The 288,358-nt window shown below is 42.0% G+C and overlaps 5 protein-coding genes and 1 long non-coding RNA gene across 10 annotated transcripts in view; all 6 read left to right on the top strand.

Moving 5' to 3' along the window:
• LOC117435014 (tetratricopeptide repeat protein 17-like) overlaps nucleotides 1-29,461 on the top strand; it is a gene marked incomplete in the record, with an annotated part of 44,199 nt that extends 14,738 nt beyond the window's left edge. The window contains 16 exon segments of the mRNA XM_059002942.1: nucleotides 1-24; nucleotides 2,266-2,378; nucleotides 2,665-2,808; nucleotides 7,754-7,869; nucleotides 10,857-11,010; nucleotides 11,451-11,528; nucleotides 12,271-12,495; nucleotides 12,700-12,889; nucleotides 20,623-20,909; nucleotides 21,055-21,193; nucleotides 22,469-22,589; nucleotides 23,999-24,158; nucleotides 24,566-24,649; nucleotides 26,493-26,612; nucleotides 27,088-27,231; nucleotides 28,069-29,461. The exon segment at nucleotides 1-24 is cut by the window's left edge and continues 137 nt beyond it. Coding sequence (XP_058858925.1) covers nucleotides 1-24; nucleotides 2,266-2,378; nucleotides 2,665-2,808; nucleotides 7,754-7,869; nucleotides 10,857-11,010; nucleotides 11,451-11,528; nucleotides 12,271-12,495; nucleotides 12,700-12,889; nucleotides 20,623-20,909; nucleotides 21,055-21,193; nucleotides 22,469-22,589; nucleotides 23,999-24,158; nucleotides 24,566-24,649; nucleotides 26,493-26,612; nucleotides 27,088-27,231; nucleotides 28,069-28,200 — 2,231 coding nt within the window.
• Nucleotides 29,462-66,707: 37,246 nt separating this feature from the next.
• LOC117434760 (uncharacterized) lies at nucleotides 66,708-120,350 on the top strand. The gene is made up of 5 exons (XR_009309176.1): nucleotides 66,708-66,947; nucleotides 74,394-74,504; nucleotides 115,847-115,985; nucleotides 118,754-118,819; nucleotides 119,336-120,350. It is a non-coding gene; the product is annotated as an uncharacterized LOC117434760 (long non-coding RNA).
• A 2,144-nt stretch (nucleotides 120,351-122,494) lies between these two features.
• Nucleotides 122,495-178,597, top strand: LOC117435147 (very-long-chain 3-oxoacyl-CoA reductase-B-like). The gene is made up of 11 exons (XM_034058137.3): nucleotides 122,495-122,982; nucleotides 143,428-143,474; nucleotides 146,572-146,647; nucleotides 162,646-162,756; nucleotides 163,357-163,421; nucleotides 165,282-165,326; nucleotides 166,473-166,507; nucleotides 170,201-170,282; nucleotides 171,275-171,340; nucleotides 173,487-173,636; nucleotides 176,037-178,597. Exons 1-11 carry the CDS (start codon nucleotides 122,808-122,810, stop codon nucleotides 176,142-176,144), a joined length of 960 nt encoding a protein of 319 aa, XP_033914028.2. The 5' UTR covers nucleotides 122,495-122,807; the 3' UTR covers nucleotides 176,145-178,597.
• Nucleotides 178,598-182,305: 3,708 nt separating this feature from the next.
• On the top strand, nucleotides 182,306-197,841 carry LOC117434590 (alpha-ketoglutarate-dependent dioxygenase alkB homolog 3-like). 5 transcript variants are annotated; one of them, XR_009309207.1, is made up of 11 exons: nucleotides 182,377-182,512; nucleotides 183,260-183,352; nucleotides 183,535-183,629; nucleotides 185,412-185,446; nucleotides 186,463-186,510; nucleotides 187,499-187,602; nucleotides 191,233-191,321; nucleotides 195,268-195,477; nucleotides 196,477-196,575; nucleotides 197,010-197,105; nucleotides 197,533-197,621. XR_009309207.1 is itself a non-coding variant. In XM_034057174.2 (11 exons), exons 2-10 carry the CDS (start codon nucleotides 183,271-183,273, stop codon nucleotides 197,407-197,409), a joined length of 807 nt encoding a protein of 268 aa, XP_033913065.1. In that variant the 5' UTR covers nucleotides 182,377-182,512; nucleotides 183,260-183,270; the 3' UTR covers nucleotides 197,410-197,445; nucleotides 197,533-197,841. The 5 variants fall into 5 exon arrangements, 3 of the variants coding, with proteins under 3 accessions (XP_033913064.1, XP_033913065.1, XP_033913063.1); XR_004549077.2 differs by having other exon boundaries at nucleotides 197,010-197,445; nucleotides 197,533-197,576; XM_034057174.2 differs by lacking the exon at nucleotides 197,010-197,105 and adding an exon at nucleotides 197,365-197,445 and having other exon boundaries at nucleotides 197,533-197,841.
• A 30,200-nt stretch (nucleotides 197,842-228,041) lies between these two features.
• LOC117434507 (1-aminocyclopropane-1-carboxylate synthase-like protein 1) lies at nucleotides 228,042-262,804 on the top strand. The gene is made up of 16 exons (XM_059002775.1): nucleotides 228,042-228,416; nucleotides 231,886-232,087; nucleotides 234,723-235,288; nucleotides 236,353-236,412; nucleotides 242,429-242,499; nucleotides 243,457-243,526; nucleotides 245,144-245,210; nucleotides 245,562-245,659; nucleotides 249,963-250,040; nucleotides 252,497-252,597; nucleotides 253,326-253,415; nucleotides 254,024-254,069; nucleotides 256,724-256,865; nucleotides 258,324-258,466; nucleotides 259,231-259,384; nucleotides 260,643-262,804. The coding sequence occupies exons 1-16, from the start codon at nucleotides 228,042-228,044 to the stop codon at nucleotides 261,047-261,049; spliced, it is 2,670 nt and encodes an 889-aa protein (XP_058858758.1). The 3' UTR covers nucleotides 261,050-262,804.
• Nucleotides 262,805-272,642: 9,838 nt separating this feature from the next.
• Nucleotides 272,643-276,804, top strand: LOC117964154 (uncharacterized). Its single transcript, XM_034906707.2, has 4 exons — nucleotides 272,643-272,857; nucleotides 273,170-273,398; nucleotides 273,644-273,835; nucleotides 275,759-276,804. Exons 1-4 carry the CDS (start codon nucleotides 272,810-272,812, stop codon nucleotides 276,013-276,015), a joined length of 726 nt encoding a protein of 241 aa, XP_034762598.1. The 5' UTR covers nucleotides 272,643-272,809; the 3' UTR covers nucleotides 276,016-276,804.
• The last annotated feature ends 11,554 nt before the right edge of the window (nucleotides 276,805-288,358 follow it).

The following is a 288,358-nucleotide window of genomic DNA, read 5'->3' as shown; positions in this document are numbered from 1 at the left end:
AGATGGCCAAGGAGGCCCAGCTAGGTAATGAGTTCCACACCATGCACCTCCATTCATTATATAAATCTCAAATCTGATTGGAGCTCACAGCATCACTGCATAAGAGTTCCACACCATGCACCTCCAGTCATTATATAAATCTCAAATCTGATTGGAGCTCACAGCATCACTGCATAAGAGTTCCACACCATGCACCTCCATTCATTATATAAGTCTCAAATCTGATTGGAGCTCACAGCATCACTGCATAAGAGTTCCACACCATGCATCTCCATTCATTATTATCTCAAATGTGTAGTTTTTTGTTTGTTGCAAATATACATATTCATAATTTGCACAGCATTGCCAGAGCATCAGCAAAACCCGGAGGGTACATGAAGGATGATATGCAAAGGAAAAGTGACAGAGAAGCTCTGTGACGCACTGTTTGGCCACCAGAGGGTTGTTCAGGTATAAAGAGGCTTCTGTGCACATTATGAATCACCCAGTATATTTCAGGTATCAGGTATTACATTAGGTTAAATAAATCTCTTTGTAGTCCTAGCTTGCTGATAGTATTGCACTTGGTCATTTTTCCTGTAGAGTGAGGTGGTCCATGTTAACGGGCAACACATTTATTGAGATTAAAGACACTTTGTCAGTGACAGCAGCACTCAGTCTCGGGAGTGATTGACTCCAACCTAGTTAGAAATCTGTGTGAATCACCATAATTGTACATGTTGCTGTGAACTAGGGAATGTAATTCCATATGCTGCTTCTGATTGTGATAAAACTGAGAACATTCATTAAGCTATAATGAGGACAGTTGAGAGGATCAGAATCTAGGGGCTTTGTCTGTATGCCGTTGAGAGGATCAGAATCTAGGGGCTTTGTCTGTATGCCGTTGAGAGGATCAGAATCTAGGGGCTTTGTCTGTATGCCGTTGAGAGGATCAGAATCTAGGGGCATTGTCTGTATGCCGTTGAGAGGATCAGAATCTAGGGGCATTGTCTGTATGCCGTTGAGAGGATCAGAATCTAGGGGCTTTGTCTGTATGTCATTGAGAGGATCAGAATCTAGGGGCATTGTCTGTACATCATTGAGTGGATCAGAATCTAGGGGCTTATGAGAGTGCTTTGTCGTTGAGAGGATCAGAATCTAGGGGCTTGGTCTGTACGTCATTGAGAGGATCAGAATCTAGGGGCTTGGTCTGTACGTCATTGAGAGGATCAGAATCTAGGGGCATTGTCTGTACGTCATTGAGAGGATCAGAACCTAGGGGCATTGTCTGTACATCATTGAGTGGATCAGAATCTAGGGGCTTATGAGAGTGCTTTGTCGTTGAGAGGATCAGAATCTAGGGGCTTGGTCTGTACGTCGTTGAGAGGATCAGAATCTAGGGGCTTGGTCTGTACGTCATTGAGAGGATCAGAATCTAGGGGCTTGGTCTGTACGTCATTGAGAGGATCAGAATCTAGGGGCATTGTCTGTACGTCATTGAGAGGATCAGAACCTAGGGGCATTGTCTGTACATCATTGAGTGGATCAGAATCTAGGGGCTTTGTCTGTGTGTCATTGAGAGGATCAGAATTTAGGGACTTTGTCTGTATGTCACACTTCCATCTTAACATGTCCAGTATTTAGAGAACTCTATTATTGTGATGAAACTTGGTTTGGACATTCTGTGGCACAATGTATCGGTATTAGAATCTGGGGGTTCTGGCTGCATGTGCATCCAATTCATGCAGGTCATAGTGGTTAACCTTCCCACAATAGCCATGTATTTACACTGTGGCAGGAAATGTATACCACGGTCCTACTTGGATTATTTTTAGGTTGAAAAATACACAAAATAATAAACCAAAAAAATGTTGTAGCTGACCAAAGCATTTGAAAAAAGGGTGGGTGGGGGGCCGACATTTATTGCCGCTCTAGACCCTTTATTTACTAATTATCTTGGTATCCCTGAATCACCTCCTCTTTAATCTGTTTTACAGTGGTACCCCAAAAATGACTGCTCTTCATTTTGCCATTGGAGATGCATTTTTTTAGGTCAAATAAAGACCAACTATCCCATGCAGTCATTCTGCATTGATAGTAAATGTATAATATTTGGGGTACCACTGCACTTGTGGGACTGATTCATTAAAATATTTTTCAAAAAGGAGATGATTATAAGGGTCTTACAGGGACAAGAGGGTTAATAAAGTCCCACCCCAGTCATTCTGCTCCAAGGCTGGTGACACCATAGTTCTAATCGGCATGTATTTCATTGTATTTTTCCAGGAAATCACCAGCTGTGCCGCCTGGGGAAGCCGCAGGGCTCCCTGCACTGTCCCTACGATCTGCCAGTGCGCTACCACCGCGGGGACGTCTTCGAGAGTGTGGAGCTCATCCAGGTGAGGGGCTCTCAATTACTGCCATGTTTTAAAGGAGAAGCCGTATTGGATGGATCTTTATATTTGTGTTTTCTCTAGGCTGCCCTCCCGCAGCTTGGAGCTGGTATCAAAGTGAAAGATTCACAGTCATATACTCACGTGATAGATGTTGTTTTCTTTTTGTTCAAGACTGCTGTGAGTTTGTAACTCTGAGTAAGCCTCTGTTCCTTCTCGTTTCTCCTCAGTGAAGCTCTGCTGTGAGTTTGTAACCCTGAGTAAGCCACTGTTCTTTCTTGTTTCTCCTCAGTTCGGGGAGGATGGCTCCACTGCCAGCAGCACGTCTCTCATCTCAGAGCTCAGCCTCAACCAGAGCGAGGGCCAGGAGCTCTTCCCTTCTGTGTCTTCAGCCCCCTTGCTGGGGACCTTCTGGGGCAAGGAGGCCTCCTCCAGGGTGAGGCTACCGCACAGTCTTCCTCTAGATTCATTCAGGCTTGTTCTACCGTTTTGATAAAAGAGCTGCGATTATGAGCAGTGGTCTCTTAGAGACACAAAATCATACAGGTTGAAAACAGATTTAATAATGCTAAACAGAGCTGTGAAAAGGTAAACCACCACCATCTTTATTTATTCATTTATTTATTTATACTTTTAAAAACATCTTTGGAATCTGTAAGAAATTCAACTGAAATAAAAAGCTGTGTGGAAATAGATTTAGGACAGATAGTCCATGGGCCAATACCAGACATTTTTGTTCCTTAATATTTCTAAATTGAATTTCTGCCTGTTGCCAAGCTGGGTAAGTGTCCGTTTGGCTTGGCAACAGCATATTCTTAACCTATCCCTCTCTCACATTTATGTAACTAAAAATGTGTGTTTGTTTAGAAATTACTTTTATGTGATGAATACAATTCACCAAATTGCAACATTTAAACTTTCAGAGGATCATTTTAACAATTTAACATGTTTAAATACATGTTGTGATGTTTATACTGATTTTAAACATTTTTGTACGCTATAAATTATTTCATATTGTCTGACACAAATTTAATTATTTATAGCATAACTATCCAATTTGTCAAAAATGCAATGGCTGCTGCCTAATGAGGTAGGCATCCCTCTTACCAAGCACACTTTGGGAGGTGGAGTAGACGATCCTTCCTCCCGGGTGTTCAGCTGGGTTCTGCCCCTTAATGTCTGAGACTGTAAATGTCAGCACAGATGTCATCTTCTTGGAAAATCCCTAATTGCTTAGACTATAAATTGTATTGGAAATTATAATTGAACTGCAATGTTGGGAATACAGTATGTATGACCATTTTACATGTCAGAGTCTCTGTCATCCTCAGATTCTTTAACTGACTCTGTGTACAGTTCTCACAGCTTAATCCACATTTGCAGAGTTCTGTTCAAGCCATTTTTTTGATGACTCACAAGCAACGGACTCCTGCCCCAAGCAGCCACAGCTGATGAGCTCCACGAGGGTGTTTGGAGCAGGCAAGATCTCCCAGTGATATTGCCTTCAACCACAGTCCACCCGTATCCAGCAGGCTCTGCTGTGTGTGGTTTGGCTCTAGAGATCGTCTCCATATGGCAGCCTGGTAGTATGCCCTTTCCTCAGAGCAGCTCTGCATGGTGGTAACTGGTTGCTTTGAAGATTGTGAGTTTGTAACGACACTCATTTATATCACATCCTATACATGGAGCAGACAAAAGCCTCACAAGATGTGACAAGCTCCTCGCTTGCTTCAAACTGCTGCCCAATTAACTGGCAACATCCTGCATTGTTGACTAATCAAATTAAGTGTGTGTCTTTGTTCCTATGTGCACCAAAACCCTTGCAGAAATGTCCTTTTGCAAAGAGCAACCCAGGAGTAGCACATCTGTGTTCTAAGTCTTGATCACCACAGTTGCATTTCCCTCATCAGATGATGTTTGACATGGAGGAAAATGTGAGTGTCTGCCTCCTGCTGTGTAGACTTCAGTCCTCGATATCCTGTTGCATAACCTTTCCATTGCTGGCATGAAACCGATGGCAATGTCTTCCAAATAGTAGATAACATGTATCATGTAGTTCTTTCGACCACTCCTGAGAGAAGAACATGTAGGCATCATGGGAAAGGAACTTCTTCCACTGCTTTGGAAAGTCTGGTGGCTGTTGCTGATTTTGATCACTAGTTTGCCCCTGCTAGCATGACGACTGTGCTCTGTGCATTCGATGAGGTTTCTGGATATTCATCAGTGAGAAGATCACTTGGAGAATTGCAAAGCCTTTTCCAGAACTACCAATGCAAGGTCTGCAAGAGTCTCAGGGAGGCGAGCAAGAGATTGCAGCAAAGCCATCAGCCTGGTCCGAAATTGTGTGAGCTGGTTTTACATCCTTTTTTGATGAACTCTCCCAGCTTGCTGTTGACAGTACTGCACGGGGTACCATCTGTTGCTGCTAGTGCCCAAGGGAGAGATCTGAGTCAGTGTCTCGGGACATTTTGCAGATACATCTGACGGGTCTGTGCTATGACCACCTTCCATGCAAACAGGCTAAGATCAGCTTTGTGAATGGCTCCTCGCCCAGCTGCTTTGGTTTTTACCGAATTCTATATAAGAACATAAGAAAGTTTACAAACGAGAGGAGGCTATTCGGCCCATCTTGCTCGTTTGGTTGTTAGTAGCTTATTGATCCCAGAATCTCATCAAGCAGCTTCTTGAAGGATCCCAAGGTGTCAGCTTCAACAACATTACTGGGGAGTTGGTTCCAGACCCTCACAATTCTCTGTGTAAAAAAAGTGCCTCCTATTTTCTGTTCTGAATGCCCCTTTATCTAATCTCCATTTGTGACCCCTGGTCCTTGTTTCTTTTTTCAGGTCGAAAAAGTCTCCTGGGTCGACATTGTCAATAACTTTTAGAATTTTGAATGCTTGAAAAGAAATTCTTCCACTACTTTGGAGAGTCTGGTGACTTCAGCTTTATCTTGGGGAGTGGATCATAGCATGTTTCGCTTGTGACCTGTCTGTTTCACAAACTGTGATGAGACTTTCTGGCCCTTGGTGGGAGCTTGTAGTAAATCTGTTGTTACTTGAGGGCCTGCCTTCATCCCAGATGTAACACCAAAAAGTTAATGCAAGCTCTCAAAGGGGTTGGCAGACTTCTTGAATTAATCAGGTGCTTTCAAGACATCATCATCAGTGTCATACTTCAGTCTTGGTGGCCTTGCTTCTTTCTGTGCTGTCTTGTCATACTCGTTCCTTCCTGCCTTTTGCTGATAGCTTTGAATGATGGTTACCCGTTCGTGTGCTGTCAAAATCCAGGACATGAGCTCCACAGTTTCTTTTCTGTGTCTTAGTTGATAGACCACTCAATGGCCTGGTCATTTGGAACCTGGGCAAATGGCATTGAAGATCTCTGCACAGCAAATTACCCATTCCTGAGATGGTTATAGGTATCACACTCGCATGATTGTTCCTGGCATTGGAGTGCATCCAGGGGAGCATATCATGCACACAGACCAGGTACATTTCCAAGTGGCCTTCTCGAGTAGCCCTGATGAATGATAACAGCAGATTCCCCATTTCTGTGTAATAGCTCCAGAATTGTGCCATTGGCCTTTGTAAATCTTTTTGAGTTTCAGGAATGATTGGTGTAGCATTGAATTGTTGAAGCAGGACTCCCACAGTGTGCTTTGTAAGCTGCTCTCAGGTCTTTCGGACATCTGCCAATGGTTCAGATTTGGTGCCACCACAATTGTGTTCAACTAGCCAGTTTCCAAATGTTCCCATTGAAGTCTCAGCAGGGCTTCCATCGTAATCTTCTGCATGCAGACTCTCTGTTATAGTGACACCTTTCAGGTGCTCCATTAATAGAACCAGATCAAATGTTTTCTGATTCCAGTAGCATGTCCCTGAGACCAGCTTTGGGAAAAAGCTTTCCTAGCACAGTGAGCAGAGTACAAGCTATGAAACCTCCCTTGTAAGGCACAAAGCACTTCAATTCCATAGGGTTCTTACATATCACAGGTAGTGCTTTTGCATAGATGGCCTGATCAAAAAGATCATGTCTTTTCAGTTCAGCACTGAACCCTGTCCATGCTGGAATTGTTTGCTTTTCTTCTTTGTTTATGGTGAATAGGGAGTCACCAATACCCAAGCGAAGTAGGAACCATGCAAAATCCAATCTTTGACTGTTTGAATCGGTATGAGGAGATCTTAAAAGCAGGTGGGTTATATGGCAGCAATTCTCTGGAGTGATCGGACAGAGGACATTGTTTGGAGCATGCTTATGTAGCTGTAGAAGACATGGGAGCACCCTTATCTACCTGTCTTTGGATGGTGATGCAATTAGTGCAGTGGGTTGCTCCTGCTACAGAAAAGGTGTCCTCAAGAGTATCATTGTTCCCCCAACACCACGTTGCAAATACCCCTGGCTGGACATTGCTGGGGAGAAATATTCCTTGTTCCTCCAAACTGAACTGCTGCTCAGCTGTGGAAGTTGCTACTGTGTGTGTGATGGAATGGCCAAAGCGGTTGAGCAATTGCACATCTCTATGCGCTGGAGCTGGACTCTCCTGAAGTGACTCAACCACCCGCACTGCCTGGCTAGATGCACTGCTGCCACGTGTGACTGGACTGGTGCACCATAAACATATTTCAGTACCTCCACATTTGGGTCTTTCCAATAGCTGTCCTGGCAGTCACCACTGCAGAAACATGTTTTTAGGGTAAAATGAAAAACAATTGTCCTACACCAAGTTGTTAGTAAATTGATAATGTTTGGGTGCACTACTGCAATTGTGAACTAAATCATTTTGCATATTACATATTGCTTAAAGAGGAGACAAATTAGCCAAGATATTTGATATTTAGGGGGTCTGAGGGGAAATACATGTTTCATCCCATTCTATTTCAAGAATGGTGACACATGGAGTCACAAAGCATACTACATACAAAACTGGACTTTCTGATGTGTGTGTGTTTATAACAGTGCAATGTAGCATGGAGATCTGCGGAGAAGAAAGGGTTGATTCTCCTAAGAGGATCAGAGACACTACTTCACACCGAGAGGGGTGAGGGTATGGAATGGGTTACCTAGTCATGTTGCTGATGCTGAGTCACTGGGACCCTCCCTTTTAAGACCTGGCTTGACTCAGTGATGAGATCAATTAGCTACTATGAACTGGGCGAGCTTAGATAGGCTGTACGGACTCCTCTCATTCGGGAATCTTCTGATGTTTGTGATGTTTTTTTTGTTTAATTTCAAAGCAAGAAATTTAGAAGAGTTCCTCTAAAGAAAATTTGCTTGTGTTCTAATATTAGTCAATAACAAGTCCTGTGTTCTGACTTCTCTGGGATTTCTTCCTGATCTATTTTTTCTGATTTATTTCCTATTCTTTTTGTTTCATTGTGCAGGACAGCCAGGACATCCTGTGGCCAAAGAGGTCTGACTGTGCCCGAATCTTTCCCTCCATCCCCACACCGGAGGAGCTGCCTACCTACTTCCTCCCACCAGAGAATCGTGGACTGGGGTAAGAGATTAGCGTGCTGCCCTGGCGCACTGGCACACTGCGCTGGTCATTGTGCACCAGCCGGGCGTTTACAGTGTCCCAGAACCCCCTGCAGTGTTTACAAGAAATGTTCTGCCCCTTTGCTGTATCCTCTGTTAAGAACCCTGTTACTGCCCCATGGCATGTGCTATGTTATTTAACAGAAGATAGGAGGCACTTTTTCACACTGAGAATTGTGAGGGTCTGGAACCAACTCCCCAGTAATGTTGTTGAAGCTGACACCCTGGGATCCTTCAAGAAGCTGCTTGATGAGATTCTGGGATCAATAAGCTACTAACAACCAAACGAGCAAGATGGGCTGAATGGCCTCCTCTCGTTTGTAAACGTTCTTATGTTCTAAAATAACTGTATATCGCTTGCCTGTTTTGCACCATTAGTAACATTGTTTTGAAAGAAACACATGTTCAAGAAAACAGGTATTTAACTTTTTGTATTACTTTTAAGTTAAAGTCCTCAGTTTTTGTGACTTATTGCACTTCCTTGGTCATTTCACCTCAACAGTGTTGTCCGGGTCAAAGCATGTTACTGGCTGAAAGCATGTCAGTCAGTAGGAGAAGCAGCTGATTGGTTAACGACAGGAAAAAAGCCATTGAAGGGGTGGGGACAATTTCACCCTTCAGATAAAATGACCAAACAAGTGCAACACTAACTGAAAGCATTGATATCATACAGAGGTTTCTTTACCAAGTGTAGGACCAGATAGCATGTTACAGTGACGTGTTTCTTTCAAAGCTGGACATTTGAGACCAACATTTGAAGAGCACAACAGAAGTTTATGGAAGTATTGTGTTAGCTACAATCCCTTTAAAAAGCAGCATTTAATATCAAATGTTGTGAAATGAATCGTAATGCCACAAAGAAGCGCTCTTGTTGAAGTCTAGATATAAAAATGTGCTTTCACCTGTTTGTGCCAGCAGCACATACTCCCATGGGCATCTACTGATAGAATTACACATCTGAATGGCTTGGGATCTCAACCATGACATGTACAACTGGAAAGGTTTCCAGAAATAGCATACATCCTGTGTAAAAATAACTTCCTGTATTAAACTGTTGTGCCATGTACTCTTCCAGTGACAGTAGTTTGGATTTGGATCGGCCATAAATCCCAAATGCAGTAGTATTAGACTTTAAAGGGTTACAGAACACCTAGTCATGTTTACTAATACAATGCTTCCCAAACTGGTCCTGGGGACCCCCTGTGTCTGCTGGTGTTCATTCCAACTTTATCACAGTGAGATTTGTATTCGTGGCTGGTGAACAATCCAAGCATTAAAAATACCATCAGTGTGCCATAGCATCCTCTGAATACATCAGCACACAGTTACACTGCACAGGTGGAGTTTACTTCAGAAACGAGTTTGGAAATTCAGAAACAGTCAGGAGAACTTGCCCATTCAGTACATACAAGTTGGATGATTTGAGTTCAAGTAACTTGAACAAGAACATATTAATTCAAATGGAAATAGCATGGAGGCTAATTGTTTGGTGTACTTCATCAATTTAAGTTCTATGCGGGTGCCTCTTATTTGAATAAAGTAAGTTGAAACAACAGAATAAGGAATGTTTGTAGCTAACAACACCCTTTCACAGATCTACTGTGTTTTACACTCCCACTCGCTATAAAGGTCTACAATGTACAGATTTTTTTTAAAAAAGCACAGTATCGCTAACATGGATTTTCATTTTGAAACCCGATTTACAGTCCACAAATACGAATGTCAAGGGACAGGCAAAAATACATGTCTTATCAGTAATTCTCATTATCAGGATGATAGCCAGATGCATTCTGTCAGTTTTTATTGAAGTTACAGTAACACTGAAATCAAAATTCAGTTACAGAACATTGAAAAGTAATATGCATTTTTAAGTACTGTGCGTTTTATTGAAAATACGGTTGTAAGTAAACATAAAGTATACATTTCAACTTGAAAGCTGTATGTCCCGTCCTGATCACAGACATTTTGAGGCGTCCTGAACATCAGGGTATTGAACAAATCAGACATGCTGACGACTTGCATCCACAGTGTGCTGTTCATAGGCCTGTGTTGTTGTATCCTGGTTTTTCAGAATGGTTAAGAAAGCGTTCACGGGAACGTTGAAATCTGCAGAAACATCTTTTTCTTGTACAGTGGTGCACTATCCACTCCACTTTTATCTGCAATGATAATGAATGGATTTTGTGCTGGTCAAGAATTTCAAAATGGCATTGATGCCAAAATAATTTGCACAAAGAGGAAATTCATATTAAGTGAATTTGTATTGTAAGAAGTAATTTACAATAACCATCTTAAATTTGGCAGAGACGATGTCGACAATGTGTAGTATCTGGAAATGTGTTTAATTAGAGTTTGTTTTAATGAGAATAGACTGGAACTGGTACTATTTTAAAGAAAGATATCTGTTTGCTTGCCTAGTTATTACACTTGCACTTCTTAGGTCACTTCACCTCAGTAATTTTTTTCGGGTCGAGCGTCTTACTGGCTGCAAAACATGTCAGTCGTTGGGGGAAGCAGCTGGTTGGTTCCTCACAGGAAAGAACGCTCTGAAGGGGTGGGGACAAATTCACTCTGCAGGTGAAATGACCAAGTGCAAGAATCTGTAGAAAGACTACAAACAGAGATTTATTTAGCCTAGTATAGTACCAGAGGCCATGTTTTAAAAATGCAAATACACATTTACAATAACAAGTCAAAACTGCACATCTGAAACCTATACAGTGAATGCCTGACTGTAAGATTTTTTGAACAATTTTGTTAGCTTCACACACTTTACATTTGCTATTTTACTATTAAAGTGCTTTTTACTTGAATAGAGCAAGTTGAAACAACAGAAGAAGGACTTTTGGTTCAGTTAACTCTGTGTGAATGAGAAAGGATCCTGGTTAAGGTTTCCAGTGCATCGATGCCCCCTCCGTGCCTAACCCCTGTCCCGGCTCTGCTCCACAGGGTCTATGCTCTTGTGTTCCAGGGCCGGCTCCCCGAAGTGATGCCGCCCCCCCCAGACTGCAGCTCTGTGCCAGGCCCCCCCCTGAGGGACAGCCCTGCTTCTCTGGGGTGGGGGCTGGAGGGGAGGGAGCTGCCAGACCGTCATGCCAGGCAGGTCAGTTAGTAACTCTTATTATTTAAAGAGATCTGTGCTGGTAGATCCTCTTTCTAGGGCTTTCGATCCCCCAATCCCAATAAACCAGGTTGAAGTTAATGCATGTGTTTTGTGTAGCATGATCATTGTAAAAAAAAAAAAAAACACACACACACTTTAAAACTATTGCTTTAATGCTAAATGTTCATTAATCGAGGTGCAAAGTAATATATAAATATTCAGTTTTTTTTTTTTTTTTTGCCTTGAAGTATCCAAAATTGAAATATACACAGTTAGCATGGAAGGGGATTCATAATTTGCACAACATTGTTGTTTTGCATTGTTTTCAGTACAACTTTAATGTTGATATTATTGAACAACCCTCTGGTGGCCAGACGGTGCATAACAGTGTCTCTTGTCACAGACATTTTCTTTTGCATATCCTCCTCCATGCTCTCCAGCTCCTGCTCTCCCGTCTGGACAGGCTGAGTCTCAGTGAGGAGCAGATCGGGGGACTCATTACTCAGGGCTTGAACCAGGTGAGGCTCACAGCTTAACGTAATATATATATATAAAGTTTACTATTTGTGAGGGACCTTGCGCCATCACACCCCTCTACTGGAAATTTGAAAAAAGACACCCTGTGACATGGTCTTGAAATCTAAATGCTATACTAATGTTGTATACAGCGCATTTTTAAACATACACTGGCAGTGTTTTAACAGTTAAGTTTATTAGAATAAACTGTGATGGGCTACTGTTTTATTTTCTCTGCTGGCTAGTGGAGAAAATGCATTTAACAGCCAAATTGGGGTATATGTTGAGATGTGAAAAGTGTTGTCAGCCAGAATACAATAATTAGATTCTACTGCTGCAGCCCCCTGCTTTTTTTTCTGCCTCCCCATTTTTTTTTGGCCACTGAACCCATTCCAGGTTTTTTAATACAAGCTTGATTAGCCCCAGCGTACATGTGACAAGCTCAGGTATGTTTTATTAAACTCTTAGTAAAACCAGGAATGGATCAAACTGCTGTGCAATGGGAGTCTTATTGCCATCCCTGTATGAATAAAGATGCTATGATGATTGAGTATTTAACTCGTGTATTATTATATCTTTCCATATTCAAGTTTTTGTTAGTGAGAAGTTAGAGTTGAATAAATGTTTTGTTTTTCACACTTTCTTGAACCCAGTCACAGCACTCTCTCACAGTTGTGAACATACTGCCCTGGACTCTTCTCTTGTCTGGGTACCTCTTGAACTCTCTCCCTGTCTCACTTTCAGTCTGGCGCCCCCTTGTGGCTTGTCCTAAATGAGGCTGCTCTCTTCTGGCGAGCGAGTGGCAATGCCAGCTCCGCCCTTTCCTGCCTGCGCAGAGCCCTCAACTCCGCCCCTCAGGAGCACCTTGACATCCCATTGGTCAATGCGGCCAACCTGCTCCTGCACTTCGGGCTGTACCAAGAGGCTAGCCAGGTCCTGGAGAGAGCGCTGGCCATCAACCGGAGTGAGGTACACACAGGCAGACCGCACTGCCTCCCTTCTAGTCCCTCAGCTCTAACCACGAGACCACACTTCCTCTCTCCCAGTCCCTCAGCTCTAACCACTAGCCCACACTGCCTCCCAGTCCCTCAGCTCTAACCACTAGACCACAGTGCTCCCTGAGCAAGTGAACTAGTGCCTGTGTAATGAGTCTGTCTCTGTGTCTCTCCCTAGCCCCTGACTCTGCTCAGCCTGGGGAATGTGTGCCTAGCCCAGGGGAATGTGAGTGGTGCGGTGTCGGTGTTTCGACAGGCCCTGTCTCTGGGGACGCGCTGCCCGGAGTGTGAGAGCAGCCTCCGGCTCATCCGCTGCCTGCAGTTCTACCCCTTCCTATACAACCTGAGCAGCTCGTCGGCCTGCAAGCGTGAGTACAATGAAACAGGAATTCACTTCATTAGAACAGACAGCTAAGCACGGGTTCACACAACTGGACACCAATAAAAAAACAAATACGGACTTCCATATTGTTTTTAAGACGCAAATGCATACCGTCAGTACATTTTTAACAGGAAAGCATTTTTCATGTAGGCAGCGAGGGTGCATATTATGACCCATACCTCCCGATTTTGCTATTGAGTCTCTGGGATCTGACAATGATGTCCGGGGAACTGAGCTTATTATCACTGACCATAATTAAATACCAGTCCCCATATATCACGTAAGGCCGGAATGTTCCAATTCACTAAAAAGTCCATCCCTGCTAGTGGCTAGACAGCGACTTGGATGATGACCCCTAATTTTGGTGCGTACCAAACCATTTCTGCTGGTACTCATTGTGAGTACAATGAAACGGTCCGAGTCAGGAATTCCCTTCATTTAGAAGCCAATCTCTTGTTTTAAGTTGTTCTTCAGAAGTCTGCTATTAGATTGAATTAGTAGATAGTACAGCAGCTAGCGCATGAAAGGTGAATGAAACGTCATTGAAGTCTTTGGGAAGGGTTTCCGTGGGGATGAAGCAGGTGATTTTGACGCATTGGGAAGGGTTTCCGTGGGGATGAAGCAGGTGATTTTGACGCATTGGGAAGGGTTTCCGTGGGGATGAAGCAGGCTGATGATGCAGTGGTAACCCTGGGATTGTATCATGCATTGGAACACTATGCAGATTGGTGCGTTAGTTCTTTTGTGTGTTGCTGTTGATGACATCACTGGTCACCAGTGGGAACGGGGCTGGAGGCTTATCTGGGATGTTCTTTAACCATCTATCTAAATACAGCCTTCCCCCTCATTCCCCAGTCACCCATCTATCTAAATACAGCCTTCCCCCTCATTCCCCAGTCACCCACTCATCTATCTAAATACAGCCTTCCCCCTCATTCCCCAGTCACCCATCTATCTAAATACAGCCTTGCCCCTCATTCCCAAGTCACCCATCTATCTAAATACAGCCTTGCCCCTCATTCCCCAGTCACCCATCTATATAAATACAGCCTTCCCCCTCATTCCCCAGTCACCCATCCATCTATCTAAATACAGCCTTCCCCCTCATTCCCCAGTCACACATCTATATAAATACAGCCTTCCCCCTCATTCCCCAGTCACACATCTATATAAATACAGCCTTCCCCCTCATTCCCCAGTCACCCATCTATATAAATACAGCCTTCCCCCTCATTCCCCAGTCACACATCTATATAAATACAGCCTCCCCCCTTATTCCCCAGTCACCCATCTATATAAATACAGCCTTCCCCTCATTCACCAGTCACCCATCTATTTAAATACAGCCTTCCCCCTCATTCCCCATCCATTTGTCTATCTAAATATAGGCTTCCACCTCATTCCCCAGTCCCTTTCATGTGCCGTTCAATAGAAGCTAATTTTAGTGCAGGCTCAGGGACTTAGCTCTATATATAGCTTCAGTTGATTTCTTTACCTTTCTCCCTCCCTCTCATTTTTGCATCTCTTCTCCCCGTCTCTCAGCCCCCCTGCACTACACATACCCTGTGGGGAAAAGAGAAGAAAGCTTTGATGTAAAGGAACCGGACAGTTAATAATTGAACAGGATAAAAATAGCTGGGTGATATTTATAAAGCTCTTTCTATATTCGGTACACTGCAGAACTGTCTGTCTGAATGTGTGGGAGTGGATTGAGAGGGGTTGATAACCGGCTTTAGGTGGTCTGGTCCATTCTATGGAGGCAGTAAGAACAGTATTGTATTGGGAATTTTAAAAACTACAAAAACACATTTAACAACTAGACCTGAGGAGCAGCTCCTGAACTCCAGTAAAGCACTTTAAACACAACATATTTCATATTGGAGGAATTGCACCAAGAATCATCTATCAAACTTCTTTGGTTACTGCGTCTCAATGGTCGATTGTGACATTATAGATCATAGCAATGACAGGATAGCCTGCCTGGGAATTGCCAGAAACACAAGACCAGTAAATCCAAAAAGAAATAATAACAAACGTAAGGTGTAATCCATTCTCTTGCAATGTGTGTTTGTGATTCTTGATCCTTAGGATTTCTCGGCGGCGTCTTAGTCCCCCTTAACCTAACCTACCAATTTGCCTATCGGATGTCAACCGAAGTCTATATTATAAATACAATATTCTGTGTTTGGAGAGAGTCAGGATGCTTTATATTGCTATAGCAAGGCGATCAATAAAGAATACAATATTATTGTTTCTTTATTTGCATTAGCGCAGTATCGATACAGTTTATTATAATTGTATTTTTAAATATCAGAAATATATAGTATGTGCTTGTGGGCCTTTTGGTAAGTATAGTCCATCTGCAGCGTTGGAATAATTTTTTTTCTTCTGTTTCTGTGTTTTTATTTGATTCACAGCTGTATTGTTTGTGGTCAGTAAAGCCAATAAGAATTGTTTTTATTGTAAGATGCAATAACATTACAGTTAAAATGTAAGGCTGTAGTTAATGCATACCCCATAAGTTAGTAGTAAAGTATGTACAGTATATATTGAAAGTACTCATGACTTCAAGGTTATGTTGCATTTTACTCACCCAATATATATATATATATATATATATATATATATATATATGTGTGTGTGTGTGGGTGTACAAAAACCACTGCAAAAATTAGCGTGGAGCTCTTGTTATTGTATGTAATGATTTAATTTGCTTTCAGTTTTATTTGGGCCAGATCTGGCTCCTAGTCTATCTTTCACAAAATAATTGAAACAGATATGCAGTTTGTTTTTTATTCACTTTTTCAGAAAATATGCTTAAAAATGTAATGTGACCAAATCAATATGTGTCCTGTAAAGGGTTAAGTGTATGTGTGTGGGTGTGGGTGGAGTGGCAGGACCGTGGATGATCTCTGCTGGTTAAAGGCCCCTCAGGAGTCCCTGATATCAGGACAGGTCTTTTGGCATTGGGCTGACGTCTTTTACTTCATGTAGGGTACAGGCCCCCTTTGTCTTGCTGGAGCAGTTTCTGATCAAGCTTTTCAGACTGGCATTACACATTGTCTCTGATCGCCTCCCAGAGCGACAGCATTTCACCTGCAATATGACTTGCTGCACCCCCGATATCTCATACAATCCATGGGCTGAATCCCAGCTAGCTGTTTAAACACAAGGTGCTATATACAGTATAGAAGACTGCAGTGGAGAGTCTGTTTCATGTGTCTCTGCTAGCTCTCTCCCTGCTCTTTCGTTCTTTTAATCTTCTTGCCAACCACGTCATTCCGCTTTGCAAATGCTGGCTCCTGCTCCGCAGAAAGGTTCTTTGAGTGCATCAGAGTGGGGTTTTGATGTTGGTGCTGAGACTCATTTCAGCAGCAAGGATCCCCAAGTGTGTGTGTGCTAATGGGGAACAAAATCTTTGGCTATTTCAAATTGGGAGAAAAACAGGGTAAAATTCAACTCCATTTGTTTGAAATAAGAAGTTGTATTTGTACCTGTGATTGCTGCTTATTCTGTTAATGTGTAGTTGTTTTTGTTACTTTAATATAATTGTAATTAATTGTATAATGCAGCACAATTGTAATTGAATAGCATATCATTGTAATTTGCGCACACAATGCTGCTGAAATTGCAAGTACCGGTGTATATGTTATAATTTGAATTGATCCCAGGTTTGATACACAAGAGGGTCCTGATGTGCTCATCATTTTATGACTGACTATTTTGTAGACAAAAATGTAATGGGATAGAGAGAGTACGTATTCATACCAACTATGAAAACATACTTATTTTTCTTTCAAAACACATTTTGAGAACTACAATGAGCTATATTGTGCTTGTGGTCTTTTATCACAATGCAAACTATACATACCTCCAATACGATACAATATATACCATGTAAAGAAAGTATCCTGACCAATCGGCACTCCCCTAATTGTTCCATACATTTCACATTAATGATCATTTCATTGTATTTTTATTTCAGAATTCTATGAGATTCGCTTTATTTTCCAGCTGTGTGTATGCGTAGGGTTCTTCGTAGCGGCTTGCTGGTTTGCACATGCAGGTAGTGGAGGATTGATTTTGCTTGTTTCCCAGCAGAGGGCTCATGTTACAGCAGAGAGGGGGCAGGAACACAGGGTTCTGAGCCCCTCAGAGACACAGGAGCAAATAGGAGGGAGAGCCTGGGGTCGGAGCCCCTGAGAGACGCAGGAGCAGACAGGAGGGAGAGCCTGGGGTTGGAGCCCCTCAGACACTGGAGCAGACAGGAGGGAGAGCCTGGGGTCGGAGCCCCTGAGAGACGCAGGAGCAGACAGGAGGGAGAGCCTGGGGTCGGAGCCCCTCAGACACTGGAGCAGACAGGAGGGAGAGCCTGGGGTCGGAGCCCCTGAGAGACGCAGGAGCAGACAGGAGGGAGAGCCTGGGGTCGGAGCCCCTCAGAGACGCAGGAGCAGGCAGGAGGGAGAGCCTGGGGTCGGAGCCCCTGAGAGACGCAGGAGCAGACAGGAGGGAGAGCCTGGGGTTGGAGCCCCTCAGACACTGGAGCAGACAGGAGGGAGAGCCTGGGGTCGGAGCCCCTGAGAGACGCAGGAGCAGACAGGAGGGAGAGCCTGGGGTTGGAGCCCCTCAGACACTGGAGCAGACAGGAGGGAGAGCCTGGGGTCGGAGCCCCTGAGAGACGCAGGAGCAGACAGGAGGGAGAGCCTGGGGTCGGAGCCCCTCAGAGACGCAGGAGCAGGCAGGAGGGAGAGCCTGGGATCGGAGCCCCTCAGAGACGCAGGAGCAGACAGGAGGGAGAGCCTGGGGTCGGAGCCCCTCAGAGACACAGGAGCAGGCAGGAGGGAGAGCCTGGGATCGGAGCCCCTCAGAGACGCAGGAGCAGACAGGAGGGAGAGCCTGGGGTCGGAGCCCCTCAGAGACACAGGAGCAGGCAGGAGGGAGAGCCTGGGGTCGGAGCCCCTCAGAGACACAGGAGCAGACAGGAGGGAGAGCCTGGGTCGGAGCCCCTCAGAGAGACAGGAGCAGACAGGAGGGAGAGCCTGGGGTCGGAGCCCCTCAGAGACACAGGAGCAGACAGGAGGGCCTGGGGTTGGAGCCCCTCAGACACTGGAGCAGACAGGAGGGAGAGCCTGGGGTCGGAGCCCCTGAGAGACGCAGGAGCAGACAGGAGGGAGAGCCTGGGGTCGGAGCCCCTCAGAGACGCAGGAGCAGGTAGGAGGGAGAGCCTGGGGTCGGAGCCCCTCAGAGACACAGGAGCAGACAGGAGGGAGAGCCTGGGGTCGGAGCCCCTCAGAGACACAGGAGCAGGCAGGAGGGAGAGCCTGGGGTCGGAGCCCCTCAGAGACACAGGAGCAGGCAGGAGGGGGAGCCTGGGGTCGGAGCCCCTCAGAGACACAGGAGCAGACAGGAGGGAGAGCCTGGGGTCGGAGCCCCTCAGAGACACAGGAGCAGACAGGAGGGAGAGCCTGGGGTCCGAGCCCCTCAGAGACACAGGAGCAGACAGGAGGGAGAGCCTGGGGTCGGAGCCCCTCAGAGACACAGGAGCAGACAGGAGGGAGAGCCTGGGGTCGGAGCCCCTCAGGGACGCAGGAGCAGGCAGGAGGGAGAGCCTGGGGTCGGAGCCCCTCAGAGACGCAGGAGCAGACAGGAGGGAGAGCCGGGGTCGGAGCCCCTCAGAGACGCAGGAGCAGACAGGAGGGAGAGCCTGGGTCGGAGCCCCTCAGAGACACAGGAGCAGACAGGAGGGAGAGCCTGGGGTCGGAGCCCCTCAGAGACACAGGAGCAGACAGGAGGGCCTGGGGTTGGAGCCCCTCAGACACTGGAGCAGACAGGAGGGAGAGCCTGGGGTCGGAGCCCCTGAGAGACGCAGGAGCAGACAGGAGGGAGAGCCTGGGGTCGGAGCCCCTCAGAGACGCAGGAGCAGGCAGGAGGGAGAGCCTGGGATCGGAGCCCCTCAGAGACGCAGGAGCAGACAGGAGGGAGAGCCTGGGGTCGGAGCCCCTCAGAGACGCAGGAGCAGGCAGGAGGGAGAGCCTGGGGTCGGAGCCCCTCAGAGACACAGGAGCAGACAGGAGGGAGAGCCTGGGGTCGGAGCCCCTCAGAGACACAGGAGCAGACAGGAGGGAGAGCCTGGGGTCGGAGCCCCTCAGAGACGCAGGAGCAGGCAGGAGGGAGAGCCTGGCATTCACTGAACCTTACCCTGGGACCGGAGGAGACCCCATACAGCTCCATTGTAAGCCTGCTTCATTGGATCACACTGCTAGTATCAGGGATTTAAATATACTTTCATTAAAGTGTTTGTAGCGAACAAAATAACTCCATGAATCTTATCTGTCATGCACTTTCATTCACTATATAGGTCTCAAATGTGCAGTTTTGTAAGAAATGCATGTATTTTCATTATGTGACATCTGGTACTGCACTAAGTAAAGGAAAGTGCTTAGTTTGCTTGCCTTGCCCTCCAGGAAGTCTGTTAATGCTTTACAGTAGAACCTCAGCGTTACGAACACCAAACTTTTGAACTGACCGGTCAACCAAACACCCCACTTTGATCCGGAAACATGCAGTCACTCAACCATGCAACCAGATAGGCACTCCTATAAGCGCATGAAGCAGGCAAAATTACTGTACCAACAAATGTATTCAGACAAAAGGTTTGGCAGATTTCAGATTTTTTTTTTCAAGCTAAAGGAGGCTGAATGACTGAGCAAGCTGCACGAATGCATTGCGTTTAAAATAAAATAAAAACAAGCACAACGTTCACCCATGATTTCCTGAAACCCATGAAATCTGTGTTTTTGCTACAGATTTCAATGATAACTTAAATTTACTCAGCAGAACTTTAAGTCAGTTGTTGAGATTGTCAGATTAAGGTTAGTATAAATCCCAGAGTGGCTCACCTGGTAAAAGAATATTGTTTATGTTTACTGGAGCATTTATAGTACTAAAAAATGCAGAAAGATTGTGCTTCATTGATTTAGTATTCAATTATACAACAAGTTGAAAACAGCAAAGTTCCATAGGCAGAAATGCCAGATGCTGCTTCACCCACCCTAATATCAGAGTGGAAATCCACTCAATCGATAGATTCTGTGTGTTTTTGTAATTTTATCTGCGATTTCACTTTGAGCTGCAAAACAAATGAAATATTTATGCACAGTGGTTTAGAGATATACCGTTAAAAAAAACGTTAATACCATTAAAAAAATTAATTGAAGATCATTATTCTCTCTTACTTTCATTTTTATTTATGCATTACGTACCCCCTAGGTCTCAAATGTGCAGTTTTGAAAGAAATGCATGTTATAGCCAGCATGTATTTTTCCTTTGAAATGTCTGGTACTACAGTTGGTTAAAGAAATCTCTGTTAACAAGTTATACTTTTAGACTGTCTTGCACTTCCTGGGTCATTTCACCCCTTCATCGGCTTCTTTCCTGTCAGTAACCAACCAGCTGCTTCCCCTTTTGACTGACATGAAGCCAGAAGACAGTGCTGGGCGTAAGTGACCAAGGAAGAAAAGAAGTAACAGACATCTGTTTGAAAATGAAAATGTATGTTTGCTGTAATACCTGCTTCTTTAAAGATTGCACTTTTGAGATCTGTGTAGCTGATGGAAGTAGAAAATGTGTAATATATGTGGGATTATTTAGTTAGTTCCAATTGCTCTTCGTGTGAGTTGTGTATTCCCTAGTGGTGACCTCAGTTTCTCCCTGTCTCAGTGATGCTGGTCCTGGATGGTAACGGCTCTGGCGGGGAACTGCAGCGTGACGAGGAGATCCAGCGGATGGAGGAGAGCGAGGAGGAGGAGGAGGAGAAGGAAGAGGAAGAGTGGCAGTTGAAGGAGGACCTGATTGGAGCCTTCGAGGGGGCTCTGGATGTGAAGGGGCGCCGTGTGGACCTGCAGCGGATCAGGGTGCTGAAGAGAGGAGGAGGAGGAGAGGCAGACGCTGGGGGGAGAGCAGGGCCCTGCTTCGGGAACTGCGAGGACGATGATGGAGCCGAGTGGGTACGAAGAGACACAGCACACCCCTGCCCCCCAATACACCCAGACCCTGCCCCTGCACATGGAGGAATGGCACAATACTGCAGCCTGAATAAAATGCCGGTGGCTGCTGGGTGATTTTTTATTTTTTTTTCTGTGTTTTCTGCAGATCACATTCCAGGTGAAGCGTATGAGGAAGCCCAAGACAGACCCTTCTGACCTGCAAGTGGGGAGCCGAGAGAGGGAGGCTGGCTTCCACTCCGCCCTGGAGATCAGCGGACCCCAAATCCCCTCCCCGGGACCCCCAGGTACCCGCTCACTGAGCCCCCAACTCACCCTCAATCTGTACCCCTCTATACTGTAACAGAGCCCCCAACTCTCCCTCAATTTATACCCCTCTATACCTTACTGTAACAGAGCCCCCAACTCTCCCTCAGTCTGTACCCCTCTAGACTGTAACAGAGCCCCCAACTCTCCCTCAGTCTGTACCCCTCTAGACTGTAACAGAGCCCCCAACTCTCCCTCAGTCTGTACCCCTCTAGACTGTAACAGAGGTCCCAACTCTTCCTCACTCTGTACCCCTCTATACTGTAACAGAGCCACCAACTCTCCCTCAATCTATACCCCTCTATACTGTAACAGAGCTCCCAACTCTCCCTCCATTTGTACCCCTCTATACCTTACTGTAACAGAGCCCCCAACTCTCCCTCAGTCTGTACCCTTCTATACTGTAACAGAGCCCCCAAGTCTTCCTCAATCTGTATCCCTCTAGACTGTAACAGAGCCCCCGACTCTCCCTCAATCTGTAACAGAGCCCCCAACTCTCCCTCAATCTATACCCCTCTATACTGTAACAGAGCTCCCAAATCTCTCTCCATTTGTACCCCTCTATACCTTACTGTAACAGAGACCACGTCTTCCTCAATCTGTATCCCTCTATACTGTAACAGAGCTCCCAAATCTCTCTCCATTTGTACCCCTCTATACCTTACTGTAACAGAGCCCACGTCTTCCTCAATCTGTATCCCTCTATACTGTAACAGAGCCCCCAACTCTCCCTCAATCTATACCCCTCTATACTGTAACAGAGCTCCCAAATCTCTCTCCATTTGTACCCCTCTATACCTTACTGTAACAGAGCCCACAAGTCTTCCTCAGTCTGTATCCCTCTATACTGTAACAGAGCCCCCGACTCTCCCTCCATTTGTACCCCTCTATACCTTACTGTAACAGAGCCCTCAACTCTCCCTCTACTGTAACAGAGCCCCCAACACTCCCTCAGTCTGTAATATTGTAAAATCTGTACAAAATCACTTGAAAACACCTAAAAGCAATGCCCGTTTGATTCATGTTGCTACTATGATGCTACCTCTATTTTCATTTTAAACATAAGGTATTTGTATTATACCACAACTGCCTTGACAAATAACATTTATGGAAAAATCATTTATTTTCATAGAAGTCAAGTATGTGATGCTTGCCTTCAGCTGCAGCATTGCCCTTGACACCTGGCTTTCCCATTGCCTTGGTGTGGGAGAGCTTGTTGTGTGTGACTGCTGGTCTGACACGGTGTGTGTTTACAGGGAGACACCGGGACTACCTGAGTCTAGGCTGGCCGAGCCCAGACGAGTGCCAGCGCCTCCGCAGAGTGGAGCCCACCACAGTGGCAAGCACCTGGCTGGCAGTGTCTGCAAAGAGCATTGAGTGAGTCCCTGGCAGCATAGCAGCACACGTCCGCAGCGCCCCAGTCTGAGCACAGCTGTTTAATGGGGCAGGAGAGCCCCGCAGTATCTGTCAGTTTAACACGTCCGCAGCGCCCCAGTCTGAGCACAGCTGTTTAATGGGGCAGGAGAGCCCCGCAGTATCTGTCAGTTTAACACGTCCGCAGCGCCCCAGTCTGAGCACAGCTGTTTAATGGGGCAGGAGAGCCCCGCAGTATCTGTCAGTTTAACACGTCCGCAGCGCCCCAGTCTGAGCACAGCTGTTTAATGGGGCAGGAGAGCCCCGCAGTATCTGTCAGTTTAACACGTCCGCAGCGCCCCAGTCTGAGCACAGCTGTTTAATGGGGCAGGAGAGCCCCGCAGTATTTGTTTAAGTAACTAGTAACTGTAATAGATTACTTTTACAAAGTCATTTCCACAACACTGAAGACAGGTGAGATTTCTGGAAGTACTTTGTGATCTGCAATCGCTTTAGACTAAAGATCCTGTTCCTCACATTATTGATATAATTGAACAGAAAAAAAAAACTTCACATAAGCTGAGGAAAATATTAAACTGTCATGCTAAATTGTTTTAGGTAGATGGGTAGAACATCAATGCATAACAAATTGGGTCGAGTAACTGAAAGAGAAAAGGTGAATAAGGAGTATTTCAGAAAGAGCAATTACCATACCTCATGTTTAAATTAAAAATCCCCTTTTGATCAGCTGCACAAAATTATATTTAAAGGAGAGTAAAACTTCTCAAACATTGATCAGTACTGTATAATCTTTACAAATGTGCAAACATCAACTAAATACATACTTGGTAAATGTGTCCATTTCCTATATTTGTGGAAATTAGTTTACTTGAGTTTTGTTACATTATAAATACGCTGATCTTGGTCTCTGGACCAAAGACTGTTTGTAAATGTGTCCTACTGTCCCATTTGTACAATTTTGGGGAACCACAAGATGGCAACAGAGTGCTGAGCTTGCATTGAAAAGCAAGGGTAACCCTCACTCCCTCTCCCTCCTTTTGAAAGGATCGGAAAAATCCACAGCATTCTCTTTAGTAGAGGCGTTCTATAGTCTACAGGACTTGCAAGGAATAGGGATTCTATATTGGTCTTTATTATTTTTAATTAGCTTTAATTCTTTTATTTTAGATGTATTAGTTTATATTGTAAAACACACACTCTCTCTGTCAAAAAGAGGAAGAATATATGTTAAAAAGAGGATTTTATATACCTTTAGGAAAAAGTGCAAGGACTGTCTGATACAAGTAACAGTGATGACCTAAGGAATAAATGTAATGTTACAGGGATTGCCGTAGACAAGGAGCACAGCTGGCAAAGCCATGTATGCACCCAGGGAATTCCCACTCGCTCACTCACTCCCTTTTGCTCCACAGTATCACAGAGCACATAGACTTTGCCACTCCCCTGCAAGAGCCTGCAGTGGAGCCAATCTGCAACCCCAACCTACCAGCCACAATGCACACCCTGGACCATCTGAATGGAGTGGCCAACCGCGGAGGCATCCACTACACAGGAGAGAGCCAGCTCCAAGAGGTACCCCCCCAGCACAGTCACACTGTATCACAGCACGTACACACTACTGCACAGGAGAGAGACACAGTCACACTGTATCACAGCACGTACACACCACTGCAACAGGAGAGAGACACAGTCACACTGTATCACAGCACGTACACACCACTGCAACAGGAGAGAGACACAGTCACACTGTATCACAGCACGTACACACCACTGCAACAGGAGAGAGACAGTCACACTGTATCACAGCACGTACACACCACTACACAGGAGAGAGACAGTCACACTGTATCACAGCACGTACACACCACTGCACAGGAGAGAGACACAGTCACACTGTATCACAGCACGTACACACCACTGCACAGCGAGATACAGTCACACTGTATCATCTTCCTAATCCAAATGTCCTGCCTTCTCAGGTGCTCCAGAATCTGGGCAAAGACAAGTACTCTCCACAGTCCTTCGAGCAGGTGGGGACACGCATCGCCAAAGTCCTAGAGAAGGTAAGCTATTCAATCAAAGTTCACCCTCTTAGTAAGGGCTGTAAGAAAAACAACAGGGAAGTTACTGCACCCTCTGATCAGTGCCTGTGTTGATGCCAGGAAATAATTAAGAAGCTTCCAATTATTTTTTCAAAGTTTATTTTACCGTCTCCATTCTGAGCGGTTTGTATTAGCAATGCCAGTGCTTGCTTGTTGTGGGGTTGCCTTGTGTCCCACAGAGCAGGTTATTAGGCAGCATGGTCATTGCTCCCATTGGCCATTCCACTACCACTTGTATTCTCGTTAGAAGACAAAATCTCTTAACTATGTCTCCCGACTACAGCTTCATGAAGGGGGAGCGCTGTACTCAAATATTGTGGTTTTTTGTTTGATATATTCTGTGTTGATCTGCAATTTGAAGTTTCTCTTCTTTTCTATAGCAGTTGCTTATTGAAGACATCCCAGCCTAGCGAAATCACATGACATGTTACCCAGCCTTGCTAAATCAAATGACATGTTACCAAGCCTAGCTAAAATGTCATTATAAAAGTAAGAGACAGCGGCATCTAGTCAACAGCTGTATATTGCCAGCAATACAAAAAACATTTATTATTATTATTATTATTATTATTATTATTATTATTATTACCTGTTCACTGGATGGCGCTGGCTCTTATGTCTTATGTAGCTCGGGTTACTCTGACTGGCAGCTAGAACAGAGGAGCATGAATAGAAGCATGTTCATACAGAAAACAAATGATAATCATTTCAAGAACCACTCGGAATGATTGCAATTCTAAATAGAAAACATTCAGCTTGAAGTTACTGACTCCATTAATAACTATTCATATTCAAAGATGAACTCTTGTGAACTCTACTATTTATTCATCACTTTCTCAGTAAAAAGGTGCTTGATACCTTTGACTTTTCCTTCTATTTGTGCCCTCTAGTATTGCTCTCTGAAACAGGCTTGGGTTAATATTCGACCACAACATTGACAAATTGAATTATTTTTGTGCTGAACCGTTTACACTAGCCACTGCCGGCTTTGGTCTTTTTTTTTTTTTTTTTTTTTTTTTTTTTTTTTTTTTTTGTAGTGTAAATGCAGCCGGCCAAGCTCCAGCCATCCTAAAATTGATACGTATCAAATTGAAAATCTGAAAGTCACCGATGTTTCTTTTTAGCTGTTAAACGAATGTGCTTTGCTTTTGTTGAATAGCAAAAATAATATATGAGTTGTCAGTTGTCATAATGCCTCTTTCTTGAAGTGTCCACACACTCCTGAACTCAGTGAGGCTTTGGAAGTGGAAATTTAAAGAAACAGGCGTTATTTACATATCGGAGTCTGACAAATAGACGGTACTGATATGCAGGTTTTCAATGCTTCGCTCCATTTCTGTTGGCAAAATTCAGTCTTAATTCGTACGGAAAAACAACCGTGAAGTAGAAACATGCAAATGACAGCCTTGTTGGTTTAAACACCTCCGCCTCCGTGTTTTGGGGAGTGGAAATGTCTTCAAGCAAGGGGTGGTCGATATGACATCATCGGGCACTCGCTACAGGTCGGGCTATGCACACGCATTGGTGTCAAAGTCTGTTTAGGTCTGTGCTCAAGTGTAAACGCGCTGTATTAATGCTATACTTTTACAACCAAGGCTTTTCAAAGAAGAGAGACTAAAAGGCTGTTTTTGGTAACCCCATTGTCTCTGTCTCTGTGTATTTGTCCTTGTCTGTGTGTGTTCTTGACTCTGTCCTTGTCTGTGTCTGTCTCTTTGTGTGTGTCCTTGTCTCTGTGTCATTGTGTGTGTGTGTCTGTGTGTGTCCTTTTCTCTGTGTTTGTGTCTGTCTCTGTGTGTGTCTTCAGAACCAGACGTCGTGGGTGCTGTCCAGCATGGCTGCGCTGTACTGGAGGGTGAAGGGTCAGGGGAAGAAGGCTGTGGACTGTCTGAGGCATGCTCTGAACCATGCTCCTCACCACATGAAGGTGAGACACACCCTCCCTCGCAGTAATAGCACTGACCTCTGGATACACGCCACCTGAGGGTGCACTGAATGCCACTGGGGATGTAGTGGAGACCTCCGTACTGTGATGGAGCTTGCAAAGGGCGTTCGTAGCTAAGGTTATTGAGGGAAATTTGAATCTGTGGGGTTTTGCAGTCTCAGTCACTGGGATGAATGTGTCTCTTCTTTGAGAACTCCCACTTGTTTAGACAGGAATTGGTGCAATGGGGTCTCTGTTAAATCATGTGTGCCTGCAGCTTAAAGTACTTTTGGTAATGTTATGAAACTGGTAAGCCAACATCCGGGTTTTGATGAAGACTTCACAGAAGGCTAGACTATGGAAGAACGCTAGACAGTGTCTTCCAGTGTCTGCAAATCTTTAGTGATGATATACTTCTCCTCTCTCTCTCTCTCTCTCTCTCTCTCTCTCTCTCTCTCTCTCTCTCTCTCTCTCTCAGGACGTGCCTCTGATCAGCCTTGCCAATATCTTCCACAACGCCAAGCTGTGGGATGATGCCATTACCGTGGCCAGTATGGCAGTGGAGATCGCGCCACACTTTGTGGTGAATCACTTCACCCTCGCCAATGTCTACATCGCCATGGTGAGAGGTGTGGAGGGAATGGGAGGGGTGTGAGGGAGACAAGGGTAATGGCCATTATCCCCTCCTTCACTAATGCAATGACCCAAAAAAGAAAAGGCTCTAAAAAGGCAAAAAAATGTGTCTGCAGGAGATTATGGAATTGGTAAAACAGTCTTATTGCCCAAGATCAGTATGTGTTAAACATTGTATTTGTTTTGCAAGGCCTAAATGGTGAACATGCATCTGACATAGAACTGAAAGCTGTCCTTGCAGATCCACATTACCTACAGGCTGTTAATTACCATTTCACAAGCTGCTGTAAAGTGCTTGAATAACTTTGACGTTAATTTTAATGATGTCAGTGCATTTATCTCTCTATTTACTGTTTAAAAAAAAATAAAAAAATGTACACATAATTTATAAAATAGTTTTGCACATTCCGCAAAATATGATACTTTACCTGTGACACTGCCATGATTTAAAAACAAAAAAAATCAGGTTATTTACAGTATTGAAAGGGTAGTGAATGGATGTGCATGACTACAATCACTTCAAATGGTTAATCAGAACTGGAATAGCAAATAGCACACACATCCCCTCCAGATCACAACCTTAAATAGGAATCGTAGGGGTAGCGAACACTTCAAATTGTGTTGCACTGCCTTAGTACAACTGTTTGACATAACTCTCTGTACAGTGCAGCCACAAGTGTTTCACTTTGCTTTAGATTATCAGAAAACAAGAGGATGCAAGCTATAGAAATCAGCTTGCAAAAATGATTGAATTAAACAAGGTGCTACAACACCACCTCTAGGTGAAAATAACTTTTGAATAAACAGGTTTGTTGTCTCATTCCAGGAGGAGTTTGAGAAAGCCATACAGTGGTATGAATCCACTCTGAAGCTGCAGCCCGAGTTTGCCCCTGCCAAGGATCGCCTGCGGACTATTCAGTGCCACCTGCTGACCAAGAAGGAGAAGCGCGTCCCGTAGGAGCAGTGCAGGTGTGAGGAGCCTCAGCATCTCACCATCCAACCCAACCTGCTTTTATCTGAGCTGCACATAAACAATAGAGAGTGTTAAGACGGGGGGTGTAATCGATAAAGTTAGCTTTAATTGATTTACATAATTTTTTTTTTTTTAAATTCATATATCTCTTCAATTGAAATATATTAAACACTAAATACAATTCTTTCATTGGACATCTTAATCAGAATTGTGAATGTATTTACTGAAATAGCTGTCTCTGTCCTCATATGGGAAAGTTTTACTGGGTGTTTTCTGGGTAGGCTATTACTATAATGCCATAGGATAGAGATTGTAAACCATTCACACATTCTGATTCACTGATTTCTAAAGAACTTCAAGATTACAATCCCTAGTTAAGACTGTGTAATTGTATTGGAATTTAAAAGTCAAGGGCAGATGCCTGTAGAAAGTTGGAGGTCTGTCTCCCCCACTCTCACCTTTCTTCAGCTGTTTGTTCATCGATAAGAATTTGCAGTTAAAAGTTTGATCCAATCTTGATCCATTTTAAACAGATCCAAAACAGCACCACTGTTTTTTATTATGTATTTTTCTTTCTTCTGAGCAGGACCAGTTAAACGATTCATGTGGCATTAAAAGTGTTCTTTAGGCTCAAAGTTTTGCCCCTCCATTACCACATTAGTTCAGACCCACCCTTTTTTACATGCTTTCAAATCTACCTAGCCATTCTTCTCACAATCCCTTATAGACTGTTGTAAAGTAATTGTAGCATACAAAACCATTTCATAAATCTGAGCTGTTTTGCACCTCCATTTTGTGGTGTCTGCAATCATTGTGAGTGGTTCTGAGTTCTGTTTCATCTGCCTTAGCCAGGGACTGAACAGCCTTCCTCCGTCCATTCAAGTCATGCGATACTTTTCCACTCTGCCAGGCCCACCAGCTCTCTGTGCCTTTATATCTGTGGAGCAGGTGGGCTGGAAGAGTTGAAAGGTCACATGATTTGAGGGAAGCAGTTAGTTCTGGGTTTTCCAGACAAGCAGCACCCCAGATTAGAGAGAAGCAAACAATAGAATCTGGGACATGTAAAAAAGTAATTAAAATGACTGGGCAGCATAAAATCGAACACAGAATTAATTCATTGAACATGTTGGGACAAATATTTTGAATATTGGTTCATATTATCTTGAAAACAAAAGTATGTTTGTATTTGTCAAAATTGTAATGTTTATTGTAATCCCATACGGATAAAATAAACATATCTAAAGTATTCTTTGTCTTTGTGTTGTACAGTGATTCAGTTGGGCCAGGGCTTACTTTCATCAAGATGTTTCCACTACACTAGTGTTCTAGATTAACAAATATCCAACTCTTTGTTTGAATTGGGTCCCACCAGTGTTGTTGTGAGTGTGTTCAAGATTGCATCACTTTGTGTGCAGTAAAGGGACCATTTACCAAAGAGCTGGATTGCTGAAGAGGGCCTATCAGAATGGATTGACCTTTTCAATGGGTTAGAAATGGGAGTGCTTCTTCAAGCCCCTAATCAGCATGTTAAAGTGCAGTACACTGCCCGTACCTCTCATGGCATTGCACCAGACTGTACATCCCCTGCTGTTAGATATAGGTACAAATACAGTATGGCGGAAAAACTCAAAAGCTGATTGGCTAAAAGAATATTTGGAAAGTTTAAATGAAGCACTGTATCATATTGAAGATTACAAAACCTGAAATGCACATTCCAGACCTTACCTACTGTGTTGTTCTGGTCCACTTTACAGTGCTGAGCAATGAAACGTCCACATTGGAGATGCTAAACAAGATCCCAGGTCTCTCCCCAGGACTCTAGTGTATCTGACTCGTGGAAGAAGTGTTATTCACTTAACTGCTGATGTTGGGTTCCATCGTAGAACATTTGTTCAGAAATGTTTTTCCACCTCAGCATTTGAGTGTCCGACAGATTTGAAGAGGTCCTTTACTCCTCTACCATCTGCAGTTAGAATTCTGGACTGGTCTGCCAATGCAGGCTCACTTTTGGGTCTGGTATTGCTGGTTGTTGGCCCTGGCTGCTCCAGTGGGAGCCCTGCAGAGCCCTAAGCAGCATTAGCAGCAAGTATGACAGGAAACAGTACTGTGCAGTCTCCTCAATGTTATAGCAATTGTAGTTCAATTGTAGTGCTAAGATTTCTCCATCATGCACATCCATTCATTCTATAGGTCTCAAATGTGCAGTTCTGAAAAACATGTTACAACAAATGAATTTTCAATTCAAAACATATCTGGTACTACAGTGGGTTAAAGAAAACTGTTCACAAGCAAAGCTTTTAGACTTCCTGGGTCATTTGACCTCGACAGAGACATTCTCCCCACCCCTTTCACTGGTGTCTTCCCTGTGAATAACCAATCAGCTGCTTCCCACAATTGATTGACCCAGACAACACTGATGAGGTGAAATGCAAACAGACAAGCCAAGAATAAGGCATAGAAACTTAGTTTTCATTAACCTACAGTAGCACCAGATCTCCTATTTTAAATTGAAAATACATGTGTGCTATAATGTGTTTCTTTTGAAATTACACATTTCAGATGCATGTAGCTAAAGTGCAAAAGGGCTAAGATTTATGGAATTATTTTATTAGCTATAATAAACTTCAAGGGTGTCTGATCCTTGTACAATATAACAAATTATTAAAATCTAGATATGTATTACATACTTAACTTACACTCTCAGTCACTACGCTGAGTACACTCTCCAACACTTAGATCACTTGTCATAAACACTGTCAAATGTGAATAAGCTAATCATTCATGTTCCACCCAGTAACTGCATCTATCTCTCTGATTGGACAGTTAAGTACAACTCCTTATTATTATTGGTTGTTATTACATTTTAATAATACTGTCCTTTTTATAATAGAACTTTATAGAGCTAGGGGGAGAGACTTTCTGCCTATGACTTGGAACAGGAATGGAAGAACAGAGGGAGTGATTCGCACTCTGCCTGTGAAGCAGTGGACAGACCGCGGGTTGCCCGGTCAAAGGCTGAAATAAGTTATTTTTATTTTAATTTCAAGCTTTGCCCGTAACATTATATATATATATATATATATATATATATATATATATATATATATATATATATATATATATATAAAAGATAGTTAGGAAATAGCACAAGGAATTTTGTGCCATTTTGCATGGATGGGTATTGGTCAAAATGTATCGCATCTGTATTTGGGATTCTCTGTGCCACAACTAATCTGAAGGTGAATGTCTGGAAAATAAGAAAGATCAGTATTGTTTTCCATAACATTGTAGAGAAGTGTAGTCTTAACTGAGTTAACATTGGATTGTGTTCCATTGAGACAATGTAATGAAGTCCAAGAAAGTAGAGGGAATCAAGTTCAGTCCTGGAAACTAGTGGGACGAAAGCAATCTGCCATAGTACTGTGACTGTAGTGCAGGGCCAGCAAGCTATTGTTCTGGGATTGTGACATTTCCTCAGTGCAGATCAGGGAGGAAATATACAGCTAAGTCTTCACCAGAAAGAGCCAAGCAGTCTCCATACTAATCACTCACACCTTACCTAGGCATCTGTTCTTAAGCAGTCTCCATACTAATCACTCACACCTTACCTAGGCATGTGTATATACAGACGTGCTCAAATTTGTTGGTACCCCTCCACAAAAAACGAAGAATGCACAATTTTCTCTGAAATAACTTGAAACTGACAAAAGTAATTGGCATCCACCATTGTTTATTCCATATTTAATAGAAATCAGACTTTGCTTTTGATTTTTTATTCAACATAATATTGTAAATAATAAAACAAATGAAAATGGCATGGACAAAAATGATGGGACCGCTAACCTAATATTTTGTTGCACAACCTTTAGAGGCAATCACTGCAATCAAACGTTTTCTGTAGCTCTCAATGAGACTTCTGCACCTGTTAACAGGTAGTTTGGCCCACTCTTCCTGAGCAAACTGCTCCAGCTGTCTCAGGTTTGATGGGTGCCTTCTCCAGACTGCAAGTTTCAGCTCTTTCCATAGATGTTCGATAGGATTCAGATCAGGACTCATAGAAGGCCACTTCAGAATAGTCCAATGTTTTATTCTTATCCATTCTTGGGTGCTTTTAGCTGTGTGTTTTGGGTCATTATCCTGTTGGAGGACCCATGACCTGCGACTGAGACAGAGCTTTCTGACACTGGGCAGTACGTTTCGCTCCAGAATGCCTTGATAGTCTTGAGATTTCATTGTGCCCTGCACAGATTCAAGGCACCCTGTGCCAGGCGCAGCAAAGCAGCCCCAAAACATAACCGAGCCTCCTCCATGTTTCACTGTAGGTATGGTGTTCTTTTCTTTGAAAGCTTCATTTTCTCGTCTGTGAACATAGAGCTGATGTGACTTGCCAAAAAGCTCCAGTTTTGACTCATCTGTCCAAAGGACATTCTCCCAGAAGGATTGTGGCTTGTCAATATGCATTTTAGCAAATTCCAGTCTGGCTTTTTTATGTTTTTCTTTCAAAAGTGGAGTCCTCCTGGGTCTTCTTCCATGGAGCCCACTTTCACTCAAAAAGCGACGGATGGTGCGATCAGAAACTGATGTACCTTCACCTTGGAGTTCAGCTTGTATCTCTTTGGCAGTTATCCTTGGTTCTTTTTCTACCATTCGCACTATCCTTCTGTTCAATCTGGGGTCGATTTTCCTCTTGCGGCTGCGCCCAGGGAGGTTGGCTACAGTTCCATGGACCTTTAACTTCTTAATAATATTTGCAACTGTTGTCACAGGAACATCAAGCTGCTTGGAGATGGTCTTGTAGCCTTTACCTTTACCATGCTTGTCTATTATTTTCTTTCTGATCTCCTCAGACAGCTCTCTCCTTTGCTTTCTCTGGTCCATGTTCAGTGTGGTGCACACAATGATACCAAACAGCACAGTGACTACTTTTCTCCATTTAAGTAGGCTGAATGACTGATTACAAGATTGGAGACATGTGTGATACTAATTAAAGAAACTAATTAGTTTGAAATATCACTATAATCCAATTATTTATTATCTTTTCTAAGGGGTACCAACAAATGTGTCCAGGCCATTTTAGAATATCTTTGTAGAATAAGCAATAATTCATCTCTTTTCACAGCTTCTTTGCTTTATTCTATGACATACCAAAGGCATGCAAGTATACATGATAAAATAGCTTTTAATTTCATCACTTTTCAGGAGGAATGAAGCATTATTTCAATGAGCTGTAAGGGTACCAACAAATTTGAGCACGTCTGTATATATATATATATATATATATATATATATATATATATATATATATATACAGCTCTGGAAAAAATTAAGAGACCACTGCAAAATGATCAGTTTCTCTGGTTTTACTATTTATAGGTATGTGTTTGGGTAAAATGAACATTTTTGTGTTATTCTATAAACTACTGGCAACATTTCTCCCAAATTCCAAATAAAAATATTGTCATTTAGAGCATTTATTTGCAGAAAATGACAACTGGTGAAAATAACAAAAAAGATGCAGTGTTGTCAGACCTCGAATAATGCAAAGAAAATAAGTTCATACTCATTTTTAAACAACACAATACTAATGTTTTAACTTAGGAAGAGTTCAGAAATCAATATTTGGTGGAATAACCCTGATTTTCAAGCACAGCTTTCATGTGTCTTGGCATGCTCTCCACCAGTCTTTCACATTGATGTTGGGTGACTTTATGCCACTCCTGGCGCAAAAATTCAAGCAGCTCGGCTTTGTTTGATGGCTTGTGACCATCCATCTTCCTCTTGATCACATTCCAGAGGTTTTCAATGGGGTTCAGGTCTTGAGATTGGGCTGGCCATGTCAGGGTCTTGATCTGGTGGTCCTCCATCCACACCTTGATTGACCTGGCTGTGTGGCATGGAGCATTGTCCTGCTGGAAAAACCAATCCTCAGAGTTGGGGAACATTGTCAGAGCAGAAGGAAGCAAGTTTTCTTCCAGGACAACCTTGTACTTGGCTTGATTCATGCGTCCTTCACAAAGACAAATCTGCCCGATTCCAGCCTTGCTGAAGCACCCCCAGATGAGTTCAATTTTCAGCTTTGCCCAACACCTGGTCATCTAATGGTTAGACGGAGACTTGGAGAGGCCTACAAGCCACAGTGTCTCGCACCCACTGTGAAATGTGGTGGAGGATCGGTGATGATCTGGGGGTGCTTCAGCAAGGCTGGAATCGGGCAGCTTTGGCATGAATCAAGCCAAGTACAAGGTTGTCCTGGAAGAAAACTTGCTTCCTTCTGCTCTGACAATGTTCCCCAACTCTGAGGAATGGTTTTTCCAGCAGGACAATGCTCCATGCCACACAGCCAGGTCAATCAAGGTGTGGATGGAGGACCACCAGATCAAGACCCTGTCATGGCCAGCCCAATCTCCAGACCTGAACCCCATTGAAAACCTCTGGAATGTGATCAAGAGGAAGATGGATGGTCACAAGCCATCAAACAAAGCCGAGCTGCTTGAATTTTTGCGCCAAGAGCGGCATAAAGTCACCCAACATCAATGTGAAAGACTGGTGGAGAGCATGCCAAGACACATGAAAGCTGTGCTTGAAAATCAGGGTTATTCCACCAAATATTGATTTCTGAACTCTTCCTAAGTTAAAACATTAGTATTGTGTTGTTTAAAAATGAATATGAACTTATTTTCTTTGTATTATTCGAGGTCTGACAACACTGCATCTTTTTTGTTATTTTCACCAGTTGTCATTTTCTGCAAATAAATGCTCTAAATGACAATATTTTTATTTGGAATTTGGGAGAAATGTTGTCAGTAGTTTATAGAATAAAACTAAAATATTCATTTTACCCAAACACATACCTATAAATAGTAAAACCAGAGAAACTGATAATTTTGCAGTGGTCTCTTAATTTTTTCCAGAGCTGTATATATATATATTACAGAACCCGTGTCTGGGGATTCACCGGTCATGTAAGAATCAGCCAGTTTACATAAAGGTGCATCTTCCAGGTGTCCAACCCCTGTATGCTCACAGATTGAAGCCTTCACTGAGCTCAAATCATTCCTGGAATTCAATCCCAGGTACAATCTCATCTCAGGGCATTTTTTGGGACTTATCAAAAGTTGTAAGACGAAATAGGCAGACTGCACGTGTTTCATCTATATTCTAGCCTTGATGACGAGTAGCCGATGCACATACTGAAGGTTCTCATAATCGCACACTACCTGAACGGTTCCAAATGCAATCCGAAATGTCTATCTGAGGTTTTTTTTTTTCAGATTTGAACCTGTCATATTTTATATAAAGAAAGAACAGTAAATAAAGGGAGTTACCCTTGTGTTAATTGCAGAGCACAGTGTTTGGATAATCCTCCCATCCATCCAACCACACACGATCCTTCAATTCACTTTATACCTGTTATACCTGAGCCTCTAACACAGGGGTCAGGACACAGCCCTGTGTTTAACTGAGCCTCTAACACAGGGGTCGGGACACAGCCCTGTGTTTAACTGAGCCTGTAACACAGGGGTCGGGACACAGCCCTGTGTTTAACTGAGCCTGTAACACGGGTCGGGACACAGCCCTGTGTTTAACAGCCTGTAACCCAGGGGTCGGGACACAGCCCTGTGTTTAACTGAGCCTGTAACACAGGGGTCAGGACACAGCCCTGTGTTTAACTGAGCCTGTAACACAGGGGTCGGGACACAGCCCTGTGTTTAACAGCCTGTAACCCAGGGGTCGGGACACAGCCCTGTGTTTAACTGAGCCTGTAACACAGGGGTCGGGACACAGCCCTGTGTTTAACTGAGTCTCTAACACAGGAGTCGGGACACAGCCCTGTGTTTAACTGAGCTTCTGTTTTCAAAATCTTCATATAAGCTAATTGATTCCTTACATGTTTCGAATGTAATATAAATGTCTCCCATTTTTATTTCAGAATTTTAAAATGACATTGTAATTGCATTTTTTAATAAGCTCGATGAAGATATGCCAAGCATATTAATCTCCATATGGTGTTAAATGGCATAGGACTAAAAAGAATAAACATTTTTTTTCCATATAAACAGTTTCTCCTTTTTTATGTCAATGCATAAGAAAGACCACTAGGTGGCACCAAGTGCTGTGTTATTCGCTCTGTAGCTGGTTTAGATCTGGATATTCCACTGCCTTGGTTCCTGTAGCCAAAACGATTTTTAACAATGAAAGCCAACACTCCTATTTCAGAAGCCACCAAAATATAAAGCTCACTTTCCCTCAGACACGTTGGTGCACAGTCTCTGATAGTAACTTTCAGCTGGATTTGTGGCTCAGCAATTGACCAGTAAGCATGCCACCCAACCCCCTTGTCCTTCAGTCTGAGTCCACTGTAGTCCCAATCCTCTGGGCAGAGGCACAAACACAACTGGTCAGTCCATGACTGGCTAATAAAAGGACATTTCTAGAATACTCAATCATTTGATGCTTGTCTACAGATTCAGTGTTGATTTATAGCAGAACCTGCATAGGTTTGAGCTGAGATGTGAAGGTGCCTGATGATTATTATTATAGTTTGTCCAAGCAGACACTTCTTTACAGGTCATGTTATTCATTGAGGACATTCTGAAAAGCAATTTTCCCCACAGGTCCAATGCTAAAGCCAGATTACGTTTCCATGTTTCAATGCAAGAGAAACGTGCTGCAGTAGACAAATTGAGATTAATATCTGAAATTGAGATTTCACGAAATGTCATTTTTCAAGCTAGCCAAGGGCCAAAAAAAGTCCTTTAAGACACTCTCCGTTTGTTTCATATTGAGGCACTAGGGGGTGTGTTTAAATGTCGTCTAATTATAGTCACTATTTTTAGTGAAGATTGTTGAATTACTTTTCTGTGAAAATCCATTTGGGAAGTCTCCACAAGCTGTGAGCACCACTGTCTGTGTGTGTGTGTGATTGTTTGGGCTTCATGCTTCCTAAATGTGTTCATATCCATGCAAGTTCAGAAGGGAACTCCCATCATCTTACTAGTAAAGAGTCTGTATGCTGAGCTGGGGTTTATGCAGAGATGGTCACATGAGGGAGTTTCCTGTATCACAAACTTGAGAACATGGGAAGAATTTGACCATGGTCTTTGAAAAAGGCAGCCCTAGTCTATTTTTTTTGTCAGGAAACACCCTCTCCATAGCGCAGGCTGTGGCATGACCTTCCTCCAGAAATGCACCGTGTCCCTTGAGCGTCTGTATTCCTTCTGCAGTGTTGGAAGCACTCTGCTTGGTAACCATGGCTGCAGTGTTGGAAGCACTCTGCTTGGTAACCATGGCTGCGTTCCCTCTGCTGCACTTGTGCATGGCAGAACGAAACACCAGCCGGCTGCCATTGCTTTCGAATGCCTGCAGGGGGCTCTGCTTGGCTAGGCCAGCTGATTGATTGTGACCAGGTATTTCCCAAACAAGCTGCTTCTCAAAAACTGCTGCTAAAAAGAGGAGGAGGAGAAGGGTGGCTGCCTGCCTGCCTAGCAGAGGCTCTGGCAAGTCGATTGCAACATGGAGCATGGAAATCTGTACTGGAGAACAGAAAGGTATACTTGAGAGAGGAGCAGATAAGCGGATGGCTCTCATGCTACAAGTTACTGTATCGAAGATTAGGCACTAATTACACCAAGAAAACCTGTCCCCAGCGGGTATTCTTGCTTGATAATTGCCTACAGCAACAGTTATCCTGAACTTAATTTAGAAATTCAATGACAGACGTCTTTCTCAGTGTCTTCAATGCCTTTAGGGCTGACAGCACTCATGTGTATCAGTCTACCAAAACATTGCTTAAGAAAAGAGAAGGGAGCAACAATCTATAGCAGAACTAATAACAGATTGTCCATTCAGAACCAAATAACACCACTCTACCAGAAAATATTTCCCACTTAAGATCTCCCCAAATCTACAAATCATCCCCTATCTTTTCTTTTTTCTTTACCTTCAGAAAAATCCTCATTTTCCATGTTTGATTTTTTTCCTTGCCTATGTGACTTGCAGTAATCCACACCTCTGCAAGGCCGCTGTCTAATACATAGATAATTAGCACGCATACATTCCTCATATTGGGAGCCTTGAGATCATTCACACTTTCAAGGATGGCTCACATCAGTGATATAAGTATGTGAACTAATTTCAATTCAAAATATTAATTTTAAGTGTTAAGTATTTCTAAATATTGCACTATTAAGTGTTTCAACATTAGACGAAGCACATTTATCCTGAAAAACACTGTAGATTCACTCCCAATCACACCACCAAAGTTATCTCAATAGAGAACCCCACCCTGGGACTTCAATGAAGCAGTTAGGACAATAATACTTCCAGGTCTAGCCTTTCTGAGCATCCAGAGCCTGGTGATCTCCAGACCCTACCTGTCATGTGCCTGGTGATCTCCAGACCCTTTCAGGCATGTGCCTGGTGAGCTCCAGACCCTTCTGGCCATGTGCCTGGTGAGCCCCAGACCCTTCCGGCCATGTGCTGGTGAGCCCCAGACCCTTCTGGCCATGTGCCTGGTGAGCCCTAGACCCTTCTGGCCATGTGCCTGGTGAGCCCCAGACCCTTCCGGCCATGTGCTGGTGAGCCCCAGACCCTTCTGGCCATGTGCCTGGTGAGCCCTAGACCCTTCTGGCCATGTGCCTGGTGAGCCCCAGACCCTTCCGGCCATGTGCCTAGTGAGCTCAGTTCTGGCTGGCCTTGGTAGGCCGGTAGCTTGCTGACATCAGCTCTCGACTTCCTCAGTGTAAAGAAGCAATTGGCTTGGTCGTGGGATCGGAAGACACCTCCTGACCTGCAGTTCTCCTGAGCTGTGTGGGGAATTGCTGTGGTGAGGGAATGTAATTGGACATTCTGAATGGGGAGAACATGGAAGGTAAGACAATTGGGCACTTAAAGAAAAACAAATGCATCAGCTTTAATAAAATGACACTTTTTTTCTTACCACAGTATAATTACAGTTCATTCAAAAAACACAAGTTAATAATAGGGACACAAAGGAAATATAAAGGATAATGCTTAACAGAAACCAAATAATTGAGTGCATTATTGAAAGCAGAACCATAAGCATGGGGGATGTTTTTGTTGTCTGGGTGCAGACCTTGTAAAAAAAGAGCAGGGATTAAATATACACAAATAGGAAGCATGCTGTATTGATCACCTTCACTGCATAAACACATTTGTTTTAAAGTACTGTATATTTCCCAAAAACATTTTTTAAACAAAAGGAGACGTAATGCTTGCTACAGGAAGCAAAGCATCTTTTTTCAAAGGGCATGTGTTTGAAAATAGCTGCTACTATATATAGCACCTTCTATATTTAAATAATCACAAAGCCTTGCAAATTGTTTTGTCACATGTGCCCTTTTATAGTAGATCCATTTTTCTATTGAAGCGGCCAGGGTGGGTGACAGACATGCGAGTTCAGTAGAGGTGAGGGGCTTTCATTGCATTAGGAACATAGCCAGGGGGACTGAAGGAAGGATGGCAACATGACAAAAGGGGTTGAGATCTAGCTACACCAAGAGAGGGCAAGGGATTTTTAGAGTTTTCCTAAACATTTAACCATTGTTATAAATACGAAAGTCAAATGTAGATTGTAAGGTAATTTAATTTGATTCTCAATATAAATATTACATTTCCTTATACTGTAAATTGTGTGTAAGGGGTTTTATTAAATGTTTTTCCTAAACATTGAATTGTTGTCAGAAAAATGCCAGCTTCAGTGTATATACAGTTGTATGTGTAAGTGTATATACAGTTGTATGTGTAACTGTCACAAATGACCAAAGTTGTAATTGTTTTATCACTGGTGGTTTTATTATCTATACTGTTTTAGTTGCACTAATTAGTGTGTTTTTTTACACTGTGTTTTATTGCATTATTTGTTATTTTTATACCCAAAGGGAGACCCCAATAAGGGGCATGGTCACAAGTGATTGGGACATTGATTGTAGTCAGGTGCAAGTCATAACCACCCCTTGATTAGTTCCCCCATATAACTGGAGTGTGACCATTTCTGGACAAGAAAGAAAGAAAGAAAAGCATCAGCAGCAGCCCTGGAACCTAAACAACAGATACATTGAAGAAGAAGAGAAGGAAATAAAATGGCACAACTAAATGCAGTGAAGACTCCATGTCACAAGAAAGAAAGTTAAGTACTCTGCATTGTTGAGAATAAGAGAATACTGTTTCACAACGGACTGCGAGCATTACTTGTGTTGTTTATGCAAGCGTCCCGTCTGATGGATGCTAATGCTCTATTTATTGTTAACTGTTACATGACTCCAGTATAAGGACTGTGGAATAAGTATACTGTTGGACTGGAAGATATCTTTATTGTATTATGAGTGCTGATGCATTGTAGTTCTGTCTGTCTCCAGGGCTTGCCTTTTCTCTCCCTCCGTTCCAGAAGAAGGATTGCAGAGAAGACGGTCTGCTGTATTACGTGCAGACAGCCTGATAGGTAAGGCTTTCACCTGCTAGAGTTAAGTATCAGTGGCCGGGTCGGAAGACTGATGCTCTTGTAGGGAGGGGCCCGAAAGCGGGGTGTGTGAATTAGCCCAGCTCAGAGTGAGACGGCAAGGGGAAAGCGAGTATTAAGGACGGATTGTTTTCACTGTTTCTCCAGGATCTCCTGGAGGCGGGCGTGGGATCTGGATGCAAAGTATTGGAGCCAGTTGGACTTTCATGGACAAATTTAAGTGCCCGCATTATGATGAAGACCACTTTGGAGAAGATTGCTTTTTGTCCTTTGACGAACGAGACACTCTTCAGACATTGAAGGTCAAGTGACACTAATATTGTGGACATAATTAAGTTACCTTCTAAACAGTGTGGGACATTTTGAAATCCTCCTGTGAGACTGAACTATACTGCTTACTTACCTGAAAGAAAGAGCATCCATGTCTGCAAAGAACAGGTGATGGGTTTTGTTGCTGACGTTGTTTATAGGGTGGGGTGGTTAGGAAACTTCACCATGTTCTTTGCTCAACGTTTTATATCACAGCGTCACAGTTGCATGTGTATGTGTAAGATGTCATAAATTTATTTGAACCTCCTGGTATGTAACTGGGCCTGCATTGTGTTTTTAAAAGGTGTTTTGTGCTTGAGGGAAAACCACAAACTAGCCAGGCATTGGAATACAGTTTAAACATTTCTGGACTTTTATTAGGCCCATAATCGCTCGCCTGCTCAACAGCCACCTCGACTCACCAGCTCGTTCAGCCCGTCCAACAACTCACTAATACTACTGCCCGGCTGCCCACGCTCGCACCACACCACTCATGGCACCACGCTTCTCTGGAGCGAGAGCACTGCATGCACAGAGAACGTGGGGATGGACAAAGTCTCGTTTTTGTTTATTTTTTTAAGAGAGCTGCCGTGTACCTCCCAATACCATCGCTGATAAAGGGGTGGACTTATTTTGTGTTATTTGTTATTATTTTTATTATTATTAAAACCCACAGACTGTTTTGGGAGAAAGGATTGTGTGGACTTGATTTATTTACTGCACCACTGCACCTGACTACACTTGGTGTCAAGAAGAGGGATTACAATGGACCCAACCGCACTGGGGGCGCTGTTGGAGGCGCAGGAGCAGAGGCATCAAGAATCATTGACGGCCATGATGGAGAGGATGCATGGCTTGTTCCTGGAGGCCAATCGGGGGAGGGAACCGGCGGTTCAACCAGCAGTACCCCTACCAAGGGTAAAGGTAGTGAAGATGTCGCTGAAGGATGACCCCGAGGCTTACTTAGTTGCCTTTGAAAGGCAGGCAACAGCAGCTCAGTGGCCTCGGGAGTGGTGGGCTACCCAGTTGGGCCCCAATTTGATTGGAGAGGCCCAGACAGCCTACCAAGCCCTGACACATGAGGAAGCCCTGGTGTACGACCAGGTGAAGAAGGCCATTCTCCAGCGTCTGGACATCACAGAGGAGACACACCGCCGCCGGTTCCGGGAGTACCAGCGACCCCCAGGACTGCGACCCCGCGTGGTTGCCCAGCAACTAGTGGATCATGTGACCCGGTGGCTCTGCCCCGGCACCAACGATGCAGAAAAGATCACCGAGCTGATTGCCATAGAGCAGTTCGTGAAGGTGCTGGGGCCGGACATCCAGAACTGGGTCACCAGGCATCGACCCACCACACTAGAGGCAGCAGTCCGATTGGCTGAGGGGTATGAGGGTGCCTTGGCATCGGCTCCCGTGGTCGTTACCCCCGCTCCTCCCTCCAACCGACCCCGGACAGGACCGACTCCAAGGACAGGACCCCCACAGCACTTCACCCCCTCCCCCCACGGGGCTACTTCTCATCGGCACCCCACGGGCGGCCTTCCTCCACCCCAATGGAGGGCGAGGTCGACCCCCAGCGGGGTGAGAGCAGAGAACCCCTCCCCACTGCCGAACCGGCAGCGGGACATACAAGCTCTGTGGGCGCCCTTTCACCCCACGTGTTACCGGTGCCATGAGGTCGGCCACCTCGTGCGGAATTGTCCGGTGGAGATGGAATGTGGTGCGGCCTCCCATTACTTACCAACAGCACCAGGTAAGTCCAGGGGTAATGATTGGGAGGGGCCTTGCATTGTTGATGTACGGGTTGGTGATGTGAGTACCCACGCGTTAGTGGACTCAGGATGTGGGCAGACTTTAATTGAAGAAGCTCTGTTGGCAGGGGTGCCTTGGCGTCACGCGAGGTCGTGGTCATTTCCTGTATTCACGGGGATAACAAGGACTACCCCCTCACTAAATTAGATGTGACGATTGGATGTCATACCCACCGCGTAATCGTGGCAGTGGCTGCAAAGTTGCCATATCCAGTTATTTTAGGTTTTGAAACAATGATTAATAAAATGGTAACGCCAGTCTCCGGTAAGACCATGGGAGCAGTGTGGGAAACTATTGGGAAAATATTCCCGCTGCAAGCTGATTTGTTCCATTCCTGATTTCGCCCGAAAAAAACAAAAAAAGAGCGAAGGGTCGAAAAATGGGAAGGAATGTCAATGAGACAAGGCTGGGGTTTGGTGGGGGAAACTTCAGAGTCTGTTAAATGTAAGGGAAAGGGGATTGGGACTCAATGTGACCTGCGGGGGCGGGTTACTGGGGCCCCCAGTGCTGAAGCTACTGTAGCTCCGCTCGATATCCCGAAGTTCTGGGACCGAGATTTGGACCTAGCGTTGGAACAAAAAAATGATCCTTCACTGGCACACATCTGGGGGCAGGTTTGGTCTATCGAGGGGAAGGATGTAGAGGGTAACCGGCCGCTTACATATCCTCACCACATTATTGTCGGGCATTTGCTGTATAGGGTATCCCAAGCCACGAGCACAAGCCAGATTGTGACACAGTTACTCGTTACACAGTTACACAGTTACTCTTTTCGACGTGAGATCATGCGGTTGGCTCACGATGTCCCATGTTCGGGCCATTTAGGTAGCGATAAGACTCGGGAACGAATATTGGCTCGATTTTATTGGATGGAAGTCTATAGTGAGGTGACGCGATATGTAGCGGAGTGTCCAGAATGCCAGCAAGTAGCGCCGGGGCGAGTTCGCCCGGCCCCGCTGGTCCCACTGCCCCTGATCTCAGTTCCCTTTGAACGCATTGCTATGGACATAGTGGGTCCCTTGAGCCAGTCTGACTCTGGATACATGCACATTTTGGTAGTGGTGGACTACGCAACCAGATATCCAGAGGCAGTACCATTGAGATCAACTAGTGCCGCAGCAGTTGCTCGAGAGTTAGTACAGATTATAACGAGAGTAGGGATTCCAAAAGAAATCCTCACTGATCACGGAACGAACTTCATGTCACAGTGTTTGAAAGAATTGTATAAATTGTTGCAAATTAAGTCCATTCGAACCTCTGTTTATCACCCGCAGAAGGACGGTTTGGTGGAACGTTTTAATCAGACTTTAAAACAGATGCTGAAGCGGTTTGTCACCCAAGAGCAGAAACATTGGGTTAAACTCCTCCCCTACCTGATGTTTGCAGTGAGAGAGGTGCCTCAGAGCTCGACCGGGTTCTCTCCCTTTGAGCTGCTGTATGGGAGGCAACCACGGGGCATTCTGGATCTTGTGAAAGAAGGGTGGGAGGAGCAAACAAAAACTTCCAAAAACATAGTCAAATACGTAATCCTGTTAAGAGACCGCCTGGAATTGGTTGGTCGTTTGGCACAAGAAAACCTAAAACTAGCTCAGCATCGCCAAGAGCAGCAGTACAACAAACAAGCAAGAATTCAGACTTTTCGGCCAGGTGATAAAGTACTGCTGCTACTTCCTTCATCAGAGTCTAAGTTGTATGCTAAATGGCAGGGGCCATATGAGGTGATACGGGGAATTGGTAATGTGAATTATGAAATTAGTCAACCCAATCACCGAAATAAGACAGAAATTTATCACATTAACTTGCTAAAACCCTGGAATGAAAGGGAGGCCCTGTTTATAGCTGGTGACAGTTTAGAAGAGGATTTTGGTCCCACTGTCAATCCATTAGCTACAACTAACATTCCGATGGGAGAACAGTTACTTCCGGATCAGAAACGTGAGCTCTTCCAGTTGGTGGAAAGGTTTAGTGATGTTTTTTCTGATTTGCCTGGCAGAACTAATGTTATTTCTCATGCTATTATTACTCCGCCAGGTTTCAGGGTCCGAGAGAGACCGTACCGGATCCCAGAGAGTCGCAGGGGTCCCGTTCGCAAGGAGGTGGAGGATATGCTCGAGGTTGGAGTCATTGAGCCTTCCCGGAGCGAGTGGTGCAGTCCTATCGTGATGGTGGGCAAAAAGGACGGCTCCACTCGGTTCTGTGTGGACTTCCAGAAGGTTAATGCCATCTCTAAGTTTGATGCGTATCCAATGCCCCGAGTGGATGAGCTCCTCGACCGACTGGGTAAGGCGCAGTTGATTTCGACCTTGGACCTGACGAAGGGATACTGGCAGATTCCACTGACTCAGAGCTTGAAAGAGAAAACTGCTTTCTCTACCCCAGATGGTTTGTTCCATTTCTGGACCATGCCCTTCGGGTTGCAAAGAGCTCCCGCCACCTTTCAGAGACTGATGGACCAGGTCTTAGCTCCTCATCATCAGTACGCAGCCGCATACATCGATGATGTAGTGATTTTTAGCTCCACCTGGAAGGAGCATATTATTAGGCTTTCAGCCATCCTACAGTCTCTAAGTGGGGCCGGGTTAACAGCCAAGCTGGGCAAGTGTGCATTTGGCAAACAGGAGACCCAGTATCCTGGCTACATTATGGGTAATGGCCGGGTAAAGCCTATTGCCTCCAAAGTCCAGGCGCTGGTGGAGACGGCGATCCCGAGAACCAAGTCACAGGTGAGATCACTATTGGGGTTAGCCGGCTATTATCACCGTTTTATCCCAGAGTATGCCACCATAGTCAACCCCGTGGTCGATCTCACCTGAAAGGCTGCTCCAAAATTAGTTAAATGGACAGGGCAGTGTCAGGAAGCATTTGATATGATTAAGAAGCGACTCTGTCAAGCCCCCGCTCTGATTTCACCAGATTTCAGCAAAGAGTTCATCCTTCAGACTGATGCCTTCCACATTGGCCTGGGAGCGGTCCTGTCCCAACAAGTGGAACGGAGTGGAACACCCTATCATTTATTTGAGCAAAAAAATGGCTCCTAGGGAAATTAACTACTCAAGCCAACAAATGGGCTACTCATGCTCTTCGCTATTTCTTGTTGGGGCGTTCTTTCTCTCTCATCACTGATCATGCTCCTTTAAAGTGGTTACATACGATGAAGGACAATAACGCTCGGATAACTCGGTGGTATCTAGCGCTGCAACCCTTCCACTATACAGTGAAACATCTTGCGGGTAAGGAGCATCAAAATGCAGATTTTTTTTCAAGGGAGGGGGGACCATTGGGGAATGTAGAGTTGGCCGTGTGTTCCTTCGGCATCACTCTGAGGGGTGAGATATGTGATAGAGAGAGAAAGGATCGATGCTGCAAATCTCCCTCCTGATTAGAAAGGGCGCTGTGTAAGGGGGAAGGTATGCTGCCTCCTAGATCTACCACCTCGGTGGTAGGTGTAAACCGGAAGGTGACCATATTAGGAGGGGCGCGTAGCTACAAGTACTCAGGACGATTCCATTGCAGTCAGCTGTGGGGCAGCCCTCTATTGGAGAAATCATGGCGACGCGTTGGCTGCAGGTAGGAGTTTGCTGGGTACAAAGGGGAAGCAGCTATGTCAAAACCTCCCCTTGCGCTGAGAATGAAACGCAAACGGACGGATCCTGTATTGTTTTTATGATTTTGGATTACGTGTGTTTTGTGTTGCAGAGGAGGAGTGAGCCGTGGACCGGCAATTATAAAGAGCACGTCCCTGCACTGCACAGCACAGCACAGCACCGCACCGCACCACTCACGGCACCATGCTTCTCTGGAGCGAGAGCACTGCATGCACAGAGAACGTGGGTACGGACAAAGTCCCTTTTTTGTTTATTTTTTTAAGAGAGCTGCCGTGTACCCCCCAATACCAACGCTGGTAAAGGGGTGGACTTATTTTGTGTTATTTGTTATTATTTTTATTATTATTATTAAAACCCACAGACTGTTTTGGGAGAAAGGATTGTGTGGATTTATTTACTGCACCACTGCACCTGACTACACAGTCCAACAGCCCCTTTCGCTGCAGGCCGAACCTATGGAGGACTTCCATCTGTGCAGCATGGAGGGGCTCAACGGTAAGCAGCGGCACCGACTGAAGGGGCTCCTGAAGTAGTATGAGGCCTGTTTTGCCCCGAAGTCCAAAGACTGCATGCGGACTGATTTGGTCCAGCAGCACATCTGCGAGGGGGGTGTTGACTGAGATCTGGGGGGAGGACCTGGCCCAGCTGCAGAAGGACGAACTGGAGCTTGGGTTCCTGATCCACCAGCTGGAAGAGAGCCGTCGGCCTGCTTTGGGGGAGATATTGACGCTCTCGACAGGGGTCAAGGCACTCCGCGGACAGTGGGATGCCTTGGAGTTGAGAGGGGGGGATGCTTCACCAAGCTTTGGTCTACCTGGACACTCGACAGCAGTGCTTGTAGCCTGAGGTACTCTGGGAATAAGTGCTGCGGGCTGTTCATGGAAGCCCGGGCACCGGCAAAAACGTTGCACCAACTGCGTGACCAGGTTTAATGGGGCCACTGTAGGTGCGACGTAGAAACCCATTGCCAGCGGTTTGACGCCTGCATGGCCCGAAAGGGACAACTTGGACAGTCCCTTCAGAGCTACCAGGTGGGGGACTGTGGCGGAGTGTCCAGCCCCTATTTATTATTATTTGTATTTTTGTTTGCGGCGCGGATAAAAGCGCCGCGTCTTTTGTTATTGTTTTTTATATTTATAATTTAAAAACCCTGTGAGGATGCATGACTGATCAGCTACTGATTATTTAACTAATTGACAGTCATGCATCCTTACCAAACGCGTGCAGACTGTGGCCGAGAGGTAATAAGATAATTAACAGCTAGTTAACCCCTTGGCCAGAGTATAAGAACCTGCAGCTGTCCCAGCTGCGGGGTTGAGTATACAGAGGAGAGTACGGGGAGCGGAGAGAGCGAGGAGAATAAAAACAACTGCTAAGTATCGTGCTGGTGCTGGTGCTGGTGCTGGTGCTGGTGCTGGTGCCAGCACATTTATTTGTTTGGCCAACGCGCCTTTTTGTTTTGTGTTTTGTTGTGTGTTTAAATCTTTTGTTTTGTTTTATGATTTAATAAAATTAGCTGAATGCCGTAGCAGTCCGTGTACAGGTAGATACAGAAGACGCCCCCCCCCCTCCTCCCCCAAAGCAACGGGCTGGTTTAGAGGTTTAACCGCACCCTGGCAGTGCAATTGGCCATCTGGACCAGCCAGGACCAGCAGGATTGGGACCACTACTTACCCCTGCCTCTCTTCACCTAGGAGTCCATGGGGTGTATGTCGGAAGCTTTAATGTTCAGGAGGGAGCTGCATACCCCCATGGACCTACTCTTCGGCTGACCATCTGGAGTGGAGGACGGTCCAGCACTGGCGGGCCCTGACTATGTGCACGATCTGCAGGACCGACTAGACCAGGCCCACCAATTTGCTCAGGAGCAGCTAGCGGGTGCTGGACTGAGGGAGAAACGAGCCTACCATGTGCGGACGCGGGGGCGGAAGATGGTCCTCCACCGGGACTAGCTTGCCCTCTATCAGCCTGGGGTTGACCAAGGACGGACCTCCCCTACACCATTGGACTCAGGTGCTCCACCAGCATCACCAGCAGGGGAGGGGCTCACTGCCATTGCGGCCCACCTGGACTCTGTGTTAGAGCCAACACCCCCACAGGGCCTCCTTTGTGAGAGTGGAAGACCCTGTCAGGTCCCACGAAGGCTACAGGACAGTTTCCTAGGTTAGGGAGGTGAGCAGGGCATCTCACTACTAAGAGGGGGCAATGTAGAGATCCTGGGGGGTGGGGGTCGGGAATGTGCAATGTGTGTGTGCAGGGATTGCATGGTGCATGATGTGTGTGTGTGTGTGTCTGTGTCTGTGTAGGGAAATGGGTTGCAGGGGTGGAGCAAAAGACAAGGGGAGCGGGGGTCTGACATAAGGGGCGGGGATCGAGGGGATATAAGGGGGTGCTTGAAAATTACCGGGACAGCAGGATACAAGAGTGAGTAGAGAGAGAGCGAGTGGATTGAGCAATAGCGAGAGTGAGCAAGAAAGACTAATTGTTCAGAGAAATTAACAATTATTTATTTTTTGTTTTCGACTCCCAGTTCCCTTCATTTACTTTATGGTTTTATTTTCTCGATTACTGTGTAAAAATAAATGGCTTGAGCCTTTTGATTCAATCCAGCCCAGTCTAATTTCTATCCCAAAGAACCCGAAACGCTACAATATTAACCAAAGTTATCCATTTGCAGCTGGACCCAGCATCCTCAGAATACTGTAATGCTGCATGTTGGTAAATCCATTTTTCTTTGCACATCGAAAGTACTGTGCGTGTGCTGGAAGATGCGTATTCTGCTGATAGTCTCTGGCGTCATTATAATGTAATTGGTATACTGAAGACGGAAAGGTGAGTTTTTCATATGTAAAAAGAAAATAACACTGGTGTGCAATAAAAGCTATTTCATAACAAGAACTATTTAAAAACAATGTACACCTCTACAAGCTGTTGGAATTCACACTGCGTGATTCAGAGACGAGCAGCTTTTAATACCTCTTCTTATGTAGCAAGCCCCTGTATACAAACCATGCGGTCTGAACACGTTCTATATCTTTAATGTTTTCTCTACTCACTATGTCCTTTAATATTAATCCTGTGACAACTGGGTGCAGCACATCCCACACAGTAAACTGGAATATGATGCATAAGTACATTGAATTCGCTATACAATACAAAAATGTATTAGCTTTTGTAAATTGAGCTTCTGCACATTTTTTAGTTGTTGCAACTGTATTGTACTTTACTGATCAATATGTTTTTTAGTTTTTTTATATATACTGTTCCTAACCCGCCAGGATATCTGAAAACCCAGTTTCTATAGGAAATGTTTGATTGAAGCCTATGATGTAATTGGGCACTTGTGTATGAGATGACAGTGTGGACTCTAAAGGGTTAAACAAGTTATGTAACTCCAGAACTATTAAAACAATACAATGCATTGCTTCAGTCTGTCTTTACTTAAGGGTAGATATACACAATGGTGTTCTTGTTATTATAAAAAAGGGTTTGGAAAAAATAAGTCTTTAATATTAAGCAGAATAATATTTGAAGAAAAAAAAAACAGTCAAAACAAATAGGTAAAAAATACAGCTTGGTTATCTCCCTTCATTTGTTATCAATTGGAAGCTGAGACTCACACACAGCCGGGTGTAGCGCAGGGGAGGGAGGGCTGCATGTGATCTATTATGCACTCCACCCGTTCAGAAATCTACAGGCGGCTTTTCTATTCATGCGGACTTGTTTAGGTTATTCTTGTGCAGCCGGCACTGAACCACGTGGGGTTGGGGGATTCTATAAATAGCTCTATATCTCAGCTTCCATTGACATCATTTAGGCAAGAGAGATGGAAAAATAAACAGTGAGACTGGGAGGGGGCGGGGGAGCTTAACCTGAGCTTGAAATTAAAACACAATTCTCTGTAGTAAACATCAACACAACGTGTCCTTTTCCTGGACTGTCACATGATGGAAAAAGGAGGAGCGCTGGGTAGTTAGGACATCAAACAAATGAAACACACCAATGTGAAAGCTTGATAAATATTTTGGTTCTTGATGAATGGAGGATTGGGAGTGTTTAAACACAGCCGTATTGACTTATTGTAGTCCAGGCCTATTTTGAAACGAGTAATCAGATGCAGTGTTTCCTCAATAAAGCCGCTATACACACAGGGGCAACTTTGTTTTCATCATTGCTGTAGAAAAGGTGCCACTCGTCTCCACCCCCCTGCTTCCCCTTCACTAGACACAAACATACACAAAGTGACCTGTTATCTTGTTAATAGGAACAAACAGAATTGTAATGATTGCATCGAAGGAGATGCCCAGGTGTTATGAGCTGAGATGTTGTCTTCCAGAAATGGCAACACCCTGGTTGTCTCTAAAGCACAGTGCCTATGCAGAGAAATATATTGCTGAGGCAAGAGGAAGTAACACTTCATTCAGAAAGTCCAATCAGGTTTGGAAATACTTCAAGAAGTTTCAATGACAAAAACGTCTTCATTTTGATGACACGAAAAAAGACTTGTTTGTCAAAATGTTTGTTATTTCTTTTATTACGGTTTTTTTTGTATTTTCAAACTATTGAGTGTTCAATAGATAGATGACATGACTGAATCAAAATGATATAGAAACCTATTGATACTGAATATTGATGGTGAAATTGTATAATTTGGTGTTACTGTATGCTTAGAATTTCAAGGCCATACTGTAAAAGGTGTACAGGTTATTATACACAGTAAGATGTGATTCAAACTCAGCACACACAACTGACTGTCAGGGCAGCTAGCCTCTTAATGGCTTGAATATTATTATCGGGGTTGATTCAGTTGAAATGATTGTGGATCTAAATAGCCACTGTTTCGATCACTGGCCTTCATATTTGTCTCTTTCAGTCATGTCCTTAATTATTGAAATGAGCAGTCCAGACCCTTTTTCTTATTGAAATGAGCAGTCCAGACCCTTTTTCTTATTGAAATGAGCAGTCCAGACTCTTTGCCTTAAGGACTCAGGATGGAACAGGGTCATGGATTAAAAAGGACTCAAAGTGTCGCACCTGGTTTAAATACTGTCATTCAAAAATGACATTTTATGAAAATCAGCATCTAACATCTGCTTTTCCAGATGCGTTAAAATATGTAAAACTCCAGGAAGGACTCTTTTTTGAATAAATAAAATCACAGTGGTATTTTGAGCCATGCAGTTCCCATTATTTAAATAGCAGTATGTTTTCACATTAACTAGTTTTGTTACTGAAACTGTCCCACAGGTCTGTAGTTTCACAATATGACTGCCAGGGGGAGTCGCAATCCAGATTTAACTTTAAAAATGCATTTTGTTTTTTAAACAGCAGTAAGACATCTAGAACCTCATTCACTAAAGGCTCTTTGAGGGACGCCTTCTCCTAGGATAAATACTGTGTCATCAACCTAGATACTGTGCACCTTTAAAGAAAGTGCTGGGTTGATCAGCATCTCCTGAATTTGCCCATTGCATTATAATGTATTAAAATGATGTGGAAAGATAGCACTAGGGCATGGTATGAACATGGTATTCACTAAACTGTGCTAACCAAAGGTGCACCTTAAATCAAGTGCTCAGTAGTACAGATGGAAAGCAGGTGTTATGAGCTGAGATCCTTCTCATAAAAAAAAAAAATTCTCCTCATGGAGGCACTGAGAAAGGCAGCATTTTCAAAGTAGAGAGGAAGAAGAAAGGATCATAGCCTGAAAGAGAGTGAGACACAGAATTTTGTATTACAGTACAGAATGTGTTTTACAAGAGAATGCTCTTTCATTTGGAACCTTACTTTATCTAGAATCCTGACAATGAAATGATTTACAAGTAATTTCAACTGTCATTAGCCATACCATTATATTCTCTGTGTGTGTATATATATATATATATATATATATATATATATATATATATTGAAAGAGAGAGAGAGAGAGAGCGAGAGATAACTAAATTATAATGTATTTGTTGACTATAAGGAATATACCTTTACGCATGTGTATCTCATATGGAACACACACACACACACACACACACACACACACATACTGTGTATATATATATATATATATATATATATATATTAAGACAGCAGGGAGGGGGGTTAAAATCCTCCCTGGGTAGCATATGTGCGCAGGCACCTTTGTTGTTAGTTTACTTTATTGTTTAATTCATTTGTTAATTGTTTTATTATTAATCATCCCCTGCACCTGGTGCTTATTAAATCAGAGCCAGGTGCAGGGTAACAGTCAGTTTGCTCAGGGCTGCTGAGGAGAAGGAGGCAGAAAGGAGTGCTCTGCTTCCAGGCAGTCGAGTAAGTGTATTGAGAGAGAGAGAGAGAGAGAGAGAGAGAGAGAGAGAGAGAGAGAGAGAGAGAGAGAGAGAGAGAGAGAGAGAGAGAGAGAGATTATTGCAGGTAAATGGCTTAGCTGTCCTGTGTATCGGTTTAGGTTCCTGCGTGATTAGTCAGTGCTCATTTAGAGCTTTATTAAAAGAATCAGCGCAACCGCGCTTGAAAAATCAATTTCTGTGTGTTGGGTCTATTTTTAAAGGGGCAACGAACCCATGAGTGGTGCAAGCGTTTCACATTTGGTGTCAGAAAGTGTGGGCGCCCCTACGACCCAGAAAATGGACATTGCAGAGCTAATAAGGACTCTCAACAAGTCCACAAAGGAGATGCAGGAGATGACCCGCAGGCAGCGGGAGAGCAACCGAAGACTGAGACAAGAGCTGGGGCTGCCAGAACCGGAGCTTTCAGAGCTGCAACAGGTGCTGGAGAAAATAGTGTGGCCAGCACCTGAGCCAGAGGGGGTGGGGCTGCTGTCCCGAGAGCCAGAGGGGGTGGAGCTGCCGTCCCGAGCGCCAGAGGGGGTGGAGCTGCCGTCCCGAGCGACAGAGGGGGTGGAGCTGCTGTCCCGAGAGCCAGAGGGGGTGGAGCTGCTGAGGGAGTTACCTCCACCACAGCCCCGACCACCACCCCTGGAAACCAGTCCGGTGCTGCCGGGTACGGTCCCTTACCCTTTGCTCCTGGACACTCTGCTGGTCTGCTTAGACCTCCCGGTGCTAGACCTGGAACCCAGGAGCCTACACCATCGGCCACAGCTCTACACCTGGTTCCCCACTCCGCTCTCCCCAATCACCCAGACGTAACTGGGCTGCTGCCAGACGTCGCTAGTGCTCCCCCTGTTCGCTGCTTCGCTCCCCCTGGGTGATCGGACATCGCTACGCTGGTCCCCAGGTGAAGACCTCTGCCCACTGCTGCAGTCTCCGGTGTCCTGGGCCGTCGCTGCAGTCGGCCCTGTCATCCCGGTGGGGTCCCGTGTCGCCGGGCTGTGGTCCCTTCCTGGCAGCGCTGGAGGGACCGACCCACCCTCAAGCCCGCCCGTGGAAGAGGGCAGCAGTGGACATTGCTGGACTTGAGGGTGGGTGGTCTTTTAAGGGTGGAGGAAGGTGGCCGTCGAGTGGCCGGTGTCTTGAAAAGACAAGGGGGGGGGGGGTGTGTAAGACAGCAGGGAGGGGGGTTAAAATCCTCCCTGGGTAGCATATGTGCGCAGGCACCTTTGTTGTTAGTTTACTTTATTGTTTAATTCATTTGTTAATTGTTTTATTATTAATCATCCCCTGCACCTGGTGCTTATTAAATCAGAGCCAGGTGCAGGGTATAAAAAGAGAACAGTCAGTTTGCTCAGGGCTGCTGAGGAGAAGGAGGCAGAAAGGAGTGCTCTGCTTCCAGGCAGTCGAGTAAGTGTATTGAGAGAGAGATTGTGTTTATTGCAGGTAAATGGCTTAGTCCTGTGTATCAGTTTTAGGTTCCTGCGTGATTAGTCAGTGCTCATTTAGAGCTAGGTGTTTATTTTGTGTTTTGGTTTGTTTGTGTGTTTATTTAAAAAATCAGCGCAACCGCGCTTGAAAAATCAGTTTCTGTGTGTTGGGTCTATTTTTAAAGGGGCAACGAACCCATGAGTGGTGCAAGCGTTTCACTATATATATATATATATATATATATTATATATATATATATATATATATATATATATATCAGTGCCTATAGAAAGTCTACACCCCCTTGAACTTTTTTCACATTTTGTTGTGTCAGTGCCTCAGAGTTTCATGCATTTAAATGAGGATTTTTTTCCCACTTATCTACACACCATACTCCACACTGTTAAGGGGAAAAAAGTTTTTATTGAGAAACTATATATTAAAAATACAAAACTGAAAGTCTCCACCCCCCTGAGTTAATATTTGGTGGAAGCACCTTTGGCAGCAATTACAGCTATGAGTCTGTTGGGATAGGTCTCTACCAACTTTGCACAACTAGATTTGGCAATATTTGACCATTCTTCTTTACAAAACTGGTCAAGCTCTGTCAAGTTCCTTGGGGAGCGTTGATGGACAGCAATCTTCAAGTCATGCCACAAATTTTCGATTGGATTTAGGTCGGGGCTCTGACTGGGCCACTCAAGGACATTTACCTTTTTGTTCCTTAGCCACTCCAGTGTAGCTTTGGCTGTGTGCTTTGGGGCAGCAGGTTTTCCACAAGGACTTCTCTGTACTTTGCTCCATTCATTTTCCCTTCTATCCTGACAAGTGCCTCATTCCCTGCTGATGAGAAACATCCCCATAACAACATGATGCTGCCACCACCATGCTTCACAGTAGGGATGGTTTTCTTTGGGTGATGAGCTGTGTAGGGTTTGCGCCAAACATAACGCTTTGCATTTAGGCCAGAAAGTTCAATTTTAGTTTCGTCAGACCACAAAACTTTTTGCCACATGGCTACGGAATCCCCTGAATGTTTTTTTGCATACTTCAAATGGGATTCAAGGTGGGCTTTCTTGATTATTGGCTTGCTTCTTGCCACCCAACCATACAGGCCAGATTTGTTGAGTGCTTGGGATGTTGTCACATGCACACTTTGACCAGTCTTGGCCATAAAAGGCTGTAGCTCTTGCAAAGTTGCCATTGGCCTCTTGGTAGCCTCTCTGATCAGTCTCCTTCTTGCTCGGTCATCTAATTTGGAGGGACGGCCTGATCTAGGCAGGGTCTTGGTGGTGCCATACACCTTCCACTTCTTAATAATTGTCTTGACCGTGCTCCAAGGGATATTCAAGGCCTTTGATATTTTTTATACCCATCCCCTGATCTGTGCCTTTCAACAACTTTGTCGTGGAGTTCTTTTGAAAGCGCCTTGGTGCTCATGGTTGAGTCTTTGCTGAATTTATCCTGAAATCATGTGAATCACTACAATTTAACACAGGTGGAGGCCACTTAACTTGGTGTGTGATTTTGAAGGGGTTACACTATTTTATTTAATACAAACAACCTTAAATTATGAAAAATGTACACAAATGTTTCTGCACCTGAACGGTGCTGTGTTTCCTCAGGATCCCTGTCTGTGTCTATTAGCTCTGGCAGTCACTCCACTTGTTCGGTGTGCAGGACAGAGGCTGTCTTCTCCTCTGTATGGCGTCATTTCATTATCAGACAAGGTGTATGTTATGGTATGCTAATTAGTTCCATAGCACACACCTTAATAAGGGGCATTCAGCTTAGTGAATACCAGCTTACTTACAGAGGAAAGTCATGTGTTAAGGGATGCTGTTAAAATGTGCCTTATTGCACTCTTAAGAAGAGTTAGTGAAGGAGGCCCCTAGGGAGCTAAACGTGTCTAGAATGTTGGTAGGCTTAGCATTGACTTAAACATGCCACACTGATAACACCAGCAGCTATTAAACACTCAGGAGAAATCCATTCAGCTTGTAGTGTTTTCTCTATGTTAAGATATAAGGGGGCTGTCTGTTTTCTCTATGTTAAGATATAAGGGGGCTGTCTGTTTCCTCTGTGTTGATGGAAGGGTGCTGTCTGTTTCCTCTGTGTTGATAGAAGGGTGCTGTCTGTTTCCTCTGTGTTGATGGAAGGGTGCTATCTGTTTCCTCTGTGTTGATGGAAGGGGGCTGTCTGTTTCCTCTGTGTTGATGGAAGGGTGCTGTCTGTTTCCTCTGTGTTGATGGAAGGGGGCTGTCTGTTTCCTCTGTGTTGATGGAAGGGTGCTGTCTGTTTCCTCTGTGTTGATGGAAGGGGGCTGTCTGTTTCCTCTGTGTTGATGGAAGGGTGCTGTCTGTTTCCTCTGTGTTGATGGAAGGGTGCTGTCTGTTTCCTCTGTGTTGATAGAAGGGTGCTGTCTGTTTCCTCTGTGTTGATGGAAGGGTGCTGTCTGTTTCCTCTGTGTTGATGGAAGGGGGCTGTCTGTTTCCTCTGTGTTGATGGAAGGGTGCTGTCTGTTTCCTCTGTGTTGATGGAAGGGTGCTGTCTGTTTCCTCTGTGTTGATGGAAGGGTGCTGTCTGTTTCCTCTGTGTTGATGGAAGGGGGCTGTCTGTTTCCTCTGTGTTGATGGAAGGGTGCTGTCTGTTTCCTCTGTGTTGATGGAAGGGGGCTGTCTGTTTCCTCTGTGTTGATGGAAGGGGGCTGTCTGTTTCCTCTGTGTTGATGGAAGGGGGCTGTCTGTTTCCTCTGTGTTGATGGAAGGGTGCTGTCTGTTTCCTCTGTGTTGATGGAAGGGGGCTGTCTGTTTCCTCTGTGTTGATGGAAGGGTGCTGTCTGTTTCCTCTGTGTTGATGGAAGGGTGCTGTCTGTTTCCTCTGTGTTGATAGAAGGGTGCTGTCTGTTTCCTCTGTGTTGATGGAAGGGTGCTGTCTGTTTCCTCTGTGTTGATGGAAGGGTGCTGTCTGTTTCCTCTGTGTTGATGGAAGGGTACTGCTTGTTTTCTTGTCCCTGCCCTTTTTTCATGCCTGATAATAAGAGCGCCACAAAGGGATTGTCACTGGTACATAAGCACATATTTAACCTGAATCAGATCACACCTGACCTGTAGGAGAGTATTTGTAAAGTTGCTACATTTCTTTTAACCCATATGGATATCATATGAAGAAACAGTTGTGGTGTTTTGTGTGGAAATATTAACTCTTTAAATGATACAAAATGAAAAATGTTTATGCTTCATACAGTATAGTTTACTAAAGGAAGTAACTATGTACTAGGTGTAATAATCTTCAGAACTGGGATATAGTTGTGTTTATTACTGCTACATGGTACCATTGCTGACAAATGTTTCAACTAAGTTGAATGTTGTTTTTAATTTCTTCTGTGTTGTAATTTACTGTTTTAGTTTCTTTAGGTTTTCAAAGGGTTTTGTAGTTTTACATCATGTTGGTCTCATTCGAGAGGTTATTTAGGCTTCGAATGTTTGAGACGACTAATGGTGGCCTTAATATTGAAAATGACTTTATATTAACATAATTAGCAGCCAATTCTCTTTAAAATAGCGGCCTTGTGAGGTGGCCTTTTTACTCAGGTGGCCTGTGACAGAGACAAAATGATTCTTGGTGATACATCTCCCTCCAGACCTGTGAGGGTTCTGTGTAAAGGGAACGGATGGACTGGATGGCCAGACAATTCATTCCCAGGGTTAGGTGGAAGTTGGTCATCCAGAAAGGGGGTGGAGCTCCGGTACACTAAATCATCGACCCGGAAGGGAAACGATGTGGCAGCCATGGATTGGAGGAGCTGTTGCACTCGTTAACCGAGGGGTCATGATAGACGGTACAAAAGGGGACGGAGCGAGGTGATCTGTTCCTTTGTAATGGTTAAACGTGAACCAGAAGCAGAAACCTGTGTTGTTATCGTGATTGTGTTGCTTGTTTCTTGACCTGTCTGAAAATACTGTTTGTTATCATTTAGACAGCTGAAATACGATCTGGAGCTGTTGCCAAAGGCCAGCACTAACCCCGTACAACACTTCACCTTGTTTGCACAATAAACTGTATTTGCGCTACGAGCACTAGAGCACACACTGTGGACTTGTGTTTGTGTTTGTGTTTGTGTTACGTGTGGGTGTAAAAGATCGGGACTATTATTATTTCGGGACCTCGGAATACAGTAAAGCAATACATGCCACTGTATTGCTTATCATTGTTATTATTTACTGTGTGTTTGGTGTCATTAAACACTCTGATTTAAAATAAAACACCATTGCGCCTGGATTATCGTTGTCTATCTGTTTATTGATTACCGTAACCACTTTGCCACATGGCCTTAAAGCAATATTGCCCTTTTGTAACTTAATATGTGGTTAACTTTGTGGGACATTTGCTCTCTGAACACTGCTGAACTCTTTTCTATGGAACACTTGTACAAAACGAAGCATTCTTTGATAGCATAAAACAGTTCAACATGAAAACCAAGAGGATGTTCCAAATATGAAGTGTGTGGGTACATCTGTAAACAGAAGCTTTTACCAGCAACTGGTTCCACACTGAAAGGGTAGATTGTTGAAGAACGTCTTGGCTGATCCTTTTGTGTCTAATGATGAAGCCACTTCTATCCTAGTTAAACATGCTGGAATGCTTGTGTGGGATTGTTTTGTAAAGGGGTTAAGATGCTCACTTGGGGACTATGCAATACCCCGTTAATGGCCACTGTAATCGGGGGTTAGCTAATGAAATAACTCCACACATCTTTCCTGTCACACTGTTTTGAAAGAGAAACATGTTACAGCAAAAATGTATTTCCATTTTTTAAAAAAAAAACAATATCCAGCACCCTACAAGGTTAAAGACAGCTCTTTTTACAAGGCTAACTTTCAGCTAGTCTTGCACTTCCTTGGGCACCTGGAGAGTGAGATTGTCCCACCCCTTTAAAGCCTTTTCTCTCATTAACCAACCAGCTGTTACCCATAATGACTGACATGCTTTGCAGCCAGTGAGATGCTTCTAGTATTCATTACTTCCAAAGCCCTTTTCATATGAGCTTGGATGCTGTCTGTCTCATTAAAATGCAGCACCCTCCTCCTCCACCCTACTGCTGCTCTTTATTCTCTCAGGCTGTGATTAATAAGCAGCCTCCACAATCAACACGTGCCAGGTGATTTCAGGATAGTCTTTTTTTTATTCCTTACTCCTACAAAGGCACGGGGTGAATCCAGTTCACAAGCTGCGCTACACACTTGCTGACACTGCTAATGTCCCCGGATGTCCTGGAAACCCATAAACAGAATATTTCACATTCCAGTCCTTGAACTCAAACCTCATCCTTAAATTACCACTCACATCCTGGCAATGACACGCTGTGTATAACAGTGTGACAAAGTACAGTGTGAAAAGAGAAAAATCATTTTGTGACTGTGTAATTGCAGACACATTTAGTCTATTGAAAAAGCCTTTCAGAGCACCTTTGTGAGGTAATTTTTGGTGACCCTGGTTTCAGAGCGCTGCTAGTCTGGTCTGTTGGACAGTCTTTTTTTTCAAGAGCAGGTCATCTAGGTTTCTTCCAAATAGTTTGCAAGTTTTCTAGAGCTCTTTCACACCAAGTTTAACTTGGATTGTTCGGCTATATTGTATAAACTTCAAAGAGGACTTTATTTCTTTACGTTTTAAATAAACAAGGATGTTTTAATCTGCTGGGTGTATGGTGAATCAAATGCTGTTTGCACACAGTATCCGGATATATTGGTGTGGTCAAAGGCATTGCCCAAGGCCACCAATGGGCAATACAGACCCAGGTTATTATTAATTTTGGACTCTTAATGCTACGTAGGCGGTTCAGGATTAATCGCAGTTAGCCAGGGTCTGTAAGAGCAGCCATTAATGTCCTGCGGTTACAGCAGGCCTACCTCCCAGGAGTTTCAGTTCCACGACACCCAGTTCAAATGGCTGCCATACCAGTATTGCGTTAAAAAAACATGCTCTGACCTCTGTCGCACTCTGAATCTATGAATGAGGTGTGGATCTGCAAAAAGCACACGTGAAACACATGGAATTTGATTTTTTTCTAAACAATACATGTAATGGGTATAGGAATTGAGGCTTGCTGTGTAATATTTAAATTTAAGGTTTCTGGTATCTGTGTATGTATAATACAGAAAGAATATATATATATATATATATATATATATATATATATATATATATATATATATATATATATATATATATATATATATATATGTAGTATATGCTGGGCTTCAGATTTACAAAGCCAGCAGTCAAATAGATGAGTATCTTTATTGGGGGGCTGATGCTTTCAGTCACTCTGATAGAAGACGGATAAATACGGCAATATTGTGAAAATGCACTGCAGTCAGCTAAAACGGGATGTTATTTTTAGATCTGAGTGGTGAAATTGCAAGCCTGGTCTTGCGATCTAATTAATTTAAATCTCGTTTTTTCCACTCACTAGACGGTGTTCTCGGCGCAATCGGACTTCTGTCGGGTTTCCAGAACATCAGCAGGTCTCGGGGATGAGAATTCGAGTGCTTCATGGCTGATTCTAACCACGCACCCTCCTTGCCAGCTGAATTAATGTGATACTATTTTTGTAAGTCAGTGTTTCCAAGGGAGACCTAATGACGCAATGACGTCAATGCAGGTCAATAGCACACTGGTGGAGCTTGCTCGCGGCAGAAACCGAGGCAGAGTCTGAGGCTGGGGTGTTTCAAACAAGCTTTATTTTGTGTAATATTGTTATATTTTAAGAGCAGCATTGAAATTGTTAAACTTCCTCTAAATAAAACGTAAATATAATACAAAGCTCTGCACTGTCTCTGCGTCCCCAAACACGCAGTAAAATCATATACGAATAGTATTGTGCTCCAACATTCATAATATGATTTCAAAGCACTTCTATAAATAGATAGCAATGGAAAATGCGGAGTAGTTAAAGTGTGCACATCCACGTTAGGTGGGATTGGACACATTGTTTTATATTAGCCAATTCTGCGTACATAAGTGTTCGATGTCTTACTCTGTCTCTTGCACTCAAAGTGGCACAACATGTTTTGCCTCAGACGGAGAACCTTGCAGACACCCTGCGTGCCCTCCTTTCACCTGCTGTAAGTGTAACATTCGGGTACAGAAGGTTTTGTTTTGTATGAGACGTTGTGTTAATGACAAACATCTGTTACCGGCGAGAAAAGATAGGAAAACGTGTTGACACTAGGTAGACGATTTTACAGGTAGGTGGATATTGCAGGCTTATATTGTGTTGATGCTTGCGTAGTTTGTGAACGGACTTCATCAAAAGCAAACAGACTTTCGCTGCGCTCTTTTATTTAAAAAAGTTAGACATCTAAATGCTTTCTTTGTGCGTGCATGTGTCTTTCTGTGTGTGCTTGTGGTAGTTATTAGGGTTACACAGGAACAGCCAGCAAAATGTAAAGTGATGTTTGCTTGTATAATAAAAATAACTCCTCTGATTCCAGAGACACGCGCTTTGCAGTCACTGACTTTTTTGTCGTGATTAATAAATTTTTTTCATAGATATCCTATCTTTTGTTTGCTTTGAAACGCCTGAACGTAGATACACACACAGACACACAGACTCTCTCTCTCTCTCTCTCTCTCTCTCTCTCTCTCTCTCTCTCTCTCACACACACACACACACAGAGACTCCCACACAGACACTCTCAAACTTTCACACACAGACACAAACAGTCATACACACTCGCATTCGCATTGTATTCAGTCAAAACGCAAAATATGTATTTCAGGTCTCCGCCAATGGGTTATCCCACTAGGGTGGGTGCATTCACTTTTCTCAAAGTTATCGGGATGAATATGAATACACACAAGGTTCACTGCTGTGCTGTTATGGGTGCTTTTTTTTTTTTTTTTTTTTTTACACCGTTTCTCTACAGACTTAGTTGTTCTATTTGAGGCAAGTGTGCGTTGGGGAGGGATGGGGTTGGTGACCTTGTCTAACTGCGTCGATCTTACACTCGTGAGCACCTGCACTGCATTGTTCGACAGCCAGAGGGTCAAACTCAATATTTGGGCAAGTATGCGCAAATAAATGCCTTCAAATAAAAACGTGTTGTGTGTGTTGGAGCAGATGCTCTCAGAAAGTAATGTTCTTTCCTTACAAAAGGGTTTCAGCACCATGGACAGAGCGCACCACAATCTTCCACCAGGTGTTGATTTCCACCACTGCGCCAAAAAGCATTTTCAATTTTCAACCCCCTTTCTGATCTTGGAACACTTTTTTAATTGACTGAAACGTTCGTCTCCTTATAGCTTCTTATTCCAACTGTCTGCTATTTTGTCTTAAAAAAAACATTCTTCATTTTTGCACAGTGATGGTGAGTATTTGTACTAGCGACGAGTAAATACACACTGTATCTTTCTGAATAATTACAAGACAGTCAGCATAGAATAATACCTTTAATATATGCAGTAGCTTCAAATTATACCGACTTTGAGATCATCTTGAATTCACCACATTTAAACCCACTTTACATGTTACAACCATGAAGGCTACCTTGGTTAAGCAAACCACAAAGGCTATAACCAGAGTGGAGACAGCTTGAAGGCAGTCAGGGTTAGGGTTAGGACATCCACTCATCATTTAGTGTGCTTTCTGAAAGTAACATTTTGCATATTGTGTAAAAAACAAATCATATCCTTTACAAAGTGATTCAGTTAATAATGGAGCTATACTAAGTACTTCTATCATTATTTGGAGCCACTGTCTTTAGCAGTATCTGCCCTTATAATGGGGGGTTGCCATCTGCCTGTGTATAGTTTGTGTACTTGATTAATTGATTTCAGTTTCGAATTGTATTAATTTGATTATTATGAACACCTTTGTGTTATTTTTTAAAACATATTTCTCCCAGACAATGTTGAAACACCAACGCCATTCACAATCAACTGCTGTTTAATATGTAGTTCAATATTAGGCTAGATTAAAACCTTTGTTGAAGATCTTGGCAACGACGATAGAATAAGGACATTTATAAGCCTCCATCTCCTAATTACACCTCCCTGCACACACCCCCTCCCTACACACACCCACTCACACCCACACAGGCACCGAGAGAACCATTTACATTGCATCCATTTTCATACGGATGGGTACATTTCATGTGCAATACAAATACAAAAAATGAGAGTAATATATCATGGTACTATATATCTAAAGGGTTTCTCCACTTCCAATATATTCATACTTACATAGAAAATGCAAATGTTTGCGCTTATTTGACTGTGATCTAAACACATTCTTTTCCCTGGAATACATTGAGAAGATGGCTTTTGTTATTGGATTCAGCATATAGACATTTGGTAATGCGGATCTAAAAGATGTATAATTATAATAAACAAATAATGAACAATCTGTGTTCTATTCAAAGACACAACTGATCCATATTCAAAAAGAATCATGCTATTCTGATAGAGGTCTTTCTTGTTTTGACGGCTTAATAATATTAAACGTCTCTATACATGCACACATAAGAATACATATCTACAAATAAATGCACACATATTTCGCATAAAATATCAATCATTTCATATGTAGTATCCATGTGAATACTGTTTTTTAAAAAATACAGCTGCATCATTTTATATGAAAGTGTTATTTACTATTTTGATGAAGGATTCCAAAACATTCCTGTTTTTATTTTGGTATTGCATGGTATTTTAACTCAGGCAAGCGTACAGCATTAGTGTGTGTCTGTGGAATGACCGACTGTTTGGAGTGAAATGCAGTTCGTTCTGTTAAATATTATGTATCTCTAACAGAAAGCGTATTGCTATATTATTGAGATACAAGCGTTTTGAATTCCAAATTTCAGCCTCGTCAAACAAACGAACGCCCGTGTCTATAGAAGAGCTGGCTTTTCTTTGTGAATCGTATTCAGTTCCAGGCTGAATGGAGGGCTACTGCTTCTTCAAATGGATGCTGCAACTGACATTTTCATTAATCCTAAGGCAGCTCCATTGAAACTCAGCGAGGCTGCTGTCGATGTTCAGCCTGTCTCCAGCTGCATCTGGCGACCCCATGCGACGCATCACAGTCATTGCAAGCACTGGAGGCGGCTCCAGTCATTGATATTTGTTACTGTTCTTCTGATTGATAGATTCACCACTGCAGCAGTGATACCACACAGAGCCGGGGACTGGGAGGGGGAGAGGGGAAATCAGAAGCCCTCACCCTAACGCGATGGAAAAGAGGAATCTTTATATAGGAGGTTAAGAAACACATAGGGCGACTAGATACCAGCAATATAATTATGGGTTGCAGTATAATTGTGGGTTCCTATAGAATGCGGAATGGTAGAATGGTAATGTTGCAAATAGATACTACATGGCTCAGTATGTGATAACAACTTTTATCACACAGGTGAGGATGGTCTAAAAACACAGATGCAAGTTGGCGCTGGTTACGGCAGGCCAGCTGTGTGGAAAATGATTATCACACATCTACAACATGTGGAAACAAAACGTTAAGATTTCAAAGGAAGATGAGTTGGCGGAGTCCTGCAGGAAATGTATCACATGCATGTATTGGCACACTTGTCACACGAATCTCTATTCTTCAACAAGCCCCACTTGAATAAGACATTTACTTCCACAAAATAAGTACGTGGGTGTAACAGTTGTTTGGAATAATAGCCCCAAAAACGTGTTTCTAAAATGATGAGTAAATGAATGTGTTGATCTGCATTGGTAACACATGGATAACTTGTGTGGATACCACTACACTTGTGTGACGTATTGCTCGTATTCGAAGATTGGACTATGGTCTCTTTAGGGATACCAAGGTATTTATTAAAAAGGTGTATGAGTGGGGTTCATAGGAAACCAATGCCCACCAACACGGAGTATATGAAAAAGCACTCTAACGCTGCGGAAGTTTCCCTTTTCACTTCTAATTCATTCAGAGAAATCGAGTAAATATATCTACAAACCCGTGGGGTCTAATACATAGCTAGGTAGGTAGATGGAAAAAAAAGACTGCAATTAAATGGGTTAACTAAAGAGTTGCTTCCCATAATAAATGCTCGTATTTTTAAAATCTGAAGTAAATAGCCCACATTTGGTTGGATGTAAATTGGTCAGGTATTTTATAAGAGCGTTTTGTTTGTTCGTTTCTTTTTCAATGTACCCGTTTGCAGTCATCAGCGATGTGCAATCTGCAGCACTGGGCATATAGAACAAGAATCCTTATAGGGTAAAAATAGCAGCAACCTATTGCGAAGACACTGCCCTTTTTCTGAAACGTCTATATCAAGGAAACGTTTTCCCCTGTGTGCAGCGAAATCGTGGTTTCTAAATAAAGTATCATAATCACACTCCTCGTGACTGCTTCAGATGGTTCATAGAATGCTAATAATTGAGAGGAGGTGTCTCTGTGTTCTTGAAAGAGAACCTCGTTTTCATTTATCTGTCGGTGGTGCAGTGTAGAACATGTTTTCAGTGCAGAATAAAGGCACATTCATAAAACTGTCTTGATAGAACCTGTTTATTATTATTATTATTATTATTATTATTATTATTATTATTATTATTATTATTATTATTATTATTGTTGTTGTTGTTGTTTTTGGTATTTTAATCTGGGTCGGTGTTCTATGGAAAGCTCTGTGATTCCGTGGGAGACCGCACAGCACACAGAGAAACCAGCACCATCTCTTCTGTAATTTACGTCACTCAGGGGACAAGCCCGACAAAATACATAGAACGAACCCTTAGCTCTTATCAATACTTCTCTGAAATAGCCAAATGGAAGGGAAAGAGTAGTGATAAAAGCCAGAATGTGTTCCAAAGCGAATTATGTTACAATCTCACATCAATACAATACTAATATGTATATAATCCCCCCACCCCTCCCTTTTTGTGGGTTAATTTCATAACAGCACGTCTTTTATGATCAACTATAGAGGAGAATCTAAACGTGACGTAAATGGCTGGTAACTGACGCAGCCTCGCGCAGAAAAACACATCTTTCCCCTTTTCCTGACAGCAAACGCTTTAAATAATACACTTACAGAATTGTGTGCAAGCTATATGATTTACGTAAAAATAATTTTGGATGCAGTCTTCTCCTATAGACATGAAAAATGTTCTTTAAAAAAAGAAAATCTAAATATAATCTGGTGTTGTGTGGAGAAATCGATTGTTGTTTTAACGCATTTCTTTCAGAAAACAACTGATGATTTCTTACACCTGCAACATTTACAAACATAGTCAACAATTTACCAACCGCCTACCAGATGCAACAACTGAAAAAGGGAAGCGAATGCACACATTTACCAAGTGTCTGTGTCTGAGGAGACGGACAGGGAAACAATGAAGGCGTAGGGTTTTAAAAAAAATAAAAATCTCTGCAATGATGCAAGAGGATCAGATGCTGTTATTGCAGAGAGAGTTAGAGGAGGGAACAATGTACATTTAATGCTTTCCACGTAACGTTCCTACGAAATGCCTTTGTGAGTGTTTTTTTTTTCTGTCCTGCTTTCTAAAAATAGCATCAGGATTTGAACGTGGTCCAGAAATAGACAAGAGGGTTGCACTTGTATAAAAGGCAGTGCGAATCGGAGGAAACTTGGACACACATGCAATGTTTTTAATCCAGTCTTTGAAATGAATTGTAGATAGTATGCATAGTAATATTCTGTGTGGGAGTGTATGTATGTGTGAATGTTGTTTAATTCTTCTTTCCTCTGTCTCCCTGTTGCAGCGAGATTCCCTAGCCTGGTAAGTAATACAGCACGTGCAAACGTTTATATTATTTTCTATCGTTTTTACAAAAAAAGTAGTGTTACTTTTTACATGCTTATGTATGAGTTTTTGTATTTTCTACCAAGATGTATGGATGTTTGTTTAGGTGCATGCATTCGTATTTTTTACAGATGGGAATCACCCTGATCGTAAATCTCTAAATCAATAGCGGCTACGTTTGTCTGTCTGCGCTGTTGCGTCTCTTTTCGTTTTTTCCCCGCAATATTTTTTAAAGCCGCCTGAAGAAAAACCCCTCTGATGTGTGCAAACTAGCCCTGGATATTTTCATACAAAAAAAAAACAACAACAAAAAAAAAACCGCGTAGTTGCAAAATATGCAATGCACCATCGGAACAAAGCTGCAAAAACATCTGTGCCAAGCATGACGGGGGAAACCCGTGAGCTGTCCAGTGTGGATGTTGCTAAAAATAAATTCAATAACAGCTTGTGATCCCACGTCGTCCTTTCAGCACTGTCATTTTCAAAACTCCCAAATTCTACAACAGTGAAAGTCACAGGCTGCACTTCAATGCTTTGGCGGCAGAGGAGCTGTCCGCTCGATCTGGTGCTGAAAACTCCCAGTAGAAGCTGCTGTTGTGCGGTACCGTGCCTTACAATTGAAGAACCCTTGCGTGTCCGAGTCTGGTTTGCCGCTCTTCCCTAGTGCTTCTTTTGAACCAGATGATGTTATTTCACAGAAAAGGAGGCTATAGGTTACTTTATTTGGATCACTCGCCCACCCATGTCATGCATTTTTGTTTCCTATAAGTGTACCCACCTTCATTTTATAACCCTTTCCTTTTCTGATTCGTATCCATGTTCTTACTAGATGAGTTGCTGGAGAGTCTGAATCACTAGACGCATTTTCATTCAGTGGTGTCTTTGTGGTTATGCTGCTTTAAGAGCTGCTACACTGGGAATGACCGCCGTTAACCAAACACAGGCAATCTGATCTGAAAAAAGGCAAAATCACCTGCATTTATCACATAAAAAAGAATGCTATTTAACCCCTAACAAACTCTAAAGATAGCAACTGTTTTAGTCAAAAGCTAATATAATTTTCAGTCAAAGCGTCAAAGCATTAAAACGCATTGGAAAAATACCAGACCTAATAAATATACGTGTATATATTCATAGTCATACTCATACTACACAATAATTTGAACATCTGTTTTAAAAGGTTATTCTATGGAAAGTCTGAGCTTCAAAAACAGAGCATATGCCGAAGCAAATATGATGCTAAGATTTGTTTTGTTCACAGAAGCCTGGAAACAAACAAAACGTGTAAGCTTAACAAAATGGTTAATCCATATACTTTAAGACATACGACTGTCAGACTAGTATTTCCATGTACTCTGATCCAACATTGTATGCACTGCCGGGAGGTGTGGGGATGCATGGATGATTTTTTTAAAAACGTTTTTATCCAAACTCGTTTACTACTGAGTTTGCATTTTGTTTTTGGTGGAAAAAATATATATTCTCACCTCTCATCGGCGGTTTGCGAGTCTGTCACAGAGACCCAGTCAGACAAGATCCTCTTAAATATCTCAATGTTGGCGCTGTAATTTTAGTGGAAACAGCGTGGATTTCCAAGTCGTGACTGTTAAAGTGAGTAATGTGCGTTGGCTGCGTCAGGACTTCAGTCACAGTGCATTTGAAACGGAGGGGAAAATCGTGACTTACTTGAGACATCCCTAAATGAAAAGCACATCCAATCAAAACGACATCAGGGTGCCATCTGGGCATGCATTTTTTCTGTTGCCCTTGCACCAACTTAGAAGGGGAGTCGGGGGTGATCCAGAAATACAGAATTACCAAGATCGTGATCCTCCCACGCATTTCGGAAACTTATATACATAACCGGAGACGGGGATACCGGGCTCTAGAGTGTTTGTGGTAAAAGAAAAACACAGAGAAGGACAGGGGGCTGGATGGACATGGTAAGTGTGATTTAAACTCTTCTGCTCACTGTGAAGATGTTTATTCATTGTTACGTGGGGTAACTTTTGGAGGAGTTGTGAGACATTAGGTGGGCTAGATGCGTGTTTTGGTCTTTCTCACATAAGGGTTGCATGTTAGAATGATTGTATCTTTAGTATTTGTGTTTGGTTTGGGTTATTTTTAAACTTGAAATATTTGAAATCATTTTTTAGTGGCTTAACTCACTAGTTGTGTAGTGTTGTGCTGTTCATAGTATTTAAGGTGTATGATTGCTCACTTGTCCACACCTCTTGTCAGCATTAACAAGTATTGCATTGCAAGATATTTCAATGAAGTTAAAGGCATGGTTTCAGGGGCAACCCCCTCCTAATTGATTGTGGTTAGGGTTAAGTACTAGTGAGAGTCAAACTGGTTTGTCAGTTTGGGACAGCATATATGACTATATTGATTTGTTAGTAAACACATTTGCAAAAATGGAGGACTCTATCTGCCATTATTATTATTATAATAATAATAATAATAATAATAATAATAATAATAATAATGACTATTTAAATACGATTATATTTGTGTCAGAAGACTAATTACTGTTGGTGAGTGTTTATGTTTGGATAGGCTATACATACATTACATACATAGTTTTTCAATGATGTGATGCATAATACTATATAATAATCCTATATGTAGTCTAAAAACGCATATTAATATACGGTTCAATCTTTTATCGTTTGTTTCATAATTATTAAAACAATTTGTATCGCAAATTGTGGTATACAATGTTGTGTGTTTTTTAAGGGGGGGGGGGGGTGAGGGGGGAGGGGTGAGGGGGGGGGCATGTCGGTTGTGTGAAGGCCCCCGATTGGTGGATGACGAAATTTGGTTTGCACCAATGAGCTGCCTAGATATCCTGTATTTATTGAGGGCTGAGGGGGGAGAGCTTCTCTTTACGCAGAGCTACTAGGTTGCTGCAGTAGCTACAACGAGGACCACGGTATACAATAATACTGTTGGTTAAAAAATCATTGTTAAAAAAGTCAGGCCCTTTCACAAATTATTGACATCAAGGACTTAAGCATGATGGATCTAAGCGCTCAGCACCCTGGATTCAAAGGTGGCCTTTTTGGAAACCTCCTATCTCTGCACATAGCGCGGAGTTGGAGAAAGCTTTGAGCGCAAACACGATTCAGCGTCTCAGCCGCCACTGGCTGGGTCGATTCAAATTCGGGGGCGTTTGTGCCGAAGACCGCTGGACACCCGCGCGCTCTGGATATTTTGCGAGACCCGACGGGATCTGGAATTTCAATGTCTTTCGCGAATCTTTTTGCGGTCTGGGCTTGCTGTATGTAACTATCTAGCCGGGAAGCCCTTACCCCAAAAAGCATTCGAGGAGGGCACATTCGCCGAGCCGAGCGGGAACTAGCAGGTGGATCGCTTCACTGGATACTAGGAATCGAAACCCTCCTTGTTTGCTTTTTATTATTTCAAATCACCAAAAGCAACAGATAAGCACCTCCACCCACCCTCTCCATACTCCAGTTTAACACAAAGCCCATGTTACATAGCTTGCCACGGTTCTAACTTTCTTGTCAGTACTGTGTACATTACTAGCACACGTTCAAATAAGTCTTACAAAAACCAAAACAAATCGTCGCGAGGAATACATTTAAAAGAAAAAAAGAACAAAACAAACGTCTGCATGTAAAAAAAAACACACCCAGCCTTTGTGGGATAGATTAATTGAAAATGAGATGTCACACCTATGATGTGATTTTTCTTACGATATTACTTCTTCCGCGGTCCCCAGCTCAAATGAAACACATATAGTTAAAGTTTTACAAAGAGAGACCGCAGCAATCCCTGTACAGTAATAAAGACATTGAGCCAAAAGCTGCCACAACCCCTACAACATTGATACAAAGCTGCCCCAACCCCCACAACATTGATACTGTCCATTTAGCAGTGACGATACACTCTATTAATTAATGTTATTGAAATTTAACGCTTAGCACATATTAATCAAACAATGTTTTAAAAGGTCCCCATATATAGTAATTCTCCAGTTGATGTATTGTTACTGTCAGCTACACGCTGCTAAACACAGTAAGAGTTAAACAGACATTATTTACAGGCATGACATCTTTTTTAAAAACACATTTATGTTTTTTTCGTTCTAATAAAGTCTAACACAAGTCTGTGCAACTTACGCAATTGAGCCAAAATGCTGACGCATAGAGTTGAATGAGGTATTTAAAGGGGTGTGGGGCTGCTTAATTGAAACAGTGAAACAAAAACGACCAGGGATGTCTCCTTACATGCCGATTCATATAATTAACTAATCAACATTTTTTTAAAACCTGCTTTTAAAGTTTTTACTTTGCATACATGTTCAGTCCTTGGTACACTGCTCTAACACATGCATACTGCAGTTTTACATAAGACAAAAACCGCAGCAAAGCATTAGTGGTACAAGGTGGAAGAGTAAAAGGATTAGCAACAAACTGTACCGATATTCTCCTGAAAGCAAAAACAAATCTTTAAATAAAACAAGAACAGCGCACTCAGATAACTATATTCTGTGGCACTGCCTTTTGCATGAAACCTGTGTATAGTCTCGTGCTAATTCAGGCTTATCTCTGCTTTCATCAATTGTGATTTAACCCAATATTTTTGAAATGCATTAACTCCGAAGAGTCTACTACAGACTCTACTACAGAGAGCAACCCTATTAAAAACCCATTACTTTTCAGTCAACAAACTCGTTTTCTCACGGTTAAACATCAGACAAGAATATATATATATATATATATATATATATATATATATATATATATATATATATATATATATATATAGTTCATTTTGTTTTTGGACGATTAGTTTCATGTTATTTATTTGCTATCACTGAGAACTAGAAAATATATTTTATTGTGAAAAAAAAAAAGAAATCCAACCTTATAACCAATAAGAGCTTTGGTACTTTACGCAGCATCGTTATAAAAGAAAGTCAATGCTTACTTTCTTTTTTTTATATAATGAATACAATATTTTGTAATTATTAAACTAAATGCTTGAAACATTAATCTGACGACACAACTTTTGGAATGTGTTTTTCTTCGTAAGATCCTCAGTCCTCAGTTCTGGATTGTAAGGTTTAACTGCAAAATGACGTATTTTCTTATTTTCGAATGTATCGACAAAGCACAACTCAGCATTCTATAATTTGCCTATGTGCTCCAAAATTAACATTCAATCACTAATGTCATAATCAATGGCATAATTTGCATTTTGGTAACTGCCTGTTTAATTATACATACATATGTGAGCATACATTGGAAAACCCTGATAACATGAAAACAGGAATGCAGCACACATTGTCTCCAATCATACACAAAATGAACACAAACCTTTTTTTAAACTCAAACACGTGCTCAATTTAACAAGACACTTTCACAAATATATGCCTTTTTTAGGGTTTGTTTTTTTTTTTTTTTAGGTTTTTTTTTTTTTTTTTTTTTTTTTAGGTTTTTAGGGCCCTAACTGCTTAACACGCCTGCTATTTTTATTACAATTATACATCTAGAGGGAAAACGTGTTCATTTTAACATGTAACATCTTTTAGCATATGCCTCAAATGATGCCACCTTGATTTACAATAATAACAGTTCATCTTGTAACGAGCACTAAAACTGTGTTGCAGATTTAAACGTACTTCCCACCTGTGTGTTCCTTGTAACATTCAAACAAGCTTGTATTGAAGGGCGAATTTTTGAATAATTCTACAAATCATCAATTAAAAAGTCATACACTGTAAACTTTTCAACATTTATTAACCTAAGGAAGAATGCAGGCAGGATAATTACCTGTACCACACACCAAGGCCGACTGTATGGACACAAATTATAACCCTTACGCTTATTCCAAGTCTATTTAACAGAAACAGCCATGTGAAGTTTCTCCAGTTGTGTAGTTTGCGTCGGAGGTTTTAAGTTTAACTCTAAAGTGGTGAAGATTGAACTTCCTTGAAAGGTGTCACCTCCTGAAAGACTTTCACTGAAATTGAGGACTTTATCTGGCATTATTATTATTATTATTATTATTATTATTATTATTATTATTATTATTATTATTATTATTATTATTATAACGATGCTTAACCCGAACTCACTTAGCTTTTGAAAATAATTAGGAAATATGTTAACTATATACTAACTGACTACTGAAAAGTTTTTAACCTGTTTAGTAAATTAAGCTTTAATAAATGGTATGTTTATGAAGAGCTTTGTATTTGCGTAGGGAGTATTCTCAGTGTGCACCTTCTGCAGGGTTAGAGCAGGTATTAATTCAATCATTTCCGGAATCAGCTTGTTCGGTAAGTTACACACAAGAGCTGTCCAAACCTTCTGGTAAAAAGAGCCATGCAAATGACTGGGAGTTCTCAAACAGCCATACACCATTTCAAATAGATATGGACAAGACTGCAACATAAACTTCACTTTACTACAACTAAATAGCTGACTGAAAAGTTGCAAAGACGTTTTAAAAAAATAGGTTTATCCAGACTGCACGAAGACACTGCTTTCAGTGTGTTTGTGCTCGTTATGTTGAAACACAACATCCGTTTTGCAGCATTTTGACTGTACTGAACTTCTACCAGACAACCGATGGCTCTATAGTCAAACTCATTAAGAACATTTAATGATATTCTCCAGTTTTCGAACAAGAGAGCATCATTTTAGGAAGCCATGTACTGGAAAGTCATGAGTTTGAGCGTTGAATTTATTGCACCAGGAAATACAACACAAAACACATACAAGCTATATTTCATACTCAGCATTTACATCATTTGCGTGTACAGTAAAACTATGTGAAAGTACTGCCCAAAGTCTCGGAAACGCGGTGTTGAAATTGAAGGTAAAGCCCCTCTCGAGATTTGAAATGGTGGGATATGTATATCTGCGATTTGTAATCTCTATGTGTATTCCGAATTCTGCAAGCTTTTAAGACTTTCTATCATTCCAGGAAGTACCAGCTGTGTAGCTACATTTCATTTGCTTACTGTTAATATAATAGCACGCATGTACTCTGCTTGTACAGTGTACTGACGAGATCTGGGTCTGGAAAGATGAACCAGATTAAATCGAGTACCCCGTCGTTTGCACTCTGAAAATCCGTTTTGCAAACAAAACTTCCACGGGTTATGATAACGTGCCATTAGTCTACTTTTCTTGTCAGGGACACGGGTCCAATGTTAGGAAGCTTATTTGTTTAGAATTAATTTTTTACTGGGTGTCAAATTTCGCTCACATTGATTCTCCGGTGTCTCAGAAGTCATTCATAAAAGTCCCCAGCACGGGCTCTGAAACGTGTTATGGTAGCTGAATGTGTGTTTGCTGCTTTTTTGAGTGATCTGTTGCACACAGTTAGTTAGATGTCTTGTCACTTTAACTTTAACACTTTTGAATGTTCTTTTTCCTCCAGGCGGAGGAGCTCCTTCTCGTCCGTGCCACTGCTGATTGGTGCGTAAAAAGCACCGACGTAGTGGTCGTGCTTGAAACGGCATCAGATACAACGGTTACAAGCTAGGCACAAGTAAGAGAAGTTTTTTTTTATTTTTTTATTTTTTGTGGAAAATGTAAAAGTGTTCAGTGAATTACATTACTGACTAAACTCAGTTTTATTAAAAAACAAGAAGAAGACGAGGACTGACAAGATATACTTTAGTTTTATATATTTACGCATTTGTAATAGTCGCTGAATAGCTTGGTTACTTTTCTAGTAGGTCTCTTATGAGTACTTTGCTGGAGTTTTTACTTCACGTTAATGTTGGGCTTTGCTTTACTTTCCAGTGTCATAGCTGTTTATGTTAATTGGGGTAAAAACACTGTATCTAATGTAAACGCGATTCAATAAAAAAATAAATAAATAAATAAATAAATAATTGAATTGAGTAAATATAAAAAAATGTAACATTTTAATAATGTCAAATACTAATAGACTAAGAAAATACAAGTAAATACCACCCCTCCTCCTTTCATAAAAACATACCTGCATCACACTTTTCCTGTGGTATGAAGAAATCAGGATTCCAATGAACATATCGATATAAAGAACAGCAACATAGAAGGAGATCAGTATTATTATTATTATTATTATTATTATTATTTATTTCTTAGCAGACGCCCTTATCCAGAGCGACTTACAATCGTAGGCAAAAACATTTCAAGCGTTACAATACAAGTAATACAATAAGAGCAAGAAATACAATAACTTTTGTTCAAGTAAAGTACAAGTTTGACAAACCACAATTCAATAATACAGCAGGTAATAGTGATAGTTACATCAGGATATGATTAAATACAAAGTACTACAGGTTAAAAACTTGGCAGATTACAGTATTCTGAAGTACAGGATTAAATGCAGTAAAATAGGGGCTGATAAGAGCAAAATAAAGCACATTTACATGAAGGGTGATAGTGTCCCAGGATACAAACAGAGGAGTTCTACAGGTGCTCTTTGAAGAGGTGAGTCTTAAGGAGGCGCCGGAATGTGGTCAGGGACTGGGCAGTCCTGACATCTGTAGGAAGGTCATTCCACCACTGCGGAGCAAGGGTGGAGAAGGAGCGGGCTTTGGAGGCAGGGGAGCGTAGCGGTGGTAGAGCTAGTCTTCTAGTGCAGGCGGAGCGGAGAGGTCGAGTGGGGGTGTAGGGAGAGATGAGGGTCTGGAGGTAGCTGGGTGCAGACTGGTCAAGGCATCTGTAGGCTAGTACAAGAGTCTTGAACTGGATGCGAGCGGTGATCGGGAGCCAGTGGAGCGAGCGGAGTAGTGGAGTAGCGTGGGCGAAGCGAGGCAGAGAGAACACTAGGCGGGCAGCAGAGTTCTGGATGAGCTGGAGCGGACGGGTGGCGGACGCAGGGAGGCCAGCCAGGAGGGAGTTGCAGTAGTCTAGGCGGACCTGGAGCTGGGCAGTATGGGTTAAACATACCACAGAAACTGTTGTTTTAAGCAGACAACACAAAGAGGGCAGTTATTTCATTTATGAACTCCTGTTTCTTGAAAGGAGAACATTCCACAAACAACTTGAGAGACCATAACACCCCAAACCACTTCATTGTTTTGGTTCTACTTTTGAAAACTGACACTTTCTCCTTTAAAACACAGGAGTTAATTAAAGACTGGAGTAAAAGGTTTGATAAACAGGCCCCTGTGTATTCCTTAATCCAGCAGATTGGGCCATATTTTCAAAGTGTTTATTCCAGTCTTTACAGTAATTAACTTTTAGCTTTTGAAAGAGATAACGTGGCTGTTAATTTGACAAAACTAGTAAATAAAAATAAATAAAAAAAACAACCAAAAGCGATAATCTGTGTTCTTTTCAGAAAACTCAAGGTGTCTGTTTCTCATTTTTGTAACATTAACATAATTTTCTATCCTTTTATGGCCCATAGTGTGTTCATTTGATCTCACTAAAATGGGGAGGACACATTCACTATGTAATTCTGATATAAGCAGGGAGTAGTTCTTATGCTCACTGTAGTTGTCTTTTTCAATAGCAGTCTAGAACATCTTAATGGATATTAAACTGTGTTTAATTCATGAAAACAAATGTGAACTTAAAGCTAAGGCTTTGGTTAGATCAGATCGGAGTGCCAAATTCTAGGCTAAGAAGGGTTTTGTTTTCACAATGCAAATTATATCTCATAAGGGTTACCACTGAGTTTAAATGACTAATAGCTGGTAAGAAATATTTAGGCTAATTGAATAAATGCACCGTTGTTTTGTAAATGTTTGCACGAATTAAACAAAGCAAATGCTGAATAGTATTACAGCACTACAACCAACTAACCAGTTTGCTATTAGAGCCTGGCACTTTATCTGCTCTGTGCAATGCTGTAATCTCACTTTCCATCAGAGCATTTCAAATAAAGAAAACCAATGGAAATATATAGGGCTGGTGCAGAGTTAAAACTACCTAACATAGTCAAACAATATTTGTTTTGTTTTTTCAACACCCTCTTCATGTAATTAAACCTGCAAGTAAGAGGTGGAGGAAGGGGATGGACACATTTGCGATTTATGTTTTTCATTACTTATCTGTAATGAACTTTATTAAAAACAAAACTATGTAGTTTTCAAAATCTGTGCATTTACCATCTTTATAAGCAGATGGGTTTTTACTACAGTTTTTTAATTTACAATAAAAATATTATTTTTAACAAAATATATATGTGTGTGGGTGTGGGGGTGGGGTGGAGTTGTGTTATATATTTGGAAGACCTGGGTAAATAATAAACAATACCAAAATTACATTACAAAATGCATTGTATGACTGTATACGATTTTAACCCTAAAATTCAGGCCCTGTTTGGTTTAAAAGAGACAGAGAGAGAAAAAGAAAGAGAGAAAGAGAGAGCGAGAGAAAAAAGAGAGAGAGACTGCTTTTAACAAAATGACGGAACCTATGAAATTAGATGTCCTGTTCAAAATCTAAATTTGCATTACCGAAGTGTTGCCTTTGAGATTATATCAGTATTTGAAGCTTATTTTATTGTAAAATGCTAGAACAAACAAGACAAGAAAAATAGAGGAGTTATTCAACTAAAAACGAAATTAAATGTAAATACAGTTTATTTTGTTGGGAAAATCAAGATGAAGAAAAATAGCTCAACAATAGCCTGTATCTTTTGGAGGTGCACCACAAGCTGCTACGGTTGCACATACAAAACAACTTGAAAACTGTTTAGTTTAGTTTAGATTATTCAATGCACCCGCAGGGCCAGCACAGGCACATCTCAACAGTGGGAGCTAATATAAAGATAGAACATGCATCTTGTTACACATTGGTACCCCCTGTAGTCAAACCAAAAGGAACAGGTCTGTGCATTGTGTGAGTGAGTGCAGTAAAGCCATACTTCCTGCCATGCTGATTGGGAATGAATTTCCTATCTGTAGAACTCTAAGGTGCCCTTTCCCTCCTCTGAAATAAAAACGGATGGGCGACCCCACCCCCTCCCAATAAAGCAACCGTGAGGCAGAGAATGTCTCCCCATCTACATGTAGACATAAACTCAAAAAGCAAAATAGTCAAACTCACCACATTCATCTTGTCCTGCCCAGAAATTAACACTTTGTACAAATATATCTCAAGCTATAAAATATGCTAAAGCTGGAGCAATAATGTCACAAGATTAGGGCCTTGTAGTTTTTAACGACACTGTCCTTTTGGACCAAGAAAGGAAAGCTTCTTAAAGATAAAATTCAATTTCATTGCAGACTTTAGGACACAGTAATGTACATGACAAGGAAATACTCTGTTGTTAACGACAAAACATTTTCACATGTTGTATGACGTGAATAATTCATAAATGGCAACAGCGTGATTGGTAAATTTAGTTTCCCTTTAATGACTTACTATTAATTAATAAGGCTTATCTTTTTCAAAGCTATCATTTAATGAGTTAGAAGGAAAAAAAACTGGATAGCCACTCTTTCCCTTTTCATTGCTCTGCTGCATTTCTGTACTTGAATATAGTTTATTTGGGGAGTGGGGCTGGGTTCAATCTTGCTCGCTGCTCCACGGTCAAGCATTGCTCTAAATATTTTATTATACAAAGTCTCGGGTTATAATCAGTTAGAAGGCAACCAGCACCATATTTTTATTACACATTTAAACACAATTCATTTGAATTTATGAACATTTTAACGATACAGGTTTTTGATCGTTGTATCGTTATTTGTTTTACAAAGGAAAAAAACATTCCCAATAAAGTTACCGAACAACAAAGTCCATCTGTAGAGAAACACTGACATTTCAGAGGAGTCTTAAGCTGCTTCTTATGCATTTCTAATAGTTTCCTTTGTGAAGAATTTGGAGTAGACAGGTCTGAGGCTGTGGCCTGCAGTGTTTTTAGGAATCTTGGGTGTGATGAGGTCTGTCTGGACTAGCCGTGTCTTTCAGCAGCCTATGGATTGTGTGTTGCCTTTATAACACAAAAACAAAACATTTGCCTTCTTTTAATAAACATAGCAGTAGCACATGGCGTTTACTGTATCACATATTTTTGAAACTGTGCACTATTGTCATAAGTGATGTTCTTCAGTTTGAAGCAGATCAGATTCATAGTTAGGATAAAGGAGGGTTAATGTACGTGAATAGGAGCTTTCATCTTTTGGGTTCAGAGAGATTTTACTTTGCAGTTGCATGTAAACACCTTCAATACAAACAAAAGCAAAACCGTTGCTATTTCAAAATGATCATTTTAATTGTAGAAGTAGCCTAAATTGGACTAACACAAATTCAGATATTTCAAGAAAAGAGATGAGTAAAGTTTCAGCTACTGTAACCTGTGTTAAAATCTCAAATACAATAGATTCATTACTAAAACAGTAGAAAATAAATAGTTTTTGTGATGCAGATAGAATTTCATGTACAGTACAATTCCATATTTCCTAGATAGTTGAAGTCTATATGATTAATAAATATATCACGTTTAATTATACTGCTGATAAGAAAATAGGAAATACTGAGAATTTTGGTCCAAATTTCTATGAAAAAACAACAAAAATATGTATGTGGTTTATAATTTTTTGTAAGTGATATATGTATACCATAATTTGTGTTTTGAATACATTTAACATGTATATTTCAGATAGTTTGATCTATCAGTGTCTATTTTACTAAAGACATTTTAGATATTAATTTAATAACAAGCTTTTTTAGTTTGGAATATGGCAGGATATTTCAAATTGGAGATTCCTCACAAGCTTCTTTTAAAATTAAGCACATGTGTTCTGAATGAAGCTGTCATTTCTGTCTGTAATACATTGTCATTCATCACTTTGCACACAGAACAAAGCTGTTTGTGCCAGTTGCCAATGTGTTAATATTGAGGTTCCAGAACACTTCGACCAGAGAAGAATATTTACACGATTCAAATATATTTTCTTTTAGCGTTACTGGACATTTTCCACGTTTGAACTTGTGGACAAAGATGGACCTAGACGTCTATAGTGGCAGACTTGAAAGGAAGTTTATTTTTGTGAATGGAGAGACTGTCTCCCACACTTGAGTCTAGCTTAGACTTGCCATCCATAGAATAGATGCTCTGAACACAAGGTCCCACGCTGTGAATAGATCACTGACACACAGACTTTACAAGAGAATGTGTAGCCAGAAATATGCACAGAATCAGAAAGTACTCAGACACATGCATAAAATGTTGCATGATTTCAGAAAACTGTCAGGAATTTGTTTACAGAATTAATTAATTTAAAAAAAAACACACTGTGTACTGCAATATTAAAGTGATTAAACACAGCCAACCATTTTCCTGCATACTTAAAATGCAATTAACAAATATCTTAAAATACACTCTGGATTTTTTACCTAATATAGTTTAGATTATTCTGAAGCTGTATACATATAGTTAAATTATATATAATATGAATACATTTTAGCACATTCAGTAATATTACAAATTATCAATATTAATCAATACAAATGGGTAAGGCAGGAACCTAAATTGTAAATAAGCGACAGTAAAATAAAAAAAAAGCATTTTCAGTTTACAATACAGTTACCCAAAGAACACTGGGAATAAACTCAGGAAACAGCCTCCCCATCTATGACTAATAGGCACACTTAAAGTGCAACTTTAGTAGCGTGTCATGACATTTTCAATCTCTGTTAAGCTCAGTATGCCAAACTCAATGGCCCTCTTTCCAAATGGTGTTTCTCTTAAGAGCTAACATCTTACATTAAGCCAATGAGGAGGGACACATTCAAATCAGTCTTACCTTGAGACAACCTTTTTTGTCTGCAAACCTTTATAGACCTTACGTGGGAAGGCTTATTTACCGTGAGAATGTAATTTGTGCAAATGTCTTCTTTGTGTCTGACTATTCCTAACTGTCCTCCCTGGGGTCTGGGAGAGGATATTTGTGCAAATATTCTGAGTGAAAATGGAGTGAATTTCTTGTAGGACAAAATGTGGTGGAAAATGTATAATAATCTGCATAAAATAACTACAAATACACCTCCAATGCCTACTTTTTGAATGAATTTTTTTATCGAACACCAGAAACATTTTTGTAAATAGCATAAAATCAATTTCTGCTTAAGGCTGCATTTTAAACTATGTACATGAAAACAATTAAAGCTAGTGTAGTACCCATATCATCTCATTATAACATTTTACTAAGGAACAACCCTTGAAAAAATATTAGATGGTCTATCAGTTACTACAATACTTTGTGCTTAAGGAAGGGGCAATTTCCATGGGAAAAGAAAAATAAGTCCCACCTCTTTCTCACTCTATTTTGGTAGGACTTTCAGGTAGCTTGGGTTTTCCATGTAGTTTTCTTTTCGCCAGAGAAATTCTCCTTCCAAATGGAAATAACCTAATTATTATTAAAATACGGGACGGTATATGGTAATATTTTTACCTGAGTTCCAATTTGGCCTTGCGTGATGACTGATACCATGCAGCTTTCTTAAACTGGGTTTCCACAACCCTTTAGGTTGTGTTGAAGCAGCGCAAGTGCAGCCTGCCTCATTTGGCCGCCAAAAAAATGTAATAAAAAAATGTGGGAAAGAAAACAAAAACTGAGATAGTGTTACACAAATACAAACACAAAACAAACATTCCATAAGAAAGCACTGCGTGCTATCCTTGTATTATTTGCTAAACATTTTTTGACTGCATATTTGTAAACCTATTATACACGTACATATATAATATTGTAACAAAGCGGGCACTTATGTCAGGTTATACCCAGGAATGAGACAGACACACTGGATTTAAGCAGCCAGGCAGGGAGGCAGGCAGGCAGGCAGACAGGCAGCTCCTCAAATGGAAACATCCATTCTCGCTGTATAGACTGAAGGAACAAACCACTTACCCCACTCCTGCAGCCCCTATCTCTGCTGATGGTGACATAGCATAAATACAGAAATAACACACAACACTTTGCAATATAACAACAACAATCATAACGTTGGCCTACTGCCCTGTATCACCAACAAAGTCACTGAGTCCTTGGGGCGGGTAACGAGAACGCTGGCCGCAGCAAGGTGAGGGTTGTGTCCGTTGGGGACCCCAGTGTCTGTGGTTGATGCCGGAGGACCTGTGCTCTCCATGGACTCACATACCCCATCAGGCTCAGTACTGTCCAAAACAACCACCCATCCCCTGGTCTGAAGCTTTACCTGGTAGGTCACATCTGACAGCCACTCGATCACCCCGCACGGGCCCTCTCTATGGCTGGTCAGCTTCGGGCATAGTCCTTTCTTTCGCCAGGGGCAGTACACCCAAACCTGGATACCCCCGCCGAGCTAGGTACAGGCCATCCGTGGCCAGAACCCACAGCTTCTCTTCACTGGCATGGCTTCGAGTAGCCAATCGGTAGCGCAGGCCGATCTCTGGCTCGACCTTCCTGAACCGCTGGCTGAAAGCAGTGGCAAGCTCTTTAATGTCATAGGGGCCTGCCGGGTCGAGGTCAAGTAGGACCTGCAATGCCTGGCCCTCCAGCGACACTGCCAGCTGCCCAGCATTTTCTTCAGGGCCCCTTCCGCTGACCAGTTTTAATGGTGCTCCAGCCGGCTGGTCTCTCTCGAGCCAGTGCATCGTTGATTTACCCCCCCCCCTATAAGTTGTAAAGACGCACACTTCCTATAGTGTGTGGTGTGTGTGTAGTATGTGCGTGTCACGCCACATAAATCATGATGGCGGAGAGAGAGTAACGACTTTCTAAGCTGCGTGGAAACTCGGTCAGTGATGGTAGGGACAGATAAGCCTCAATTGTCTCTTGTTTAAGCCAAGGATTATTCTTTAATGTGTCCCTTTTCAGGCATGTTTAAAGGTTTGCTACTGCAGTGGAGGCGGGAGCAGCGGGTAGCTCCCTCTGGCGGTGGAGGCGGGAGACAGCGAGGCTTCTCCCAGTGGTGCTGGAGACAACAGTGCATCTCCCAGTGGCGCTGGAGACAGCAGAGCTTCTCCCAGTGATGCTGGAGACAGCAGGACTTCTTCCAATGGCACGGGAGACAGCGGGGCTTCTCCCTTCTTGGGCTCTGGATGCTTGGTCTCCCCCCTCTTCTGCTCTGGATGCTCAGGCTTCCCCCTCTTGGGTGCTGGACGCTCAGCCTCCCCCACGGGCTCTACACGCTCGGCCTCCCCCCCTTGGGTTCTGGACGCTCGGGCTCCCCTCTCTTTGGCGCTGGATGCTTGGACTTCCCCCTCTTGGGCACTGGGCGCTTGGACTTTCCCCTCTTGGGTGCTGGATTCTCGGGCTCCCCCCTCTTGGGCTCTGGACGCTCAGCCTCCCCCTCTTGGGCACTGGATGCTCGACCTCACCCCTCTTGGGCACTGGACGCTGTGCCTCCCCCCTCTTGGAAGCTGGATGCTCGGGCTCCCCCCTCTTGGGCGCTAGACGCTGTTGCTCCCCCCTCTTGGGCGCTGGATGCTGTGCCTCCCCCCTCTTGGGCTCTGGACGCTCAGCCTCCCCCCTCTTGGGCACTGGATGCTCGACCTCACCCCTCTTGGGCACTGGACGCTGTGCCTCCCTCTTCTTGGATGCTGGATGCTCGGGCTCCCCCCTCTTGGGCGCTGGACGCTGTTGCTCCCCCCTCTTTGGTGCTGGATGCTGTGCCTCCCCCCTCTTGGGCTCTGGACGCTCAGCCTCCCCCTCTTGGGCTCTGGACACTCAGCCTTCCCCCTCTTGGACACTGGATGCTCGACCTCCCCCCTCTTGGGCGCTGGACGCTGTGCCTCCCCCCTCTTGGGCGCTGGACGCTCAGCCTTCCCCCTCTTGGGCTCTGGACACTCGGCCTCCATCCTCTTGGGCGCTGGGTGTTCGGCCTCCCCCCTTTTGGGCGCTGGATGCTCTGCTTCCCCCTTCTTGGCCGCTGGACGCTGTACCTCCCCCCTCTTGGGCTCTGGATGCTCAGCCTCCCCCCTCTTGGGCACTGGATGCTCGACCTCACCCCTCTTGGGCGCTGGACGCTCGGGCCCCCCCCCCCTTGGGCTCGGGATGCTCAGCCTCCCCCCTCTTGGGTGCTGGATGCTCAGCCTCCCCCCTCTTGGGCGCTGGATGCTCTGCCTCCCCCACCTTGGGCTCTGGACACTCAGCATCCCCCCTCTTGGGCACTGGATGCTCTGCCTCCCCCATCTTGGGCTCTGGACGCTCAGCCTCCCCCTGTTGGGCTCTGGATGCTCAGCCTCCCCTCTCTTGGGCTCTGGACACTCAGCCTTCCTCCTGTTGGGCTTTGGATGCTAGGCCTCCCCCCTCTTAGCCGCTGGATGCTAGGCCTCCCCCCTCTTGGCCGCAGGATGCTATGTCTCCCCCCTCTCGGGGACTGGATGCTCTGGCTCCCCCCTCTTGGGCTCTGGATGCTTGGGCTCCCCCTCTCATGTGCTGGACGCTCAGCCTCCCCCTTCTTGGGTGCTGAATGCTCGGCCTCCCCCCTCTTGGGTGCTGGACACTCGGGCTCCCCTCCTCTCAGCAATGGCGTGGATGTGCCTATTGGCTGTGGAGCTGGAGTACACTTGACTCCTCCCAATGAGACTAGAGATAGTGGGGATTCTCCCACATCTGCAGCCAGGTAGTTGCCATGGCTGCGATGTCAAGGATGGATGCTAGGCGATGTCTTTGCTTCCAGGCTTCCCATTGCTCCCCATCTGTGGCCCACAGCATGTTGATGACCATTGGGAGGGCCTCCTTTGTGTTCACCCTATGGTCCATCAGCCAGTCCCATATCTCCCTCGACTCCGCTTTCATTTTTCTTTCTATAGTTTCATTTTTTATTTTTCTTTCCATTTTTCTTTTCATTGTTCAAAAAAAATAAACACAAAAAAAAAATTCTAAAGATCACCTCTCTTGGCCTGGGTATGTGGAGGTGCTGTTGTATCCAACTCTGGCACCATATGTGACAGCACGGATTGGTGGGTGTCGTCAGACCAGGAAGACACAGGTGAAGTATTGCGGGGTGATATACCAATGCGCTCGTATTTATTTAATAACCAAAAATAACAAACAAAACACAAGGAACCACATTCACCCTATTGTCCAGACACACTTCGATCACATTTTATTTCCTGTTTAAAATACAAGGATCTGTGCACAGCCTAGTACAGTGTTCTTCAATTGGTGGCCTGTGGGCCAAATCTGGCCTGTGAGAGCCTTCCGTCTGGCCCGTCAAGTGTCAGTTGTCCTTCATTCAAATGCTGGTTGCTAGGGTTGACAACTGGCCCCATAATTCAGGGGCACTTTAAGACAGGTCAGGTTTTTTAAATCACAAATGAATCGATTTTAAATCAACAGGTGAAGTTGGTGTGAATTGCGTGACAGCTTCAATAAGTGTGTTTAATTGTTTAATTGCGGTGGCGATTCTATCGGGAGAGCATCATAACAGGTATTAAAATCGTATTGCTTGAATTTTTTTATGGTAAACATTATCTATCAAAATAGTGCAATTCGTTGTTATAGAACATTTTGCACTCACCCTCACTCTTTATCATTTAACCTTGTGGTTACGTTTCTGTTTGTTTAATATTTCTTCCTACTTCACACAGTCCTGCGGCAATCAGACAAACACAGCAAATCAGCAAGCTGTATAGGTCTGATTGATGGAAACAATCCTCACAGGAAGTAATTCCCGCCCCCAGACAGATGTGTGCGTTTAGTAACTAGTTAGCAAAACATAAATTCCTTTAGCGACAGTTCACGCAATTCACACTGACTTTACATGTTCAATAAAATCAGTCCATTTGCGTTTAGAGAGGTGAATTTAAAAACCTTAGCTGCCGTCCAATAAGCAGTGAAATGGCTTATACTGTGATTTAATGCAAGCGCCGTTTTCAACTTTTGATGAGGACAGGCCAGCAACATCTTTTGCCAAGTTTGTGTTTCCAAAAAAAATTAATAAAAAAGCATTCACGGTCGGGTGTCAAAAATGCTGTTCTTGAGAATGATGCCACACTGACGAAAATGCTCCACTGGGCACAGAAAAACTACTGTATTAGCAAACATATCTGTTTGCTAGACCAAAACATAGTCGTGACTGGTTGATTAGTTATGCCTGAACTGTCAAGTGACGATTGATTAGTTTTGGACTGGAGAGAGCGAAAGAGAACAGGGATATAAGAGATTGAGCTAGAGAATTTGAGAAATGCACCCTTCGTTTAGTTTGAAGTATATATTTACAATTATAGTGCACTAAAATTTGTGAAATGAAAGCCACAAATTATTTTAAAAAACTACATTTTTTAAACTTCATGTTTACTTTGATATGTTCGACAAAAACGTGCTTGATTGTAAATTATATGAAAAATGTATTTCAATATGTAATTTTTCAGGATATGATACGCAGCATTTTATTTTTAAATTTATTTTTAGCTAATGCTAATTCTACAGATTTTTAGCTAACGCTAATAATACAGATTGTGTGGTAATTTAGATTTTTTTTTATGCTTTTATAAAAAGATAAACCACCATTGTTTTTATCTTTATTGGGGTTTCTAATGTCATTTTGAAAAAAAAAAAAAAAAAAATATATATATATATATATATATATATATATATATATATATATATATATATATATGAGTGTGTGTGTGTGTGTGTTTTTAAAAACATGTAAGTCTTGTTGTTGGAGAGGGGCTTCAGAGCTCAAAATGTGTTAAAGACAGCCCTCAGTAGACTCAATAGACTGGCACAGACTGAATACCTCCTTGTCATAAGAAGGGGTTTGATTATGAGAAGGCCCTGGCAAAGTTCAGACATGAAAAGTAAATCTTCTGCACAACAACAGCTGCAAAAAAGTGACTTGGGTAATGTAGGGACACTTTGTTTCTACCAGTTTTTTTTTATCCAGGCAATTTCAAAAGACATAATTCTTACTAACTGAATACTAAATGAAAACTTTGTTTTTACATTTTAATTTTTTCATTGTTCTATGGAAACACAAGGTCTGTAAATTGTTGGCATGTATAAAAATACTGTGGTTGTGTTGAGTTCTAAATCTTGACCACCTCACTAAAGAAAATGCCCAACAAAAATGTTGGGTGGGGGGGAAATTGACCCTCAACCAGTAAGTCCTAGAGAATTTCAAAAACTATGTTTGTTAACTAGCTAATGTGTGATTTATCAGTTTGATCCATCTGGTAAAATGACAAGTTGTAAGTGAAGTCATTTCTGAATTTCTTTTTCAAGTTCAAATTTGCTTCTGAAAGTGGTCCAAAATTCTCAGAATGCATCTGAGAGCCCAGAGCCCTCAGAATCCCGGCCTAAACATTGGTTTTGCCCCTGGAGTTTCAGTCAAAATGATTATAGGCCACGTTCACCCATGCTTCTGACAAAGAAAATGATTTGAATGTACTTTATGCGTGCCGCACAAAGTGGGGTGTAGCCCCCTCAGTTTTTAGTTCTGCCCACCCACCCCCCCCCCCCCCCCACCCTTAGCCCCCCCCCCCACCCTTAGCCCCCTGATCAGGGAGTCTGGTGCCACCACTGATCGATGTGCTTTCATTACTTAACTTGCATGCTTGCTGTGCAGTCATTTTTCAAAAACAAAGACGGTGCGAGCGAGTGTAAAGATTTTAGACTAAAAGAAACGAAATTAGATGTCCATTTTAATTTCACATTTTTAATAATATTCAGATTCATAGCATGCAGTTTTAATAGCATTACAGTGATACATATATTTGCTTTGTATTTGTATTATTAAATGGCAGTCAGAAATCGTATCATTGTAAGTGGTCACCCCCCCGATACGCACATCATGAGCACCCTGTGGCCCCCCAAGGTTTGGACATTGCCTTAACTGGCCCTCCAGACAGCCCTGCAGGAGGCACTGTGCCCCGATATGGGAAAACAAGAGAAAACAACACAGCATTAAAACTCTTTCACATGAAGTGAATGGGTGCAACACACAACGGTTAAAGCTTTCTTAAAGAGACAGTTCTTGTGTTTGTTTAGCTGCTCTGATTGTGAGACATTTCTGTTGTTGTCTGTAATGCAAACACACCAATACACACAGAACCCACTGTAATGCAAACACACCAATACACGCAGAACCCAACATAGCTCAGTGTTTGGCTTCTGTCCTTCTGTCCATTCTGTAAGAATGGGAATTTGCCTTTAGCCTTTTCCTTTGTTAATGATTGTTTCTCTTGGTGAATGCACCCTGTGACAGTGATGGCTGGTGGATGACGTCAGACCAGGGAAACAAAACCTCAAACAGGCAGGTACTCGGGTGAAAGCACAGTTGTGCCGTTTTTATTAACACAAAAATAAATTAAATATTTAAACAAAAACAATGCTCACAGAGCAAAGTAAAAGTTTAAACCAAAAACAAATCACGAACACAAAATCACCCCCACCTAAACAAATACGGTGCTGGGGCTTCCAACACTCGTAGCAATTGTTACCTTTCAATTTGAAGACGACCGCCAATGATACTTTTGGGATATGCCTGCTTGTCAGGTATTCGCTGAGCATTTTATATCAAAGCTGCCGATAGGCCCCTCCGTGGAGTGACATCCTTGGTCCCGCCTCACCGAGGTAATAAATAGTCACTGCACAGAGATATCAGTCTCTTTTGCCTTTCACAGACAGGTATTTAAGGTGGGTGAGTATTACTCTAACCTTTTCCAGTTGTGATTGACTCTTTAGAGCTCCTTCTTTGAGTTTTTTGTGAGTTCCCTTGCAATTAATTGCTGGAAGTAGGCTTGCCACTTCCCCGGAATCAAAAACTCGGAAACTGAGGGCTGAGCTAACGATATGCAACTGCGTTTCGATTGTAGGCTGCTTTCTAACCTCTGCAGCTTGCTGCATGTTCTTTACTATAATTTTCCTCTGCTTTTTGCAGCTGTAAAAAAAAAAAAAGATCTAGAAATGCGGACCAGATGAGGGATATTGCCGAGTTAAAGGGCCTCAAATACTCAAGCTGTTGAGCAGGTAGCAGTTCCCCCCTACGCCTGCCCCAGCTCTACCAGCGCCTGCCCCACAGCATACCCCAGCTTCGCCAGTGGTTGCTGCAGAGGCTGACCAACAGGACATGGTGATGAGCGAGGAGGAACAGGATGTGCTTTCCCTAGTGGCTTCCTGGGATGAGGAGTCCTTCTTGCGGATGGAGACTCAGGACCCAGACCTGACTCAGGTAACGGCCCCCAGCTCCAAGCTCGCCTCGGAGCCTGAGATTCCAGAGCCCTCGAGCTCGGTTCGGGCACTGATGGAAAGGGCCACCAACTTCCTCCAGGTACCCTGGAAGGCAAGTTCTGGGCTGAAGGCAGACTTCGACCCCCCAGCCTTTTCCAGCTTTCCCGGATTTTCTGGAGGAGGTCAAATCCTCTTGGCAACACCCGGCCTCAGCGCCCAGCGTGTCCAAGAGCGCAGCCGCACTTGCCTCCGGTGGACTCCACTATAGCGTTCCTAGTGCGAGCCCTCCTGTGGGAGGTCTGTCCAAGGATCCTGTATGCCCTAATGGCCAATGCAGGATCACAGAAGCTCACCTGAAAAAGGCGTATGCCGCGGAAGCACAGGTCACGCGCCTGACTAACACAGGAGGCCTTTTGATGGCCTACCTGGACGGCATGCTATGCTCGATTACCGTTCCCGAGCTGCTAGCTTCAGAGCTACGCGCAGTTTCGGGCACCTTGCTGCAGATTTCAGGGTTCCAAGGGCAAACCCTGGGCAGAAGCCTGGCGGGCTTAGTGGTAGTGCGCAGACAGCTCTGGCTGTCCCAAGCGAGGGTCCCGGATGCGGACAAGTCTGAATTACTAGATGCGCCTATCTCCCCTGGCCATACATTTGGACCAGCGGTAGAGGAGATCTTGCAACGCTGTCACAGAGAGTGAGAGGCGTCCCGGTAGGTGGCTACGATGCTCCCCTCCCATGCCTCGGCACTGGGAAGGGTGAGGCGTTGGCATACAGCAGTTTCCACGGTAACCTGGACTATCCTGGTCCCTATGGCACCACGGAGCGACCTGAGGCACCGCCTCCAGGCCTCCGTGGCAAGGAGCCAGCAGCAAGGACGGGGGAATGCTGGACGTGGGGCCCCAGCGCACCAGCGCCAAGGAGACAGTTCCAGCGGAAACGCTCTAGGCAGCCTCCAAGGCAGTCTCCGCCCCAGCCTCAGCAGCCCCAGCTCGCGGCCTCAGACCAACCGTTCGCACAACACCATCTGCACTACTGGTGCAGTTCCACCTCAGACTCCTGTATGCTCGCCACCATACACACTGGCTACGCACTGCAATTCCACTCGGGAGCTCCTCCCTTTTGAGGGATCACGGTCAAATCTGTGAACGACCCTCTCCAGGTCTTGACCCTCAAACAAGAGGTGGAAACGCAACTTCAAAAACAAGCTATCCGTCTCGTAGAACACACCTCTCAAAGAGAAAGGTTCTACTCAAGGTATTTCTTACCCAGAAAGTAGCATACTACATTCCCTCTGAAGTAGCACACTACATTACCTCTGAAGAGATCAAGCTGAAAAGACAACCCACCCCCCACCCACCCCAAAAAAATAAACAATACAGTCGGCGGCACCTAATCGTGATCATGATAATTGGGACTGCTGCTTAAATGGGATACATCTCTGGGAGACGTTTCTTCCCAATGCTATTTATGTTGTTTAATTGGAACGTCACTTTGTTTAATTGGGATGCAGTATTTTCAAATGATGAATGGAGATCGCTTTTCAGAGCAAGACAGGTCACGTAGCACAGTGCAGTGAATACGTAATTACGCTGTGATTTGCGTAACTTGCGTAAACCATGTTGAACTCTTGAAGTCTCCTGTGGTTTCTCAGGCTGCTGTTGCAAAGAAAGTTAGCGTGTAAATCAGAGGTGCGATTAATTTTGTTTAGGAATAAAAAAAAAAAACATTGACCATATTTTAAATTATGTATATAGCATTTAATCATAATGTGATGTGATTTCATTCTTTTTCTTTTCATTAAGAATAAAAAAAAATGTGCCTAAGGTTGTCTCAACTGCCTCTGGTTTAATCGGGACAGCCGCTTATTCGGGATATCCCGATAAAGTGGCTCTGACTGTACTACAGTACGTTGCATATAAGGAAGGCAAGTTTAAATGACTACATCAAAAAGAAGAATATAGATTTACAAAGTTCTACTGCGATCGTGGCATTAAATGTAGTCACAGGATCATTACATTTATTATGCAAACTCATTTGATAAAAGGAGTTTCTGCACCTGTCAAGAGGATTTCTTTATTATCACCTGGAATTGTTAAAAATGAGTAGCATATTTAATATTAAATAATGCTTTCTTTCAATTCAGAATAAAGCAGTGGGCACCAGAGCTCTAGGTATACTGTTTCATAATCTGCTTATATACTGCAGATACGAGATGTGTTGTTAAGGGTTGGTTCAGGTTTTCAGTATAAAGAACACCAAGTGGCAAAGGAAAATAACAAAGACAGCCGTAAATGAGTCAGCTACTTCTTTTGAATGAATTACAATGTCAGGTATCAGCGCATATGGACCTGCTTCCTTCTGCTGTCATCAGAACTCAAATCCAGTTCTGACTGGCCAGATCGAAAAGCCCATCACAATGCTGTCACATGAAAATCCCCCCCCCCCCCCCCCCCCCCATTACCAGAGCACTTTGAAATAACCAGGGTCATTTTATGAATATCGGTATGTAGCATTGAGTCGGGCATTTTCAAGCGGTCGTTATGCCTATTTTGTTATTAATCGTTCTAATACAATTTCCGAAATTTTGTTGATTTACGAAATAATGTTAATATCTTAACGAGCAGAGCTTCTTGCGACTATTTCTCTTGTTTGCGTGGGAATTTAAAAGCAAATCCGTGCTAATTGTCATAATTTATCAGGAGTTAATTTGCACATGGAAAAGGAGGGTTTTAATTAATGAACAACTATATAACTCACCTTGAAACAGACATTTAACAGAGCGCATCTGTGACACCGACGATACAGAGAGAGTGTACAGGACCAGGGTTAATTTCTTACAGACTACATTTGAGCCTTTTCTATACTTGTGGTTATGAATGAGATTTATTCACTTGTTTTAACCATTTGTTTGTTGTATTGCTAAAATGATATACTGTTATTTGCACCCAGTGTAATGTTACTACCAAGAAATTATCAATGCAACTGTAGCCTATCTGAAATCTGGATACATACATTATATGACAACTGACCTCTACTGTAGATTTTATTTGAATTATACAAATAAAAACCTAACAGTAAATCATGAAATCTTGGTTTAGAAAACAGCATATTAGATATTACAATAAAGTTTCCTTAGGTGACTGTGGATTTGCAATGCATCCTTGGCTTTTAACAGCTGTGTCTTATCCATACAAGAATGAAGAACAGGCATCAAGGACACACAGCGATGCACTAGGAATGTAATCGAGATCATTGACATGGATTTTGCCTAAATGTATTTGTAATGCTGTCAGACTATCCCCACACTTTATGTACAATGGACACTTTCACCTTCACACGTCTATATGCATATAAAATGTTTTTATAATACTGGAAGTGTTCGGTGGCTACTTCTAATCATGTTGAGTTTATCTATCGCAGAGGCGAGCAAAGAGTACCAGAGAAAATGCATGATTAGAGAAATTCACCGAACAATTAATTATAAACAAATTGTGTATTGGGTATGGAGTTCTATTGTAATGTTAAGCTTAATAACTATATAATAAATTGTTACGTACATGGTATACATGTATAATAACTAACAACTACAAACTCAAATGACACTTCAAACATATTTATTTAAAGCCTACAATTGTACATACTGAAATACATACAAAAGTAGTGTCCAAAAAATATATACATTTTTCTTTTTAACCAAAATAAGATTATAAAATGCACATTAAAAGAGTTTTTGTATATAGTAAGCTGTGGCAAAATATCCCCCCAAATGAATGAGGGGAAATGACTAGTGGGGTTTAAGTTTTTTTTTATTTATTTTTTAATCCGTGCCATTTGATTTTTACCCACATGCCAGATAATCGTAAATCTGCATTTTATATGTGAAGTGCTCTAAATAAATCTACATTTTGCATGACACAATGCACAATTTTAAACAAAGTTTACAAATTATACACAAAATAGATATTCCCATTATTTTTTATTTCCATTTGGCTGCTGGTCGCCCGTGGGAAAGCCGTCTCCCTGTACACTAGTAGTTTCCATAACAGCGAATTATGCTTCCATTAATTTTTCTTGATCTCATTAACATGCATTTTGATTAACGAGTTCCCCTTATCTAGTTGTTGAGACAGGAAGTGATGTAGATGACCTGTGACAATTAAGCTTTTTAACGAGAAATGCGTTCATTAACGACCTCATCGACTTTACTTCATCGAAGTTACCTCTACAAGTGTTACCTCTGACAAGTGTTTGTAGTTACTGTGTTGTTTTATTTTATTACTGACTGTAATTTGGTTTAAAAAATGTCAACAAGTGTTTATATCAATTGCCTTTTTCATAGCTGTGAAAAATATGTACTTTAAAGGAACATTTTAGTATGAACCAGTGGCGGCGGAAGATTTTTATGATTGAGGTGGCGAAGCTTCCTCTGTGCTATTTTTAGCGTTTCCACCAAAACACAATTCGTGACTTAATATTGAAAATAATTAGGTCCCTACCTAAATTGCGGCGAGATCTTTAAAAAATGCAGCTCAATTGCAGCCAAAGCATAAAAAATCGTAGAAATGTAGGTTAATTATGAAGGTAATTAAACAGCCATGAAAACAGCGTTTAATTTTCTTATTTCATAACAATACTGATCTGAAATGGCAGAATGGTGAAATAACTACCATTATTTTTGAATGGCAATTTTATATGCATGTATAAGTAGAAATGTTTTACAGTAAACCGCTCACAAAATCAAGTCCAGCAACGTTTCTAGACTGACCGTGCATTTACAGTATTTCACAGTAAATAATGTTGGAACACAAAAGCAAGCCCAGACATACCTGTATATTTACAGTTCACAGGCATTACATTTCAAACAAAAATGCTACATTTTTAAGATACTGCCAATCATGGTCTATAGCAATGACAAACCTTTTTTTTAAAACTGTTGCAGACTTTCTTTTTGTTTGAATTCCTGCTGTACTGTTCGTACAGGAACACATGTGATCAAGTGAGCATTCCCCAAGGAATGATAATGTCATATTCAACAACAGTTCTGCTGGGCACGTCAGAAAAAACATCCTTGAGCTCCTCAGTTAACCTACACAGATCTCTCTGCTGGTCTGGAAGTAACTGTTCCCCCATTGGAATGTTCTGTATGTTAGGGGCTTCTATACAGGGTCCAAAATCATCCTCTACCTCGCCTGGGGCTATAAATAAGGCCTCCCTTGCCTGCCAGGGCTTCAATAAATTGACATGGTAAATTTCCCTTTCATTGCGGCGATCGGACTGCTAAATTTCATAATTCACTTTCCAGTATACAGTTTGGATTCTGATGTGGGAAGAAGCAGCATTACCTTGTCTCCTGGTCGAAAGGTCAGAATACATGCATTTTGGTTGTAATGCTGCTGTTGCCAGTGCAGAGACGATTTTAGGTTGTCCTGGGCCAAAAGACCGACCAAATCCAGACGATCACGGAGTAGGAGCACATGCTGCACTACATTTTTGGATTAGCCTTTGTACTCCTCCCACCCCTCTCTCAACAGATTGAGGATGCCGCGAAGCTGCTGGCTGTACTGCTGTAACTTTGAGACAAGAAGTTAGTTCCATGATCAGTCAGTATCTCTTTGGCTATTGCAGCTGCACTAGTGGACCTCAATGGAATGGCCACCGAGTATCGCGTTGCATAATCTACCACCACTAATATATGCGTATACCCGGAGTCAGAAGGTAGCAAAGGCCCCACTATGTCCATTGCAATGCGCTCAAAGGTAGTGCAAATGGTTGGCAGTGGGACCAAAGGGGTGGGACGCACTCGACCCAGTGCTACTCGCCGGCAGTCTGGGCATATGGCTACATATTTCGACACTTCATTATAAAGCCCTACCCAATAAAATCTAGCCAATATGCTTTCTCTCATTTTATCAGTTCCATGGTGCCCCACAAAAGGGAAATCATGCACCAGCCTCATGACCTCGGGCCGACAAGACGGGGGAACCATCAGTTGTGTTACAGGCTGTCCTGTGCCCATGGCAGGGTTTACCCTATACAGTAATTGCCCCTTGCTAATGAATTGCTGATATACTAGTGCCCCAGCACCTTCAACATCCTTACCTTCAATAGACCGGACGTGCACCAGTGTGGGGTTGGAGGACTGGGAGGTCTGGTTCCCAGGTGAAGGAGAGGTGGTGGTGGAGGTGGCGCTGGTCCTCGGCTGCTCGGTGGGACAGGAGGGGTCAGCAGTCCAGTGCGGGCGGAGACCAGGGAGTCCTCGTAATCTTCCTCCAGTTTGACGGCGGTCTCCAGGTTGTGTGGGTTATGGCGCCGTATCCATCCTTGGGTCTCAGTGCCAATCACATGGCAGAATTGCTCCAGCACTATTGCCCATTTGCACCCCTGTCTTCTGGACTGGGCTAAGTCAGTGAACCATGTGGTCACATAACCTCTGGGCGACTAGTGTTTCCCCTGTGATATTAAGGAGTTGGAGGATGGCCTGCTTGACCAGGTCATACTGGCTAGTCTCCTAGTTTGTCATGGCCTGCCTCCCCGCTCAGTCAGGGGCCCAGCTGACTGGCCCGGTACTCCTTCAGCCATAACGCAGTGGTGGCCAACCGCTCAAAAGCATCCAAGTATGCCTCTGGGTCATCCTCCACCCTCATTATCCGCCGTCATCTTCTGCGCCCTTGCTTTAGGGGGTGCCATCTTGGGTCCTGCTGGTACGTGGGGTGCGTTCCTGAGTCCGACCCTCTCTATCAGCTTTGTATATATCTTCTCCCTCTGTCTCTCCTCCGTCTCCCGTCTCTGCTCCAGCGCTTGCAACGTGCGGTTAGCGTTGCGATGCCCATCCCACTGCTCACACCACCTGTGAACAAGTGGTTTGCAGTGTGCAGGTGCACTGCTCCAACAACAAACAAACAGAGTTCACGGTCCAGACAGTTTTTTTATTTTGTTTGCACAGTTTGGCACCATTAAATAATAACGCTGGCAACTACACAGCAATGTGTAGTTGCAGAGCTAAATAACACTGGGTTTCAGTCCCGAAACAATAATAAACAAAGGCAATGTATGTGCACGGCTCCGCGTCCTTTCGCGGTGCTCCCATGCTGGTGGTGAATACACAATTATCGTGACTGGTGCAGTATTTGTAATCCAGGTTGTGATGCTGGCTTGACAGAAACAGCTCCGGTTTGTTAGCCATCTAATAATTATAAATAGTTAATAACACAAATACAAAACTCTCACGGTTTATACTTTTTGTCCGTCCTTTACAGGCAACCATAACAAAGGAACAGATTGCATCTTCACATTCCCTAAAATCCCCTTAGTCACGCCCCCTCCGATAGCTAGTTCAATCACGTCTACTCCAGTCCATGACTGACACATCGCTTACCGTACTAGGGCGATGACTTCTGGTATTATGACTCTGCCCCCTTCCTGGATGGCCGGCTTCCGACTAACCCTGGAATGAACTGTGTTTCTTGTAAAACTGCACATTTAAGACCTATAACATTAACAGATGTCCGTGGTGGAGACAAAATATAGAATTGTTTTGTTAGCTACAATTACTTTAACTGTATTGACTGTATTATTCAGATGTCAACTGTTGAACCATTGCAAATTATCAAAGATAGCGAAGACAATCAAAGATATTAAACACACAGATGCACACTAGATTATTTCCTGTTTTATATCTCTAGTAGTTTCATATCATGTCAAGTTTCAGATTTGTATCATTCTGGGTGTGTTGAGTGGCTTCATAGAGAACACAAAACATACCCAAGAGTAGCAGGTCTTTAAGATCCACACTTTTATGGAGCAGCAGTGAAAAACAATGACAAATGAACTTTTCAGCTTGAGTTCAGCGGGCGCCTGGCCAGTGGTGTCCACTTCAGCATGATTACGAGAAACAGTCCTTGATGATTGTGCCTCTGTAACCTGTGGAATTGCCAGCTCCAATGCAAGGCTCCCTGTGCAATCCCCAGCCAAGACTGGCAACTTCTCAAAGCCAGGACGTAAAGCTGCAGCAGCATATTTTCATCTAATTGAGAGAGAGAGCAAATTCCAGGCTCAAGCTTTTCACAGACTTATTACAGAAACAACCTTTCATCTTGGGCTGTATCTCCTCAGCTAATCTGATTATTTAAAAGGGTCTGGAAAGAGTTTCAAACTGAACCCACAAAGAGCTTGGGAATTCCTGGAAAGTAGAAGTTGTTGATAAGTTGTTGATAGTCAGCTACAGGTTGTGTTTTTGGACACTTCATGGCCACATAACTTGTGTGTGAATGAATAGAGCATTTTAACAAATGTGTTAATTTCTAAAAAAATGTTATTGTATTTTATTTTATTATTATTATTATTATTATTTTATTTTTTAGTAGACGCCCTTATCCAGGGTGACTTACAATCGTAAGCAAATACATTTCAAGTATCACAGTACAAGTAATAATACAATTAAGAGCAAGATAAATACAATGACTTTGGTATTTATATTTGTTGTCACATTTCAACTTTTTTCTTTATTGAAAGTAGTGTACAATTCATGATCTGATTATTCAAATTAGTGTAATTCAGTTTGGTGTTGTATGTTTATTAAGAGGAGCTGCTAATAATTCTGGAGTCATGCACACTGAGATTGTCATGTATTACAGTTACTATTGTGTGGAGTACCAGTGGAAGCATGAACATGCACCCATATAAGCTCATAACGACAGAAATCCAGTATAACAAATGAGGGACACAAATGTTCAATTTATCTATAATCACACAATAATGTAAATGTTTTATTTATACAACATGGGTTGAGTTCCAGGGCTGAATAACTTTTTCATAATCAATGGTACATGGGGAATATCATACTTTATTTTCTATAGACTATACTTTTTAAGAATACTCCATGGAGATTCAAGGAGTTTTTTATTCCATTCGCTCCCTTTGGGGTCTCGTCTGGGTTATTCTCCCATTCCTTATTTGTGAAAACATTACAGTACTCCAGTCCTCTGTGTATACCAGCAACTATTACACATGATTATTCATGGGATCAGAAAATATTCCAATCGGTCATAATCCCAGCAATTCATACTTCCAACTTTGTTCTTCTGATATGATTATGGTAGTGCAATTTTACATTATTGACCTGGTATAGCACAATGTTTTGGCTGAGTTTTATCATTAACATCATGACAGGAGAAAGATTCATGTTTATAGAGAAAATGAAAGTGGGTAGTTATTTTATTAATTTGGGTTCCTAAACTTTATCGAGAGGAATGGTAGTTCCTCACGCCAAGTTACAGCAAAGCGTGAGAACTGCCAGTGACTATCTATACTGCATGGATAGTTCACGTGTTTTCAGGGTATTGGTGCTACAAAAGTAAATCAGCCAAAAGCACATTTCCACACTTAATTTGTAGTTCCCAACACTCTTACGTGAAATGTAGAAAAAAAAAGGAAATACCTGTCATACAGTAAGAGAACTAAGTTGCCAAAGGAAGGTAAAAATGTCCATCTCCTCCTTCTATTTCTTCAGAGGTATTTTTTTGCTGATTTTTGCAGACCCCAGGCACTTTTATCCACGCATATGTATATTACAGGACATCCAAATTTAATGACAACGCATTGTAGAGATCTCGGTTAACGCAGGCAGGCGCATCACACAGGGCGAGGCAAACCACACACAGGCGGAAGGTGGACCCGAACCTGGGACTTCTCACACTAAAACACGGTGCAGATACCACTGTACAAAAGAGCCGCCTCTGTTGCAAGGAGAGTATATCGGGCTCATGTCTCTGTGTGTGATTACGTCACCTGCCAGCCTTGCTGCTGCCTTCCCCCGTGCACGCTACAGTATTTTGTCAACATGGAAATATACTAGGGAACTAACTTATTATGATGCCTATATCATTTATATTACATGATTTATTTCAGTTTTAAAATGGAACATTTGCCTGCAAAAACATCTTTCTTTATATAAAAGGTCTAGTATATGTGGGATTTGAACCTACAACCTTCAGTTTGCAAACGTGTTGTGTTAACTGTCAGTGCTACACAATTAGTTGAGACAAATAGCATTTTGAAAGATGAAGTCAGCAAGCTGAGACGACTTCTGACTCATTTTTGAGATTTTTCGAGCCATCATTTATCATCATCCTCCTCATTTTGAGCTTGAGTTCTGAACATTTTTGGTTTCCTTTGAGAGTAACGCTCATTGTAGTCACTTTTGGCACATGCAAGTCTCTCTCTCTATACTGGTCGATGAGAGTAATGCTATTTGTGGTCCCTGATGGACAAAAAAGGAACATAGTTTGTGAGAATTAACTATAGTGACGGATAGCCTATATATTTGGTAAAAGTAAAACACAAATAAATAAATACATTAATATAAATATTAAGATTTCCATTACACAAGAGTAGATGTTAAAACTTCATGCTGATTTGAACTCGGCTCTCGCCAAGATAAGCACTAACTAAGACGCAGCTTTACAGTAAACTACTGTGGTCCATATGTGTCTCCATCCATTTATGTTTCCTTCCATATGATGATGTAGATATCCTTCTGTCTCGTGTTAATGGCTGAAGTGTAATGCTGGCTCCAGGGATCAGCTTATTTTGCCTCCCTGGCGCATCAGCACACACAATAAATGAATACATAGACATTTATATATTTATTTATTTATGTATCTTGATATTTATTTATTTATTTTTCACTATCATATAAACAATGACATTTACTACTGTATGAAATGAAAATAAATATTCAACAGTACATAAAGGTCGTCATGCTTTCATATATTTTTACTTTCAAATTAAAAAGTATATTGTAACGACCCAGACAATTACTTTGTTGCAGGACTTGTTGTCTGTTCAGTTTGTCTCGTCGGTCTTTTATATATTTTGTTCTTTTCAAGTAACTGATATTTTTAAATCTCTACAAGCTATTGACTGTAAGAAGCTGGTAGGTCCTGCTGGCCTAGACCCGTTTTTATTCAAAATAGCTGCTGTAGTTATTGCAGAACCTATTACTTATCTTTCAATTGAATCAAATGAACTGCCTAATGTCTGGAAGTCGGCCTATGGTACTCCTCTCTTAAAAGCTGGAAATCCATCTGATATGAACAATTACAGATCCATTTCCAATTTGTCAGTTTTGGCAAAAATTTTGGAATCTGTGGTCAGTAATCAACTGAAATTTTACTTGGATGCAAACAACATTTTAAACAATATGCAATCTGGTTTGAGGTCAGGTCACAGTACTGTGACTGCAGCATTGAAAGTTATGGATGATATCAAAATGACTCTAGATAAACAATCGGCATGTTTATCTCTGTTTATTGATCTTTCCAAGGACTTTGATATGGTTGCTCATGCATTACTCAATAAAAGATTATTGTGTGCTGGTATGTTATTGCAAGCAGCTGGATGGTTTCAAAATTACCTTACTAATAGATCACAGATTGTCAAACATGCAAATATGTTATTGTTTATCCTATATATGAATAACATTAGACACTGTGATAAAATTAGACACTGTAAGTGTGAGCCTTAATTAATCTAAAGCTTCTTTTAAATTCTAGTAAGACAAAAGCTGTGGTATTTCCTTCCACATGGACAAATGCTACTAAAGAATTATCTTTTGTTACTTTAGAGAACAACGTTATTGAGATAGTTGACAATTATAAATATCTGGGTATCTGGTAATCTCATATACTTTTGTTCTATGAAGCGTCAGTAACTAGAATCTGTATATTTCCTGTAAAATCAGCTTCAGCAAGTGACAGCTAAACGGTTAAGATAAGGAGTCTGTACTAAAAGGACTGTGCTGTGTAAAAAGGAGCACAGCATGAACAATATGTAAGGTACATGCATAACGATTTCTGTTCAGTTTTCAAGTTGCCTAAAATTACAGGTAGATGGATCTATTTGCAATTATTGTGGTTCTGAATATGCTACAAATGATGATGTTTCCGTGATTTCATATTAGTTCAGTAAAATAATAAATGTAGCATAATGCACTCTGTTAACGGTAAAGGCATATTTTATGTAAGGACTGGGAATCACCAACTTGCTTAATTGTGTTAAACTGTATTACATTATCAGCAGTTTTGATAGACCAAGACTGACTGAGAAATATGTCCGGGTTTGGTCTGAGTACTGCTTCCGAAACATGATCATGTTACAATATACTGAATGAACAGAACAAGCTTATTATGATAGTTTGCAAAATTAGATATACTGTAATACAATCGGGAAAATACATAATCATTATTTACAAAATCTTGTTCATCTCGTTGTTATAAAAACTGTAACTTTACTGCTATACTACTTGCAAATGTTGTGAAATGGAAGTACAAACTGTGGCATGAATGCTACGGCGCCTGCATTGCAAGCTGCATTAAAAGCATGTCTTGGGTTCGATTACCACACAGGCTTTATATTGCAAACTTTAAAAAAAAAAAGTATTTTATTTCGTGTAACAAACACATTTTTAATGTGAAAAAATGTAGTTGATATGAATGACACTTTCATTGAACATATATACTTTTGCACACATAACCTTAACATGCATATATATATATATATATATATATATATATATATATATATATATTGTTGATAGTTTCTATTGTATGTATTTGTGGCATACTGTTGATGAAATAATATGAAATCATGATCGAATTTGGATATGTCAATTGCATTATGCTGAATCAATTATTATATTTATTTAAAAAAAAAATCACTTTAATTTGATGCGGCAGATTGCTGCTGAACATATGTATCACCCGGGAGGGGCAGTCGTTCTTTCTGATCAGGGAGAATACCAGAAGGAAAAGAGATATACCTTTAAATTTGGCGACACTTTCTTCCACCTGCCGAATCAGAGAGCACCGCACCGGATGAGTGGGAGAGAGCACTGCTGGGGGTGTGGCACCAGGAGAAGCCGCAGCACTCAGAGAGGGAGTGGGATGAGGTCATCCAGGTGGCTGTCGAGGCGCTGCCGGAGAGACCACAGCCGCTGCCAGAGAGTCCCACGCCACCGGAAGAGTACCCTGTGCCACCAAGGGGGGAGCGTTCTATGCTGCCAGCGCCAGAGCCTCAGAGAGAGAGCCCAGCATCGCCAGAGTGCCCCGCGCTACCGCCAGAGAAAGAGAACCCCGTGCCACAAGAGAGCTCTGCTCCACAACTGCCGTCTCAGAGAGAGTGTCCTGCGCCGCCTGAGAGAGAGTGTCCCATGCCGCTCAAGAGAAAGTGCCCCACACTGCCAGTGAGAGCATGCCGTGCTGCCGCCAGTGAGAGACTGCAGAGCGATGTCAGAAAAAGAATACCTCCTGCCACCCGGAAGAGGCTGTCCCGCACTACCAGGGAGAGAGCCCCGCACCGCCACAGCCCCAGAGCAAGAGCCCCATGCCACCAGAGGTCCAGAGAGGGAGCCCAGCATTGCCAGAGCCCCAGCGAGAGAGCCTTGCACCGCCAGAGCCCAGAGAGAGAGCCCTGTGCCGCCAGAGCCCCAGAGAGAGAGCCCAGCATCACTGCCCTAGAGAGAGTGCCCCACGCCGTGGCTGCAACACCCATCCCTCGCCAAACAGCAGCCAGGTTCCGAGGTTGCTGTTGGGGCTGTGTTAGCTAGCCTCTGCCCCGCTGTGTGGAGTGGGGCAGCGGTCCCAGGAAACCCGGACCCAGAAGGGACTGCCATTCAGGACTGGCACGGAACCCTGCGATGCTGCCCAGCCCCTGAAGTGGTCGTCACATTGCGCCACCCTCAAACGTGCCGCCAGGACCTGTCTGTTGCTGTAGGCTGCCACACCTGGACCAGGTCAATGTAATGGCGGGTCAATTTGGGATTGCTTGGGACTGAACGCTGGGTGGGGGGAGGGGCTGTGTTAGCTGCAGCTGCATGTAGATGGGGTCTGTGTTAGCTGCACTGTGATTTGTGCTCGGTTCCGCCAACCTGCTGTTTGCGCAGGACCGAGGGTATGAGCGATTGGACCGTGTGTATGTAAATGTACCTCTGTGTGTGTAAGCCAATAGGGCTCGGGGGGGGGGATCACTATTTAGGATCTGCCTGCGAGCAGCTTGGGGTCGTGTTGTGGTTTTCATGTTGCTGTGTGTCCTGGAGCTGTCTTTCTGAGCTGAACCATTATATAAGAGAGTGTCCATTTGCCTGCTGTTCCAATGCTTCAATAAAAATAGCAGTTTTCACTGCTTTAACTGCATCCTGTGCCGTCTCCATTTCTTCCTGCTGCGGACTAGTTATGCCACCGCTACAGTATATAGCAGACTGTTAAGTATCTGGAATGTGAATTGAATGCATTGATTGCTAGATTACTATTTCTAGTAATTGGATAATGGTGTTAAATGACAATGAGTACAGGGTGCATTTAATAGATCTAATGAGTCCTGCTTTCAATACGCTCTGATGAAGACAGCATGTCGAGACACATCAGTGTATCTGATTTTACCTTGTTTTAATGAATAAAGTATGAATAATTGACACACTTTTGGGATGTAGACTTTTATTTAGCGGGAGTTGCTGTCTTTTCTCTTTGGCGGTGGCAACATCTAAGTGTTTCCTATTTAACGTTTCCTAAGACGAAGCACCTTGTATATATATATATATATATATATATATATATATATATATATATATATATATATATATATATAAACATACATGTTTTCTAACACATTTCCACGCAACTTATTACTATATATATATTGTAACAAGTTGCGTGGAAATGTGTTAGAAAACACGTATGTCAGTTTAAGAATGAAGAGGGCAATGTTCCCAGAAAACTTAAAATAATTCAATTAAGATGGTAATCTTGGAAATGTCCACTTGGGGTCGGGAGGCACTTGTCTTGTCTCTCACAGGGTTAATTACCTCATTGTAGGAGCAGCTGAAGTTAAGCTGTCTCCAATCTGGTAATCAAGGAACATATTTAAAGGGGTTCATTCTTTGTGCTCGTTGTTGGCGAGTAGGAGATGGTTTGGAGACCTGTGTGTTGATTGGGTGAAAGGAGAACAGTTCATTGTGGAAAAGGAGAATTATTTCATTTGAAAAGTAACCCTGTAGGAGTACAAGCCGGCAGATAACCTGTGTCTAACCTGGGGCCAAGGTTGGCCCTATTGTTTCTACTAACTTGGTTTATGTTTTTCAGGCACAATAAACGCAGATCAAACGCATAAAAAACACAAGCCAATTAAGTAGAAACAATTGGGGCAGCCTTGCCCCCCATCAGTTTGACAGTTGTACCTATTTGCATTGTGCTAGGCAAGGTTGCCCCAATGGTTTCTTGAAACTTGGCTTGTGTTTTTGATATTTCTACTTTAAATGGCTGGGCACTTTTGATAACTTGGTGTTTTTTCACATTTCTAATGTATTTTTGTTTCAGATATTACATGCACCTTTATTAGTAGCCTATGCCTTAAAATAGTACATATTTACTGTAGTAGTAAAGTAAGCTCTTTTTATGATATTTACAATAGTTTACGTGTTCTGAATGCCGTTAGTAAATGTGTTTTTTTATTGATTTTTTTTACCTGATAAATTTCTTTGAATTGTTTTGAAAAGCCCTACCCCTTAGAAAAATGGTTGGAACTTTCTCTGTGCATTTCTCTTTCCAGTAGGTAACCCTCTATGTCAGTAGCGTCCCTTTAGTTTGACTCCTCCATGATGTTGCTTTATTTTTCAAAAGTGGAGCTTCTGCAATTTTTACAGCAGTTTGAGTGGATTGAACTAGTCTTATCGTAACACTACATTTCTGTCATTTACTGTTCGATTTTCGTTGTACTTGTTCAATTGAAAAATAACCGGTCGATAATCATTTAGCATTATTATAACTTTTCCATATTCAACAGCGTGAATAACTTTCTTTTGTACCAGATTTCATCTTGCATTCATTCAAATCCAACATCATTATGAGCACCGTTCCAAATTTCAGAGCATTTCTAAACAGATGAGGAGTCTGATCATTTCGCTTTTTATTATGTTCATGGGGATGGCTGTCAACAGTTTGCCTCCATTGGGGACTTGTCAGTTATCCGACCATCCTGATTCGTAGATTAACCACAGTACTCCATGAATGTTAATGGACTATCCTTACTCTAACCCATTTCCCAACTAAATCCCTTTAGTATCACTTATCGTAATTTACATTCCCAGGACAGACTATAATGAAAGTGAGTGGGGGCATGTTACTGGTAAACTTCTTTCAACCCTTCCTAATATCTCAGAGGCATTGAGATTGTGCAGTTTACATATCACGTTTAGTTTACATTACATTACATTACATGTTTTTGTTTGTAGTTGCTGACTGCACTGAAAAATGCACTGTGTTATAATTATTTATTAATGCAATAAATAGCACATAGTAGGGTTAATGTTGACTTGTTTACTTTTACACACTGTAAATGGGAACTACAACAGCAGTTTGTATTAGTACTTCTTGTCTTTTTTTATTAATGCTAATTAGAATTCTTATTTTGACAGGTTCTTGGTGAACTGACTACTGTCATCATTTTTGCTCAGTCCGTTGGAAGTGATACTAAAAGGGTTTGACTGTAATCAAGAGCCGTTCTGCGCACTGCAAGACTTTCGTTGTACTTTTTCTTGGTACTTTTGTCGCAGTTTTGAGTTTCAGGTTTAATATCTGAATCATAGCTCAGTGACGCCACCCTCTTGTGTGCAGGGATGGTGGGATGTGTACTGTATTTGCACTCAGCTTATATAATGTATCGCTGTGGCTGGGTATTAACAAAATAACACCACTATAGCTGAAAACATGTTTCTCCCCTTCTCATCCTGTTTGATTTTGATTTTTAAACATGTTTCTCCCCTTCTCATCCTGTTTGATTTTGATTTTTATTTCAATCCTTTTTTTGTTCCCTTTTCTAATTGTCCATGGCTTACTTTTATGTATGCATTTTTATTTGATTTTATTTATTTCTATTTCCTTTCTTGCCTGCATGACGCACACACACACGCACACACACTCCTCTTGATGGGACCATTAAGAGATCATTCATACTGCATCCCCCCCATCCAGGGATCTATCTGTGAACCCAGACTCATGTTCAACATTGAAAACATTGCAAAACACTTCTAGTCTAAACATTTGTCATTTCATTTATTTTTGTATTTCTGGATATTAGGACGCAGGAACTTTAAACGGTGAGAGTCACTGAACCATTCCACCACAGAGGATTCAAATCCAAACTTGAATGCTGTACCCTAATGTACAATTAGTGTATGTAATAGTGTAATGAAGTGTAATGTTTCAATAGTTTAAAAATCATTTTATAATTTCCAGCTGATGTTGTATTTCTTCTTCTTTTTAAAATTTCATTTACACGATTTATTCCATTCAGTCCTTGCATGGAAACGGCATGGCATCATACAACGAAAGACCCTGCATCGTGAATCACCAATACCCAAACAAGACAGAACATTACCACACTGATTTGTGTCAGTTTCTGAAAGTTTAAGCACTTGTCTTGTGCTTCACACACCAGAGGTGTGGTACATTGTACGATGTCCAGCCACCCTGTCGAGTGGATAAAACACAATGCAGCGCTATTGTTTGTCCTTCATCACTAAAATGCTGTCTAATATAATAAATGGTAATACCTGAACTCCAAATAATGCAATATACAATACAACCAGAATCAATAAGGGCTGCATATAGACATTTTGTGTCTACTACATTGTATTAAGTTTGGACACTGCATAGTATTACCCCATCTTTAGTATTATTCAGCCTTTCTGTTTTTTTTTTTTCAATAAGCAATGAATCAGGGTGGCAAGGTCTTGGCCCATGCAGCCATGCAGCTCCCTGGTGAATCACCACTAAACCCTATACTCTGAAAAACACGCTGTAATATATGATACGACAACAAAGAAAGTAAGCTGTCTTTATTAAAAAAAAAAAAAAAACAGGCTCATTGCTTATAAAGCTACACTACATCACCAAGGGACCTGTCAGGTTAACAACCTCAATTCTAGTAGAATTTCCAAGTGAAATCAGATAAAACTAATTTAATAAATTCTATTCAGGGGTTATAAATTAGGTTTTATGGGGAAAACCCTAAACTGAGATCATGTGTCTATTACCTTCCACTCATCGTGCAAGTCTGTTAGGTCTCCACCAAATTAATATTAGGTTTTCATTTATTTTTAAACCAAATTATTATGATTTTTTGTTCAGTTAAAGTGAAATATTAAATTCCTGGAACCTACTGTATAAATTCCTATGCTATTGCAGTGATGAATGCCTTAATTACTGTCACTTGCGCTATAAACCCAAGAAACTGCTTTCTCTTAATCAGGGTGCACTTTACAAGAATGTTCTGAATGTGCATGTGGTCCACTACACCACGTTCAACAGTATTGAGCCATGATGTAGACAGCCTATGAACCATGCTTTCTACATTACATACAGTACCTTGAACGGAGGTAGAAGTAGTATTATAAAGGAAAGATGATACCTGTATAACATTTGCGGTTTATTTTTAAATTACCAATATGGGTAGTATTGTAGTACACTGGTTTCATGGTAGCTACCATTTACTTTTTATTTGTGATACAATAACAATTTATTAAACATTATACAATAACCAGACTTTGCTCTCCCATTGTTTTGAGGTCAGTTGTCCTGTGTTTGCTCAATAAAGGAAAAGATGAGACTGCAGTCATTAAGGACACTGTTCTAAAACCATTGCTTACTGAGGAGATGATTCACAGAGAAGCTGGAACTCTGCTCTCAAAACATTTCAGAGGCCTACAATGATGATCAGACAGTCCAAGGTAAATAAATAAACAACTTTTAAAAAGTTGTAGTACAATTAAGGTTCCAGATTTTTAAGTTCTTACACTGGGACAGTATGGAGATATTGTGAAAACTTCCAACTTCCAAGCTACGAGGATATAGGTTTTTATTTTCACTTTGGCAATGTTTGATCTATATTGAAAGTGGATTCAGAGACTCATGGTGATATTCAGAGTGGAATCTTTTACTTTCAAAAACTTTTTGTGAATAAATTAAATTAGTCTTTGTAATTTCATTTCTACACAACTATATCTATTACATTACACAGTAGCAAATTCAATAATATCAAATTCCGAGATTTTCAATTCACAAAAAAATCTATTTTATTAACGATTTACTGCTGCAAATCTAGTCCCTTTTCTGCCCTCTACTCCTTTGATTTCCACTTTCAAGAAGTATCTCTCTCTCTCCCTTTCTCTTTCTATGCTATCCTCCTGTGTCCAATCTGCAAACCCTTCCTGTATGAAAACATTACATATCTCAATATTTCAATTTATTAAATGGTTACTTTATAGAATCATTTTTTTTTCAAAATATTTAATTTGCTTGAATCATTAGTGTGCCGTGATTAATAGGTACTAGGAATTTTTTTTCAGCCACTTTCTACTGTTAAACATGGCTCATACATTGTATATTATGTGGTGGAAATCCTAAAGGTGATGACGCGTTAAATATTGTTTCCCTTGACTGTGTGCAGTAAATGAAGCCCACTGCATCACCCATAAGCTTCTCCACCTTTTCACAGATAATCAGCTTTTCTGAGTTTTGTTTAGAAGCTGCCCTGATTGCACAAACAGGAATTTCCTTCTGAAGTAGCTATAAAGTCTGGTAAATAGTAATCCAGCTAGGCAAACCCTTTAGGTTTCTCTGAATAATTATTTCCATATGCCCCCTTTAACATGGTGTAAGCTGACAGGTATCACTTAAAATGGAAAGGAACCTGTTAAAAATGTGTTAATTGCATGATGAAATTTACTGTCTATTCCTCTATTTTCAATCTACGCAGTGGTCATGAGAAAGCGTCTTCTGACAATCTGAATTGGATAACTACACATGGAGTTTATTTTTTTGGGTCAACAGTATAGACTGAGACATGGATCAAGCTGTAATACGATTAAATCATATTATTATTATTTATTTCTTAGCAGACACCCTTATCCAGGGCGACTTACAAGTGTTACAAGATATCACATTATTTTTTACAAGATATCACATTATTTTTACAGGATGTCACATTATTTTTACATATAATTACATTTTTTTTTACATACAATTACCCATTTATACAGTTGGGTTTTTACTGGAGCAATCTAGGTAAAGTACCTTGCTCAAGGGTACAACAGCAGTGTCCCCCACAAGGGATTGAACCCACAACTCTCCGCTTATGAGTCCAGAGCCCTAACCACTACTCCACACTGCTGTATTCCTTTTCTGATCACATGAAATGCTGTCCCTTCTTTGCTTACGAAAGGAATACTATTTGGAGAAACCAGAAATGTGTTTTCAAGGCTTGTAAGTACACCCTGCTTTTAGGGAAGAATAGGTATTTTGGTGTTTGCCTCAAAAATGCATTGAACACAACTGGCAACGCATGAGAAAATGCAGACTGGGAAATGCCAGCAACAATTGCGACTGTTTAGCTAATTTATGCAGGAACACCCATAATTAGATATTCATCTGCAGCATTTTGTATTTTTAGTACATTTCACCCTAGACTTCCAACTTGTTTTGCAACTGGTTTGCGACTATTGCGACAGCCGCAACACTTAGTACATCTACCCCCAAATGTTATGTGGTAAATCTCATGAGATAATGCTTCGTGAAGACAGCCCATGAACTCACATATGTTTTTAAAACTTCTTTGAGGTTACAGAAGAATAATGTTTTGTAGTAGGCGTAATGATCTCTATGTTAAAATAAAGTCTTGAATTTGATGCCTGTTACTGCACTAATAATGAAAAGATTGCACCACTCTTAACAACAGAACAACTGATACATGTTTACTGAATAACAAGCCTTTTCGTAGTGTGTTATCAATGTAGTTTAATACTAGGACTACTACTAGTATTATTCAAGAATCAGAGTTACCCGTTTTGTGTAGTTGACATCCATTTTTAAGGGAGTGTGTTTTTGAAAACAAACATTGACAGTCCTGTTTCTAACTTTTTTGGTTTGTTTAAATGTAAATGTCTTATTTGATCTCTTCAACAATTATGAATTTTATGAAGTCATGTTCTTGCTTAGGGTTATCTTTTATTCACAAATTGCAGTTGCAGGTTGCAAGTTACTGTCACTACTTTCAAAATCGAAAGAATAATTTGAAGAAACTCTCGTTGACATCATTTTGTAAAACCTGTATAGCTGGGTTTGAAACTCCAATCAGGAAGACTTACAAGAACACTGTATCCCTACTTCTGAACTTTAGAACTGTGCTACTTCATTTAAAACTCTTTTGCTCAAATTCAAATGTCAAGCTCCCATAAATAATGGATCTTCAATGAAACGTCCCTCCTTATGTCTCCAGAATTGTACATTTCTTTACAACATTACAGACTGTGATTTTGAGTGTAGGGGAGCTAAGCTTTTTGATGGCACTTATTGTTCATGATTTAGTTGCTGTTCCAGGCTCACTGTTCGATTTATATATCACTTTCTGTAGACTGATATCCTCACACTACGTTGCTGTTTGTAATAATGTTAGGAAACTTTATTTAAACAAAACAAAATCCTAAGTGTGATCATGCACAGACAACCACATATTAGCGTAATAAATGTATTCATGCTGACCCATTTCTGAGTCATTCGTACAAGCATACCATACACAATATTTCCTATGTGCTTTTTTAGACTTTTTTATGGTGAGTGATGGGCACCATTGATAGTGCCTGAGATCTTCAACCAGGCCAGTCTACAATGAAATGTGTTTCCACCACAACAGCGACTGTGCTAGGATTTTCATATTGTGGAGTCACAGACCCCACGACCCCGCCCCCCCCCCAAGAGTATGGAATATGATCAGGGCTTCTGATTTTCTTTGATTACATGGTGTTAAACAAAAGATTAGCCATAGTCCTTTCTTAAATGTAACTAAAAGTAACTATTCTTTCACATAAAATGTAATCTGTTACCACATTTCTTTACTGAAAAATGTAATCAGATTACAATAATGTGTTACATGTAATGTGTTACTCCCCAACATTCCATATCACTAGTTAAAATGTGCATTCAGAGCTGGTCATAGGGAGGTTTGGAACCTTCATTCCCCTAAATTCTCTGCTCCTTTTATTTTTTGCATCCTTATAACTGTTCCGTCCGTAGGGTCTCTGGCTTCAGTCCCCTAAGGCCTAGGACCCCAATGGCTGCTAGATTCAAAAGACTGCTAAGTACAGGCCACATTTGCAATTATGTGTTTAAAGCTACGTTTTCAACTGCCACTGGGGCCGACTTAAAACTTGAAGATTTGAAATCAGTCCTGTTTGTTTCCATTAGCAGCAGATCAATATCAAACTGATTTGAAGTGGGACTGTCAGCCCCAGTTAGAAATACTCTCCAACTCTATGATCGTGAATTGCCAAGGACTGGTGAAAAAAACAGGAAAGAGGGCTGTGAATTCATTTTATTATCAGGCAAATATTGGAAGTAGGTGAAATTATTTATTATTAGCAATTATACCAAAATATGATACATACAGACGAAATCTGAGCTTTGTCAAATTAGCAGACTGCAGATAGAACCGGCAGCAGCCCCAGTTTGATATTGGAACCAGGTGCAATGTTCCAGACAGGGTGCATTGTGAATATGGAGCCAGGTGCAATATTCCAGACAGGGCACATTGTGAATATGGAACTGTTGCATAACACACAAGAATAAGATTCTACTGCTGCTGGGGTTTTAAGGGGACCCCAAGCCACATATATGCATGTGTTTACCTAGGTAGTTTTTATATTCTAACTTTGAACATATGAAATGTTTTAGACTGCTCTATTCATGAGTTATTTATCCTAATGCATATAAACATTCTTTTAGCTATTGAATTAAAGTTATATGAATAAGTCCTATTGTTCTATACAGTGTTTGAATGTGTGTAGTTTGTGAGTCATTTCTCCATCGTGTGCAATATGTCGGAGCTGTTCTTTTTGTTACAGCTTTTGAGAGGTGGCAGAGAGAGAGAGGGAGAGAGAGAGAGAGAATCACATCATGGGTAGATGCACTGTTTTTTAGGCTGATCAATTAAAAAGTACTGTGGTGTATTTTTAGATTATATATATATATATATATATATATATATATAATTACATCAAAATGCAAAATACAGATCTAAGGCTAGTACTTGAAACATTTAAACTCTGAGGTAAAGCTAAGAAACTTAGGGGGACCAATTTACTGTTAAAGCTGTGAAAAAGGGGAACAAAGGACCAAATCAAACTTCTGTATCTTATTATATATTGCATACTAATTATAGGTTATTATGTATAATCAAAAACAAGTCAACAATAAAGTGAGGAGTTTTAGAATATTGAGCAGCAGGAGGATTTCAAATAAAAAATGAAAAGTCTGTTTCTTGACACTTTTGGGGTTTTGCCTAATCCTTTGCTTTTGTTTATACACTAATCTCGTTCTGCCACCAAATCTCTGATTAAAATACAAAACGCTCCATATAGAATGTCAATTAAAAAAAGATACCCAGCAGTAATTGACACAAGCTTTCAAAAAGCAGCTAATTCCCCAGCCTTTCCTCCAGTCTGTAATGAATTCCTTCTGATTGTACAGATCCAGAAGCTAACAACCCAGTAGTATGAATAGAGAAAACTCCATGAATGTCCATGTAGTGCTGTAGTTATTCCACCAATGAGGATGGGCTAATAACCTGGACCTACCCCCGAAACTTACTGAGGAGACACGTCGTTTCTAGGAGTTTTAAAATAACTCAAACAACAGCATCTTGCACTGAGAGAACAAAAATGATTTCAGTGCCGTCTCAACACCGCCTCCGGGTGGATCTTTTCAATGCCAATGTGCAATTGAACACATATAAAAAATAAATATGTACTTATTTTTGGATGTTTTAATTAAATATATTTACTCAGCTTTACTTAGTGTGTAGTTCAAAGTTATAAATGGGACTATTTTTTTGGTCCCTTTATTGGTGTAAGGATATTTCATTAAAAAAAAAAAAAAAAAAAAAAATTTCAAATCCACTGTTTGACCTGTATTATAAATGCAATGTGGCATCAAATATACAGACTTCTTCGCCTCGTGAGGCACAACGCCCCGACGTATACATATTTGCCTTCTGCCAGCTCTGTTGTCAATTCATCGCTTGTCTTCTTTCTATTCCTTAAGGATATTATCTTCAAGTATTGCTCATCCTTGTTAGACAGCTTTTTGGGTCTTCCAGTCCTGGGTTTGTCCATTACAGATGATGCATCGCTGTACTTGTTGATTATGGTTTGGATACCACACCTTATGCAAGTCAAGGTTGTTATAGTAGTAGAAAACACTAGTGAAGACTTTGAGTAAATTGTTGATGCTCATAATGCATCAGAGTAGAAAAATACAACATGTCTAAGACTTTTGCACAGCAGTATATATACATCTTCTGCAGCTGTGAAGTTATGAAGAATGCGTGTTCAGCCCTCCAATCATGATTTAATAACAAATTTCTTTTAAGTGAGCATCAAAACGGTCCCACAGCAAATAGTTTTAAACTCCCTTTTACAAAGATGCCATAGGATGTAAAATGATCAAAGCAGCTCTTTTTCTCAAATATATTTTTTGTAAAAATAATAATTCAAGTTTTGAGGCCCATCAAACTCTATTTTCTAATACTGTGCTTTCTGGGAGTTCTTTTTAATTCAATGGAACAACATTAGTTAGAATGTATGTGTTGTCAACAGAATTTAAGTAGCCAGTTGTTGAGTAATTTAATATGATAACGTCAGTAATGGTTTATTGGTGGAGCGCTATCTAATTTTAAACACAAAAACAAGAATGACTGACAGATACTCCACATATCTGAAAAATAAAGCCGGCTGCTGGAGTAAACATCTCTAGACAGACAGACAGTCAGAGAGAGAGAGAGTCAGAGAGTGAGAGACAGACAGGCAGACGGACAGGCAGAGAGAGAGAGTGAAAGAGACAGACAGACAGACAGACAGACGGACAGAGAGACAGAGACAGACAGACAGACAGAGATACGCCTCAATTGTCTCTTGTTTAATTAAGCCATTTAATACAGATTTATTCTTTAATGTGTCCCTTTTAAAGCATGTTTAAAACTCGGCTTTTTGTAAGTGTAATATTTTCATCAGACACTATACAAAAGAAGCCCTGCTGATTTTACCATAGCCTGCATCAAGTAAATACCCATAATAGTCATCCTTCAAAAAATAAAATGCTGCACATACCTTTCTACAACACATTTGGATATACCCCCCCCCCCCCCCCCAGTAACAATGGTACACACTGTCAGATTATGCATTCTCAAGGGCTGGGCTAAACAGTGACTGTATTTTGGATTGTTGTTTCATTAATCTAAATATGTACTAATATTTTATTAAATGACCAGTATGAACACATTTTCATGAAAAGATATATTATCCACTATCTTACTCGGATAATGGATAATTGCAGTAATTTGCATAAAACATCCACAAAATGAAGGGCATATATTTAGATTATATATAAAAAAATGTTTTTAGATTATAAAAAAAACACATATTTAGATTATAAAAAAACATATATGGAGAGCACTGTATGTTACACATACTAACACATAAATCCTTATATGAAAAACACTATAAAATCAGGCCAATTTTATAACCAATATTATTTACACATAAAAAAACAAATGAAAAAGATAAGGCATGCAAGTGTAACATATATTGCTTTTGATACAAGTAAAATATAAGCTCTTTCCTATGGGTTAGTATAAAATAAGTGCTCATTGAGGTAACTTTGTAAAAGTTTAGCACAGTATTTTTGCACTGTAAATTTGCTGTTTTCCAATGGTTATACTATGCCTTCACCATGGTTTGAAAAACGTTTGTCATTGGATTTTAGTTTTTTCAGTTCTCTTAATTTACCCTGGTTTGCCATGTTTTGTATATGCTTTACCATACCTCTCTGGTCTTTAAAATTTACTTAGGTTACCTAGGCTTCACCATGCTTTATTAGACTTTGGCATGCTTTTACTATGGAAGACTTTTATAAGGGTATAAGGGTTTGTCACTGTAAGTATTGTAGTATAGATAGATAGATATGGATATATAGATATAGATATATATGTAGATATAGATATTAATTGAATCAAACACCCGCTTAACATAAATGATACAATAAAGTAAGTGTGAGTGTAGGGCAGTGTGAGAGGCCTCTTTTGAGAGCTCAGGAGGATGGTGTGGCTCTTTCCAACTGACCCACAGCTAAACACAGGTAGTGACTGACGTATGGAGACTAACTGTAGGGTATTACATACTCTAAGGAGGGAGACCTCATTACTCAAGGGTGATTTATATATAATATAAAATGCTCCTAATAAACTGGCTAAACCCGCATTACTTAGTGAAATCCATCCTTCATAACTCCCTGCACAATGTTCCACTCAAAAAACTTGCCCACTAGTCAGTACCTACCTGCATTATGTGTATTATTTTCCATTTATTGACTCCTTTCACATGTCACAATCCTCAGCAACCATTGTCTTCCCTTATTAATTGCCAGCATCTCCCATCGGCTAACGTTTGTGATTCCTTATGACTTGGTTCTAATAATCGGGTAGCCCCTTTTATGCACCTTTCTCGGTTTATGGAAAACTAACTAACAGCTAACTGACCCAGGTCTTATACAGTACAGTTACTAAGGGGGTGCAGCTTAGAGCAATGAAACTTAGAAGGTATGCATTCCTTTATGAAAAGCAGTGGTGGTCACATTGAGAAGCTGTAGACAGGTATGACAGCACCCTCTCTTTTATTACACAGAATCTTGCCCTGTCTTTTGAGGGACCCTGAAGACAGCATTGTTGATCACCTGACAAGTAACGTGGTTGTGCTCCTTTGCATGGGGCTGCTTCCTGATGCTCCTGCAGATTTCCTGCTAAAGGGATCAGCACTTATAGTGGTATGGAACGTTAACCCTTTAATTCCTTTCTGGAGTGATGTTTCTGAACCTCGGAATGAAACAGGGATACTGCACAAGGTACTTTTTTGATAGCTGGAAACTTACTAGTATCGAGATATTGCGCCTACAGTCAGCACAGTCATTCAAGCATTCTGGTAATCTAGTAGCAATTTTATTTTGTTGAAGATTTGTTTCAGATAAATTTAATTCTTCATGCTAATTTTTTAAGCAGGTCTAGTGGAATCCGTTCATGGGACAAAGTTGGTCCATTTATGTGTAAAATAAATATGTTGTATAGTGTATGTATGTATAACCTCAAAAACACTGGTAAAATAAGTGGTTTTAGAGCATTTTACAGCACTGGGGATACCTATCTGTGGGTATCCCAGGATTAACACTTTAACAAAGTAGTTGATGCAATCCTGGGGATCCCCTGTGCTGTAAAATGAAATATCCAGCTGTGCCGTCAGTTTCTTATAATTTCTTATCACTGTCGATATGCACATTGTGGTGGTGTGTACTGTGGGGAATCTTTTGACAGCGTTTTGGCAACTCTTTAATTAACTCCTATTTTCTGAAAGGAGAAATCTATATGAACAATAGTACTACAACGTAATTCAAGGTCTCTTACGAAGGCTGAGGTTCTGTGTTTCCCTCTTGTATACCATTACAATTCATTATTATTATTATTTATTTATTTATTTAGCAGACGCCTTTATCCAAGGCGACTTACAGAGACTAGGGTGTGTGAACAGTGCATCAGCTGCAGAGTCACTTACAATTACGTCTCACTCGAAAGACGGAGCACAAGGAGGTTAAGTGACTTGCTCAGGGTCACACAATGAGTCAGTGGCTGAGGTGGGATTTGAACCAGGGACCTCCTGGTTACAAGCCCTTTTCTTTAACCACTGGACCACACAGCCTCCCAATTCATTTTATATAAGTGTTAAAGATTAAGTAGCAGGGTTCCGAAAAATACAGCATTACACGTCCCCACGTGTTGCTACAACTGTTTAAATAATGTACCTGTCATTTTTCTTTTCATTGTTAACATCCTGACAGCTTTTTATACACATATAACTTTAAAGTCTGTTTAAAAGCTATTTTCAAAATGGCCGCTCTAGTGCATTGGGGCTTGAGATCTGTCCTCAAAATCACTGCAGGAGAAAACAAAACAAAACATAACATAACAACTAGTGCTCCGGCTTTTCTGTTCCGTGCCACATCATGGATCGTTATTGCTGTGTTACCTTTTTGACAATGTGGGCAATAATCCTTACACTATCAGTGCACTAGAGCGTCCATTTTGAAAAGAGAAACAGACTAAAGTTATAAGTGTAAAAAGTTGCCAGGATGTTATAATGAAAAGAAAAATGACAGGTACATTATTTAAACCGTTGTAGCAACACGTGGGGACGTGTGACGCTGTATTTTTGGAACCCCGCTACTTACGCTTTAGCACTTCTATAAAATGATAATGTTATACTTTTTAAAGCCCCCATATTTCTTTGATATATGTTTTAGCTGGTATATGTTCTATTTACTTTTTAAGTACAAATGAAAAACGTAATTTAAATGTTATTTTTACGTGCTGATATGTCTTTCATAGTGGTGTTATGCTGTTAAGAACAATATAGCGCCCACACATATGTAGCTTTTTAATAGTGAATGGAAAACCTGACTGTCTCCTAGTTAACGTGAGAACAGAACTAGATAAGAGTGGAAAGGAGAGTGCACAGTCCAGCAGATGTATGTGGACAGGAAGTGTAATGCGGACAGTCACATATGTAAATATATACATATATGGTCTGCGTGTAAGTGTGCTTGAGAAAGGAGAGGGTGGAAGGTGCGTGTACTGTAAATGACTGGAACAGCTGGTGTTACATTGTTATGTAGATGGAGGGACATGTCTAAATAACCAAGCAACATTAAAGGGAACCATTCGGGAGCACATCGTGTTAGCCTGGACAGGTGTTTGGCAGGGGAGATCGAACTTGCGCGGTTTTTTTTAAGATAAAAGACCGCATGTTTCGTAAACGTGGCTCTGCCTTATCAGTCGAATTAACACTGTGGGGCTGTTTAATTAACGTGTCTTTTTAAATAAAGTGTAAAGTCAATGGAAGGATGGACGGTGTGAGAATATTTTATATCAGTGAGCAGGATGAGGGCTTCCTTGGTCCTTGCCAAAACCCTGCAAACAGTTTGGTGAGTAAAGGCTTTGAGTGGGTTACCGCCGTGGTATCCCCTGTAAGGGGGTAAACCATGGGAAAAAGTCTGTTAAAACTGCAAAAATACAGTATTAAACTTTTATTAGGTTATTTTTAATGCACAGATTAAACGTGAGAGAGAACACTTTCTTAAAATATATTCAACTACTATACACAAAGTTATAGAAATTAAACTATGGAAATACAACTTTTCATATAGAGGAGTATATCGTCGGATACCTACTGACCGCTAATTCCTATGAATTATCGTGGAATAGTTGTACATCTTATGGCCTTTTGTTCTTGTATGAAAATATGTAATTTCTTACAACTCTTCATCAGTTTTAGATAACAGGGACATGGCACGTAAAAAAGTGGTTCCCAAAAGGTCTGCTAAAAAGATAAGCGAGCAAAGCCGCAAAAGTTATCTAATAAATAGCTCAATTATTAATTTGCTTTTTGTGCCCTATTAATAGTTTATCGTTAAAACGATTAATCACATTGAATTTAGGGTTGGTGCATTGTTTCGTGCAATAACTTGTTTGTTTTTTTTAAATATAGGACACTTAGGGGTCGATAGCCTACTGAAGACAACGAGGCCTATTCAAGGATTCACAGTTACTTCAGGTAATCTTAATTAAGTGATTATTTATGGCAATCAAAGGCACTAAACAACTACAACCGTGCTGGCGCAAAGTTGGGTTTATAGCACGTTTTCTTCAGTGTGTACGTCACAGACATATTTAAGATGCTTTGTGTTTCGAGGCATGGAAATACAATATAAAATAAAGAAAGCAACAGTACAAAGACTTGTTAGAAAGACTTGTAGAAAATACTGACAGAAATATTGAAACATGATTTGGAAAGGGTTAGGGTAAGAGGGGTATTTAAAGGAAGGAAACTAGGATTTAGCATAATTATATAACTATATACTGCCTCTATAAAGAAAAAAAACAAAAAACAAATGCAACCTTTTCTGACAATATTGTTCACTTATTGTTTTATGTATTCAGGCATGGTTAATGTAACTACAAATAAAAACGTAGTGCTAAAAATGACAATACAAGAAGACAGTGATAGGCACAAAACGTCACACACAATAATGTAACTGTATGTATATTTCTATTTCTATTGCTTTAACAGTGATCCGATCCTGCATGGACACACATATTTCTATGTGCTTTAACAGCTGTCTAGTCCTGAATGGACATATATGCAGTATATATGTTCAGTGTATATTATCAGAGAGAAAAGGTATTTGATGTTACATTAATGACAAACTATAGGTGAAGAAAACCCTTAAAATATACAATTTTAACAGCATGTACTAGAAAAAGAACTATAGAAACAGGCTCCAAGCATGACAAAAATAAATGTCACTATTTTTACAGTGAAAATACTAGTATGTAGAATTTAAAATTCAGTCTAGCAGTGGTTAGATCTATTTTCTGTAAATATATAGCGTTTTATATGTAATAAGTATAAGAAAATGGCCAAAAACGAGATGTGTTTGACAAACAAACAATACAAGCAAAGTGTTTAAAGTTCTTAGGATTGATTCCATGTTTCTCTAATATATACACATAAAAACAGCAAGATGGAAACGTTCAAAGCTGCCTACTGTTTTGAGGTTCTGATTGTGGATTACAGGCATCAGAGTTAATATGACAATATGAACTAATCAGAGGTATGTTTAATCTATATCTTTGTGTAAAAAGAGGAGGAGAATACAACTCCTTTGTTATGTAAATGGTTGGTTATTTTAGTTTTGGTGCTGTGGATACTGCTCTTTGTGTAGGTTTCTGAGACAGTAATTATGCAGGTCATACAGACGTTGCTGCTGTGTTCTACTAGGTTTAATGTAAAGAATAACGAATAAAAGAATAAATAAAAGAATAAATATTATCAGGATTTGTCCTATGACTAGCAAAAAACGTGTAAATTGAGTCACAGGGCGAACTGTTAAAGTCTGGACACTGAAACCCTAATTGATTATGTATTTAATCTCATGTTCTGTGTAACTGACGGCCCAGAACACTATACTGTAAAATTGTATACCAATTGTAAATTGTTGTAAACGTGGAAATGTAATTATTGTACACGTGGTTTCCTCTTTATTTGATTCTAAAATAAAATGTTTTGTTTTTTTTAAAATGGATTTTGGCTGCTGTTTCTTTATTTGAGGGAATATATGAACTGTGATATTTTATTGTAAAATTACAATTGCAGATTGATAGAAACGTGAGGTCACAGGCTTTATTTACATACTAGAATTGTGTAACTGTTAAAGATTCGATGTTTCATTTGAACATAATTGGAATACAGGACAGGCTAAAGAGCACGAGAAAAATAGTCTTTTAAAAGACCAAATATGGGTTAAATGTAAACTATATAGAAAATATATAAGAGAAAGTGCGTTTTCCATTCAACCAGTGAAATGGAATGGGTTATTCTATTGTTAGGGAGCGTTAGTGGGTTAAAAATCAATCGACCCATTATGTGATCAGTTTTTGTCCTACAGGTTATTTTACGACAGTACTTATTTGAACAGGGGTACATTACAATAATACCAGGTGTCATTTTAAATTGGTGTACGTTTGTTGTATTTTATTTTTTAATCGCTGCATTTTTTATTTTAACACACAACGTGTGATATGGCCTGCCTAGAATGGGTGATATATTTGTAACACACGCATTAATCCACATATCTCTCCTGTAGGGTCTATATTACTAATGATTGGTATAAATAACACTATTGGTTTAGGGGTTTAGTGGCATTCTGCCGCTGACCTTTTCTGCTTTGGGGGTTTCACCAGTGCAAAGTGAAGGTGGCAAATCTGTTCACTGTTATGGCCTACTGTATATATTACAATGCATGTACGCTACATTTGTATTGTTGTGTTTCTCTTAATTCAATGGCGAAGGATCATTTTAAGGTGTAATAAACTCCATGGGTGCTGTGGTAGTGAATACACACTCGTAGCTCATGTTTTTAATAATGCATACACAATATACCTTTTACTGAAAAATATACTATAAAGAGAGTATTTTGTATAGAGACATTTTATTATTATTATTATTATTATTATTATTATTATTATTATTATTATAGATTTTTACAGTAAATGCATTTTCCTTGATGTTATTGTATTTGCAATATAGAAACAGTGTAATACTTGTTGAATCAAACATAAGCTATACACCTTCTTCATGCTTAAGTGTATTGGTCTATGTTCTTTAAATGTGTATATAAATGTGTGTATTTTATACATAACAATATATATTTGTGTTAAAAAGAAAACAATGCAAAAATAAAATGCAGATTACTAAAGTGCTGTCAGTTAACCATTTAACAACATTGCCTTGACTGCGTTTTACACAGAACGCGGCATACATTCTGTTTGATTGTTACAAATAATGTGAACCGTTTGCAAATGTGTATATTGTTTGTAAATTGAGTAATTTTTTTCTGTAACTTTCTGGGTCTCTGTCATGTTATATGCACTGTATTTGCGTCATCACAATCCACAAATAATAAAGAATACGTTTTTCTATTCAGTTATTCCAAACCAAAATACAATCTCCTGTATGTGGTTCTTTATTATAACTGAGCTCTTTACATTTTTGTAAGGTTTGAGACGGATGTATTTATGGTACCTCTTCTTGTGCACATGGGTAATGCCGGGTTCCCTGTCACATCACACACACAATAACGCTGCTTTATTTTTGTAAGGGGTCAAGAAGAGTACGATATTCAGAACTAAACTGTTTTTTTTATTTATTTTACTATTATTACATTGCCAGTTAAATTAAACTCTTATAATAGTATTTTCTCCAACATGTTTATATAACACAGCTTCACTTCCGCATTTGAAGAACTGCCGCGAGATTTTAATGACGAAACGCCAAGCATTGGGGGCTTCGATTTGAATTCTGGGGATTGGAGTTTTTCTACTTTATCAAGACGTAAACTTGCGGTATCGCTGTATGTATGTGATTACAAGTTAAAAATAATAAGTATTATATATTATATAATTAAAACCGGAACCTGTTTTGGGCAAAGTTGTGTTGTGGGTGGGACAATAAGGGACCAGCTGAAAATAAATCATTTTACTGGAGTATACTGTGTCGTCTGTTCATGATTGACATGCACTTCAACGTGTTACCTCTTATGAAACAATGTGAAGGGCGGAGATATCTTAGATTGGCACTTCTGTATACCAGTAATCTCCGCTTTTCATTCATGCCAGGCTTTGAAGGGGGTTTAATTCGGCTTTGACTGCTGCAACAAACGGAGCAATCAGAGATCTAGAATCCTGATTGTCATTTTTACCTAATCAGGTATCGCTGAGTGACCTTCTGATCCACCCCCTCCACTGACAGCTAGAACGCGTGGTTCTGTACCTGACAGGGCATTGACCAATGATAGCAAACATTTACTTGACTGACAACGCCAGGCTCCAATTGTTATTAGAATTGGGTGGGTGCTGTGTGGGAGTGCTGTGGAAGACGGTTCGTGTGTGAGTGTGTGGATTCTGCAAACGCCGGTTTGGGTCTCTGTCACTCTGTGTTTCAGATTCTTAAAGCTGGAGTTTTTTCCCCCAGGACTGGCGTTATGTCATTACCGCTGGAAACAACTTTCTTCTCGGCAGCTGCCCCGCTGTACTGGCTAGGAGCTTTGACCGCGGCCTGGCTCTCCCTGCGCACCGGCAGCCTGCTTGCTACCGGGTTTCGTGTGTGGGTGTTGGGGAACGGTCAGCAGGTGGGACCGCAGCTCGGCAAGTGGGCAGGTGAGTCTCAAGAATGCTTAACTTCTCGTAGTGTACGGGCGGCGTTAGGGGTCTCCCACTGGTCTAACCTGCTTGCCATGCTGTGTTGTCTGAGCAGCAAGTTTGCAGCTCTGTCAGTGCCTAAGAAACGGTCGACTCGAATCTAAGTAAAATAGAAGTCATTGAGCAAACACCCGGCAATATTAAGTAATAACAATAACGTGTTAACGTGGCCTGTGTATTACAACAGGATTGTGTATGAATTCTAACAGGTACGGTAAACGTGCGTTCTGTGCAGCTTTGTTTTATAGTTTTTACACGTCTTTCTCCAACATTCGAATATAGTAACAACACACATTAACTGCATTCCTACTATGTACCTACAGTATATGGTATTCAAAACCTCAACATATATTTACAGCAACCATACTGGTATACAACTAGAATGTATTTTATTAACCTAATTGGATATTAAATTGAGTTATTTCTCTTCCTTGAACCACTATAACCTGTCTCTCTTAACTGGCATGGCTAGTGAAAAACCTGTACTACTAGTTTCCAAACGGGAGTGTTACAGGGTCAACATAGGCCTAGAGATACAGTTTCTGAACCTTTGCTACCATCACACCACGAGTATGTTGCAATCATTATCTTTATCTGAAGTCAGACACGTTCCTGCCCGTTCTTTTTAAACTGCTGTTCAGTTCAATCTCGAGATCCAGCCTGTGCTATGGATCCACTCTATAGACTTTGTCCTACACTGCCTTCAATCAAATTCCATTCCTCACTAATTCTTTGTGTTACACCTATTTCTTGCAAGGGGTCATAAATACAATTTGGCCTCATTCTAAAGCCTCTCTGTTATCTCTGCTTGTGTCTGTTGGCTCTAAGGATGTAGCATTATCCAGTCCATCCACATGTTTAAGCCTCCCTGTTGTAATAGTGTGTGATATACAGTGCATCTGTCCAGGGATGCTACTGTATGATAGTATGGCATACATTGCCATACATTTCCATGGCTGAGATACTGAGTTCTCTGTGGTATGAATATAGTTACAGGTGTTTCTTTACGTGCTTCCAGACCTTGTTGTTGGCTTCTAATGTCAGATATTCTGTTCAGAGATTTACAAAAATACTAAATTTTTTGTAATAAATTAAACCACAGCATGCACTTTTGGCTATCCCAACACAGCTTAGAAAAGGATTGCCATATACTTTTAATTCATCCACTTTCTGGGTTGTCTGGAAAACGTGCACATGCAGGGGGCAGCAGGAGAGAGAGAGAAACACAGTCAATCTTTTCACCCATCACCTGGTATAATACTGTAGGAAATATCAGGCTTGTAGTACATATTGCACACTGTATAACATGTATTAAGAGAATGCCATCTTAAGGGTGAGTTATGTGCAGTGCAATTATTTTTTAGTTTTATCCTAACTGTTAACCACACATTAATTTAATTAGCGCAACACATTTCAATAAACTTGTATGAAGCAAATGAACATTTTCAGAGAGGAATACAATCATTCTAACATTATAAAGCTACTTGTGGCAGGGTAGCGTCACGCCCAGGCTGGTCCTGGCAGGAAAGAGACCAGAGACAGAAAGCTGTGGTTCAAGCGCATATGCACCCTTTTAATGTACAAAACAAACAGGAACAAAATACACATGGAACAGGGGCCAAGATGAAAGGTTCAAATACAACAATGAACACTTGTAGGCTGGGCATTCACTTTCACTACACTGTTACAAACTCACCCTGACCTCCACTAAAAAAAGGGATTTAGCTTCCCTTGTATATATGTGGCCACTCCCCAATTAGCACTTTGTGAATGTTGGCAGGGATGGATTTAACCCCATCCTTGCAAAACTTGCATTCAAAGTGACTCATCTTTATTTAAACCCAACACCCCAAACCACACACCCACTATTTACACATGCAGAGCTTCTGCCCTGCCACATACCTCCCCCTGGTGCAAAGCACACATGGCCGCCACTAGCCACTAGCCACCTCCCCCTTGATGAACTCCATCCTGGGTGGGTAGGAGTCAATGTTGGTGCTCAGCTGGCCCCGGTCAAAGACCAGATGGACAGGGCTGCCCTCACCAACCCAGACAACCTGCTTCCTGGTGCCAGCTGGCCCCAACACTGTCTCCTGGTGTGGCGGTCCTGGTCTTCTGTTAGGGACGCCCTGTTAGTGCAAGCCCCGGTCTTAACTGCTCATTTCCGCAACCAAGTATTTTCTTTCTAGTTTTGTGTTACAATAATTGTTTTTGGCCTAAGAAAATATGTTGCTTTCGCACCTTCAAAAAGAGCCCTTCTAATAAAGGTTTACTTTATCCCAATGTTATCTTAGGTAAAGTAATGCAAGTTTAGTGCTAATCGGGGGCTGTGAAACCACCCCTAAGTGATTGTCCTACAATTCTTTAATATTGTGTGTTTTATGCAAAGGGGACAGAAATGACTTGCACACCCCGAGTGGTGATTTCTAAAATCACCTCACTTCAGAAATTCAGCTTTTTGTCTTGAGATGTGCCCCCTGTGGTTCAAAACCAGGTAAATAATGGTATAGAATTATGCAATACACACAGTTCAATATATGCAATTTTATAAAATGTCATGGGCAAGCTAAGCGTTCTTATTGGTTGTTAGTTATCACGTGACCAGGATGTCAGAACTTTTTTTTGCCTCATCACATTATTAAAATGTAAACTAACTACATACAGATCAAAGGGTGTATGAGTCAACAGCTTTTAAAATTATACATTAGTCAAACACTGTCTGACAGTAAACAGATTTCCTTGGATTTAAATCTTTTTTTAATATTGTTCTCAATCTCGAGCTGATTGGCGCCTTTGAGCAGCCCAGTCCTTTAGTACCGAATGTGTCTGATCAGCAGTTTCTATAGCCGGGGTACAGCATTGTTGCGTTGGACCTTAACAATAAAGTCAGTTTAAGAAGCATTTAATTAGATATCAGTGTGTATTGAAGCAGAAAATGGTTTTGTTTGTGTTGCTATGAGTTACACCCAGTCTGCCTGCCTGCCTGCCTGGTGCCTCTCTGAGTTGAGCAAATGTGCTGAGTCTGAGAGTATGAGCACTGGGTCTTGGAGTTTAAAAATAAAGTTTTTTGGTATGAAACTAAACTTTGTGTAGTATCAGATGTCTGGAAGAATGTAAGGAATTATACAAGCTTATTTTCTTGCCAATTATTAGCATTGTGAACATTAGAAATAATGTTTGTGATGGGTATCTTTTTATTGTTTTCTTATTAAATATATATATAATTTTGTTTTTAGTGCAGATTTTTAAATGAACCCCTCTATAGCTCTGTAAAGCTTGCAGTGCTCATCCTGGTTTAATTTTACTTCCTCTGACAGACTAAATTGCAGAGTTAGGGTGAGGCCTTACACTTTGAAATCATCCACTCGCTGTATATCGTGGTGGTTGTCTCTGGAAAACATTTGTGCAGAACTTTCAGGGGGCAGATGGTAAGGGAGGAACACATCACATCTTTGAATTCAAAAAATTGTTTTGAAAGCCTCTATGAGGGCCAGGTCATGACACAGTGTAACAGGGCAGAGGATGTGTGTGAACTGGTGACTATGCATACCTCGAGAGAGAGCATTTGAACTGACAGTGTAACAGGGCAGAGGCTGTGCGTGAACTGGTGACCATGCACACCTCGAGATCATTTGAACTGACAGTGTAACAGGGCAGAGGCTGTGTGTGAACTGGTGACCACGCACACCGCAAGAGAGCATTTGAACCACTATGCACAAGAGCCAGGCTTTTACCGTCATCCCACCGACCAGGGGTCAGAATCGCCCAACACTGCCGGCTATATTAACACTCATTTTAATATCACCATATTGGTCTTGAATCCTTTAAACATCTTAATAAGAAACTGAAACACAACTTTTATCAATGTCAGGACTGCCTGCTAATGTAAGCTGAAGAAAACTGTTTAATCACAACATGGCACATTGCAGTCTGACATGAACACACAAAATAAATTAAACAAAAAAAAAAATTACAGCGCACATATATATAAACGTACTGCTGACACCTCCTGACATGTCAGCGTTTCTGGATGGCGCTGTGTATCTGACTGGTGCCTTTTATTTAAGCTTGCATATTATTGGACAAAGTCCTCTGCTATCTGGTGATGTGTGTTGTTTACTGGCTTACTACGTGGTGTGCAGTTCAGTAAGTGTTGGACACAATCAGTAAACTATTGTTTGTAGTGTTACTTTTGCTCTTATTACGATGGATCGGTGGCTGGTTCATGCAAAAGAAAAAACACAACAGCAGTGACAAACAGAGAAACCAGTGGCATTTTGGATTTTTTTTTTTTTTTTTTTTTTTTACCATGGGATTTTAGCGGCCACTAAAAATGTGGCGTGTGTAAAGAATGGTTTTCACCTGGCGTTCTGCACCCGCTATCGAATTAGCACGTTGCCATTAATAATCCAATTTAAATCATATTGGAATGTATTCAAATGAAGAAAAGAGCATGGAATTGGGTTGGATCAGGATACTAAGTGGGTGCAAACATTGTAATGAGATGTAAGGATTTTGCCTTGCAATTGGGCAATTGCTGACCCTCCAAAAATTTTGCACCTCCTCTTACAAGGTGCAAATCATTGTAGAAGTGAGTAACTAAGAGCTGTATAAAGGCACACCCCTGCCATTGGCTTCAGGATGGCTTCTGTGGTCCACTTCCTGATGTGGCAACACTAGGCTCTTGTTGAGGAGAGGCATGAAACCCTTTGGGGGAGAAGGGCAAGACGGAGAAGACCCCGCATATTCACAGCCAGGGTCACTTTGTTTGGGATGCGGGGGTAAGGTGTCATCCTAGACATAATAGCTGAATTTCACCTTTTCATCACCTGGTTGACTGTCCTCTTGGTAACACTGACAGCATTGACTTTCTCCACTGTAGAGGACCATGTGGCCTCTTTGGTAGCATAACTAAGGCTGAGGCTTATCCAAATCACTCCGCATTAAATTGAGTTACCTCAGAAAACTTTACTTTCCCATGTGCCAAGAGGACTTTGCTGCCCTTCCTCTTTTTTGTTTGGTTTGATTGCTGTGCTCCACAAATCTCATACAGTGCCTACTGCTCTCCGTACTAACTCACCTCACCTCTGGGCTGTAAGTGTGGCTGCTTAATATCCTGTTGCACAGGCGGCACTCATTGTGACCCTTGTTATCACGATTGCGGATCTTTATTTATGCGTGTTGAGTAATTTGCATTGCTCTTAAGCTAACATAGATCGCAGTGCAAAATCATTGCCTGGCTACAATGCAGTTTGGATTTTGCAGTCGCAATTGTTTGCACTACGCCTATCCTTGCATCAGCCCTTATATGCTTATTTTATGTTTATAGTGTAAGCCATTATTTGATTTGTTATCCAGATGTAGTCTTTTTGTAATTGCACTTAGTGCTGAAAGAGTCCTTCATGTGTTAAGCAGTGTATAAATACACAATATTCTGGCAATAAAACACATTAAAATCTGCTGGAGCAGGACTGGGTAGTAATGTTAATTGTTGCAGCCTTACCAACGATTCTGATTTCGATTAAACTAGTAAATACATGAACTCCTGATACTCAATATAAGGGTGTCTGCTAACAAATAAATAATAATATGCAATACTTTTCATTGAACATTACTTTTTCATTCAGCATGTTTATAATCCAGTTCATAGTGCAATGATATTTCTTAATTTTAACCAATGAATGTTAATTCTTAGGCTGCAACATGTTGCCCAAGTAACTACAACAGCCATCTCACAGTGTGATACTTTCCATGTGTAGCGATACTGAATAGCTGGCATGGAATGTAATCAAGCAGCACAGTCGATGTCCATGTGTTGCTCACAATCACACTGGTAGGTACCAATGAAGTATTGTACACTTACACTACTTCCCATAATACTCATACATACGGTGCTTTGATTTCTAGGCTTTCTTCCTTATCACGGTCTCTGATAAAGCTTGGCAGCTGTGCATTGACTGTACCATCCTGCTTTTGACTCACAAGCCACCTGCTGGAGTTTGATAGTACCTCTTCTGACTCTAGACGGGTAAAAAAAAGATAATTGACAGTCAAACCATGCCACTCTGAAAATACCACTGAATAAAAAACTAAAATATTAGTGTTTTATGAGTAATTCAGAGTTAAACTGGGTTCAGTGTTTTGCTGCAGACAAGACTCTCACAAAATCAAACAGATTCAGCATAGTTCTGCACCAAGTATATTTTTGTATTATAATGTTTTTATTTTATTTAAGTATAATTGTTTGTTCTAAAAGTAACACCATCATCAATGGTCATGCACACTACTGTGTGCTGTAATGACTAATTTCAGCACAACAAGCACTGGGAACTTTGTTTATTCACACACAAAATAATCAAGGTGATCTCTTTTTATTTTGTTAATATTTCTTGGCACAAAGAGGCTTTTTTTCCTGGTAAAGGGCCATTGCGGATATGAAATCTAGATACCTGCAGGGTTCAATCCATTCTTTTTCACAGGATTTAGATCTAGTTTGGGCTAATATTTATAACTTTTATAAGTAAATATAACTTTTCAGTGTGTACTTTTGACGAGTGCCCAAATAACTGTAATAAACCACTTGCCTTTTCAAAGAATGTATTTGTTTTGTGTGACTCTGGTTCTTCACTAAAACATCATGAAACAGGTTCATTGTTGAGTATGTTTCAGAGGCTTTACCATATGATTTGTATCCAAGTGCCCTAACCCTAACCCACTCAGCCAAGCAGTTGCTTACTGCAGCTGATGAGAATCAAAGAATCCATTGAAGCTACCTGCGGTTGGATATGAAATCCAGATTAGACCCTTCTTGTCTGTACATCCTTATCTTCCCTAATGCGCTCTTAACTTTCTATATATGGTTATCTTACCTCATGTACTCTTCTTGTTTAGGTTCACTTTGTATATTGTTTTCTGTTTGGCATCGCATCACAGGGTTTTTGAAACTCAGAAGTGTGAAGCATGCATGTGGCCTCCTATAGAGCTCTTAGACTTGTCTTCTCTCTCAGTGCAGCTGGTACACCATATAACCATTAATCTGCCCCCTGCAACACTTTGCCCCCAGTGGACAAAATAAAATTATTCCATGTGGTATTTCGCAGATTTATTTCTTAAAGTAATTGTAGCTAACAAAATAATTCCATACATTTCTTGCCATACAAAATATTGGTCTCAAATGTGCAGTTATGAAAGAACCACATGTTTTTTTAAAACATGATACCTTATACTACACTAGGATCATTGTTGTCTTGTATTTCCTTGGTCACTGCACCTAAAGAGTGAATTTGTCCCCACCCCTTTGGACCTTCTTTACTGTCAGTAACCAACCAGCTGCTTCCCCTGTTGACTGAAATGGCTTTGCAACCAGTAAGATCCTGCAAGGCAACCAAACTGATCAGATGTCTTTTTTTAAAATGTCGCTGTAACTTGTGCTTCTTCCAAAACTGCACACTTGAGACCTTTATCGTGAATGAAAGTGCAAGACAGGTAAGATTTATAAATTCCTTGTGTTGGCTACAAGCACTTTAAATCCACCATGGGCAGTGTTGCTGGGGGACAGGTAATTGTTTGAACTCTGGTGTGTCGGCTGTACCTGGAGAGAGAACACATTTTGAGAGCTCAAAAAAAAACCCATTAGACTTAAAGATCTGAACTTAGAATGAAGCTAGTTGGACAAAGTTTATGCATTAATGGGCCATATCAATGATACCGAAGATAAAAAACTAAAAAAATAAATAACTTACTTGAATACCAAATGTACCCATGTCTTTTTTTTTTTTTTTTTCAAGATGAAATGGATTGATAAAATACAATTGGTTTACAGTATATGGTGCTAAAAATCTTTAGTTGGAAACAGTACAGAAGATTGTTTTACATAGCTGTTGGAACATACTTTTAAAGGGCATATGAAATAATTCCAAATAATTTGACCCCTCTTTCAAAATTTTTATTTCATAGCAAGTCAGTCTGCTGTAGAAAACAAGTTATACATCACCATCTAGTGGCAGGAAGCAGTACTTCAGTGTTTGGTTTAAAGATTTTTTTCTTCTGATAATCTTGTAATGTAGGATAAGTATAAGCCAATGTAAATACATCACATTTCATGTTACTTACAGCAAGCACAAATATTTTAATAAAGACATTGTTCCAGAACACGGTCTATAATTCATATATACCGACATTTATCATATTAAAACAAATCCACCATTGCACAGATGTTGCTTTTTTGCATTCACTTGTCTAGGTGTAAAAACGAGGTTTGTGGACACTATTAAAAGTATATTTATTTCTAATATTTATTTTCATAATTGATCCTTTCATACTGTATGGAAAAGCAAATTTATAGTTTGAATTCAAAAGCAAATGGCCCTAAATGGAAATTAAAAGGCATGAAAATAAATAATCCTAGCTTCTCGAAGCTTGCTGCTGTTCAGTGTTTTTTTTTTAAACTTTTTTAAACTTATTATATCTACAGCTCTTCCCAGAAGTATTGACATCCATGGTTTCAGATCAATCGGACGTTTAAGCTGTCTGAATGTACTGTTACTACAGCGCTCCCCCTTTAGAGTGTTAGTCAGGAGCCGTTACTACACAACCATGCTATTTGTGTTGCGCCTTATAACAAGAAAGTAAGTGCTGGTGGAATGGCATTATGAGGCAAATAGGAGCCACGACCATGTCGCATTCCAACTCATTCCACAGTATAAAGGGCTCCTTTATAAAGAGGGAGCACTGTAGTTGGGTACTTCAGTACTGATTTTGCATGTCCACATATGAATGAACACATTAGTAGTTTCATTTGAATTGTCTTTACATAGACAATGCATAATTGTATTTATTGGTGAGTGATGTGGCTAGGAATCTTGGTGAGCCAAAACTTTAAAAATCATAATCTAGGATGTGATGAAAAACAGAAGCAAAGAACTGGAAATCAAATATCATGAATGACACATGGGTTAATACAGGGCATTCTAATGTTAAATTCTTAAAGCAAGAATGTTGAACACCCCCTGCTTTTTACTACTACCAAAATAAAATCCATTTTGTTGAGAAGAGTGACACTCATTTAGTGTATGTTTATTGAAGTCTTTCTTTGGATTTCCTTCAGATTCTCTAACTGCAGCACAAGCTTTTTGCACCAGTCTGGGGGCTACATTATCTTTAGCCACTCTTTATAACAGATTAGTTTCAACGGCTCATTACTTAAAGGCTTTCTTCTTACCACCAAACTAACTTCCAGGATTCTGTGTTGGTGTCAACCCCCATTCTAACATTGAATCGGTATTATTGCATCAAACACAGGGGGGAATGAAGTGAGTAGTGTCTCTGTTTAGGAGCACAAGTGTATTTTAACTGGGCCTCATTTTAATGCACAAACTGGCCAAAAACTTTTCAGTATTGTGACGTAGTAGGAAATGTACCATTGGGTGACATCCCAATGTTTCCAATCATTAAGTACAGTCATTTATACACGTTTGCGTTGCCTTATGATGCCACCATATGGGGACTAAAATGAGGACGACATGCAGAATAAATAAACCCTATTCTGATGGCTCTGCTGAGGCAGAGAGGGAATCGGTTAATTGCCTCTCTATGGATAGAGTTCCTCGTCACAAACAGTTAAAGTTGAACATTCCTCCAATTTGAAGCCCAGGGCAGAACGGAGAGATTATATAAGCGTGCTGCTGATGTGCATTCCAGCGTGATCGGGGGGGCTCCAGGCCTCTCGCACTCAGAACATAACTGAACACCATTCCCACTGTCGCTTTCTCTTCTATTACAGTGAAACTTGAAGTCAAGGCTATCTGACACATACTGTAGAAGTTCCATCAGCTGATTGGGGGAGAGCAGACTCGTTTGGGATCCTGTGTGGCAGGGCTGGGTTGGGAAGCAGTAATTTGTGAATAGGGGGGAAATGCCATTCATGCTGAGAGTGTCATGTGGCTGTGAGCCAGTGTGTATGAAGCAGGGGCTGAGCTCTCTGAATGGCGACTCGTTGTGACTGGCTCTCAAGCAGGAGGGGGTGAGCACACGCACCCACACATGTGACAAGGACACTGTCTTGGACACGTGCCGTCACTGGGGCTGCAGGAGAAAGTGCATTGCAAATATCCAGCCCCTGCCCCTGGGCTATTCCTATTTCCATTCGGTATCTCTGGCCTCTCTCTCTCTCTCTCTCTCCCCTGTCTTGCTGTGCTCGCTTCTCTTTTCTTATCCACCATTTGGCTGGTTTTCCCCCCCTATTTTTCCGTTCTCTGTCTCCTGTTTTGAAATGATTGTTCAGAGCTGCCAGGATTGTGAAGTGACTGTAGTGCCAGACTTCTTGCTGGAGTCACCTTGCTTCATTTAAGAGTGGTCTGGGTGCGACTGCCACTAAACATTACATTATAGCAAGAAAGCCCATGCAACCTGCAAGTTACTAAATTACCAGAGATAAGAACTGCTTTTGGGCTGTTTCCTTTATATGCAACAGCAAAAAAGGGTTATGTTAAACAGAAAACAAGTTATATTTTGATTGTAACATTCCCCATAGTCTCTGTTGTATTGAGTCCTACTTACTTACAGCAGCAACCTAACATTCTCTGTGACTTATATTTGATAAAATGCTGTCGTTCAAATGGACTAAGGGGTTAGGCCCACATGATTATTAAGGATTTGGAGCATAAATGAACACAGACAAATGAGCACAAAAGTTATTGTATTTCTTGCTCTTATTGTATTACTTGTATTGTAACGCTTGAAATGTTTTTGCTTACGATTGTAAGTCGCCCTGGATAAGGGCGTCTGCTAAGAAATAAATAATAATAATAATAATAATAATAATAATAATAAATGAAATGGGGAGCAATGCATGTGAATGTACCTCACACTGTTAGAATGTAAACTAGTTTATGAAACAGGCTGGCTGAGGCTCTTATTTTGTCTCTGAATATGGAACATTTGGATTATGGGTACTTGGAATAGTTCGTTTTCATGACTTGAGTATTCCTTAAATGTAAGTGATAGAGTCTGATTCACAAAGCTTTAACCAATAAGTTATTTGAATGCTGAATTACCTACTGTATTTCACCATGTAAAGGTGTTTATGTTTTAACCCTGTTGCAGCTTTTTAACTAGAAAATGCAGTGCTGCTTTCTGTTCTGTTGATACCTTTGAAAATGGCAGAGAAGGAAACCTCTATTAGCATTGGTTTACAGTGAAATATACTGACCAACTAATAGCTGGAACATAAGTTCAGAACATTTACGAACACGAGGAGGCCATTCAGCCTATGTAAGCTAGTCTGGTCCCCAGTAGCTGATTGATCTCAAAACTTTGGCAAGTTGGGTCTTGTAGGATCCAAGCGGTTCTGGCTCAACAACATGACTAGGCAGCCCATTCTAGCCCTCTTAAGATATGGGTAGTGCTCTCAACCCCCAAACTTTTAGGGTTCATACAGGATCTTGAACCATTAAGACTGGAGACTTCCCCTAGGATAAAATCATGGAAGGAACTATTGTTTATGTTGAAGTGTAGCACACACTACATCTGGCACATTTTGAATTCACTATATTTGCTAGGGTTTGCAGGGCTGCACTGTGCACCGATTCTGTTCTTGCCATGGTTATTGTCATGGTTCCCTTGCTACAACAGAGCGCAGGTAGTAATTCACCACTGGAGGAATATCTCCAGTTTCAAATACAGTACCTGCCTCTCATAATAGGTAGCCAGTGGGGAACCAACCAACAATATTTTTGCCAGTGTTTCTGTTTGTTTTGGATACACAAATGGCATAGCTACTATAGTTTGGGAGTTTTATCGTATCAGTACTTTTTTGATTTTCCATGAATGTTGTCTCTATTTGTAAGGTACAGATTGCAAAAGTATCCAGATTTTTTTTTTACCCAAATCAAGATGCAAGTACATTATACTCAAACAAAGTGCAGATTTATTTTTATTTTGTTTGTTTGTTACTTCTGCATTTAATAATTGGTCAGTGTAATGATGATTTATTTATTTTTTCATTAATCACATGATGTGATCTTCTTGAAATGGCAGCCCATTGCTACAGATGTAACAGACCTGCAACGTTACACAGCTTACTTTGAAATCAAGCTTTATTTTAAATTAAAAGAACAGATTACTGTATTAAAGTAACTCATTTAAACCAGGACTGTTATGTATTCTGTTTGAATTGGTCCCTTTTAGTTTGTGATCTGTCCCACAGTATTTGCATGTGTGCTGCAGCTTGCTGGTGCTGCTGCTCTTGTGTGTTGGAAGGTACTGAATGTTTAATGTCAGGAAGCTGAGTAGCTAGTTTGTATTCCAGTGCTGTAGCTGTACCAGACAGAACTGCAGCAGTGAGCTGCTATTTTTAATCTCTCACATTCTTTTTTTAGCCCATAGAATTTTTAGTAGCTGCGTCGTGCTGTCAAGATGTCAATATTCCTAAACGTGATGGAGCTTAGGCTCTTGCTCTCTCTTCCCCTGAATCGTAAAGAAATATTTAATAGAATTTTTCATCTATTTATTTAATTAATTCAGTTGTGTGCCTCTGCCCTCCCCCCCCCCCCGATCTGTATGTATGTGTTAATTTTAATTGTTGTGTGCCTCTGCCCCCACGTATGTATTTAGGGTTAGTCGTTGATATTCGTGCACGTCTGTTTCATTGTCATGTGTCATGGGAAACACATGAGCTGCTTCCACGTGAGGGGAATTATCCTACATTACCCTTCACCCACGCTCTCACACTCCCCAGCAACGACCTTTTCAACACAGAAGAAACAAGCTTTGTTATCAAGTCTGAGTTCTGTGTGTAGTCATATTGTGAATGTGCGCAAGCTGTTCATATACACAGAATCTTACTTGGCTTTACTCAGGAATATGTACATTGCAATCCAGTTAGCTTTGAAATTCTACTGGGATCTCTACTGGCAGCATTTCAGATCCCACAGCAGGACACAAGACTCCCAATGCACAATAGTTTGAGACATTCCAGGTTTTACTGTGGGCTTAATTAGACAAACCATAGAGAGCGAAGGCTCAAGTGTATCTAATGATGTGTAAAACATGGAATGGCTTGTACTGCTGAGCAGTTGGAACCCATCCCTGCTACAGTACCAGTGCCAAACTCAAATGCTGGCCCGTTTCAGATTGAGATATTTTACTAGTGTAAATGTACTTGTGATGTAAAAAGTTCTATTTGTCCTTTTTGTAATGCAATGTAACCTTTTTTTTTTCTTTCTTTAGTTGGTATTGCATGAGGAAATGTGCAGTGCTCCTGCTTGAATGCTGAGTGAGCAAGGGAAACTAGCACATAGTTAAGCCTAGAAAATGGAGCGAAGGAAAGAAATGAGGAGTGTCATTCTGAAGACTTTAATCTGGGATTTTGTTGAGTTTTGTTAAACTATGTTTGACCACCCTTCTATCACCATTGGCATGACTAGACTAAAATGAGTAGCCAACAATGTTTGTGCTGCTTGTTTTAATACAGGAGACAATCGTAACATTATTGGTGTACTTATTGAATTGACACCCCTACATCAGGATTCATACTCCTAAATCGGGATCAAATGACATTAACAAAAGTGTGCTTACTAACGCAATGTGAACTAAAAGTGTTGGCTCTCAATTCTTCACACTCCTTCACACACAAACACAGACAGGTTTGCCCTCACAAACCCGGACACTCTGCCTTCTGGTGCCAGCTGGCCCCAACATGGTCTCCTGGTGCTTTTTTGCTTGGGGTGATCCTAGGCTTCTGTAAGCGGGTGCCTGGTGTCCCCATTGTCCCTTCTTGGCGCTTCTCTCCAGAGGATCACCCCGTCGATCGTACAAGCCCTGGGCTTGCTGTTGGCAGCATCGCTTACTATCGCATCCCTTCTCTCACGGATAGCGGCTCCTCCCCCTCCGGCTGTTGAAGGTGACTCCTCTCCCTGTGGCTCTGGAGACGGCAACGGGAATGTTGAGCTTTTTTGTTCCCCCACGGTCGTCCATTCCTGTCCCAGACTTGTCCATACCCAGAGTAGCCTACTCCATTCACACAGACACAGTATGATGTATTACTGTACAATGGACAGATTTTACACTTATAAATGTTAACATTAAAGTTTTCGTTCAAGATCATCAATACACTTGTAGCTAGTGCAGATGGCAATGTCACGTCAGCCTTTCTCTTTTACAAGTTGGCCTAATCCACCCCTGTCTGGCTGTCTGTCACACCTGACATGGTGAAGACCATGACTGGCTTGATTTTTGCACCAATCCTCAGCAAACACTTATACACTCCTAGCCTCGTATTGACATTTTCTATAATCGGATACATTTACACAATTATTTTATTCTACACTCCTAGCCTCCAGCTTTATTCATTAAGGATACCAGTGACTTGCAGGATCACTTCATTGACCTTACTGATACTGAGTACCTTCATTGACCTTACTGATACAAGAGTACCTTTGCTGCGCATTTAGTTGACAACGATACCTGCCAGGTGTCTGAAGTGCAATAAGTCACCATATTGTAACCTTAAGCAAAATAAATAATAAAAACAAACTAGATTCTTACCTTTTTTCCCCATTTACCAGTATAGAGTATTACTGCAAGTAATAAAAAGGTATAATGTTCTTTTTTTTTTATTAGTTTTTTTTAGCTTTTTTGCGAGTCATCTACAAATAAAATCTATTTGCATGTCTAGCTAATAATGACTATTAATTACCTTAAAATTACAATCAGTAACACAGTGTCTTCAAGGGACTTTTTGGTACACCAGGAAATTGTCAAAGGTAAAAAAAAAAACTACAGATTTTACAGCATAAACAAAGTTTGCAGTATGAAAACTAGGGTGGTTGGATGACAAGCAAAACAATAGTACATTTTCAAAACCATCAGCATTTACTGTAATAAACACCTGCATCCGAGGATCCTTTTGAAAGAAATACAAACGCTGAACGAAGTGCATACTACAACATTAGCGTCTGTTTATTAATACCTGTGCAACATTGTAATGGTGAAAGAGTTACTCATTCACGGTGGCGTTCATTAGATTTACAGTCAGTTCCAGAATTATGGAGTTGAAACTTATGATTTGTTCCAACCTTTGCCAATTGGACCAAAAGTGTAATGTTTAAATGCAGTTACTCTGCACCCATGTGCTCAGGGATTCCCAATATATTTTGGTTTTGTTGCAGTATGACAGTGTTTATATGGACAAGTCATGACAGTTTTCATCAATGTTTTTGCCGTACTCTTCAGGAAATGCGTTGCTATGCTGTTCTGATTTAGGAAACACACACTCATAAAAGCATATAAAATCAAATTTCAATTAAGTACAAGTTTTACTACTTAAAAAATAGATATGAATAACATCTAAAAGTTTTATTTAATTAAGTCAGTCTATAAATGTATGTGGGAAAACAAGGGGTTGATCGGTATGATCCTTAGGCCTATATGAATAGAAGATTGAGAACAGGGGGATATGTAAAAATACATACGAGGTTCTTTAGCAGCTTCATGCACTGGCAGTTCTATAGGTGGAGTACCAGGCTGAGCATCCTAATGTTCCTGTATACATCTACCGGTCCCTATACCCTGCCTCTGCTCTGAGAAGCCAGTGACTGCTGGTCTGCAGCTGCGGTAGAAGTGCCAGGCGCAGAATCTGCTTAATGCACACACATTGTAATGAAACTTGGATGTCTTGCAATATTATAAACATTCAAACAAAAGTCTTTATTTAAAGCGATACGGTACATTTGTTTAACTATATCCATTACTTATTGCACAATATGTCAATTGATGCTAACAATTCATTCCATTTCAGTGCGATGGAAGAAGAGGTGGAGCTCAGTTATTCCTGGGACATCTTAAAAGAATTATAGAAAGAAAATACTACTACTATTAATCATAATACTCATAATAATGAGGCTAAAAGTTAATATGAGGCTAAAAGCTATACAAGAGGTTTACATTTGCAGCGTCTTTTGCGTTCTTTCGTGTGCGTGTGGTACGGCTTTGCTGAGGAATAACTTGCGATTCCGTCAGTTAAACAGGATCTTGACTGCTGAAATTTCGTGACACACAAGCACGATTCCTGCTCCGGTTTACATGGGTTTCTACAGCTATTTTTATCGTGAGAAAGCAATTGACCCTGCCCTTAAGTCGCTCTGACCAAAGGATGTTCTTTTGCTCTTTCACTATGTATTCGATTTTCATGTGCATGTAAACTCAGCCTATGAAAATGAAAACAATAGATTTTTAACTGTTCATGACGGTACATCAGATGGTACTGAAATGGATTTGCTCTATAAAGCAATTTTATATTGAGCTATTTTCTAGGTGTTTTTGTAGGGGGGATTTTGAATGTACTACTCTAATTCATTCTTACCAAAAGAGTTCTGTAACTGTAGAGGACGAAAACATTTCTAAATAATGTATTTTTCAGTGACCTATTGTAGCTCGTCAAAGTCCCTACTTTTAAAACTCTTGTCCCTTTGAGGGCCACTGGCAGTCATTGAAACTAGCCAAGTTGACTCGGACATTACTAGAAAACGGATACGAGATTAAAAGGCAATGCACTAAAGCCTGGATGCTCCATAGTGCTCCATCATTTTGAAATCCTGTACCAACAGCCATTCACACTTGCTGAAAATCTGATTAAATGAGAAGAGAATTTGCACAGGAGGATACGTAACCTACAATTTTGATACAACTTATTTAATTCCCAACAAATTTCTTACATTTCTGTTCAAAGCAGTCCAAAAACATTATATCGTGTGGTGTTCACTAGTTTTTGAGACACCTGTACACTGCAAATGAACTTGCTGTTTCCTAAAGCTTTTTATTACCTGTGTTACATTTGCTGTCCGGTATTTTGTTCTCTTTTGATTAAACTACTGGGCAGGCTGTTCCTTTGTTTGATGCAGATTTTCTGCAGGAGTAAGTTATTTCTACTTAAAATCCATGTTATTTTTAACCTTAAAATCTCGTGTCTCCCTGTGGCAATGTGCTCCGCCCCTGTGTGCATTTCTGTGTTGTATGTTGCGTGCGTGTGTTAATGTTGGTGTATAGAGATGGGTACACGGGATATAAACGGGTTTGTGTTTCACGTGGTATTTAAATTGTATAATTATATTTAGGTACGGGATTGCACATCACTTCATGTGCATTTAAAGTATGCAATAATATGTGAGCACGGGGTTGCACGTAATGAATTTACGTGCTGGGATTCAAGTGAATAATTAATTAGTAATTGAATCCCAGCACAACAGTATATATAGAGACACGTAACACTCACTCGGGGTTGGGTGTTCGGTGAGTGGAGAACGGGATTGGAGATGGAGGTAGGAATTGTAAAAATAATAGTAGTTAAATCTGCTCACCGTGTTTTGTCTGTGTAGTCCGTTTTGTTTGTCTGTTTATTTTGGCCTCAAGCGCCGTGTCCTGTTTTGTGTTTGTATGTTACAACCTTTTTATTTTCTGTTTTGTTTATTAAATGCTGAGCGAAACCATTCGCTCAGCTCCACCAAACCACACCTCTCTCGTTTTATTTCCTGGCTCTGGTCTGACGCCACCCACTCCGGCCGTCTTTGTGACACTCCCTTTTAATCAATTGTGGGCTCTCTTTAATGCACCCCTTAGTAAAGTTTACCCTGGTAAATTTGCCCTTTTTCATGTTTTTCTATGCTTTATCATACCTCTCTGCTTTCCCATGCTTGTGTGCTATGTTTTATTCTTGTTTGCTATGATGTTTCCTGAATTAAGAACCCCTCTCCAGTGAGGTGTGAGTTTCCTGCAATCCCCTAGCTCCACTGCATCACTGCCTTTATAGCTATTCTCCCTCTCACGCACACTGTGGGACCTTAGAGCTTTCTAAATACAGACCATACTGCCCCTGTCTTGCTTCCCTTCTTTGTTTAACACTGCATTCTGTGCTCTCCAATTTGTTTTTTCACTTGTCAATTATGCCTTTTTAAAATATATATATTTTATTTATTTCTGTTGCCTTTGCTGTAAAATAGTTTGTTTTATTGTGTATTAGAGCCCTCTAAATGGGCTCATGATTATGCCTCCCACCCTGACCTAATATCCAACAGGCTGCTATGGAATCTGTCTCTTATTTTCCAAAATCACAGACCAGGTTTCTTTTTTTTTTTTGAAAGCTCCCCACTCTTTCCCCTCCCTTTTCATTCTCCCTGATTTCTATTTTTAGTCAGCCCAGTGATGCTTGCTCTCACCCCCTTTTCTTCTTCGTCACAACCACCCCCCCCCCCCCCCCCCCCCCCACCCCCTGCCAGTGCAGCTCTGCTGGGCTGTGGCTGCTGATATAAATCTTCTAATCAGCCTCAAGTCTTCAGCACTGAGGCAAGCAGAGGTCAGCAGGACTTGCCTAGAATACTGAGATGGGGGAGAGAGAGAGAGAGAATAAAGACTCTTTCTAAAAATACCAGCCTGCCTCTGGCTCTCTATTTTTAGACGTGAGCATTCAAAACAGGGGTGATTAGGTACTGGCTTAAAATAGCCATCCACTTTAGCAAGGTGAGGACAGGCCAAGCAGGGAAATCGGAGCAGCAGCTCACAATTGTACAGCTTAACCAATTAAGCGCTGTTATTTACTTGCTCAGGGCTCCCAGTACCGAGTTATCTATTCAAGATGCTGGTAGCCAGGGCGTTGCAACTTTGTTTTGACAAAAGACAGCCCATGCCCTTCTCAAATCACTTCAATGGGACTGAGCAGAAAGGTGATACTCAGCAGAGTTGAGTATCAGGAGTACATCAATAACCAGACACAGAATGCATTTAAACATTGTCACAAAACACGTGTGTGTTTTGCTGTGGAACTTGCAGTTCTGTATATTGCATTGGTTTATATTGGTGTTCATTAATTAAATGTATTTTACTGTACATCTAGTCTACCATCTATATGTGGTACATGTACAACACATCATAATTAAAAACATAACTGTAAAAATACTAATTGTAGTGTTCTGTGATGTATTATGCAGCCCAAATAGCAATGTAGAAAGGGTGAACACACTGTTTCCAACTTACAAGTCACTGGTATGTAGGGTTGCAGGGAGTTTGTTTTAAAAATCAATATCTGCAGTCTTTTACTATTCCAATATGTTCAATTAAAACGGCACCAAATTATTGATTTTTATTTTTTCTTCTAAATGTACCTTCTTTGTATCTGAATGTAGTTCTGCAGATCTGGAATATGTATCATTTCTAGCATACTCTTTCCTTACCTATTATTGAGTTTCTTTGTAACCTGGCAATTGCAACTGTAATTCCAGGTGTGCAGCGCCCCTTATTGGTAGGACTGAAAATAACACTAAGAATTTGGAAGCTTGTTATAGAATGTTGTATTAAACATTGAAATGAAGCTTTCTACATATTCAAATTATTTATCAGCATGTAATCTATGTATGAAATCATTAATTTATTATATTTATTTTATCGATACATTATATATTGTTTTACCAAAGCTATGGATTAAATGTGACCCATTCAAACATGTCAAAAAGCTGCCTTGTATCAAGAAAATCTATACCTTTTATATTGAGTAGTTAGATGTATGTAAACTATGTTTTAATGTTATACAAGCCTGTCTGTTTAACATACTTCAGTAACATAATGAATAAATCAAGGCTACTTTTCAGTTGAGCATGTATATACAGCAAGTGTGGCCACTCCCCCTGCCACACCAAACTTCAATTACTTCCTATTAAGTTATTCAGTTGGGCTGAATTGTGATGCTTGGTGCACCATTTTACACAGAGCACCATCTTTGGTCCAAATAAAACTTCTTAATGTGAAACTGCAATAGTCATGAATGTGGGCAGTCATTTGTATCAAAGGTGCCACGCTACATGTATGTGAAATATTGTATTAAACATCATTTTTGCCATGAATGGCAGAATTCAGTAAGACACTAGTCTATTATGCTTGCAAAACTGAACCTGGTGGTGGGATTGTTTAATAAAATACATTTTCACACAAATATCAAGTAATGTATGAACTGTCAAGCATTTTTGCAGAGACATTGCTACTGATTCAAGTGATTAATTGTACTTTAATGTATCACATTTATTTAAATGCTTTTGTACATGTCATGTTTTTATCACTCCTCTAGCTTTATCATACATTAAACCATTTAAAAATGCCTGCACTGACAAAGGCAGTAGTTTACTCTGGGTGGTAATTGTGAGAAAGCACACTTTCTTTGTTTTAATGTACCTAATGTTTTGTGTTTTTCAATGTCAAAATGAAAGCAGTCTCCAGCAGCAGAGTGGAGAGAGCAGCTGCTGTTACCTGGTTTCACCTGAATGATTTGGATACAGGCTTAGTCTCTCTTGCTCTCTCGCTGTCTCGCTCTCGCTCTCATTGGATACGTCTGACTCTCTCTCTTTTGTTTCTGTTTGTATTTAGTTGTCACCGGAGCTACAGATGGAATTGGAAAAGCCTATGCCGAGGAGGTAAGACTTCTAAAACGTACAGCTACATGTTGCACTAAACCCAGGATAAAATATGCGTTCCTCCTGCAGTGGAATGGGGTGACTGGAAGGGTAGCATTGAAATATCTGAGATTGTGTTGGCTCTCTGTACTTTTCTGGAAGGAGTTTTATTGCCACTGATTTGAATGAGGCCAGCTAATACTGCAGAACAATGACCAATAGAGAACATTGCATCCTTGCTCCTTAAAGTGGTTGTGGCTAACAAAATACAGTCACTCTCGTTAATGCGAATCTCAAAGGACCAACAAAAATCTTCATATTATCAGGAGTCTAATGCATACTGTCACTGTTCTTTATTGAAGTTGCAGTACCACTGAAATCAAATTTCAGTACAGACAATGAAAAGTATTATACATTAAAAGTAGTGTGCATTTAATTGAAAATAGTTGTATACTTTTTAAAAGTTCACACACATTTCAAATGAACTGCACTTAAAACCGGCATGTCCTATTCTGGTCACTGACATTTTTAAACCGCAAAAGCATGGTGTCCAACATCAAGGTATTGAGCAAATTGGAAAGGCTGGCAACTTAAATTCACAGCTTTTCATAGGCCTGTATTACTATACCCTGGTTTTTCAGAATGGTTAACTGGAAAGTTTAAATCTGCAGCAACATTTTTTCAATACTTCATGGAAATGTCATTGATGTGTGAGTCCCAAAACAGCACTAAAATACAGAGCTCATCTGGATGCAAGTTAATATATTTGAGGGCACCAATAGGAAATTTGTGTTAAGTGAATTCATATTATAAGAAGTCATTTACACTAAGCGACAGCAAAATTTGGCTGGGACCATGTAGAAAATTCTTGATATAAAGAAGTTCGTCTAGTCCAAGTTTGCGTTTATGAGAATTGTAGGTCATGTTTGCGGAATCACGGATGGAATCGCGGAATTAGGCACTGGGAATGGGAATCAACATTTTGGGAATGGAATTCTGCTTTGCAACTGCACCTTTATAAAAAAATTAAAAAAACCCTGCGAAAACAGTCTTTTTTTACTGCTGTTATTCTCCTATAAAAAAAAAATAATGGATTGCTTTGAAAACTACACTACCCAGAAGCCCAGCGATGATGCATGTATATAACGTTTTTGTATGTTTATTTGGATCATTGGATAATGAGAAAACAGATGGTTTTTTGGGCGTTACGCTGATGGACTTCTGCGTCTGTTGCGGCGCTCCCTGTGTGCTTTGTGAGTCGAGTTTAAAAAAAGCAACTAGCTGTTTTGTGAGGAATAATTTTGGAGTTGTATGTACAGAAAAGTGAAAAGTACCTGAAAAAACCGATCGTCAACCCCCAGATTAAAAAAAAAACTTAATTGAATTTATGTATTAATTTATTTAGATATTGCAAATCTGTTACCCCGTCACCCGCTCAAACGGCAAAGTAAACGGCACGGTGGTTGAGGTGAAACCTTTAGTTTTATAACTTTTATTATTTCTAATTTATGATTAATTCCTTAATAATACTACGTACGAGTGATTTTTATTATTTTTTTTTACTCGTGTTGCTATAACATGGCTCTCTCTACTCTAGCTACTGTGTAGTAAGAACAGAACTTGGTGACAATTGTAGATTCAACAATGAGTGGACCAATAAATACTAATACATGTATTTTACCAACTGTACCGAACGCAAAGCCAATGTGTTTATTGTGCAATGAATGTGTCAGTAGTTAAGGAATGCAATATGAAACCAAACAAGGAGCTTTTACAAATACGAATCCAGAGGGCACAGTTGGTAGAAGCTCAAAAGTAGAAGCGCTGATCTCTTCTTAAGTTATACTATTAATGTCGCATACATTTTAAAATATTTGTAATGATACTCTGTTAAATTTTCACATTGTTCTATTATTAAAGTACATATGGTAAAATGTGTAAGTCTTGTTCAATATATGAACATTAAGTTATGTAACATTTATTATTGCTTAAATGTGCAGAGTAAAATACTCTTGAAGACTCTAGTTGAAGAGCCCTGCTCTAACTAAGGCAACTATCTGTCCAGGGTATACCAGAAACACATGCAAGCAGTTTTACAGCAAGTACAGCATAAACCAGTCTGTGTTGTTGAAAACTACAGATGGGAGAGAAGTGGCCTGAACATTGTATTTAATTTGTGTTTTTATGAAAATTCTATGTTTTTGTAATAATGCCCCTTGTTTTTGACTACTCTGTATATTGTAATTCCAGCAATAAGCTGTTTTTTCAAAATACCTTTATTTGTTGACTGACCTACAGTACATTGTTACTAGTGGACTGCTTTAAGAAATATTTTTCCTGAAAACTACAGTATCTCAGGGACTTAAATAAAAAAAAAAAATGAATTCAATAGATTTAATGTAAAAATGTTATTTATGTTCAAGTTAAACGTTGTTAATTCTTCATAAATTGGTAAAAACTGAAAAAAAAATGGAATTGGTCATTTTGAAAAACGGAATGTGCCATTCCCAAGAATAGAAAATCAGGAGCCCTAGAATTGACTGTACTTTTCACCTGTTGTGCAGTTCCATTTACTATACAGGTCTGAAATATGCAGACAGTTCTCGGTTTCCTTGCCTTCCAGGAAATATGTTGACCTTGAACTTTGCGTGCCATTTCATCTCGGCAATGTCTTTGCAGGTCAAAGCATCTTACTGGCTGTTAATCATGTCAGTCAACAGAATAATGAACTGGTTGGTTGTACAGGAAAGAAGGCCCTGAAGGGCTGGATTCATTGTAACGCTGCAGAGGGGAATGACCATGAAAGTCCAAGACTATCTAAAACGAAGGCTTGCAAACTCTGTTAACATTGTGTATTAACAGATATCATGTTTGGCAGTAAATGAAAATCATGTTTATAAAACATACATTTCTTTCAAAACTACACATTTCAGACCTCTATCGGGTTCAGTTATGTGAACCCATGTCTATAATGAGTTTTTTTGTTATCTGTATTGAAGTTCTGCTCTTGTTTGGTTGTTGTGAACGTGTGCATCAGCACCTTGATGCCTGTGTGATTTGCTTGTTTCCTGTGCTGTGTGGCTCTGCCTGGTCAGTAACGCTGATGTTTCCTCCACAGCTGGCTCGCAGAGGAATGTGTGTCGCTCTCATCAGCAGGTCCCAGGAGAAACTGGACCAAGTTTCCAATGAGATCAGTGAGTTTCATTTAATCTCCTGTACATCACGCTCCTGGGTTACACCAGCATGGCTGTCTCTCTGTATTTCTGGGGATATTGTGTTCATTGGGCTCTGTCCTTTGAGATGTTGCCATCCTGCGTGTACCCCAAATTCTCAGACCTTTCATACATTGCTCATTCCCTACCTTCTGCTGGGATAGATTTGTTTGCCAAATAAAGTAAGCAGAGTTAATCTTAAATATCATGTAATAAAACACATGGTCAGGTACATTACCTTTTTGTTTTAAAAGTAGCATTTTGGCTTTAGCAGAGTATATGATTTAAATATTTCCAGCTTCCTGATTTGTAACCCGAGACACTGAGTCTTCAACATGCACTATGATGTCGGTGGTCAAAACTATGGCAAAATATGCACCAGAAATCCTTGTTGCATGCCGGTTGATTTACCTTCCATTTCAGCATTGATGTCAGATGCAACATTCGTTCCCTGCTAGAGGAGCGCCCTCAAAAGTCAGGGTGTCGGGAAGCACTCAACACACAACTGTTTCCTGGGATGTTTCTTCACCTGTAGGCTTTTATTTTTATATATTTAACGTTTGACTATTTCTAGGTAATGTTTGTGAAGTGCTTCAAGATGCCTTGGTATGAATTGCGCTTGTATACATTTTAAATGGTGATGATGATGATTGACCGAGCCAGCATGCGAAGGGGCGGTCTCTCAGTGAAAGGCAAGGTCAGTTACCTTCAGGTGATGGCTGCTGCAGAGGACGTTAAAGCTATTCTAATTCTAAAGCTGTTTTGTAGAACAATTCTTAATTTTTTTTTAACATGTTTTTAGGCTGTATTTTAGACTCAATCCCTTAGACTACTTGAAAATGTAGGCCCCTCTGTCTCTTTTTAAAGCAAGTTTAAGATTTCAAAGCCTGTTAGCTTTTAAGCAGCACTGTCCCTAGAATAATGACTGCTAAACTCTGAACCTTATTTACTGTGAGGTTTAAATATTCCTGATTTTATATTCAGGAGTTGACTTCCTGAACAAGAGTGAACCTGAAATAAGCAGTGAACAGGGCAAAGATGAAAACTAAGTGAAACGGATTCAGTGCACGTGGGCATCCTCGTCCGAAGACAACTTGAAAGTAATTTGAGGATGACCATTCCAAAATGAGTAAAATAAGCACCTGTATTTAAAGAGTGTTGTAGCTGACCGCTTGGAGTCTAAAAGCTGCTTTTAAATCAGGTGCTTCTGTGAGCAGGTTAGTTTTGTTTATGAAGGAAGTCGGTTTCATTTACTATGTATTGGAGACATGAAATTTGTTTTGTTTTTCTGATTACTGCTCTCCATCAGTACATTGATTGAATTCAAGTATAAGGGCATTATTCACATAGTCACGTGTAAAATATAGTAACAGGCTGTAACAAATCAGCAGACTAAATTAGAATTTGGGGTATTTTTGGGGTGTTGGCGACGGGCCTACAAGAGGGTCTATTTTAATGTTCAAAACAGCAGCACAGATCTTTTGACCTCCTTCCTATACGCTGCAATGTAACCTTGGTCTTTGACAGACACCTCTTTACACAAAAAAAAAAATGAAGAGCAGAAGTGATGTTAACAAGTATGTTATTAACATACATCCTCCACCATGGCTGTGATGAAGAAGCTGATGACCATGTATATCAGCAATATGTATACAACAGAGAAAGAATTAGCAAAAAGAAAAAACACATTGTGATTGCTTCTCCAGATACAGTGCCTTGCGAAAGTATTCGGCCCCCTTGAACTTTGCGACCTTTTGCCACATTTCAGGCTTCAAACATAAAGATATGAAACTGTAATTTTTTGTGAAGAATCAACAACAAGTGGGACACAATCATGAAGTGGAACGAAATTTATTGGATATTTCAAACTTTTTTAACAAATAAAAAACTGAAAAATTGGGCGTGCAAAATTATTCAGCCCCTTTACTTTCAGTGCAGCAAACTCTCTCCAGAAGTTCAGTGAGGATCTCTGAATGATCCAATGTTGACCTAAATGACTAATGATGATAAATAGAATCCACCTGTGTGTAATCAAGTCTCCGTATAAATGCACCTGCACTGTGATAGTCTCAGAGGTCCGTTTAAAGCGCAGAGAGCATCATGAAGAACAAGGAATACACCAGGCAGGTCCGAGATACTGTTGTGGAGAAGTTTAAAGCCGGATTTGGATACAAAAAGATTTCCCAAGCTTTAAACATCCCAAGGAGCACTGTGCAAGCGATAATATTGAAATGGAAGGAGTATCAGACCACTGCAAATCTACCAAGACCTGGCCGTCCCTCTAAACTTTCAGCTCATACAAGGAGAAGACTGATCAGAGATGCAGCCAAGAGGCCCATGATCACTCTGGATGAACTGCAGAGATCTACAGCTGAGGTGGGAGACTCTGTCCATAGGACAACAATCAGTCGTATACTGCACAAATCTGGCCTTTATGGAAGAGTGGCAAGAAGAAAGCCATTTCTTAAAGATATCCATAAAAAGTGTCGTTTACAGTTTGCCACAAGCCACCTGGGAGACTCACCAAACATGTGGAAGAAGGTGCTCTGGTCAGATGAAACCAAAATCGAACTTTTTGGCAACAATGCAAAACGTTATGTTTGGCGTAAAAGCAACACAGCTCATCACCCTGAACACACCATCCCCACTGTCAAACATGGTGGTGGCAGCATCATGGTTTGGGCCTGCTTTTCTTCAGCAGGGACAGGGAAGATAGTTGATGGGAAAAATTGATGGGAAGATGGATGGAGCCAAATACAGGACCATTCTGGAAGAAAACCTGATGGAGTCTGCAAAAGACCTGAGACTGGGACAGAGATTTGTCTTCCAACAAGACAATGATCCAAAACATAAAGCAAAATCTACAATGGAATGGTTCACAAATAAACATATCCAGGTGTTAGAATGGCCAAGTCAAAGTCCAGACCTGAATCCAATCGAGAATCTGTGGAAAGAACTGAAAACTGCTGTTCACAAATGCTCTCCATCCAACCTCACTGAGCTCGAGCTGTTTTGCAAGGAGGAATGGGCAAAAATTTCAGTCTCTCGATGTGCAAAACTGATAGAGACATACCCCAAGCGACTTACAGCTGTAATCGCAGCAAAAGGTGGCGCTACAAAGTATTAACTTAAGGGGGCTGAATAATTTTGCACGCCCAATTTTTCAGTTTTTTATTTGTTAAAAAAGTTTGAAATATCCAATAAATTCCGTTCCACTTCATGATTGTGTCCCACTTGTTGTTGATTCTTCACAAAAAATTACAGTTTCATATCTTTATGTTTGAAGCCTGAAATGTGGCAAATGGTCGCAAAGTTCAAGGGGGCCGAATACTTTCGCAAGGCACTGTATATGCAAAAATGTAAGTGACATACAGCTCTGCAAACACCACTTACATCTGCAAAATCTGTTAACTAAATGTTCATACCGAATTTCATGACAGTTGGATAAGCGGTTTTCTGTCTAGATGGGAAATGTCCACTACAGTATATCCCCGTAGCAAGATTTCTACCCCAGCTGGGGACGATAAGAATAAAATTCCTGCATGAGTCCTACAAAGTTAAAGGGCAACAGTATTACGATCCCCCCCACAGTTCATTAAACGTAACCCTAAAGACATGTAAAAACATGTAACGCAAACAAGACTGAGGTAAACCCAGTCTTGCTGAACAGCATGGGCTTAACAGCAGTATAGGAGCTGGATATTAGAACTGTCTGATTCTTTAATACATGTTACTGGGGAAATACTGTCATCCCATCCATCCCTATACATGTTTTATTAATCTGGCCCCTAGTCTCCTAATGCGTGATTTGAACAAGGAGATCTGCACTGAAGTGTTTCGTACACATCGTTTGTTCCCTGCCTTCATGCTACATACCTTTTTGGTTCCCTTTCAAGTATGAAATGTAACCATTACCTAATGGGATACAACCTCTTATAGCCCGAATTACCTGAGCACTTACATCAGAGCTGCTCCTTTTAAGAGCCCCGTCTGCGTCAGACATTGTCTCCGCCCCCAGGAGATAAATTCGAATGACACATAAGGCTCAGCGCCATTTTGTCTTTCAGCCTGCCTGAGGAAGGTGTGAGCTCTGACTTTGTCATAAAAAACGTAGCTAAGTTGATTCATTCACATATTTTGAAATCTTGCTTTTTTTAGTGATAATTCTTCTTAGCTTTAGGCGTGTGCCCTGTGTGAAGCTGGCGGCTCTCCCCGCCACTTCAGTACCTTGTTATGGCTAAGCTCACACTCTCCCTTGCTTATCAGCTCTTCGGGAGTCGATATTAAGTTCTTGCTAGTGCCTTTTCATATATATATATATATATATATATATATATATATATATATAATATCTATATATCTATCTATATATATATATATATATATATGCTGTATATATATATATATATATATATATATATACTGTATATACAATATATATGTATATGTTATTTATTTTGTTTAGCAACGTGTCTAATCATTTTTCTGTTTTCTTTCAGAAATCCAGCGCACGCATAGCCTGCCTCTCTGTACTAGAGTCCGCCTCTGTACACAGACAGTATACTGCGCTAGCCTTCTGGTTTTTCTAGTCAGCGTTTCTCACTACAGAGACACCACCAGTGTTAATGGCTTGTTAGCTACACTGTGCTGTTGAATTGGCAGGAGCCTTTTCGACCTGAAAATATTCCAAGTGTCTCTATGCCGTTGCTGTGTTTGCTTGGCTGCACTGATAACGAAGGCTACTAGATTTTTCTAGTTATCAGGCAACTATAATTTTTGCTGGACCTTTATGATGAAGGGAACTCTCCCTCCATGCTTGAGGTCTACCTGGCAGCTATCTCTGCTTGCCATATTAAATTGACTTGGTCTCGCCAGGGGCATGCTTCCTGGCGGGACAGTTTTTGAAGGGTGGTTGGAGGTTATGACCCCCTAGAAAAGGACCTTGTCCCTTGCTGGCGACTTGATGTAGTGCTGGATGTGCTTACAAAACCACCATTTGAGCCTCTACATTCAGCAGAGCTGAAATTCCTGTCATTAAAGACAGCTTTCTTGCTTACTATTACCTCCGCTAAGCGTGTAGGTGAAATGCAAACATTTTTAACAGCGAAGGCCTTTTTTATTTTTTTGCGGAAAATAGAACTAAGGTTACTCTCCCTAAAAGCATTTCTGCTTTCCATATCAACCAGTCAGGCCTTCCATCCACCTCCTTTCCAGTCTGACAGGGAGATAAAGTTCCATATGCTGTGCACGGTTAGGGCACTGGCGTATTACGTTGACCGCAGAGTTGGCGGCAATCAGAATAATTGTTTATTTGCTTCGGGTCTAAGTTCCACGGACAAACCCTGTCTAAACAGCGGCTGTCGAGGTGGATTGCAGACAGGGTCAGGATTGCATACGATCTAGCCAACCTGCCCCCACCGGAGAAGGTCACTGATTACTCCACAAGAGGCCTTGCAACCTCCTGGGCGTTATTCCAGGGCGCATCTGTTGCAGACGTTTGTAACTCTGCAGTATGTGCTACGCTTCATACTTTTATCAGGTTCTACCGACCTGAATGTCATAGATCAGCAGAACCCTGGTTTTGGGACCAGAATGTTAAGAGCAGCCACTCATTCTGCTTTTTAACACATTTTTATAGTGTTTCACTTTGTCCCAGGGTAGTTAGCCATACACCCTGTTTTGGACTTCTGGTGTTAAATGCTGAGGTTACTCTATGTAACCTTGCAGCATATACACTGCATGAGAGTCCTCCCTCACGGTACTGTGGAATATATGCAATAGTTACTCATCGGTCCTCTGCCAGAATGCTAAAGGCAGTTTTCCTTTATCACATCTGCCGGTGCTGCAAGTCCTTGACTTGCGACGGCTTGGGTATTCTGTCCCATTAGGTAATGGTTAAATTTCGTACTTGAAAGGGAACGCTAGGTTGTTATTACTTACAACCATAACCCTGGTTCCTTAAAATAGAAATGTAACCATTACCCTTCAAGGTCACTGCGTTCACACCAATGCAGCAGGCCTGAAAAGAAAATGGTGCTGAGCCTTATGCGTCACTCATCTTTATCTCCTGGGGGCAGAGACCACGTCTGACGCATACAGGGCTCTAAAAGGGGCAGCTTTGATATAAGTGCTGCAGTAATTCAATTCGGGCTGTAAGAGGCTATATCCCATTAGGTAATGGTTACATTTCTATTTCAGGGAAAAAGTTATGATCATAACCGAATGCTTGCACTCCTTGTTTCTTTTGTTGCAGTAGTCACTCGCTCCTTACAACCCCAGTTCCAGAGCAGGATGTTAACTAGACAAAACTAGTTGTGTTACGTGAAATTAGCGTCTCGCCCTGTAGCATTGCATCTCCACATACACAGTGAAAACATTTAGCTGCAACACAGCTGTCAGAACATGTGGATAGCTATAACGAGTAAACGCAAGCACACATGGCTCAGATTTTATTGCTGATTGCAACCCAGTATGTATATTTATAAAGTGATTATCTTAAAAATAACATTGACAATTCCCTTTTAAAGAACTTTTAAGTCCAGAAATAAATGCACATTCCATTCTTTTATAGACATAGTCACAATAATATCCTCCACAGATGATTGACAACAACGGTTGAACTGAGCCGTGCTTTATTGCTTACTTAACTGACAGCTCAAATGAATACCTGTTCTAATATGTTTCTCCTTTGTTTTGGAAGGTAGTGCTGTTTTATAAGAACATTTCTTTTAGTACTGGGGAGTCAGACTCGGTGTAGTTCTGAAATCTCTTTTTCTCGGTCCTGGGTCTCATGACCCTTTTGAAAGGCACATTGGCAGCCTGGATTGCAGTTGTTTGCTAGCTCTGGGCGGCAAGGGTCCTGTAACAGCAGGTGTCGTGATGTGACTACATGGCATTCGTGTGCCATCCGGCACTCGGGCTGATGCAAATGAGCCCAGGTTATTTTTAGCTCAGTTGAAAGGCAGGCGTTGAGCCACCTGTTTATCCTCAGTGACACAGCGCTGCTGGGGAAGGAGATGGCACTGCATCTCCAGGGAGCTCTGACACCACACACAAACACACACACACACGCTACATGCATACATACAATTCACCATTTACATTTATATATACAGTACTCTAGTCGCTTCCCATTTATTAATTTTTTTTAATGTAGAATAAATAAATAATCCATGAGTGAGGGAAGACATCAGCATGGAGTACGACAGTTCCAAGCTGGTAACGTCTTTACTCACAAACTCGTTATTTCAGTTACCCACCAAGAGCCATTGTGTCTTCTGTTTATACCATGCAAAATGAACCATGTTCTCATTATGACACATTGATGTAAGTAAGCATTTTTAACCCTTGCTGTGGGCAGCTCTGAATTCAAAGCAGGGTGAAGCTGATATTTTGACATGTAGTGTAATAAACACCTGAGTGTTCTCTACATCCCTTACAACAACTATATCGCTAACAAAATTGAATTATATGAATTAAGGAACTTTTCAACCTGTTCACCTGTAGTGCAGTACGGGCTACTTTTGTTTTGCTTAAAAATCAAGCCCTGATTTAATCTGTCCTATAAGTTTGCTTTTTAAAAAATAAACCAATGCATGTATTTTAAACAAATTATGTACCAGTGATAGTGGCAGAACTAGCGACTGTTGCTAGTCATCCTGGTTTTAATGCAACTCTAACCCACTTCACAGATAAATTTGTGAATGGAACAGGGCAGGGTGTTTGTCAGTCTGCAGATTCATTGCCGGCTACATTATTCAAGTGTGTGTTTGTGACTGTGCTGTTACTTGGTGGCTGTGTGTCCATGCTTTCTGCATGGCTGTGCTGTTTCTGTTTTTTTTTGTTTCTCTGATGTTTATTAAAAGATGGAAGGATTATAGAAAGACACCCTTAACTCCATTCTGTCCATATTTAGACTAGACTGTAATAATTGGTTAGCCCAGCTGATTCATTTAAAAACTTATTTATAGGTGAAGTTCTTTTAATCAGGTGTGCTTGTTGGACAATCTGTTTAATAATATAGAGGATTATTGTTCTGACCCCTTGGTACCCCTGAAAAGATGTTCCATCTTCAAAAATAGGTACAAGATTCTAATAAGCAAGATGTTTCAATAAATGCAATGTTGTCCATTTACTACCAATGCAGAATGACTGTGTGGGTGACTACTTGCAGAAACACATGATTTGGGGTAAAATGAAAAACAATGTCCCACACAGTCACTCTGCATAATAACATTTTGGGTGCTACTGCACAAATGGGACACCTTACTTTCTAAATTCTCTTGTCTTCAAAAATGTCTTCAAAAATAGTGGACAATTAGCAATTCAAGGTTACCAAGGTGTTTAGTATGAGCAGAGAAGCAGGTGCAGGGGTGTGCAATACTCATTGTCTGACGTTTTACCATTATACTTTGCATGTCGGACAACGTTCTGTTGCTAGAAAAACTCCTGTAGATTTCTAGGGAGTCGCTCAAGGTCTTGAAAACTAACCTGCAGAAGTCTTTCATTAAAATAAAAAAATAAATAAATAAAAAACTGTAACCCTCAAAGCACAAATATAGAGTACACAAATACACATATCCTTAATTCACAAACCCTCAGTGAGACAGTAACAAACGTATTTAAATGAATGCAACAATACTAATTACATTGCCTTTGTCTACAGTAGCTCAGTAAAGTTTGATGGCCAGCTCTAGGAAGAATATTTAACGTAACAAATGTATATATCTATATCTTTTAGATATATCTGGTCCTTCTCACTTCTATATACACTAGTCTACAATTACAAAAAATGTTAAACTATTTTATATGTAACAGTTTAGCCATTTATTTTTTAAGAAGCTACTTAAATCAGATGGTTGGCAGTAGGTTTGTAAAGCTATAGATTGATTTAATTATTTTTTAATACAACTTTGTGCTGTGAAACCCAATGTCTTCCACACTGCAGCCCAGTGCATTCTCTAACCACTGAACTACTCAAACCCACTGTGTTCCACACTGCATTTAATTTCAATGCGAATCCTACCAGGCATTTGAGTACGTCATTCATTCAGTCAATACGCATGTGATAATTGTGCGTGTGTGTGTATAATAAAAAACCCCTCTGATTTTTTGATCGTCATGGAAAATTTGTGAGCGAATGCGAGAGGAGATTAGGATCACTCCATGCCGCCTCACTAGGGGTTGAGTGCCATTTACGTCGAAGCCTTTTCTTTCACAATGCAGCCACTCCCCTGGGGAAGAGAGGGGGGAGAGTGTGTGCAGCTGCAAGGAGAAACAGGCAGGCAGCCATCCCCCACCCCGCCACAAACTCCTCTCCCTATGTCCCTGACTCTTGCTCCCTGTCTCTGTCCCTTTCCTTCTCGGTTTTATTCCCCATCTTTGCATTTTAGCCCTTTTTGCTTACATATCTGTGTGTTTAAAAGATTTCTGCCCGCTGTCTCCCTCTCTTTGACTCCGTCAGCAGCAGCTCTCTCTCTGCTGTCTTCAGCAATATGCCTGAATGGGCTCAGCGGCATCATGGGATAAAGGCCCTGCTGCTGCTGCCGCTCCATTTCCTCAATGGAACAGGGGCTGCTGGGAAAGAAGCTTCTGGATTACTTTTTCATGAATGGGATTTTCCTCCTGTATTAACTGGCTCTTGTTTTTGTGAACAGAAGCAAGTACATTGGAGACATTAGAGGTGGTGGTGCTTTATTCCAGAGAGAAAAACAGACCTGGCATTCATAATCTACTCAGTGCATTAATTTTAGGCAGCATGGCCCAGTGGTTAGAACTAAAGAGGGGAAGGTAGGGAACTGGAAGGCTCGGTACCATAGTGCTTAGGGAAGAGGGCTATGTGGCTGACAAGTGAAATGAGGGATTTTATTGCCCTGCGTGGGGGGGAAAAAAACATTTATCCTGATTTTTATACCAGTGCAATCCAAAAGGTCTAGAAGGCAAAGAGTGTATGATAAAAATTAGGTAAAGAGGTCAGCTATCATGTCAGATATCAAATTTAGTGCAGCTATCAGGTTCACACGATCCGTGCATCAAGGTCCACATTTTGAATGAGAATTCCTTAGAATTTGGAAAGGCTTGGGGATTAATAAAGCAGAAAACAACACTTGAGTTTACAGACCCAGATGCTCATTATTGCTGTTCAATCATTTGAAACTTCATTAAAGTATATGTAGACCTGTTTTATTTGTCTGTTAACTGAAGACACTGCTGAGCTTAGCAGTTTGAGGAGCAGTTACTATAACCACAGCTGGTCATGCAGAAGTTCACTGTTAACACATAGCTGAAGCAGAGCGCCTGGTACAGTGAACTCCATCGATACTGCAGTGTCCCATCGTCATTGTCATTCTTTGGTGTCTGTCTGTATTGTTATCAAGATGGTCTCTTTGTCTTTATTAAAAAAAAAAAAACACTGTACTATGTATCATGCTGTACCGCAGTACTGAAATACTGTAGATTGCATGTATTGTGCACAACACACAAAACCCAAGTGACAGGGAGGGTTCATGTGAAGGGGTTATTTTGCACCTGCGCTAAAATATGTAATTTGTTTTTTTAGGTTTCAGGATTCCCTCTTTATGAAATGTAATCTAAAATGTGTTAGTAATATGTTTAATAAAAGCTCTGTGGATTAGCTGTGGAAGTGAATGAGATGAGGAGTGATTTGCAGCGGCCCCATGTTCTCGCAGTAGTAACTGAGTGAGCTCTCTGCAGTGAGTTCCCCGAGAGCCTGGAGTCCTGTCTTGTTATTGGTGCAGCCCATGTATTCAGGTGCAGTCCTGCTGTTGCCTAGGTTTTAAAGGCTGTGCATGCTGGCATTTCTATAAATAGCAGCAGGCCTGAGGAAGCGGAATAGCACACATCAGTGAGCGTTAGGGACATGTTTCTATTTACATATGTAATACATTAATATAAAATATTGTTATTAATATATACTGATGCACAAAAGAAACGCAACACTCTGGTCTAATGGATTTAATCAAATATTTTAAACATAGATATCAAACAGAATCTCAGAATCACAAAAATACAGATCAAAGAATCATATGTTTTCAGTATGAAACGTGACACACTGTCAAAATGAAAACATTACAAAGTTAGTATCGGGTATGAAATCACTTAGCATTAACACAATCCTGGCAGCGTTGGCGCATAGACCTGAGCAGCTATGGATAGACTGCTGTGAGCTGCCACTCTTCCTGTGCAGCTGCAGCCAGCTGGCGAAGGTTGGCTGGTCGCGGTTGTCTCTTGTGGATGGCACTGGCGATTTGGTCCCACAGATGTTCTATTGGACTGACGGCAGGAGAAAAAGCTGGCCATGGCAAGACCATGACATTGTTTTCTTTAAGTCTTGCAGTTGTAATCCTAGCACACTGTGGTGTTGCATTGTCCTGCTGGAAAATCGACACTTCCGGATTGACTTGCAGGAATGGAAAACTGTTGCCTCAAGGACAGCGTCAAATATCGTTGAGCAGTAAGGTTGCCCTCAATCTGCACCAAAGGCGTTCTTGTGTTAAAGGAGATTCCTCCCCACATCATCACACTTCCACCGGTTGGCTTGAACAATGCAACAGTCAGCATAATGCTCACCACGACATCTCCACACACTTTCTTCCATCAGGTCTGTCAAGGGCAAAACGGCATTCATCAGTGAGTAAAGCCCTCCACCACTCTCTCTGCCGCCACCTCAGATGTTCTCTGGTCCACAGAAGACGGCGATTTCGTCTATCAGCTGTCAACATGTTACCCCTGAACGGCCTCCGAGCATGCAAATCATTTTCATGCAGACAGCGAGTTACAGTCATTCTGATGACGCGCGTGTTGTTTCTTCCTGGAATTTCTCATGCTGTAGCCACTGCAGTCTGAAAATGATTACGCAGATGGATCAGTCGGATTTGACGTTCCTGGGCAGGTGTGGTGACCCTCTGCCTTCCAAGATGTGGCCTGTCCCTCACAGAGCTGGTTTCCTGGTTTCTCTGGAGTAGTCTGCTGATTTGTTGAAGCAAAACATCTTGTTCTCCAGGCAACTTCTCTCACAGACAGGCTGCCTTCAATCATGCCAATAGCAACCAGGCGATCTTCATTACTTAAGTGGGGAATGGTCGTATCTTTCACTGTTCTTGCATTAATTAAAATCATGTCTTTTCGAATGGCTATTTTGTACAGATTCTTAATAAATTCATTTTGGCAATTTTAACTTAACTCAAATACCAAATACTTTAGCACCTGGCGTTTGTATGAAATCACATGCCTTGAGCTCAGTATTTTCTTATCACAAGGAACAATACTAGCCAAATGTGCTCAATGAGCTATTGATGTAAAATTTAGACTGTTGTGTTTTCATTGTGCATCAGTACTTTATACATATACAGTGCCTTGCAAAAGTATTCAGACCCCTGACCAATTCTCTCATATTACTGAATTACAAATGGTACATTGAAATTTTGTTCTGTTTAATATTTTATTTTAAAACCATGAAACTCAAAATCAATTATTGTAAGGTGACATTGGTTTTATGTTGGGAAATATTTTTAAGAAAATATAAAACTGAAATAACTTGCTTGCATAAGTATTCAACCCCCACACATTAATATTTGGTAGAGCCACCTTTCGCTGTAATAACAGTTTTAAGTCTTTTGGGGTAAGTATGTACCAGCTTTGCACACAGTGAGTGAGTGATTTTTGGCCCATTCTTGGCAGATTTGCTCCAGGTTGTTCAGGTTGGTTGGACGACGCTTGTGCACCGCAATTTTCAAATAGTGCCACAGATTCTCAATGGGATTGAGATCAGGACTTTGACTGGGCCACTGTAGGACACTCACCTTTTTGTTCTTGAGCCACTCCAATGTTGCTTAGGCCTTGTGCTTGGGATCATTGTCCTGCTGAAAGGTGAATTTCCTCCCAAGCTTCAGTTTTTTAGCGGACTGAAGCAGGTTCTCTTGCAGTATTTCCCTGTGTTTTGCTCCATTCTTCCTTCAATTTTAATAACATGCCCAGTCCCTGCTGATGAGAAGCATCCCCACAGCATGATGCTGCCACCACCATACTTCATTGTAGGAATGGTGTGTCTTGAGGAATGGGTAGTGTTAGGTTTGCGCCACACATAGCGCTTTGAGTTTTGGCCAAAAAGCTCTATCTTGGCCTCATCTGACCACAAAACCTTTTTTCCCACATCGCAGCAGGGTCACTCTCATGCTTTCTGGCAAACTCCAGACGTGCTTTCAGATGGTACTTTTTGAGTAATGGCTTCTTTCTTGCCACCCTCCCATACAGGCCAGTGTTATGCAGAGCTCTTGATATGGTTGACTGGTGCACCATACACCACTCCCAGCCACTGAACTCTGTAGCTCCTTCAAAGTGATTGTTGGCCTCTCTGTGGCATCTCTCACAGGTCTCCTTGTTTGAGCGCTGAGTTTTGAGGGACAGCCTTTTCTTGGCAGTGCCTGGGTGGTGTGATGCAGCTTCCACTTCCTGATTATTGATCCAACTGTGCTCACTGGGATATCCAAACACTTGGATATTATTTTGTACCCTTTCCCTAATCTATGCATTTGTATTACTTTATCTCTAACTTCTATAGAATGCTCTTTGGTCTTCAGATTCACAGCCTGACCAATGATCCTTCAACAGTGGGGTTTTTATCCAGAAAATGTGACAGCAACTTTAATGGTTCACAGGGGGATGCCAATGGTAAGGTAATTGTGTCCTCGTTAGGGCAATTTCTTTCATCGGTGTAAACTGGGAGCTTCCACAGCACAGGGGTTGAATACTTATGCAAGCAAGATATTTCAGTTTTTTATTTTTCTTAAATATTTCCCAACATAAAACCAATGTCACCTTACAATAATTGATTTTGAGTTTGTGTTTTAAAATAAAATATCAAACAGAACGAAATTTCAATGTACCATTTGTAATTCAGTAATATGAGAGAATTGGTCAGGGGTCTGAATACTTTTGTAAGGCACTGTATATAAAATAAAAATCTGGTCCCTCTCACTTCTATGTACACTAGTCTATATTTAGAATTTTAAAAAAGGAGGTTCTGGATCCAACAGGATACTTATTGAAGATAACATTGCAGAAGATGACCAATTAATTATAATTTATAGCTGTGTATTAGTCCAGCTAAAGGATTGAAAACAATTAGTGTTATATAATATATTAGCAATGACAAATATTCAAACAAACACTACATGAAACACTACATTTGTTTAATATAACAGAATTTGTATATTGCTGTATCAAAAAGATTTCATACCAAGGAAACCGATGCATAATTGGTGTCTGTAATATGTAACAGTGGGTGTCTCCTTTCAGTAATGGGTTGTTTTATAACAAATGGTATTTTTCCAGCTAATTCAAAATTAATTAATATTTCAGTATTCATTTAGATTTTAAAAGAATATTCAAACATGACAAATACATGTTCCTCCCAGCACATATATATATATATATATATGGGCTATAACTTGCATTGAATTGAATAGAAATGGTGTTCTAGCTAGTAGTGAGATTGCCAGTGTGTCATTAATTTCCCCAGATACCGGCAATGCACTGTAACAAGCTGCTGTAATGCTGTATACAATATATTACATATATTACATGCAATAAAAAAAAAAAAAAAGTTTGTGCTTTTATTAAGTGGTATTTACAGGGTGGAGATGTATTCCAAGCTTTTTGGATTCTTCTTAAATGTAATCTGTATAGCAAATGCACGAATTGGGAGAAAAGGGGAGGCCAGTCTTTTGTTCCTTGTCTGTAACAAAGCCGTTCCATCGATCAAGACACTAGACGGACCATTGGTCTACCTGACTGTCTGAAGTTTTAAGACAGTTGGGGACCAGTGTTGTTAAAACTAGAAAGCCTGGGTTTGCCAGCGCTGTATACTGTCAGCTGTGTAGTTTATTTATAGCTCAGGGTGCTGCAGTTCTAGAGCAAGCAATCTTCTGCCTAAGAATCGCATAAGAGTTCTGCAAAGCTAAATAAAGATCCGAGACCGAAAGCTGCAAATCCTGTGTTCCACCACAATACCAACCATTTATATGCAGTCGATTTGTGTCAGGTTTTTTTTATTTTTATTTTTTTATTTGGATTTCTTTTTTTTTATTGTTTGTTACAATCTGTTAATTTCAGTGATAAAATTACCAAACCAAAACCATGAGCCAATACAAGCGCTGATTCAGGTGAGACAGACAGGGTGTTTCACAAGGTGCTGATTTCAGGTGAGATAGACAGGGTGTGTTTCACAGAACTGATTCAGGCGAGAGAGCGAGACAGACCAGGTGTTTGACCAGCACTGATTCAGGTGAGGCAGACGGGGTGTTTCACAATTTCAGCTGAGACGCCCTTTTCAGGTGCCTGTGTGAGGGACTGTGATAGCACTGTAAACCTGAGTTTCACAATGACTGGCTAGTAGACCGCCACTGGTCTGTGTTCCTCTTTTACTGTTTCTAGGATTCCATTGGAGGAAAAGGTAGGGCAGCAGTGTGGAGTAGTGGTTAGGGCTCTTGACTCTTTACTGGAGGGTCGTGGGTTCAGTCCCACATGGGGGACACTGCTGCTGTACCCTTGAGCAAGGTACTTTACCTGGCTTGCTCCAGTAAAAACCCTACTGTATAAGTGGGTAATTGTATGTAAAAAATAATGTGATATCTTGTAACAATTGTAAGTCGCCCTGGATAAGGGCGTCTGCTAAGAAATAATTATGTAATAATGCTTTTTCATTTTTTGTATTTTATGTAAGGATGTTACAAAGGATGTTTTATTTTTGATTTATTTCTAGTTTTTCAAAATGAGCCCAGGTTTTTGTTCTCTTGCACCTCATATGGTTTTACATTGCAGTCGTCATTTCTTTTAAAAAATGACTGGCCAGCTTTTAGGAAGACGAGGAACGCAGAGATTAACCCAAGAGTCCTTTTATGGCAATACAACCGTCTCTTGATTTGAGCTGCAGCCTCTTAAAACAACAGCCTTTCTTTCAGGGGAGAAGTTCCAAGTTGACACCAAGACTATCGCCGTGGATTTTGGACAGGGGGTTGGGATCTACCAGACGATCGAGAAGGGACTGGCAGGGCTGGAGATCGGAGTACTGGGTGGGTACATTGAGTGAAGGGACTGGCAGGGCTGGAGATCGGAGTAATGGGTGGGTACACAGTGATTCCTTCAGTGCTGGTGCTGTAAAAAAACAGATTGAGTAATGCTGTCATTGACGCTCCTTAGGCACTGCAGCCATCTAGTTGCTCAACACAGAAATGCATTCTCTTTGAAATATCCTTCTGTAGGGTACAGAGGGATATTTCCTGCAAGTATTTGTGTCCTGTTGCCGTTGCAGCACACGTATCCTCGTTCTGTTCATGAGAAGCTCATAATATCCATTTCCGTCCTGTATGCTTAGTTTAAAGACTGAACATCAATACAATAGAAAAAACAGCAGCATAGTAACCATTTGCGATATGATCTAAACCACTAGATTTTTGCTTCTTTCTGCTTAATTGTATGTATCTGATAGGGTGTGTGCAGCTCACTGTTATTGTATGTATCTGATAGGGTGTGTGCTGCTCATTATTGTGCATTACTATGTTCTGGAAATAGTGAAACGTATAGGGGGAGAGAGGAAGGGGTGGTGCTAAACTGGTGTTGTCCCAAGCCAGATCTCCGCCATCCAGTCAACTTTTGTTGTTTCTTCTCCCTAGTTAACAACGTGGGGATCTCCTACAGCTACCCAGAGTACTTCCTTGATGTCCCTGACCTTGGTAACGTAAGCACCCTTTAAAACGGACTAAACGTGTGTGGTAGATATACTGTAAACAGCACAGGTAAGCCACAAGAAAGTGAATATATGTAGGTTATGTTTGATTGTCCTGATGTCAACGTGCACATCAGAACTTTAAACATTACAAGTAACGAAATAGGTCTGACTTGCATCCAGGTCTTTGAAAAAAAAACAAAAAAAAAACACAACTGTGAATGTGTGAATGGGAGGGACGATGACAGAGCTCTTCACACTGTCATGGTCCTGCACCTTCTTTTAACACTTTATTCACAAGTAAATATACTGACTGTATTGGGAGCTTTAATTTAATTGATTCATCTGTTAATGTGAACAGTTGATAGTCAATTCAATCGCATACTTTACAGGTCTCTTACAATATGGAATTGAAGGTATGCTTCAGAAACATCCAGGAAAATAAATGTTCTAAGCTACTATCAAAAACACCACTGTTTTCAGTAAATCTGTGCATTCAGAATTTAATGGATGTAATGTGCTTAGTGAAAATGCAGATTTAAAAAAAAAAAACTAACATTTTTTAACTTTGGAATATTTAAGTAATCAGTGAACAAAATGTTTAATCGATTTTAAAGACAACTTTTGCATGTTTGTCATCTGTCTCACATGTTATGTCACTTCCAGGAATCAAGCAAGATTACCTAATTGAGTTATCTAGCAGTCTAATACTCTTTAGTGGGTCATTTTAACAAATAATTTATTTGCACTATATTGACGGGGAAAATCGCCAAATCTAAAGTTTGCTTTCTATGATGATTTTTAGCTTCCTGCTGTGTCTGCTTCCGTATACCTCAGACATTAAAATAATTAAACAGTAGAACGACTCACTGGAAGGAAGTAGCTGGATTTGTTGAAAAAGAGAAAGTGACTAGCAGTTCTAATTATCGGTCCCCATCATGGGATCCGCACTATGGCTGTGTTGCTAGTACAGAGGCAGCCATCGGTCCCCACCATGGGATCAGCGTTGTGGCTGTGTTGCTAGTACAGAGGCAGCCATCAGTCCCCACCATGGGATCAGCGTTGTGGCTGTGCTGCTAGTACAGAGGCAGCCATCAGTCCCCACCATGGGATCAGCGTTGTGGCTGTGCTGCTAGTACAGAGGCAGCCATCGGTCCCCACCATGGGATCAGCGTTGTGGCTGTGCTGCTAGTACAGAGGCAGCCATCGGTCCCCACCATGGGATCAGCGTTGTGGCTGTGCTGCTAGTACAGAGGCAGCCATTGGTCCCCACCATGGGATCAGCGTTGTGGCTGTGCTGCTAGTACAGAGGCAGCCATTGGTCCCCACCATGGTATCCGCACTGTTGCTGTGCTGCTAGTACAGAGGCAGCCATCGGTCCCCACCATGGGATCCGCGTTGTGGCTGTGCTGCTAGTACAGAGGCAGCCATCGGTCCCCACCATGGAATCAGCGTTGTGGCTGTGCTGCTAGTACAGAGGCAGCCATCGGTCCCCACCATGGGATCAGCGTTGTGGCTGTGCTGCTAGTACAGAGGCAGCCATCGGTCCCCACCATGGGATCCGCGTTGTGGCTGTGCTGCTAGTACAGAGGCAGCCATCGGTCCCCACCATGGGATCAGCGTTGTGGCTGTGTTGCTAGTAGAGAGGCAGCCATCGGTCCCCACCATGGGATCAGCGTTGTGGCTGCAGTTAAACTGGCAAGCTGAAAGAAGTTGTGTAAGGTGCAGCTCAATCGTCTGACCTGCTGCACTGTATAAATTAAAAAGTGTTGAAGTTTAGGGAGCAAAGTTACTGTGCTGATTGACTAGCAAAACAAATAACCTACTTTTTTTTTCTTTTTTTTTAACTACTTTTTTTAATCTGTTTCACAGATGATCAACAACATGATTAGCATCAACGTCACGTCAGTCTGTCAGGTAATGGATTATTTGTGGTGTGTTGTGTTGTGGTGTTTTTTGTTTTTTTTTTCTTGTCTGGTAGCAATGAGATGAAAGGAAATTCTTCTTTTTAGAGCTGTTTTCCTTGGCCTGGATTTTAAGTGTTTCAGCCTTTATGTTGTACAGACTGTACAGGGTGAGGAATTATCAGCTTGGGCATATTGAGAGTACAGCACTTAAATCAGCTATGGAATCTATTGAAACCAACATTCAGAAATTGTCCTTTTTTTAAAGTAGCTCCAGAACTACTGTAGGGAGCAGTGCAGTACATGCATTACTCAATGAAATGTTGTTAAAACAAAGCAAATCTGAGAAGCAAGAGTGTCTTCTCTTGTACACGGCTATGCTAGCAATTCATGGACCTCTTGCCCACCAAAGTACATGAAAGAATCCCCCCTTATTCTGTAGAGATCGTATAAACTCATACTGTATTTGATTACTGTGGGAGAGCAGAGGGGAAACACCACAGTACTGCAAATGGAGTTCTGTTGTCTGTTACGGGATAATAGTGTCTTCTAGTGTGCCCTTTAGATGACAGAAACTCAAACTTGAACTGTGTTGAGGTTTAAATGCACCCCTCCTCGGTCTGCAATGCTTCTGCTTGTGCATGCCTCGCTGTAGGGGATTATATCGTAGCCCATCTTAGTGAGATGGTAACTATTCCGCAGCAGGATGCCTTTCAGTTTGCAGCATTTTTCCCTGGGATGTGAGCTCCACTGAACTTGGAGGCTGTGGGCAGGGGCTGTTTGTCTGCTTGTTTTTTGCAAGGGGAGGTGGGTGCCTCTGCTCTGCTCTGATCTGCTCTCCCCTCCTCGCTCACGCTATTGTACCTGTAGTTTGTGGTTCCCAGAGCAACAGTGAGCTCCACCCACGCTGTCTGCTCCCCACCACCCACACAGTCGTGTGTGTCTGTTTTTTTCTTTCTCTCTCTCTCTCTCTCTCTCTCTAGGCCGCAGTGTGGCCTAGTGGTTATTGCTGAGGGACTGGAGGAAGAAGCATATTTTAGACCCATTGAAAATCTTCAAAAACTCAATGTCTGTGGGTTGAGAAGGGGTTTTTTTTGCTGCGTGGGGTACCCTGGCACCCCTGACTAACCGTCTCTCTCTTTATTCCCACCTCTTTCAGATGACACGGTTGGTGCTGCCAGGGATGGTGGAGAGGTGAGTAACTGCCCACCACTGGAAAGCTGCGTATCAAATTGTGATGAAACAACTAGTTTTTGTTAGTCCTCTGTACGTACAGTACTGTGTTGAGCACAGCAAGGAAACCTATCAGTCCCCACCATGAGATGAGCACTGACCGGCTCTTTCACTTGTCGTGTTGTGTGCACACACTGAAACTGCAAGCTTCCCAAATCAAACACATTGTAGTAGCAACAAACTCGCTTGAGCTAATGACCAATACTGTACTCCCTGATACACACACACACACACACACACACACCCCCCTGCTGAGTCCTCTGGAGAGTGAGCTCCCTTTGCACACCCCCACTCTGCCCCTGGGGAGTGTGAGAGGGGCTCCCCTGTGCTGTGAAAGGAGATCCCTGTAACGAACATTCCTGAGGTGGAAGCTCCCTCTGTCAGGTGACTGAGTCATCCCCCGCTCAGGATCCCCTTCCTAGCTTCCTTCCATGCCTGCCTTGCTGGCTTAGGGGCTCCACTTATGTAACTCTATTAAGAATTTGTCGATGACTCATGGTGACTAACACAGCATTCTCCATTCACTCTCCGTGACTCTGAGGGGGCAGCAGGGATTCTACTGGTAGTTTCTTCGCTCTGTCATCACTTGGGCAGGCTGGCCTAGCAGTAAGAGCCAAGTGCTGGTAGATAGCTGATCTTGGCTACAAACCTGTTATCGCTACCTAAATTCACTAGCCCTATTAGTCCACACCACAAAGCAAATCCACAATTAAGGACTGATTTGACAGTGTGTTCAGGTTAGGGTTAAGGTTTCTCGCTGTAGCCAATGCCACCCCGACCCCCCTCCCCCCCTACCTTTCAGGAGATTTGATTTCACATAAAAACAACCGTCAGGTTTGCTGAAAATGTGAGTAAGAAAATTACAGGCAAGAGGAATTCCTATCCCTCAAATTTTGCAATGCATTTTAGCATTGGCTGTCAAATTCAATAAAGTGTTCTGTAATAGATGATTGCAAATAAACAAGTACAACATACTTACAAAATAGAGCTACCACTAACATGAAAAGAACAGATCACCCTGGTCTTCATCCACTGTATGCACGTGTATGACTGACATGCAGCCAGACAACCCTCAAAATTGTAATACGTTTAACATGCTTAGCAAGTTGCATCACGATCGGATAAGCAGTTCTCCAGATCTAGTTACAGATGTGTAAAAATGTGTGTACGTCTGTATTGTTGGTGCTGCCCAAATCCCCAATGAGGGATAATAAGAGAACTCAATCCTGGGGTGTTCGATCTGAAAATACAAAACTGAAAGGGCCTACTGATTTTGGACCATATAAATAGTCTATTTTCAGCACAGTAATTGGTTCACTGGCCCTGGTTCTATGGAAAGAATCTCTCTCTCGCACAGGTATCTGATGCCTCAGAACCATATAGGTCATGCAAGGGAATGGGTTTCCATGGTAACACACAGGGCAGCTGGAATGAATACAGCATGCTGTGTGTGTGAGCGTGGGCGGGTGTGTGTGTGCCAGTGTGTGTTTTATTATTACTTGTTGAAAGGATTTTCTCATGCCAGTGAATATTATCCAAGTCTATATATATATATATATATATATATATATATATATATATATATATATATATATATATATATATATATATATTATATATTTTAATAAGCAACTTGTGCAACAAGAGAAATGGCGCCCCAAATCTATGTACTGCCAATGCAGTGCGATTGGTCAGGACATTAGGTGCCTGCAGACTGGGTTTCTGCAATGGTGACTGTCTGGACTGGCACTACATTTAATATGAGATCTGTCTTGACTGTCACCTATACATAAACACGTTTTGTATGTTCTGCAGCTGTGTGCAAAGTATGTAAGCCTGAAGAATATTGGGGAGTTATGGGAGGAGAGTCAGATATTTGGGGACAGCTTTTAATGGAGTTGTTTTTTAAGGTTCAGTTTCAAATTAAATACAGCTGCTTTAGTGGTATAAGAGTATTTGTTTTATTGTATAAAAAATGAGTCAGTAATATTAATGGTGTTTTCTTGTTGCCATTATTTGGCTCCTCCATCTGCCAAATTTCATTGCATTTCAACAGCAGCATTGCATTCTGACTTCATAGTCACCCTTGATATAGACAGTGTGTACAGTTCGAGAAAATTGGGATTTGCACACACACACGGAGACCCCTGTGCCATTGCCAATTTAACACTGCTGTACTCTAGAGACAAGCTACTATATAGACACGTGGTGGATAAAATAATCATTAATAGTCAGTTTCTACAGTGGAGGTTTGGTGTTTTTTAAAAAAGCTGTCCCTATAGCTTTTGTGTGCAGATTGGTGATTACAGCTAACTAAATATGACTTTAATCCATGTCGCTCCCTGATCAGCACTTAACATTGAGAATCACACCCCATGAGGAGACAAAGAGTTACATTCATAAAGTGATTTTCACTTTACCAGCTATTTAAAATGAAGAGTAGAACATTCTGCCTCATCGCTTTAATATGTAAATGGCAAGTCTGGCAGTAAAGTCAACCCAGGGGCAGAAATTCTGCCGGTACTCTGTACCAGGGCTTATTTTAACTAACGTTACCCACTGTTCTCCCATTCTTTTCTTAAACAAAATATGTTGCATTTTTTAAACGGTTTTATGAGGATTCATAACGTACAGTGTTAATTAAGTATTTGCCCTGCTGGCTAGCAAAATTCTTCTGAAAGTGTGCTGTGATGATGATTATGCCATGATGAAAATTCAATTGAAGAAAGTGTACAGTATGTATAACACATAATTCCATCACATTTCAATTGAAGATAGTGTACAGTATGTATAACACTAACATAATTCCATCACATTTCCTTTGAAGCCTTATCAAAATCAATTTTTTTTTCTGGAGTAGAACGAAAGTCATTGTATTTAACTTGCTCTTAATTGTATTATTACTTGTACTGTGATTTTTGAAATGTATTTTTGTTTACGACTGTACGTCGCCCTGGATAAGGGCGTCTGCTAAGAAATAAATAATAATAAAAAAATAATTAATATAGACAGAATCATAACAGTGAAGCACACATCATATATCATTGTGGGATTAGTAATAAGTAAAACAACCAGGATATATGTTCTAGTCCAAGGCTATCATTGTAGCATGGCCAGGTCCTGTTGTAGGCGAGTACCCAGAGTCTGGAAAGCATGGGGATGATTTCAGAGAATACTATGGAGATTAAAATGGCCATGTCAAGTTCATCATTTTTTTATTTATTTATTGTTTGCCGATATCTATGCATTTTAGAACAATTTACTCATTGACAATCAAATTGGCTAAATATTTGTAATGTTTCCACTCGGCTGCGTTTCAGTATCTGCACTTGTTTGAGAATTTCACCCCTGAGTCCAAGATGCTGTTGCTGGTATTGGACTTGCCGAAGTCAGAAGGATCTCGGAAAATGAGTCTTGTTATTTGCCCGCAAACAAGGCAAATAAAATAATTAATGTTACAAAACTATCAAGAAACTGCTCAGAACAATACTGTTTCAGATCCTTGAACTGTTTCTTGTTAGTTTCATATGTCAGTTATTGTTCTATTTGCTGAATAGGTATAAACTGGGGTAGCTCTCTGTCTGCAAGACACGCGTCTGCTGCTGATCTGTTGGATTTTACAGGGGTGATTCATTCAGGATATGTGTGTTTCAGGTCCAAGGGGGCCATTCTGAATATCTCCTCTGCAAGTGGCATGTACCCAGTCCCCCTTCTCACACTGTACTCCTCCACAAAGGTAGGTCCTATACTCTCACTGTCACACACACACACTGCATGTTACATCCTTCAAGTACGGTTCTAATTTTCTTTATGCATTTTCCTGGATGTGAGCATAGAGACTAAGTTAAATCAATGCAACACTAATTGTGAGCAGAAATATTTCAATGATTTTATTAATTTTATTAGGTTACATGATGCACTTTATTCATTTACGTGGGCTTCAGACCTTGGCATGCTGCTCCTTGGGCAGACATTGTCCTAAAAGAAGAAAAAAAAAGGTTTTCTGTTGAACACTCCCTCATTGTTCTTTAGCATGCTCTCTCATTAGCAGATGGATGTTTTAATGCTAAGCATATAAACAGAAGGCAGATACGTTTGGAGATGCATGTTTTTATTGCAAGGTGCAAGTAGATTTTGTCTGAGACACCTTACACATGACGTATGAACTTAAGTCACACAAATGAAGATTGTACTTGGGAATAGTGCTAAAATGTAAAATATATATATTTTTGCAAAACGTAGCTTTTATCCCCTTCTCCCCCGGTCGTGAAATGGTTCTGTCCCTGAATCATGCATGTGGCCTACAGGTGTGTGTCCTGGTGAGGCTGTTTATTAAAAACAAAAGTGCAGCGGGAGAAATGTCTTTTTAAAAAGGTTACAGCGATTTCTTTAGGTAGTATTTTCCTCTTGAGAAACTCATGTCAAGTTCACTCTTTCTTTAAATTGATGAAGTTAATAGGATGCTCCATTTGACATTTTTAAACTTTGGAATGAGGTGTGGTGTTCTATGCATAGGATGATATCTGTACACGGGATAAGAGGTACTGGAATATAGGCAAATACTTCACTGTGATTTGGTTGGTTTCTGGTTACAGCAGGCTTTGCTTGCTTTGTCTTTTGAAGGTGTGACTCAATATTGACTGCTGTGTAATGTTAATTTTCTCTCTCTCTCTCTCTCTCTCTCTCTCTCTCTCTCTCTCTCTCTCTCTCTCTCTCTCTCTCTCTCAGGCATTTGTTGATTTCTTCTCTCGAGCAATGCATGCAGAGTACAAGAGCCGGGGGATCATTGTGCAGGTAATGCACTTCCATTCCAGTGGAGAGGCCCTGCTCCTTCCTTCCTTCTTGTATACTGTTGCCACGGAGACCTGCGCTGTCTTAGCAACAGCAAGAATTTGCATTCACACACCTAGGGCTGTGACACTTAGGTCTAAAAGGCACAGCGCTTTGTTTAGTACTTCTTTTTTATTTACTCATTGGTTAGATAAGTAGCTACTACAGAGCTAAGGAAAAGGGAGACATGTGTGGTTAGAGATGAGAGATTGGGAGGGAGACAGTGTGATCTAGTGGTTAGAGCCGAGGGACTGGGAGGGAGGCAGTGTGGTTTAGTGGTTAGAGCCGAGGGACTGGGAGGGAGGCAGTGTGGTCTAGGTGTTAGAGCTAAGTGACTGGGAGGGAGGCAGTGTGGTCAAGTGGTTAGAGCTGAGGGACTGGGAGGGAGGCAGTGTGGTCCAGTGGTTAGAGCTGAGGGACTGGGAGAGAGGCAGTGTGATCTAGTGGGTAGAGCCGAGGGATTGGGAGGGAGGCAGTATGGTCTAGGTGTTAGAGCTAAGTGATTGGGAGGGAGGCAGTGTGGTCTAGTGGTTAGAGCCGAGGGACTGGGAGGCAGTTTGGAAAAGCTTCCTCCCTCTTTTTAAGTGAGAATTCCACCACATACCGTTTTAATCAATACACTGATGAAGGCACTAGCCAAAATGTTTGACTGACTTTATTAAGTTTTAGAAAACCTTGATGTACTAATTCCTTATTGATGATTTTATTCTTGACATCATGACAGGACATTATGTTTTTATGGACAACGTTGTATTTGGGATTGGGATATTGCAAAAATATATACTTTAATAATGGGAAAACAAAAAAAAAGTTGTACCGCTTACCTTGATCAGAAATGTATTATTAAAATTCCAAATGAACGTACTTGGATGTTTGTTCATCTAGGTTTGCACGTGAGGGTTTTCATGAATCTGGCTCGAGTGACTTGAACTTCAGCTCCCCCTTGTGGCACTGCCTTGCTCAGCTCCTCTCAATTTCATTGTGCTTCCACTGTATGTCTTGTGATTTTATGTTTTAAAGATACACAAAAAAACTTGGTGTAAGATATCAATACATATATAAATACAAGAAAAAAACAAGTTGGTGCCATCCTTTCCAAAAAGAAAATAGAAATGACTCCATCACTATATGATGCACCATTTGAACAAATATTAATTCTTTTTCTAGCACGAGATGTACATAAGAAAGAATAGCTAACAATTAGCATTTAATTAAAATAATTGACTGATGAGAGAACAAAGGTCTTTCAGCTCATGCTTCAAATCGACTCCTAGCTTTCTAATCATGTATTTACAATATACAATCTGTTCATAAAATGGATTATACCAACATGACAATTCAAGTTCATATTCTCTTACAAGTCGTTTTGCAATGTACTTCCTTTCACTCTCTGAATGTGTTTTCAAGTGTTCTACCATGGCCTCTTCTGACTTTGAACCAGCTAGCAGCAACACGCCAGACCATGTTGTGCTTTCGCTCTTTGTATCCCGATAAAACCATACAGTCCTGTGTTGTGATACGATAATCATGTAAAAGTCTCATGATTTTCAGATCCACGATAAATTGTTACACCCCTAATTGTAGGTGTAGTCTGTAGTATGCTGCACTGTATTGGAGTTGTAGACTGTAGTACACTGCACTGTATTGGAGGTGTAGACTGTAGTACACTGCACTGTATTGGAGGTGTAGACTGTAGTACACTGCACTGTATTGGAGGTGTAGACTGTAGTACACTGCACTGTATTGGAGGTGTAGACTGTAGTATACTGCACTGTATTGGAGGTGTAGACTGGAGAACTCCTCAAACTGCAACTAAGAGATCAAGCAATGATCAGAGTCAAGTGGAAACTTGCACATTAAGCAACAACTTGTAGACCTATCAGTAATACGTTTACTGTAGTTTTTTTATCTAAGAACACATATATTCTGTTTTAATCCCCAAAATAAATATCAAATCCAATTTAAAACCGCTCTTTTCACTGGATGGTGTGGTTTAATGTTCACATGCTGATTTACTAGACAAGCAGAACTAGTTTCCTAGTGAGTATTATAACATCTAATGTAATGAAATGTGTGTGTCTGTCTCTCTCTCGCTTGCTCGTCTCCCCAGAGCGTCCTGCCCTTCTTCGTGGCCACCAAGCTGAGCAAGATCCGGCGGCCGACCCTGGACAAGCCCAGCCCTGAAGCTTATGTGAAGGCAGCTCTGAGCACCGTGGGGCTGCAGGTCCAAACCAACGGCTACCTGCCTCATGCACTGATGGTGAGGATTAGGATCTCTGAGACAATAAAATACATGTGATAGGCCTAATAGTTAGTAAGGTAACTGAATAGTGCATTATTAATGGACTCTTGAGGCAAAGTCCACCACCAAGTCAATCTCCTACTGCTTGTTGAAACAGTACTGATTCCTGTTTTGTTTAATATCAATTTAATGAGCTTTTTCAGACTTAACTGAATGATGCTGAAACAAAACATGTAATTTTAAAACAGTAACACTGTCAAACTGTGGTAATGGAAAGTGTACTGACAAGCAAGGATACACTGAAATAGCCAGCAAGTTAAATCCAGGCAAATATTAAAGTAGGTTAAGGACACAGGATCCCTGGGTGGTCCCCTGGTAGAAGACAGGGTGAGTCATACTGCAGGGGAGCGCCGGTTCACTACCTGGCTGTGTGAAGCTGCGGGTCTTCGCTGGGGATTCCAGAGGGAGTGCCACATTGGCCCTGGCTCTCCCATGGGTTAGGGAGGCAAAATCGGCAGGAACTGTCTCTTCTCATCGTGAATCTTGAGTTCCTTATGGAGAATTGCAGGAGGGAGGGAACGGAATTGGACTTTCTAAATTGTGGAGAAAATCAGGGGTAAAAAAATTGGGCACGCCAAATAAAATCAACAAAAATGATTTAGATCAGTTGAAATATAAACTGTTTGAGAGTTTATAAAGGCCTTTCAGTACTATTTTTGGACACAATATGTTTAATATGTGATTCAAGTCAGGTTCAACAACAACAACAAACTTAGACTTCTAAAGCGCTTTCCATGTCAGACACACCTCAGAGCACTGTACATATTGAGAACAAAACTACATTAATAAAAGATACAGGACTAAGCAGTTACAAAGGCCAAACTATATAAACAAGATTCCAATCGGTCCTTAATACCTTTTGGGATTGAGGTCCAGAGCTCAGGCACATAGTTTGATTTAGGAAGGCACGCACTCCCTGGATAGAGAGTCTAACTCTGTGCTTCACCAATAATCCAAGATCTTCCAACCACAGGGCATAGCTAGGGACCTAAAGGAGCATCTCTGCAATATAAACAGGAGCAAGACCACGTAGGGTCTTGCAGGTCAGTAATCAAACCTTCAAATCCACCCTGCATCGCACTGGAAGAAAGTGAAGTGTTGTCCAAATACAAGCTTCACAGTTCTGAAAAACCCCATTAGACAGACTAATAAAAAGAGCATTTCAGTAATCAATCTGGGACATGACAAAAGTATGAACCAGTTTCTCAGCATCCACCACGGTCAAGCACAATCCAAGTTTGACTGTTTCTGAGATGAAAGAATGACTACTAATAGTGCGATTTATGACCAACAGTAAGCTCTGGGTCCAAAATGAATCCTAAACTGCAGACCACTGAGCTATGCTCAATAGGTATACCATCCAACGTAACATTTAGACTGGATACATCACGTAATTCACGTTGAGACCCCAGGACTATGGCCTCTGCTTTATCATTGCCTCATCTAAAGTTTAACATGAGCAATACAAGTTGATAGATGAGTAAATCTGTGTGTCATCAGTGTAAAGTGATTCCATGACCTTTGCAGATTGAGGTAACTTGTGTGCAGAAGAACTGAGTACAAAGGACCAAGTATGGAGCCCTGAGGGACCTTCCCCTCGTGCAAGAGGAGAATTTATCAAGGGGTGCAAATTGTTGTCTTTTTGTAATATAAGACATAAACCATTCCAAGGCAATACCTTTCACAGAAACATAGTGCTCTAGGCAGTGAAGTCAAATGTTATGATCAACTCTCTCAAAGGCTGCACTCCAGTCCAGTAAAATTAAGACAGAAAGTGAGCCTGAGTCAGAGGTGATCAGCAAGTTATTTACCAGCCACACCAGAGATGTGTCTGTGCTATGGTGACCATGAAAACCAGACTGGAATTGTTCCAGTAAGTCACCCTTAGCAAGACAATTCTACAGCTGGTTGGCCAGTACACATTCCAAGACTTAGCAAGTTAGATATTGGCCTATAGTTGCTCAAAGCATCAGGACTAAAATTATGTTGTGTGTTGGGTTTCTTTTTTTTGTTGTTGTTTCCAAACAGCTGATTTTAAGGAAAGAAGCTGTTGAACCTGATGATAAGGAACTATTGATAATCACTTTGTGAGGTCCACTTGCTGCAAGATATTGCTTTAAACAGTTGAGTTGATTGGGTCCAAAGCACAAGAACAGTGCCAGATTTTTACGACATGGTGGACGGGAAATGTACAGTTTTTAATATATAGCTATCTTTACGCTGTAAACTGTGAATTTTTGAAACTGCACTATACTAGCAATATGTTCTTAAATGTAAAAATGCAATGCGTTTTGCTCACAATTGGGTAGGGTGATGGTGTGTTTGTCCCTAATCAAGTCTCTGTGGATCTGTGTGCAGGGCTGGGTGACCACAAGCCTGATGCCATTGCAGATGGTGATGAACTACTCCATGAAGATGAACAAAGGGCTGCGTGCTCGCTACCTGAAGAAGCAGAAGGCTCAGTAAAGAGGAAGAGGAGCTTGTGAAGGAAGACTTCAAACCGTGGGCCAAACTACTATAAGAAATACATTTTATGTTTTGCAATAATACACAACTTTTAAATTCTTGCTTTGAGGAATCTTAACCATGGAGAAAAATATTCTGCTAAAATATTCCCAAGTGACCTCTGGGTTTGTCTCCTGTGTTTGTGTTACTGTGTGTTTGTCCATTTCTAGCCTGTGTTGAGTGGACAGATCGGTCCGCAGAATGGTGGTAAACACAATGTATGCTGAGCCTTATGATCTATGATCATATGGAATGTGGAATTGTACAGATTTGAATAGGTTTGCATAGTGATACAGTAGCTGTGTGTGTGTGTGACTGACGCTACATAATTTTTATACAGACTACAGTTTCTGCTGCATTCTTGTCTATAGAAGCTGTGTGTGGTTTTTTCTGGGTCTCTGAATATTGAATAAGGTGCCGCTGTAGCATTTTATTGTACGCTATCATTACATTGCATTCACTGATTATAGACATTGTAAACCATATGCAAAAAACATTGTCAGCCCGTACCACACCACTATAAAAGATTTACCTATGCAGTTATAAAATGTCCAACCTGCTACTGTTGTACACACTTTTCAAAATGATGCAAACACAAACTACCACCAATATCCAATTTATTACATGAAACCGTATATCTGTAGTACGAATTTAGACAGAAATCCTGACGGAATCAACGTGTATTGTATGGTAAGTCTGTCTTTCAGTGCGGCTGCTGTTACTGAATATCAATCTTGCTTTTCTTGATATATTAACTATACAGTAAGTGCACCCCAAGTCAGGAGACTGTTTGCAGATTGAAATTATGGGAATACGTGTCATAACAAACTAACAATTACAAGACAGGGCTCCCGAGTGGCGCATCCAGTAAAGGCGCTCCTCGCAGGATGTGCCCTATAGCCTGGAGATCGCTGGTTCGAATCCAGGCTATGTCACAGCTGACCGTGACTGAGAGTTCCTAGGGGGCGGCGCACAATTGGCTGAGCGCTGCCCGGGTAGGGAGGGCTTAGGTCGGCAGGGGAATCCAAGGCTCACCGCGCATCAGCGACCCCTGTGGCCGATAGGGCGCCTGTGGCTCTGCAGAGGAGTGTTGTCCTCCGGCACTATAGGTCTGGTAGCATTGCTGTGGATCTGCAGTGCGAAAAATGACGGCTTGGAAGGAGCACGTTTCGGAGGACGCGTGTTTCAGCCTCCGTTTCCTGAGTCGGCGGGGGGGTTGCGAGCGGTGAGCCGGGGATACAGATAATAATTGGGCATGCTAAATTGGGGTGAAAACCGGGGTAAAAATAATTGGCGACGACTAAATTTATAAAAAAAAAAAAAAAACAATTACAAGACAACCAACATTTATCACCATTGAGTCCAAGTCTGACCCTTTTTGTCACTACTCTACATGTTTTGGATTTAGTGCTTCTGACTTCCAGTCTTGACCATTTTTACAGGAAGTCTTTAGAAGACTTCTCTGGGTGTACTGCACCTTCCGCTTGGAGTGAATTTGGATTGTGTGTGTGTGTGTATATATAAAGAGTAAAGATGCATCATCTATTTCTGATGACCAGGGACTCTAAAACATGTCCTCTTTCAAGGAAATAACAGTACAAACACATAGTACAAATTATTTAATACTGTAGTGTTTCAAATCCATATCGGCGTATGAGTCTGATCCACATTCCAGAAATGTCCTGGTATGAGATCACAATACTGATTTAAATGGAACTTGCAGAAGAAAACCAACTGCAATTAACAAACGCAGTGGCCATTGATGATCCAGGCAGCCACACAGGAGGGTAAACAGATGCTCTGGGCCATATTTTCAGCCTTTAATTAGAGGTACAATATCTAACATTAATTTTACATAACTGGAACCAAACAACCATGTTATGTAGTTCACATTCTTTTAAGCACTCAGGATGTTTTGTTTTTCATTCTGTGAAATGAACATGTTTTTTCTCCTTTCAAAAATAGGAGTTAATAAATGGAGGAACCTGCATCCACCCTGGGTTACACATTGAAATCTGGCAAACTAAATGTAGTTAAGAAAGCTGCTATATTGTGGGCAGACAAGGGCTTTGGCTAATGCATTCCTTACTGTAGTGTTCGACTTGCTTTTAGTTTTAGTTATTTTAATGGATGATTTCTAGGAACAGATTATGCATCTTTACTGAAACATGCTGAGTTTATAGCAGTGAAATAAACACAAAACCGATGCAATGGTGCTGATGTACAGCTTCCCGATGGGAAAGTCACTGGGTGTAAAGGGTGACGTGTGTGGTGTTGGTTCTGAACTTTAACTGTTTGTCTGTAGTGGAATGCTGGATGTTTAGCTTGGAGGCTGCCTGTGAGTTATCACTTCGTGAATGTAGGCTTTCTTGTATGGATTTGAGGTTTCCTAACAATAAAACATAATCTGAAAAGCCATGTCCTGTGGGGTGTTTCTTTTTATCATACAAAAATATTAAAGGGACAATGATAGTCCCCTATTTTATTATTATTATGTTTATTTAGCAGACTCCTTTATCCAAGACAACCTACAGAGACTAGGGTGTGGGAACTATGCATTCTGGTGTTTGATTTGTGTTACATATGCATCATGTAAATTGTTTGAGAAGAAGGTGAACTGATATTTTCTGCATGATTAATACATGAGCCCTTTGTTATGACATCTCAAGGCCAGGACTCAGTTATACACCGACAGGCCAGAAAAATGTCAGTAAAATGAGCAACCCCTTACCAGCAGTGTATTTAAATGTATGTGTACTTGTGACATGCCATGTGCTCCACTAGATCTATATACGCTGTGTGAGAGCTGTGTGCAACTAGGCAGCAGTAATAATTGAAAAGCACAATGATTTCAGTGACTTCATAAGGGGTGTAATAGTGGGGCCAGTCGTGCCACTGGCTGCAGTGACCAGAATGACCTACTGGGGGCAACATTTACAGAAAAACACCAGCGGAAGGAAAGGGGCACCTGTTGTAAATGGGTGTGTGGAGTACTGTGACAAGTAATAGATGTGCCAGTGTCCCAGATCACAGCTTTCAACAAGATGCATGTTTTTCCATTCGTATATTCGGGAGATGCACTTTGTGGGTTACTTTTTAAAGGTTTTGATCAGCCCATGTAGTTTTATATGCACCTCCTCTACATATGATTCCTGAATGTCTATCCCAGGTTTCACCACAATCCGAGTGTTAGGATACAAGCAAAAATGGGCATGATCAACATGCACAGTATTTGTGTAAGCAATAAGACCCAACGGTGGGGGGCATTGGGCAATACCGGACCACCCAAGGGCATAATGAGGCCCGATGCTGTAGGAAGGTCTGGTATACCGCCCACCCAGAGGGTCTAATAGAAAATGGGCTACTGTTACGTAAGAAAAGACAAGCAAGTTTTGTAGTTTAAAACTTGAACATTAGGTGGCTCAGGGATATCTGTACAGGTGAAAAGGCCCATATGCTGGTACTTTTTATCTCCTGGTCATCTATTGAAAGTTAATTTACCCCCTGCTAAGGGTATTAGCCAGTGAGATGCCAGGAAATAAAAAGCCACTTTTCTAATACATTTTAATAAATACTTTTGGCAAACTTTTGTTTTATGGTAAATAGCCATTACAGATATGAAATGTAATGATATCTGTCTAGTAAATTCTGAGGAAATCTGTATTTTTGACTTGTTTTCCTGTCCTGCATGCAATATTTTCAACTCTTCTGTGTAAGGAACCAAGCTATAAATAAGAGCTCTGCACCATTTTCAACATTTGTTTTTCAGCACCCATCCTGTAGCCTTCATTAGTACTAACAGGGTCCTATAGACTCATCGTTAGGTATCTCTCTTACAGCTCATTCCTTTATTCTATTATTATTATTATTATTTATATCTTAGCAGACGCCCTTATCCAGGGCGACTTACAATCGTAAGCAAATACATTTCAAGAATCACAGTACAAGTAATAATACAATTAAGAGCAAGATAAATACAATGACTTTGGTTCAGGCAAGTACAAGTGTGACAAAATACAATTCAATAATACAGCAGATAACAGTGTCAGTGATAGTTACATCAGGATATGATTATAATACAAAATACTACAGATTAAACACTTGGCAGATTACAGTACTCTGAAGTACAGGATTAAATGCAGTAAAATAGGGGGCAGATAAGAGCAAATTAAAGCATATTTAAATGAAGGGTGATAGTGTCCCAGGATACAACAGAGGAGTTCTACAGGTGCTGTCTGAAGAGGTGAGTCTTAAGGAGGCGCCGGAATGTGGTCAGGGACTGGGCAGTCCTGACATCTGTAGGAAGGTCATTCCACCACTGTGGAGCGAGGGTGGAGAAGGAGCGGGCTCTGGAGGCAGGGAAGCGTAGAGGAGGTAAAGCCAGTCTTCTAGTGCAGGTGGAGCGGAGAGGTCGAGTGGGGGTGTAGGGAGAGATGAGGGCTTGGAGGTAGCTGGGTGCAGTCTGGTCAAGGCATCTGTAGGCTAGTACAAGAGTCTTGAACTGGATGCGAGCGGTGATCGGGAGCCAGTGGAGCGAGCGGAGTAGTGGCGTAGCGTGGGCGAAGCGAGGCAGAGAGAACACCAGGCGGGCAGCAGAGTTCTGGATGAGCTGGAGCGGACGGGTGGCGGACGCAGGGAGGCCAGCCAGGAGGGAGTTGCAGTAGTCTAGGCGGGAGAGTACCAAGGCCTGGACCAGGAGCTGGTGGCGTAGTTGGTGAGGAAGGGTCGGATTCTTCGGATGTTCTCAGGAAGAATCGGCAAGTGCGTGCCAGAGTGGAGATGTGCTGGGAATAAGAGAGGCAGGGGTCCAGGGTGACTCTGAGGTTCTTAGCGGAGGAAGAGGGAGAGAGTGTGGTAGATTCCAGAGGAACAGAGATAGAGAGATCAGAGGAGGGGGAGGAGGAGGAGGGAAAGAAAAGGAGGTCAGATTTAGAGAGGTTGAGTTTGAGGTGATGCGAGTGCATCCAGGAGGAAATAGCAGACAGACAGGTAGAGATACGTGAGGGGATGGTGGAGTCAGAGGTGGGGAAGGAGAGGAAAATCTGAGCATCATCAGCATAGAAATGGTATGAGAAACCATAGGATGCGATGAGGGGGCCCAGGGAGCGGGTGTAGAGAGAGAACAGGAGAGGACCCAAGACTGACCCTTGGGGGACTCCTGTTAAGAGAGGGCGAGGTGTGGAGGTTGCTCCACACCAGGTTACCTGGTAAGTGCGGTTAGAGAGGTAGGAGGAGAACCAGGCCAGAGCAGTGCCAGAGATCCCCAGGTCAGCGAGAGATGATAGTAGAATAGAGTTATCTATTCATCTATCTATTTATTCTAAATGTTCTGTTCATAAGACTTTGGTCTGATTGCTAGAGCATCGTGTGCCCCAGGGCAGAATCCAATTGGGTTTATTAAAGTTCTCCTTTTTAGATGTTACTTCCTCTGGTAAACTATTCTATGCACCTGCATTTACTAAAGAAAAAAAGGCTCCTTCTGTTCTGAAGGTACTTCAGTTCCAGATTCAATTTGAGAGCATTTTTGTATGATTTTTTTTTACTACTCTCAGTAGTAGCATTTTACTAACTTCATTGAAATGCCCTCGATACTCGTATTTTTAATACTTGTCTGGTTATGGAATTTTATAACAGTATTTGACAAGTAACACGTTTGTCAGAGGAAACCACATCACCTGCCACGGATGTAAATATATATATTAAATTAGTAACACAAAAAACTAGAATCTAGACAAAATCTAGTCAGAGCTGAGGAAATCATACTGTGTATGTACAGCTGGTATTTAAAAAAGAACCTACATAATTGTGAAGGCTTAACTAGCAGTTGTCATCCTATTCCTAGCTATTACTATTATTATTATTATTATTATTATTATTATTATTATTATTATTATTATTATTATTATTATTATTATTAAGAATGTATTTATTTATTTGGCAGACGCCTTTGTCCATGGCGAGTGTAGCCAAAGCTGTGAAAAAAATACATTTAGGAGGACCGAGGAATTAAGTAATGTCCTCCCATTAGCTGTGTTTTTCCTCGAGGTATGACACAGGCCCGGTTTTTTTTCCCAGTAAACTCAGCAACCTCACACACGTCACGTTATCAAGCCTTTTGACGATGGGAACCTTTCTCAAATTGGTCGAGTTTTCACTGTACTGGTCGGACGGTGTTGACTGCGACACGGTAAGAATACCACCAAGTTAGTTTAAAAGATCAGTAAGTTTTAGCGTTATTTACATTGAACATCATCTTTATAGTCGATACTTGTTTTATACCAAGTCGTCACGTATATTATTACACGGTGCATTTTTGAATGATGATGAGGGTGAGTACTCCGTTGGCAATAATACTAATAATATATTGTTATTTCTGTATAAACGGTTTCGTAAAATTTTACACATCAGTAAATAGAAATTCACTTAAAATTAACAGGTACAATGCCACGCTTTGAAACTGCGCTGTGCGCCGCTCAAGTAATTTGCTAGCCTACGTTTGTTACTTGCACTGCGATAAACAAAACAAGAAAACAAGAAGCGCCTGAATCATTAGACCATGTCTTCTACTCCAAGCTCTTTGGAAAAGTATTTGAGCTCCTATCTCAATTATGTATGAAACTTGATTAACTATCATACTGAATGTCTTGTAGGTGTATGCAGCACTTCAATCTCAAGCCATTATCTATTGAAAGCTATGCCTCTGTAGCGGTGAAAGAAAATGTATACCAATAAAAAAAAAGAAAAGAAAGTAAAGACTTTGACTGATTTGTTCTAATTTTTGGAAGATCTTCTTTTCTTATTTATGTGAAATGAGTTCTCCTGCAAAACGGATGCAAAGCGCTACTGCAGGCAGGCAGGTATTCTGACAGCTTCCCCTCAGTCCTGACCTGAACACAGACTGACAGGTGTGACAGATTGCATTGTCAAATTAGGGCTTGGTTACATTGAGATCAAGTTGAAACAGTTTGAAACATCCTTGTTTGTTAGCTTGCTGGATCCCTGATGTAATGTCCCTGTTCGTGGTCCATGCAGTATTTAAACATTGCTGTTGTATGTCATGTCTGTTTGTATTCCAGCTAACAGCGTCATGGCAGATAAGAGACAGCGGGTGAGAATCCAGGGCTCCTGGGCTGGGCCAGCCAGGAAGCCGGCACCCGGCCTGCCAGCAGGTACGCTGTTCACATGTTGATATCAGATTTCAATCAGCAGGTACTGTGATCTCTTGCTGATAGAGGATTTGAGTAGTCAGCCTTACCTGATTTGACCCACGGATTGTCTGAAGAGCCTTGCTCCTGAGTTCAGCTACCTGTTCTGTGACTTTTAAACTCTGTTTGTATTTGTCTACATGCAGCTACTGGAAGTGGTGGGAGAGCTAGCCTGCCCTGTGCGGTCGGCAGTGCCTGGGGGGGAGCGGAGAGGAAGTTCGAGTTTCAGCAGCCCACACAGGTAAAATAAGAGGTACTGTTCAATACTTTCTCCACCAGAGGGAGACACGCTCCATAATACGGGAGTCTATAACAGAACTAAAAAATGAACTTCCTCATAAATTATATTTTTAAGTGAAAAATACACCCCGTTTATTCTTGTTAAAATGAACAACTGAAGAACAGTGGCCGACCTCTGCTGGTTTCCAGGCCGATCGTCTCTCTTTAATCATCAACCCAAACTGGACTTGTAGGGTGACACTTGCATGTAAAAAGGCAACTGCTAATCCATTATTGATTTCCATTGCTTTTATTGAACAATGAATCATCCTGGTGCCCCTTCCAGCCTCATGTATGTATTGCTGGCACATGCATGTTTTCAGTTGTATTTTAAGGCTTTCAAGAAGTCTACATTTTTTGTCCTTTTGCTTTTGAATTAGAAAGTGTTCTCAATGCATGGATTATTGTCGATTTATTACTGGTCTGATACTCAGTTGGGGAACTGGCTGCTGATTGCATCCCTGCCTGAATATACACATGATAGAAAGATCTAGCTTTGCATTTACATCAGTGGTGAGGGATGTGTGTTCCTAACATATTTGTTCAGAAATGTGTAGTCCCTAATGTTTTAAAATACATTTTCTTTGCCTTTATTATCTTCATATGGTTCTTGCTCTGAGCTGCTGCTGACTTTGTAACCCTGCTCTCTCATCTCTGAGCTGCTCCTGACCGTGTAACCCTGCTCTCTCACCTCTGAGCTGCTGCTGACCGTGTAATCCTGCTCTCTCACCTCTGAGCTGCTCCTGACCGTGTAACCCTGCTCTCACCTCTGAGCTGCTCCTGACCGTGTAACCCTGCTCTCTCACCTCTGAGCTGCTCCTGACCGTGTAACCCTGCTCTCTCACCTCTGAGCTCCTCCTGACCGTGTAACCCTGCTCTCTCACCTCTGAGCTGCTCCTGACCGTGTAACCCTGCTCTCACCTCTGAGCTGCTCCTGACCGTGTAACCCTGCTCTCTCACCTCTGAGCTGCTCCTGACCGTGTAACCCTGCTCTCTCACCTCTGAGCTGCTCCTGACCATGTAACCCTGCTCTCTCACCTCTGAGCTGCTGCTGACCGTGTAACTCCGCTCTCTCACCTCTGAACTGCTGCTGACCGTGTAACCCCGCTCTCACCTCTGAACTGCTGCTGACCGTGTAACCCCGCTCTCTCACCTCTGAACTGCTGCTGACCGTGTAACCCTGCTCTCTCACCTCTGAGCTGCTCCTGACCGTGTAACCCTGCTCTCTCACCTCTGAGCTGCTCCTGACCGTGTAACCCTGCTCTCTCACCTCTGAGCTGCTGCTGACCGTGTAATCCTGCTCTCTCACCTCTGAGCTGCTCCTGACCGTGTAACCCTGCTCTCACCTCTGAGCTGCTCCTGACCGTGTAACCCTGCTCTCTCACCTCTGAGCTGCTCCTGACCGTGTAACCCTGCTCTCTCACCTCTGAGCTGCTCCTGACCGTGTAACCCTGCTCTCTCACCTCTGAGCTGCTCCTGACCGTGTAACCCCGCTCTCTCACCTCTGAGCTGCTGCTGACTGTGTAACTCTGCTCTCTCACCTCTGACCTGCTGCTGACCGTGTAACTCCGCTCTCTCACCTCTGAACTGCTGCTGACCGTGTAACCCCGCTCTCTCACCTCTGAACTGCTGCTGACCGTGTAACCCCGCTCTCTCACCTCTTAACTGCTGCTGACCGTGTAACCCCGCTCTCTCACCTCTGAGCTGCTGCTAATAGTGTAACCCTGCTCTCTCAACTCTGCAGGTGAAAAGGAACGTGCCAGAGGTGGTGATCATGGAGTGAGTATCCGCTCTTTTTTTCATACATTGCACATTATTTCAGAGTGCAAATGAGCTCTGATTTCATTGCTAACACGTGTAATATACAGTAGTGGTGCCAAAGTTTGATTAACCGTGTGTGTGTGTGTGTGTGTGTGTGTGTGTGTGTGTGTGTGTGTGTGTGTGTGTGTGTGTGTGTGTGTGTGTGTGTGTGTGTGTGTGTGTGTATATATGAGGTCAGCATGGGTACCCGTCAGGTTTTAAATTACCTGACGCTACCCGGGTCTCGTTTTACTACCCGGGTATCGATTTATTAATTTGAGAATTTAAAGAAAATTTAGAAAATATGACAATGCAATTGTAAGCGCGGGTCTCTGGCCGCTGTAATAAAGACCACGTTAAAACAAGCTTTTGCATGAAGCCTTTTCTTAACTGACAGGATATCAACGTGTAACAGAAAACAATAACACACAGCGAGCGGAAAGTACACCTTGTTTACACATGCCAGTGCAGGGTAAAATGACACTGGTATAATTAATGCAGGCTCAAAACTGCCCCAGGAGGTGGATTAGCTAGTCCTGTAGTCAGTTGCACTTAAGGTGCATTAAGTTGCGAGGCCTGCTTCAGTGCTCACTCAACACCGCTCTAAAGAGCCAGTGTGAAAACGGTATTGACTACAAATAAATATACGCTATAGCAAACTCCAACAAGAAGGGAAGATGTATTAGCACTTCATGCATAACAGAGGGGAAGCTGAACCTAGCTATAGTATTCTCTATAAAACTGGATATTATAACTTAAAACAAGTCAAATTACTGATGTCTTCATCAGCATCATTACATTGATGACAGTATTTGCTAAAACATTTTTATATGTTAGCCTTAGTGTACAGGCACTCAATATGTATAAACAGTAAGGGTAATAGTATTTGACAACATGTATACATTTGCAAAGGCAACTTTTCTGTGAGGAATAAAACAAATCTGCCTGTGTGCAAAACCAGCCTGAGTGCTAAAGTCAGCTGTGTGTTTGTACAGGAAGGAAGGAGAGTTCGAGATCAGCCAGGGCCCCTCAGGAGTGTCCAGGTAAGAGACGTCGTCGTTTATATCAACAATTCATCAAGGATGCTTCAGTATGAGCCCCCACACAGATATAGCACCATTATTTATTACACTTTAATTATGGCACCAAAGAACATGTGTGTATGTTTCCTGTGCTAGTGAAATACAGCTCCAATGTATCTGTGACCAGAAGAGGGTGCAGGCATCTCAATAACATGGTGCTACAGTGTGAGGTGCAGGCATCTCAATAACATGGTGCTACAGTGTGAGGTGCAGGCATCTCAATAACATGGTGCTACAGTGTGAGGTGCAGGCATCACAATAACATGGTGCTACAGTGTGAGGTGCAGGCATCACAATAACATGGTTCCAGTTGATCAATCCCAAAAATAGTCTCTATCGCCACTTCATTTTCAACTGTGTCCTCTGGTCCTTGTTTCTGTGCTGAGTTTAAAGTATTGGCTAATATATATGAAACACATGTTTTCAGGCAAAGTGTTATTAAATTCAGTGCACATCCCTGTGACATTCCCCTTAGAATATGCCCCGTGGGTGCTTCGTTTATGTTCACAAATAGGACCAGTACTTTGGACAGCCTCATAATAATTTATTAATTTAGAGTCTGCCACATTTATTTATTTATTGAGAGAGAGATTCATAGATAAAGTGTTTATCTGTTAATGCTTATATAAAACAAATCAAATGATTTTAAGACAATAGAATAGAGACAATAGAGTTTCTGTTTTGACACAGCATCCAGGGAAGGCCAAAAAAGGTAATTCCATGAAGAAAGTTGTAACAAAAGGAACCAGATGGTACCTTGTGCTAAAACTTTGCGCTGACTTCAAAATAGATTCAATAGAGACACAGAAGTAGATTTGTATGAATTCACTTTATTAAAAAGGATGGTCTTGGTTTACAGAAACAGTTCTTCAGTGTTGACTTCTCTTGTGGATTACAAAGTATTACAGACAGATGACCTATATAATATTTCCACTTCTCTCCTTTTTAGGCTGCGTCTCATTCCCTCTTTCCTCCCTGTCAGCGAGGCGGACTGGATGCTTGCACAGCTCTTAGCAGATCTTCCCTGGAAGCAGAAATCAAACCTGCTGCACGGTACACACTCTCCTTCACACTGAAACACATCAACCCTGCAGCACGGTACACACTCTCCTTCACACTGAAACACATCAACCCTGCAGCACGGTACACACTCTCCTTCACACTGAAACACATCAACCCTGCAGCACGGTACACGCTCTCTCCTTTACACTGAAACGCATCAACCCTGCAGCATGGTACACACTCTCCTTCACACTGAAACACATCAACCCTGCAGCACGGTACACACTCTCCTTCACACTGAAACACATCAACCCTGCAGCACGGTACACGCTCTCTCCTTTACACTGAAACGCATCAACCCTGCAGCACGGTACACACTCTGTCCTTCACACTGAGACGCATCAACCCTGCAGCACGGTACACACTCTCTCCTTCACACTGAAACACATCAACCCTGCAGCACGGTACACACTCTCTCCTTCACACTGAAAAGCATCAACCCTGCAGCAAGGTACACTCTCCTTCACACTGAAACACATCAACCCTGCAGCACGGTACACACTCTCTCCTTCACACTGAAAAGCATCAACCCTGCAGCAAGGTACACTCTCCTTCACACTGAAACACATCAACCCTGCAGCACGGTACACACTCTCTCCTTCACACTGAAAAGCATCAACCCTGCAGCAAGGTACACTCTCCTTCACACTGAAACACATCAACCCTGCAGCACGGTACACACTCTCTCCTTCACACTGAAACGCATCAACCCTGCAGCACGGAACACACACTGCCCTTCACACTGAAACACATCAACCCTGCAGCACGGTACACACTCTGCCCTTCACACTGAAACGCATTTCTGCGGCATCATGTTCTCTGGACGACGGTGCCTTCCTCAAGACACAAAACGATTATGCTAAAGGGGTATTAACCGAGGCACAGTGCGGAATAAATGGGCGTCGCCCGGTTCATAGTGTAAACGAACTGTCTTTTCAAAACTGTTTTCTGCAAGTGGGAAGTTAGAATAATGTTGTTAAATGTGTTTTTTATGTTTATGTTAATCCCCCTTTAAGCAGAATCCATTCCCAGTATCTTTTTTTCATCTTTTGGGCCAACAGATTATTACCTTGTGTATATATACAGGGCTGTCGTAAAGTCCCTTGTGGTACTGTATATCCACACAGGCGAGCAAACACTCAGGGACCCAGTCTAGCACAGTCTCCCTCAGCCAGACAGCAAGACAAACCAGAGACTCATTAGTACATTTAGATAAAGAAATGATGGACATAATAATAAATAGAGTCCCTGAAGTTCTACTCGGTGACTGACCCTCTCTCCAAATATGTTTATCGCTCAGTAAAATCTTAAAGGTCTCCATGAAATCTCCTTATTTGGGGAAAGAATGTTATTCTGTTTGGCCCGTTCCCAGAGTGAATAGTATGGCTCTGGCACAACAAGCGGTACAGGAGAGAACAAGATTTACTTAACCCTGCGTACGTCCTCGCAATGTTTTCCCCTGATAGTTAGAAAGGATGGTCACCCTTTAGAAACGTATGTCCCCATTATTTTGGTTTCTTCTGTTTCATTTTTAAAGTTTGTATGTATAATGGTTTATTTTATAAGTTTTTATCATGTGTCACAGCTCTCTTTCCTCCTGCTTGTGTGCTGGGTACTAAAACCCACAGATACGTTACAGGCTGCTATGGAATACAGTGTTTATTCCTTAACTGAGGAGTAATGAGAGCCTGGAGGTCATATCCAAAGTGGAATAAAATGTGTCCCAGTCTATACCGAAATCTGTTCCTATTAAATAATCGGGATAATCCTGGCAAAGCATGAACTGTGACTAAGGCTACGATTTTGTCACAGAGGTCACGGAAATCGTGAATTTGAATAAAGTCAGTGAAACTTTGGAAATGGATGTATAAACACATATGATTAGGCGCTTCCTTTATTTCCGTAAAAAAACTGCAGTATCTCGTGCACTGAAAATACAAATCTGTGAGTATCTGTAAATTGTTTGGTTGTGTATACACGCAGCATTTACGTGTAGCTATGTAGGTCAGCGGATGAAATAGCTGAGCGAGCAAGCCTGTAAATAGGTGACGGCTAAAATACAAAATAAAGTGTGAGTGAGCTGTTTTCTGTAGACGGAAGAACAAATGCATCGGAGAACAGAAGTTTACCAACTTAGTTTTTTTTTTACAACATGCTGTTTGTGTCAGAATAGTACTACTGTCGCAGATGAGTGCGATACATCGGGCACAGACAGCTATAAAGGCTGTGCAGCCTCACTATTTGCTGTACGAAGGACGCATCGTGTCACAGCCCTTTTGGCTGAATTTGTACCTCTTATACACAAGGTTTAAAAAAAAAAAAAAAAACCCAAAGGCAACATCGTTGGTACATCCATCCTCTCAATCAACAAAGAACCAGAGGGAAAATTTCAATTATTTGAGATGAGGGAATGACAACAGTTAAAAGGTTTGACGATCAAAAAAGATGCACGTTGCAAGATTGTAGATGACATAATCTGACTTGTCGGAGACCCTCGACTCGGAGCAGAAATGATGTCGGAGTCTGAAGTATGTACTGTAAGTTTTGTACTCTAAAGTAACATTTACACCTGTCAGTAGTCAAAAGCAATAGTGTCTTTATATTATTGGTTTTGGTGTACTATTTATAAGCTCTTGTGTATGTTGACGTAGCTGGAGGTCAGATGTAGGTTTATTCTTCACTGTTAATAAGGTCCACTCCTGGATGTCAAAATAAAAGCTGCTTGTTTGTACCCTGCTGAAACTGTATATCCATGGCCATGGGGTTATGGTGGAGGATCTTATAATCCCGTAGGTCACACTTAGTTTCACATATCTAGAGAGCCATTTATTCATTTGTGATTAAACTTTTTAGGGTATTATTTAACACAACTTATTGTGAGTTTCTGAACCTAGGTATATAAGGAGATTACTGTTAGTCTCCATGCATGTCTCATTTAAGTTTTTACATGCATCAAGAGAACCTCCTATCCAAATGTGACTAAACTTGGGAATAACATTCTTTACTACCAAGTTATTGAGAGTCTCGCAAGCTACGGATATAGGGAGGAATATGTTTGTTGATTTTAATATATAAATGGTTTGTGACCACTTTGCTTGTGCAAGAAGTTATATCGATGCAATGATATTCTTGTTGCTGATGATGTGGGTCTAATTTAGATTTTACAGCAGTGACGGAATATGTTGCTGAGTTTGTTGTGAGCATGCCAGTCCAATGATGGTCTTGCTTTCCCAAATGCAAAACAAATAGTAATGCAGGTCTATGCAATGACAAATTCTTTCTGATAGCTGGTCCAGCATGATTCTTGGAACATGTGAAATCATTATTGCTACTGCGTGTTTGAACACATTGGCAGATGAAGGGTCTACTCTTTATAGTTATGTCATGTTTGCGCAATTTGCTTTGGGATTCATTTGGGCCAATACTATTTGATGCTGTCACATGGTAGGAAGCCAGATGCTAAGGAGTGAGGGTCCTCGGTAGCTCAGAGGAACCGGACCCCTGCTCTGTGTGGGTCTAGGGTGTGAGAAAGACACTGACTGTCCCCTCCTCATGATCAGCGCCTCCAAGGTGTGTGTTTGAGTGAAATGAATGCTAAGAGCTCCCTCCTCTGTGTTTCAGGAGTGTCCTATGAGGAGCCCAGGCTGACCTGCTGGTTTGGAGAGCTGCCCTACACCTACTCCCACTCCACCCTGCAGCCCAACACACAGGTACCAACCACACACTCCCACTGCACCCTGTAACACACAGGCACTAGCCCACACACTTCCACTGCACCATGCAACACACAGGCACCAGCCACACACTTCCACTGCACCATGCAACACACAGGCATCAGCCTACACACTCCCACTGCACAAACTATACACAGGCACCAGCCGCACGCTCCCACCGCACCCTGCAACAAACAGGTACCAGCCACATGCTCCCACTGCACCCTGCAACACACAGGCACCAGCCACACGATCTCACTGGACCCTACAACACACAGGCACCAGACACACACTCCCACTGCACCCTGCAACACACAGGCACCAGCCACACTCTCCCACTGCACCCTGCAACACACAGGCACCAGCCTCATGCTCCCACTGCACCCTGCAACACACAGGCACTAGCCCAGACGCTCCCACTGCACCCTGCAACACACAGGCACCAGCCACAGGCACCAGACACACTCTCCCACTGCACCCTGCAACACACAGGCACCAGCCACACGCTCCCACTGCACCCTGCAACACACAGGCACCAGCCACACGATCTCACTGGACCCTACAACACACAGGCACCAGCCACACACTCCCACTGCACCCTGCAACACACAGGCACCAGCCACACTCTCCCACTGCACCCTGCAACACACAGGCACCAGCCACAGGCACCAGACACACTCTCCCACTGCACCCTGCAACACACAGGCACCAGCCGCACGCTCCCACTGCACCCTGCAACACACAGGCACCAGCCACATGCTCCCACTGCATCCTGCAACACACAGGCACCAGCCACACGATCTCACTGGACCCTACAACACACAGGCACCAGCCACACACTCCCACTGCACCCTGCAACACACAGGCACCAGCCACACTCTCCCACTGCACCCTGCAACACACAGGCACCAGCCACAGGCACCAGACACACTCTCCCACTGCACCCTGCAACACACAGGCACCAGCCACAGGCACCAGACACACTCTCCCACTGCACCCTGCAACACACAGGCACCAGCCACACGCTCCCACTGCACCCTGCAACACACAGGCACCAGCCCAAACGCTCTCACTGCACCCTGCAACACACAGGCACCAGCCGCACGCTCCCACCGCACCCTGCAACAAACAGGTACCAGCCACATGCTCCCACTGCACCCTGCAACACACAGGCACCAGCCACACGATCTCACTGGACCCTACAACACACAGGCACCAGCCACACGCTCCCACTGCACCCTGCAACACACAGGCACCAGCCACACTCTCCCACTGCACCCTGCAACACACAGGCACCAGCCACAGGCACCAGACACACTCTCCCACTGCACCCTGCAACACACAGGCACCAGCCACACGCTCCCACTGAACCCTGCAACACACAGGCACCAGCCACATGCTCCCACTGCACCCTGCAACACACAGGCACTAGCCCAGACACTCCCACTGCACCTTGCAACACACAGGCACCAGCCACACGCTCCCACTGCACCCTGCAACACACAGGCACCAGCCACACGCTCCCACCGCACCCTGCAACACACAGGCACCAGCCACACTCTCCCACTGCACCCTGTAACACACAGGCACCAGCCACACGCTCCCACTGCACCCTGCAACACAGAGGTACCAGCCACACGCTCCCACGGCACCCTGCAACACAAAGGCACCAGCCACACGCTCCCACTGCACCCTGCAACACACAGGCACCAGCCACACGCTCCCACTGCACCCTGCAACACACTGGCACCAGCCACAGGCACCAGCCTATGCTCCCACTGCACCCTGCAATACACAGGCACCAGCCTCATGCTCCCACTGCACCCTGCAACACACAGGCACTAGCCCAGACGCTCCCACTGCACCCTGCAACACACAGGCACCAGCCACACGCTCCCACTGCACCCTGTAACACACAGGCACCAGCCACACGCTCCCACTGCACCTTGCAACACATAGGCACCAGCCACATGCTCCCACTGCACCCTGCAACACACAGGCACCAGCCTCATGCTCCCACTGCACCCTGCAACACACAGGCACCAGCCTCATGCTCCCACTGCACCCTGCAACACACAGGCACTAGCCCAGACGCTCCCACTGCACCCAGCAGCACACAGGCACCAGCCACACGCTCCCACTGCACCCTGTAACACACAGGCACCAGCCACAGGCACCAGACACACTCTCCCACTGCACCCTGCAACACACAGGCACCAGCCACACGCTCCCACTGCACCCTGCAACACACAGGCACCAGCCACATGCTCCCACTGCACCTTGCAACACACATGCACCAGCCACATGCTCCCACTGCACCTTGCAACACACAGGCACCAGCCTCATGCTCCCACTGCACCCTGCAACACACAGGCACTAGCCCAGACGCTCCCACTGCACCTTGCAACACACAGGCACCAGCCACATGCTCCCACTGCACCTTGCAATACACAGGCACCAGCCACATGCTCCCACTGCACCTTGCAACACACAGGCACCAGCCTCATGCTCCCACTGCACCCTGCAACACACAGGCACTAGCCCAGACGCTCCCACTGCACCCAGCAGCACACAGGCACCAGCCACACGCTCCCACTGCACCTTGCAACACACAGGCACCAGCCACATGCTCCCACTGCACCCTGCAACACACAGGCACCAGCCTCATGCTCCCACTGCACCCTGCAACACACAGGCACTAGCCCAGATGCTCCCAATGCACCCTGCAACACACAGGCACCAGCCACATGCTCCCACTGCACCCTGCAGTACACAGGCACCAGCCACACGCTCCCACTGCACCTTGCAACACACAGGCACCAGCCACATGCTCCCACTGCACCTTGCAACACACAGGCACCAGCCTCATGCTCCCACTGCACCCTGCAACACACAGGCACTAGCCCAGATGCTCCCACTGCACCTTGCAACACACAGGCACCAGCCACATGCTCCCACTGCACCTTGCAACACACAGGCACCAGCCACATGCTCCCACTGCACCTTGCAACACACAGGCACCAGCCTCATGCTCCCACTGCACCCTGCAACACACAGGCACTAGCCCAGACGCTCCCACTGCACCCAGCAGCACACAGGCACCAGCCACACGCTCCCACTGCACCTTGCAACACACAGGCACCAGCCACATGCTCCCTCTGCACCCTGCAACACACAGGCACCAGCCTCGTGCTCCCACTGCACCCTGCAACACACAGGCACTAGCCCAGATGCTCCCAATGCACCCTGCAACACACAGGCACCAGCCACACGCTCCCACTGCACCCTGCAACACACAGGCACCAGCCACACGCTCCGACTGCACCCTGCAACACACAGGCACCACCCACACGCTCCCACTGCACCCTGCACCACACAGGCACCAGCAACAGGCACCAGCCATACGCTCCGACTGCACCCTGCAGCACACAGGCACCAGCCACACGCTCACACTGAACCCTGCACCACACAGGCACCAACCACACGCTCCCACTGTACCACAGGCACCAGCCCACACTCTTCCACTGCACCACAGGCACCAACCCACACACTCTCACTGCTCCAGTATGAGCTACAGTACACAGTTATTACTGCTTTAAATCTAGTCCCAGTTCCTACTAATATTAAACAAAACCAGACTTTACTTAAGTCTGTCTTTGTATTTTTGCTTCACTATTGTACCTTGCTTCACTCTTGTACCTGTGCAACTGAAGATACCAATGTTAGGCAAATGTTATTCTTACAACAATTTGCAATTGATAAAAAAAATAGTTTTATTTATGAAATGTTTAGAAAATATCCACTTTCTTAGTGGTTCATGAAGGATTGACATTTAGGCCTATTTTTGAGTAAAAATAAACCCCTCCTTCCTCTTCTCTGACTCTCTCTTTGTATTGTCTGGTATAATGCTGCAGTGTTATTTCCTGGTTCTCTCTCCTGCCAGTGGCACCCTGTGTTGGCAGAGCTGCGACAACGTGTGGAGCTGGCATCGGGACACTCCTTCAACTCTCTGCTGTGTAACCTGTACCGGGACGGCAAGGACAGCATCGCCTGGCACAGCGACTCTGAGCCCTCCCTGCGGCCACGGCCCACCATCGGCTCCCTCAGCCTCGGGGACACCCGCAACTTCGAGATGCGCAAGCAGCCTGCTGCGGTGAGACAGGCAGAGAGAGACGCCCTTCACTCACATGCAGACACACAGACAGACAGACAGAGAGAGAGACACCCATCACTCACATGCAAACACACAGACAGACAGAGAGAGACACCCATCACTCACATGCAGACACACAGACAGAGACACTGGCACACACAGACACAGAGACAGTGGCACAGAGAGATATACTGGCACACAGAGAGACACATACAGATAGAGGCACTGGCACACAGACGGACACTGGCACACACAGGCAGACGGACACTGGCACACAGTGGCAGACAGACAGACGGGCAGACCGAATGCTTCATTTCCACTGTATACTTCATACCAGTTCAACAGAGAAGTCGCATAAGATATATCCTGTCATCTAAATTCCTGTTCTTGTCTGTGATATTGCAAGTCTATTCTTCTAATTTGACTCCATCATGTTGGAGGAGCACAGTACCTGTGGAATAACCTGGAGTGGAGGGCCACAGTCTTGATGTCACTGATTGATGCAACTGAGTCTAAACAAATCAGTATTTACATTGGAAAAGCGGAACTGTAATTGTGCTTCTGTATTAATGACCACGAAATGCATTAAAATAATGATAAAATATTGGTGCTTGTGTAAGTATATAGTGAAAGATGAACACAGATAGCTGATTCATTGGCATAATGTTTGACCACAGGAATCTAAACATGTCTTCACCAGGGTCACAAAGCCGATTGGACCATGTACAACTATCCATGTATCCATTTCTGAAAAAAATTCGAGCTGTGCTTTTCTGAAAGGCACACATGCACACTTCCAGCAATGAGATGGTGTTTGTGGAGCTCCTCGAGGGTTTGCCACAGGCATGTTTGTGTATTTCTCAGTTTGAGGGCATGGTGATAATTCTGTGTTGAAATAGTGATTTGTGAAACTGCTCTAGTATTAGCTGTCTTTGAGGAGCCCTTAATGTGGAGTCTGTTGCCTGTGTGACCCTCACCTAGCCCTTGTATCCCTGGCAGGAAGAAGACAGAGACTACACCTACGCAGAGAGGATCCGAGTCCCTCTTTCTCATGGGACACTGCTGCTCATGGAGGGGGCAGTGCAGGAGGACTGGCAGGTGAGCATGACTAGAGTCCTGTTTCTGCTTCTCTTCAACAGTTAGCACTATGTAGCACATGCACACCTAACTTTCTAACACAATGGCCTACATTGACCCACACATGAAGCTGGGGGATTGTCCATTTCAAAGCAGTCTGACACAGAAAGGTTATTCACAGATTAAAGCCAATTCCATGTTTTGATATGTGGTTAGAATTGTCACCCTGGATTCTCATAAGAAACACAGAGCTAACATTGTAAACGGGTTGCAGCTGTTGAGATATCCAATATTCATACCTGCTGTGCACGTGGGTTTAAATATCTGCTCCAATACTAGGTTAAGAAAGCTGTGTTTGGATACTTCTCCGGTAGTCTTGCACTTCCTTGGTCATCTCACCTGGAGCATGAAATTGTCCCCACCCCTTTAACTCTTTCCTTCCTGTCTTGAATCAGCCAGCTGCTTGCCCTGATGAGTGACATGCTTTGACCTTGAAGATACTGTTAAAGTGAAATATCCTAGAAAGTGAAACAGTTATTGACTACCTGAAAGTAAGAAATGCAAATTGAGAGCTTTCTATAATCTAGTATGTAAGAGCTGGAAAAAATACATTAGCTATATATAGCATGTGCTGCATTTTACTGTAAATGTGCAACATTCATTAAATGCATTCAAGCCAGCTCACTAGTTAGACAATCTAAGCATGGTGCGTGCTGTATGGTTGTATAATTGTTTTTATAAATACAGTAACTGATTACTGCAGCTGTTGAGGTTGAATAGCAGCAGCTTTGTTGCTCTCCAATTTATAAGATAATACAAAGTAGGTCCGTAGAAACAAGAACAGTCCACCAGTGAGCCACACTGAACAAGACATCAAGCTACACAGAAAAGGTCTGTTGTCTGTTGTTGGAATAAATAATTTCACTAAGATACTACTCCCTGAGATCTCTACTCCTAACATGACTTATGTGTTTTCAGCACCAGGTGCCCAAAGAATACCACGACAGGGGCCCTCGGATAAACCTGACATTTCGGATGATCTACCCTGAGCCGGGACCACGCTGAGGGAGGGGTCTCCACAGTATAGCGGAGTCTGTGTCCTGCAACCCCGGACACTGCGATGCCAACCTGAGTTCTGCACAGCCATTGAATACACAGCTGACAAGGAAACACAGGGGACTGGGAATAAACTGTTTAATAAGAACATGTTTTTTTTGTGACGTGAGCTCTTTCACTTTATTAGAGTGTTTTTATGTTTGTTGCTATTATTAAACTGTATGATACACATGAATGCGTCTGAGTCTCGTTTAGCTCAGGGTTATATTTGGAGCTGGCTGTAATGACCAGTCAGGAATCTGTCATCGGTAGCACTTACTGAAAAACCATTTGGAATCAAACTCTAAGCTTTCAAACAGATTTACGATTATACTTTAAATCACTTTCACGAATCAGCCCCCAAATGTAGTCTCCCATCATGTTCTCGTTATACTGTCCTTAGTAGCGGCGTTCAAAGTCCAGTATATCCTGGATGAAAGTGTGCAAGTCGCAGATCAGAGGAAGCGTCACCAACCTTTTTCCAGCTGCTTCACCCGTCAAGATGGGCTCTGCTTCTGCCACAATGTGACCAGTCTGTTCGAGGCAATCGGAATCGCCTGTAACCAGAATGAGTGGCGCCTCTTCATTGAAAGCTCATCCAGGAGCCTCAAAGCCGTGCTGCTCCATAATGGTAACAAGTACCCGTCTCTTCCCCTGGCTCACTCGGTGCACCTCAAAGAGGATTACAACAGCATCAAGACCTTGCTGGACGCCTTGAAGTATGATGAGTACGGCTGGGAGGTCATAGGAGACTTCAAAATGGTGGCATTCCTGATGGGTCTCCAAGGCGGTTTTACCAAGTTTCCCTGCTATCTTTGCCTTTGGGACAGCAGGGACACCAAGGTGCACTACCACAGGCGGGACTGGCCACAGCGGACCGAGTTCTCTGTGGGGAGGAACAACGTCAAGTGGGAGCCACTGGTGGACCCCCGGAAGGTGCTGATGCCACCACTGCACATCAAATTGGGCCTTATGAAACAATTTGTCAGAGCTCTAGATAAGGAGTCGGCAGCCTTCAGGTACCTTCAAGACTTCTTCCCTAAGCTGTCTGAGGCAAAGGTCAAAGCCGGTGTCTTCGTCGGACCACAGAAAGAAGATCCTGGAGTGCAATGAATTCCCCAAGAAGCTCACTAGTAAGGAGAAAGCGGCTTGGAACAGCTTTGTCGCAGTGGTTCGGGGCTTCCTGGGCAATCACAAGGCCGAAAACTATGTAGAGCTGGTTGAGACTCTGGTGAAGAACTACGGCACAATGGGCTGTAGGATGTCCCTCAAAGTCCATATCCTTGATGCTCATCTTGATAAATTCAAGGAGAACATGGGAGCGTACTCGGAGGAGCAAGGCAAGCGCTTCCACCAGGATATACTGGACTTTGAACGCCGCTACCAAGGACAGTATAACGAGAACATGATGGGAGACTACATTTGGGGGCTGATTCGTGAAAGTGATTTACAGTATAATCGTAAATCTCGAAAAACTACTCACTTCTAAATCTTTTGTAGTCATTTTTGTATTACTTTAGTATAAATACATGTTAATTTGGATTCATATGTTGTTTTTTTCTGACTTTATGTGAACGAAAAGACACAAATTCGCCCGTTTTCTCATTGGAAATAGGTAAATTTCAAAATATCACTGTCCTGGTCACAAAAGCAAAGTTTGTGGGGAATAATAGCCATTTTCTATACTTTTGAGGCATAAGCAATTAGGAAATAACACTTACTACCCAGGAACAAAAATTGTGTTACATAGTGTAATCAACTGCTTAAAATACTAAAACAGTAACTTATTTGTTTGTACTCGCTGTTGTCTTGCCTCCTTTTGCTAAATGGTTAATTTGTGCAGCTAATGACACAATGATCTCCTTGCATGCTGTATCACTGCCATATGCATATACAGACGTGCTCAAATTTGTTGGTACCCCTCCACAAAAAACGAAGAATGCACAATTTTCTCTGAAATAACTTGAAACTGACAAAAGTAATTGGCATCCACCATTGTTTATTCCATATTTAATAGAAATCAGACTTTGCTTTTGATTTTTTATTCAACATAATATTGTAAATAATAAAACAAATGAAAATGGGATGGACAAAAATGATGGGACCGCTAACCTAATATTTTGTTGCACAACCTTTAGAGGCAATCACTGCAATCAAACGTTTTCTGTAGCTCTCAATGAGACTTCTGCACCTGTTAACAGGTAGTTTGGCCCACTCTTCCTGAGCAAACTGCTCCAGCTGTCTCAGGTTTGATGGGTGCCTTCTCCAGACTGCAAGTTTCAGCTCTTTCCATAGATGTTCGATAGGATTCAGATCAGGACTCATAGAAGGCCACTTCAGAATAGTCCAATGTTTTATTCTTATCCATTCTTGGGTGCTTTTAGCTGTGTGTTTTGGGTCATTATCCTGTTGGAGGACCCATGACCTGCGACTGAGACAGAGCTTTCTGACACTGGGCAGTACGTTTCGCTCCAGAATGCCTTGATAGTCTTGAGATTTCATTGTGCCCTGCACAGATTCAAGGCACCCTGTGCCAGGTGCAGCAAAGCAGCCCCAAAACATAACCGAGCCTCCTCCATGTTTCACTGTAGGTATGGTGTTCTTTTCTTTGAAAGCTCCATTTGTTCGTCTGTGAACATAGAGCTGATGTGACTTGCCAAAAAGCTCCAGTTTTGACTCATCTGTCCAAAGGACATTCTCCCAGAAGGATTGTGGCTTGTCAATATGCATTTTAGCAAATTCCAGTCTGGCTTTTTTATGTTTTTCTTTCAGAAGTGGAGTCCTCCTGGGTCTTCTTCCATGGAGCCCACGTTCGCTCAAAAAGCGATGGATGGTGCGATCAGAAACTGACGTACCTTCACCTTGGAGTTCAGCTTGTATCTCTTTGGCAGTTATCCTTGGTTCTTTTTCTACCATTCGCACTATCCTTCTGTTCAATCTGGGGTCGATTTTCCTCTTGTGGCTGCACACAGGGAGGTTGGCTACAGTTCCATGGACCTTAAACTTCTTAATAATATTTGCAACTGTTGTCACAGGAACATCAAACTGCTTGGAGATGGTCTTGTAGCCTTTACCTTTACCATGCTTGTCTATTATTTTCTTTCTGATCTCCTCAGGCAACTCTCTCCTTTGCTTTCTCTGGTCCATGTTCAGTGTGGTGCACACAATGATACCAAACAGCACAGTGACTACTTTTCTCCATTTAAATAGGCTGAATGACTGATTACAAGATTGGAGACATGTGTGATACTAATTAAAGAAACTAATTAGTTTGAAATATCACTATAATTCAATTATTTATTATCTTTTCTAAGGGGTACCAACAAATGTGTCCAGGCCATTTTAGAATATCTTTGTAGAATAAGCAATAATTCATCTCTTTTCACAGCTTCTTTGCTTTATTCTATGACATACCAAAGGCATGCAAGTATACATGATAAAATAGCTTTTAATTTCATCACTTTTCAGGAGGAATGAAGCATTATTTCAATGAGCTGTAAGGGTACCAACAAATTTGAGCACGTCTGTATATTTCCAAAACTTTCTTCAGTCAAGTAAATCGCAATTTCATTTTTAATTCCCTAATTGTTTTTTCAGCATTCACTTCAGTAGTGCAAAAACGTCCTGTCCTACTGCAGGAAACTTGAGTTACTATGTTTTATGTTCTACTGTGGTGTACATGTTTTACAACGTAAGGACTTTAAGTGATTGTTAGGGTCTTTCTCAAACATGCGATGTGCAGGCTTGATTTTTATTTGTATTTGTTTACAGTACCAACAATTTGACGCATTCATAAAACTTGAAAGTATTTTTAAAGGGAGAGGCAGCATGTTTTGTTTGCTGCCAACTCAAAAAAAAAAGTTTTTAGTCACATTGGTGACCATTTTAGTCGCTGTCTGGAGCACTGCATACAACACAAACTTTAAAATTTAAAAGTCTAATCGTGTCATACAAGAAACACAATTATTTAAAAGTCTGTAATCTTTTCACGAACTACAGTACGTACCTCTTCGGAGAAACACTAGCCTTTTTATCAATTTGTTTCATATTTCATATAAGTGTTTCATATTTCATATATAATGCTAGCAATAAGCTAAACAGCTACAGTGTAAGTGGAAAACTAAATATGATTCTCACAACAGTGCTGGACATTTGTTTTCTTAAAGGTTGTAATATAATTAGGGCTTCTGTTTTTCAGTTTTATTGATTTCATTTTTCAGTGCTTATTTTGAGCTATTTTCAAATTTTATGTAAATTGTTTTTTTCTGGGCTTTCGCTTTTTATATACTGTATAAAATTACTGTTTTCGGTTACTTAAGAATTCTAGCTGTTTTTTTCTGTCAAAATATGTAACTTGACAGTATACTTGCACACTTAAGTTGTACCTTCTTTCCTTTGCAGTCTTCCACAACTAAATCTTTATGGTCATGGACACATTCTGGGGTTTTTGTGCGTCTGCATTTTTTAAAAATTTGGCCACAATTTACAGTTCTGTTTTAAATCCTCTGTATCTTAACTGTAATGCAGTTTTAAATCCTGCGAACAAGCCTCCTTTCCTAATTGTGATCTCGTTTTAAATCTCGCAAGTGGAGTCTCTAATAGAAATGTAGGAATGTGCTGCCACTCAGTAGTTGGGGTTGGTTTAAATTATTCAGAACGAATCAATGATAGATACAAGTCAGGAAAGAGGGACGTTGCCCAACTGCACTGGGGAAGGTAGTTTTTTTTTTTTTTTAAATGCGAAAGTGGTAGATAACATGAATTGAATACACTGTTTATCCTGTGTTTTATTGGCTATACACCGATTTCATTTCTCGTTTATCGGTTAAAACCAAAAATCAGAAGCTCTAAATATAATTACGTTTTCCTGCTTATTTTAATGCCGGCAATGAGCCAAGTGATTTTTGTAAACATTTTGACATATAAGTGTCTTCAGGTGCTTTACTTACTATTACAGCAACAAGAGTCTGATTGAAAATACTGGCTTTAATAAAAAAAAAAATTAAAAATATGGTAATATTTATTAATTATTTTAACTATCAACATTATATTTATGTTTAATTATCAATAAATTGATAAAAAGTGGGGAACAAACAGAATTGGTCTTTTTTGAAAAATGGAATTTGCTGTTCCCCAGAATGGAAATTCAGTAGCCCTACATTGCCTGACAGGGTCAGACATTAGCCAGCATCACACACACACTGCGGACTCATCTGAACATTGCCTAACAGGGAACACTTTTGGCAATAAATACATTTCCCTCTGAAAGATCTTTAGCCAGGTTCAGATTGACTGAGTAAAACAACATTAACAATCACATAGTGTACAAGTACAAATATAGCAGTCAAAATATCAGTATTACACTGAATCATTTTAATGGTGTTGCCATTGAGTCAGCATTGATGTTCGAAACATTTACAAGTATATAACATGAACACAAGGACTTCCTCCCCCCAGAGTTTTAAAGTCTTCAAGAACACACTGCATTTATTTGTATTATTCCCTGTGTGATGAAACGCTATGCTATGGACGACCTACAAGAGTTTTCTTGTTCATAAGTTTTCATTTCATTTACTTTTGACAAAAGAAATATGACATTTAGGAACTGTCACCCATGAGTCTGAGACATTTATACCAAATTATTATGTGAATGAAGATCAGAGCTTCTCTGTCCAGAATACTCTCCGCCCAGCACCTTCAACTGCTAATATCTCAGAGTACTCTCCACCCCAGCAGCACCTTCGACTGCTAATATCTCAGAGTACTCTCCACCCCAGCAGCACCTTCAATTACTAATATCTTGTATACAATTTCAGAGGCCCACTTCATATTTTCCACGTTATGGAAACTACTCTTCTATGAGGTTTGAGATTATACTGTAATTTACATTGTAACCACTTTACCAACTGTATCATATGATTCAAAGGATTCTACAATTAACCATGGATAACAGACAAGAAAAAAAAAACTTTCTGAGGGAAATATATAAACAACAGTGTTGTACAGGGGACACTCACATTTTAAATACATCATACTATATTGAAGTGGTTGCGTTGCAGTATTTAATGTAAGAATATACTTTTACCCTTCATGAAACGTGGTATTAACATTCTTTAGAAGTTATTGATATATACTCATGCAGAATGAAAACGCAGAAGTGTAGGTTTTACATCAATAGCTCATTGGATACATACATAATGTTATTTACATTTTAAATAGTGAGCAGATAGGTTTGTTGATTGTTTGAGTAGTATTGTTCCTTGGGATAACAAAATACTGAGCTCAAGCCATGTGATTTCATAAAAACGCCATGTGCTCAGTGTTTGGTATTTGAGTTGAGTTAAAATTGCCAAAATGAGTTTATTAAGAATCTGTATAAATAGCCATTTGAAAAGACATAATTTTAATTAATGCAAGAACAGTGAAAGATACGACCATGCCCCGCTTGAGTAATGAAGATCGCCTGGTTGCTATCGGCATGTCTGGCGGCCTGTCTGTGAGAGAAGTTGCCCGGAGAATGAGATGTTATGCTTCAACAATCAGCAGACTAGTCCAGAGAAACCAGGAAACAAGCTCTGTGAGGGATAGGCCACGTCCTGGAAGGCAAAGGGTCACCACACCTGCCCAGGACCGTTATGCTGACTGTTGCGTTGTTCAAGCAAACCGGTGGAAGTGTGATGTGGGAAGAAATCTCCTTTAACACAAGAACGCCTTTGTTGCAGATTGAGGGCAACCTTACTGCTCAGTGATACATTGATGAAATCCTTGAGGCAACAGTTTTTCTGTTCCTGCAAGCCGATCCGGAAGTGTCGATTTTCCAGCAGGACAATGCAAGACCACACAGTGCTAGAATTACAATTGCACAACTTCAAGAAAACAATGTCGAGGTCTCGAGGCTTTTTCTCCTGACCCAAGTCCAATAGAACATCTGTGGGACCAAATCACTAGTGCCATCCACAGGAGACAACTGCGACCAGCCAACCTTCGCCAGCTGGCTGCAGCTGCACAGGAAGAGTGGCAGAACATCCCACAGCAGTCTATCCAGAGGCTGATCAGGTCTATGCGTCAACGCTGCCAGGATTGTGCAAATGCTCAGGGAGTTCATACCCGATACTAACTTTGTAATGTTTTCATTTTGACAGTGTGCACGTTTCATACTGAAAACTTATGATTCTTTGATGTGTATTTTTGTTCACATTTTCTGTGATTTTGTTTGATATCTATGTTTAAAATATTTGTTTAAGTCCCTGATTGTTGCATTTTCTTTTGTGCATCAGTGTATATCAAATTCTGTATGTCACACTTACATGTTTGCATATATCTGGAGAATTGCTTATGGAATTGTGATGAAACATTGTATTGCTAATTGATATTCTTTATTATTCTGTACATCCTGTTGATACAGTATATGTCATGGTCATGAACTCTTTCATCACAGTGAAATTAGTGGTGGGGGGTGGATGTTACTCACAGGCTTGCTGGGGGTTGTGGGAATTTTACAGGAACAGGGTGAACTCCGTCATGTGGTGGAAAGAATTCCCAGCCCTGCTGTAGAGATGGATGGCACTGCTAGCCTGCCTGCAAAAACACGGGGGCAGTGATACTGTGGTCATAGAGGTGCTGGGGGCTACAACATTTGACATTGACTTCAATTTACTTTACTCCTTGTAGATTTAATCAATTATTCAATAACATTTCTACAGTTCATGAGTTTTTACAATCACAATATTTCCATTTTGTTTTGCTACACATTTACAAGCGTTTAAAAAGAGAGTGCCCAGTGATACTGCACAAGGCTCCTACATTCATGCCATTTGACCATTGAGTTAATCCAAGACGCAGCACCAGTTTGGTTAAATTCATATTGGCTGTAGCCGAGCATCAAGAATGATATGATTAATCAGTATTGGGTGAACCTAGTTATTTTGTGCTTATGGCATCTGCTCCACACAATGAGTGCTATATCTTTATCACTGCAGCAGGCACTGTACTTGATGTTTTGAATGTTCAAGTACATTAACACAACTGGTGTACAATGAGCTTGACACTCAGTATAATGGATAACGGATGAGAAATCACAGATTGAACCTGATGTGTAATGGCCTTTATGCATGTGTTAAGTACTATACACTAAAACTTACTATGTGTTCAGGACTTTACAATCATGTTTATACGTCCAGGCAAATATTTAAGTGAAGTGCATAAAGGCCCATTCCTGCAAACATTTAAATGAAGAGCCAGTGGAAGTCAGCAAGGGCACATCGGATTGTTGTTTCAAACATATAAAACACCATTGAAATCAACTGACCTGGGACAGCTTTTCTAATTTGTGAATGCCCAGTCAACTTATTTTACTTATCCTGCAATAATTAATCACAATTGCACGTTTGGATTGGTAGGAATTAATATTATTTTCTTATAAATTTCTGAGCATTGACACTGTAACCATGTTTATTTGAAATCAATGTATTGGGTACTATGCTAGATTTATGAAAGATCACCTGCTTTCGCCTGCTGGAAACCTGTTACACTTCAGCACAGACAAGCATCTTACTGGAAGCACATCATGTCAGTCATTAGGGGAAGCAGCTGATTGGGTACTGACAGGAAAGAAGGTCCTGAAGGGGTAGGCAATACTAGCTGCTTCCATTCTAGGGATTTTTAGCAGACTGTATTTAAAGAGATTTACCATCGTTTTCAATTTCATACACCATTGCTGATACACTACTTAGGGGTTTTGGCAGTTTTATAAAACAAAGTGAATGAAGGAAGGCATAGCCACCTACTACTGTCATTTGAACAAGCAACACCTTCACCCACGCTTAGACAAAAGCAGCCTGGAGATTACATTGCTTTGTGCATCTAAATATAACTGACCCTGTTTTAGCTGTGCTTAGTTTGTCTTTTTTACCTGTACTGGTTTGGCAAATTACAAAAATTGACCAATCTTTGAACACTATATATTTTTTTATGAGACTGCTGTATCTTTTAGTATTCAGCATGCAGAATGTCAGTATAGAGCCTGGCTCCCTGCAGGAGTTTATATCCTATAAGATGAGATATTACTAGCAAACTCATGATCATGCATCACTATCGTTTTCCAGGAGGATTCAGGGATTTGTTTTTTAAGGAAGCTAATTTGTACTTGGCATATTTGGTCAATGTAAATGACTTATTTTTTGTGGACATGAGAATGCATCCCTGATGGATTAAAGGCTGATTAAGGGTTTAAAAGGTACACAAATGCAGTTACATCGTTTTTACTTTTAATTACCCAATATTGTAAATTTGTATTGTAGTTCTATTCTTGAGTTTATTTTATAAGTTTGCTTATATAAAATAAATGGCTAATTATTTACCTGCATTTGTTTTCAAAATGTGAACTTTGAGAATGTATTCAAAGCAAAAATCTAAAAGCCAGAAGTCGTTAGTTTTACAATGTTTACAGTGACATGCTGTAAAAACATATTTCCAGCACTCAGAAAGTGACCAGACAGTGTTTGCATTATTTGACAATGATTTAGATTATGTAGATGTCCTAATAAGTGTTTTTACCCAGTGGGTTGGACTAAAACCAGTACGAGTAAGAGGCTTTGCTCGATCAAATTGCCATTCTCAGTACAGATGATACTCGTTGGGATTCCTTACTCTGCACATCCCTAACAGCAAGCAAGTACAGAGAAACCAAAAGTCAGTTAGCAGATGCACAGCACAGAACCACAGAGCAATAGGAGAATGACCCCCATAATTATACAAATTGTAAATAGTAATGGACTCACTAATACCCCTTACTTGATGGTCGTAACAATAGTCAACATGCTCTATTAAAGTAAGCTACAAGCACTATCCACAGCTTATAGTTCAATTTAAAAAAAATAGTTAATCAATAAGTATTACTTCAGTCATTTCACCTTTTACCATCACTATTAAAATATTGTCAGTTTAAGCAGTGCTTCTGCAGCAGAATATTAGGTATGAAAAGTGATTGTTCTGCTTTGAGGAATGATAAAGATCACTTTTTATACTTTCAATAAGTGGCCTGCGCTGACAGCACAGACATTGGTAGTTTAATTTATTGCAGAGGGATAAGTGCAGCATTCTCTTAATCTTCAAGTTTTACAAGATTATTAAATGAAGCAGCTGCTCTGAGTGTCGACGGCAGTTTTAATTTGGGCTCCAGTCCATCCAAAGCAGCCCTGTTGTTTCACATTTAGGATTTGTTTTTGCATCTCCTCAGCCAGGTCTCTTTAACAAGAAAGAACCCACTGTAACCATCGCCTCTGAGACTCCTGATTCCGATCCACAGTTATAAACATCTTGTAAACAGGTGCTGGTTGAGTGTATTCACTATTATTTTACCAGTCAAAATACATTGCTGACACTATAGAAGTTACTTTCAAAAGCTGGCTAGATATGTTATATTTGTTATTGTGCACGTGTTTACTTTTTACATACGTATTAAAATATTGCTTGTATAAATGTCCATTCACATACTTCGAGTTATATGATCAAAACCCGCTAAAACGTAACACTGTACGACTGGAAACAGAAACTGCATTTTGTATAGATGAGGCCCAAGGATTCTAGGCTTCCAGCCTGCTTGGGACTGTCCTCCTGAGAGTTCATTTAAAGTTCTTGATCACTTGAGAAACACTGTAAACAGCATTGTATTTCTGAGTGACCATGTTTAATAAAGTCCTATTTAGCTGGGTAATGACAGTCCAGTTGGTTTTATAGTTTTACACTTAGGCTCCTGAAGCAGTGGAGGTTTTTGGCTTTACTTCGTCAAGAGCAGTATGCTTTGGTTTGTTGGCATATTGGAATTAAGTTGTGTGTCCAACAGATATACACAGGGGCTGTCTTAGTCTTTACGTTTCTGACTCTTTAAGTTCACTTTCTGTCATTTTATTGTTTGTGTTTATTTCAACATGTTCAAGTTATAAATGCACCTTACTCTAAGCAACAGTCTTGCAAACATGCTTTACTAATGTCTTGGTACAGGGTTGTGCTCCTATCTTAAGACCCCACTCAGGGAACACACTGTAAGTAACTTTTTATTTTTTTTGGTAACACAAGGTTTTTAAATTAATGAAAATGAACTGAAAAGTCATCACATTAGGGAACTCCTACTACTTATTATTTAAAGCCTTGGCATGTCAAGACCAGAGATCACATACTGGCCTCAAGTCTAAAAAACAAGCTGCCCTGGGGGATTCCCTCTGTCCCTGTCCAGGAAGTATCGCTCACTTCCAGGACACATTGCACAGACACGACCGGCTCCTGCTTTGTCCCATATTTTATTATTGAATTGGTAGGAGACTCCCATATCGTTTTCAAAGGGTTTCTGACCTAGCATGATGGCTACATACAGAGGTACACATCAAAACATTTAGAATTAAAGAATAATCTGAAACAATGAGCTCAAATAAAATGACAATTTACATGCAATAGACCCAGTTCAATAGTTTCTGCAATACACACAGTGCTTGTCAGATCTAAGATGTGCATCAAGATGGCATTTCAAAATGAATTGTGAGGTTGTACTGCTGGCTTGAGTAGTAAATGTTTTTCAGACCTATATATACAATTTAGAATGAACTTTCTAAACACCTAGACTACCTTGCATATCTACTGTAATCTGCCATCCATAAAAAAACCCACTGTGTTCTAAATTGAGAATGTTATTCAGATTGCCTGATAATGAAGAAATGGAATGTGCATTTTGTTTCTGTTTTTTTGTGACACTGTTTCGGTTTTGTTCTCACCTGCTGAGGGATTTCCTTATAGAGGAAGTAGGTTTAAATGTCATTTATACAGATTTTTTTTTTTGCTATTTAATGGCGCTTGGTTTTTGGTTGTAGCAGAATTGAAAGGTCATATTGTCATATGACTTGCCTGGAATGAGGAAGGCTGTTCAATCCAGTGAACCTCAAAGCAAGCTCCAGGAAGAGGTGATTCAGCAATAAATTAGACAAATTCAATGCTGGAGCAACGGAACGCAGATTCAGTGATAAATTAGAATAATTCTATACTGAATTAGTAATAGTTCTATTACAATGAACTGGCTTTTTAAACATCTATTACAATGAACTGGCTCTTTAAACATTTTTTTTAGTTTGTTCTCCTGGTTGTGCATAGAGATATTATTGCAGGCTTATAGCTACATGTAACTTCAGGATCCCCTCTTTGGAGTCTCCTTGTGAAAGTGATTCCAGCTTAGTCCCATACAACCAGACTGTGTAAGTGATATCTGATAAACAGGTTGTTTATGTTCTCCAGAGGGCTGCTGGAGAGATGTCAAGGGTTTCCTTGGCAGGTTCATCTTGTACTCTTCTTGCCCTGCCCCTGACACAGGTTCATCTTGTACTCTTCTTGCCCTGCCCCTGACACAGGTTCCTCTTGTACTCTTCTTGCACTGCCCCTGACACAGGTTCATCTTGTACTCTTCTTGCCCTGCCCCTGACACAAGTTCATCTTGTACTCTTCTTGCACTGCCCCTGACACAGGTTCATCTTGTACTCTTCTTGCACTTTTCATCCAGTTCTTAAACACGCTTGACCAGCAGTGCAGCATTTTTTTTTATCGTTGTCAGTTTTTTATTAATATATGGAAAACTACAAAGCAATGTGTACATAGCAAAATGTGTTCATTCTATAGGGTGATGCAAAACTTTTGACCAGAGCTGTAGGTACTAGTGGTAGCATAACTACTTATTTGAGTCAAATAGTCAAGGTAGAAACAGTCAACTAGTCACCACTTTAAAAAAGCACTAATAAATCATGAATTTGATAATATCTGGTGCTCTATTTGTGTTCGTACAGTTTTGTAACACATTGCTGTTTGTGCACTATATTTAAAAATTGCTTCCAGTTTTGTTCAACTATCTATTAAATTGTAAAATATAATTTATATGTAATAGATTGCCGCTGTACTTCCGTCCATATGAAACCGCACGCTTCTCAATTACTTTCTGTTGAAATTCAAGCAACGGAATACAATTCAAATACTGGCTACTATTATACTGGCTAAATATTGCTACTAATGTACACTTTACATACTGTGACTTTTCTAGTCGTGCTGAATGGCCTCCTCTCATTCAGAAAGTACTTTACCACACACAGGGATGAATAGTGAAGTGACAAGGCCTCTAATGTATGTTATTAGGGTTATTGCAAACATTTTCAGCACACAGGGATGAATAGTGAAGTGACAAGGCCTCTAATGTATGTTATTAGGGTTATTGCAAACATTTTCAGCACACAGGGATGAATAGTGAAATGACAAGGCCTCTAATGTATGTTATTAGGGTTATTGCAAACATTTTCAGCACTTGCCAAATATAAATATGATGGAATTTCTACTTATGATAAGTCTGGTCCATGAGAAATAAACAAAACAAATAACATGAAGGCATGGAAAGGATTTCCGTGATTGCTTGATATGCAAATATAAGATAGCTGCACCTCCAAGTGAAAACAAGTCCTCTTTAGAAGAACAGATTTGAAAAGACTTCTCTTTGCTGAGTCATTATGGCTGTAATGAGCGAGCAGCACAGCCATTAGCTTGTATTTCCTTTTTTTCCAAGATAATGGTGTGTCTCCTGCTCCTTATTGCTTCAGTTACAGAGTCAGGGACGTGCTTCATCTTCCTACACAGACTGTTTACAGTACTTTGATCTTGTGTGTGGAGGGCCTGAGACTCAGGGCAGTGGGATTTTTAGGAACTCTCATTAGCATTCGCAGCATTATGAGAAGTCTTGTTATTGTATGTTGTGCTGAACATCTGTTTGTTCTTGTTTTATTTTTTCAAATAAAACACTTCAAGCCTGATTTTGATGAGAGGGCAAACCTCTAACACAACGGCAATGAAAAAAACACAGCTCAAATGGGAGCAAACTGCCTTAGCCTCTTAATGTGATTTTGGTGAGATGCTTTGCCCCATCCTTTTCTGTCTGCGTTAGTGCCAGTGGTTGGCATAACTCCTGTCACTCACTGTCACTGTCACTGACTAGCTGGGCAAGGTTTTTATTTTTTTTATAAACTGTATATAGAAATACCCAGGATGTGAAAAACTTAATTCATAACGCATCTTTGTTTTTTATCCAGTGATATGAAGAAGTGTTTAACCTTTCAGTTTTTACCTTCTTATTTACAGTGTAGCCTCACTGCTTGTGACCCAGTATTCATAGTAGGTGTAACGGTGATTCTTATCTTTCACATGTTCATTTCACACTTGTATGTTTTATTACTATAATTGAACACGTTGTAACTGTAATTTGTATCACTTTCCAGTATCTTCTTCACTCAGTCCCCTTGATATTGAGTACCGATTAACTGAATTATTGATAGTTTTACGCACCTGAATATAAAATGCCCACATCTCTTACAAACAGGACGGCCATCCTGGGGGTTTGTGTCTGTCTGTCTGTCCTTTGTCTTGGGCTTTGTTTGTGCAGGAAGGGAACACAGGCCTGTGAATGGACTTTCCTGATGATAGGTATTCAGCTGATTTACTGTAAGCCGGTTTGAATAATGAGCATGACTGAAATAAAAGTTTATACATTGAAAAAACCCTGTATTTTCTGGTTACGCTCCAATGAGGGTAGTTGTATTTTACACTGGTTAGAAGTCTTAAAAAATAAGTTACCGTTTGCTTTTGGACACGCGTTGGATTATAAAGTTAAGTGCCAGCTCAAACGCCCTTCAAAATCACCACATGAAAGGGATGGCACAATCCAGCACAAACATAAAGTACTTTGCCCTTCTGTTTGCATTTTACCGTGTTTCCTCTGAACTTTGCCCTATAAGTTTAAACCTCCTCATACCATATCACTTTCTGTGTCAATGGCCTCTTGAACTTGAGCTTGGGAGTGAGGCTGACACAGGAAGTGAGGTGGAAAGGGGCATATTGCATTTCAGTGAGATTATATTTCAAATAAGTGGTCCATCGGTCTGAATGAGGCCCAGAGTTTAAAAAATGGCTGACTTCTTAACATAGATAGTGAGCAGAGTAGGAACTGTTGAAAACAATGAACAATCTTCATCCACAATAAGAGAACGCTGATATTTTGATCTGAAATATATTTTAACGTGACTTTTTTAAAGTCACGTGGGACTCCTGGGGGTCGGGGGGATGTATTTTGGTCATGTGAACACGAGGGTCAATGAAGGTCAACAGCCGCTAGAGAAAAAAAAAAACAGCATGACGCGAGAGCAAATGCACTAGACAAGCTATGAAGAATTTCAAAGAATAAATACTGCGATTTTCTTCCTATGCATCTGGATGCAGGACATTTGCTAGGAAATCGGAACTGTCCCGGCCATAGGGACTGTTGGCATGTATGAGAAACACATTGGAGCGCTTTATTGAAAGTATGACACTTTTTACATAGTGTTTACTTGGTGGTACTGGTGCTACGATAACATGGTATATTGATTATATGGATTTCAAAGCATATGAGAACTGCCCCATTATTGTTATTTGAATCGCTGTTTATATTGTTTAGTTTTCGAGACTTGAATTTATTTCCTAAAACACTAGAAATTCCTTCATGGCTATATTATGACCCCAAGGGATTATGGACAGGAAACAAAAATGCTCACACTACACTACCAAGGGAGTACACATCTCCTGCAATGCCAATATTCCCTTCCTTGAAGGGAAAAGCAGTCTGTATTCAATTTAACACTCAATTGTTATCCAGTAGCCTCTTTTACTAAGTCTCTGTTTAAACCTCTTTTCTCATCTCAACCAATAAAATGCTTTCTGAGTTGGCAATTCTTTCCATATCCCCTTCAGTCATTCTATTTAATTTAAAAGTATGTCTAAAAAACCATTGTAAATTATAGTATAGATAATTAACATGGTGCAATCAAACACACAGTATGAAGGGGTTATAGCTAGAAAATCGCTTAAACGATTGTGAACAGCATAGTTTTTTCCACAGGTTTTGAGTGCATTGTCATGTCACTGACCCAGTTTGATAAACTTGTGCACATATTGTTAGTGTTTCAAAAGCATGTGGTAATGTATCACCAGCTGTTTTTCATACTTGTTTACTGTAGTGCTGAAGGCTTGGGCTCAATGTGCCAAGGAGGTGAAATGGAAGTGAGCCTAATTTACCACACTGTTTCTCCAAGAGGGAGCCATGGGTAGAGCTATGTAGTAGGACTGAGATTCAATTAAAGACCAGCCAGTGTTTATTCTCTAATGGTGTTGAGACACAAACTACAGGCTTCACGAGAGTCCAAGTAAGAATAGTTTTCCATGATAGCAGTTAGTTACTGTAAATATGTCTGTTTACCTTTCTGAGCTGTACCTGAGCTTCAAGCTGTCATTTATAACCCTCTACTGTTGAAAGTAGTACATGGAGTATGCCGATCTGGTGTGACGCAGTGGCAGGCATAGGAAAGAAGATAATGTTCAGGAAAAAGACACAACTTATTATATTTTAATGTCAAATGAAACAGATTTAAATAATATTATTAAATAATATTAAATATTAATTAATATTATTTAATAATAATATTATTATTTAATAATAATATTAAATATTATTATTATTATTATTATTATTATTATTATTATTATTATTATTATTATTATTATTATTATTATTATTAGATGCCTTTATCCAAAGTGACTTACAGAGACTAGGGGGCAAACTATGCATCACAACTGCTGCTGCAGAGTCACTTACAATAGGACCTCGGTTTTATGTCTCATCTGAAGGACGGAGCACAAGGAGGTTAAGTGACTTGCTCCGGGTCACACAATGAGTCAGTGGCTGAGCAAGGATTTGAACCGGGAACCTTTTCATTAATCACTGTACTTGCTGAGTACTATAGAAAAATACACTTGAAATAATGACATTGAGATTCAACCAAGGAATGAAGGGCACTCCAAAATAGCAAGTTATGGGGAAAAACAGACATTTTAATAAACATAGAATATCTGGGGGAATATTGGGTTTTGACTGGTAATTACTGCCCAAATACCAATTTGAAACATATATTATTGTGTAATAGTATATTCTGAGCCATAAAATATTATTATTATTATTATTATTATTAATAATAATAATAATAATAATAATAATAATAATAATAATAATAATAATAATACTAAAATATGAATATGCGTTTTTTTATTACTAGTATTGCCGTGTTTTCATTTTTATGGATGGGATATTGCCGTCAGGCAGTAGCGATTGGCTGAGCTTTATAGCAAAGCTGCCGATAGGCCTCTGCGCGAGCTGCCACGTAAGCCCACCCCCCTGGGAGCTTACTATACGCAGCGCGCAGAGACTCTCTTCCTCTTTTGTCTTCAGCATCAGTAGCAGTAGGTCATTAGAGCTTGTCGACTGATTGTACTCATTAAGCTTAGACTTGAGAAGTTGCACTCATTATTATTTTGTATTTTCGGTTTATATAATTGTGTATATATTTTGATATTACATTATACATTCCTTCACGCTTTGCTTCGGCATCGCATTTTTGTTTACTCTCATGGTCTTCGTCTTTCCTTATTGCTATAATTATTTCATAATTGTTATTGTGTTTTTGTGTTTTTGTAATATATTATATGTTTGTTATATATATTTTATTTGGACGCGCGTTGCGTTGGCCTTTGGCCACGAGTGCATTGCAGCCTCGGTCTTGCCTCTGGCTAGACCGCGTGTGTGTGGAGCCAGCTCTGCAGCCTCTATATATATAATCCACTGCGGTGTGTCCCACCCTACCGCGTGGTAGCTGTACGGCCTGCCCTTACAGTCACTAACCACTATATAGTGTTGCTGCAGTGTCCCAAAAAACAAACAAACAAAAAAAAACCCTTTTTTCACCTTTAGGAAGACGACCACCAAACACATACTCCCTTAAGCACCTAGGTAAGTATTAAACAGCATCAGACACTGTACCAGCACTAGCGTCTCCGCTCTGCGGGTCAGCTGACACTTAGGCGTCTCTTGCTAGCGTCTCAACGCTTGGTACTCGCACTCCGCGTGGTGTCAGCGCCTCGGTGCTTGGTTCAGTGCTTCCGCGCTTGGGACTCGGTGCTCGACGCTCGATGCTCGACACTTCGGTGCTCGACGCTCGACACTTTGGTGCTCGGTGCTCGACACTTCGGTGCTCGACACTCGGTGTTCGATGCTTCGGTGCTCGACGCTTCGGCGCTCGGTGCTCGACGCGTGCACCTCGGTGCTCGACGCGTCGGTGCTCAGCGCTCGACGCACGCACCGTAGGTGCTTAGCGCTCAACGCTTAGGCGCTCAACGCTCGGTGCTCGGCGCTCGACGCTCGGTGCTCGGCACTTCGATGCTTGGTGCTCGCCGCTTCGGCGCTCGACGCTCTGTGCTTCGGCGCTCGACGCGTCGGCGCTCAACGCTCGGTGCTCGACGCACCTTCGGCGTTCGTTGAGCCACACTTGACGGAGATGTCGGGCTTTCATCGCTGCGTGACCTGTCAGGCAAAGCTGACTGCCAGCGATCTGCACGATGATTGTGTGACGTGTCTGGGGCCAGAGCACGCCGCATCCGCGTTGGCGGATAGAGCTTTTTGCCATCTCTGTGCTGGCTTCCAGGCACACACCCTCCGCCAAAGGGCGAAGAAAGCAGTGGGTGGGCACTCTCCTTCCTCGGGATCATCCCACACCATTTCTGCCCCGCCGTCGTCTACGGCGACGCCGCCAGGGTGGCTACAGCTCTCCAGGAGCCCGTCCTCCGAGCTAACAGCTAGTCAGAGGTCCCCCACCAGACGCGCTCGGGAACGCAGCCCCTCCCCTTGTAGGGAACGCCCCCGTCGGGAGTCTAGGTCACACTCGAGATCGCCTCGACGGAGAGGACGCTCTCGCTCCCCTCGTCGGGACAGGCGATACAGAGACAGGTCGGGGGTGGCGGAGCTAACCTCCAAAATGTCTCAATTTATGGAGGTTATGATGGGGCAGCAGTCCATCCTCATGTCCCTAGCAAATGTGGTGACCCGAGTCCCAGAACAACTGACTGGGCCCATTGCTAGCCAGCCAGTGGCCCCTCCACAACCTGCACCGGTCGTCGCCCTTCCAGTGCAACCTCAAAGGGAGTGGGATATCGATGCAGTTTCCAGAGACGCATCTGACGTCCTGGAAGGGGAGAGTATAGAGGCTGAGGTAGCCTCCCAGCACTCTGAGCAGGACATCGAGCTCGAGGTGCTGGATACCGATGACCCGACTTGGTCTGTGGTGGAGAGAGCAACCCGCCACTTGTGCATCGAATGGCCTATGACGGAACTACCACGGCGATCCTTGTTTGAGTCGCCTTCAGCCCAGCCCCATCAGTCCAGGATGCTTCCGGCATTCCCAGACTTTATTAAGGAGGTGCAGTCCACCTGGGGGTCTGCGGCCTCTGCCCCTACGACTTCTCGCAAGGCCTCGGCCTTTAGCATGCAAGGGGCAAGTGAAGCTGGGTTGGCGTCCTTCCCAGCAGTTGGCACAGCACACAGTGATGGTTACAGACCATCTTCAGTGGCTAGGTCTGAAGATCAATTCAGAAAAGAGCGCCTCGTGCCGAGCCAACAGACCGAATTCTTCAATGCCTTCGCGTTGCACCCGCGGAGAGACAAACACCGCAGGTTGACGGTATCCCGAACCTGCTGGGAAGCGCTGCGCTGGTGGAAAGTTCCGTCGAACATCCACCAGGGCATATGCTTGGGTCCCATCTTCCGAAGGGAGGTTGTCACGACTGACGCTTCCAACCAAGGTTGGGGAGCAGTCTGGAATGGCTCATGGACCCGCGGAGTGTGGTCAGGACCCTGGAGGTCAGCCCACATCAATGCTCTGGAACTCAGAGCGGTGGACCTCGCCTTTCGGCACTTCTTGCCTGTGCTTCTAGGCAAGCATGTGTTAGTGTGGTCAGACAACACCACGGTTGTGGCGTATATCAACCGCCAGGGCGGCCTACGGTCCCCTCGCCTTCACCGGATGGTAATATGGATGTTGCTATGGGCACAACCGCATTTGACCTCTCTGCGTGCGGTTCACCTATATGTGTTTCCAGCGATTCCGATGCTCCCCGCCTTCTTAGAGAAGGTCAGGGTAGAGCAAGCGACAGTGATCCTGGTCGCTTCTCGGTGGCCTCGGAGGATATGGTTTCCGAGCCTGGTGCAGTTGCTGCACGGTCAACCGAGGGAGCTTCCCCTGCGAGCGGACCTATTGTCCCAGGCCCAAGGAGGGCTTTGGCACCCGAACCCCAAGCTCATGCAGCTATGAGCTTGGCCCCTGAATGGGAGCGCCTGTCAACCTTAGGGCTCTCGACGGTGGTGATTTAGACCATTCAGAGTGCTAGAGCGCCCTCTACTAGGTCGCAGTATACGTACAAGTGGCAGTTGTTTCAAGATTGGTGTCTGGCGGAGGGCTATGACCCAATATCCTGCCCTATGGCAGTGATATTACAGTTTCTACAGAAACTGTCAGATGAAGGGAAATCTCCCTCTATGCTTAAGGTGTATTTAGACGCCATATCGGCTTGCCATGTACGCATTGACAGTTTATCGCCAGGTTGCCATTTTCTGGCATCTCAGTTCCTGAAGGGCGCAAGACGCTTGCGGCCTCCAAGGATGACCAGTTTACCGTCATGACGTGGTGTTAGAAGCCCTTACCAAGGCACCGTTCGAGCCTCTCCACAGCGTGGATATAAAGCTTGTATCTATGAAAACTGCATTCTTGCTATCAGTGGTATCAGCAAAACGCGTGGGCGAGTTACATGCACTTTCAGTGCATTCATCATGTACTCGTTTCGCAAGAGACAGTTCTAAGGTCTCCATGCATCCAAATCCGGCCTTTTTACCCAAGGTCATATCCCTGTTTCATATGAACCAACCAGTTGAGTTGATGGCGTTCCATCCTCCTCCTTTTTCTTCCCCAGAGGAAGAGCGGTTACACATGCTCTGCACCGTTCGGGCACTGAGGTGTTATATTGACCGTACAACGACTGTGAGGCAAACAGAACAATTGTTTATATGCCATGGTTCTAGGACTTTGGGTCAGCCGTTGTCTAAACAACGCCTTTTCCATTGGATAGTGGATGCTATTAAATTAGCATATGAATCTGCACGCCTTCCGCCACCAGGGCAGTTGAAGGCACATTCCACTAGGGGTATGGCGACATCCTGGGCCCTCTTTAGAGGGGTGCCGGTGTCTGACATTTGTGCTGCAGCCATTTGGGCTACACCGCATACTTTTATGAGGTTCTACCGTTTAAATGTACTGGAATCCTCTGCTCAATCGTTTGGAGTAACATGACCCAAAAGACTCTGCTGGGGTGACATGACCAAGGAAGTAAAGCAGAAACAGACTTCCTGAAAGGCAAGGGAAGCAAACATTCTTTAACCTTCTATAGTGTAGTAGCAGATGTGTGTTTAAAAAAGAAAATACCTGTTTGATATAAGGTGTTTCTTTCATAACTGCATAAATGAGACCTATGTAGATAATGGGAGCGCTAACGGGTAAGATTTATGGAATTATTTTGTTAGATAAAATGACTTTAAATATTATAAATCATGGAGCGCTGTTCAGCCAGTCAAGGAAAAGTATTGCCAAAATTCTAACATGACAAACTAACAAAATCGATGCTGTTTAGTGAGATAGACTGGAAAATGTTAACTGTAAACAATGTCAAATAAAATCTGAAAATGTCAAATATGATGTACGATAGGATCATATTTGTCTGACAGTGTAATTGTCATCAGTTATCCTACATTATAGACTGCTGAGGATCTCTCAGCCAATCAGAGCGCACATTTCACCCACTGTATTCCATACCACATCACAAAAAAAACGCATTCATGACAGCAATGTAACATATTGAGTTTTTACTGTGGTTTATTTTCAGTATCAGGGCTTTTGACATCACCTCTCAGCATTCCATTAAATTGCAAAGTCAATTCAAAGCAGTGGCATGCAGTGTGCAATGTGCTTCACGATAGTGATTCATGCTTTATTTGGGCTCCTTTCAGTGTTTTGTTTTTCAGATGAATGTTGTGATGATGACTCATGTTCTCTACAATAATATTTGTTTATGTGCTGTGCTTTACTACAGCAATCAAACGGTACTACCATCTTTAACCTGTTCAGTTCCTTTGGTGAGAGGTCATTCTCATAATGTGCCAATGGTGGGAGGTCTCATCATGAATATATTGACACAAATAAAGGCTGTAACATTCGTTTAAGCAGGATCTCTTTAACGGCACGTTCTTTTTTGTCACGTGGTGTCTCATTTTGCTGGTACAGGGAAATTGCAATCCAATTATTATTTGTTTATTTAGCAGGCGCCTTTATCCAAGGCGACTTACAGAGACTAGGGTGTGTGAACTATGCATCAGCTGCAGAGTCACTTACACCAACAACAACTCACCCGAAAGACGGAGCACAAGGAGGTTATGTGACTTGCTCAGGGTCACACAGTGAGTCAATGAGTGTGCTGCAATTTGAACTGGGGACCTCCTGGTTACAAGCCCTTTTCTTTAACCACTGGAACACACAGCCTTGCCTATAATTGTGATATAACTAGGCAGGGTGCTTCCTTTTTCATGTTACAGAATGTGGTACAGCTTTAGAGGGGAATGAATGCCCTGGTATACTTGTTACTTCAGTGAGACAAAAGGGATGCAGTATAGTATGAATACAAATATTTTTAAAAATGTTTAAACAATAAAGACAATTGTTGTAAGTATGTAGAAGATGTCTAATAAGTGTCCCTCATTGAGCCCGTCCTCTTGAGATTGTTCTGGACTGGCTGGTACAGTTGGGCTCAGTCTGAGAGTGCAAGCTCTTAATGAAGCATTGCAGCGACACTGCTCCCTGGTAAGGATGGAGAAGAAGGGTAATACAAGTACAGCACAGTAACAAGCCTTGTTAGGTTCAGGTTTAAGCACAACATGTGCTTTGTATGAAACAGGACAATATGCTGAACTATGTGTAGTTTGTAAACAGTGAAATAAATGCTACATGAATGGTGGTGACACACGGTCCTGTGTCTGAAGCCTAAATGTTTATACTGTCAAGTACAGGCAAGCCTACCCATACATCTCCACCCATAGAAAAGACACCTTACAAAGCTACTGGTTTTTAAAGGTTTTCAATTAACAAAGAGACAGAAGCAGTAAAGTGTTACCCATGCTTTGATACAGTGCCTTGCATAAGTATTCACCCCCTTGGACTTTTCCACATTTTGTAGTGTTACAACCTGGAATTAAAATGGATTTAATTGGGATTTTTACCATTTGATTTGCATAACATACTTAACGCTTTGAAGGTGCAAAATAATTTTTATTGTGACACAAAAGTTAATTAAACAAAAAAAAGACATTTGTTGGTTGCATAAGTATTCACCCCCCTGAGTCAATACTTGATAGAAGCACCTTTGGCAGCAATTACAGCTGTGAGTCTTTTGGGGTAAGTCTCTACCAGCTTTGCACATCTGGATCCTGCAATTTTTGCCCATTCTTCTTGGCAAAATTGCTCAAGCTCTGTCAAGTTGGATGGGGACCGTTGGTGAACAGCAACTTTCAAGTCTTACCACAGATTCTTATCGGATTGAGGTCTGGGCTTTGACTGGGCCATTCTAAGACATTCAGGTTCTTGTTTTTAAACCACTCCAGTGTAGCTTTGGCTGTGTGCTTAAGGTCATTGTCCTGCTGGAAGGTGAACCTCCGCCCCAGTCCCAGGTCTCTTGCAGACTGAAACAGGTTTTCCTCTAGAATTTCCCTGTATTTGGCTCCATCCATCTTGCCCTCAATCCTGACCAGTTTCCCAGTACCTTCCAATTAAAAAGCATCCCCATAACATGATGCTGCCACCACCATACTTCACCATGGGGATGGTGTTCTCAGGGTGATGAGCAGGTTGGCTTTGCGCCACACATAGCGTTTTGCGCTACAGCCAAAAAGTTCAATTTTGGTCTCATCATACCAGAGAACCTTTTTCCACATGTTTGCTGTGTCTCCCACATACCTTTTGGCAAAATCCAAACGGAATTTAATATGGGTTTTTGTTCAGCAATGGCTTTCTTCTCGCCACTCTTCCATAAAGCCCAGATTTGTGGAGCGTCCTGGTTATAGTTGTCCCATGGACGGTTTCTCCCATCTCAGCTGTGGATCTCTCCAGCTCCTTCAGAGTTACCATTGGCCTCTTGGTTGCTTCTCTGACTAATGCCCTCCTTACCTGGTCACTGAGTTTTGGCGGATGGTCTTCTCTAGGCAGAGTCGCGGTTGTGCCATATTCTTTCCATTTTTTAATAATGGATTTAACGGTGCTCCGGGGGATGTTCAAAGTTTGGGATATTTTTTTATAACCCAACCCTGATTGGTGCTTCTCCAGAACTTTATCCCGGACTTGTTTTGATAGCTCCTTGGTCTTCATGATGCTGTGTGTTTAGATATGCTCTCTAACAAACTCTGGGACCTTCCAGAAACAGGTGTTTTTAATCTGAGATCATGTGACACTTTAATTGCACACAGGTGGACTCCATTCAACTAATTATGTGACTTCTGAAGGCAATTGGTTGCACCAGAGCTTATTTAAGGGTGTCACAGCAAAGGGGGTGAATACTTATGCAATCAAGACTTTTCAGTTTTTTATTTGTAAATAATTTTGAAAAATATGTAGATTTTTTTACCCACTTATGAACTATTTTGTGTAGATCAGTGGCAAAAAATCCTAATTTAATTCATTTTAATTCCAGGTTGTAACACTACAAAATGTGGAAAAGTCCAAGGGAGGTGAATACTTATGCAAGGCACTGTATAGGTGACCATTAATTCGGGAGAGGGTCACCTTCTGCAAAAGGTTTTTAAATAAAAAAACAAAACACAAACGCACAGTTTTTCGCTGTCATCTTAAATAATAAATAATCGTGTTGGACGGCTTTCGTCCGACTGCACATAAACAATATATTTTTATAATAATAATAATGATGTAACGAAACAGGGTTAATGTGCAGCCCTTATAAGGACTCCCTGGAAGCAATCACACTGCAATGATTTGGTGACAGAGAGAAGACCAAACAGACACACTCCTTGCCAGCTCAAGCACTTTATTAACACAGAGCCCAAAAGGTATCTGCTGAACACTACAGAGAAGCGTCCCCTCTCTCACGGTGATGCGTTCCATCAGCGCGCCGACCTGGTACTGCTGAAGGGGGGCCTGGGAGCGCTCACCTGGCCCCTTCTTCGCTGTACAATCATCGCAACGGTGGCAAAAGGTTTCGACGTCTAGTCGGCATCGCCCCCAGTAATAGCGAGCCCAGAGGCGCGCCAGTGTCTTTGTGATGCCGAAGTGCCCTACCCCAGGCCTGTAGCACTGTGTCGCGGAGCAGAACTGGTACCACGATTTGCCATCGCTGCTCTCTGCTGGCTGGCTCCTGCCACTGCCGGTATAGCACACTCTCTCGGAGGCTGAGTGCATTCCACTGTGACCACAAGCCCTTGACAGTCTCGGAGAGGGGAGCCACCTCCTCCCAAGTTGGTCGCCTGTTTCCCTCTTTCCAGTGCAGCAGCCAGCTGATGTCAGGATCCTGTGCTTGCTGCCAGCGCCACTTTTCCGGGGTCACTGCCTGCATCACTTGAACATGCACAACCTCGCCGTCCTCTCCTACAGCTTCCTGCTGTCTGGCTTCCCACTGCTCAGTGACGGCACCCTGTTTCACTGCACGGTCTACGGGATAGTGCATCTTCATTACCGTGCTTCACTCCAGGCCGATGTTGGATTGCAAAGTCAAAAGCCTGGAGTGTTTCGAGCCAGTGCGCCACCTGCCCCTCCGGCTCCCGAAACTGCAACAACCATTGTAGCGAGGCGTGGTCAGTGCGGAGCAGAAACCGGGAGCCACAGAGATAGGGGCGGTAGTGCTTGATGGCTTCTACCAGTAGCTCCCTCCGGGTCACGCAGTAGTTGCACTCTGCACGGCTGAGGGTCCGACTGAAATAGGCTACAGCTCTCTCTTCCCCCCCGTGGCACTCTTGGGACAGCACTGCACCGATCCCTATGTTGCTGGCATCCGTATCGAGGATGAAAAGTGCAGCAGTGGATGGGACAGCGAGTACCGGGGCTTGTGTCAGGGCCTCGCGTAGCTGGGAGAAGGCATTCTTGCGCTCCGCTGTCCACTCAAAGGGAACGCTCCTCTCCAGCAACTGATGCAGGGGGCTAGCGATTGTTGCAAAACCCTTTACAAACCGCCGGTAATAGGAGGCCAGTCCCAAGAAACTGCGCAGCTGCTTCGCCGAGGAGGGAGCGGGCCACTGCTGCACAGCAGCTATCTTCTCAGGGTCTGTAGCGATCCCCTGCTCGCTAACCCAGTGTCCCAGGAAGGTGGTTTGGCGGTGCAGCAGGTGGCACTTTCCCAGGTGCAGTCTCAGCCCGGTAGCGCTGATCCTTTCCAGTACTTGCCTTAGGTTGTGCAGAGCTGCGGAGAAGGTGGGGGTGTGCACCAATAGGTCATCCAGGTAAACGATGCAAGCCTGTCTCGGGATCCAACTGAGCACCTTCTCCATCAGTTGTTCGAAGGTGGCAGGGGCATTGCACAGACCAAACAGCATCACCAGGAACTGCCAGAGCCCCTGACCAGTGGAGAAGGCTGTTTTTGGTCGGGCATCCGGGGCGAGCTCCACCTGCCAGTAGCCGCTGCTGAGATCGAGGGAGCTGAACCAGGACGACCCAGACACCAGATCGAGTGACTCGTCAATCCGGGGTAGCGGGTAGGAATCTTTCCTAGTTGCTGCATTCAGGCGCCGGTAATCCACACAAAAGCGCAGGCTACCATCCTTCTTTTTAACTAAGACTACCGGCGCTGCCCACGGACTGTCAGATGGCTCGATAACATCCGCATCCAGCATCTCCTGTATCATGCTTCCAACCACTTCGCATCTAAAAAGGGGAAGTCTGCGAGGTGGTTCCCGGCTCGGGGGGGCCGCCCCTGTATCGATTTGGTGTTGTACCAGGTTGGTCCGACCCCCATCTTCTGGTCGTGCTGCGAAAGTTCCCTGGAATTCATGAAGCAGCTGCCGCAGTTCGCCCTTTTGTTCCAGGCTGAGACCTCCGCTGCTTCTTTGCCACACCCCTTCCACGGCTTCGTTCAGCGCCGGCAGTGACTCGGCCCCTCCTGTTGCAGTTCGGGATTGACTCTGCTCTGAGTCTGCCCTTACTGCAGTCTCTGCTGCCACCTGGTGAGAAACAACTGTCACTGCACCCCGCCGCCGCTGATGTAGCTTTGCTCCATGTCTTTGTTTTTGCCACCGTGGCCTTTCATCGCATCCCTGAAATCGGCTGTGGTCAGGTTCAATCCGCCCCCCTTCTCCCGATCTGTTGGGGTAAGCGTGTGTGTTGACACTTGCAGCATTGCTGCCGCCTGCCCCAGATATACTGGGAGAGCCCTGATAAGGGCTCCGGCCGGTCTCCTCCTTCCACCCCTCCCAGTCCGGTCCCCCGGGAGAGGCTTGTGCACCCACTAACCCCACTGGAATCTCTAGTTGCAGTGCCGGACCCTCACCAAACTGCACCGTCCCCATGGCTAGGTCTAGTCGCCCTCTCGCCCTCTGTAAGAAATCTAGCCCCAGGATGCAGGGGTCCTGGATGTCAGCCACCCACACTTCGTGCTGGATGAGCAGGGGTCCCAGGTGGATTTCAAGCCAGCCACAGCCATGCATCGGCGCTAGCTGCCCAGTCACTGCACAGTTGTTGGTTTGAGTTTAGCCCGGCTGGCTACGCTTGACTGCTGCGCAATGTCAGTGCGGACAACAGTGATGCTGGAAACAGTGTCAATTAAAGCGGTGCAGGGCACACCTTCCACTCGGCAAGCCAAGTGCAAGTGCGCCCCAATGCTTGTCCTCCCGACTACAGCCGTCATCTCGCCAGGGACGGATGTCACTACAGTGGGGTTGGTAATGTGGGGCAGCGCTCCCCCTTCTATGCTGACCCTGTGCCATTTCCCGCCGGCTGCGCGGGGTTTGGCGCCAAAACTGCGGGATGGTCTGCACGTCTCCATCTTCTCCAGCAGTCGACTCGAATATGCCCGGGCTGCCCGCACTCCCAGCAGAGACGGGGTCCGGATTGAGGGGATGGGGGCGGCCGCGCTGCCATTGCTTTTCTAATGGCCACTATCTCCTCCATCACCTCAGCCAGCCCCAGTCCGCTTTGCTCCGGCCCCACCTCTACCTCGGTTGCTCTAACAGCAGGTCGGCTCCGATGCTCATCTTCCTCTTTGGAGATGTCTTCCCATTCCTGTGCTAGTTGGAAGGCCTCTTGCAGGGAGCGCGGCTTGGACAGCCGCAGGTGTTTGCGCAGCTCCCTGGGGCCGACTGCCTCCACAAACTGGAAGCGCGCTTGTTCTTCTTGTTCTCGTGCTGGTGAATCTGTGTAGGCGTGCCGTGCTTCCCGCTTCAGATTATTTGCCAGTTTCGCCAGACTTTCCCCGGGGGAGCGTACTCTCCGCCTGAATCGCGCTTGTAGCAGCTCTTCGTCCCCCATGCTGCTGAACCTGCGCTGGAGTGCGGCGCTCAGAGCGTTTAAGTCGCCCCACTCTTCCTGCGCCAGGTTCAGCAGCACCATCTGCACCTCTTCCCGCAGCGCCGCAGTGAGCTGCTGCGCTTTTTCTTCAGGGGTCCACCCGCACAGCTTCTCCATCACTCCCATTTGGGCGTTGAACGTTTCCCAGCTTGAGGTGCCGTCGAAACTAGGCAGTTTGATAGGCAGCCTTCGCTCCACCATGGGTTTCTCCCTGCGTCCCCTTTCCATTGCAGGCTCGTCCCTGAACCTCTGTGCTGCTCTCTCGGGTTTCAGCTCACCTCTCGTCCACTCTTCAGGTGCCTGCCAGTCAGACATCTCGACCACCACATCTGCCGAGAGCTGTCAGTTTGCAGCTGCAAACCTCTTCTCCTTCTCGCAGCCAGGTTCCAGTTTAATCCTGTGCTCCATCAGAACCACTTCTGACACCAGTGTAGCGTTTCACGCAGTAGACAGAACAGAAGGAGACAACTTCCAGGTTCAAAGCTTTATTTAGGATCTTTCAGCACCATACAGAGCCCACTGCTCTAGCCACTTGCTCTCGACCGACCACAATGAGTGTGCAACGCCCCGTTTTATGACCTAGCCCCGCCCCTTTATGCTAATCGGGTGCCAGAACGAACAGCTATCCCATTGGTCCCCAGCCGTACACTAGGACCAATGGGCACACACAATCAACAGCCAATGACAGGGACCAGGGAGCACCATGCGTGCAGGATAGCTCGGACAGCCACAGGGACAGAGCGAACCCGCAACTACAGGTAATACAGACGGGGGGGGAGAGGAACACAATACGGCGGCATTAACAGCACAGACAGTAGAAACAAGAGGGAATACAGTACGCAAACAATACACAGATCGCTACACTACCCCCACCTTAGCCTTTTTGCCCCCAAAAAGTTCACAGGGTTCCATGCAGCATATGACCGTGATCGGCAACCTCCACCCCTGAAACACAGACCCCCTCCCTGCATGTCCGGTTTTCCCTCTAAGGGCTTTGGTGGGTGAGCTGGCGGGTGGTGCTGTACGGAAGGCAATTTGCTCTCCTCGGCGGCGGCGGCGCTCTCCCAGGCGGCGGCGGCAACGGCGGTCTCTCAGGCGGTGGCGGCGGCGGCGGCGCTCTCTCAGGCAGCGGCGGCAGCAACAGCGCTCTCTCAGGCGGCGGCGGCAACGGCGCTCTCTCAGGCGGCGGCGGCAACGGCGCTCTCTCAGGCGGTGGCAGCAACGGCGCTCTCTCAGGTGGCGGCGGCGCTCTCTCAGGTGGCGGCGGCGCTCTCTCAGGTGGCGGCGGTGCTCTCTCAGGCGGCGGCGGCGGCGCTCTCTCAGGTGGCGGCGGTGCTCTCTCAGGTGGCGGCGGTGCTCTCTCAGGCGGCGGCGGCGGCAGCGCTCTCTCAGGCAGCGGCGGCAGCAACAGCGCTCTCTCAGGCGGCGGCGGCGGCGACGGCGCTCTCTCAGGCGGCGACGGCTGCAGCAACAGCAACAGCGCTCTCTCAGGCGGCGGCGGCGGCGGCAACGGCGCTCTCTCAGGCAACGGCGCTCTCTCAGGCGGCAGCAGGGGCGGCGATGCTCTCTCAGGCAACGGCGCTCTCTCAGGTGGCGGCAGGGGCGGCGGCGCTCTCTCAGGCGGCGGCGGCTGCAGCAACAGCGCTCTCTCAGGCGGCGGCGGCGGCGCTCTCTCAGGCGGCGGCGGTGGTGGCAACGGCGCTCTCTCAGGCAACGGCAGGGGCGGCGATGCTCTCTCAGGCAACGGCGGTCTCTCAGGTGGCGGCAGGGGCGGCGGCGCTCTCTCAGGCGGCGGCGGCTGCAGCAACAGCGCTCTCTCAGGCGGCGGCGGCGGCGGCGCTCTCTCAGGCGGCGGCAGGGGCGGCGATGCTCTCTCAGGCAACGGCGCTCTCTCAGGTGGCGGCAGCGCTCTCTCAGGCAGCGGCGGTGGCGGCAACAGCGCTCTCTCAGGCAGCGGCGGCGGCGCTCTCTCAGGAGGCGGCAGCGGCGGCAGTGGCAACGGTGCTCTCTCAGGCGGCGGCGGCAGGTCTCCCATCTCATACACTGGAGATGGTCCAGGCTCCCTCGTTAACCTCCTCGAACGACCACCCCTCCTCCGCTTTTGTTTTCTGGCAGGCAGTAGGTCCCCTTCCTCCTGGAAGGGGCAGCACGCCACTTGGTGCCCGATTTCTCCCCGCAAGCAAGGCACCAGCCTTGCTCCTCCAAGCCACCAAGGAGATCCTCCAGTTCGCCATCCCACCGGTTCCGTGACGGCTCTGGGTCGTACCACATCCACTGGTCCATCTCTGTCTTCTATCTGCTCCTGCTCAACGCTGAGTTAATTCTTGTTTTTATCACACTACTGACACCAGTGTAACAAAACAGGATTAATGTGCAGCCCTTATAAGGACTCCCTGGAAGCAATCACACTGCGATGATTTGGCGACAGAGAGAAGACCAAACAGACACACTCCTTGCCAGCTCAAGCACTTTATTAACACAGAGCCCAAAGGGTATCTGCTGAACACAGTAAAGCAGAGGGGGTCACTACAGAGAAGCGTCCCCCCTCTCACAGTGGCCACAGGCCCTCACCCCCCCCCCCCCCCCCCAAACCACCACCGTGTCCCCTATGTTTGCACAAGCATACACCACCCCCAATCCCTCCCCACATTTATAAAAGCCCCCCCTCAATGTTTAATTACCCCTTTTATTCCAGTTAACAGCTACCCATGATCCTGTGCGTTATGCAACTAATTTGCATAGCGCCCCCCGTGCACGTCACAATAATAATAATAATAATAAATGAATACCTACATAAATAATAAAATACACACAAGGGGTGAGCACCTGTCATAAAGTGAAACAGGGCTTGAACCACGACATGAAGCTGTTCTCTGATTGCTCAGTTGTGTAGCTGTCGCGCGACGAATTCGCAAAAATAGGACCAGGTTCTCCTTTTTTTCATCGCTCGCGTTGGAATTTGTGTCGCGGTGACGTCGCTTGTCGTGTCACTCTTTGGTGTGAAGGGTGCTATTGAAAAGCATAGGTTTTATTGATTTTCTCGCGTCGCTTGTCGTGTCACTCTTTGGTGTGAAGGGTGCAATTGAAAAGCATAGGTTTTATTGATTTTCTCGCGTCGTTTTGTCGTGTCACTCTTTGGTGTGAAGGGTGCTACTGAAAAGCATAGGTTTTATTGATTTTCTCGCGTCGCTTGTCGTGTCACTCTTTGGTGTGAAGGGTGCAATTGAAAAGCATAGGTTTTATTGATTTTCTCGCGTCGCTTGTCGTGTCACTCTTTGGTGTGAAGGGTGCTATTGAAAAGCATAGGTTTTATTGATTTTCTCGCGTCGCTTTGTCGTGTCACTCTTTGGTGTGAAGGGTGCTACTGAAAAGCATAGGTTTTATTGATTTTCTCGCGTCGCTTTGTCGTGTCACTCTTTGGTGTGAAGGGTGCTACTGAAAAGCATAGGTTTTATTGATTTTCTTGCGTCGCTTTGTCGTGTCGCTCTTCGTGTCGCGTCTGGTGTGTAAGGGCCTTTAGGGTTAGGACAATATTATATAAAAAGAAGCTGAATTTAGTACAATAGTTAAATTAATCAGGATTTGTGAGATTAATTAAAATGTTTTGCTCAGCTTTAGACATAAAATGTTAACAGTAATGAACAACCATAGTTCACATAGTGTGTTTTTTTTTTTTATTATTATTACAATAATAATAATATAATATAAAATAATATTCTTTTCAGTTGCTAAAATCTCAAGTCCTTTGTACTTTTTTTTTTATAGTCGGAAGTGTTCTAATTTGAATGCAAGTTGTGCCTTTTTGTTTAAATATTATGCACAACTGTGCTTTTAGTTATTGGATCTTCTGTTAAAAAAGCAACTAATGTGTGTTCTTTATTTAAAAAAATAAAACGACAATGCATCGATTATCGTTGATAAATGCCTATACGATAATTGAATAAGAAATTAGGTTGCCTATTGCACTACTACCCATCACACTGTGGCCTGTGAGGCTGTGAAAACACACAGCACTCTTTCAGTTTGTACATGTGGTACAGTGCTTTAGCAAGCGTGTTGGTGCTTTTTAATTCTGTTTTTGTAAGAATTGTTGAAAACCATTCTTCAAATGTTCCCCTTCCACCTCCTCGTGAGAGTTGCCTTTTACTTTCCTGTTTAATTATAGTCTGAAAGGAAGCTGCTGTATCTATAACTACAGTGTAAAGGGTTGGCAAGTTGGGTTTAATAGTGGTGTCAGGGATTCTTCTGAGGATACAGTACTTTCATTATTCCACGAATAAACCACCAACCCCCAGGCTATCCTCGTGAGTGAAATAACCACAGCACTCGTTGAACATTGAATATTCTGTTGAAGGATAATCCAGGGCTGCAGGATGTTCGCGCCCACAAAGGTGATTCCCCAACACCTTTGTTTTTAAGACAAAAGTTGTTGCCACTCAAAAAAACACTCAATGACGTTGTTTGAAAAGTATTTTTGCTAAATTATATTAGCAATGCTAATTAAGATTTTTTTTTAATTACTTATTCCTAAATTTGTAAAAAAAAAAAAAAAAAAAAAAAATCACTCAAAGCGAGGCATATTTAAAATGTTTCCAATAAACAAATAAAGAAAGAAATGTTTGATTTTAAAACAGTGCTATGTCTAAAATATCCTCTTTGTAACCCACAATAATGCTCACACAGGCGTCTCTATGACCCCCCCCCCCCCTTCGAAAGGACTGTAGTCTGTGCCCCGTAGACTTTGGACATTCTGCTACCCTGGGATAATCATGGAAAAGAAAGTAGGTTCAAAACTATATTTAACAGCTGGTATCAAAGAATTACTTTCCTTAGATCAAGTGCAGCGCTACTTAGCAATGCAGTGTACTTTGGAACAGTATGATCTGAGAATGAATGCAAGATAGATTCCAAAAAGAAAAATATTCACTTAGGTCAACCAAATATGGAAAAGTTATTTGATGCTAGATAGCTCTACACTTGTGTAAAAAATGTTATACATTTTTGTAATACTGTAAACCCATAAATATTTGCGACCGAAATATTTGACGAATCTCACCCATAAAAAAATTGGCGACCTGTTGCAATATACAAACTATGTATTGTTAGTGGAATTTGATATTAGTGCCAAAAATGTTTGCGTTTTTTCTTCATAAGCGAAAAATGCATAATAAAAGGCTTGCAAATATTTATGGCTTTACTGTATTTAATTTCTTGTTTAATGTCTTAGCAAACAAATTTAACACACAAAACAATCTACTAAATAATGTTTTGTAATCTGAAGGTGTTTAACAGACTTACTAATGTCTTTCTCAGCCTTCTAAAAAAACTCCTAAAAGCTGTATTTCTGAAGTGAAGTGCTTCCTCTGCTAAGGGAGTGTAGGCTGACTGTTCTTTCAGAAGCAGACCCAGGCTGGAGAAGGACATTTTTGCTGGAATAGTTTGCAAGTGAGGTAAATAATTCTAAGCAGAAACAACAGCACTGAACTAACTTTCTTGGCTTACAAATGAAATGTTAGGGTCATTCCGCGTGAAACCAATTCCAGTGAACTAATACAGAACATATTTGTGGCCTCCATTAGACTTACTGTTTTGCACACTGATGCAGTTTTATATGTTTCTCAGCAGGACCTAAATGGAAGTGGGCCCTGTCCCCCTTCTTGCCTGCAGGCCTATTGCCAGGACAATAGCTGTGGGGGAGGAGAGTTAGTAGCCACTCCCTACCCCAGCCAAGCCTCTTTTTGAAACTGTGCCGGTTGAGGTTTTGTTGTGTAATGTGAAGTGGCTGTTCAGTATTGCCTTTGGACTTGCAGCTTGTGCTAGGCAGGTCCGAAGTCCTGTACAGCTAGAGAATTCAGACAGAGGAGGATTCCATAGACTCAGACGTGACACTCGGGTCTCACACTCAGACAAACGTAAGTGAGACTTTAAGATTTGTATGTGGTAGCCCCCTACCACCTTGTTATGTCCTCTTTACTGGTCTCAGGGCACCTAGAACCCCATTACCATGCAGCTAGGAGCCAGAAAGATTGTCTTGGGATGGATATCTGGCAGTCTGTGCCTCACTCCATACAATTTAAATCCCCCTTGACTAAAAAATACATTTCCCGTCTATAGAAATGTATACTGTATTTTTGAAACACATGCAAGCTCTTTCATTGGGAAGCATGGGGGATGTGCAATAAAAACACTAAAGTGGTTGTAGCTACCAGATTAATGTCATATAATCTCCCAACTGTGCACTTTTATTTGGTGTGTGATATATATTTGAAATATTGTAAAGATGTATTTCTTTTAAAAAGCGATTATCTAACCAATCAGCTGCTTCCCCTATTGACTGACATCATTCTATCACCCAGAAGACACTAATTTAGTAGCTAATGGAAGCCGCGCTCCAGATAAGGTTTTGGGTCATTGAGTAATTTAATCTCCAATTTAGACACAGTGTGAGTAAAATGTACCTTGAAGTAATGAGTACTTTAAAAAAATACTGTACTTTAACACTAACCTATGGGATATGCATTATTACAGCCTTACATTTTAATTTAACTGTAATGTTACTTTCAACTACTGGACTGGAGTGTTTACGCTTCAACCTGTGTAGCTTTGAATTTGTCCTATTCTTGATGTGATTGGCTACAAAGACAACAGGGCTAGCCAGACTGGATAATGTTTGTTGGTTGATTTTACTTGTGTACAGTTTCCTAGTAACTGAAGACATTGTATCCTGGGAGATGTAGTTGTTAGTGGAAGTTTGAAAATTGCCTCCAAAATTGCTATGTGTATTTTTCTGCATGTAACTAGTGCGTGTTTCGTAAAAACGGCAGGTGCGCAGCTTATCTGGACCGCTGGTGGCAGTGTTAAATTATTCTACAGTTTTTGCACTTCAACAGAAGCCAGAGCCTTTTGGAATTCAAGTTAGTTTATTTTTCCTAATACCTAGTTTCCTTCCTTGAAGACTTGCCACGTATGCCTCTTTTCCACTGTACAACGAGCCATTAAAAGTAACACAATTTTTTTTTTAAATTAATAAATATATTAGTTGACCACTGTGTATTTCTTTAAATAGCTATTTTAAAAAAAGTGTGTTTAAAAAATGACATTATACCGTGGTATGATGATAACCACGGTATATTTTTTGACGGTTATTATACTCTCAAAGTGTAATACCATGACATCCCTAATACCGACAGCCTTGGTTAGTATTTTCTAAGCAAAGAAACCCAAATAAGCAAATAACGATTTAACATTACAAAACCCGATATCTGCTTCTGCAAGGGAACCCAGCTGTTTTGTACAGCGGTATTGGCGCTATGCTTCAGTGCAAGAGTTCCAGGGTTAGCGTCCGACCGCCTGTGAGAAGTCCCTGCTTGCAGGAACCGAGGTTCACCACAGTAAATATTGAAATAAGGGCTGTCACTTGATTCACATTTTTTTAATTTATGGGCATTAGTTGATTAACCAATAGATTAATCGGTTCATCCGTGCACATTTTTAATAAAGGTAACAATCTTATAGCGATTGTCCTGCATGTAATACATGCATGTAATATATATATATATATATTTTTTTTAAATATCCCCTTTATTTAGTAAAGGCTAAATAAATGTCAGTCGCCATCTAGAGCGTTCAGGTTATTATGGATGTTTGCTTTTTACTGCCATCAGTAACTCCATCCACAGTAATTTCTGAATGTTTGTTTTAATTTCAAATGGTGAAGCATTGAACTTGTGTTTTTGTGGTATGGCAATTTTGTTTGGCATAATTATTTACATACCATGGTTTTCTCGCCCGGTTCCTCAAAATACTTCCAAATGTGGCTTTACCTCGTTCCTTTGTTTAGAGATGCCATTTTATTAAAAATATATAACAAACGTTAAAAAAACGCTTGTCATTAACTTTATTACACCATGGACTGGATACCATTCCACACCTACTATAGCATGAACACAGAGTGCACCAATGAAGCGCCAGATCGACCGAGAATAAAACCCGCCCCAGTGTTAATCTTTCTGTTACACCAATTAGAAAAACTACTTGGAGGCAATTGCCAAACACCTTCCTTTTTATAATATCCACCCTTACTGTGGCATCACAGCAGTCAGATACGCGATGGACTACTATATATGATGATAAATTACTAAAATATGCGTTTTGGTGAAATAGTTCACGTAACTGGTTATACGTCTAGCATATTATTCAACATTTAACAACTTCTTTAGAGTTTATATGTTTAAACGTTTAAAATTCCCATCCCTAGTCTCGGCTCGTGTTCTCTGTGTGTGTGTGTGTGTGTGTGTGTCTCAGTGTGTGCTCTCCGTGTATGTGGGTCTCAGACCAGTGTTCTGTGTGTGTGTGTGTCTCAGCGCGTGTTTTGTGGTGTGTGCCACAGCGCGTGTTTTGTGTATGTATGTCTCAGCACGTGTTTTGTGTGTGTGTGTGTGTGTATGTCTCAACGCGTGTTCTGTGTGTGTGAGTGTGTGTGTGTGTATGTCTCAGTGCGTGTATTGTGTGTGTGCTCTCTCAGTGAGCCCCTCTTGTTTGCCACAGGTTTCAGTGAGAGGAACATGGCGTGCTCGTCGTGTGCCGGTGCCGGGGCCTCTAGGGGAGGCAGTGGTTTTCGAGTGGGGTCGTCTCTGGGTTCCCTGCCTCGCTTGCGGAAGCGTCGGAGGGTAGGTCCTGGACGGGAGCCGCTGGATGAGGCCCTGGTGCGTTTCCTGAGCTCGCAGCGTGCTGTGGAGGAGCGCTTCCTGGCTCTCGAGGAGTGCCGGCTGCAGTGGGAGGCCGAGGCGGAGCAGCGGAGAGCCCAGATGGAGCAGAGGAGGGCTGAGATGGAGCGCCAGCACGAGTTCCGCATGTTCAGTGTCTTCACTCACATGGTGAGCGCACTGCGGCCCGACCTCTCCCCACCACCCCTTTCCCGCAGGGGCAGAGCCAGGGAGGAGGAGGAGGAGGAGGGCAGGGGAGGACTGTACCCCCGACCGAGCAACGACCCCCCCAGGGCTAGCCCCTATCTGTCGAGCCGTGGGAACCGGATCCGAAACTTCGAGACCACATTGCAGAAGGGCTACACCATGTACCATGCTGACAAGCACGACGAGGACAAGAACCCAAGCGTATGTAAACACCACCTCGTTAGTTATCACAAAACTGGCACTATTCCAGGACACGGCTAGTCAAGCTTATTTATTTATTTTTTTTTCAAATTTTGATTTTATAACTTAATAAGCTTTAAGGGCAGTTTAGATGAATCTCCTGAGATTGGGTAATATCCAAAGACGTTTAGATATATATTTTTTTTCTTTTTTTAAAATTTAGTCGTTGCCAATTATTATTATTATTTTTCTCCCTATTTGGAATGGCCAATTATTTTATTATGCTCAGCTCACCGCTACCACCCCTGCGCTGACTTGGGAGGGCGAAGTCGAACATACACTGTCCTTCGAAGCGTGTGCCATCAGCCGACTGCTTTTTTTCACACTGCTGACTCACCATGCAGCCACCCGAGAGCTACAGCGTCGGAGGACAACGCAGCTCTCGGGCAGCTTACAGGCAAGCCGGCAGGCGCCCGGCCAGACTACAGGGGTCGCTGGTGCGCTGTAAGCCGAGGACACCCTGGCCGACCTAACCCTCCCTCCCCACGGACGACGCTCGGCCAATTGAGCGCCGCCCCCTGGGAGCTCCCGTCCTTGGTCGGAAAAGGAATAGCCTGGACTCGAACTCGTGACATCCAGACTATAGAGCGCATCCTGCACTCCATGCAAGTGCTTTTACTGGATGCGCCACTCGGGAGCCCCGACGTATAGATAGTTTGCTCAAGTTGAAAGCTACTGTTCTAGAGTAAAATATTCATTTTGTCATATTTGGTTGCACAACTTAAATGGTTAGGCATGTATTGCAAACCACAATTAATCCCCTGAAAAGTGGGGGGGACTACTGTATGTGTACCTTTCCCTCAACTAACTCTCCCGTCAATGACCTCCCAGCTCCTCTTGGTCTCATTGACAATTCTTGAATCAATTGGAATCTGGCCACATTCTGAACATGTAACCCCATCCCTGCCAAATTAAAACACATCATATTTACAACATGTAACCCCAACCCTGCCACACAGATGCATAATGAATACTTTCACCTCTTCTGCTCAGTACCAACATGATCTCCTCCTTACTCATTTCAGGGCATCATCAACTTGGGAACCAGTGAAAACAAACTGTGCTTTGATCTGCTTTCCAAACGGGTGAGTAGGCTGTTGTGGAGGTCCTCCCACTGCAGGGGGTGCTGTCTTGCAGGTCTGGGGCTCTTAACCACATTGTCACAGCGATGCAGAATACATTTTATTTACTCACCGGCATCGTTTGGGACAGGAAAATTGTGCCAATCAGAAAGCATATAAATTGACCCCTCTTTTCGTTCAATCAAGTCACATCCCTCTACCTCCCTCAATTACCACATGGTCAACCACAGGGGGTCTATTGTCCAAAAGTCCAGGGGCTGAACCAAATGGGTTTGAGGCCAAATGTTTCATTTTATACCATATTCCATAATCATCAAATAAATGCCATTCATTTGAACTGGCTAATTATTTAGCATGTAGGTCGGGGCTCAGACAGAAGCTACACTGCTGAGCACCATTTCTAAGCAGGCTGCTTCCAAATAAAAGAGGGTGAATTGCAGGATAATGCGTGTTAGGGCAAAACATCAAAAATAAACACTAAACAATATTGTCTGTAATGCAGTAACTTTAATTTACTTGTTTAATTGTTTTGTAAGTGTAGTAGTTTTTTTTGTATGCAGTTTGGTGTAAAGGCCTTGATAAATCTGGCCCATTAAGTAAACCCCTCTCTTTAAAAAGGACATATTTGATCCTGTTCTGCTGGTTATGTAAATTCCTCAGTTTGCCGTGCAGACAGCGTACATTACAGACGGCAGGCTGTGCAGATAGCGTGCCATGCAGACAGCGTGCCGTACAGACAGCATGCATTACAGACAGCATGCCGTGCAGACAGTGTGCCCTGCAGACAGCATGCATTACAGACAGCGTGCCACGCAGACAGCGTGCATTACAGACAGCGTGCATTACAGACAGCATGCATTACAGACAGTGTGCCGTGCAGACAGCATGTATTACAGACAGCATGCTTTACAGACAGCATGCATTACAGACAGCGTGCTGTGCAGACAGCATGCATTACAGACAGTGTGCCGTGCAGACAGCGTGCTGTGCAGACAGCATGCAGTACAGACAGCGTTCATTACAGACAGCGTGCCGTGCAGACAGCATGCATTACAGACAGCGTGCCGTGCAGACAGCATGCATTACAGACAGCGTGCCGTGCAGACAGCATGCATTACAGACAGCGTGCATTACAGACAGCGTGCCATGCAGACAGCATGCATTACAGACAGTGTGCTGTGCAGACAGCATGCATTACAGACAGCGTGCCGTGCAGACAGCATGCATTACAGACAGTGTGCCGTGCAGACAGCATGCATTACAGACAGCATGCATTACAGACAGCATGCCGTGCAGACAGCATGCATTACAGACAGCATGCCATGCAGACAGCATGCATTACAGACAGTGTGCCTTGCAGACAGCATGCATTACAGACAGCGTGCCGTGCAGGCAGCATGCATTACAGACAGCATGCCGTGCAGACAGTGTGCCCTGCAGACAGCATGCATTACAGACAGCGTGCCACGCAGACAGCGTGCATTACAGACAGCGTGCATTACAGACAGCATGCATTACAGACAGTGTGCCGTGCAGACAGCATGTATTACAGACAGCATGCATTACAGACAGCGTGCTGTGCAGACAGCATGCATTACAGACAGTGTGCCGTGCAGACAGCGTGCTGTGCAGACAGCATGCAGTACAGACAGCGTTCATTACAGACAGCGTGCCGTGCAGACAGCATGCATTACAGACAGCGTGCCGTGCAGACAGCATGCATTACAGACAGCGTGCCGTGCAGACAGCATGCATTACAGACAGCGTGCCGTGCAGACAGCATGCATTACAGACAGTGTGCATTACAGACAGTGTGCCATGCAGACAGCATGCATTACAGACAGTGTGCTGTGCAGACAGCATGCATTACAGACAGCGTGCCATGCAGACAGCATGCATTACAGACAGCGTGCCGTGCAGACAGCATGCATTACAGACAGCATGCATTACAGACAGCATGCCGTGCAGACAGCATGCATTACAGACAGCATGCCATGCAGACAGCATGCATTACAGACAGTGTGCCGTGCAGACAGCATGCATTACAGACAGCGTGCCGTGCAGGCAGCATGCATTACAGACAGCATGCCGTGCAGACAGTGTGCCCTGCAGACAGCATGCATTACAGACAGCATGCTTTACAGACAGCGTGCATTACAGACAGTGTGCATTACAGACAGCATGCTGTGCAGACAGCGGGCCATGCATTACAGACAGCGTGCATTACAGACAGCATGCATTACAGACAGTGTGCCGTGCAGACAGCATGCATTACAGACAGCATGCTTTACAGACAGCATGCATTACAGACAGCGTGCTGTGCAGACAGCATGCATTACAGACAGCGTGCCGTGCAGACAGCGTGCTGTGCAGACAGCATGCAGTACAGACAGCGTGCATTACAGACATCGTGCCGTGCAGACAGCGTGCTGTGCAGACAGCATGCAGTACAGACAGCGTTCATTACAGACAGCGTGCCGTGCAGACAGCATGCATTACAGACAGTGTGCCGTGCAGACAGCATGCATTACAGACAGCGTGCCGTGCAGAAAGTGTGCCGTGCAGACAGCATGCATTACAGACAGCATGCCGTGCAGACAGTGTGCCCTGCAGACAGCATGCATTACAGACAGCGTGCCACGCAGACAGCGTGCATTACAGACAGCGTGCATTACAGACAGCATGCATTACAGACAGTGTGCCGTGCAGACAGCATGTATTACAGACAGCATGCTTTACAGACAGCATGCATTACAGACAGCGTGCTGTGCAGACAGCATGCATTACAGACAGTGTGCCGTGCAGACAGCGTGCTGTGCAGACAGCATGCAGTACAGACAGCGTTCATTACAGACAGCGTGCCGTGCAGACAGCATGCATTACAGACAGCGTGCCGTGCAGACAGCATGCATTACAGACAGCGTGCCGTGCAGACAGCATGCATTACAGACAGCGTGCATTACAGACAGCGTGCCATGCAGACAGCATGCATTACAGACAGTGTGCTGTGCAGACAGCATGCATTACAGACAGCGTGCCGTGCAGACAGCATGCATTACAGACAGTGTGCCGTGCAGACAGCATGCATTACAGACAGCATGCATTACAGACAGCATGCCGTGCAGACAGCATGCATTACAGACAGCATGCCATGCAGACAGCATGCATTACAGACAGTGTGCCTTGCAGACAGCATGCATTACAGACAGCGTGCCGTGCAGGCAGCATGCATTACAGACAGCATGCCGTGCAGACAGTGTGCCCTGCAGACAGCATGCATTACAGACAGCGTGCCACGCAGACAGCGTGCATTACAGACAGCGTGCATTACAGACAGCATGCATTACAGACAGTGTGCCGTGCAGACAGCATGTATTACAGACAGCATGCATTACAGACAGCGTGCTGTGCAGACAGCATGCATTACAGACAGTGTGCCGTGCAGACAGCGTGCTGTGCAGACAGCATGCAGTACAGACAGCGTTCATTACAGACAGCGTGCCGTGCAGACAGCATGCATTACAGACAGCGTGCCGTGCAGACAGCATGCATTACAGACAGCGTGCCGTGCAGACAGCATGCATTACAGACAGCGTGCCGTGCAGACAGCATGCATTACAGACAGTGTGCATTACAGACAGTGTGCCATGCAGACAGCATGCATTACAGACAGTGTGCTGTGCAGACAGCATGCATTACAGACAGCGTGCCATGCAGACAGCATGCATTACAGACAGCGTGCCGTGCAGACAGCATGCATTACAGACAGCATGCATTACAGACAGCATGCCGTGCAGACAGCATGCATTACAGACAGCATGCCATGCAGACAGCATGCATTACAGACAGTGTGCCGTGCAGACAGCATGCATTACAGACAGCGTGCCGTGCAGGCAGCATGCATTACAGACAGCATGCCGTGCAGACAGTGTGCCCTGCAGACAGCATGCATTACAGACAGCATGCTTTACAGACAGCGTGCATTACAGACAGTGTGCATTACAGACAGCATGCTGTGCAGACAGCGGGCCATGCATTACAGACAGCGTGCATTACAGACAGCATGCATTACAGACAGTGTGCCGTGCAGACAGCATGCATTACAGACAGCATGCTTTACAGACAGCATGCATTACAGACAGCGTGCTGTGCAGACAGCATGCATTACAGACAGCGTGCCGTGCAGACAGCGTGCTGTGCAGACAGCATGCAGTACAGACAGCGTGCATTACAGACATCGTGCCGTGCAGACAGCGTGCTGTGCAGACAGCATGCAGTACAGACAGCGTTCATTACAGACAGCGTGCCGTGCAGACAGCATGCATTACAGACAGTGTGCCGTGCAGACAGCATGCATTACAGACAGCGTGCCGTGCAGAAAGTGTGCCGTGCAGACAGTATGCATTACAGACAGCATGCCGTGCAGACAGCATGCATTACAGACAGCATGCCATGCAGACAGCATGCATTACAGACAGTGTGACGTGCGGACAGCATGCATTACAGACAGCGTGCCGTGCAGGCAGCATGCATTACAGACAGCATGCCGTTCAGACAGCGTGCTTTGCAGACAGCATACAGTACAGACAGCGTGCATTACAGTCAGCGTGCCGTGCAGACAGCATACATTACAGACATCGTTCCGTGCAGACAGCGTGCCATGCAGACAGCATGCATTACAGACAGCGTGCCGTGCAGACAGCATGCATTACAGGCAGCGTGCCATGCAGGCAGCATGCATTACAGAGAGCATGCCGTGCAGACAGCGTGCCCTGCAGACAGCATGCATTACAGACAACGTGCCGTGCAGACAGCGTGCCATGCATTACAGACAGCGTGCCGCGCAGACATCATGCATTACAGACAGCATGCATTACAGACAGCATGCCGCGCAGACATCATGCCGTGGAGACAGCATGCATTACAGACAGCGTGCATTACAGACAGTGTGCCGAGCAGACAGCATGCTGTGCAGACAGCGTGCAGTACAGACAGCGTGCATTTGAGACAGCGTGCCGTGCAGACAGCATGCATTACAGACAGCGTTCCGTGCAGACAGCATGCATTACAGTCAGCATGCCGTGCAGACAGCGTGCTTTACAGACAACGTGCCGTGCAGACAGCATGCATTACAGTCAGCGTGCCGTGCAAACAGTGTACCGTGGAAACAGCATGCCGTGGAGACAGCATGCATTACAGACAGTGTGCCGCGCAGACAGCGTGCCGCACAGACAGCGTGCCGTGGAAACAGCATGCATTACAGACAGCATGCCGTGCAGATAGCATGCATTATAGACAGCGTGCCGTGCAGACAGCGTGCCATGCAGACAGCATGCATTACAGGCAGCGTGCATTACAGACAGCGTGTCGTGCAGACAGCATGCATTACAGACAGTGTGCCGTGCAGACAGCGTGCCATGCAGACAGCATGCATTACAGACAGCGTGCCATGCAGACAGCATGCATTACAGACAGTGTGCATTACAGGCAGCGTGCCGTGCTGACAGCATGCATAACATACAGCGTGCCATGCAGACAGCATGCATTACAGACAGCGTGCCTTGCAGACAGCGTGCCGTGCAGACAGCGTGCCATGCAGACAGCATGCATTACAGACAACGTTCCGTGCAGACAGCATGCATTACAGACAGCATGCAGTACAGACAGCATGCATTACAGACAGCGTGCCGTCCAGACAGCATGCATTACAGACAGAGTGCCATGCAGGCAGCATGTATTACAGACAGCGTGCATTACAGACAGCGTGGCATGCAGACATCATGCATTACAGACAGCGTGCCATGCAGACAGTATGCATTACAGACAGCCTGCCGTGCAGACAGCGTGCCATAGAGACAGCATGCATTACAGACAGTGTGCCGTGCAGACAGTGTGCCATGCAGACAGTGTGCCATGGAGACAGCATGCATTACAGACAGTGTGCCATCTAGACAGCATGCGTTACAGACAGCGTGCCGTTGTGCAGGTGGTGGAGTGAACTCGGGCTTGTCTTTTGCAGCTGACTCAGTCTGACATGTCCCAGATCGACCCTCCTTTGCTGCAGTACCCTGACTGGAAAGGACACAGTTTGTAAGTAACATACCCTGCTGGCTGTAGAATAACGCCCTTGTACATTATTGTATTAATGTTGAAATGTCCCATAACTTTTCCCGAACATTTATTTTTAAATGTGGCAGGTACCTCTTGCTTTCCCTGTCACTACTATTTTGTTAATCTAGTGATGTTTCATCTATTAAACACTTCTAAAGTTACACAAAATACTGAACCGAATTTCAGTGACAAATATATTGATACGTTTGTCACTGACTTTATTTTTAGGGGTGGGGTCTAAATACAATATCCAGTGCATTATCTGCCCCAGGAGCAACAGAGCAGTGAAGAAGACCAACTTTATTCAAATAATCGGTGGTTTTACGGCATCACTTTGTTTGAAATGGTAGCAGATTATAAAGAGGAGCATTTTTATTTAAAAGCCTGACTGCACTTGGAGCTGTGTCCAGTTCTGGTCACCACAGTACCAAAGAGACATTGTGACCCTGGAGAGAGTCCAAAGAAGAGCAACCAGACTAATCCCTGGGTTTAAATGAATGAGCTAGGAAGGTAGGCTGAAAGAACTGAATCTATTTCTCCTGGAACAAAGACAAATGGAGGACATGATTGAATTCTTTAAAACTTTAAAAGAATGACATACTTAACCTGAACTAATACTTTAAGCGCAGCACACAAACCAGGACCAGAGGACACACTTGAAAATTAAGTGGAGACAGACTTAGGACAGAGGGAATAAGACTCTTTTTCACACAGAGAGTGTTGAGAGTATGGAATGGGTTATGTAGTCATGTTGTTGAGGCAGAATCACTTGGCAAAGTTCTGCAGTCAGTCGGCATTGTACATTTTCTTATGTTCTTATGTCAATGGCATAAGTCACATTTTCTTGACTCACCTGACATTTGTTTTTAATAGATATTCAGATATTCCAGTTAGCAAATTTGATCTGTGCCACTATTAACATGTGCTTGTCCCCAGTCTGCGTGAAGAAATCGCCAGGTTTCTTACCTATTACTGCAAGGCACCGGCCCCTCTGAAAGCAGACAATGTGAGTTTGTGTTTTTACATATTAACTTGTTCCTCACTGGAGTAATAGATAACATTATGATAAAGTGCAAAAGTATCTTCCTAGTTCAGTGATTCCCAACCTGTCACCCGTGGACTACTTGTTCACGCAATCTGGCTGTCCTAGCCTTTTTGCTCCGCATAAAGGAGTGCACTGCATTCAGTATTCCTAACTCGTTGGAATGACTAAATTAAAACAAACAAACAAACAGAAAAAACATTACAACCACTATTTTAATACTTTTCATTTTCAACAATATACAACATGTGCTACAGTGTTGCCAGGGATATAGGAATATCCCTATTTCCATATTATACGTTTTTGGAGAGGCTAGCTGCATATAGTAACAGAAGTTAATGTGAAACAAAAGGAGGCTACATGTGTTCCTTGACTTGTGAACTGTACCGTAGTGATGTGATCATTTTCAGCTCCATGTTATTATATGGGTTTATTCAGCCAGGTTTATTATCTCGCAAGAGTGTATGCCAAAAGGAAATTTTAGTAACACTACTTGTGGAAATAATGCGTACAGTCTGTTCTTGATGTTGTCATATTTAACCAAAATGCTATAAATCCTATCGACTGTGTGCCACCAGTCCCATTTCATTTACACATCACAGCCCACCAGAAGTGGCATGTTACATCCTGTACACTCTCCAATCACTTTTCAATTTTAAAATTGTTGCCACCCACCTCGTCTTTGTATTCCGGTGTGTTTTTATGTACATCGAGTGAAGTTGGTGACTCAGTGAGTGCAGTAAGTTGCATTAGAAATGGATTGATTTGCTACATGAGGTAACGGTTGCGGGGACCAGCACTGGTATATACATGTACAGGATCCGAGGATGACCCAAAGCCCCAGTGCTTTATTTGTCAGGAGGTTTTATCAAACAAAACTCTTAAACCTGTAAAACTGAGACGCCATTTATCTACAAAGCATTCAGAATGTGGAAACAAAAATAAACAAAAGAAGCCAGAACTTTGCCAACAGCAACCTTCAATGTGCAAAATGACAATATTGCTTGATGAATTGGTAGTGGAGATTCAAGCCTAGAGATCTCATTGTTTACTTTCTACATTTACTTATAGATATACATTAAAAAATGTGTTTAAAAATGCTGTTGTGAAAAAATGCGTGGCAAGTGGTCCGTCTTAAAAATTCTGAACATCAAGGTGGTCCCTACATTGAAAAAGTTTGGGAACTACTGTCCTAATTTAACCAGCTTACCTGCAAAGCATATATGTATTCAGTTATTTATTTTGTTCACATACAATTATGTTTTTTTTTTTTTTATCGATTTACATTTTAGTTATTCAATGTATTGGAGTTAATCCATAACTATTAAACACTCAATAGTGCTGAATTTAAAAATATTAAGAAACTTAATACATGCAATGACAATTGACTGCCATTGAATGTATTGGGATTTGTTTAGTATTTGTAAATGTTTTGGTATGCAATGATATTGTAATTGATTCTGTTGTGCTGTCCAAATGGATGCCCCAGCAGTGCTGAGTGCAGTTCCCCCTCCCTGCCACATGGGGGCTGCCAGGAGCTGTGCCTCTGTTACAGCTGTGTTCTCTCTCCTGGCTCCACAGGTTTTGGTGGTGAATGGCTGTGGATCTCTGTTCTGCTCTCTCGCTGCAGTTCTCTGTGATCCAGAAGGTAGGCACTCTCTCCCTGTACTGCTGTGCCACATGAGTTCACCCTTTGTGCAGTGCTGTTGCTTCTGCTGATCCAGAACTTCAGAACAAACATGGAGGATGGGGAGTAGGTGGCTCTATAGTGTGCTGATTCAGAAAACCTACCAAAAAGCTGAACGAAGTAATGATGCAGTGAGGCAGTGAATCTAATTAAAAGTAAGGACAATGGATTGTGAAACCTATAATTTAGAGTTTTTACCATTTTAAATCATCCTTAATGGTAGACCTGCATGGTTTCAGTTGATTTTGCGAGTGCCTTGCCCCATACTGGTAGTGCCCTATTCCTTAGTGCACTTTCCTGTTGCTTTTTCAGATGGCATCCTGATCCCCACCCCCTTCTACGGAGTGATCACTGGGGACGTCCTTCTCTACAGCAGTGTCAGGCTGGTGCACGTGCATCTCGACAGCCAGGTACGGGCTATAACCTGGAGCTCTTTACTTTATACAGACACCCCACTAGAGGAAAGGCTGGAGCTCTTTACTTTATACAGACACCCCACTAGAGGAAAGCCTGGAGCTCTTTACTTTATACAGACACCCCACTAGAGGAAATCCTGGAGCTCTTTACTTTATACAGACACCCCACTAGAGGAAAGCCTGGAGCTCTTTACTTTATACAGACACCCCACTAGAGGAAAGCCTGGAGCTCTTTACTTTATACAGACACCCCACTAGAGGAAAGCCTGGAGCTCTTTACTTTATACAGACACCCCACTAGAGGAAAGCCTGGAGCTCTTTACTTTACCTTAAAAAAACATTACCTACCAGGGGGAATCATTTTGAATAAATCTCATCTAGCACTGTACAAAATGAGATATGAATTATTATTCATAAAACTCCACCTAGTTTTTCATGAAAGACTCTGATGTATTCCTGGCAGATAATGACTGCTTGTTTATTAGCAGCTGGGTCCTGGTAAATATTTTCACACAGTTCTGAATGCTCAGACAGACCTTAGACTCAGCTGAGGAATGTTGAAGATTGCCCTGTCTGCAGTCCGACTGCAAACATCCTGACGTTCCCACTGCCCCAGCCATTCCTAGAAGTTCCTTTATAGGGACTGAATAAAAATAACCAGACTTCATATTAGGAGGGTGTGGCGGAGTGTCCCGCCCCTATTTATTATTATTTGTATTTTTGTTTGCGGCGCAGGTAAAAGCGCTGCGTCTTTTATTACATATTTAAAAACCCAGTGAGGATGCATGGCTGATCAGCTACTGATTATTTAACTAGCTGACAGTCATGCATCCTTACCAAACGCGTGCAGACTCTGGCCGAGGGATAATAAGATAATTAACTACTAGTTAATCCCTCGGCCAGAGTATATAAACCTGCAGCTCTCTGCACTCGAGGTTGGGTGTACAGAGGAGAATACGGGGAGCGGAGAGAGCGAGCAACATTTAAAAAAACAATTGCTAAAACGTGCTGGATTATCCAGCACGACACTTACTTGTTTGTTTGTTTATTCGTTTGGCCCTCGTGCCCTTTTGTTTTGTGTTTTGTTGTTTTGTTTATTAATAAATACGCTGAGTGCCGTTGCACTCAGCTTCAACCGCCCATCCATTGTTTTGGTTTCTACTTCCTGGTCCGTGACATCACCACTGCGAGCCAGACTGCCACAGAGGGTTATATTAAAGCATAGGTTATGTATTGAAATATACAGGTTTGTCCACCAGAGATATTTAAAAGAGTTTTTTCAAAGTTAACCCTGGACAGTATTTCAAGTACAGAAACCAGGACCAGTGGATACAGCTGGCAATGAAGCAGAGACAGAGACCCTCTTTTACCCAGCGAGTGGGGAGGCCATGGCATGGGTTATTAAACCATGTTATTGATGCGAGTGGGGCGGGCATGGCATGGGTTATTAAACCATGTTATTGATGCGAGTGGGGAGTGTATGGCATGGGTTATTAAACCATGTTATTGATGCGAGTGGGGAGTGTATGGAATGGGTTATTAAACCATGTTATTGATGCGAGTGGGGAGTGTAAGGCATGGGTTATTAAACCATGTTATTAATGCGAGTGGGGAGTGTATGGAATGGGTTATTAAACCATGTTATTGATGCGAGTGGGGAGGCCATGGTATGGGTTATTAAACCATGTTATTGATGCGAGTGGGGAGTGTAAGGCATGGGTTATTAAACCATGTTATTGATGCGAGTGGGGAGTGTAAGGCATGGGTTATTAAACCATGTTATTAATGCGAGTAGGGAGTGTATGGAATTGGTTATTAAACCATGTTATTGATGCGAGTGGGGAGGCCATGGTATGGGTTATTAAACCATGTTATTGATGCGAGTGGGGAGTGTAAGGCATGGGTTATTAAACCATGTTATTAATGCGAGTAGGGAGTGTATGGAATTGGTTATTAAACCATGTTATTGATGCGAGTGGGGAGTGTATGGAATTGGTTATTAAACCATGTTATTGATGCGAGTTGGGCGGGCATGGCATGGGTTATTAAACCATGTTATTGATGCGAGTGGGGAGTGTATGGAATGGGTTATTAAACCATGTTATTGATGCGAGTGGGGAGTGTAAGGCATGGGTTATTAAACCATGTTATTGATGCGAGTGGGGAGTGTAAGGCATGGGTTATTAAACCATGTTATTGATGCGAGTGGGGAGGCCATGGTATGGGTTATTAAACCATGTTATTGATGCGAGTGGGGAGTGTATGGAATGGGTTATTAAACCATGTTATTAATGCGAGTGGGGAGTGTATGGAATGGGTTATTAAACCATGTTATTGATGCGAGTGGGGAGTGTATGGCATGGGTTATTAAACCATGTTATTGATGCGAGTGGGGAGTGTATGGCATGGGTTATTAAACCATGTTATTGATGCGAGTGGGGAGTGTAAGGCATGGGTTATTAAACCATGTTATTGATGCGAGTGGGGAGTGTAAGGCATGGGTTATTAAACCATGTTATTAATGCGAGTGGGGAGTGTATGGAATGGGTTATTAAACCATGTTATTGATGCGAGTGGGGAGGCCATGGTATGGGTTATTAAACCATGTTATTGATGCGAGTGGGGAGTGTAAGGCATGGGTTATTAAACCATGTTATTGATGCGAGTGGGGAGTGTATGGAATGGGTTATTAAACCATGTTATTGATGCGAGTGGGGAGTGTATGGCATGGGTTATTAAACCATGTTATTGATGCGAGTGGGGAGTGTAAGGCATGGGTTATTAAACCATGTTATTGATGCGAGTGGGGAGGCCATGGTATGGGTTATTAAACCATGTTATTGATGCGAGTGGGGAGTGTATGGAATGGGTTATTAAACCATGTTATTAATGCGAGTGGGGAGTGTATGGAATGGGTTATTAAACCATGTTATTAATGCGAGTGGGGAGTGTAAGGCATGGGTTATTAAACCATGTTATTGATGCGAGTGGGGAGGCCATGGTATGGGTTATTAAACCATGTTATTGATGCGAGTGGGGAGTGTATGGAATGGGTTATTAAACCATGTTATTGATTTTTTAAATATAGATTACCGGTAAGAGCCAGATCTGACCCTTATCCCAAATAAAGTTGAAAGCAATTAATCATTGCATACAATAACAAGAGCACCATGTTCATTTTTTGCAGTGGTTTTTGTGTTAGCGGGGTTTACAACAAAATATTAATACTGCTACTTCTACTTTTGATCAAAAAATGTCAAAGTCTAGGAATATCACTAAGTGTAATGTAAATATAACTAGTATGTGCTGAAATGTGTGAATGTGAAGCATGGGCAGACTCAGGACTGATCTGCTTTGTTTTAATTTCCTCATGAACATGCTGCAGACTGTGCAAAAGCATGTGACGAAATATCTGAATGAGGCAACCTGGCAGCTGTGGCACTTCACCTGCAATTTCATGTTTTTGGTTGTGAAACCAGAACATGTCACTTTTGTAGCTCTGAAGTAATTGCAGCTAACATAATAATTACTGTTCTCCTCCATGCACATCCTTTCATTATATAGGCCTCAAATGTGCAGTTTTGAAAGAAACACACGTTATATCAAACATTCATTTTAATTTATCTGGTACGACACTAGTTAAAGAAAACGTTGTTTTTAAGCCTTGCTTGAAGACTGCCTTGCACTTCCTGCGTCATTTTACCTGGAGGGTGAAATTGTACCCACCCCTTCACTGGCTTCTTTCCTGTCAATCACCAATCAGCTGCTTCCCCTATTGAGTGACATGCTTCAATCCAGTGTTTTGATCCAGAAGACATGGCTGGGGTAAAATGATCAAGGAAATAAAGCAGTAAAAGACTTCATGTAATGCAAGGCAAGCAAACAGAGAACTTAGTGCCGGATCTTTTAAAGTGCAAATACACGTTTGCTGTGACATTTGTTTCTTTAAAAACTGAAGCTAATGGAAAAGCAAATGTGAAAGACTTATGGAATTATTTTGTTAGCATAATTACTGGCTCCTAAATTGACAAAGAATTAAAACCGGATTTGACAAAGATTTGGGTACAACCAGTTACTAGGAACTGGACCAGCACTGATGAGCTGACTGGCCTCCTCTCGATCTTAAATTTTCCTATGTTTTCAAAAACTCTAGCCAGATTTTTATTTGAATCAGTATGACTTTCTGGTATTCATATCATGCTCCATGTAGACACGTATTCCAAAGTGGCACTCTCTGGAACCCAGCGCTGCTTCTGGTACAAGATGTTATTCTGTTTGCTGGTTTCTCTGTTCCCAGATGAGTGGCAGTGATGAGCGCCCCTTTCAGCTGACTGTAGAGAAGCTGGAGAAAGGTCTGGAGGATGCTAAACAGGAGGTAAGTCACAAAAAATGTGTTACTTCCTGTCTCTGTTGTAGTCAGGGTTCCTTCCTGTCTCTGTTGTAGTCAGGGTTCCATCCTGTCTCTGTTGAAGTCAGGGTTCCTTCCTGTCTCTGTTGCAGTCACGGTTCCTTCCTGTCTCTGTTGTAGTCAGGGTTCCATCCTGTCTTTGTTGCAGTCAGGGTTCCTTCCTGTCTCTGTTGCAGTCAGGGTTACTTCCTGTCTCTGTTGCAGTCAGGGTTCCTTCCTGTCTCTGTTGCAGTCAGGGTTCCTTCCTGTCTCTGTTGTAGTCAGGGTTCCTTCCTGTCTCTGTTGCAGTCACGGTTCCTTCCTGTCTGTGTTGCAGTCAGGGTTCCTTCCTGTCTCTGTTGCAATCAGGGTTCCTTCCTGTCTCTGTTGAAGTCAGGGTTCCTTCCTGTCTCTGTTGTAGTCAGGGTTCCATCCTGTCTCTGTTGAAGTCAGGGTTCCTTCCTGTCTCTGTTGCAGTCAGGGTTCCTTCCTGTCTCTGTTGCAGTCAGGGTTCCTTCCTGTCTCTGTTGTAGTCAGGGTTCCATCCTGTCTCTGTTGAAGTCAGGGTTCCTTCCTGTCTCTGTTGCAGTCACGGTTCCTTCCTGTCTCTGTTGTAGTCAGGGTTCCATCCTGTCTTTGTTGCAGTCAGGGTTCCTTCCTGTCTCTGTTGCAGTCAGGGTTACTTCCTGTCTCTGTTGCAGTCAGGGTTCCTTCCTGTCTCTGTTGCAGTCAGGGTTCCTTCCTGTCTCTGTTGTAGTCAGGGTTCCTTCCTGTCTCTGTTGCAGTCACGGTTCCTTCCTGTCTGTGTTGCAGTCAGGGTTCCTTCCTGTCTCTGTTGCAATCAGGGTTCCTTCCTGTCTCTGTTGAAGTCAGGGTTCCTTCCTGTCTCTGTTGTAGTCAGGGTTCCATCCTGTCTCTGTTGAAGTCAGGGTTCCTTCCTGTCTCTGTTGCAGTCAGGGTTCCTTCCTGTCTCTGTTGCAGTCAGGGTTCCTTCCTGTCTCTGTTGTAGTCAGGGTTCCATCCTGTCTCTGTTGAAGTCAGGGTTCCTTCCTGTCTCTGTTGCAGTCACGGTTCCTTCCTGTCTGTGTTGCAGTCAGGGTTCCTTCCTGTCTCTGTTGCAATCAGGGTTCCATCCTGTCTCTGTTGAAGTCAGGGTTCCTTCCTGTCTCTGTTGTAGTCAGGGTTCCATCCTGTCTCTGTTGAAGTCAGGGTTCCTTCCTGTCTCTGTTGTAGTCAGGGTTCCATCCTGTCTCTGTTGAAGTCAGGGTTCCTTCCTGTCTCTGTTGCAGTCACGGTTCCTTCCTGTCTGTGTTGCAGTCAGGGTTCCTTCCTGTCTCTGTTGCAATCAGGGTTCCTTCCTGTCTCTGTTGAAGTCAGGGTTCCTTCCTGTCTCTGTTGTAGTCAGGGTTCCATCCTGTCTCTGTTGAAGTCAGGGTTCCTTCCTGTCTCTGCTGCAGTCAGGGTTCCTTCCTGTCTCTGTTGCAGTCAGGGTTCCTTCCTGTCTCTGTTGCAGTCAGGGTTCCTTCCTGTCTCTGTTGCAGTCAGGGTTCCTTCCTGTCTCTGTTGCAATCAGGGTTCCATCCTGTCTCTGTTGCAGTCAGGGTTCCTTCCTGTCTCTGTTGAAGTCAGGGTTCCTTCCTGTCTCTGTTGCAGTCAGGGTTCCTTCCTGTCTCTGTTGCAGTCAGGGTTCCTTCCTGTCTCTGTTGCAGTCAGGGTTCCTTCCTGTCTCTGTTGTTTTTAACTGTATCAATCAAGTTCCAACTGCTGCCTCTTATCTATACTTTAAAATAAACATTTCAACTTGCATGTAAATTATTACGCAAGGAAATAATTTAATTTATCATCACAGCTTATCATGTGGTGAAAAAGAAATGACAGCTGTATCTATATTTCTTATCTGTGAAATACATGTAAATGTCACTATCTGTGGTTTCTAATAGAGTTTATTCTTTAGAAAATATTAATAAAAACAAAACAAAAAAAAGACATCCTTTAAATCGGGGGTCTCCACCCCTGGTCCTGGAGAGTCCCAGTCCTGCAGGTTTTGTAGGTGACTTTACGTCATCAATGACTAAAGATTGGGAACACATGTTAATCTGGACTAATTAGTCAATCATTTGTTCAATTAAGTACTAAGAGCTCGGTTGAAATGGAAACCAGACCCTGTAGCTCTCCAGGATCAGGGTTGGAGACCCCTGCTTTAAAATGAACACGTCTGTGAATATCAATAAATGGTGCACTATTTCACTGAATAGTATTACATATTATAAATGACATTGTAAACTGGTGCAGTGTGCTGACCTCTGTGCTGGGTCATCATATACCTGCAGTACTGCTAATCCAGGTGTGATGAAACTTGGTTAGGACATTGTGTAGCACCTATAGAGCATATAAGAATATGGCGAGGTGAGCACTTCTGTCACTTCTCTTCCTGCTCACTGCAGGGCATCTCCGTCCGGGTCATGATTCTCATCAACCCCCACAATCCTCTGGGAGAGATCTACACACCCACAGAGATGAAAGAATTCCTTGAATTTGCAAAGAGGTGAGTCATGTAACTTTCAAAAGTTATTACATCATTTGAATTCCTTTAAATTCAGGAGAGACCTCGATTGAGTTACAACAAAACAGGAAACACATATGCAAGTAGTTCTAGTCTCTGTTGCACTTTGTTACACACATTTTTCCTGCCCTTGTTTTTTCTTTACTTTTTATCTACTTACGCTGTCTTTGGGATAAAAATAGCCCCAGCCAGTGACCATGAAACTAGGTCTAGACAAACCTTTCAGCAAAATTGTGATCGTTTACTTTGGTTATCAAATTATAACAAAGCAATTTGCTGGATTTCTTATACATAATTTATAATGTGTGTGTACTCATTTCTGCATGCTTAATTCAGCTCACACTAAATTTCTTGAACTGTTCATTTTCTGAAGGGAATTAAACATTTAAATGCCTGTAAGCGGGCCTGGTTAGCATGTGCTGAAATGTACCTTTTATTCCTTTCAGAAAATGTGCCTTTGCCTTCTCAGACCTTTCAGAACAGGGGCCTTTTTTTTTTTTTATCCGTTCCTATCATGTCAACATCAAACAGAATGTATTTATAAATGGCTGAATTTTATGTGCATATCTCCACAGATAAGAACTCTTCCATGTTTATTAAAATGTATTCCAGTACCTTTGGAGACCTTGTGGCTGTTTCTACTGAACAAGCTCCAGCTGCCTCCCTCTCTCAGCTTTCTGAGCACCTGATTATCTCTCTGTGCGTTTCAGACATGAACTCCATGCCATCGTGGACGAGGTCTACATGCTGTCTGTGTTTGACGAGTCTGCCACCTTTCACAGTGTCCTCAGCTTCAACAAGTAAGTACAGCTCTGTCAGCTGCCACTGCGCCTGGACTGTCTTCCTTTTAAATTGCTAACAGCTGAGCCCCCCCCTAGTGGTCATGTACCGCACTGCAGTCCAAGATATGTGTGTACCTTATGTTGTCAATGTACAGCAGTATTGTATATATGGATGTAGGATATTACAGGTCAGATACAATGCTTCCTATGCTAATGCTGCAGTGAAACTTACTAAAAGAAACCTAATAAATTCAATGACAAATGTTTTAACTATTTTGTTAAAAGAAAAATGTGTTAGGCAGAGTACAGTATGTATTCATACCATCTTTAAAAAAGCATATTCTTCATTCAGGAACCTGTTAGTGAACTGCAATGAGTTATGCTTTTGTTCTTGTTTCCTGATACAGATGATACAAGCCTCTATTATGATATGATATATATAATTTAAAAACAAACCAGAATTAATTCAAAATATAATATAAAAAAGGCTAAATATATCTTTCTAAAGAAAGAGTATTTAGAGTGTCTGTCCCAGTTCAGGGGTCTGTTCTCTTCACAAAGTTAATCAGTTTTGTGTAACATGGCAATTAAAGCTTTGCCATTGACTTGTTGCTGCTTGTTTGCAGGATTCCAGACCCGCAGAGAACGCATGTGATGTGGGGAATCAGTAAGGTATGTGGATCCCACATGTTTGGACAGGCGAAGGGGGCTCAGGCCCCCTGCGTTCACAAGCTTCCAAACACTGCAGAATGGGAGGCAGTGTGGCAAAGTGGTTCTAGTCAAGAGACAGGGATCCAAACTAAATTTAAACATGGATAAGAGAGCATGTCATTCACAGTAGGATCTAATTATTTATGTAATATTTTTGACATCCAAAAATAATGAACCACTTTTACAAATGGAATGAAACTTGGTCAGAACATTCCTCAACATAATATTATTATTTGTTTATTTTAGCAGATGCCTTTATCCAAGGCGACTTACAGAGACTAGGGTGTGTGAACAATGCATCAGCTGCAGATTCACTTACAATTACATCTCACCCGAAAAAAGGAGCACAAGGAGGTTAAGTGACTTGCTCAGGGTCACACAATGAGTCAGTGAGTGATCCGGGATTTGGACCGGGGACCTCCAGGTTACAAGCCCTTTTCTTTAACCACCAGACCACACAGCTTCCTAACACTAGTAAATCTTATCCAATATGTATTACAATCACTTTGTAGATCTCCCATTTCCTATATGAAAGTCACACATTGTTAAACGTGTGTTTTGATTTTTAATGGTATTTTATCATAGCATTTGTAAACAATAAAACTCTCACTCTTTTCCATGCTGCACTTCCTTGAAGGAATGCATCCAACACTTGTGCTTCTGGGAGTTTGAGTCCTTATAGGAAAGACTATTCAGAATACTTTTTTTTAGGCAATGACTCCTCCAAAGTGTATAAATATAAAAAAATGAACATTACATGTTTTCCATTTATTTTATTCAAAGTAACTCCAATCTCCCAGAAGCCAGATGCATTGGCTCACCATGCGTACCAATCACTCACGCGTTTTCAGTGTCGAATTCACACTGGAGGTGTAGCTTTGATTTACAGGTAGTGAACAAAAAAATGGAAACACCTGGGTACACCTGGGACACCAAGTATATTGAAAGCAAGGGATTCCACACAGGTGTGGCTGATGCTTTAATTAAGCAAATAACATCCCAGCATGCTTAGGGTCATGTATAAAAATGCTGGACAGGCCTAGTTGCCTAAATTATGGCTAGCATGGCTGCAAGAGGAGACCTCAGTGACTTTGAAAGAGGGGTGATTGTTGGGGCGCGTTTGGCAGGAGCTTCAGTGACCAAGACAGCTCAACTTGCTGATGTTTCACGAGCAACGGTGTCTAAGATGATGTCGGCATGGATCTCCGAAGGAAAGACATCATCAGAAAAAGGCAACAGTGGGCGGAAGCGCATACTCCAGGATCGTGATATCTGTGCATTAATTCAAAGTGCAAGACAAAACAGGTTAGCAAATGCAGATCAATTGATTGCAAATTTCAACCAGGGGCGCGAGCAGCCAGTTTCATCAAAAACGGTCCGCCAAGAACTCCACAGAGCAGGATACCATAGTGGCCCAACGTCCTATGAAGTGACTTTACATTGGTGTTTCCATTCTTTTGTTCACTACCTGTATCTGCAATGAGTGTTCCATTGTTCTTCACGCACAGCTTTAAATAACTCAATTCACCTGTATCATATAGAGAAATCGAAGACCTACAAACAATGGCAATATACAGTTATTATTATTATTTATATCCAGGCGACTTACAATTGTTACAAGATATCACATTATTTTTACGTACAATTACCAATTTATACAGTTGGGTTTTTACTGGAGCAATATAGGTAACGTACTTTGCTCAAGGGTCACAAGTTTACATACCCCAATGGAAATTTAGAATTTCTTGAAATGTCCCGAAAACAATTAATTATAGGAAAAATCTTTTGTAGCAAAAGTTTTGCTTTTGTAGATGAGGAAAAAAGTTACAAGAAATACATGTCTACAGTTCTTTATTTCAGTATTTTTTTTGGAACACTCCAAAAGTGTTCATTTAAAAGTATTCATACCGTGACAAGAAAAACGAAATGAATAGCTAGTTGAGGCACCTTTTAGTAATAATAACCTCTTTTAAATGATTAGGATATTTGTCAGTGAGCTTTTGGCATGATTCTTTAGTGATTTTTGACCATTTTTCAACACAAAATTGTTCAATTTCATTCAAAACAGCAATCATCCTATGCCTAATCCTTTTATACTCTCTAAGAATGTTCACCTACAATCCAGCATTTACTAGACTTTTCTAGAACTGGGTTCTGCATTTTGAAATTTCTAGCACCTTGTAGACAATACAGTCATAGCATCAAAGGGTATACCCATACTTTTGAATTACATTTTTTGAGTTTTGCAAAAAAATTGCTGAAATAAATAATTGTAGACATCTATTTCTTGTAACTTTTTTTCCTCATCGACAAAAGCAAAACTTTTGCTACAAAAGATTTTCCTTAAAATTCATTGTTTTCGTGAAATTTCTAGAAATGATACATTTCCATTAGGATATGTAAACTTTTGACTACAAGTGCATATTAGGTCTGATTTCTTGGAAGGTACTTTCAGTAACATTGTGTGGAGGAAAGCTGTCTGTGTGTCACACTTACGTTTTGAAAGCTCTAAAGTCAGTTAATAGCATTCCACACTTCTACAAGGTTTCCATATAAAGTACTGTAATGACATGGTCGTTTCAAGGATCTCTCATTGCAGCTCTTTGTTCTTGTAGGATTTTGCTGCCTCTGGGCTGCGTGTTGGCACTCTGTACTCGGAGAACAAGCATGTCATCGATGCACTGGGACAGATGGCCTACTTCCACGGGGTCCCTGGGACAACACAGCACCAAGTGGCCCATCTGCTTCAAGACAGAGGTATTGAGACCCAGCCTGAATGCTGACACAGAACCTCCAGTGTGTGCGGCTTTATTGCATAGTGTGGGCTCTTACTACTATAAAGACACTACTGCAGGCAACCAGAACTGAACATCAGCTTTTGAACCTTAACAACGACTTGAAACACAAACAAACACAATATCTGAGTACAGGCCAAGCTCCCATTTGCCCCATAATTCCATGACATTAGTGCAGAACACCCATGACTGCTGACTACAGAATGTTCAAGGGAGAGCAACTGAGATCTAAGAACTACCGAGAATGATGCAACACAGTATCACAGTAAGGTAAAGGGACAGTAAAAAATACATTTAAATAAAGTGAAAATGTAACTTGAAGCTACATTAAATTCACCATTGCTGTAATCTGTAACGATACAGTAACTTATTTTATATTTGATTTGATTTCAAATGTGTGCTATAAACATACACATTATAACAACAACATCTGTAGTTTAAGAAACACTGCAGTACTTACAGTTCACTCTATACATAAAGTGCTCTAATGTCTTACTGTTTCTGTCTCTCTTCAAACAGTTATCTGTGGTGCCAGCATAACCCAGCTGATCAATGTAACAGGCTCCAGTGCTGATCACTGTAACAGGGTCCAGTGTGTGCTGGATTTAGTTGGGCATGTCCTGTGCATAATCCATCTGATCACTGTAACAGGCTCCAGTGCAGATCACTGTAACTGGCTCCAGTGTGGATCACTGTAACAGGCTCCAATGTGGATCACTGTAACAGGCTCCAGTGTGTGCTGGATTTAGTTGGGCATGTCCTGTGCACCCTGGTAGTTCGGCGATGCAATGCTCTCCTACGTCCCTGACAGGAGATAGACATTCGAGCAGAACAAACAGCTGCCTGTAAGGAACTGTTTTCAATGCTTTGTCATAATTGCTTCCTGTCTCTTTCATAGTTAGGAAATACAGTAAAAAATAATGTAAGGGAATAAAACATACTGTACATTGAGATCACAGATTTACTAAACACACAATAGAAAGATTGTGGTTATCACGTCTGATTTTAAGTATCGCTTTAAAAGTTCCCCACAGTAAAAGCATAGCAAGGTGTGATAAAGCACAGTCAAAGCATAGGTAAGCATTGTAAAGCCCATAGAGGAATGGTAAAACACACTGAAACAAACATGGGAAACCATGGCAAACTTAAAGAAAATGCATAGTATAACCATGCGAAAACTGCACAGTTCCCAGGGTAAACTTTTCGAAGGGTGTATGCCCTTGGGATTCAAGCTACAGGACACAGGTTCAGAAGAATTGATTCCTCTGAACCCCATTGAGTCTGACATGTAAACTTTGTTTACGGATTCAAAACTATCAATTATAAAAGCATTGATTCCTTGTGCACGACTACGTAGTTTTGTTATTAATAATCCAGCTTTCATGTGAGAGGAGACCTGAGTGATCTTTTCCCCACACAGACTGGATCAACCAGATGTACCTGCAGACGAACCGGGCCCGCTTAAAGGCATCGCTTCAGTACATAACCAGCGAGCTGAACTCGCTCAATATCCCGTACCTCGACCGGCCGGCTGGGTTCTACATCTGGGCAGATTTCAGAAAGGTAACCGCAAGCCTCTTCAGTGAGGGGGATACAGAGAAGGCACTGCTCCGTGATTGGAGAGATTTTATTTTATTGTATTTATGTGCTTTGACTTTCGGAGAGAATGTGCCCTTCAGAGTGTCTTTATCAGGAGCAATGTTGTTGCTTTTAGAAACCAGTAATATGACTTTCTACTTCCCCATAACAAACCATTCTCGGATGCCAGCCACACTTTTCTTTTTACATAGATTTATACCTATTACTAGTACAATATATGTGTTTTGCTATTTTTGGATGTGTGTTATTGAGAAATATAAAATTCATGGTCCGAACTAAGTGCTATGATTGGTTGTTTGTGATCACATGACCGTGCTGTAATTTTAGCACTGCCTCTTGGGCCAGAACTTTTTTTGCCTCATCACATTCTTAAAATTGAACTGCATAAAATTCAAAATGCGTTTGAGTTTGAAACAACCATATTATAAGATTAATTTAAATAAATAATATTTTTATGAACCTAAAAAATAAAGGTTACACTTTAAAATGAAGTGTCAGTAATTCTAATATAATTATGTATGATGAAATCTAATTATTAACTATTGTAAATGCAGTAGTAAATCATGCACTTCCTAATATGTAATTAGATTTGAATTACAGACACCTAAAATGTTACCAAAATTATAAAAAAAAGATGTCATTCATTGGTGCCACCATAAATAATGACCTTTGCCCTGTACCCAGTATTCAGTCCGGTAAACCAGGAGTTTTACTGTCCTGTGCTTCAGTTCCTCAGGGAAGAAACATTTGAGGAGGAGATCGCTCTCTGGCGCCAGTTTCTCAACAACAAGGTCCTGCTCAGCTGTGGTAAAGCGTTTGAGTGCAGCAAGCCAGGATGGTTCCGAATCATCTTCACCGACAAGATCTACCGGCTGCAGTTAGGTGAGTGTCTGCTGACTCCACACAGTCAGGATACAGTATCGCAACACAATCCAAACATGCATGTGATGGAGCCACTGCACTACTTCTGTATGTTTAAGAAGATGCAGTGTTCTGGGATATTCTACTCAAATTCCAGAAGGTCTGATGAACCCAAAATCTCTTTTGTTTCAGGTTTGTTGTTCTATTGCAAAAATATATGAAAAATCACTGATTTATAAAAATAATGGTGATTTTGGCAAGTGGTAAAATAAGCCCTGACATTGCTACAATTAGCAAACACAATGAATAGGCTTTGCCATTCTGCAGTAAACCTGTCCCCAAAAATGACTTTGACCACTACATCTTCTAGGACAAAACTATTACACTGTCTCGACGTGCCTTTTTACAGTAATGCTTTCAAATCTGTGTTGTTAATGTTTGGGGCAGATGTATTCCAGAGTCAACCCTTATTAGGTACAGTGACTCAAAGTATTCAGCCACTCCTGCTGGTTAACAGTGACATGGGGTAGAAGACATCCCACATCAACTAGCAAAGCTACTGGCTGCTTTCTTGCTCTGGGTTACTTATGCTTAGAGTTGCAGACTCCTGAAGCCTAGGGTCTCATATGTGAACATTCAATAATTGGAAGTGCAAAATCAGACCCTACTGTGTGTCTTGAAACTTACACTAGCCCTACACCAAGTCCTGGGTTTAAGAACTAATCTGAATTAAATATATATAGATATAAAGAAGTTTTTAAATCATATGCTGAAAGTAAATTCATTAGTGAATTTAAAAAAAAGTGTCACTGGAAAGAATCAAAACCTCCCAGTGTTGCAGAATGGTATATTCATAAGACATGGTAGAAATGTGTTTTTGAAATGAGTAGGAGCCAGGAGTTTGATGTTAAGTAAAGTGTTCCTGCCTTACAGCTACACGGGCAACTACTGTTAGTAAATCTGCAGACTGTGTCTTTATGCTGTGATGAGAAGCACGATCAGTTCAGACTCGGAGCAGATTTACCAGGAGCCTGATTGTTCAAACTCCTGGGGCCTGGTCATTTCAGTAATATACGTGAACAAGGAAAGTTCTGAAACCCAGGACTGGCTGCAGGGTTAGAGTGAATATACAGCCCTGCTACTATTCTGCCTTCATACAGTACAGATGTTAGTAAATGCCAGTTCATGTGGAGATATTCATATGGAAACTCTTTATTGCGTTAACCCCCTAATCAGAACCCCTGTTCTCTTATAAATCACTGTTTCTATGTCTGTCTAGGAATGCAGAGGCTAAAGGAAGTTCTGGATGATCGGAATCTAGATAACCAATTAGACGGCCTGAAGAAATCGAGCCAATCAGAGGAAAAAACGAAGCCCAGTCCATCAGAAGACAAAAAGAAGCCTAGCCAATCTGAAGAGAGGAGAAGTCTTGGCAAATCAGAGGACAAGAAAACTGCTGTGCATTCAGGCCCTGATCACGCACTTGACTGCAGCAACGATGATATTGTGGAAGACGCCCTCCAATCAGCGCCCTCCGCTGGAGGACTGGACAGCCTCATTGGTGTTCTCAGGAAGCAGATCCGCTCCTCCGATTGGCTAGAAAGGAACACCCCAGAATTGTTTGCGCATGAGAACCCAGAAGTGTTTGAGGTGTTTAACAAACTCACTGAAAGGTCAAAAGAATGAAATAAAAAGGAAAGGGCGATTTTTTTATATACTCTGGAACAGACACATATTATTAAGATTGTATTACAGAATTATAGCTTTACATACAATGTTACTGGTTTTCAGTTATAAACAGTACAATTAAAAACACCATCTAATGGCAAAATGTTTGAAGATTTTATTTTTATTTCTTTTTTAAATTTGCAATCGGCAATTGTTTTTTTTTACCCCGTTTTCTCCCCAATTTGAAATGCCCAATTTTAAGCATGGCTCACTGCTGCAACCCATGCGCTGACTCTTGTCATCAGCCATCCACTTCTTTTCACTCTGCAGGCCTGCTGTGCAGCTACCTCAGAGCTACAGCATCGGAGGACCACGCAGCTCTGGGATGCTTGCAGGCAGGCCCGCAGGCACCTGGCCAGTCTACAGGGGTTGCTGGTGCGCAGTGAGCTGAGGACACCCTGGCCGACCTAAGCCCTCCCCACACCGGGCGGCGCTCGGCCAATTGTGTGCCTCCCCCTGGGAACTCCCATCCACGGCTGGCAGTGGAATGGCCTAGACCCATATATATAGCAAATATGAACATTCGGGGCATAAACAAAATATGTCATGAAACATCGTGACACACTGTACAGTATTTCTTGTCATGACATCCTTTATAAACATAATTTCAACTGGTTTTCTGTTTTTGTTTTTTTACACTTTCTTGGCCATGAACCCTGTATTTTTTATTTTTTGTATTTGTTACATGAGTCGGATCACCCCGTTGCAAGAAAGTGCATTGATCTGGAAAATTTATATTGGAAAATACAAAATGATTGAGTTGTTTCTGTTTTGCATTATTCTTTTTGAAATACTAGCAAGCATGGCTGTGTGTGTTTTAGACAGCAGCACTGACAACAGCATGGAAAAGGGTTGAGCTGTGAATTTACTCTTCTCTGTGTGTAAGCTGTGATAAGTTGCTGGGGAAAAAACTAAATTAGTTTTTCTCAATAGATGGAGAAGTAAAGAATAAACACAGCTGTGCTTTGTTTAACAATGCTTTTAAAATACTCTGCTTTGTTCGGTACCAGTTTTCTTTCTGGAATGTACATTTTTAATCCTTTTTGGGTAACTTTTTTGTTTACGTGGATCCATCTAGTTGATTTAAACTCTCAAAATCATAGATTCAGAGTTAAAACTTCCATAAGAACATTTAAAAATGTGAGGAGGCCATTCAGCACATCTATGCTCGTCCAGTTACTGGTAGCTGATTGATCTCAACACTGTCAAGATGGCTCCTAAAAAGGATCAAAGTGATTCTGCCTCAACAGCATGGTTAGGTAACCCATTCCATACCCTCACCACTATCTCACAAGAGAGTAGAAAGATTGGGCTGTGCTCTTCACCTGTACACTAAGGGCATTGACCAAAATGTTTGTCTACAGTAGGATCCTTTTAAGTTTTACCAAGGTTTAATGTGAAACTGATAAAACACATGTTTACAAAGCTGAAAATTAAAAAAAAAAAATGAAATCTTGTATCCCTTTGTCAATATAAACATGGTTTGTCCTGTCCTCAAACACCAAGTGTTTGCTAGTGTTCTTACCACTAATGGAAATGAGCAGGGGCTTCCTTCAAGTGCTCTCCCTCAATCTGTACCCCTCTATACTGTAACAGAGCCTCCAACTCTCTCTCAATCTGTACCCCTCTATACTGTAACAGAGCCCCCGACTCTCCCTAAATCTGTACCCCTCTAATCAATGTAGCAAATAGCACACCCACTCAGCTCTCTCTCCTCTATATCAATGGCTCTACTTGGTCTGACAAGGGTAAATAATGTTTATTAAGGAATATTACATCCAAAAATAAAGCAAGTAAGCCAGTATGATATTTTATTGGAAGCGTACAAGTCTGCTTTTCTGACTTCCTGTTTTGTGTGGCAAAGAAAAGAAACTGCATTCTCATCAAGAATCTGCATAAAACTGTTAGCATCTTCTTTTGTGACGGTTTTGTGAAATCTCGGTACCTGAGTTGTTGTTATTGGTTCACAGAACGATTACATAATCAAACACACTGTTAAGGGCTTGTCTAGGACTGATTACATTACATACATGGTGGACACAAATCGCCACATTTTTATTATATAATATTTGAAATGCCCTAAGTGTAGGTCTACAGTCACAACAATTAATTTTTCTATAGTTTCAAATTCTTTTATCTAGACTGTGTAAAATTTAGTCAGAGTGCAGGAATGGCTACCTATGTGGGAAGGTTTTTGTGTGACCTTCTTAGCATTTGCAACTGTTGGATATGGAGCCATGAGTAACAGAAAGCCTTTGACAAAATTAAACTTGAGTGCCACAAGTCTTAGCACAATACAATGTTACAGCTAAGACTGTGGTAGCAGCAGATGCTTCATCATTCGGGATAGGGGCAGTGATGACACAACTGCAAGAAAATGATGAGTGGGGAACCAGTATCTTTTATTTCAAGAGGCATGACAGAAACGGAGCAGCGGTTCACGCAAGTAGAAAAAGAAGCACTAGAGGTAACTTGGGCATGCAACTTAAGATTAAGATGGATCACAAAACGTTATTAGCCTTACTAGGATCGAAAGCTTTGGCCAAGCTTCCACCTAGAATCCAACGGTTTCATCTCAGGTTTCTGAGGTTTTCGTACCATGTTGTGCATTCCCCTGGAAAAGCTCTCATTACAGCCAATGCATTATCAAGAGCCTGTCTTGCAACCACTCACGGAAGATGAGAAACAAATGGAGAGAGAAGTACAAGTCTACATTGATTTAATTCAAGAAAAACTGCCTACCTCCAAGTCCAAGCTGAAACATATCCAGGAGTCACAACAGCAAGATGATACTTGTCAGCGGCTGGTCCAACTATGTAGGAAAGGCTGGCCATGACTAAAGGCACTACCATTACACGTGAGACCCTATTGGACGTACCAGGGACAGCTTCATTGCAAGATATGGGGTACCTGAAGAGCTAATTTCCGACAATGACCCACAATTTTCCTCTGATGTTTTCAGATCATTTGCACTGGATTATGATTTCAGACATGTCACAAGTAGTCCACACTACCCACAGAGCAATGGAAAAGCAGAAAGAGAAGTGAAGACAGTGTAGAGACTGCTCCTGAAGAACAAGGATCCATATAAAGCTCTATTGGCTTACCGGGTCACACCACTACAGCACAATCCATCTCCTATTAATGGGACGAAGTTACTATCTCCTTTACCTATGTCTGCAGCACAGTTGAATCACAGATGGCCGACAGCAAGCAATTTCCAAAGGAAGGACAGTGTGTTAAAGAAGCAACAGGTAGAACACTACAACAAAAGATATCTCACAGCACAACAGCCGGCACTGAGATCAAGTCAACGTGTGTGGATCTCAGACTCGAAATCACCTGGCACGGTGATCAATAGAGCTGAAACTCCCAGTTCGTACGTGGTGAAGACTTCTTTGGGAGAGGTGAGAAGACACATCTCTGAGTTCTTCCAGAGGCGACAGAAGAGCATCAAAGTAACACAGAACCCCAAGCAGCAAGGTCAAGCCTGTGAAGAGGGGAATATAATGACTTGAGCATGCAACCCAAGAGGCCAGCGGGTCCACCGTCATGGCTAAAAGACTATGTCAGATAAATGTAAATAAAAAGAAATGAAGAGTTGGTGGTAATGATCAGCTCCAACAGGGGTTATGTACTCGTGACCCCTGACCCCATAGAATAGTTTGTGTTTGGGAAAATTAAGTGCAAACATTAGAAAGGAAACAAAATGGTATAATGCCTTCTCATTGGAGGGAGGGAGGGAGCTGTGGTAAGAGATAGTGCCACGGGCACATAAGAGTTAATGCTAGAAGCATACATCACTAGGATGGATGGCAGGGGGGAGGAGACTGCAGAAAAGAGTCTAGCTTGTTGGGAGCTGGGGCAGAGTTTATTCACATACCTGTGTGGTCCAGTGGTTAAAGAAAAGGGGCTTGGAACTAGAAGGTCCCCGGTTCAAATCCCACCTCAGCCACTGACTCATTGTGTGCCCCTAAGCAAGTTACTTAACCTCCTTGTGCTCCGTCTTTCAGGTGAGACGTAATTGTAAGTGACTCTGCAGCTGATGTGTAGTTCACACACCCTAGTCTCTGTAAGTCGTCTTGGATAAAGGCATCTGCTAAATAAACAAATAATGTGTAGACCTCCTTTTATACACACACCCCATAATACAGTTACATGTTGTGTAGTATGCCAGTTTAAAATAAGTTAGTATTGTTGAAATAGTGACTCTTGTCATACTAACGTATTGCTTATAAGCCACATTGTAAACAAACCCACCTATTATATTGTCATCAGTGCGGTAAATTGAACCATTTTTCTCTTTACCTTTGATTGAAGCCCTGAGAGTTATATCAATCTCTTCTACAGTTAAGAATTGATTGCATTGATTGCTTTGTCTGTCGCAGGTGACGCTGAACTAGTTATTCCATGTAGTAAAACATTGGACTCCATTGCATGGAGGATCTCAGTAAGCTACAGTAAATGGTTCATCAACTGATTCAGATTCAGTTATGCTAAGTCTGCCAACTGATGATGTATGGCAAGGCAACAACTGAATGCCTAACAATATGAATAACAGTGAGTTTTGACCTCCTTTAGTATTCTGGATGGAGGGCATACCTTGCAAAATGACCCGGTGTGAACAAAAGGAAATATATAGAAATAATATGTACAGCTAAATGTGTCTAAGTATCTTATAGGAATGAAGTCAGACCATGGAAATCCACACCTGTGCTGGAGAAACATTGAATCAAGGGACTTCTTGTGGAACCAACTAAGAGCGAAACCTGGTACAGAAGCTGAATCCTGCTGGGAACGTGGGGATATGCTGGACATGTACTAGCGATTTCAAATATGGAATGTACTTTAATATAAAAATGAAGGGTTAGAGGTTTTTGAAGGAAGGATAAAGAGAGAGTATCCTTGTATGTCAGTAGACGGCTCTCTTGCTCCATGAAATAGGTCAATCTACACGTTTTTAATTAAGTACTTAGTCATCTGGGAATTTCTAAGAGAATATATAATGAATGATTTACCGCTTGTATATCTTATCTTCAGAAAGCATGACGCTTGATAAAAAGCACCATTCCGGCTAAAAGTGAACATTAATCACACCTACAAACAAGATAAGAAAGAGATTCTTTACCACATATAAATTAACATTAAAACTGAACAGCCAAGGTCTTAAGAAAAAAACTTGTCTAGGCTGGATTTTGTATGAACAAAGAACAGGGTCAAGCGTAGTTCAGTCATTATAAAAAATATAAGAGTCGAATGCAGTTATACTGGCCTGTATTTGGATTTAAATCTTAAATCCAAAGAAATAAAGTGATATTATAAATTCTAGGAGCAACTGTTAAACTGAAGTAAATTAATTGAAAGTTTATCATTATAATACCACATTTATAGGTGCAGTGCTAATTGACACTGTTTATAGTTTATAATGATCAAAGAATAGGAATTAGACATAAAGGTATAAATTAATAAAATAAATGATCAACCCTTTTTTAGACAGCATGATATTTGAAACAAAAAAATAATTATTTGATTTCATAAGATTAATAGTATGTTTTAAGTATTTGCTATAATAAGAAAACATATAATTTAAAAACTGACAAGTATTATTGCTTGTTCATGACTTTGTTGTAGTGATAAGAAGATTAAAAGCTCGAGCAGTGTTTCTTTCTCCTTCTATTGAACAACAAGACCACTAGACATTATGATATCCATTGAATTATAGAATATAAAAGATGTTGTGTTATGTTTTTGTGTTAAGTTTGTAATAATATACTATAATGTACCTTGTTATTAATCCACTATACTATTGTCTAATGATGGTAGATGGAGTCCTTATAATGTGGTTCTTTGAAACTGCTGCATTGAGGGGCCTCCCTCCTTATTGGGCTGTAGAGAAAGGAGGGGGTCTTCTTACATTCCACGCCAGTAAAAGCTGCACGTCTTATAGATTTGGAGTGTTAAGGTTTATGGCTTAACCGACATTGATAGGTCATATATCTAAAAAGTGTTTGCACAGACTTTGGCTTTGGAAAAAACAAGAGACTGTGGAAATTGATGGCAATAGCATATACTCAAGAGTCAGGTACAGGTCAGAGCCTGGTTAGTGCATCTTTTAAGGGATAAATAATTCTAATGAAAACTATTACCACTTAAACTTAGTGAAACTAATTGACTTAAATACTGCATGAGACAATCTTTTGTCAAATACTCTGTTAGACAATGGTATATGGAATTAAAACTGACTCATTAACAAAATGATGAAACAATATGAGGTTAAAAGAAACACATACCTTTAATTTAGCAAAATATAATCAATTAGAAGATGATGTCACATATTAAGAACATCTCTTATATACAGTATATATCACATATAAAAATAGTGTTTTGCATGCACCTATAACAGTAGTGTTTTTATATTATATTATAAACAGCAGTGTGGAGTAGTGGTTAGGGCTCTGGACTCTTGACCGGAGGGTCGTGGGTTCAATCCCAGGTGGGGAGACACTGCTGCTGTATCCTTGAGCAAGGTACTTTACCTAGATTGCTCCAGTAAAAACCCAACTGTATAAATGGGGAATTGTATGTAAAAATAATGTGATATCTTGTAACAATTGTAAGTTGCCCTGGTTAAGGGCGTCTGCTAAGAAATAAATAAATAATAATAATAAACAAAGATCCTGGGAACTTTGGTTCACTTAACTTTTAGATAAAGGAGGGGCTCAGAGGAAAGCAAGGAGTGAGATCATAAAGTTTGGAGTTAGACAAATATGAAGTTTTGAATTTATTGAGTACATGACACCTATCAATTCTGAAAAGTTAGTCCGGATCTTTTGAAAACTATTATTTGTAAAAGGGAAAGGAGCTGTCTCAACAAATTAATGACTGGATTTAATTGAGGCGTCCCATGTATTCCAATGAGACGAAAAACCTATAAAACTCCAGAGTAATTTCAATGGAGTACCACACTCATCCCAGACAGGGTAAGGTGGTCCATCTTCTGCCAACCAACACAATTGAGCTGATTGAACTCAGTTTCATTTGCCTGGTGAAGACAGTCGTATTCCTTTACGATTTATATTAAAGGGTAAGCATTAATCAATTATTATTTTATCTCAAATGTATTGCATGTATTGCTATAAGGGACTCATGCTATGTTTAGAAGATAGGAGAACATTTGTTGAATGTGCTGAAAAGAGGCTACTGGGTGTATTTAGTGTCGTGGTCGTGGCCAGGCCTGCAGGCTGCACGAATACATAAAGATGTATTAAAGTGTTAACGTTAATATCTGTTAAGACACTGGACTGCCCAGAACGTCTGTCAGCTGGGGATATGAAGTAGCCTGTAGCTACTCAATCCAATATTTAACTGTTAATAAACCGAAGGAGTACTGGCCATACTCTGATTCGTAAAAACACTTTAGATACATGAGTCTGTCAATTTCTTGGGTACTATATTAGTCATCTGGATATATTGCGGGTCCAGAGCACGAACTATATCCCACTAGGAGTAATAACATCTCTGTCCTCCTAACGTCTCCCCTGAGATAAGAGTGTGTGCTGAGCAAATAAAAAAGAGTACGTACAGAAATCCGAACCCGCGGATTTCGTGACATGTCCCTGTCAGGCACGCTTGTCTGGGAAAGCCAGAACTGCCTACAGTCTGATTTCTCAACCACAATACTCCCTAATAGTAATGTATCAATCTGTTAGGACCACTGAATCACAGAGGAATGAGAAATAATTATGATGATAAATATTTGTTGTGAACTTTCAAATTTACTGATGTTGAACCAAAACAGCCACTCTGTGTTGTGGATTGTGACGAACTCTTGTCAAATAATTATATGATGACGTCACATTTTCAGTGAGAAAACTGGTTGTAATGGGAATATGTCTCTGTTTTAACAACCGTTTAATGGTTGCTGATACACCTGGTGGTCCCTGTTGGAAACACTGGTACTTGAGATGAAAAGGTTAAAAACCACTGGCCTAGAGGATCTGATCTCGACCTTAAAGGCTCCTGACCTCGGCCTCTGCTTCAACTTGGCCTTGTGGATCCCAGTCTCGAATCCAAGACTGCTTGCTTCATTGTATATGTGTGTGTGTTGTGAAGCTACAAAGTTAACCTGTAATCCAAAAATATATCTGTACCTATTTCTTTAGGTGTAATTCATATGATGTGATTACGACTACACCCCAACTTCAACCTACTCCTGTAAGCAGGGGTACTGTGAATGCTTACCCATTTCAAGTGGTAGGGTTTTGCTATACCTCTTTCACTTGTTTAGGCTAAAGACTGTGGTTTACAGATGCATTCTACAAGTTTATTACAACACTGATATTGTTGCTGTGCCAGCTTTTGTACATTCAACAAAAAAAAAAAAATACTAACAGAGAATGCATTCATTTACATGCACTATTTGGCTAATTTGCATACCATAGCGTGCACACTACATTTAAATACATTATCATGCATTACCATACAAATCACATATTCATTCTGATTACCATAGTGTGTGCCATAATATGCCCACTATTTCGCACAATAATTAATAAAATTGCCATAGTAAATACGGAAATCATGATTTCAATTGTCGCACACCATCAAGTTTAGCACCCTTTAGTAAATCAGGCCCAAAAATGAGCAAACGTAAACTTAAGAAAAATAAACCATAATGGTTTAATAGATTTATTAAGCTGGGTATTAAAAACAAAAGAAAATTATGTTGTTCTATTAAAAAAAGGAGTAGCCTCACAAATAGAATATAGAGAGCCCTGTAGAGACCTTGAAAAACAGACAAGGAGAGTAAAAAGGGAATTAGAAAAACAAGTAGCAGTAGATCGTAAACTTAATCCAAAAGGATTGTTTTCAATATGTTTATGCTAAAAGGAAACTAAAGAGGAAGTCAGTAGTCTACGTGACAGCAGTGGTAATTTAGTGACTAAAGACAAACAAATCACAGATGTGCTTAATCAATATTTCATACAAATATTTACAGAGGAAGATTTAGAAAATATACCTAAATTAACAGAATGGCTACACCATGATGAAGGCACTTTTGTGTCGAAACGTTGATGATGTTTTTATGAATTAAAGATGCACATTGTTGAAGCGCAGTTCAGTGTGCAGTTCTCTCTAGACTGATTATGGCTTCTGCCTTGTGAATGTGCACCTTGTCTACTTTGGTGTGCAAACCCCTTTTCTCTTTAATTATCACAGAATGTACACAAACATCATTACAGAGAGAACAGATTTTTCAACAAATATGTTATATATTCAACACATCTATAAATAAAGGAGCCATTCCACTGGACTGGGAAATTGTCAATGTTTTTCCAGTATTTAAAAAGGGAGATAGATTTGACCCTGGGACCCCGCAGGGCGGGGCGGGTGTGCTGGGGTGGAGATTGCCAGGCGTAATCCCGTTCAGTGAACAGACTCGGACACATTCAACTTGTTCGGTGCGGAACAGGAACAGATTTTAGCCTTTTCGTGAAATCAGTTTGTTCTATTTTTTCTGTTCTAGCATCATGGATGACAGCGATTTGGGGATGCTGTTTGTGCTTTGTGATGATTGTTTTTCAGTCAGCAAGCTCCAAGCTCTATTTATATCATATGTAATAAAATACAACATTAATAATATTATTATGGGTCAAATATATACAACAAAGTACAGTACCATTGTAAATCATAGTTTGCCAGTATTGCATGTACAGTTGTCATGTGTCTAATTCAATAATCCGTTGCATATCCGACTGCACTGGGACCAGAGTAAGGGCGGATATGTAAAAAGGCGGATGAATGAATCCTGTTTTAAATACCACTATACACAGCTGTAACAATTTTGAGATTCAGCTTTTATTAGGGAGCTCCCCTAAATCTCTTGTTTAGAAGGATACAGGGTAATAATGCTTGTGACAGAGTAGCCGTTTGCCATGTGGGTGCGTGCATTCGTTGCTGAGTGACAGGCAGGAGATCGAGACGGAGGTTGAAGTTGATACGCCCCACAGGCGAACAGGATTTATTTACATATCAACACACTGAACAGCTCACGTGACACTACAGCACTGGCAGCGCACGGATCACATACAACACAGTGTACGAAAACTTTGGTGGGATCTACAGTCTCTGAACTAATCTTCTCTGCTCAATAATAAACTAACGTTGCTGAAGAGATTGATCATGGCGGATAAACGGCTAGGGAGGATATGTGACGGGCAGATACTCGACAGGCGGATATCTGACGGGCAGATACGCGACAGGCGGATATGTGACAGATTACTGTACAGCTATGGTCAAAAGTTTTGCATCACCCCATAGAATTAACTATTTTTGCTTCATATAGTTGAATGAACCCTGCTGAATAATGTTACATTAACATATAGAATTACACACCGTTTTGTAGTTTTCCATATCTTTAACAAAAAACTGACAAACATTTAAAAATATGAAATTTCAGTATCTAACATGAAATACGATACTAGTACTACTTTTATGGCTTCCAGTAGACTTTTGCGATATTATTTTGTAGTTTTTTTGGTTACATGATGTTAAATAAAAGATCTAAATAATGAACATATAGATTTTTTAAAAATTATGTCTCAATCCTAAAATTCTAAAACCTTTGAACATAGCGATACCTGTGGGGCCATGCTTCACCGTGTGAAACTGCTCCTGGAGCAGACCAGGCTGTTCGATTGAACAAGCAGAACACGTTCCACGGCAGGAAGGTGGAACGGTTTCACCAAATCAGATTGTCCAGTTCTGTTCGGTCTCATGAAATGACACCTTATGTATCACATCTTATGTTGGGTTAGCACTGAATTGTCCTCGACTATTCACCAGTCGAATATAAAAGTGGCAGTCGACCTCAGAAACTAATTTCAATTCTGGTGACTGAAGTAATTGTGAAACAAGTGGTTTCAGAAAGTGCACTTGGGATTACAACACTAACATATAAATGGCATTTTAGAATTAATACAGTTGAATATTACTATTTTAAAAAATTCTAAGCAGCTTTAAAATACAGTGCACAAATAGCAACATGTTACAAAATAGTGTGTTCACAAAGCACCAGGCATTATCAAACATGTGATATATGTATGTATTTTTCAGTTCTGTAGTAGTAGTCGTTCTACCCCACGTGCTGAGTCAAAAGAGCAGCCAATCTTCCCGTCATTTTACCTTACATGTAAGAAAGATAATCAAGGGCTAGCCTATATATGGTTCTTTAACTAGTTAGGTAAAGAACTGGGGTGATAGCAGGCTGCGGTTATTTTTCAGTATAGATGACGGACATCACTACACGTGGGCCAAAGAAACACACCCGTGTATTGTGTGTACTTTCATGGGTTTTTCTGTTAGAGAATGGGTTTTCCACTCCCACCATGTGACCCCCTGCTTCTCAGATTTTCCCCTTCCAATCTGCGTGACGGTTTCGCGTATGCTTTTCTATAGGACTATACGACTCTATTTTGTGTGAGGATGTAATTATTATTATTATTATTATTATTATTATTATTATTATTATTATTATACACAGTGTATTATTCTGTACGTTTACTGTGCTTGCTTGGTTGAGATATTGTTTACCAATCACAAGCTGTAACAGGACTTTGCCTTTTTATTATTTTAGTTTCACTTTTAAAACGCAAAACACTGTAAAGCTTCACTTGGTTAGAAGAACGGCGGTTTGTTCCCACACAGCGAAAGCTGTTGATGTGTCACACGGCTGGAGGCTGTACCACGGGGAGGAGGGGGTTTGTGGTGAGTGGCGGGGGTTTCTGGGGGTTTCCTACATGTTTTAGAAAATAGAAATACTGTACTTACACAAATAATCAACTCATTTATTCTTCTACACTGCTGCTAACGCTCTGGACGTCCTGTGAATGTAATTTAGCTCCGTCGCTGTTTTGCCTTAATAGCTACATATCGGATTTAACATCTTACCTAGAATTTTTTCTTCAGTTTTTTTGAAGAAGTGAACGACTCTGTTACTGGCAGACTTCGGTGAATGCTTTGCTTTTTAGTTGGAAAGTACCGGTTTTGCAGCTGTTTTCACTCATTTCTGAAACTTAGGTAAACACACAGAACATCATGAAGGCATGCGAATGGGAGAACTTGGCCAGCCGCTTCAGGAAAATCGAGTCTCTGCTTGGTCTGGCTGGCTGCCTCCTTTTGCTCTATGCAGTGTGGAGCCCGGACTGGATCAGGGGCGAGGGTCTGTGGGTCACGTGTAATGACACCTTCGCAGACCCTGCTGGAGAAAGCGCTCTGAAGGCTGAATGTCCCAGGGGAGAAGGTGGAGGTGAGTGGTGGTCATTTGAAATATCTCAGCTTTATTGTTATTTTATGGAAATTAATATTTAAATATTTGGGTTTATAGGTCAATCCTAGCACCTAGGCATTTCAACACTGAAAAATACTAAACGATTTCTCAACTCTTATCAGTGTACCATTACTAGTACTATACCACTGTGTCACAGACTTGAGTTCTCCCTTTGCCCCCTCTCTCTCTGACAGTAATGTTTGCTCCCCCCTTGTCTTGTGCAGTGATGGAAGCGGAGCGGGTGTTTGCAGTCCTGGCCTTCATCTTGGCTTTGAGCTGCAGCTGTGTGTGTCTGCTCTTCATTTTGTGCTGGTCCTCTTACACCAGCAGGTCATACACTTACACTTCCTCCCAGTTGAACGGGGGCCAGGTTCTCTTCCCAGGGACGCTCCTGCTGGTCATCCTCTTCCCTACAGGTACGGTTACCTACAGCCTTGCAATGCACTGCACTTCGTGATGAGCTACACAATTATTACACACCTCATTCGTTATATAGGTCTCAAATGGGCAGAGCTTCAATAAGAGTTCTAGCAAATCACCATTAGAAACAAAGGTTTTGTTTCTTTTCATTTTCAATCATATGCTCACTCTTATCACATCACATGTGAAATGCTACTGTTCAACAAATAATTTCCTCCTTACCACCGTTTGATTTCGACTGGCTATATATACCAGTATTGTATTCATAGTCTCAGTTAAGTTTTAGATTGAAGAAAAAAAGTTACATATCCATTGTAAACAGAGCAGTTTGCTTAGATACTGTTTCCAATATACAAGCATTGTATAACTGATGCATTCACCCCCCATCATCCACGATGAAGTGCAATGAATCCACTGCCATTTCAAGATATCAGTGTTGCAGCGCCCTCTGGTGTCCAGTTCCATTTCACAAACTGCAGTTTCAAAAGTCTTTCTATGGATAGAGCCACTGTGGTAAATCACAGCTTAGTAAAGCACAGTGTAAACAAGAAAAGCAAGCACAGTAAATATATAGGGCAGTATATGAATAGTTCAACTGCAGAATTACTGGCAACTTAACATTCATTTACTGTACTTAGTAAATTCTTACCAGGGAAAAGTCTCAGTCCAATAAGATGTTACATTTAAATAAAAAAACAAAACTAAGACAATGCATTACACATTTTACAAATGTATTAGTATGTGGATAGCTGCTTGTCCTCTGACTAGTTTACACCCACAGGACATACAGTACAGGTGGGTTCAAGCTTCACAGGACTGATCTACAGCCATGCACTTCTGCATCACCCTCTATATAGAATTAACTAATTTTGCTTCATAAAGTCGAATGAAACTTGCTGAATAATGTTACATTAACATAATGAATTACATACCGCGTTGTAGTTTTCCATATACTTAACGAAAAACTGACAATAATTGAAAAAATGTGACATTTCAAAATCTAACATGAAATATTGTTCTACTATTATGGCTGCTGGTAGACTTATACTAGGAGCAACAGTGACACCTTGTGACCAGACATGAATAACGCCAAAGTCACTGCTGCACCATTCCAAAGAATTAGCTCTGGAACATGTGAACCTTCTTGTGTATTCAGTGTATAAACATACACAAATGAAACTGTTAGTTCAAAGGATGTTTAAGTTGTTATTGTATTATGTAATATAGCCAAAGAACAAACACGTGAATTGCTTGGTGTAAGAGATGAAATATAGCTTCTTTGTGGCTGCAGTTCTGTTTTGTCTGTTGCTGATTATGCACATAGTATTTTAAAACACATTTGATGTAAAACTATAAGAAACTAAGTCAAGTAGAGAAAGGGGAAGTTTCTTCGAGTGTATAGTCTTATTGAGCATTTTGAAGTTAAGGATATACAATGCATTGATAATTGCAGAAAATACAAAACAATTTGAGCCTATACGTTCCCCAAACCAAAATTAATTCAAGTGACAATTTTTATATTCAGTTGCATATACATGAAATTTGCAAACAATACACCTTAGGAAAAACCATTATTACAAAACATGCCTTCCGAGCTGGATGGGTCACAGAGACCCCCCTGCTTAACAGACATGGGGCCCTTGGAATACTGCTTGTGGGGCCACAAGTCAGGCCAGATTAAGAAAGAATGTGCAAAGCACCACAACCTATATTGTGATCTTACTGTAACTAACTGGAATCAAAGGGTTTCCATGTGTCATGACAACGGCGGAGCTCAGTTTGTCCTGTAATAATGTTTTTCTTTCATTGTTTATGAATCACCCTGTGTATAAAAGGTTAAGATGAAAGTCCACATGTGAGCTGTTTTGCCCTGCTTTGTTCCAGGTCTCACTCAGTAACATACCCTTCCTTTCTTTCAGGTCTTTTCTTCCTCATCAGCTGGTCTCTCTTTACCAGACACCACAGAGAAGAGCTCGCCGATGACATCACTCAACTCGGCTCCTGCTATTGGCTGGGAGCCCTGGCTTGGGTGTTGCTGCTTGTGGCAGTGCCTGTCACCTTTGTCATTGAGCAGTTTGTCTGCCCTGTCCCCCCGGCGGACACATCTGCCTTGCTGGAGCCACACCGCCCCTCGCAGCAGAGGACTGGAGCAGGGTCAGTCTACAGGGTGGTGTGATCAACCTCAATCGGAAGGGACACAGCCTTAAGATCAGAACATTACAAGAGACCCTCGCTAATGAATGGGAAGAGACCACGTGGAGGGATATGTCACGGGACAGATTTGTCTAATTTGTAGCACTTTATTGTTGTGTACTATAGTTATGTGTTGTAAATCGTTGTAACACATAGACATATTAACTAATAGATAAGTACCTACATTAACAAAATATCAAAGCTTGGCTGCTTAAGACAGGTCATTATGTCATTTTACACTAAAACAGCAGTTATGAACCAGTTGTATTATAGAGTGGATACATTGGAACAAGTTCAAGACATGGTGTTACTTGAGGTTACTGTAGTAACGAGGTCTGTCATGCATAACTAATGTTAAAGTTGCAGGATTGTTTGTAGCTGATTGTGAAACTCTGCATCTTGCACTACTGTCTGGAATGGCACTTCGGGGGCTGATCCACTTTAAGCAGATAAACTAACTGGGACTAGCAAGAAACAGACAATATGCATGTACATGTGCTACTTTAGACTTTTGTAACATTAACTTTTCATTTAGAAAAATAACATATCTGTAAAACGAAGCATGATATGATTTGCTCTAAATGCAGAGCAAAACTGAGAACAGTTGTTAAAGAAGTTATAGGTTCTGTCCTCTTCAACCCCAGGGACTTATTGGATCGGTTTCGTTTTGTATTGTATTGTACACAATTGCAAGAAGATATGGATTGATATAGATTGTTATTGTGGAACTTTGGGGAGGGGGTCATCATTTGAAACCCTCCCAAAACATTTACAGCTGTCTATATATATATATATATATATATATATATATATATATATATATATATATATTTGTTCTGTGCAAAGATGTATAACTGAATTTTGATTAAATATAAACTCAGTGTCTGCATCCTGGTTGCTTCTTTGGGCTGTGGGTGATGTCAGTGCTTATAGATTCAGCTGCTGGTCCTGCACTTGAAGAGGAGAAGGAAGCCAGCACCCTCTGAAAGAGGAACTGATCTGACAAGGCCAGGTCAACAGGGGGGGTGCGTGACAAATGCACACCCTGCCTCCCATCAAGGGGACTGCCTGTAATAAAGTAGAGGTTGAAATTATAACTCGTATTGCGTCGGATTTCAATGTTATGGAGAAGGAATCGATAGGAGAGGCAAGCCACATGGATCCCTCCCCTGAATTATATTGTAATCACATTACCTCCATCTGTAGTCTGGTGTTTCTTACATCCACAGGACAGCTTATTGGTTACAATCTGAGGCAACACAAGGGCATTTAACTGATGGAATGACTGAAACAGAAAATCAGATACAATGTGATTCTAAGGAGAAAGAAGACATCAGTGAAAGTGCTAAGAAAATAATTCCATAAATCGTACCTGTTGTGCACTTCTATGTCAAATGTAGTTTGTAAGAAACGCGTTATAGTGAAGATGTATTTATTTTAACACATTGATATCTGGTACAGTTGGCGCCGCTTTATCGGGAAGTAAAAATATCCTGAATAAGCGGCTGTCCCAATTAAACGAGGCATTTGAGATGACCTTAGTCACACTTTTTTTGTTTCTAAATTAAAAGAAAAATAATGAAATGACATCACGTGATTAAATGTTAAATACATAATTTAAAATACAAGTCAATTGAAATTAAAAAGAATGAAATCACATCTTATCACAAGGCGAGACACTTGCAATGTTGACGCGCCAGTTTTCTTTGCAACAGCAGCCTAAGAAATCACAAGAGACTCCAGCTCCTTCAAGAATTTCGCAATTTATTGTCACGAAATCCGCGTGTTCAGATTTCTTTACGTACTCTTTTTATTTGCTCAGCACACACTCTTATCTCAGGGGAGACGTTAGGAGGACAGAGATGTTATTACTCCTAGTGGGATATAGTTCGTGCTCTGGACCCGCAGTATATTCAGATGACCAATATAGTACCCAAGAAATTGACAGACTCATGTATCTAAAGTGTTTTTACGAATCAGAGTATGGCCAGTACTCCTTTGGTTTATTAACAGTTAAATATTGGATTGAGTAGCTACAGGCTACTTCATATCCCCAGCTGACAGACGTTCTGGGCAGTCCAGTGTCTTAACAGATATTAACGTTAACACTTTAATACATCTTTATGTATTTGTGCAGCCGGCAGGCCTGGCCACGACCACGACACTAAATACACCCAGTAGCCTATTTCAGCACATTCAACAAATGTTCTCCTATCTTCTAAACACAGCGTGAGTCCCTTATAGCAATACATGCAATACATTTGAGATAAAATAATAATTGATTAATGCTTACCCTTTAATATAGATCGTAAAAGGATATGACTGTCTTCACCAGGCAAATTAAACTGAGTTAAATCAGTTCAATTGTGTTTTTGGTCTGCAGAAGATGGACCACCTTACCCTGTCTGGGATGAGTGTGGTACTCCATTGAAATTACTCTGGAGTTAAATAGGTTTTTCGTCTCATTGGAATACATGGGACGCCTCAATTAAATCCAGTCATTAATCTGTTGAGACAGCTCCTTTCCCTTTTACAAATAATAGTTTTCAAAAGATCCGGACTAACTTTTCAGAATTGATAGGTGTCATGTACTCAATAAATTCAAAACTTCATATTTGTCTAACTCCAAACTTTTATCTAATTTTATATGTGTTATATATGAGAGATGTTCTTAATATGTGACATCATCTTCTAAGTGATTATATTATGCTAAATTAAAGGTATGTGTTTCTTTTATCTTCATATTGTTTCATGATTTGAGTCAGTTTTGATTCCATATACCATTGTCTAACAGAGTATTTGACAAAAGTTTGTTTCATACAATATTCAAGTCATTTAGTTTCACTAAGTTTAAGTGGTAATAGTTTTCATTACAATTATTTATCCAAGAGATGCACTGACCATCTCTGACCTGTACCTCTCTGGGAATATGTTACTGCTAGCAGTTTCCACAGTCTCTTGTTTTTGGTCAGAGTCTGTGCAAACACTTTTTTAGATATATGACCTGTACATTAAGCCATGAGTTGTGCATATTATTTCAATACATTTACTTATCAGTACTAAACCACTAACTCCATCTCTATGAGGCTTGCAGCTCTGCTGAAGTGGAACCCAAGGACATTCCCTCTTTCTAGATAAGAAGAGATGCCCTGGTTTCACTGTAGCAGTTTCAAATCACCACATTATAAGGAATCCATCTACCATCATTAGACAATAGTATAGTGGATTAATAACAAGGTACATTATAGTATATTATTACAAACTTAACACAAAAACATAACACAACACCTTTAACTTCTGTACTTCAATGGATATCATAATGTCTAGAAGTCTTATTGTTCAATAGAAAGAAGAATAAACTTGTACCATTTTCCCACTTAAGTAAATCGAATACTGCTCCAGGTTTTAATCTTCTTATCACTACAGCAAAGTCGTGAACAAGCAATAATACTTGTCAGTTTTAAATAATATGTTTTCTCATTATAGCAAATACTTAAAACATATTATTAATCTTATGAAATAACTGTTATGAACTATAAACAGTTTCAATTAGCACTGAACCTGTTTCATTATAAGATAATCTTTCAATTAATTTACCTCTGTTTATCAATTGCTATAATATTATTTTGGTGAATCCCTTTTAGGATTTAAATCCAAATATAGGCCAGTATGACCCTTCTCTTTGTTCATACAAAATCCAGCCGAGACAGCATTTTTTCTCAAGACCTTGGCTGTTCAATTTTAATGTTAATTTATTGTTGTATAGAATTCTTTTCTTATCTTGTTTTTGGAAAACATAAATTTGTCGGTGTTATTAACTTTCACTTTTTGCCGGAATGGTACTTTTTATCAAGCGTCATGCTTTCTGAAGATAAGATATACAAGTGGTAAATCGTTCATTATATATATGTATTTTAAAAATTCTCAGATTGCTAAATGTTTAATTAGAACCATATGTAGACTGACCTATTTCATGGAGCAAGAGAGCCACCTACTAGTGGTACAAGGATACTCTTTCTTTATCCTTCCTAATATCTTTGACACTTCATTTTATAATACATATATAATGCGAGGTACGCCTTCCATCCAGAACACTGAAGGAGGCCAAAACTCACTGTTATTCATATTTTCTGGTATTCAATTACTGTTCTGTTCCACATCATCAGTAGCAAACTTAACATAACTGAATCTGTTTCATTTGATGAACCATTTACTGTAGCTTACTGAGATCCTCCATGCAATGGAGTCTAATGTTTTACTATATGGAATAACTAGTTCAGCGTCACCTGCGACATTATGCAAGATCTCTGACTGTTAGTGTTGAACTTGATTGATCCATCCTGAGGGATTGAAAACGAGAGCTTTCATTATCCTAAAGTAGTACAGTAATGCCTTTAAGATAACTGATATTTCATACCTGTAGCAAGATGATCTTTGAGAGAGAGAGAGATAGAGAGAGAGAGAGAGACTTTTTAATTAACAAAAAGCAATAAATAGACAATTTTCTCAAATCAAAACAGTCTATCCCCTACAACATATCATATGAATAAGTAAAACCACAAAAAAAACCCTGCAATTTAAAACCATTAAAACAGCAGGACTAGCTCATTATTTTGCAGCTCACACAGAGCATTATCTACACACCACACACATTCAAGTGTACCTGTTAGTGTATTATTCATCATTTTAAAAAAAACTGTGTTCCAGCCTAATCCTAGTGGACAGTAATAATCTAAACATACTGAGCAGATTAATGTTATCATTGCCAGCCACTTTCCTTTTTCTGCTCTTTAAAATTGACAGTTTGGCCTCTCCCAAGATAAAATTTGCAAGCTGACATGCACCTCTCCTGCTCTGCCTGTACTGCACTTCCATGATAAAAATTGCTTCACTGAAACTCATGGAGTCTTTGAAATAAAGTGTCTAGCAGTGTGAACACAGGTGTAGGTGAGGACAGGCCATATAGGCATGGGTGTGGGTTTACAGAGATGTATCTAAAATGAGTGAGACAGGGAAAGTACTAGAATTTTTTTTTGTTGTTTTGTAAATACAATTTCAAATCAAGCATGTGGTATTGTACAGGTCAACACATAAAGAGGGAAATGTAATTATCAATAATGTTTTCAACTATATTATGTTGCAAAGTATGGAATCAGAGACACAGAGACTGCACTGCAGTGCATAAAACCCACACCACAGGAACACCTTTTAGAACTCAGAAAGCTTGTGGTAAAATGTTATTTTTTCTGAACCCCACATCCTGTAGGTTAAGGGTTCATTTTGTAAATGATCACTGATTGAGGTCTATTCAAAACACCCGTACCCAGATTATAGAGGGGGTGCGGGCAGGAACACAACAGCAACACTGCCAGATATACTGAGGTAATAGAAAACCCATTCCCTGCCTTTGTGTTTACAGAGAAGGTGTAAGCTATGAGGCTTCACATCCCAACTCATTTGAAACCCAAGGCTGTGTAAACTAGCCTGGTTAGTAACCAGGGCATAGTAAAGAAATCCCTCAGTTTTATTGCCACCCTATCTTTTAGTGACTGTCCCACCTATAATGTGCTAAAATGTTTTTGTTTTGTCAGGACATTCCTGTTGCAGGTCACATGACTATGTTGACAGAAATCATGTAGGTTACGTGATGTTATCTGTTACATTCCCGACTTTAAACAAAAGCATGTGTTTCCAATGTAAGGAGAACTCACCTCACCATAGGAGCTCCTGCTGAATACCTCTACAATAATCATACAGAATGTGTGTTGGAAAAGTGTTCATTTTTTTCAATAACAGTTTATAATTTTACACATCACTGGTTCAATTTATCTGTGTCATAATTAAGGTACCCATATGGCTCCATGTTCAGCGAGACAGTTCAGGCTTTTCAGCTCACAACCCAATGCATTCTGGTAAGCGTAGTCCTGCTTCTCTTAAAAGGAAAGAATGTTACCTGAGAGTTGAAAACCCTGAACTGTCCCTTCAGTACAAACTTAGAAGAAAAGTGAATTCAAAATGCAGATCTCTCTCGGTAAGAGTTAGTTTGGATGTACATTGCCATCTTAAAATATCTCCAACCCACACTTATTCTAACCCCCAAAATAATACATTTTGACATCAGAACCACAAACCATCAAATATTTAAAATGATGTAAACAGAATATTCTAATTCAGTGAGTTAAAATGGTCTTTGTATCTGAGATATTGTGCATTTCTGTCATAGCTGAATCCCTAAATATTACTTGTAAATTAGCATTTATATGGTTTAAACCAGCAGGTGCCAAATACCAATTGTTAACACTGAGCCCTGATCTTATTTCAATGGAAATTATTTAAAATGTGTGATTAATTTAGTCCTCCTGGTAGCTGACAGGCTGGCAGCACTGAATACTAAAGACATCTTTCTTTTATCTGCAAAGCAGTACAAACTTCCCCACACATTGGCTCCGTGCTGATGGCAGTTTTGTGAGACCGGTGATGTTTTTTGTATAAACTGCCACAAAATTCACTCTTCTCCTCTCTACCATGATTTACATGGAGTCTACATAAAAAAACGATTTTTAAATCTTAAAATGCCTAACACAGACATCACTGAGTGGCACACCTGGTAAAAGCACGGCTGCATGCTGTGCAGGGTGTGTCAAAGTCAAGGGAGCATCCTAGCTCCGTGAGGTCACCGCTCTTCACTGGGGATTCCAAAGGGAGCATTGGCTTTGGAGTCCTTACGGGTTAAGGGGCAAAACCATCCAGAACTGTTTCTCCTCATCATTCTATAGCAGACCCCACTGGACAGGCGCCTGGTGAGCTCAGATGGACACCTGCAGGGCTGGCCTTTGTCCTCCAGAGGCAGTTGGCTTGCTCGTGGGATTGAAGGATGCTAGCTGAGCGTTAGTTTTCTTGAGCTGTGTGGGGAATGTGTAACACAGCCCAACAGCTACTAAAATAGACAGTTCACATTTCTTTAAATATTTATCAACTAGCTGGTGATGCAAACAATCATCCAGGATTCATGTTGACAAAATATGCACACAAGTCTTTAATTTGTTTTATATACAGGAAGATATTACTGGCTTGTGTGTAAGTAATAATTAAGACTGATGTATTTATTTTGCATAGGATTGTTTTTATTCCACACACACAGACACAGGCTGGATTTATCATTTCAATATTATCTGTGATGATCATCATTCAGTGAAGGGACTGACGCATTTACTGCTGCGGTAATAAACATACATGCCCTACATAGGAAGACGACTTAGTTTAACATGAAATATTACAAACAAACCTTTAGTACAATATGTTTGCATACCTTCATTGGCAAATAAAAGTCAAACAAATGTACAGAACTGCATTGCAGTCACCTTCCCTGCAGAAAATGACATGTTATCCTCCATGTTATTTACTGTACCAAACACACTAGCATCATTGCTGTGCTGAAAAAAAAAACATATTGAGCTAACCAAATACCCCCCCCCCCCCCCCCCCCCCGACACGCCAAGCTAGAGATCTAATGTGTTTCTTTTCATTGAAACTACACATTCATTAATAGGAGCTTTTCTCCAGTCAATGTTGTCAAGAAGACATAGTGTAACATAATTTACAGTATATAAAAATCCAATACCAGGATTAGAAGATGTAGATTATTTATAGAAGTGTGACAGGGCTGTATGCAAGACCCTAAAAATCACTGAGATCCGGTAGTTATTATGGATGATGATCAACACCTACCATCTCCTTCTGCAAGGGCAGGGAAGTCTAACAGTACCGATCTCACCCTGGAGTAAAGAAACAAGATCAAATAAACCTAAAAACAAATACATCATCATCATCATCATCATCATCATCATCATCATAATAACAAAGTAACTACTATAATTTTCTCATACTATGCCGCAGTCTTTGTCACTCAGGCTACTCGCTTCACTACGTTTTACATCCTTGTAATTATCTCTACAATGATAAACTATATTTCAACTGCATAGCCTACAAGCCCATCATTGCTTTGTGAACAGTAATAGAGAAGGAGCTTTATGTATGTTTTGTTTTCATTTGGTCATAAGAACATAAGAACATAAGAAAGTTTACAAACGAGAGGAGGCCATTCAGCCCATCTTGCTTGTTTGGTTGTTAGTAGCTTATTGATCCCAGATTTCCATTACAAGAGAGTAGATGTTAAAACTTCATGCTGATTTGAACTCGGCTCTCGCCAAGATAAGCACCAACTAAGATGTAGCTTTACAGTAAACTAATGTGATCCATATGTGTCTCCATCCATTTACGTTTCCTTCCATATGATGATGTAGATATCCTTCTGTCTGGTGTTAATGGCTGAAGTGTAATGCTGGCTCCGGGGATCAACCACAGTGCGGCCTCCCCAGCGCATCAGCATGACAACCGTCTGGATTGAGCTAAGTAGGGTACATCTCTGGGGTCTTCAAGTGGGCACCTTCCATCCTCAGTGTTTCGTCGACTAGCCCACGACACCTCAAGAGGGCTCGACAGTGATTCTGGCGTCCCAGCATCACCCCCCTCCGTCCCCCACTCAACTCAGCCCAGCTTACTTACCTGTACATCAGCGTTTCTTTCTTTCTATTTTGCTCGAGATCCCCAGCCAGAATCTTTCCGTCTCAACCACAGCCAGTTGCTGCTCCTCTCTGCTGCTTCAGATAAGTTCTTCACTGTGCGACACAACTCTTGGCCACTGAATCCGATGTCTGAGAAACCGGGTTGTAGAGTGTGCCACAAATCCTCGACAACCCACTTCCAATGGGTAAACCTGGACTCTCCATCCTCGCTGTTCCGCTTCAGTGGCTAGTTGAGCATACCGCAGTTTCTTCCTCTCATACGCCTCATCTACAGCATCCTCCCATGGCACTGTTAACTCTACCAGGTGAACAAGGCGTGCTGATCCAGACCACAAGACAATATCTGGTCGAAGGTTAGTGGTGGCAATCTCAGGTGGAAAAATAAGCCGTTGACGAACATCTGCCAGCATTTTCCAGTCTCTAGCAGCTTCCAGTTGTCCTGGGTGAGGATTGGTTTTAACACCTTTTCTTGGTGGTTGCTGTCCTGGGCGGAGGAATGTTGTCTTTTGTGTGTAATGTTTTGATGGAACAGGTGGCAACTTATTGGTCATGTTACGCTTGTCTTCCAATGCTAAGGCCAAACATCGCAGCACCTGGTCATGGCGCCAAGTAAACAGTCCTTGGCTAAGAGCCACCTTACATCCTGTCAAAATGTGCCTTAATGTTGCAGGTGTTGAACACAAAGGACATGATGGATCCTCTCCTACCCAGAGGTTTAGGTTCTGTGGTGATGGGAGAACATCATATGTTGACCTGATGAGGAAACTGATCCTGCTCTGTTCCACTGACCATAGGTCTTGCCAGCCAATCTTGCGTTGTTCCACACTCTCCCATCTCATCCATTCTCCCTGCTTAGCCTGGGAAATGGCCTTTATACACCTCATCCTCTCCTCCTGCTTTTGCACCTCGTTGACTACCAGCTTCCTCCTTTGAGCTGGGGCTGCCTTGTGCCATGTAGGAGGAGCTGAACTGAGACAAAGACCCCCTCTTCCATGCTGAACTTGCCCCATGATATCACTAATTCGAAGGGCAGCCTTTGCATCTTCCACAGCTTTCTTTGCTGCCCACTTTCTTCCAGTTTTCAACACAGGTGCTGCCTCCCTTACGCATTTGTCGCGTGACTCTACTAATGTCATTTCCAGTCTGACCTTAAACTCCTCGGTTAGAGCGGAGACTGGTTGCTGCAGTATTCCTTTACCATAAAGTCCCACTCTGCTGAGGCAGCGGGGAACTCCCAACCATTTCCTGATGTATGAACTGATTAAAGCTTCCAGCTTCTCTACTGTTGTCAAAGAAACCTCGTACACAGTCAGTGGCCACAGCAACCTCGGCAGTAGACCAAACTGAAAGCACCAGAGTTTTAGTTTGCCTGGTAGAGCGCAGCTGTCTATGCTCTTCAACCCTTCCACTGCTTGTTGTCTAACTTCTCCCACACGAACTGTGTCCTTTAGATCCCCATCGTACCATCTCCCAAGACTCTTCACTGGCTTCTCAGACACTGTTGGTATTGCCTCACCATTAATGAAGAATGTTTTATCTATTACTTTGCCTTTAATTATAGAGATGCTCCTTGATTTAGTGGGCTTGAATTGCATTCGTGCCCATTCAGTGTTATTGGTTAATTTGCCCAATAACCGATTAGTGCAGGCTACTGTTGTAGTCATGGTTGTCATGTCATCCATGTATGCTCGAATTGGTGGTAGTCGCATTCCAGAAGCCAAGCGCTCTCCTCCTACTACCCATTTTGATGCCCTAATGATTACTTCCATTGCCATGGTAAAAGTCAGTGGAGAAATGGTGCATCCTGCCATTATTCCAACCTCTAGGCATTGCCATGTAGTGCTGAATTCTGAAGTTGAAAAACTAAATTGCAAATCTCCAAAGTAGGCTTTCACTAACTTTGTTATTCTCATCGGTACACTGAAAAAATCAAATGCTGCCCAAAGAAGTTCATGTGGTACTGAACCATATGCATTAGCCAAATCCAGGAATGTCACATGGAGCTCCTTCCTCTCCGTTTTAGCTGATTGAATTTGTTGCCAGATCACATTGATGTGTTCTAAGCATCCTGGGAAACCTGGAATGCCCGCTTTTTGTATTGAAGTGTCAATGAAGCAGTTCTTTAATAGGTAAGTTGACAATCTCTGAGCAATAATGCTGAAGAAAATCTTGCCTTTTACGTTTAATAGGGAAATAGGACGAAACTGACTGATGCTTGTAGAATCTTTTTCTTTAGGTATAAAAGCCATGCCACTTTCATCAATTTCCACAGAATTCGTAGAACTCCTGAAGCACTCTTGTACACTCTGTACGGAACTCCATTAGGCCCTGGAGATGATGAAGCCCTTGCTTTTTTCACAGCTTGCTCTACTTCTTTCCACTTAGGTGCACAGTCCTCCATTTGGTATTCTGGTGGATTGATAGGTGGGATGTCTGACGGAACTGACATAGGCTCCTGCCTTTTTGAATCTGTATGTGTTTCCTCCAAATATCTCTCCAGCTCAACCTTAGATGCTTTTAGTGTGCCATTCTTCTCACTGGTGAATAACTTCTTTACAAATTTGAATGGGTCCTTATAAAAGTTAGCTCTCGCACGCTCCTTCTTTTTGTAGCGTTTCAGTAGGCGCTCAGCTCTGCGCAATGTTGCAAGCTTATCTTTTATGACCCTTTGTAAGAGATTGAGTCCCTCCTTCTGACTTTGTTCTGCTCTTCTCCATTACTTCCTCAGCTGTCTCCTTTCTCTAACTAAGCGTTCAATCTCCTGCTGCCGTCTAGACTTTCCAGGAATAGTTTGTACTTTTTCCTTCCTTTTTTCAACTTCAAACCTCTCACTTCCATATGCGTAGATGATGTCCCTAAATTTATCCAGCTTCTTTTCAACTGTTCCACTTAATCTTTCCAATGCAAAGCAGAGATCTGTGTTTACTGTGTCCCATGCAGTTTTCTCACAAGCTCTTGGCCATTTAACTCCAGGCTTATGCCCGTTAAGGTTCTTTTCTCTCTTATGCTGGTTTGTCTGACCGGGTTCACAAGGATCATTAGGTTAATCACTAACTGTGTCCATGCAAGTCCTCCTCATGTCTATGACAGGGGTGCTGATATCCTGCGAACTGTGGTTTGCTTCCTGTCGCTGGATTTCATTCGACTGACTTGAATCTCATCAAGCAGCTTCTTGAAGGATCCCAGGGTGTCAGCGTCAACAACATTACTGGGGAGTTGGTTCCATACCCTCACAATTCTCTATGTAAAAAAGTGCCTCCTATTTTCTGTTCTGAATGCCCCTTTATCTAATCTCCATTTGTGACCCTGGTCCTTGTTTCTTTTTTCAGCTCAGAAAAGTCCCATGGGTCGACATTGTCTATACCTTTTAGGATTTTGAATGCTTGAATCAGATCACCGCGTAGTCTTCTTTGTTCAAGACTGAATAGATTAAATTATTTTAGCCTGTCTGCATACGACATGCCTTTTAAACCCGGGATAATTCTGGTTGCTCTTCTTTGCACTCTTTCTAGAGCAGCAATATCCTTTTTGTAACAAGGTGACCAGAACTGAACACAATATTCTAGGTGAGGTCTTACTAATGCATTGTAATTTTTTGACATTACTTCCCTTGATTTAAATTCAACACTTCTCACAATATGTCCGAGCATCTTATTGGTCTTTTTTATAGCTTCCCCACATTGTCTAGGTGAAGACATTTCTGAGTCAACATAAACTCCTAGATCTTTTTAATAGATCCCT

Source organism: Acipenser ruthenus, chromosome 28 (assembly GCF_902713425.1).
Source record: "Acipenser ruthenus chromosome 28, fAciRut3.2 maternal haplotype, whole genome shotgun sequence".
Classification (NCBI taxonomy): domain Eukaryota; kingdom Metazoa; phylum Chordata; class Actinopteri; order Acipenseriformes; family Acipenseridae; genus Acipenser; species Acipenser ruthenus.
Note: the sequence above shows the minus strand (reverse complement) of the source record. Positions and strands in the feature narration are given on the sequence as shown.

Bases quoted from the DNA above. Each gene is read 5' to 3' on its own strand.
- LOC117435147 (XM_034058137.3), top strand. From the start codon at position 122,808: ATGTCATTACCGCTGGAAACAACTTTCTTCTCGGCAGCTGCCCCGCTG. The intron at 122,983-143,427 runs GTGAGTCTCAAG...GTTTGTATTTAG, and splicing joins GCAGCTCGGCAAGTGGGCAG to TTGTCACCGGAGCTACAGAT. The intron at 162,757-163,356 runs GTGGGTACATTG...TCTTCTCCCTAG, and splicing joins GCTGGAGATCGGAGTACTGG to TTAACAACGTGGGGATCTCC.
- LOC117434590 (XM_034057173.2), top strand. From the start codon at position 183,271: ATGGCAGATAAGAGACAGCGGGTGAGAATCCAGGGCTCCTGGGCTGGG. The intron at 191,322-195,267 runs GTACCAACCACA...CTCTCCTGCCAG, and splicing joins CCCTGCAGCCCAACACACAG to TGGCACCCTGTGTTGGCAGA. The intron at 196,576-197,532 runs GTGAGCATGACT...ATGTGTTTTCAG, and splicing joins CAGTGCAGGAGGACTGGCAG to CACCAGGTGCCCAAAGAATA.
- LOC117434507 (XM_059002775.1), top strand. From the start codon at position 228,042: ATGCTCTCTCAGGCAACGGCGCTCTCTCAGGTGGCGGCAGCGCTCTCT. The intron at 235,289-236,352 runs GTATGTAAACAC...TACTCATTTCAG, and splicing joins ACGAGGACAAGAACCCAAGC to GGCATCATCAACTTGGGAAC. The intron at 245,211-245,561 runs GTAGGCACTCTC...TTGCTTTTTCAG, and splicing joins AGTTCTCTGTGATCCAGAAG to ATGGCATCCTGATCCCCACC.
- LOC117964154 (XM_034906707.2), top strand. From the start codon at position 272,810: ATGTGTCACACGGCTGGAGGCTGTACCACGGGGAGGAGGGGGTTTGTG. The intron at 273,399-273,643 runs GTGAGTGGTGGT...TGTCTTGTGCAG, and splicing joins TCCCAGGGGAGAAGGTGGAG to TGATGGAAGCGGAGCGGGTG. The intron at 273,836-275,758 runs GTACGGTTACCT...CCTTTCTTTCAG, and splicing joins GGTCATCCTCTTCCCTACAG to GTCTTTTCTTCCTCATCAGC.